The following is a 230,650-nucleotide window of genomic DNA, read 5'->3' as shown; positions in this document are numbered from 1 at the left end:
ACTGAGAAAGAGCAGCCAGTGAAGTGAAGTGTATAGTGTCTGGGAAGCCAAGAGAAAAAAAGTATTTAAAGAATACTTAAAGATTCTTTAAGGTAATACAAAAAAGCCAATTCTTGGGACTTCTCTGGTGGCACAGTGGTTAAGAATCTACCTGCCAATTCAGGGGACATGGGTTCGAGCCCTGGTCTGGGAAGATCCCACATGCTGTGGAACGACTAAGCCTGTGTGCCACAACTACTGAGCCTGTGCTCTAGAGCCCATGAGCCACAACTACTGAGCCCATGTGCCACAACTAATGAAGCCCGTGTGCCTAGAGCCCATGCTCAGCAACAAGAGAAGCCACCAGCCCTTGCTCGCCGCAACTAGAAAGCCCGTATGCAGCAAGGAAGACCCAACGCAGCCAAAGATAAATAAGTAAATAAATTTATTTTTTTTTAAAGCCAATTCTTATTACATGGATTTAAATTTCCAAATTATGAAGTTAGGCAACAATTACCCTTCCTTTTGACAGGAACTGTCAGGTTTGACAATCCGTGTACCTTCCATACTCTACCTTCCATAAAAAATTCTCTTTGAGGATTAGTTCAGATTCAGCTGGGGAACCTCCTTTCCTCTCAGAGAGCTCAATCCCTCAGTTTCTGAGATCCGTAAAATACAATGTCCTAATCAAGGTTTCTGTTAATTCCCAGTGGCGTCTGATTTCATGGCCATCTCTGCCTTTGGCTCATATTTTGGGGCTTGCTGTTTTTGTTCCTCTTTCATTAATGCCTTCCCAGAACTCAGCCCTTCATGAGCTTTCACAAGAAATTCACTTCCACCAACATTTTGTGAATTTTAGTAGACTTCACTGAAGATATGTGGGATCATGGTGAGAGGTCAATTCATAGAAAGCTTCACTTTTCTCTCTCTGCTTTCCATTCTCTCTCATCTACCCTACTCCCTTCCAGAAGCAAAGCAAATTCTTCACCTGGCTTTCTGCATAGCAATTTAGCAAGCTTGATGCTTGAACATGTCCTTGGGATCTCACTCTTCACACCAGCACCTTAACCAAGTATTTTCTTCTCAAGTGCTCTCTTTGAGAAGAATTCTGGTAGGAAAAAAAAAGTTATCTACTCTGCTATAGAGAAAAAACTTACTTTGTTCTGGGAAAAAGGACTTATGATTCAGGAACAAATGTGTCAAGTAATGGTAACAGCAAAATTTTAAAAGTCTTCTACCTAGAAAGTCATGTTAATTTTATACTTTTGGCAGATGAAAAATTATTCTTATACTTGTGGTTTTAAATTTTATTTTATTATTTATTTTTGGCTGTGTTGGGTCTTCGTTTCTGCGCGAGGGCTTTCTCTAGTTGCGGCGGGTGGGGGCCACTCTTCATCGCAGTGTGCAGGCCTCTCACTATCACGGCCTCTCTTGAGCCAGACGCGCAGGCTCAGTAGCTGTGGCTCATGGGCCTAGTTGCTCCGCGGCATGTGGGATCTTCCCAGACCAGGGCTCGAACCCGTGTCCCCTGCATTGGCAGGCAGATTCTCAACCACTGCACTACCAGGGAAGCCTTATACTTGTGGTTTTAAACCAAAGAGCCATTTTATACATCTGAAACTAACACAATATTGTTAATCAACTATGTTCCAATATAAAATAAAAATTAAAACAAAATAAAGCAAAGAGCCATTTTAGACTTCTTTTTTTTTTTGGACTGAGTCTTTACTTCACTATGACTGGGATGACACCATGTTTTAATGATTACTTCCATGATTAAATGGCCAAAGTACCACAGTGAACTAAAAGCAAAGAAGTTAAAACTACACTTAAGTACCCATACTAATGCTGATCAGAACCTGTTATTCCAATGTAAATACTGCAATTACACTGGTTGTATGGGACTTGAAGTTTAGCAAAGTTCAAAGACTCTCAATTGCACTCACTCAAAAACTGAAGATAAGACTGTAATCATCAAGCCAAGTCAGGAAGCCAAATGTTGTTGGGTCATTGCAGATAAGAAACTAGTGATGGATTTAGGATTCCTACATGGCAGGGGCCTGGGACAGGCAGCTTTCTAGGGGGGGGGAAGGTAGGGTGAGGGAACAGGTCTTGAAGCTGCATTTATATAACACTTTGGGCTTCCCTGGTGGCGCAGTGGTTGAGAATCCGCCTGCCGATGCAGGGGACACGGGTTCGTGCCCCGGTCCGGGAAGATCCCACATGCCGCGGAGCAGCTGGGCCCATGAGCCATGGCCGCTGAGCCTGCGCGTCCGGAGCCTGTGCTCCGCAACGGGAGAGGCCACAACAGTGAGAGGCCCGCGTACCACCAAAAAAATAAATAAATAAATAAATAAAATATATAACACTTTACAGAAACTGAGAAAATACTAATTGTCTATTCAATGACTGCGGTGCTAATGAACATTGTGCAGATACTAAAGCCCATTCTCCCTCTTTGACACTACCCTGGCCCTGGGGCCCATAATGGTCTGGAGTCTTTCTGGTTTGGTGGTTTCAAATTTAAAGTTATCCCAGAAGTGATTCAGTCATTTAAGGTCTTCAGAACGTACAAAGTCAATACAACTGAACCTCAGGTATTCTTGAAAAGGTGTCCTACACTAAGCTGGTCTTTTTCTCAACCAAAGAGTGGCAGCAGGTATTAATGGGTTAAAGAGATGGGGCAAAAATTAGGCAACAGTGGGCCTAGGAGATACAGTCAATTCCGTGCTGGAGGCAGAATGTCCTTCTGCGTATTATAGAAGATTGAAATACAAAGGACAGTTGTGGCACGCATATAGGTCATCTCATATTTTAGGGCCAAACATAGAAGTGCACATGGATATGAATTGTATAATGTCTATGAAGTCCTGTGCTTACTTCCTGGTTGTGTGTGTGTGTGTGTGTGTGTGTGTGTGTGTGTGTGTGAAGTTGCTTACTGACACCTACTGACTCTCATTACCCATGTTCTCTCCCTGAGGCATTCCTCCCTATCCTCCCTACCCCACCTGAAACATACACACAGACACACATGCACAAATCCTAAAACTGACCTGCTCCTGCCCCTCCGTTAGTGGAAATAGAGGAATCTTTAAAAACTACCCTTAGCTTTTCATTTGCATCCTCCTCCCGTACTTCCCATATTTTGGGACAGTAGCCAGTAGCTGTGCCCTTCTTCAGGTACACTTGGACAGAGAGGAGCAAGTTATTTGTTCATTTCCCTACTGGCTTTTCTCTCTTGAAATACAGCTTTATCTTCTGGCAGCTTTCTTTCTTTCTTTTTTTTTTTTTAAATTTATTTATTTATTTATTTATTTTTGGCTGCATTGGGTCTTTGTTGCTGCACACGGGCTTCAGTAGTTGTGGCATGTGGGCTCAGTAGTTGTGGCTCACAGGTTCTAGAGTGCAGGCTCAGTAGTGTGGCTCATGGGCTTAGTTGCTCTGAGGCACATGGGATCTTCCTGGACCAGGGCTCAAACCCGTGTCCCCTGCATTGGCAGGCGGATTCTCAACCACTGCGCCACCAGAGAAACCCCTCTGGCAGCTTTCTGAGTGCAATCCTCCTTCTGGTGCACAGAGGCACTGCAAGCAATACCAAACTACCCATAATCAATTGTAAACTTATAAACATCAAAAAATACCTCACGTAAAATTAAAAGACGAACAATCATGCGTATCCAACTACACAAAAGAAGGAATATTTGAAAATGAAGACAGTTAAGAAAACGTTTGGGATGTGTGGTCGGAATACATTTATTGACTTTTTAATTGCTATTTTAAATTTTATTTAATATAATTTTTTAATAGTAAAGGAAAGAGCAAGAATTCAGTCCTGGAAGTCCCTTTTAAAGAGGTGGTTATAGAAGCTGGAAAAGAGCCACAGAAGGTAGGACCAGAGGTGAAGACCAGAAAGAAATTGAATATTTCTTTTTTCTGAGATACTCTAAGCATAACTTGTAACATGAGCCCCCCAAAAGTACAGCTATTATGTAGCACAGTTCCATACACACCAATATATTTGTTGTTATAATTATTTTATGGTTTCTCAAAAATTGGTTTAATTAGCATAGACTATTGGTTTTTTTTGTTTTGTTTTTGGCCACACTGCTTCCCCAACCAGGGATCAAACCCATGCCCCCTGCGGTGGAAGCACAGGGTCTTAACCACTGGACCACCAGGAAAGTCCCTAGAATATTGTATTTTTAATAGATGTCTGTAACAATCTCTCCCATTCTACATGTGCTTCTAGAACCATGCCACTTACTGGGTAAGAGGTGAAGTCCATGCCTCTTCTCCTCTTGGGTGGGCCGTTGTGAGTGCCTTGTCCAGTGGAGTACTGTAGAAATCACACTATGCCATGCACTTCTACCTTGTTCTCTTGGAACTCTCAGTCTAAGAACCAAGTCACCATTCTGCAAGGAAGTCATAGAGAGGCCCACATGGAGAGGAACCAAGCTCCTAGCCAACAGCAAGCCCAAATTACCAGCCATGTGAAAGGGCCATCTTGAATGTGGATCCTTCTGGCCCCAGTTGAGCTGCTTTAGCTGATGCCAAATGGACCAGAGCTAAGCCATCCAAATTGAGACCTGCCCAAATTACAGATTCACAGCAAAATAAATGAATGTTGTTATTTTAAGCCTCTATGTTTTGAGGTAGATTGTTACATACCAATTGATAAATGGGATAATCAGAATAAATGATCAGAAATTATCATGTGCCTATCATGATATTATTCTTTTTATTTATCATTCAATTTATTGCATACCAAGCGCTGTTCTTCATGTTAGTGATACAGCAGTGATTGCAACATATAATGTCCCTCCTTTCCTTAAGGGAGTGCTTGCTGTAGGGAGGGCAGACAGACTATTAAAAAACTAACAAATAAATTGATAATTGCTAGGTGGTAATAAATGCTTTGTAGAAAAAGCAGTCTATGGGGAATAGAGAGTGATAGAGTGTTCTACATTAGATGGAGTGGTTAAGAAGGGTCTTTCTAAAAGGAAGACAAGGGCTTCCCTGGTGGCGCAGTGGTTGGGAGTCCGCCTGCCGATGCAGGGGACACGGGTTCATGCCCCGGTCCGCGAAGATCCCACATGCCACGGAGCGACTGGGCCCGTGAGACATGGCTGCTGGGCCTGTGCATCTGGAGCCTGTGCTCCGCAACGGAAGGGGCCACAACAGTGAGAGGCCCGCGTACAGAAAATAAATAAATAAATAAATAAAATAAAAGGAAGACAATTGAATAGAGACTTGAAAAAAGTAAGGCAGCACATTCCATGAATATCTGGGGGATGAGCTATCAAGACAGAGGGAATAGTGCAAAAGCTCCGAGATAGGCATGGCTTCGAGGCCAGTAAGTTGGAGTAGAAGGAGGAAGGGATGGAATGAGAGGAGATGAAGTCAGAGAAACATAGGGGCAGGGACAGACCCTGTAGGGCTTCATAGGTTATGGTGGGAACTTTGGCCATTGAAGGGTTTTGAGGACAGAGTGACATTATCTGACTTTTTTTTTTTTTTTTTTTTTTTTTTTTTTTTTTTTGCGTTACTTGGTCCTCTCACTGTTGTGGCCTCTTCCATTGCGGAGCACAGGCTCCGGACGCGCAGGCCCAGCGGCCATGGCTCATGGGCCCAGCTGCTCCACGGCATGTGGGATCTTCCTGGACCGGGGCACAAACTCGTGTCCCCTGCATCGGCAGGCGGCCTCTCAACTACTGTGCCACCAGGGAAGCCCATCTGACATATTTTTAAAAGATCAGTCTGACTGTGTGGAGAATAGATTGTAGGAGTGCAAGGTTTGAAACAGAGAGAACTGCTAAGAGGTTAATGCAATGATCCAGGTAACAGATGATGGTAGCTTAGACCAGGGCATGAGAAGTGGTCAGATATTTTATTTACATATATATATATAAAAGTACAGCCACCACAGCAGTTCCCTGGTGGCCTAGTGGTTAGGATTCTGGGCTTTCATTGACGTGGCCCAGGTTCAATCCCTGGCTGGGGAGCTGAGATCCTGCAAGCCATGTGGTGTGACCAAGAAAAAAAAAAAAAAAAAAAAACACAGTCACCACCAGGATATGGATATGGATGTGGAACTTGATTAGAAGAGAGGCATCAAGTATAACTCTAAGGCTTTTGGTGTTATTTGCTCTATAGCAAGTACATTACATGTACTTGTCCTGCCCTCCATTGGAGCTCCTAGAGCCATTCTGAGTATTCACTCATCTAATGGCTATGATGCCAGTGTCAAGTGCCATTCAAGACACTGTGCCTTTAATCACAGACTCTTCAAGATGCTGACCCCTCACAGAAATGAGGGAATGACTCAGAACATTATGACAATCGCTTTGAAGTTGTCTGTAACAGATCTAATTACACCTTTTCTGTTAGCAATATTTCCTTGAAGAAGTTGACTCAGGAAATAGGGAGAATCCAGAAGCTGGTTTTACTGTCACGTCCTAAGGGGAGAATCAGCTACAATAATTTATGTTGTTTCTCCCAAAGAACTTGGTGGGCTTTCTTGTGTGTACCTTGGGTCCTCCTTATATTCCCGAAGTAACTGAAGAGGGAGACAAATATTATTAGTGTCATTTAACAAGTGGAATCTCAAAAGGATTTATGGAATTCGTCATTAGTCATATATTTTAAGCCTTGAAGAACTGGCAAAATAAGACTATAGTTAATTTTGATGTTTCCAGGAAAGAAGAAGACACATACTTTTAATTCCCAGGTAGGTTCCTTACCACCTAACAAACTCCTAGCCAGCTGCTTCTTTCCCCTAATTTCATACCCCCATGGATTTTGTGGCAGTAATAGATTTTATTAGGTGAGAAGGTAGGTGATAACTGCCCTGAAAGCAGCGCTGACCTCTAAAGTTTAGCAATCCCTAGACATTCAAACTTTTCCTTAATAACTTACTATAAATCTAGTCTCCAGGAAAACATGTAAATATCACTGGATCATTTAAATTTTTTGACTTTCATGTATTAACTAATCATCTAATAAAGTGGTTCTGGACTTCTCAGATTTGTCCAGAGACTGTCTTCTTTAGCTTAAAGGGCTTCTCTCCTACTTCTAATAATATGGGCTTCATCTAGCGAACAAGCTACGTTCCTTAGTTCAAACTGATCAGAATTTTGTTAAGTCTTCATTTTTTGCAAGTTTGTAAAGCTTCAGTTTCATTTTGATAACTTAGAAGATGACAACAGTTTACTAGCTGCAGTTTCACCTTTATTTTTAAACGAAGTTAATTGTCGTTAGTCTAAGCCAAAGAATGTTTACCCCTTAGTCAAAAAAAAAATACATCAGGGAATATATTCCAAAGTCAAATACACACATTTATGAATTTTTTTAGAGTACAAGGTCCTTATTTTAGTACAGTTTTAAGGCAGGCTTAGATTCAAAAAAATCCCTGTGTTCCACTGTGATTGGTTGTGGCATCATTTTCTTCATCTGTAAAATGGGGATAATGAACTACTGCTAAAGCAGCTTTGAGATTAAATGAGAAAATGTAGTAAATGCTTAGCATAGACTCTGGCACTTAGTAAGGTCTCAGTAGATGTTTGCTATTTCTAACATATATGTAGAAATCCTCCATCTCCCTTTCTATTCCCCATTCACTACCCTCCCAATCAAGTCTGAGTCACTGAGGCCAGTCCGGAAGAACAGGCCAATAGGGAGGAGCTCAGACATTTCAAGTCAGGTGATCTTCAGTGGTTGTGATGTTTCCAAGAAGTACCTCCCCTTAATCCAGGCAAGAGGCGCCCTTGCCAGGCCCCTTGCCCTGGTCCTGTACTTAATAAAACCCTGCATATCACAAACACACAGAAAAGTAAATTTATCAAGGAATGCGTGGCTATGGCTGCCTCTGTCATTTAGGACTTGGCATTTAGCTCTCACCAGAAACTCTAAGCATCTGCCCTGGTAATGAACACCTTTCAGGCCCCAGGGAATTGCTGTTCCACATTTCTTGTGCTGTGTCCTCGACACAAAAGGCAATTGTGTCTGAATGTCATGAAGGTTTTAGGTTTGTGCTGCTGTTAACATTTGAAACAGATACTGCTTTGGAGTACAGGAGGATTTGAGTAATGGAAATTTTTTTTAGGAAAGACAAAAAAACAAATTAACTTGTTGAATCCTTTCTTTCTGATAACATGAACACAAAAGATTCTGGAATAACGAAGTTTCATGTCTGAGTAAAGCCAAGCCTTCAATTTCGTGCTTATCTTTATGTTCCAGTTCCTGGTTCCAGAGGTTTTTCATTGTGTTAAAAGTTAGATTTGATTAGACCAGACATGAGAGGCTGTAGAAGAGTAAAGTGAAACAACAGAAGGTGCTCAAATAGTGAGCAAATCAGTCTTTGGCAGAAAAAAGTGAATTTAAAATTTGTGCTATCTAATTTTTTAATATGTAGTGTTACTTGCTTTTAATCATAGTACAACTGTTCAAACCCCAAACAGATCTGATTTTTAAAAATATGAAAATTGTAGACAAATTTTTTTCTAAATTGAATGAAACTGCATGAGGAATATTCAACAAATGTGACATTCTAATGAAATATAAGGAAATTAGAAGGTAACGGAAAAGTTTGCATGAATGTGATGAAGAAAACATGTGCAAATAAACCTAAAACTAATTTCGATAGAGATTATTTTCTGACCCTGATAGGTCAGTGTATATAGTCTGATTGAAAAGACATTTGAACAAATTGAGCAACATACTATTTTTGTTTTCCTGTATTACACCCCATCGTTGAAATATTGTAAGAAGAATAACAAAACTTGGGTGGATGTGGATATTATTGTAAGAGACAGAGAAGATTGCAATAAAACTGGCAGTGGTTTATATAATACCAAAATATCTGGTAGCTCCTATTGTATTCTATTGAAAACAATAATTTATCATATATGACACCATTATATTGTTTGAATGTGATATGTGAAAAATCCTGGTTCATTTCCAAATCTAAGTATTGCCTTATGAACTTTATTTAAAATTCCAGTTTCTCTTGCTTCAGCATAGCAAAGTTTCTCTGAATTGAAATTAATAAAAATTATTCAAGAACCACAATGACCCAAGAAATGTTGTCCAATTTGGCCTTCTTATATGTAGAATACAAATGCTATCTTGGTGATGAAAACACAGAGATTTTGCTGAAATGAAGAGATAAAAAGGAAGTTTTATGAAATAAATATATTATAATTTATGAATTTTGTATGTCTTTATCTTATTAGTCATTCAAACATAAATAGCCTATCAACAGAACACCCAGACATGCTCAATCATAATTATGTTTGATTGTCCTTGATATTTTGCTGACTTTCAGTCCCATAAAAATCATAGCTTTATACATTTTCCTGTTAAGAAACAAAGTTTATTCTTTCATTGAAGGCTAATTATTTTTTTCCTAGATAAAAATACAGGTTTAAGGGACTTCCCTGGTGGTCCAGTGGTTAGGATTCTGCACTTCTACTGCAGGGACCACTGTGGGAACTGAGATCCCACATGCCAACTGGTGTGGCAAAAAAAATACAGGTTTAAAATGTTTCTAATGTGTTGATATCAAAAGAGGGGATCCAACCATAAAGGAGTTTACCTATTTGCTATCCTTCAGTGTATAACCATAAAGTCATGTAAAGCAAAAACCAATTTCAGGGACTTCCCTGGTGGTGCAGTGGTTAAGATTCCACACTCCTAATGCAGAGGGCCCGGGCTCCATCCCTGGTCAGGGAACTAGATCCCACTTGCATACCACAACTAAGAGTTTGCATGCCACAACTAAGGAGCCCACGTGCCACAACTAAGACCCAGCGCAACCAAATAAATAAATAAATAAAATAAATATTTAAAAATCTGTCATCTTCATGATTTAATAAAAAAACAATTGCAAAGAAAAAACCATTTTTAAATAAGATGCTTTTTGATCATAATTATGGTGGTTTCAATAAAGAACTAGCTGGTTAGGGCAGTAGGTAGGTACCTCAAATTCATAATATATGGGTAACATACATGGGAAAATAAATATGGGAAAACTTTCCATATTTTGTTGTTAAATCATCACTACCAGAACTAAAAACTGCTGATTTATTTGATAAAACTGAGTTTGCTTTCATTTTAAATAATAAAAGAAATATTTCCTATTCTAACAGGAATCAATGTTTTATTTTTAATAATTTCCATATTTTTTTCTTTTTTTCCTTTGGCCACACCGTGCTGCTTTTGGAATCTTAGTTTCCTGACCAGGTATTTCACGGGCAGTGAAAGCACTGAGTCGTAACCACTGGACCACCAGGGAATTCCCAATGTTTTATTTTTTATCTTGAAATAATTTCAAGATCACAGATTGGTTGTAAGAATAGTACAAAGAATTTTCGTATACGCTTCTTCCAGATTCCCCATTGTTAACATTTTAACACGTTTGCCTTATCTTTTTCTTTCTCTTTACGTATATGTATATGTGTACATACATACAAATATAATTATTTTCTGAGTCATTTGTTGAGAGTAAGTTGCTGAAATAATACCTATTACTCCAAAATAGTTCAGAGTATATTTCCTAAAAAATAAGAACACTCTCATATATAACCATAGTGTGCTTATCAAAGTAAAATTAACATTGATCTATCACTACCATTTAATTCACAGATTCCATTCAAATTTCACTGATTGTTCTGAGAATGTCCTTTGTACAAAAGAAATAAAAAACCTTCCTTTTTCTTTTTTTCCTTTCTTGTCCAGGATGAAGTCTAGGATCACACATTGCATGAAGTTTGTCATTTCACTTTGGTCTCTTTTAATCTGGAATAGTTCTTTAGTCTTTCCTTATCCATCACGATTTTGTCACTTTTGAAGAATGCAGACAGTTACTTTGTAGAATATCCCTCAATCTGGGTTTGTTTACAGTTTCATCATATATCAGACAATTAAATTAGACTGTGTTCTCAGTGCATGATATCAGGAGGCACACAAAACTGACTTGTCCCATTACTGTGATTTTTAAGTATTACTACTTGAACAAGATTATGTTGGTCGAGTGTGCTGGACAAGCTCCCCCTGGTTCCTGGTGTCACCAACTGCACTGGCTGAGCCAGCCTTGCTAGCCACAACCCCCCAGCTGCAACCAAAGGGAATAGGTTCACATATTTTAATTTTGCTCTTATAAAGGTTTATAAGGTAAGAAGAAGTAAGATAAGAAGAATAAAACATTTAATTTTGTGTTAGCTTTCTTCATAACTTCTAAATATTCAGGTTAATGGTATGTGGGCCTTCATATGTACTCTTGCCCTACAACGTGCAAAAGTTAGGGCTGGACCTACTTCTAGGTAGACTTTCCCTCTTGATGATTCCACCTGCAATGTAAGCAGGGCCTGACCAAGACACGTGGCATGTTTCGTAGGCTAATAACTTGATGGACTACCAAAATGAAGGTCTTATGTACTTTCTATAAACACAAATTGTATGCCTCTTTCTTTACATTTCCAAAAGCCACTCAACAAAGATGGAACCACACTTGCCTGTGAGGAATGTTTTAGCATTTCTCCTTGAGGGCTTTGTAGACCTTGGCCAGAGTGGACTCAATGTAAATTTTTCTGGTTATAAAAGGAGTTACAAATTGAAACCAGAGGAAACTGGCCTCACAATTCTGATTTTTTTCAAGTGGCAGTTTTTTGGAACCACTTAACCTGCTCATTCTGTTCAGCAGACCCTTCTCCCAGCTCTGACACTGAGCAGTTTACATGCTGATTCTTTCCTGCTAGATTAAATTTATACACACTCATGTCCTAAGAGCAGGCTTAAATCATTGGAGGATGGGGGTACAGAGTTAAAATTCATTCTAAGGATGGGTACATTTTAAATTGCTGTGCCAGTATGTAATTTGTCTTTTTTTCCTGGTGGAGTCAGTAAATTCCACTATTGGGAAAATAGAATTTGTTTTCTACGTTCCTGAGACCTTTTGGCTTGGCTTGATTGAGGCCAAATATAAAATGTAGACTCCCAGTCCCCAAGCCAGCCAGTCTGATTTACTAGAGGTGGTGAATATTCATATATTTGCATTTTAACTAGTACCCAAACAATTCTCATGCAATAGCCCAAAGACCACCTTTGAAATACTGTTGGGTGAGGGAATACTGTTTCTTGAGGTGCTTTTTTGTTTGGTGGGTTGGTTGATTGGTTCTTCTCAGTCTCTGTGTGGAGAATAGGGAATTCTTAAGTTGCAATTAGTTTTAAAAGAATGAAAAAAAGGACTTGGAAAAAAGTTATGTTGACTTGATGAGAGTGATGGAGGGAGGGAAAAGGAATAAGGCAGTCAGGGATCAGGGAAGACGATGGAGGGAGACAGTAGTAGGTTTTTTTGTTTTGTTTTTTAACCATTTAACAAATACCGAATACTTACTGAATATGAGTACTGTGCTAAATGCTGGAGATTCAAAGGTGAACTTGAGAGCAGGGCCCACCCTCAGGGAGTTTACATTCTAGAGTAGGCTGAGACAGGTACAAAGGTGCTGTGGGAAGGCCCCTAACCCAGGCTTGGCTTCCTGAGGGGGAATCTGCATGCTCTGGACCCGGAGGAGTAGTCAAGGAGGGGGCAAAGGGGCCCTAGAGCTAATTCATTCTATTTAATTTTTAAACTTTTTTTTTTTCTGGCTTACAAAAGCAATAATGTTTGTTATGAAACAACTTCCTAGCATAGGCAAGTGAAAGCCTTTTACAATTCTCCCTGCTACTGCTCACCGCCCTTCCCTGTCGGATCACCAGTCAGGAGATTGGGACCCCGAGACTTTGAGGATTTGTTCCGGGAAGGCGAAGTCCAGCTTCGGTCCTCCCACCAGCAGGGGGTGGCGTACTGCAAGCCAGGAGGCCGGCGGATGTCTCTTCCACACGTCGCTGGCGTGATCGTCAGCGCTACATACTGCGCCTGCGCACGCGCCGCGGCCTTTTTCCCCCCCCGGAGCCGTGCTGGTTCTGCAGCTCAGTTACGGCTAGAGCTTCTGTTCTACAGGATGGTGAGTGTGTATCCCGGTCTCGGGGCTACAGATGCACGGGGGTTCCCTCTCCTTGTCCTAAAGGCCGCCTAGGTTCCGTTTCGCGCTGCGCAGGGATCGGATGCCGTTAGATTGTCGGGTGTGCCGTGGTCGGGCTGCAGCTCTCAGCGTGGCCTTAATGGCTGCCACGGCGCACAAGCGGGCGGGGGGAGGGGTTGAAGAAGAGGGGGTGTTGGGGCAGAGGATTGGGGATGGGGTGATTATGGTAGACAAACGGCAGGGGTAGTGCTGGCCCGGCAGAGGGGACACCGGCAGGCGGCCGGGACGAGGAGATTGCGAGGAGTCAGTCTCAGACTAGCTGGGGGATGCCTGAGTGGAGACGGGCTGCGGCTCTTCGGACCCAGCTCCACCCATGACTGCTTGGTGGATTTTTCGGGAGAGCGTCGGGGCTGGCAAGTTGTTCAGAAAACCTGTGTTTTGGGGCCGAAGAAGTGGCTTTTAAGCCACAACCGTCAGTAGAACCTGGAGGCTGTGGTGTCTTTGGGCCCCGAAAAGAAGTTCATTTAGTTTGGTATGCGTTTTCTGCCTCTTTCTGTATATCGTCACTGGCTCCAGTTTTTAATGATTCTTCGGGTGGGGTGTTGCTTTAGTTGGTGGGGGACAGTGTTGTTTTAATCGGAAGTAATTGCTGAATATATCCTTGGTCAGTTATGTTTTGTGGCAAGTAATTTAGGCTTTTGAAAAACGTTTGTGGAAAGAGGGAAATATTAGGTTCTCGAAATGGGACAGTGTTAAGAACAGATTGACGTTTGCTGTCTTGAACAGTGTTTTGCAAAAGTTGGGCACTAGGATTATTGCTGGTCCAATAGGGAACAAAAGCTGAGAGTAAGTTTAAGAATTTAAAATCAATGTGACAGTTTTTTATATCTGGTGAATATAATAAATTGGCCTGCATTTTGTATTTTTTTATTCCATTTTCCCTGCTGATTCATTTTTATTTTGCTTTATAAAACTGTCAGTCTTGACAGATGGGAAGTAGAAGAAAAAGTGATTCTTGACCTCAGATTTGAAAAAGTGATGGTTGTCTGGATTCACTTTTGAAGTTTAAGTGTTATTTTGTTACACAGTTAACACAAATGTCAAAAGTATCAGAAGCTGAAACATTTATCAAAGTTTTAATAACATTCTTTTATCTTAAAGGGGTTTGTTAAAGTTGTCAAGAATAAGGCCTACTTCAAGAGATACCAAGTGAAATTTAGAAGACGGCGAGGTATGGTCAGGTTTTCATGTTCACGACATGAAAAGAATCTGCTTTGTAGTGGAATAGACTTTTTTAAATTACTTTTTTCTTTCAGAGGGCAAAACTGACTACTATGCTCGGAAACGATTGGTAATTCAAGATAAAAATAAGTACAACACACCCAAATACAGAATGATAGTTCGTGTAACTAACAGAGATATCATTTGTCAGGTAAGTTGTATTCTAGACTCAAGTAATGGATGGTAACCTCCACCCCCCCTTCTGCCCTCACTGTGGTAGAAAAGTTGTACTTGGGGAGCAAAACACAACGTATGCATTAGGTCCATCTAGTGTAGTGCCTGGCACTCCAAGGAACATTAAGTGAGTAGTTCTTTTAGTAGGTCTGAAGTTGGAGCCTGGGAAATTGGTACTGTAAAAAATACTCTGAGGATCAGCAGTTTGGCAGTCCTGTCCCAGTTTAATCCCATTCACTTTCTAATTGACGTGTGGGGGGGGCGGATTAGAGAAGTTCATGGCACTGCTATTTTTGTGGGGGTGGGAGGGTAAATTTGAGACCCAGTAGAAGGTTCTTGCCCATTCCAATTCCAGTAAGAGAATAGAATTTATCATGGACTAAGTTCACTTATCCAATACTTTGAAGAGGTAGGTAGTTTTGAATGTTAAATTAGACTCTTAAGATTATTTTTATTCCTGCTTACTGTTTGAAATAGGTTTTAGTAAATACTTATGAAGGTGTCTCCCATGTAAAAGACTTACAGAAAGTGGCAATTTGCTCCTAGAAGGTAGTTTTCTGGGCTTTTACAACTAGGAAAACTTTTCATACTTGAGATTTGGAGGAGACAGGCACATCTGTTTTCTGGGCAAACTAATTTGTTGGTTGTGAAGTCAGTCTCTTCCTCCATACAAGTTCAGATAACTAAATATTAGGTTTTCTGAAACATTGTTGGACTTGGATATGCTTAGTTTAAAAGGTGTTTGAAATAATCAGGGATTCCTTTTTGATTTTTCAAAGTGCCTCCTTAATTCACCAGCTTTCCCAGCTCAGGGTCTTTTCAGTATTTCTCAGAAGTAAGGAACTACAGTATAACTTATTCCAAAGGTATTTTAATATTCGTTGTCTGTGGTAATTTGAGACTTATGTACTGTGAAATTAGTCAAACATATTAACAAACTCATAAACCTACCTTCTGCAGTTGACCAAGCCATAATGATTGTTGAACGTGAGTGGGTTTAACAAAGATCTTAAGTGATGCAGATCTGTGTCTGTTTTTTTGTTAAATCTTTTGAAAAAGAAGGCACTTGGGACAAGTAAAACAGTGAAAACAGATTACTAACCTGGTTTTTCTCTTTTTGTAGATTGCTTATGCCCGTATAGAAGGAGATATGATAGTTTGTGCAGCTTATGCTCATGAACTCCCGAAGTATGGTGTGAAGGTTGGCCTGACAAATTATGCTGCAGCATATTGTACTGGCCTGCTGCTGGCACGCAGGGTATGTACAAGATTACTTTAAGTGATGTTATTTGGAATTAACTCACTGGAGTTGTCTGCAACATAGATGGTTCACACATGGATAAGATACCTTCAGCTAGCCATGGGGAGAGAGGAGTGCCTCCTGTTGCCCTGTGGCTTATAAGGGCATCACCAGGGAAGATAATTTTATATAAATACATTGTTTAAGACAGAGATGTACTTTATAATCTGGAGAAGGCTTTTTTTCTGTTTTCTCCCATTTGTTGGGTATATCTAGACCAATAGAATTTTTTTGCATTGATGGATATCTGTAATCTGTGCTGTCTGATATGGTAGCCGCTAGCCACATGTAGCTATTAAGCACTTGAAATGTGTCTAGTGCTACCGATAACTGAGTTTTTAACTTAAATATGAATAGCCGGTTGTGGCTAGTTGGTGACTATCTTGTTGGACAGATCTAGTCAGAAGTGTAGATCTGGGCTTCCCTGGTGGCGCAGTGGTTGAGAGTCCGCCTGCTGATGCAGGGGACTTGGTTTTGTGCCCAGGTCCAGGAAGATCCCACATGTCGTGGAGCGGCTGTGCCCGTGAGCCATGGCCACTGAGCCTGCACGTCCGGAGCCTGTGCTCTGCAACAGGAGCGGCCACAACAGTGAGAGGCCCGCTTACCACAAAAAAAAAAAAAAAAAAAAGTGTAGATGTTACCATCAGCGTACATTAAAAATGCAGACTATACCCCACACCTTCAGGATTTATATTGATAGGGTGTCCAGGTGATTTATATGCATGCTAAATTTTTTTGGAGGGGTACGCGGGCCTCTCAATGTTGTGGCCTCTCCAGTTGCGGAGCACAGGCTCCAGATGCACAGGCCCAGCGGCCATGGCTCATGGGCCCAGCCGCTCCGCGGCATGTGAGATCTTCCCGGACCGGGGCACGAACCCGTGTCCCCTGCATCGGCAGGTGGACTCTCAACCACTGCGCCACCAGGGAAGCCCACATGCTAAATTTTGAGAAGCAGTGCCTTAAGCTTTTGAGGTGCGGCGGTAGGCGTTGGTGGAGGGATTCACTTTTGTTTTAACAATCTTTGCCTTTGGGTGGCAACATTTCCTATAAAAGGAAACGAAAATGTGATCTTCACCTTGTTTTTGTATTCTGACCTTGTTTTGCAGTGGAATTGTTAAGCATGCATCATTGTTGGGGACCCACATCTTCACTGGTTATAAACATGTTTGGGTTGGAACATTGTCTTTTATATGAGCATCTTGGTGCAAAGGCACTATAGATAACTAGCAGAGTAGTGGCACATATTAACATAATATAGTGGCAGGGTAGAACCACAAAAGGTGTTCTCTTTAGCACAGGATCCTACTCATAATATTGTAATCAAATTAAACAAAACTGCATATGATAATATTTAATATTTAGTTGTTGAATTATAGCTAAATATGACTGAGGAAAGGTGGAGATTACTTCCCTTGAGTAAATATAAGAATCAAATTTAAGTATCATGTCCTAATTGATTGCTACAAAAATCAAGTGTGGACAATGTAGCAGATTCAGAAACTGTTAAAACAGTTATACTTGTTGGTAAAATTGGATGTCTGAAATTTCTTTTTGTGGCATTTAAAAATTACTATTTAAAAGCAGATTGGGATAAAGGGAAAAAGTGATTTGGAAGGAAATTTTTTGTCAGGTCATTAAAGTTGTGAATTTTGAGATATTGTTGTTTGAATATATTCTAACAAGCATTTAGATTGGCTTCTTTGTTAATAGCTTCTTAATAGGTTTGGTATGGACAAAATTTATGAAGGCCAAGTTGAGGTGACTGGAGATGAATACAATGTGGAAAGCATTGATGGTCAACCTGGTGCCTTCACCTGTTACTTGGATGCAGGGCTTGCCAGGACTACTACTGGGAATAAAGTTTTTGGGGCCCTGAAGGGAGCTGTCGATGGAGGCTTGTCTATCCCTCACAGGTAATAATAGTATTCAAGGCCTCGTTGGGCTGTGGAGATAACTGAACCAATTAGAGTAATAGTAGCTATCATTGTGTACCTGCCATGTCCTGGGTACTGTGCAAAGGGAACCTGGCAGGGTGGGAAGGAACTGTAACATGTTTTATAAATGAAGAGACTGCGGTTCAGGGGTAAAATGATTTGTCCAAGGTTTTAGAGCCAATAAACGGAAGAGCCAGTGTTGAAAACACTACCTTCTGTGTGTAGCTAAGTTTTGGTTAGAAATGAGCAACTTGATTCCACCAGTACTCACCCTATTTATTTTATTTTTTTAAATTCAGAATGAAAATTTGTTTACTGAGTTATGGGGAAATATGGAGTCGGGGGGAAAAAAGAGTTTGAGAAAAAGACATAAATTTTTAAACTTTAAACTGGAAATAAGAGTGTAGGCTGTTCTTAGGAGCTAATAAGTGGGTTGTTTCAATTTGGTTGTTGCCTTGGTTAGAGTTAATGATTTTTATTGTTGAGTAGATACATCTTAAGGTGATTTATTAGCTTCTTAGGAATATTTTAGTGGTTGGTGATTTAACAACCAAAAACTTTCTTTTTCTGGCTTGCCTTTTTTGCGGGGGTGGGGGGGTGGTTGGTGGGGTAAACGATAAAATGTAACCTAACTGGAACTTACTTTTATAATGTAGGGTGGGGTTTTTTTTTGGCGGGGATGGTCTTAGCAGTTCTCATTCAAGGCACCTGTTAAATGTGATCTGGAACAAATCACTTATTACCATGTACCTTGAGGCACCACTGAGAAACTATAGGATTTAGGGAGAGTAATTTTGAAACCCTTTGCTATGAAATAAGGAGAACTAACTTTAGTGGCCTTGGTTCGTTTAATGGTATTTAAAGGTACTTGCGGCATGATTTTCCATCCTGGAATTCAAAAATTAGCTGCTGAATGATGATATCCCACTAACTGAGCAGTCAGTAGTTGGTCCTGTGGTTGCATATGATGCAATTAATTGTTTCAAGACGGGACTGATGGCAGCTACTGAAATGAGTTCCTTCTAGTGAACTGATTTCAACCAATATATACTAAAACATGGAAAACTTTATTTCAGTACCAAACGGTTCCCTGGTTATGATTCAGAAAGCAAAGAATTCAATGCTGAGGTACACCGAAAACACATCATGGGGCAGAACGTTGCAGATTATATGCGTTACCTGATTGAAGAAGATGAAGATGCTTACAAAAAACAATTCTCTCAGTACATAAAGAACAACGTAACTCCAGACATGGTAAAAATTTAACTAAAAATACCTGTATTGGTAAATTTCTAGAACCGGGTTTCCTACCTGTTTTGTTTTCCTAACTGTATATGTTAATACAGTTTTATTTCAGGTTAACAGTTAAAAGTTGAATATGGGCATGTTAAAATGAAAATGGGATGTTGGATCTAGGGTAGGTTAAAAGTCAGACAAGATACTGTTATGAGGAGCTGGACTTGTCAACATGCTTTTAGGAATCTTTTAGATGCTGAAGGATGGCAGGCTTCAGGCATCCAAATCTAAAGCCTTTGGTGGCTTTTATGCATTTGGCTGTTCTGTATTTATAACTTTCATTCATGTGGTCATAATCTACTCCAATACGAGTGCTAGTTACTACACTTCACTCATTTTGAAGTCATGGGGAAAAAAGGTTCTTTCTTCATCTTAGCAGATAAGTGCTATGTTCTGGACTTTCTCAAATGTCTCAGGCATGCACACAGAAAGGGAGATGTACAGATTCTATCACTAGTTCTGTGTGATGTTGCAAAAGTGAAGGGACCTGTGTTTTCAAGTCACTTTAATGTTGCAAATTTTATCACCCCTAAAGTTGAGTCTCAGGGCTTTTTTTTTTTTTTTGCGGTATGCGGGCCTCTCCCTGCTGTGGCCTGTCCCGTTGTGGAGCACAGGCTCCGGACGCGCAGGCTCAGCAGCCATGGCTCACAGGCCTAGCCACTCCGCATCATGCGGGATCCTCCCAGACCAGGGCACGAACCCCTGTCCCCTGCATCAGCAAGCGGACTCTCAACCACTGCGCCACCAGGGAAGCCCTGCTCTATTAATACATTGGGGTAATTGATGACAGTGCCAGTTTCGATAGTGAAGGCATAGAACATAAAAATCACATTATTAGAGGGAGAGAGAGAGAAAGAGAAATGTAATTGGTGGTTAAATCTGGATAGTGGATCTCTAGATGTATATAATGCTAAATTCTTTTTTTGTGAGAATAAAAATATTTCTTTTATACTGAAAAATAAAATCACATTATTATAAACCTATTACAAATACAGAATTATATGTAAATTAATATATGTCAAGTAATTGTTTTTATTAGGTTCTTTTCTGTTGCTGCATAGTTTGTATTTGGCATACCTATGTCTGAAAATTATTTTTTAAATAGAATTATAATTGAGGGAAAGATCACTTTGTTTTTGCATTATTTTCCTTTGCTAATGAGCTTTATACAAATGCATGTAGTAATTGCATTTTTAAAAATAGTTAATTTATTTTTGGCTGCGTTGGGTCTTCGTAGCTGCACACAGGCTTTCTCTAGTTGCGGTGAGCGGGGGCTACTCTTCCTTGTGGTGTGCATGCTTCTCATTGCGGTGGCTTCTCGTTGTGGAGCATGGGCTCTAGGCGTGCGGGCTTCAGTAGTTGTGGTTTGTGGGCTCTAGAGCACAAGCTCCGGAGTTATGGCACAAGGCTTAGTTGCTCCACGGCATGTGGGATCTTCCCAGACCAGGGCTTGAACCCGTGTCCCCTGCATTGGCAGGCGGATTCTTAACCACTGAGCCACCAGGGAAGCCCATTAATTGCATTTTACTCACATGGAATGAGTAGTTTTAGAGACCTGGATTACCTTAACTCATTCTTTAGGAAGGCTGTAATTGTTACTGAATTTCACACATTTTACAGTTTCTCTTCATGACTTGATCTTCCATGTGATCAATAGTCATTTGGGGATGGGTATTGAAACACTTCAGAGAGTTGCAGCATTGTTTTTTCTTGAATTTTAGAACAAAATTCTCATTAATGTTTCTAATTGGATAGTGGTTTTCTAGGGAAATTCGGGCTTCTTTCTGATTCCACAGAGGCCTGATACTGCTGCCAGATACTGGTGATTTGTGGTAGTAGATCAAGAGATTCCTGGTATGGGATCCTGGGAATAACTTTTGAAAAGACCTATCAGAAATCAGTGGAAAATGGAAATATGGGGAACGTGGGAGGACAGAGATGTATTTAGCAGTTGCTTGTTAGTCCATATATTTTTCATCTTAACATCTTAAATACTGCTATGTATCCATACTTGAATGAAAGAATTTAGGTCACATGGTTTTAAATGAGCATAAAATGTGTTTCTACAGAAAACAGTTTGCTTTAAACTTTAGTGACTCATGAAGTATAGCTGAATTATTCAGAAATACGTGCGAATTTTTCTTGAGGAAGATTAAGTTGTTTTGTGAATAGCGTCAATTCATGTTGCTTATGGTAAAAACTGGGACTTTCTTAGGAAAAGATGGGTTACAAAAAGATACCAATATTGACCTAGTTTAAGCTCCTTTTGAGAATCTGGTTTAGAAGGACAAAATAGAGCAAGCAGTAAAATAGTGTGTTTTATTACTGTTTAGGGCATATGAAATGAAACCAAGTACTGTTTGCTTTGCTTTGTTTCAGATGGAGGAGATGTATAAGAAAGCTCATGCTGCAATACGAGAGAATCCAGTGTATGAGAAGAAGCCTAAGAAAGAAGTTAAAAAGAAGAGGTATGTGTTTCACTGTTTTTTGAAGAGAAGGAGGTTGGGAGGGGTTCCTGCCTTGTTTCATCTTGCTCAGACTCTGAAGTTGTGCAAACTCGATCACTAGCTCTGCATGATGTTGCAGAGGTGAGGGGAACCAGGTTTGCTAAAGTAATTGTGGTGATAGAAATGTATTAGCCTTGGATGCTACCGAGGTGGCCCATTCTGTCCCAGTACATTGTAACTGTCAATTACTGCATTTTTAAATAGGCTAACTAAGGAAGAGGACAGGTATTGGACTTGGATTATTTGACTTCCATTTTATTACAAAGTGTGTCTTTTTCAAAGTTAAATATTCTCTATTCTCTTTAGCTATGGTTTTAAAAATTTATGTCCCTTTCTCTTTTTACCTTGTTCTGTAGGTGGAACCGTCCCAAAATGTCACTTGCCCAGAAGAAAGATCGGGTAGCTCAGAAGAAGGCAAGCTTCCTTAGAGCTCAGGAACGGGCTGCTGAGAGTTAATAAACCAAACCACAATTTCTATGAAGATTTTTCAGATAAAGACAGTAATAAACTTATTGAACAAGTAGCTATTTCTGTGTTAAGCTCTTGTTAATGAAACTGTGGGAAATACCTGAAATTGACAGTATTTTCCTTCCAGAAACAAGTGTAGCTTTTTCCAGAAAATCTTACATACTGCCTCAGAGTTCATACCTTGGGCATCTGTTCTTCCTGACAGGAGTTATCCCTTGAATTGTATGATGTGCAGCTGTCCTTAAAAAGTCTGGCAAGCAACAGACAAACCTTCCCCTAGAAATATTTCTTCGATTCATTTATTGTAACCACATGATGAGTTGGAAGAAAAAGTACCTTCAAAGTTTACAATTTTAAAGTAAGTGAAACTGATGCTACTCCATGGCTTTAGTTCTTGAGAGATAGCTGCCCAATGAAGGTCATATAATTTTAACACATATTTATCCAGGTGAAACCTTTGAGCAGAAAATACTGGTTCTTTAATTATATGAAGAGGTGTTTTGTTTTATGGAGTTGAGAGGCCAGATCTGAATAAACACAAAACAGAAGAGCAAATACTAACCCTTGTATATCAAGTTTACAAGAGAAAAAGTGTTAGATGGATATATTTCCATGCCTCTTGAGAAACAGTCCTTTGGCCAATAGGGAATACTGTTTGAAAATGGAAAATTATTAATAGGAAGTTTATGATTTCAGAGTCCTGCTCTTAATGTCCCACTTTCCCATAGCTCAGATTCAGGATATGTGTATCTGCATTAGGTCTGTGGCCTAAAGATACGAGTTTTGAAGACCAGTTGGCTGGCTGATACTAAGATACAGACCCTTTAAATCTAGAATGATGAACTCATCCATATTCAGCCTCTAAAATTGGCAATTATATATTGCCAAGTAGAATGCTTCCTGATGGGTTTTCAGTGGGTAAGGGCCACTCAGAACTTTCTGAAGCCACATAAAATGTGATGTCTAAATGAGTTAAGTGTATTTATAAGAAACCATGCTATTAACCCAACATCTGTTTATAAAGGAGTAATTTTAATTTACCTGCTTTGCAGTCTTAATTTCTGTTAATGTGCAAACTTTACCATGCTGAGACATTAGTAAATTTATAAATTTTCTTTTTTAAACAGCAGCTTCAATGCAAACACAATTTCCAGCACTGATATTTTGGCTAACAAATCTACAAAATACTCTGACTGTTGATGTCTATGGAATGAGGCTTTTCACAGCATTATTTTAAGTCATTAGTCAAAATAGTTACACAGTGAATGTACTAGGAAATGTACCAGCGTTTCTAAAAGGGCAGGAATGAATATTTTTGGACCTTTTGATCCTATACCTCCTGCCATTACTTCAGCAATCAACATGTATTTTAAGATGATGGCTTCCTTAGGTTCAGGGGAAAGTTTTGTGATAACTGGCAAGGGTTTGAATCAAGCCATTTAGAAAAACTGTTCCAAGATTTTTCTTTTGAAGTGCTAAGTTTCTTAAAATGGTCACAATGTCCAAATGAACTAAGAGTCATTTGTGTAGGAAATTTTCTTCCACAGTAATGTTTTTAGATTATTTAGTATCAAAGAATGTTCCATTTCCATTTGATTTGCTGTGACTTTGAGAGCAATACAGGAATACAGCTGCTTTTCTAATTCTTCACGAATTTCAACTGGAGCACCACGCAATAGGTAGTCTTTGAGTAACTGACAGGCTTTTGCCAAGTTTGGTTGTATCACTTCTGAGGTACACTTCATTGTACTCTGATCACAGCTAGTTCGACAATCCGTGCCATAGACACAGTCCAAATCAGACTCACAGTGACGATCCTTTATAAGTTCTTTCAGGTTTGTCTCTGGCACAATTTTTCTCATGTCCACCATTTTCAAATCATACTTATCATTATATCCTAGGTTTTTGGCACTAGTATCGCACATGAGGAAGTTTCCATAGGGGCCATGGAAAACATCTTCCACAAATTCTAGAAGTCCTATGGCTATTTTAGCCTTTCTAGGCCATGATGGTGTGAACAACTGATCCATGCTTCTTCTAAACCCAGATGGAATAAAAAGTTCAATGACCCATGGAAGGCTTATTCCATAAAGAGAGGTATATTCAACACTTTCCATCACATAGAGATCACCACAGAATCCCATTAATTTGGGGGTATGTTCTTTATCTTGAAGTATTACCATGAGAAGAAATTCATTTAATTGAAGAAGTGCCCATGCTGACTTTGCTTCTCCCAAGGAAACCTGGCCATCTTTGTCTCCATCAGCCACTGTCAAGATGAGATTAACCAGTTCAGAGAGGTTGCCTTGGTCACCCAACTTTGCCTGTAAAGATATGAATTTGACTAATTATACAGAAGCAATGGAAAACAACAATCTCATATGTAACATACTAACTTCCTTTACAGGGATAATTACCATGCTGAGTAATAATCTTGCTACTGAATACCCATAGGAGACTTAATACCTTTCCAGAAATTTATAATGTTTGCTAAGTGAGTCAGAACTATGTTTTATGTACTTGAGGTGAAACCCACTTTGCTAAGTATATTTGTTAAGAAATGGCCACCTTAACGCCCATAGCCTCCTTAGACCTCGTAGATAAATACAGTTAACCAAGCCATTAATTAATCTTTGTCTTATTCATACACTTACTTGCAAAATTGCAGTGTAATTTGCCCATATCCAAAGTTAAAGGGTCAACTACAAATTATTTTCTCTTTTGTAATTGTTATTATATTAACAATTATTTTCTTCAAGGTGTTCCAATAATGAATGCTACAAGTACTTCCCTGTGGAGACTCTGGCATAAAACAGTCTAAAAGTGTAAACTGTTCAAAGAAAAGAAAGATATTGAATTAAAATATAAGGGCAATAAAAATGAGAAAAAGATTCTTTCCAAAAACTAATTATTTTCATTGTTTTTTTGGCTGTGCCACGTGGCTTGTGGAAGTTCCCCGACCAGTTATCGAACCCGCACCCTTGGCAGTGAAAGTGCGGAGTCCTAACCACTGGACCCAGGGAATTCCCAATATTTTCATATTTCTATTTAATCTTTGAGTATTTCTTCTTCTTTTTTTTTTTTGTGTGGTATGCGGGCCTCTCACTGTTGTGGCCTCTCCCGTTGCGGAGCACAGGCTCCGGATGCGCAGGCTCAGTGGCCATGGTTCACGGTCCCAGCCGCTCCGCGGCATGTGGGATCCTCCCGGACCAGGGCACGAACCTGTGTCCCCTGCATCGGCAGGCGGACTCTCAACCTCTGCGCCACCCGGGAAGCCCTGAGTATTTCTTTAAATTAAAAAAATAATTTGCAATCAGTCTACTAATTTTATTTCACCTTTTTAAAAGAAGTGTATCAGTTTTAATGTCAAGCTATAGAGCAGCCCATCTACTTAATGAACTCTCACATCTGGACATTTTTAGCGATAGTAAGTAATGTTAAACACCCTCCATACATTTTTTTCTTTTCTTTGAATTATTTCCTCAAGATGGGGTCCCTGATATAGGTCAAAGAATACCAACATTTTTATGGCTTAGAATGAGGTCCTGCCAGCTTCCAGAAGAGTACCACTTCACACTAGCAACATGTGAATGCATATACTTACTTTAAAGAGACTGTAGACCATTTCTTTGAATTTCTGTACAGTAGTTCCCCTAGTTGGCTTATCAAATAGCACTATTTCTTTTCTTGGTTCCAATTCAGTTCCAAAATCAAGATGAAGTGCTTGTTCCATTTGACATTTCACAACACCTGGTAGATTATCCCAAATCCCTAAATACATCTGTGAAAAGAATGACAAGTTATGCTTTAGGCAGAGTAGAAAACTCTAATCTACCACGATATTTTTAGTGTCCTCTTAAAAAAACACACAAGCAACAAAACATCGAGATTGAGCTGACTTTCTGAATTGCAAATTTGAAATCATACTTCAAAGCTTTTTTCCTTAATTTTTTTAAATTATAAAAGTATTCCATACCTAAATATATATATATTTTTGACCATGGTCATCAGTTTTATTATTTTCCATTTTTTAAGTTGTAAAATATCAAAAATAGAAAATTTACCATCTTAACTATTTTTAACATACAGTTCAGTGGTATTAGATTCATGAGGTTGTGCTACCATCACCACCGTCTGTCTCCAGAACTCTTCATTTTGTAAAATTGAAACTCTCTACCCATTACACAGTAACTCCCTGTTCCCCTTCTTTCCCCAGCCCCCAGCCCATCACCAGTCTACTTTCTGTCTTTATTATTTTGACTACTCACTCTAAGTATCTCATATAAGTGGAATCATACAGAATTTGTCCTTTTGTGACTGGCTTATTTCATAATGTCCTCAAGGTTTATCCACATTGTAGCATGTGTCACAATTTCCTTCCTTTTTAAAGCTGAATACTATTACATTGTAGGAATATCCCACATTTTGCATTTCCTTTCATCCACTGATTGACAATTGGGTTGCTTCCATGTTTTAGCTATTGTGAATATTATGAACATGGATGTACAAATATCTCTTCAAGATCCTGATTTCAATTCTTTTACATAAATACCCAGAAGTGGAATTTCTGAATCATAGGGTCATGCTACTTTTAATTTTTTGAGGAGCTGCCAACCTGTTTTTCTCAGCAGCTACATCATTTTACATTCCCACCAACAGTGGGTTCCAGTTTTTCTGCCTTATTGCCAACACTTGTTGTTTTCTGTTTTTTTTTTTTTCCCAGAATAAACTCACAGAGTTTTATTTTACTGAGCAATGCTTGTCCTGAGTTGTTTTACCACTTGTCAACATTTCACACTCTTTATACAATCAGAAAATGATTCCAAGGACACATAGCAATCCTTCTTTTCTGGTTTTTTTGACAGTAGCCATCCTGATGGATGTGAGGTGGTATCTCATTGTGTGGTTTTTTTTTCTTAGTTTGTTCCCCGACCATGGATCGAACCCGGGTGTCAGCAGTGAAAGCGCCAAGTCCTAACCACTGTACTGCCAAAAAATTCCCTAATTGTGGTTTTGATTTGCATTTCCCTAATAACCAGTGATGCTGAGCATCTTTTCATGCACTTATTGCACATTTGTATATCTTTTTTCGAGAATGAATCCGGCTGTTTGTTTTTTTGTTGTTGAGTTTTAGGAGCCCTCTACATATTCTGTATATTAATCCCTTATCAGATATATGATTTGTAAATATTTCCTCCCATTCTGTGAGCTTCTTTTTTATTCTACTGATATTGTCTTTTGATGCACAATATTTAAAAACTTTCATGAAGTACAATTTGTCTATTTTTTCTTTTGTTGCCTGTGGCTTTGGAGTCATATGCAAGAAATCATTGCCAAACCCAATGTCACGAAGCTTTTGCCCTATGTTTTCATCTAAGAGTTTTATTTATTTTTTATTTTTCAAAATATTTATTTATTTATCTGGTTGTGCCGGGTCTTAGTTGCAGCAGGAGGGCTCCCTAGTTGCAGCATGCATGTGGGATCTAGTTCCCTGACCAGGGATCTAACCCGGGGCCCCTGCATTGGGAGCACAGAGTCTTAACCACTGCACCACCAGGGAAGTCCCTAAGAGTTTCATAGTTTTAGTTCTTACCATTAGATCTTTGATCCATTTTGACTTAAATTTTGAGAATGGTGTTAGGTAAGGGTCCACCTTCATTCTTTTGCATGTGTATATCCAGCTTTCCCAGTACCATTTGTTGAAAAGACAGTCCTTTTCCTATTGAATGGTATTAGCACCCTTGTCAAAAATCATTTGAGGGACTTCCCTGGTGGCACAGTGGTTAAGAATCTGCCTGCCAATGCAGGGGACACGGGTTCGATTCCTGGTCCGGGAAGATCCCACATGCCATGGAGCAACTAAGCCCATGAGCCCCAACTACTGAGCCCGTGTGCTGCAACTACTGAAGCCCGCATGCCTACAGCCTGAGCTCCACAAGAGAAGCCACTGCAATGAGAAGCTCATGCACTGCAACGAAGAGTAGCCCCTACTCGCCGCAACTAGAAAAAGCCCGTGCACAGCAACAAAGACCCAATGCAGCCAAAAAAAAAGAAGAATCATTTGACCATACATGTGAGGGCTTATTTCTGGGCTCTCTGTTCTATTCCATTAGTCTATATATCTGTCCTTATTCTACTACCACATTGTTTGATTACTGCAGCTTTATAGTAAGATTTGAAATCAGGAAGTGAGTCCTCCAGCTTTCTGGTATTTTTTTCAGGATTGTTTTGGCTATTTAGGGTCCCTTGAGATTCCATATGAATTTTAGGACTTTCTATTTCTGCAAAAAATTGTCTTTGGGATTTTGCTCAGGATTGCACTGAATCTTGATCACGCTGGGTAATATTAACATCTTAAAAATATTGTCTTCCAATCTTTGAACATGGGATGTGGTTACATTTGTTTATGTTTTAAATTTCTTTCAGCAATGTTTTGAAGTTTTCATTGTACAAGTCTTTCACCTCCTTGGTTAAGTTAATTCCTAAGTATTCTTTTTGATGCAATTATAAATGCAATTGTTTTCTTAATTTCTTTTCTGGATTGTTCATTGTTAGTGTATAGAAATGCAACTGATTTTTGTGTGTGGACTTTGAATTCATTTATTAGTTCTAATGATTTTTTGGTGGAATCTTTAGGTTTTTCTACAAATAAGATCATATCCCCTGTCAACAGAGATAATTTTACTTTTTCCTTTCCCATTTGGATGCCTTTTATTTCTTTGTTTAATTGATCTGGCCAGAGCTTCCAGTACTATGTTGAATAGAAGTGGTGAAAGTAGGCATCCTTGTCTTGTTCTTAGATGACAAGCTTTCAGTCTTTCACTATTGAGTATGATGTTAGCTGTGGGTTTTTCACATACGGGTTTTTAGTATGTTGAGGTAGTTGCCTTTTATTCCTAGTTTGCTGTGTATTTTTATCATGAATTTTGTCAAATGCCTTTTCTGCATCAATTGTGATGATCCTTTTTTTCTCCTTCATTCTGTTTATTTGGTGTATTACACTGCTCAATTTTCATATGTTGAACCAGCAAAAGTTAATAAGGATTAATGTGGGACTTCCCTGGTGGTCCAGTGGCCAGTGGTTGGGACTCTGAGCTTCCACTGCAGGGGTCACGGATTTGATCCCTGTTCGGGGAACTAGAACCCTACATGCCTCATGGCACAGCCAAAAAAAAAAAAAAGAAGGACACACATCCAGGGCTTTTCTTGTTGGAAGGCCTGATTACCAATTCAGTCTCCTTACTAGCTATAGGTCTATGCAGATTTTCTATTTCTTAGTAGGTTTTGTGTTTCTAGAAATTTGCCCATTTCATCTAGATTATCCAATTTGTTGGTGTACAATTGTTCACCTGTACTCTCATATAATCCTTTTTATTTATGTAGAACTGATAGTAATGTCTCCGCTTCATTTCTGATTTTAGTTATTTGAGTCTTCTCTGTTTCTCAGTCCATCTAGCTAAAGGTTTGTCAAATTTTGTTGACCTTTTCAAAGAACCAACTTTTGGTTTCATTGATTTTTCTGTATTATTATTTCTTTATTATTGTTTTTCTATTCTCTATTTCCTTTATCTCTGCTGTAATCCGTATTATTTCCTTCCTTCTGCTAGGTTTGGGTTTAGTTTGCTCTTCATTTTATAATTCCTTATGTTGTAAAGTTTGATTGTTTATTTGAGATCTTTCTTATTTCTAATGTGTTTATAGCTGTAAATATAATTTTTTAAAAGTCAAATTACACAGAAAGATGAAAGGAAAAGTTCTACACCCATTTCTCTAATTCCCAGAATTAGTCACTATTAACTATCTAGCTATTTATCAAACTAACATTATATGGTGCTTTACTCTGTGCTACAGAGTACTAATTTATCTTACTCCCTCTAACAACCCTATTTTACTCCCTATAACAACCCTATTTACCTATTGGCTGCGTTGGGTCTTTGTTGCTGTGTGCGGGCTTTCTCTAGTTGCAGCGAGCAGGGGCTACTCTTCATTGCAGTGCACGGGCTTCTCATTGCAGTGGCTTCTCTTGTTGCAGAACATGGGCTCTAGGCGTGTGGGCTTCAGTAGTTGTCGCACGCGGACATCAGTAGTTGTGGCACGCGGGCTTCAGTAGTTGTGGCTCGTGGGCTCTAGAGTGCAGGCTCAGTAGCTGTGGTGCACGGGCTTAGTTGCTCTGTGGCATGTGGGATCTTCCCGGACCAGGGATCAAACCCGTGTCCCCTGCATTGGCAGGCAGATTCCTAACCACTGCACCACGAGGGAAGTCCTGGAAATGATCTTATTTCTTTATTGACTCTTTTATCATCTGTCCTCTTTCACATGAAACATAAGGCATATGAGGCCAGAGGCTTTGTCTGTCTTATTGCCCATGGTCTCTCCCAATGCCTTAAGCAGTACCTAGCACATAGTAGATACTCAAATATTGGACTTTATTTCAGAAATCCTCTTAAACATGGCTAGTAGTAGACTTAAAATCTATTTTAAATTTCTATAAGATGAGTATTTATATTGGAAATTTAGAAATAATTCAAAGAAAAAATATGAACATAAAAAGCATGTAATATTCCACTGCCCAAGGATAACCAGTGTTGATTTTTTTTTCTTTATAAATTTACTTATTTTATTTATTTATTTTTGGCTGCATTGGGTCTTCATTGCTGTGTGCAGGTTTTCTCTAGTTGCAGCAAGTGGGGGCAACTCTTCCGTTGCGGTGCAAACTTGCTCTGCAAGTTTCTTAACCTCAGACTTCTCTTGCCTCAGTTTCGTTAACAATAAAATGGAAATAATGATAATACCTCTTTCATAGGGAGGTTGTGAGAATCAAAGAGAAATACATGAAAAGTTCTTAGAACAATGTTGACATATAGAAAACAATATAACAAACACCTGTGTACCTACTATCTTCATAACAGACCTTAACCTTTTGCCATATTTGCTTCATTTAAAAAAAATTATTTTATTTATTTTTGACTGTGTTGGGTCTTCATTGCTGTGCACGGGCTTTCTCTAGTTGCCGCGAGCAGGGGCTACTCCTCATTGTGGTGTGAGGGCTTCTCATTGCGGTGGCTTCTCTTGTGGCAGAGCATGGGCTCTAGGCACGCAGGCTTCAGTAGTTGTGGCACGTGGGCTCAGTAATTGTGGCTTGCGGGCTCTAGAGCGCAGGTTCAGTAGTTGTGGCACATGGGCTTAGTTGCTCCACGGCATGTGGGATCTTCCCGGACCAGGGCTTGAATCCATGTCCCCTGCATTGGCAGGCGGATTCTTAACCACTGTGCCACTAGAGAAGTCCCTAGGAAGTGTTTTTAAAAAGATTTAAAAAGAAAGTGTTAGAAAGTTGATTGCACTTGCTTTTAACTTGGGACATTGTGCTACTTAAGGAATTGCTTAGAGATCTGTTCTAGAATCTATTAATAACTAGTGATGGAAGCTATCAAGTTATATCTTTCCAATGGATTTTAACTTTTTTTAAAAATAAATTTATTTATTTATTTTGGCTGTGTTGGGTCTTCATTGCTGCACACGGTCTTTCTTTAGTTACGGCAAGTGGGGGCTACCCTTCATTGCGGTGTGCGAGCTTCTCATTATGGTGGCTTCTCTTGTTGCGGAGCATGGGCTCTAGGCATGCGGGCTTCAGTAGTTGCAGCACGCAGGCTCAGTAGTTGTGGCTCATGGGCTCTAGAGCGCAGGCTCAGTAGTTGTGGCGCACAGGCTTAGTTGCTCCGCAGCATGTGGGATCTTCCTGGACCAGGGGCCGAACCTGTGTCCCCTGCATTGGCAGGTGGATTCTTAACCACTGCACCACCAGGGAAGTCCCGGTGTTGATGTTTTGTTGTATTTTCTTCTAGCACAATGGTGTCCTGTTGTTTTAATTTATATTCCTTTGATGATAGGTGAGGTAGAACATTTTTTTCATTATGCTTATCAGCTATTTATAGTTCTTCTTTTGTGATTTAGCTCATCCTGTCCTCTGCCCATGCCTCTAGTTTAATTCTTCATTCAGGTATGAGCTCAAATTTTATCTTAGAAAGGTCCTCCTTGTTCACCTCTTCTAAAGCATATTTCTACCCTCACTTTCCTCTGCATTTTTCATCAACCCACCCTGTGTACAACCTATATAAAACACACCACGTTCTGTAATTTCCTTATTTATTTATCTATCAATTGTTTATATTCCCCATCCCCCTGGAATAATGTGAGACTCACAGGGAAGTAATCTTATCTATCTTAATCACCACTATTTTCCTAATAACTAAAACGGTGTCTGGAACATGCTGGGAATAGGGGATTTATAAATATCTGTTGGATGAGTGAACCAACGCATACACAATTGAAGTATTTAAAATGTCCTAAAGTTCTAGTTCAAGAATGCTCTTAACAATGCTTTAATTTAGTTTAAGGTAAAATCAGAGAGCACCATAAATCTGGACTGTTTTTCATAATGTCCATACCTGATTGTTGGGCTTGGTCGATAAGCATTTTCCAAAGTAAAGAGTTTCTGTAACACAAAGGCTATTACATGCGGGCCCATCAATAACTCCAGTCTTGTACTTGTCACACTAAAAACCAGGAAATAGAAAAGTAGTTAATAGAAAAATGTTCATAAGAAGAAACATATTAAATATTTTCAAACTAAGCAATTGACAAAGGATTAATCTCCAAAATATACAAACAGCTCATGCAGCTCTATGTCAAAAAAAACAACCCAATCAAAAAATGGGCAGAAGATCTAAATAGACATTTCTCCAAAGAAGATATACAGATTGCCAACAAACACATGAAAGAATGCTCAACATCACTAATCATTAGAGAAATGTAAATCAAAACTACAATGAGATGGCACCTCACACCAGTCAGAATGGCCAACATCAAAAAATCTACAAACAATAACTGCTGGAGAGGGTGTGGAGAAAAGCGAACCCTCTTGCACTGTTGGTGTGAATGTAAATTGATACAGCCACTATGGAGAACAGTACGGAGGTTCCTTAAAAAACTAAAAATAGAATTACCATACGATCCAGCAATCCCACTCCCTGACACATATCCAGAGAAAACCATAATCTGAAAAGATACATGCATCCCAGTGTTCACTGCAGCACTATCTACAATATCCAAGACATGGAAGCAACCTAAATGCCCATTGACAGAGGAATGAATAAAGAAGATGTGGCATATATATAATGGAATATTACTCAGCCATAAAAAATAATGAAATAATGCCATTTTGCAGCAACATGGATGGACCTAGAGATTATCATACTAAGTGAAGTAAGTCAGAAAGGGAAAGACAAATATCATATGATATCACTTACATGTGGAATCCAAAAAAAAGATACAAATGAACTTATTTATAAAACAGAAACAGTCTTACAGATATCAGAAACAAACTTATGGTTACCAAAGGGGACAGAGGGGGTAGGGATAAATCAGGAGCTTGGGATGAACACACACACACTACTATATATAAGATAGATAACCAACAAGGACATACTGTATATAGCACAGGGAACTCTACTCAATATTCTGTGATAACCTTTAAGAGAAAAGAATCTAAAAAAGAATGAATATATGTATATGTATAACTGAATCACTTTGCTGTACACTTGAAACTAACACATTGTAAATCAACTATACACCAAGAAAATTAAAATTTTAAAAAGAAGAAACATATCAAAGACACCATAAAGAAATATCTATATTCTTTAAGAGAAAGTCCTATGATGAAAAGAATTCAGGCTTTGGATCGGGACAGACTTGGATTTGAATACAAGCTCTGCTCCTTACTAGCTATATAATGATGAGAGATCTTGTTGTGACTAGGGTGTGCATTTTTCCCACTTAGCGTGGCCTGAGGTGGTATGGTACCTACTCTCTGAGAAGGTGGGCACTCAATTTTTTAAAATGGCTCAATTTAAAAATAAAAAATAAAGTTTAAAATACCAAAATATTTTAAAATAACAAAATTAAGTCACCTCTGTCATCTTGTCATCTTTGATATTGCCCCAAAACAAGAAAAAAAGAAAAAGATGGGAATTCCCTGGCAGTCCAGCAGTTAGGATTCTTAGCTCTCACTGCCGAGGGACCGCGTTCAATCCCTGGTCAAGGAACTACGATCCTACAAGCCGTGTGGCACAGCCGGAAAAAAAAAAGAAACCAAACGCTTTGACAAAATAAGGTACCCGTGTAACCCTAAGGTACAATAAATGAGGATGGCCTGCAAAATACAGTGAAAATTACATCAGAGTACAGAAGGATGCTGATATTAAATACCTGCTGTGACCTCACTTCTCAGACAAAGTTGGCGGAGCACTGAATTGGTGGTACACCAGAGGAACAGAACCATCACTCTGGTTTGCAATGAAAGTTTAAGGGGCACAAGCTGTGGGAACTTCCAAGGACTCTATTTGGCATTGTAAAGTAGCGGGGCAAGGCAGTGCTGATTGATAAAATCCTTAAAAATGTTATCTATGTTGGAGGCAGTCTGTAAATAAAATAAGGGTTGGGAGAGACTATATTATGAGCATCTCTGTAGTTTCTGGGGAGATAGACAGGCTAAACCAATCTGTGTGAGTATCTCCATCTCATCTTTTTTTCTCTTTCACCCACCACCCCCGACACACAAACTCTGGGCCACAGAAGTTTCACCACTTGCTCATTTCACTGTCCCAGTTGCTTCTTGCAAATAGTGGTTGAATAACTCCTTTCATTCAGTAATGAGTAATACTCAAAATAAAACAAGCAGGAGATCTATACAGCAAATGTACAAGGAAAAGGAGGAAAGGAATAGGAAAAGGACATGTAAAATAAAGAAATTTTCCAGAAAAATACTGCCATGAAGCACACCTAACATACTGTTATGAATTCAAAGGACTTAATGAAACAGTTTAAAATAAGGTCTCAAAGTAGAAGACATAATGAGAGACAAAAGAAGTAAATGTAAAATAAGCAAGCAGAGCTCAAAAATTAAGAAAAAGAAAAAAATCAAAGAAATTAAAGTCACGTTATGAATGGGGAAAAACTGTGGGGGCAGACAAAAATAACAACATAGTAAGACTTATGAGGCCTAGGTTGAAAAAGTGAGCAAAATGAAATGGAAATTTAAAAAGAACTAAAAAGAATTTGAGATAAAATTATAGATATAGAAGACAAAGGATATCCAGCATGTCCATAGGAGGGAGAATATAACACGTAGAAAAGAAAAAATAATCAAAGTAGAATTCAAGAGAATTTCATGTAAGTGAGAGAAGTCTTTAATCTACAGATTGAAAGGACACACACTGTCCCAAGGAAACTGACACAGAATGATCCTTGTGACATATACCATTGAATTTTACTGGACTTCAAAAATAAATAATTCTTTGAGCATCCAGGCAAAAAGATCAAGACACTTTTAAGGGGAAATAAATCAGGTTGGCCTCAGATTTCTCCATAGCCACATTCAAAGGTAGATAACAGTGGTGCAATGCCAGCAAAGTCTGAGAAAGGAAGTGTGACCTGCCTGTGTCCTAATTTTCTCATTTGTAAAAGGGGATGCACCTACTACTTGATATATAGCATTATTATGAGCTATAATGGTTTAATGAGGATAGATCACCTGTGATTTCAATAAGTGCTCAAAATAGCTCTTCTTATTCTCCATAGCCAAACTTTCTTTCAAGTAAAAGGTGTTAAATGTTTTTGAACATGTAAGGATCAGAAGATAGAATTCCCATTAGCAACTCTTGAAGAACTATTAGAGAATGAATTTTAGGTAACCAAGAGATGAACAGAGAAATTGAACATGTAAGCCAGTTGAAATGTAGGACTGGGATGAAAACAACCATGGAAATCTATTTTATAATAATTGTTAATATAGTATATGGTAGTTACTAGATACTTACCATGTGTCAGGCACTGTTTCAGTGCTGTAATTTTATTATGACAACAGCCCTGTGAGGTAGAACCTATTGTTATAGCCATTGTAAAAATAAGGAAACAGAAATAGCTATTAAGTAACTTGCTCAAGCTACAAAATGATAAAGCCAAGATTCCAACCTAGGCAGTCTGGTTACAGAGCTCCTTCTCTTAATCACTACTGTATATTGTTCAGAATGTTAACATTATAAATTATACCAGTAAAAGTAATAAAATTAACAAGAACCAAGAAGGAGAGATGGAAGATGAAAGATGGCAAAAGGATGTTGATTTCCTTATCTTTATTATTTTTAAAATGTTTATTTTAGTTATTTATTCCCCCGCCCCCTTTTTTTTGGCTGAATCGGGTCTTAGTTGAGGCACATGGAATCTTTGTTGAGGCATGCAGGATCTTTTCGTCACAGCACGTGGTCTGCTCGGGTTTCTCTCTAGTTGCGGTGTCCGGCTTCTCTCTAGTTGTGGCACGCGGGTTCCAGAGCACATGGGTTCAGTAGTCTGTAGCACACTGTCTCTCTCGTTGAGGCACACGAGCTCAGTAGTTGTGGCATGCGGGCTTAGTTTTCCGTGGCATATGGGATCTTAGTTCCTCGACCAGGGATCGAACCTGCGTCCACTGCACTGGAAGGTGGATTATTTACCACTGGACCACCAGGAAAGTCCCTGATTTCCTTATTTTTAAAATCCAAGGTCAAAAGATAATATTGGGCTTCCCTGGTGGTGCAGTGGTTAAGAATCCGCCTGCCAATGCATAGGACACGGGTTTGAACCCTGGTCTGGGAAGATCCCACATGCTGCGGAGCAACTAAGCTCATGCGTCACAACTACTGAGCCTGCGCTCTAGAGCCCACGAGCCACAGCTACTGAAGCCCAGGAGCCAAAACTAGTGAAACCTGCGCACCTAGAGCCCATGCTCCACAACAAGAGAAGCCACCGCAATGAGAAGCCCGCGCACCGCAACAAAGAGTAGCCCCCACTCACTGCAACTAGAGAAAGTCTGCGCGCAGCAACGAAGACCCCAATGCAGCCAAAAATAAATAAATAAATTTATAAAAAAGGTAATATTTATATCTTATAAATCCAATAACAGAGACAGAAGTATATTCAAAAGTATAGAGATGACTAGTTGAAGAACTAATAAAAATAATATATTAATTAAAATTAGGTGGAGTAAAGGAGATGGGATGGATGGAAGTATAATAATTTTGTCATTGCTTGCAGTGGGGAATAAATAGACATGGTCTAAAGCAATAAAGGATAAAGTATACTTTTAAAAGTTATAGTATAAGGCTAACCACCGGAAGAGCTAAAATCTGAATACAAACCTTCCTAAATTATCAAAAGGAACATGTGTAAAACATAGAAATATACACCCTCTAGAGAAAGATACAAACCAAAGAAATCCTTAAAAACAAAGTAGGTTATAAAATGTGATACAGAACTAAGACATATCTATAAATGTCAATGGGATAAACTTACCTATTATAAGAAAAATATCTTTAGAAAACAATGTCAAAAAAGTTGAAAATAAAAGATGGTACAGGTATACCAACAAATGCAAAGAGAAAAGTTAAGCCACAATCTCATACCAGATGAGCTTGAATTTTGGGAGGTGGGGGGAGAGCATTAAAAAGGCAAAAAAGAAAAGCTCTTTATAATGGTAAAACATATAATCCACAATGAAGATATTATAATACTACAGTCATGAATTTCTATAAAGTAAATAAAGTAACATCAAAATTGATTCAGTGAAATCTATAAGAAATAGAAAAAGAAATAAACAGAAAGGCATTAGAAGTAGGAGAACCTAATTTGCTTTTCTTAGTCTATGACAGATAAAAAAGTTTACAAAAAAAGATACAGAAGAACTCAATAATCTAATAAGGTAGATCTAATTGCCCTGAGAACAAACAGACCTTTTCAAAAGCCCATGGAACATTTACAAAATTACACCAAAACCTCCATACATTCTACTAAGTAGACATGGCAGAAGCAGTATACTCCAATCACAATATGATAAAATTTGAAATTAACAAAAAAATCTATCTGGAAAATGTTAAATGTTCTTTTAATTCTTGAGTCAAAGAGAGAGCCTAAATTGAAATGTTAAACAACTGGGAAATAAAAAATAATAATAAAAAAATTTAGGGACTTCCCTGGTGGCACAGTGTTTAAGAATCCACCTGCCAAAGCAGGGGACATGGGTTCGATCCCTGGTCCAGGAAGATCCCACATGCTGCAGAGCAACTAAGCCCATGCACCACAACTACTGAGTCCACGTGCCAGAATGAAGCCCATGAGTCTAGAGCCTGTACTCTGCAACAAGAGAAGCCACTGCAATGAGAAGTCCGCACACTGCAACAGAGTAGGTCCCACTCGCCGCAAGTAGAGAAAGCCCACTCTTAGCAACAAAGACCCAATGCAGCCAAAAATAAATAATTTATTGAAATTATTTTTAAATATCAGAAACTAAAGCTAAAGCTAATGATAAAATTAAAAAACTAGAGAAGAATGCAAAGTCTTAATTACATTAATAAACAACACAGAACAAGACAAATGAATTAAAAAATCAAGAAATTAGAAAAAAAATCTAAAGAAAGCAGAAAGAAGGAATTAACCAATACAAAGTGAAAAGAAAAGGCTATGGCTATGTTTCTGTAACTGAGAGAATTCCTCTAATCTTCATCTCCTATTCTCTGCTTTAGATCTTCTTGTTCTTTTCTGGTTTCTGCAATTACCTTTTGTTTGCTCTTTCCAAGAATTTTCCCCATCTGTCTGGTTCTCTTAGTCTGATGACATTATGCTGCTCATAGATAAATCTTGCCCACTTCTGGCTCTTGGGACAATGCAACCTGTTAGAGGGTTGCAATGACTGGGCTTCCAATGATTGGGCTTCCTCTTGTGTGGGATAGCGGCTGAGGATAATTTCTTGAGCCCTTCACTTTGGGGGCATAAATTTTTCATGATCCCAAGCAAATAGTCAAAGCACAGTGGGCTCTGGTAATTATTCAATACTTGGAAAGGCCAGCACAGGCTCCTCACACCTGCCCACTGGGTTCCCCTTCCAACACTTGCCACAGTTTGCTCTGAGGATAAGGATAGCCCAGATAAGATTGAGAGTTCTGCTCACGTGTAGAGTTAAATACCAATACCTAGGAACTGTTGCCCTTCAGCTATCACTAGCAGAAGCTCCTGGGTGAGCCCTTGACCATGCCTCCTTTCTCCTTTAGACTGGGTTGTAACCAAGAATATTAGGTTTCATCTTTATAGGAGGAGCAGAGCAATCTAGTTCCTGGACTCAAGTTTGTGAGGGGCTACACGGGGAGATGCTCAATACTTTCTTGCCCAGGTCAACCTCTGGGGATTTTTAGGAAATGCAGAACCATATGTTTCATATCAGATGGCTAGCAATTTCATTGGCATGTTTCTTCATTGAGGCAAAGGTGGTGGGACTTCTTGGGCCTCACTCAGAAGTGAAACCTCCTGCAGGTATAGTTTAGGGTTTCTAAGGATTTTAGATAACATAGACCAATTTGCTGACAACAAATAAATAAGAAATCAACAACAAAAAATAATGTAAAAATAGACACAGACATGTTTGGAAACAAAAAAGCACATCTCGGGGGCTTCCCTGGTGGCGCAGTGATTGAGAATCCGCCTGCCGATGCAGGGGACACGGGTTCGTGCCCCAGTCTGGGAAGATCCCGCGTGCCACGGAGCGGCTGGGCCCGTGAGCCATGGCCGCTGGGCCTGCGCGTCCGGAGCCAGTGCTCCGCAACGGGAGGGACCACAGCAGTGAGAGGCCCGAGTACCGAAAAAAAAAAAAAAAAAAAAAGCACATCTCTAAATAATTTCTGGGTTAAAGGAGAAGTCACAAGGGAAATGCAGAATATTTAGAACTGAACAACAACAAAGGTACACATACGAAAACTTGTGGGATACAGCTAAAGCAGTTCTTAGAGGAAAATTTACAGCTTTAAATGCAATGATGAAAAAATAAGAGACTGAAATAAATAGTAAACATTCAACAAAAGATGTTTTAAAAAATCACAATAATAACAATAAGAGAATAAACCAACCTCCAGAAGAAGGAGGAGGAGGGGGAGAGGGGAGGAGGAGGAAGAGAGGAAACAGCAGAAATTAATGGGAGGGACTTCCCTGGTGGCACAGTGGTTAAGAATCCGCCCTCCAATGCAGGGGACACGGGTTCAATCCCTGGTTCGGGAAGATCCCACATGCCACAGCTAAGCCTGTGCACCACAACTACTGAAGCCTGTGTGCTTAGAGCCCGTGCTTTGCAACAAGAGAAGCCACCACAATGAGAAGCCTGTGTACCACAGTGAAGAGTAGTCCCTGCTCACCACAACTGGAGAAAGCTCACAGGCAGCAACAAAAACCAACGCAGCCAAAAATAATTAAATAAATAAATTTATTTTTTTAAAAAATTAATGGGAAAAGAAAGAATCAGCAATGCCAAAAGCTAGTTCTTTGAAAACTTTAACAAAAGAGATAAACCTTTAGCAAGACTGATCACTGAGAAACAGAGGATACACAAATAAAGATTATCAGGATAGAAAGGGTAGTGATAGTGAATAATGTAAACAACTCTGGCAATGCATTTAAAATGAGCAATATGTCTAAAACAATAATAAAAAGTGATACCAGAATAGAAAATCTAAGACTAATAAACATTAAAAAAAATTAATCAGTAACAAAAATCTTTCCCTCTAAAAATATCAGGTCAAAGTATAGTCTAGGAGGACTTCAAGGTGCCATCCAGGATGCAGTGCTGTTTGTAAGAGTGGAAAATGATTAATAACATAAATTTCCATCACCAGGAGAATGGCTGAGTAAATTGTGGTATATTCATACAATGCAATACTATATAGTAATTAAAATGAAAGAACTCAGCCTATGCATATCAACACAGAAAAATGTTGAAAACATAATATCAAGTGGAAAAAGTTGCAGATTGGTATGTGCAGTTTAGTGGCATTTATTAAAGTTTAGAAACATGCAAAGCAATACTATATATTGTTTATGTATCCATAAACAGTTAGTGAATGTATGAAAACATGATGGCAAGAACTCACACCAAATTCAAGATGGTGTCTACCGCTGGGGAGGAGGAAGGAGAATACCAGGGAGGGTAAAGAGCGCTTAACTGCACTGCCGTGTTTTTTCTTTTTAAAAATGACGTAGGGGCTTCCCTGGTATCACACTGGTTAAGAATCAGCCTGCCAATGCAGGGGACACGGGATCAAGCCCTGGTCCGGGAAGATCCCACATGCCGCAGAGCAACTAAGCCCATGCGCCGTAACTACTGAGCCTGCGCTCTAGAGCCCGCGAGCCACAACTACTGGGCCTGTGCTCTAGAGCCCGCGAGCCACAACTACTGAGCTCACGTGCCACAACTACTGAAGCCTGTGTGCCTAGAGCCCATGCTCTGCCACAAGAGAAGCCACCGCAATGAGAAGCCCGCACACCACAATGAAGAGTAGCCCCTGCTTGCAGCAACTAGAGAAAGCCCGCACGCAGCAACGAAGACCCAACTCAGCCAAAAATAAATAAATAAAATAAATTTTTTTAAAAATGAAGCAAATATGGCAAAAGGTTAAGGTCTGTTATGAAGATAGTAGGTACACAGGTGTTTGTTATATTGTTTTCTATATGGCAACATTGTTCTAAGAACTTTTCATGTATTTCTCTTTGATCCTCACAACCTCCCTATGAAAGAGGTATTATCATTATTTCCATTTTATTGTTAACGAAACTGAGGCAAGAGAAGTCTGAGGTTAAGAAACTTGCAGAGCAGGTTAGTGGTGGTGCTGGCCGAACCCAGATAGTCTGCCTCCAGAGCCTGTGCTTTTAACCACTGAAGTAAAAGAACCAGGATTACTTATCTTGGAGAGCAACATGCAGAGCAGGTTTAATAGTGGTGGGGTCGGATGCCTGTCCCCAGTGCTCCTGCTTAGGGGCCCTGATCACACTCATTCCCTTTGTACAAGCAACTCAAAGTGAGGTCAGGACTTTCATATTTGTTTCCTTGGGATTTTGCATATACTCAAATCATATAAAAAGCACTTGTTGGATGGAGGAATAAATGAAGTGTAGTCTGGGTTTTTATCCAGAAATAGGGCATTCTATTATGAACAACTCCTGGAATAGGACTAATAGAGCTATCCACTTTAAATGTCCTGATCTTTGGCTCCTGAATCCTGAAGCACATTGTATCTGCAACTCCGCCCAAGGTCAAGATTTAAACATGACCCTTTCCACCACAGTTGTCTTCCAGTGAATAATCCTGAGGCTGTATTACTTCCTTCCTGAGTCAATATTCTCCTCCCTTCTTTTCTTGTATTGCCAAATCTAACATCATTTACATTCACATTATCTTCCCTAATACAAAGTAAGATGATTTGAAGGCACAGACATGGTCTTAGTCATCTCTGAATCTCCGCTTCCCTTTAGCACATAGCACAGAGGTTGATATTTAAGTGTCTAATAAATGTTTATTAAATAACCACATAAAGAACATAGAGGTTTTGATTTTAAAACCTCATTGAGGATAAAATGAATGCTTTTCCATAATATTTAAAACATTTTTTAAAAAGGGACAAACCAGCATCTTATTAGCAAGCTGTGTGTGAAACAGTGAAGACAAGTCTGGTATTCAGCTACAAGAATCAGATTCTTGTTTTGAGCAAAGGCGCCAAGCCAAGCCTGCATCAAAGAGGTAGTCACAAAGAACAGGCTCTTCAACTTGTGGCTTCCATCACAAACCAAAAGCAAATTTCCCACATGCTTTTTTATGAAAAGGATGGCTGGCCACATACTGTTTTGGTTTTTGTTTTGTCTTGTTTTTAGGCTCGGCCATACACACAAACTATAATCACTGTCAGTAATCTGATCTTCTAACTAAAAAGACACAGAAACTATAAAGAATGCTCAACTTTACAATACTCAGCGCAAAACATCAAAGGCTTTATTTTACTATGATTCTACCACACAACCCCCTTTGCTTGTACATACCTCATAGTACCAGAAGATGGCACTCTTCAGCTACATTTTACAAAACCCACTTAACGCTGAAGGAATAATTTCATGAACTATGGGAACTGTACCACAAGGGGCGATAACAATGAACAGATGTATAGTACCAGGTTTTAAATAATTTTCTAAGATCCACGTTCTAAAAATGTATTTCAGACAATCTTATCAATTTCTCCTTATTTAGGAGGAAACACAATAGTTGGGTTCTTAATTCCTGAAAATTCTCCAAGTCTCTAGCCAGCACCCTCACCCATTCCCTACATCATCTATTTTAAATCAACTTCACCATTCTCTGCACTCTCACTGTATCTTCAACCTCTCATTCTTCCCTTCTCTCCTAACTTCTTTCTCTCGGCCATTAATGGTGCTCATCACACTCAGTCTCTTTTCCTCTCTCTCTTCACACATACACACACGCACACACAAACCCTCTCCACTCTTTTGTTCCCTTCTGTTATAATGTCTGTATTTTATTTTCAGCATATACAGTGTGCTACTTGTGTGCTTGTTTATAGTCCAGGTGCCTCTAATGTCCCAATCAGGAATGCACAGGTGCTTGGCTAGCATTCTAATAAGGTAGTCAGGAAGCCCATGCTCCAGAGGTAGCTGCTGTAAGGGCTTCTACAATATTATCCATATCTTGATAAGGATTGATCCATCTCTGAGATTTTGTTAATTAGCAAATTAGAATTTTAACTGGTGAAATTTGTGGCTAATTAAATAGCATGGTTAAGTTAGAAATGAACTATCATTGGTGAAATTAAGAGATATGGATTGGCTAAAATAAGAGACATTCCTACTCTTACACAAAGAGGGTATAAGAACCAGTTAAAGCCATACCTTTATCTTTAGGGAGGTACCCAGAGCTAATCGTTTTACAGCAGAGGTTCTCAACTTGAGGGAGCTTCAGCACAGATCTGTGCACAGTACTGTGCTGCTGGTCCAAGAGACCAGCAGTTTTGAGAATCACTGGTTCAGAATTTCTAGTTGCCTGATGCTAATTATAAGGGTAACAGGAGTTGCCTCTGAAATCTTTCATGAAAGTTGACAGAACACCTAAAAGGCCAGAGTTAGAACTTTAATGAGTTTACAGACTGATTACATGAAATGTTTTGTGACTGCTTATAAATAAATATGTACAGAGTAAATGCCTATGTGTATAGTAGAAATCATTTTCATTATAACCTAGTAAAAAGGTTGTGAGGGAGTAGTTAATACTCACCTATATCAAACATTTTCTGTGGCTACCATTACCTTTCAAAATAGAATCTAAGGAAATGTGCATGACCAAACTGGATTAGGTCAGTTTAAAACAATTTCCCAGCCAAAAGGTGGAGGCAGCCCAAGAATCCGTGGATGGATGGATGGATAAACAAAATGTGGTTATATACATACAATGGAATATTATTCAGCCTTAAAAAGGAAGAAAATTCTGACACATGCTACAATATGGATGAACCTTCAGGATATTATGCTAAGTGAAATACGCCTGTCAACAAAAAGACAAACACAGTTGACCCCTGAACAACATGGGGGTTAGGGGCACCAATCCCCTCCCCAGCAGAAAATCTGTGTATAACTTTATATTCAGCCCTCTGTATCCATGGTTCTGCATCCGCAGATTCAACCAACTGCAGTACATATAATACTGTAGTACATATTTAGTGAAAAAATCCACCATAAATTGACCCATGCAGCTCAAATCCATGTTGTTCAATTAAAGTAGTCAGACTCATGGAAATAGAAGGTAGTTAGGGAAAATGGAAGTTGTTGTTTAAGGGGTATAGAGTTTCAGTTTTGCAAGATGAAAAAGTTATGGAGACTGGCTGCAAAACAATGTGAATATACCTAACACTACTGAACTGTACATAAAGATGGTTAAGATGATCTATGGAATATAGTATTGCTGTTCCTCAAGAAATTAAAAATAGTACTACCGGGACTTCCCTGGTGGCACAGTGGTTAAGAATCCGCCTGCCAATACAGGGGATACGGGTTTGATCCCTGGTCTGGGAAGATCCCACATGCCGTGGAGCAACTAAGCCCGTGTGCCACGACTACTGAGCCTGCGCTCTAGAGTCCACCAGCCCCAACTACTGAAGCCCGTGTGCCTAGAGGCCATGCTCCGCAACAAGAGAAGCCACCACAATGAGAAGCCCGCGCACCGCAATAAAGAGTAGCCCCTGCTTGCGGCAACTAGAGAACGCCCATGCGCAGCAACGAAAACCCAATGCAGTCTCTAATAAATAAATTTATATATATTAAAAAATAGTACTATTATGTGATCCAGCAACCTCACGTCTGGGTATATATCCAAAGGAAACAAAATTATTTCAAAGAGATAGCTGTACTTCCTTGTTCATTGCAGTATTATTCACAATAGCCAAGGTTATAGAAACAACTTGTTTGTGGACAGATGAATGGATAAAGAAAATGTGGTATATAGACACAATGAAATATTATTCAGCCTGTCATTTGCAATGATGAATGAACCTGGAGGGTATTATGCTAAGTGAAGTAAGCCAGAGAGAGAAAGACAAATACTGCACGGTATCACTCATAAGTGGCATTTGAAAAAAAAAAAAAGATCAGAGAAACAGAGAGTAGGAAAGTAGTTGCCAGGGGCTGAGAGGGTGGGGGAAATAAGGAGAGGACAGTAAAGGGTACAAACTTTCATTTATAAAATGAATAAGGTCTAAGGCTGTAACGTATCATGGTGACTATAGCTGATAACACTGTATTGTATAATTGAAATTTGCTAAGAGAGTAGAACTTAATTGTTCTCACACACCAAAAATGGAAGTATGTTAGGTAATGGACGTGTTAATTAACTAGAGGGAGGGATCCTTTCACAGTGTATATGTATGTCAAATCACTGCATACTTTAAATATCTTACTTTTATTTGTTGATTATATCTCAATAAAGTGGGGACTAAAAGTAATAACAAACTGAGAAGCAAACATGGTTAAGAGGGTAAGTGTTATGTGGACATTATCACAATTAAAAAAAATTCAAACCAAACCAAACCAAACCAAACCCAAACCAACAGATTTCCCGGCACAGTTTCTAGAAACAGTAGTTTAAACTCACTGTCAACACTTATTTCCTGCCATTCAAACTTAATCCAACATATTTTTTTTTTTGGCTTTGGACCGTATTACACTTTGAAAATACTTATAACACTTTTTTTTTAAACATTTGGAGTATAATTGCTTTACAATGGTGTGTTAGTTTCTGCTTTATAACAAAGTGAGTCAGCTATACATATACATATATCCTCATATCCCCTCCCTCTTGCATCTTCCACCCCACCTCCCTATCCCAACCCTCTAGGTGGTCACAAAGCACCGAGCTGATCTCCCTGTGCTAAGCGGCTGCTTCCCACTAGCTGTCTATTTTACATTTGGCAGTGCTTATAACACTTTTGACAATGAACTCTGAATTTCAAATTTCAGTTCTTACATTATTTAACCTCTCTTCAGCATTCGTCCTTGTTGACCACTTTTCTAATGGCTTCTGTCCCCATGTTTTTCTCCTACTTCTCTGGACACTTGCTCTGAGTCTTTCTGTGGAGTCATTCTCTTCCTTTCTCATAATTATAAATATTGTTTTCCAGGGTTTTGTCCTACTTTCTTTGGGTTCTCTGTGTGTCATCATGGGTAACATTTATTCCCATGGCTCTAACAAACCTCTGTCCTTACACAGGCCTTTCTCCTGAGTTAAACATCTAAGTGCTTCCTGGACATCTCCTGTGTCCATTTGGATAACTTACAAGTACTTCACACTCAACCTTCCCCAAACTGAACTCACCATCTCCTGCCTTCCTCTCCCCCAAGGGTTGCTCTCCTTTATTCCCTACCTCATTGAAAGGTGCCATCATCCACTCAGGCATCCAAGGGAGGGAACAGTGAGTTGTCTAAACTGTCTCCTTCCTCCTCATGCTCCCACATTCAGCTGGTCACCATGTGCTGGCAATCAAATCATTTCCTTAATATCCTTTGAAGCTATTTCTTCCTCTATTCCCTCTGCCAATGCCATGGTTTAAGCTCTCACTGCTTTGTGCCTGGATTACAACAACCATAAAACTGGTCTCCCTGCGTGTGATTGTCTCCTATCCAATTTACCCTCTACTACAACCAGTGAAATTCGTCTGAAACATAAATCTGATCACTCACTTCCTGTTTAAAAACTTCTATGGATTCTCTACTACCCTTAACACAACATGAATGGTTTTTTGAATTTGACTCTGCTAACCTGACCTCTATAAACTGGCCCTCATGCGCTCTGCTCTAGCCACGCTGTTTCTGGAATGTAGCATTCTTTCACATCTTTGTAGCTTTGCACATGCCTCTTTCTGCCTGCACTGCTCAAAATTCAGTCCAGATACAACCTCTTCCAGAAAGTCTTCTGGAAACTTCTCAGGATGGCTCAATAAAAAAATACATTGTATGGGACAATACTAAAAATTATTAGTTGTATATTGGTAATATTTGGGACGTATACTAAAAAACACTTATTATTTTAAATTCAAATTTAACTGGGTATCCTGTTTGGTTTTTCTTCCCCCTAAATCTAGCAACACTACTCCCAGTCTCAATTATGTACTTCTTGTTTATTTTTTCATGTCCTTTCCTAGTCTGTAAGCGTCTTCAGGGTGGGAACATGCCTTATCTCTGTAACTCCAGGTTCCAGCACAGTGCTAGTAAGCACATAACTAAAATCACATGGTTTTTTTTTTTTTTTTTTTTTTTTTTTTTTTTTTTTTTTTGTGGTATGCGGGCCTCTCACTGTTGTGGCCTCTCCCGTTGTGGAGCACAGGCTCCGGCCGCGGAGGCTCAGCAGCCATGGCTCATGGGCCCAGCCGCTCCGCGGCATGTGGGATCTTCCCAGACTGGGGCACGAACCCGTATCCCCTGCATTGGCAGGTGGACTCTCAACCACTGTGCCACCAGGGAAGCCCTAAAATCACATGGTGTTTTACTGCTGGCTTGTTTCTTCTAAGCTGGCTTTAACCCCTAGTCTCTTTACTGCTTCTCAGGAACGATGTTCATGATAACAGTGATGCCACCTGCCTCAGCATCATGGTGAACGTGACATGAGACAGTGCAGCCCAGAACGTGAAGGCCACCAGGAATGTTACTATAATTTAACCAGTACTATTATCCTTGGAATAGGGCTTATGTCTGTTAAGATTTGAAATAAATTTGTTCAGTAAATACTTTTCTGTAAGTTTGCAAAGAAGAGATTGCTAACCTAACTCAAGTTGGCATAAAGGAAGACCATATTTTTAAAAGGAAAAAGTTAAGCTTGCACTTTAAAAGCAGTATGTTCCAAGTGAACTGGTTCCATGTATTTTAAAAATATAGGATAACAGCACAAAATTAACCTCTAGAGTCAAGTAATAATTGATCCTGAGCAAATAAAAGCTAAGTGAAACCATTAGTTATGTACTGCTATCTAATTGGAAACATGGTTCTAAATATCTTAAATTTAGTATATATTTTTTAAAATAAATTTTATTTTATTTATTTGTTTTTATTTTTGGCTGCATTGGGTCTTTGTTGCTGTGTGCGGGCTTTCTCTAGTTGTGGCGAGCAGGGGCTACTCTTCGTTGCGGTGGGCGGGCTTCTCATTGCAGTGGCTTCTCTTGTTGCAGAGCACAGGCTCTAGGTGCGCAGGCTTCAGTAGTTGTGGCACCTGGGCTCCGTAGTTGTGGCTTGCAGGCTCAGTAGTTGTGGCGCACAGGCTTAGTTGCTCTGCGGCATGTGGGATCTTCCCAGACCAAGGATCGAACCCGTGTCCCCTGCACTGGCAGACGGATTCTTAACCACTGCACCACCAGGGAAGTCTCCAAATTTAGTATATGTTAAGCTAGTTGTTTTAAGCAACAAATTATTATCTCTAGAAATTAAATCTTAAGAGACTGTAATAAAATCTAGAGTCTCTCTCATCTTTTAATGCTTCCATTTTAAAGCATGTGCTCATATAATAGTCACAAAGGTTCACCAGAATATCACAGAGAGTGATTCTTCTATTACCCAGCTAGAACCTCAGAACAAACACTCTCGATCATGGAGAAACATGCCAGAAATTTCAATATTAAACAAAGTTGTCCTGAAAAACGTACAGAAGGAAAATTTCTCTCCCTCCCCCACCATTCTTTTTTTTCTTTTTTAAAGAACCCAGCAAACCACAGAGTCAAACTGTACAAAATTTCTTTATGGTTAGGCACAAAATAGAACTTTGCTGAAATAATAAGTCAATTAGTGATTGCTATGAACAGAGACAATGTACAGTGAATTATACAACATATTGTAACTAGCTTGCTGGAAAAAAGAAAAAAAGCACAAATGGAAAAATAAATGGATCCTTCTGAGCACATCTAATTAGGCTTAGTTACTGTTGCCCTTAGTTTCAGAGAGAGCTGCCTTTAAACAAAGATGAGCAGAACACAGTTCTTATTCCTTACACTTCCACAAGTTAACCTTGGCTTCACAGGAACACCACCCCCATTCCATTTCCCCTCTTGGAGTTTTAAAAGCCTATTATGCATTTCACTAGAATCCAGCTCTAAATAATGGATATAACAGTGGAAGGTTTCATACTTTTATTAAAAACTGAAAACAAGAAACTTGAATTGAAATTGCAAGTCAATGTACAAGGTGCAAAATTAATCTCAGTTTTGGCTAGAAGTTAAGAATCCCATTAACTTTATAACATCTTTTAACAAAAATGATCCATTGGTTAGAGAAAAACATCTCAGGGCAGTAATACTAATATTCTGTAGTGACTTTCCATGTTGAAATTATAAGAAATGTACTTGATTACTAAATTAGACTAATTAACACACAGTACATAATGCATATGGAATACATATTTGATTTGTTCAACATTCTAAGTTTGTTTTTAAAATTTACTGTAAAAAGAAAGAAGAGGAAAAGATATTAATTTGCAGGTAGCCAAAAGGCCCAGTGACCAAGGCTGTGGTTCACTGGCTACTGATGCATGGTTCTGGGAATTCTCAGATCTAATGTTAATCAGCATCTTGCTCTTAGGGATAAAAGTGCTAAGGCAAGCTTGGTTGTGATGAGAACAAGAAAGGTGCTCCTCAGTGTCTTTCCAAATTCTTCCTATTCTGTAAGGCCCTACAGAAGATCTACCTCCTCTATGAAGCCTTTCTCTACTATGCTAACCATAGTGATCTATCTATTCACTGCAACCTTCTTTCCTTAAATTTTTGTAATACAACTATTTGAAGTACAAACTAAATCATTTTAACTGGATGTGATAATCTTCGGATGTGTTGGCTTGGCTAACCTGCAGTTCCCAGCTAATGAAGCAAACCATAATCTAGGTGTTGCTGTATTTTAGAGATGTGTCCATAATCAACTGACTTTAAGAGAGATTATCCCAGATAATCTGGGTGGGTCTGATTCAATTAGTTGAAGGGCCTTAAGAGCATTGCTGAGGCTTCCCTGATGAAGAAGAAATTCTGTTTGTGCATAGCAGCTTTAGCCTAGGCCCAAGAGTTCTAGCCTGTCATTTTGGACTTGCTACAATTGGGTAAGCCAATTTCTTGCAAGAAATCTCTCACTTAAAAAAAAATTGAGATATAATTGACATATAACATTATATTACTTTTGGGTATAGAACATAATGATTCAATATTTGTATATACAGTGTAATAATCACCACAAGAAGTCTAGTTAACATCCATCACCATACATAGTTACAGAATATTTTTCTTATGAGAACATTTAAGATCTACTCTCTTAGCAACTTTCAAATATACAATACAGTGGTATGAACTATGGTCACCATCTTGTACATTGTGTCCCCAAGACTTATTTGTTTTATAACTGGAAGTTTGGTCCTTTTGACCCCCTTCACCCATTTTGCCCACCCTACACCCCCTCCTCTGGCAACCACCGATATGTTCTTTGTATCTATGAGCTGGATTTGTTGTTGTTGTTATGTTTTAGATTCCACATATAAATGAGATCATGTGGTATTTGTCTTTCTCTGGCTGACTTATATCACCTAGCATAATGCCCTCAAGGTCCACACATGTTGTTAATAAATAATATTAATAAATTTGTACTAATAAATAAAATTTAAAATTATAATCAATCTCTTAATATATATTTTTATTGGCTCTGCTTCTCTGCTTGAAACTTGATTGATACAACTGATCATATAATGTCATGTATGTATGTGTGTACGTATATGTCTTATCGTCCCAGTCAGATTCAAAGGCATAAACTTGAAATAATAATAATAATTTATTGAGCACTTACTACATGTCAAGAGTTAAGTATTGTATTAAGCCTTTTAATATGTGAACTCACAACCACCTGAGAATATTAAAATCCTCATTTTAATCCCCATTTTATAGAGGCTAAATAATTTGCCTAACCTATACAGCTAAGGAATGGCAAAGCCAGAACTCAAACCTGAACCTCATTTATTCCAGTGCTTATGCACTTAACTACTGCAACAGACATGACCCATCACACACAAACAGAGGGAAAGGTGAAAAGACAGAGACAGAGATATACAGAAAGAAGAAAGCTATGTAAGCTGAGACAGACCATTACTCTTAAACATAAGTAAACTGATTATCACACTCTGTTGATCACCTGTCATTCCTAACCTAAACAATGTTCTCACCTTGGAGGAGACGCTCTAAATGGGAGAGCCACAGCAATCTTCTGGGGAAACTTCTGAAGTACAATGCTATGGTTACAGGGACAACAAATACTAGGGTAGTTGCCCCAAGCCAAATGAAATCAAGTCAAGGACTTGAGAATCTTCTCTGTATTCAACAGACATGTCAGATACTTTAGCTGCCCAAGAAACTTCTTTGTTTTTCATATTGCGGGATAAAATAAACATTTATATTAAAACAAAAGAAATAGATATGTCAGAGTATCATTCAGCTTAATTGATTCACTTCCACTTTATCCTCATAAAATCTGTGATGCAGGTAGGGCAGAAATACTTTTCTCACCTGTACAATGGAATTAATAGCAAGTCAATGAAATGAAGTCACTTATTCAAAACCATACAGTAGACCACAAGAAAGGGTAAGGCTGGTTCTTTGACTCCAGGCTAGTATTTCTTCCAGTAGACTAACATGATATAGTTGAGTACTCATTCTCAAGAAGTTCCTCATACTTGGTGTACCGTACCATTAATATACAAGGTTTTATAATGTACTGATATGACTAAAGTAATGAGACAGATTTTCATAAGTCACACATGAAACCGGTTGTATTTCCCAAACTCGCTCTGTTCTTTGAGCATTTGCACTCACTGTCCTTTCTCCTTACATGCTTTTTGCCCAGATACACAATTGTTTCCTTTTCACCAGGTTTCAATTCAAAATGCCCTCTTCTCAGGGAAGCCTGTCCCAACCACTCTGGTCAAGATAAGATGCCTTTGCCATTCTCTACTAAATACTACTATCATATCCTTTCTCACTGCACTTCTTAGTACCTAAAGTCATTTATTTATTTTTGTTTTTATTATTCATATTCTGCTACCAGAATATAAGCTCCTCCAGATGTGGACTCTGCTTACTACTGTAACAACAGCACCTAGAATAATGACTAACATGTAGTAAGTGTTCAAGAAATATTTGTTGATCAATGTCTCTTCTAAAATGGATTATACTTTTAATATGATTCCTATGTGATAGTAATTACCTTGAAAATAAATATTAAATTATTAAAAATGAGAAAAAAAACTTGATAAAAGTTAAAAGCTAAGCTGCCAACTTTCAAAGGAAGAAAAGAACCCTCATTGTTAATCTTTAGAAACATTATTTGTAGGGCTACTTTTGGATCTTCTGTGTCTCTTTATAATCTTCCTTAGTTCACTAACATGAAACTGACTGAGGATTTTGAAGAAAATCTATCCAGAGTTTATACACAAGATACTATAATCCTTTAGCAAGCATGTTTTTGCTAAATGTGGTTTTGAGATAATGCAGTTTTATATATTTATATTCCAAACTGAAAACAGTCATCTTATTATATGCTCTGTTCAGTTCATTCCACTTAAGAGAACAATCTATGCAGTAATACAGAGGGAGAGAGACAATCAGTTTAGACTCCACATTTCAAACCAGGAATTACTAGAACCAGAACAAATATGCATGGATATTGCCATAATTTATGAAAAGGCTGAACAATTACTTAGCAGCTATTGTAAAACTGCAATCCGGGACAAGCAAATTTACAAGGAACTGCATTTCAAGCCAGTAAGGGCTGATTCAGACTTTAAAAAAGAGGTATAGTCTGTATAATATAAAACTTACATAAATATATATATAGCCATGGTTTTTCCTCTAAACATCCCCACTTTTAGAATTTGCACGAATGTTTTCCTATTTTTTTACATTCAATCTATCTGCATCTTTATATATTAGATGTGTATCTTATAAACATCATATAGTCGTTCTTAAATTTTAACACAGTCTGACAATCTTTGTCTTTTAACTGAAGCAATTGGTCCCTTTACATTTAATGTAATTACCAACATATTTGGATTTAGATATACTACAGTCAGTGCTGTGGTAAGCCACCCATACTTCCTCTAGAAATGGAACACTCATTCCCTCAGCTGCTGAGCATACAGGCAGTCAACAGCTCTCAGCTGAATCTTTCTTTGGGACTTGGCCTCAGCTGGAATACAGCCTTACCCAAAGTCATATCCCCTTTAGGGAGGGTGGGAGAGGATGGAAAACTGTATACAATGACTGGTCAGTGAGGGGGGTATAAAGGCCTGGACCTTTGCAAGGTCATGCCACCCCCAGGTTCCCTGTAGAATCATCTGATGTTTTTTTATTACGACTGCACTGCAGTTTAAACTTCTCATCTGGTCTATCTTCCTTCCTCACTCCGCCACAGATTTTTTTTTTTTTTTTTTTTTTGCGGTACGCGGGCCTCTCACTGTTGTGGCCTCTCCTCTTGCGGAGCACAGGCTCAGCGGCCATGGCTCACGGGCTCAGCTGCTCCAGGGCATGTGGGATCTTCCTGGACCAGGGCACGAACCCTAGTCCCCTGCATCAGCAGGCGGACTCTCAACGACTGCGCCACCAGGGAAGCCCTCCCCCACAGATGTTAACCTCAAAAGCCCATCCCAATAAACTTCCTTCAGGCAAATCTCAGTCTCTGAGTCTGTTTCCCAGGGAATTCAATTTGAGACATCTATCACCTTATTATGTGTTTTCTACTTCTTCTGCCTGTTATGTTTCTTTTTCTTTACTTTATTGCCTTCTTTAGGACTGAGTGTTCTTTTATTATTTATTCCATTTTTCCTATATTAGTTTGGAAATGATATACTCTTTTTCTATTCCAGAGGCTATCCTAGAAATAGCAAATATATAGTTGAATTAGCAAGTCTAAAGTTAACTGATTAATACTTTTCCCCTACTCTGCAATATGATAAGAATTTTAAACATTTTAGCTCCTTTTACCCTTTTCCCAAGTTATATGTAATTGTTATTCTAGGCACCTCATGTAAGTGGACACATACAACATTTGTCCTTTTGCATCTAGATTATATCATTTAGCATAGTATTTTTGAGGTTCCTCCATATTGTGGTATGTATCCGAATTTCATTCTTTTTAAAGGTTGAATAATATTCCATTATATGTATATATCACATTTTGTTTATGCATTCATCTGTTAATGGACATTAGAGAGTTTCCACCTTTTGGCTACTGTGAATAATGCTTCTATGAACATTGATGTGCAAGTATCTGTTTAAGTCCCTGCTTTCATTTCTTTTGAGTATATACCTAGAAGTGGAATTACGGGTAATTCTATATTTAACTTTTTGAGGAACTTCCATATTATCTTCCTGATTCTCTTAAATACAATTTCAATTCCCTGTTGAAATTATCCATTATTTTATTTATATTCTCTACTTATTTTCCTACTTACTTGAACATGAACATAGTTATTTTAAAATCCTTTTAGGATGATACCAATATCTAGGTCATCTATGGATCTGCTTCTATTGTTCGTGTTTATTTCTTGGTTTTCAGTCATGTCATCTTGTCTTTTGGCATGCTCTGTAATTGTCTACATAATGCCTCCAGAGAGGATTTCCCTTCCCTCTAGTAGGCAGATATAATGGTAGCTGATCACCTTAATCCAATGAGGAGCTGGGCTGAGTGCAGGCTGAATTGTACCTCTGGTAAAGCTCAATCTACTTTTGACTCATCTTTATTCCAAGAGCATAGCCCTCCAGGATTTTTAACTGAGAGCCTGGGAATTCATTGAGGTTTCTCTCCCTGGAAGGTTCATAACTCTAGTCTGTATCTTGTGAGACTGCCAAAACGTCTGCTTTTCAAAGGCTTTCCAATGAGATTTTTTTAGCCTCCCACTCTGTAAAGCCCCAGGATTTGGCAAATATCCCAACAGGATAACTGGCTTTATGCTTGAGGCTCCCTTAGTTTTCTATAAAAGCTTGCTGGTTTCTTATCCCCAGCAGCAGCACTCTCCCAGTATACAGTCCTGGTTCTCAGACCCCTGCTCATGCTTAGCATCAGCAAATTCCTCAAGCGAAAAAGAAGCTACAAAGTCAGCTCGCCTCTCTGAGGTTCTTTTTGCTCACCTTCACTCTTGGTGTTCAGTCCTTTGGAATCTCATCCCAAAGCATGGTGTACCAAGGTCCCACTCTTGGTAGAAAATGGACTTTTAAAAAATCTTCCTAGCCCCATAAGACTGTATTTCAGGTCATACATTTCCAGGCAAACACAGCCACAAAATCTAGGCTCACCTCTCTTAAATCTTATCCTCTCCCAGATCTTGATCAAGTAATTCCTCACTATCTTGTTAGCTCTTTGAAGCTTTAACATATACATTAAAAATTTTTTCTCTGCCTGCTTTTTAGTTCTAATCACACAATTCCTATGCCATATCAGTACAATCTTAGTACTACTGGTCTTAGTACTACTAGTTGTGGTAAGTTTTAAGGACGTAATTCCCAAATGCAGAGAAACTACAATTTTTTTTAAAGCTAGTCTTAGGAAAAAAGATATATTTTAGGCTCAGAAAACATTTTCATTATTTTCAAGTTTTAGAATGATAACCATTAAATTATGCTAGAATTATATTCTGCTTCCATTCCTTATCAATTAAAGTGAACTTAAAGGAAAATAATATGGTACTTCAACTATAATTCACCCATAACAGAATATGTACCAACATATCCCTAATATTTTAAAGGCTATTGTATTAAAACAGATAAAACCATGTCTATTTCATTTGGGCTTAATCTCTAGAACAGTACTTCTAACATAACCAGATGATGTTAATAGGTCTTCCTGGGAAGGTTGCAGTGGAGATGGATTTTTTTTCCTAATCAAGTATATTTGCTTTCTCTGGAGATGCAGAATGCACACTAGTATATTAAAGATCCTGAGAAGTCCCCAGTAAAGTCAGTTATTTATATTTGTTTAACCCTCTGTTTTCAAATATATCTGATCATGGAATACATTTTTTTTTTTTTTCTTGCGGTACGCGGGCCTCTCACTGTTGTGGCCTCTCCCATTGCGGAGCACAGGCTCCGGATGCACAGGCTCAGCAGCCATGGCTCACGGGCCCAGCCGCTCCACGGCATGTGGGATCTTCCCGGACTGGGGCACGAACCCGTGTCCCCTGCATCGGCAGGCGGATTCTCAACCACTGCGCCACCAGGGAAGCCCATGGAATACATTTTAATGTGTACACTTTAATGTGTGAGGAAGGTGACCTAAAAAAAAAAAAAGGAAATAAACATTTCAAATAGTTTTGGTTATTTATATGTTACAGTTGATTATATAACTTCTTTCTTCTTCATTGAAGGTGAGCTGGTGAGTCTTGTGGGGGATTTTATTAGCTTCATTAATCTTATAACTTCCTTTATCAGTCTTTTCTGACATTGGGTAGCAGAAAGAGCATGAGCTTTCTATAGAGACAGAATTAGGATCAAATTCTGGCTCCACCATCACAGGCAAATTCTTCTCTCTGCTAGCCATATTTCTTTATTTGTAAAGTGGGCTTGGGGGGCTTTTACAGTATTATTTTAAGTACTAATGACCATGTAAAGTACCCAATGTATTGTCTGGCTCAAGAGGTTCCTCCTAGTAAAATTCCTCAAGGATCTGGAATGGACCATTGGAATGAACATAAGATTGACATCTTTCAACACTCCTTGATTTGGAACTCTTGTTAATTAATTCCCTTGCTTCTTATATTAGTAATTTCTCCCCTGCCTAGTTAAGAGGCTGTAATACTCCTGGGGAATAATGTTTTTTTTTGTTTTGCTGTTGTTTTTTTAAATTTTTTATCCTGATTGAGTAGCCGGAATTAAATTGATTTTTATTTTCTTAGAACTTTGGAAAGGTTCAGCTCTCCCTGTCTTATGGGGAGACATTTGCTACTGTAATATTTATTTTACCTTACTGTAATGATTCATTTTCTTCCCTGCTAGACTCTAAGATCGTAAGGTCAGGATATCTTCTTCCTTGCTAAATGCACACCCCTAGCACCACTGGCCTAGTTAAAGAGTAACCACTAAATAATTATAGAATTGTTAACAAGTTATAATAACTGGGATCCCAACCACTATTATATCAAAAATATAATTCTCAGATGAAATGTTTTAATATTATTTATATAGAAGATATCAGCAGAAAACAAGGAGTTAAATTTACTTATCCTGGATTTTCTAGAAATCTTAGACTGATAGAGCGATTTTCCTGAGATACATCCAATAATTAGGTTAGAAATTAAATAATAAATACACTTATATGCTTTTTAGGTAAATTTTCAGTATTCGAGAATGACTCCATTTATTCAAAAGATGTGTTCCAGAAAGTCTGCCTGCAAATAACACTTTCATACTATAAATATTTAAAAACCCATCTGACTGGGCTCCCCTGGTGGTGCAGTCATTGAGAATCCTCCTGCCAGTGCAAGGGACACGGGTTCAACCCCTGGTCCAGGAGGATCTTACATGCCGCAGAGCAACTAAGACCGTGTGCCACGACTATTGAAGCCCGTGCGCCTAGAGCCCGGGCTGTGCAACAAAGAGAAGCCACCGCAATGAGAAGCCCACGCACCGCAAGGAAGAGTAGCCCCCACTCGCCACAACTAGAGAAAGCCTGCGCACAGCAACAAAGACCCAACACAGCCAAAAATAAATAAATAAACCCATCTGATTACAGTAAACTAAACTTCAAGTATATTTGAAAAACAAAAATCCCTCTTTGTAATAAGGATGCTTTCACACGGATTTCTGAATACTGGATTTTTCAAAGTGGGGAACAGTCCTACTAACTTGGTCATATCAAAATGCTAAGAAGTTCAGCACAACTCAAAATCAAGTTAACTTTTACTTTAAAAAATTTTTTAGCATGTATATAGTAGTAAATATAATGTGTTATTAATATAGGTTTTTAAATGTGTTATTAAATTTAGAATGAATAAACAACAAGGTCCTACTGTATAGCACAGGGAACTATATCCAATCTCCCAGGATAAGCCATAATGTAAAAGAATATTAAAAAAAAGAATGTCTCTGTGTATAACTGAGTCACTGTGCTGTACAGCAGAGACTGGCACGACACTGTAAATCAACTGTACTTCAATTAAAAATAGGTTTTTCCATATACTAGAAAATAAAAAAATACTTACTATTATTTTCTTACAGTCCTTTCCTCTGCATAGTTCTGTATAGGTAGAGTATTGCACATATATAATCCAGCTTCCAACAAAAACCACCAACCAGGAAAAGAAAAGATATTTCATTCGCACATATGAGAAGCGAGCCTGTAAGTAAAAGAGCACATAACAATCACTCATTCTGCACCAAGTCAGCATTCACTGTCCTACAACATGACTTTTCCCCCTTTCTTGGAAGAACTCAATATATATTCTAGGCTTTCATATGGCAATTCTCCTAGAACAAAGTGTACTTTCACTTAGTCCAAACAGCACTGGTCTTAGAAAAGGAAGCTCCTTGGTCTTGCCAAGGAAAAGGGAACAAAATACCCTTTAAAATGTATAACCTTTCAAATACCATCAGCATCCAAACCTACTCATTAAGCACAAGCACGTGCACCATGCTACCCTGGGCACCCAGTAATATCAGGTAAAGAAGGACACCATTCCCACTTACTACAAGCTTACAGAAGAGTGTTTCAAATAAGAATCTTAAAGTTCTTCATGAATAAGCATGGTAAAATAATTGTGTTTTAAGAAATAAGAACAGAGAATTTGGCTACTTGTCTAATGTCTCACAGTGAAGTACAACCAGAGTAAGAAGTTATTTACATTCATTCCTATTTCCCTGCTGTATTCACCAATGCTTTATGTTCCTTCTATTCAACTAATCAAATGCTTCACCTAAGAGATATTCTGGAAACTTAAGGAGAAAGTTACAACTATTAAAGGAGAAGAAAGGTTAAGATATATAAAGAATAAAATACTCCCTGCATGTCAGTTTGTAAAGCTGCACAACAGGATTCTCTTTGCACTGTTTTGCTCTCAGTGCTCTGGTATCTCATTGCGACTCGGGTCAGTTAGTGCTTTTTCTCCATCAACCACATATCAAACAGTTTAATCTTCAAAATGTCAGCTAGTCAAGATAATTTGATATTTATTTTTTGAGTCTGGAACACCAGTGGTCTGGTTTTATAAACAACTGAGTTTAGGACTATGGGGAGAACTGAACAAAATAAAGATACGTAAACAAACAAGAAAGGCTAGTTTTGCTTTTACAATCACAAGTCAGTTTCTCACACTGGGCAACAGCAGGATACTGTGAGCATGCAAAGAAAGCAGAAAGAGATGAAAGAGACGTAAATGCATCTGCAGAAGACAATGAGTGCAGAGGAAAAAGAGACTCAGGAAATACTGAATTCTGTTGGCTTTATTTGCGGTTTAGATATCGGTCTTTGTGAGGTTAACAGATGGTGAATCCCAGTACCAAAAGGCTTGAGTACAACGAATTCACTATTATATGATAGGTCTCTGAGCTGTATTATTAAAATATTTTTTAAATGCCTTTAATGCAAGTTATTTTTGTATAGTTCTAAATGAATTCAGCAAAAATAAAGTTCATATAGAATTCCAAATTAAATCACATAAATGACAATGGGGTATACACCAAGGGGTTTGTTTGAAAGACATTTAAGATTACTTAGCCCTGATAAGAGGTCTAGTCATCAGAGAGAAATTGATATGTATTAGTATTATGAAGCTTAAATATGATTAAATGACATAATGCCTATAGAACATAAGCACATTGCTAGGCACATAGAAAATACTCAACAAATAGCAAAATCAATTTGCAAGGCACTGAACAAAAAGCCAATAATGCTGTCATTACGGTTTGGCCACCACCTTCTTTTTGGGCTTGCCAAAAAGAAAACTGAATCTGAACCTGATTAAGCCTTACCAGTTTACAGGAAATACAGGAGACAGAGGAATACAAGTGACACTTAAGTAAGTGACACTATTAGGATACAATCAGCAAATTCTAGGCTGTGGGAAGTGCTGCAATACAAACAACCCAGTTCTTCAACAAATAAAATACAAGGGAGAAAACAGAAGATGGGAAAACCAAAGATCAAAAAATACATAAGAAATACTGTATATTAAATAATCACAATCTGTGGATCTTTTCTGAGTCCTGATTCAAATGTAAAACTGTAAAAGAAAATGACATTTATGAGACAATTGAAAACTTGAAGACTGACAGGATACCTGACGTCGTTAAGAAATTATATTAATTTTGCTGATGTAATAATGTAATGTTTAAAGAAAAGAGACCTTATCTTTTAGAGATAGACATCTAAATATTTATGAGTGAAATAATATCTGGGATTTGCCTCAAAATAATACGGGAAGGGAAAAGTAGGTGGGGTATGATTAAAACAAAATTGGCCATGAGTTGGTAACTGTTCAAGCTGGGTGATAGTTACATGCCTTCTTTTGTACATGTTTTTCTCTACTTTTTAAACATTTTTTTATGTTGTGTGATAAGGAATACTTCCACACCAAGACACCCCCTTCCCACACATTCATTCAGCAACTATTTATTGTCTATTAAGTGCCAGGTGCTGCCTTAGGAACTTTTAGAACATCTCCAGTTAAAGGGACAAACAAGTTAAAAATCTACCATACCAGTACCCTTAACACAGTTAAGAGGGTTCTTTGAACAACTGTAGCATGGCATGCTTTTACTTTTAGAAGTCCAATCTTTTTTATTTTTTTGGCCACTAAAGAAAGATTATTTAATAAAAGATGATGAGACAAATGTTAATTATTTGGAAATAGCATATTTAAATACCTAAAACATCTTATATTAAAATAAATTCCACATGAGGGACTTCCCTGGTGGCGCAGTGGTTAAGAATCTGCCTACCAATGCAGGGGACATGGGTTCGAGCCCTTGTCCGGGAAGATCCCACATGCCGTGGAGCAACTAAGCCCGTGTGCCACAAATACTGAGCCTGCACTCTAGAGCCTGAGAGCCACAACTACCAAGCCTGTGCACAGCAACTACTGCAACCCACGTGCCTAGAGCTGTGCTCCACAACAAAGAGAAGCCACCACAACGAGAAGCCCGCACACTGCAACAAAGAGTAGCCCCTGCTCGCCGCAACTAGAGAAATCCCGTGCACAGCAACAAAGACCCAATGCAACCAATAAATAAATAAATTTATTTTTTAAAATAATAAATTCCACATGAAACTGATGTACATGTAAAATCTGAAATAATATAATACAAATGTAGGAATCAAGAAGTTACTGAATAAAATTATTGAAACCATTTTATTTTAGGAGAGCTGAAAGAAAAGCCAATCTTCTTTTTTTTAGACCAACTTTGTGATTTTTATTTATGGGCAACAACTATATACTCATAGATATCACTAAACTGTGTACAATTAGAAACACAGCATTGTAGAAGAGCAGACATCAGAATTAAACAGAGCAGACTTAAGGAAATATCAATCTTCATTATTTTGCCCATTTTTCATCATGTGCACAAAGAAGCATGAATGAAATTTGAAATCTTTTAATGGCAATAAAGTTACAATCACCTACCTGCGTGACAAGTCCAATCGTATATTAACAATGAGATAGGGTTTTAATTTTTTTTTTTTTTTTTTTTTTTTTGCGGTACGCGGGCCTCTCACTGTTGCGGCCTCTCCCGTTGCGGAGCACAGGCTCCGGACGCGCAGGCTCAGCGGCCGTGGCTCACGGGCCCAGCCGCTCTGCGGCATGTGGGATCTTCCCGGACCGGGGCATGAACCCGCGTCCCCTGCATCGGCAGGCAGACTCTCAACCACTGCGCCACCAGGGAAGCCCGAGATAGGGTTTTAAAAGAAGATTAATCTCAATTCATTTAGTAAAAAGTCAAGGAATATTTTTTTTTCCTTCCTGCCTTGCTCCACAGCAGGTAGAAGTCTCAGAGCAAAGGAAAAAACACAGACCTGGTGAGCAGGGCTCTCTCTTAGTGTTCAGAACTTGGTCCTGTCTTACCTTCTTCTTGACACCTACCTCAAGAAGCCTAGTGATGTCAACTACCCTCTGGCCTCTGCATCAATGATTTCTATTAGCTTTCAAATGCATATTGAGCTTAATAGATGCCAGCGGCTAAGACTTGTATATTTCTCCCTCCTGCAGAGCCAGTTTAATAAACTTGGAATCATTTTGCTTTTCTCTAAAATAGCTACGTTAAATTTTTTCCCTGGCATATGTTTCAATGGAAAAACACCCTGTAAACTGGCTTGCCCGCTGAGTGTTCATCATGATACAGAATGTCAAAAATTTTGGAGAGGAAGTTGGATTAATGATGTTCCCAGCAGGGCACTGGGCATCACCTGTTGTACACATAATGACAAAAGGAGTGAAACACGTTTTTATTCCAGAATGCCATGGAACTTATTGTGATTTGAGAGTAACACGAAATAGTATAAGGACCTTCATGTGTGTTTTTTTTAAACATCTTTATTGGAGTAAAATTGCTTTAAAATGTGTGTTAGTTTCTGCTGTATAACAAAGTGAATCAGCTATACGTATACATATATCCCCATATCCCCTCCCTTTTGCATCTCCCTCCCACCCTCCCTATCCCACCGCTCTAGGTGGTCACAAAGCACAGAGCTGATCTCCCTGTGCTATGCAGCTGCTTCCCACTAGCTAGCTATTTTACATTTGGTAGTGTGTATATGTCAATGCTACTCTCACTTCGTCCCAGCTTACCCTTCCCCCTCCCCGTGTCCTCAAGTCCATTCTCTATGTCTGTGTCTTTATTCCTGCCTGCCTTTAGGTTCTTCAGAACCTTTTTTTTTTAGATTCCATATATATGTGTTAGCATACGGTATTTGTTTTGCTCTTTCTGATTACTTCACTCTGTATGACAGACTCTAGGTCCATCCACCTCACTACAAATAATGCAGTTTCGTTTCTTTTTATGGCTGAATAGTATTCCATTGTATGTTTGTGCCACATCTTCTTTATCCATTCATCTGTTGATGGACACTTAGGTTGCTTCCATGTCCTGGCTATTGTAAACAGAGCTGCAATGAACATTGTGGTACATCACCCTTTTTTTGTTTTGTTTTTCTGCGGTATGCGGGCCTCCCACTGCCGTGGCCTCTCCCGTTGTGGAGCACAGGCTCCGGATGCACAGGCTCAGCAGCCATGGCCCACGGGCCCAGCCGTGGGATCCTCCCGGATCAGTGCACAAACCCATGTCCCCTGCATCAGCAGGTGGACTCTCAACCACTCGCCACTAGGGAAGCCCCTGTGACTCTTTTTGAATTATGGTTTTCTCTGGGTATATGCCCAGTAGTGGGATTGCTAGGTCATATGGTAGTTCTATTTTTAATTTTTTAAGGAACCTCCATACTGTTCTCCAGTGGCTGTATCAATTTACATTCACCAACAGTGCAAGAGGGTTCTCTTTTCTCCACACCTTCCTCAGCATTTACTGTTTGTAGATTTTTTGATGATGGCCATTATGAGGTGATACCTCATTGTAGTTTTCATTTGCATTTCTCTAATGATTAGTGATGTTGAGCGTCCTTTCATGTGTTTGTTGGCAATCTGTATATCTTCTTTGGAGAAATGTCTATTTAGGTCTTCTGCCCATTTTTGGATTGGGTTGTTTGTTTTTTTGATATTGAGTTGCATGAGCTGCTTGTATATTTTGGAAATTACTCCTTTGTCAGTTGCTTCATTTGCAAATACTTTCTCCCATGCAGATGGTTGTCTTTTCATCTTGTTTATGGTTTCCTTTGCTGTGCAAAGGCTTTTAAGTTTCATTAGGTCCCATTTGTTTATTTTTGTTTTTATTTCCATTTCTCTAGGAGGTGGGTCATAAAGGATCTTGCTGTGATTTCTGTCATAGAGTGTTCTGCCTGTGTTTTCCTCTAAGAGTTTTATAGTGTCTGGTCTGACATTTAGGTCTTTAATCTATTTTGAGTTTTTTAATTTTTTATTTATTTATTTTTGCAGTACACAGGCCTCTCACTGTTGTGGCCTCTCCCATTGCAGAGCACAGGCTCTGGACGCGCAGGCTCAGCAGCCATGGCTCATGGGCCTAGCCACTCCGCAGCACGTGGGATCTTCCCGGACCGGGGCACTAACCTGTGTCCTCTGCATCAGCAGGTGGACTCTCAACCACTGCGCCACCAGGGAAACCCTAGTTTATTTTTGTGTATGGTGTAAGGGAGTGTTCTAATTTCATTCTTTTACATGTAGCTGCCCAGTTTTCCCAGCACAACCTATTGAAGAGGCTGTCTTTTCTCCATTATATATTCTTGCCTCCTTTATCAAAGATAAGGTGACCATATGTGCATGTGTTTATCTCTGGCTTTCTATCCTGTTCCATTGATCTATATTTCTGTTTTTGTGCCAGTACCATACTGTCTTGATTACTGTAGCTTTGTAGTATAGTCTGAAGTCAGGGAGCCTGATTCCTCCAGCTCCGTTTTTCTTGCTTTCACTATTCGGGATCTTTTGTGTTTCCATACAAATTGTGAAATTAAGTCAGGGAGGCTGATTCCTCCAGCTCCGTTTTTCTTGCTCAAGATTGCTTTCACTATTCGGGATCTTTTGTGTTTCCATACAAATTGTGAAATTTTTTGTTCTGGTTTTGTGAAAGTGCATTGGTAGTTTGATAGGGATTGCACTGAATCTGTAGATTGCTTTGGGTAGTCATTTTCACAATGTTGATTCTTACAGTCCAGGAACATGCATGGTATATCTCTCCATCTATTTGTATCATCTTTAATTTCTTTCATCAGTGTCTTATAGTTTTCTGCATACAGGTCTTTTGTCTCCTTAGGTAGGTTTATTCCTAGGTATTTTATTCTTTTTGTTGCACTGGTAAATGGGAGTGTTTCCTTAATTTCTCTTTTAGATCTTTCATCATTGGTATATAGGAATGCAAGAGATTTCTGTACATTAATTTTGTATCCTGCTACTCTACCAAATTCATTGATTAGCTCTAGCTTTCTGATAGCATCCTTAGGATTCTCTATGTATAGTATCATGTCATCTGCAAACAGTGACAGTTTTACTTCTTCTTTTCTGATTTGGATTCCTTTTATTTCTTTTTCTTCTCTGATTGCCCTGGCTAAAACTTTCAAAACTATACTGACTAATAGTGGTGAGAGTGGGCAACCTTGTCTTGTTCCTGATCTTAGAGGAAATGGTTTCAGTTTTTCACCATTGAGAATGATGTTGGCTGTGGGTTTGTCATATATGGCCTTTATTATGTTGAGATATTCCCTCTATGCCTACTTTCTGCAGAGTTTTTATCATACATGGGTGTTGAATTTTGTCGAAAGCCTTTTCTGCATCTACTGAGATTATCATATGGTTTTTGTTTTTTGGGTTTTTTTGCGGTATGCAGGCCTCTCACTGTTGCGGCCTCTCCCATTGTGGAGCACAGGCTCAAGACGCGCAGGCCCAGTGGCCATGGCTCACAGGCCTAGCCGCTCTGCGGCATATGGGATCCTCTCAGACCGGGGCACGAACCCGTGTCCCCTGCATCGGCAGGCAGACTCTCAACCACTGCGCCACCAGGGAAGCTCTATCATATGGTTTTTATCCTTCAATTTGTTAATATGGTGTATCACATTGATTGATTTGCATATATATTCATGTGTTCTTTAATTTCTGCAGATCCTGCTGCTTCACATTTTAAAATAAAGATTAAGGAAAAAGCCATAAATGACATCTGTAGCTATTAACTAATTTTATTCCCCTGTGTGGCACTCACTAAAATGTTCCCAGTGGTGTGTTCCATACCAATTACCTAGACAATCTAGACTTTGATTAAGAAATGTAGTTACTGTTTCTGACCTTTTTATTTTTGCTGAACTATCCAAAATATGGCCCAGCAGATATTCTGTTCTGCAGATTTTGTGCCTAGCTACTAGTGGTACATTGCTTTATTCCAAATTATGCTCCTGAAAGTCATGATAAGAATTTTAGTAAATACACTACAGCAGTGATTCTCAACTGGAGTCAATTTTGCCCCCAGGGGATACCTGGCAATGTGTGGAACTGGGGAGTGCTACTGGAGTCTTGTGGGTAGAGGCCAGAGATGCTGTTAAACATCCTTCAATGCACAGAAGTGCCCTTCACAACAAAGAATTATCTGCCCAAATGACAATAGTGCTAAGGCTGACAAAACTTGTATTATGGTTACACAGTAAAATGAAAACAAAAATTAAACAGTTGAAAGAATCAAATTTGTATGACACTATCATTTTATTTTAGTCTTTAAGGCATAAACTACTAATTAGAAAAATGTAACATCTATCTGGAAATAACAGAAGTAATTCTTTATGACTAAATGATTGGCAATATCTTATTATAAAGAAAAATCACTGGAGATGGAAAATATATAAATGATGAAATTAACTTTCCAACCAATTCTACTGTAAAGAATAGTGATACTTTTTCTTCTTTTTTTATATCGTTTGATCTCACTGTATAACTTTATTTCAAAACAAATCTGAAGGGCTTCCCTGGTGGCACAGTGGTTGAGAATCTGCCTGCCGATTCCGGGGAAACGGGTTCGTGCCCCGGTCCAGGAAGGTCCCACGTGCCACGGAGCGGCTGGGCCCATGAGCCATGGCCACTGAGCCTGTGCGTCCAGAGCCTGTGCTCCGCAACGGGAGAGGCCACAACAGTGAGAGGCCCGCATACCACCAAAAAAAAAAAAAAAAAGACAGATAATAACAAATGTTGACAAGGATGTAGGAAAAATGGAATCCTCAAAAAAATAATAATAATAAATAAATAAATAAATAAAAACATGACAGGTTGGGGCTTCCCTGGTTGCACAGCTGTTAGGAATCCACCTGCCAATGCAGGGGACACGGGTTCAAGCCCTGGTCCAGGAAGATCCCACATGCCGCGGAGGAACTCAGCCTGTGCGCCACAGCTACTGAGCCTGCGCTCTAGAGCCTGTGAGTCACAACTACTGCAGCCCGTGCGCCGAGAGCCCGTGCTTCGTAATGAAGAGTAGCCCCCGCTCACCACAACTGGAGAAAGCCCGCATGCAGCAACGAAGACCCAATGCAGCCATAAGTAAAATAAATAAATTAAGATATATATAACAGGTTGAACAGTGTCTATCTAGTCCATTCTAATCAGACATCTCTGAAGGTAAACACCTCATTTGTAAAGCAATTAAAACAGAAGTGACATGTTAAATGGTAACTACATCAGAGTTAGAAGGGTCCTCAGTGGACCCAGATTCTATTATTCTTTTTCTCATCAAAGTATTTTCATACCAGAAAACAGTACATGCCCAGTATAGAAAAAATGGACAATAAAGAATTATGTAATTCCAGTTATAAGATAAATAAGTCCTGAGGTGTAACGTACAGCATGATGACTGTAGTTAACAATACTGTATTGTGTATTTGAAAGTTGCTAAGAGAGTAGATCTTAAATGTTCTCATCACAAGAAAAAAAATTGTAACTATGTGAGGAGATGGATGTTAACTAAACTAATTGTGGTGATCATTTTGCAGTATATACACACATATCAAATCACTCTGTTGTATACCTAAAACTACTACAGTGTTATATGTTAATTATATCTCAATAAAAAAACAAAACAAAACAAAAAATAATTATGTAAAAAAGAAGGTAAATGATCGAGTTTTGGTGTATTTCTTTCATAGCTGTTATATAATGTACATATATAACATAAAGAAAAATAAAATTGGGGTCTTATGATAGATGTCATTTATCACTTTTTTCCACTTAACATACTAACATACTATTAAACACATTCTTAGGCCATTACAGTCTTGATATTTAAAAAACATGATATTGGGCTTCCCTGGTGGCGCAGTGGTTGAGAATCTGCCTGCCGATGCAGGAGACACGGGTTCGTGCCCGGGTCCGGGAAGATCCCACATGCCGTGGAGCGGCTGGGCCCGTGAGCCATGGCCTCTGAGCCTGCGCGTCGGGAGCCTGTGCTCCGCAACGGGAGAGGCCACAACAGTGAGAGGCCCGCGTACCACAAAAATAAATAAATAAATAAATAAAAATTTAAAAAATGATATTTAAATGAATGCATAGCATTTTGCAGTATGGGTATACCATAATTTATTTAATCCTATTTCTATTGTTGGACATTTTTATTATTTCCAATATTGTGGTCTATTAATAGTAAAAACAACACTATTATTAATGAGAGCCAATATTTATTAGTGTTACCCTGTACCAGGAACTGTTATCTTCATAAAAAGTCTGCTCTGGGGTGGTAAATTGGTCAGGGGTAAGAAAACTGTTGTCCATGAGCCAAATCCAGTCTGCTACATGGTTTTGTAATTTTATTGGAACACATCCACCCCATTCGCTGATTTACTGCCTAAGGCTGCTTTAATGCTATAATGGCAGAGTTGAGTGGTTGCAACAGAGATCATATGGCCAGCAAAGCCCCAAATATTTACTATCTGGCTCTTTATAGAAATAGTTTGTCAATGCTTGGACTGTAAATATTCATTCCTTCCCCATTCCCCGCTTTCCCGGCCTCTTTAAGGTTGGGCTTGGCCATGTGACTTGCTTTGGCCAATGTTTGTTAGTAGATGTGATGCAAAGAAAAGTGTACAATTGGACTTGCCTTCTTACACTTCAGGCACTGCCAGGAGAAGAACAGGTCCCTGGTAGTCCATTCATCCCAGGACAGTAAATGACACTGTAGCCCACCTGAACCAAACCCATAGCCGGGAGCCAATCCCAGCCTAGAAAAGTTGAACTCCAGCTGACCTGTTGATGTATGAGTGAGAAATTAATGGTCAGTGTGTGTCACCAAGTTTTGGGGACAATTTGTTACGCAGCATTGTTGTTGTAGCTAAGTGATACTGGACCCCTCCTTACGCTTAAATCTCCTTATAAGAACTCTATGAGTGGGGACTATTCATTTTACAGATGGAGAAACTGAGAAACATATGCAGGTTAAAGCAAAGCTATAATAGTAGTAAATAGGAGAACCAGGATTTGAATTGAGGCAACATGGCTTCAGAGTCCATATTCGCTCTACTCTATTGCCTACTGTATTAAATACATAAGTATTTGCTTGAGTATTTGATTATTTCTTCAGGAGAGATTTCAGCAAGAAAATTTCTACGTCAAAGGGTATATAGTTTTAAAAGGTTAATGATACATATTGTTACATACTTTCCAAAAACTTGCAACAATTAACATTCACTGGTTTTTCAAATGCACTTTTTTCACCTTCACCAGCATCCAATTCTATGGGCAATTACATTTTTAGTTTCATTTACAGTTACAGTTTTAAGACAGTGGCCTTGAATTTTTTTAATATGCTGAATCTTTTCTTCTTTTTTAAAAAAAATGAACAATTGATACTCTCTGAATCTTTAGCACTAGATTTGACAAAAGCCCAGGTATACAAGAACCAGTGGGGCACTGAATAGAGCTACAGTGGTTGACTACTTCAGGCCTGACCTAAGTACATTATCCTAAAGAATTATTAGAAGCACAGAGAAATCTAAGATGGGCCTTCAGGTTATGTCAGTCCAAGGAATGAGAAATACGGCCTTCCACTGCTCAAATCAGTCTCTCAGAGAACAGAGAGGTCACAGAAGCATTCTTTCTTGGAGTGAACATCGCCAACACCTAACGATCCTCTTTTCAGTTCAATAGTAAAATAGTTGATAGTTGTAGCAGTTTAAAAATTAAGTATTATTTTAGAATAGACTAAAAATCTGTCTGGAATGATAATCTTATTTCAAAAATATTACAAATCATGCAAACCAGATGGCCATCTCTAATTTTGGAATTTCTCAGGCAAGTGTTAATCTAAATTGCCTTCCCATTTCTCTCCTAAATTCCAAAGAAAGCAAAAAACAACAAAAAAAATGAAACCTACAGAAAATGCTTCAGAGACAGACAACATCTATTTTGATCACAGCAATTTTTACAACAGAAGGATCTCACTTATAAAGAAAACGCACTGAGACAGGTTTCTAAATGAAAACGTTTTTGCCTGCACTGTAAATAGTACTGCACCTACTTGAGGCATGGTTTTTTTTTTTTTTTTTTTTTTTTAACCTAAGAGTAACTAGCACATATTAAAATACTGACAGGAAGTCAGCAGAAAGAGTCTGAAGAGAGTAGGGTGTTGGCAGATTAACAGCACAAGGTTTCTGAGAGGTCAGAAGGGAGGGGACCCAGAGCAGAGATGAAGAGACAGCAACTGCACTGTGCCCAGAGGCAAGAGGAAAATGTGGGTGCACGTGTACGTGTGTATCTGAGTGGGGAGGTTGTGTAGTTTCCATCAGATGACTTCTGTTTTCTCTGTCTTTGAGAATAAAGGGAGAGAGAAACCTAAAACAGAAAAATTACTGTAACCTAGATTCATTTTTCCAACTAATTTGAAGTTATAAAACATTTCAAACATACAGATAAAATGTCTGTATAGAAAAACAGAAGGGGGGAGGGATAAATTGGGAGATTGGGATTGACATATACACACTATTATATATAAAATAGATAACTAATAGGGACCTACTGTATATAACACAGGGAACTCTACTCAATATTCTGTAATGACCTATATGGGAAAAGAATCTAAAAAAGAGTAGATATATGTATATGTTTAACTGATTCACTTTGTTGTACACCTGAAACTAACACAACATTGTAAATCAACTATAGTCTAATAAGAAATTTTTAAAAAAATAAAAAGAGAAAATAACATAAAAGGTAGTTCTGTACCCACCACTAAATGTAAATAGATGTCAACAGTTTGCCATATTAATTTAAAACTCTTTTCTAAGAAGAAATACAATGTTACAACCAGATCTCAATGCTCTCCCCTTATATTCCTCATCTTTCTTTTCATCTTCAGAGGAAATCATTATCTGGATATTGGTGTCTATCTTTCCCATGTATATTTTGTATTTTTACTACATAAATTACCAAGTTATATACAATACATGGTGCTATATGCTTTGTGTTGTGAAGCACAAAGATACAATAAAAGCTTTCTTAACCACTGCGCCACCAGGGAAGTCCCAAGGGTGAGTTTTATAGTATGTGAATTTTATCTCAATAAAGAGGTTATTTAAAAATTATTGATTTAATCCATGTTTACTAATATGAACAAATAAATCAACCACAACTACTTTCTTTTTTTTCTTTTTTTTTTTTTTTTTGCGCGGTACGCGGGCCTCTCACTGTTGTGGCCTCTCCCATTGCGGAGCACACGCTCTGGACGCGCAGGTTCAGCAGCCATGGCTCACGGGCCCAGCCGCTCTGCGGCTTGTGGGATCTTCCCGGACCGGGGCACGAACCCATGTCCCCTGCATCGGCAGGCGGACTCTCAACCACTGCGCCACCAGGGAAGCCCCCACAACTACTTTCTTAATAATTTCTAAAAATGGAGTCTACAGTCTCCTGCAGGAGGTCATTCCAGTGTCATATGCCCTGAGAATGTTCCTTTTTATAACTTTCTAAGAAAGTAGATGTTTCCTTCTTTCCTAGGGAGTAATTCTTTTGGCCAGTGAAATAAAGAGGAAAGGGGCTGAGATTCTGGAGTCTTTCCTTCTTTTTGCTGCAAAAGTACCAGAACAAAGATAATCTGAATTAACTGACAATTTGAAACTCTTTCAATTTTTCCAATTTCATTTACTGAAAAGACATTCAATAAAATTTTAAAATTCACCCATAATTCCACTGAACTAGAACAACAGCTGTTTTCATTATCCATTTCCTTCTAGTTGTCCACATGTAATTCATTTTATACACATCTATAATCAGTGTATATGCAATTTTGTATTCTTTTTCTCATTATACTGTAAACATGCTGTGTTGTTAACATAGTTTTATGACATTCATTTTTAGTGTCGCAATAATATGCCATTCAGTTGATATATCATTATTTTCCTAACTTTTCCCCTTATGTTGACTTTAAAGTCTTCTTTCTCCAATTTTTCTGTGTGTATACAAGTTTTGTAAAGATTTTTATATTTTCCTTCTTTTGAATTATTTCCTTAGGTTGTTTCTCAGCAGTAGAGCTTCTGGGTCATACAGTAGGAACATTTTTATGGCTCTTGCTTTCTAAACTAGTATGAATTTTTCAACATTATTTTGCACTATGTGTGTGTGTGTGTGTGTGTGTGTGTGTGTGAGTGTGTGCGTGTGCATGTGTGTGTAGATATAGATAAATTTAACAGACCTGAAAATGGTACTAAAGGCTCTACTGTTGAATTTCATTTTTTAAAAGTGGGTCATCTTTACTTTTTATTATGAAAATAGCAAATGCTCATTGTCAAACTGAAATAATTTATGAGGCATACAAATAGAAAGTGAAAGGCTCCCCCATTCTTCTTTTGGAGGATTGATTACAACACACCATCTTGTAAATTTGAGTTTGCCGAAGTGGGAAATATGATTTAAGGATCAAAGGTTCTAGGATGGTCCACATACAAACCCTATGAGCTGACTAAAGTCCACCAGAGTTCCATGAGAGGAAAGAATATCCAAGTAGAGGGCTGTGGGCATGTGAGCCCTAGTGAACAAGAAGAGTTAATGCATTCCACAAGGCAAAAGGCAGACGCTGTGGTGTATTTTTGAGAGTAGTGAGATGAAAGGAGAATCTAAGGTGACCCTAGTGTACCCTGGACTGAGGGTGACTTGGCAGAGACACAGGGACTCATTTCATATAAACAATCTCTAAGGCAAACTGAATACCTTAAAGTGCCTTAAAACTAAAATTAGTGGAAAATAACTGTTATTTTCCACTAAATACTTGACACAGCCTCTGTCACCAGTAGAGAATAAGAAAACAATTAAATTTATTATAAAGAAAAAATAAATTTGTCTCCTGCTTATACTATAAAGCTCAGAGATGATTATGTGTTGATCTAACTAGAAGGTCATTTCTTGACTATAGACTACAGAACATTCAAAGGTTTCTAATTTACAAGTACATTACTCAGTTCTGTATTTTCTATGCTCAGCTAGCTCTGATGGAAATTGTTTTTAAGTCCCAGATCAGGTTGTCTCTTTATAACCCATGTTTTCCTAAATCACTCCTATAACTCATCCAGCTGTGCTTATTCAGACACAGAAAACAAACTTATGGTTAACCAAGGGGGAAAGGGGTTGGGGGAGGGATTAATTAGGAGTTTGGGATTAGCAGACATACACTATTATATATAAAACAGATAAACAACAAGGTCCTACTATATAGCACAGGGAACTATATTCAATATCTTGTAATAAACCATAATGGACAAGAATATGAAAAACAATATGTATATATATGTATAACTGAATCACTTTGCTGTACACCAGAAGCTAACACAATGCTGTAAATCAACTATACTTCAATTGAAACAAAAGATTGTACTTATATACTATCTTTGCAATTTTAGTTTGCACTAGTTTGTAGATTGCTTGGTAAGGGCTCTGAACTGTTTATGTGGGTAAATTCTTTATCCTCAATAGGACCATCAACTCCAGGGAGCATATTCTTTTCATTCTTATTCACCCATACAGTGAACACTAAACTACAGCTAGATGATCACAGAAACTTGTTTAATTCTACGATGGAAACGGATGGAAATTTGCTATATAATGGCTCACACTTGGATTATTAATACCACCAGCTATACTGGAGACTACCTTTCTCTTAACTAAAAAGTTTGCCAAACATAAAAGACCTGAGCACTTAAAATATTGCCTATTACCCTAGCTTCATCTCCCACCCCACACCATCCCCATTCTACTAAACTTTATGCTGCAGAGATACCAAAGTAGAATTGTTTTTGGAACACATGATGCTACTTCACATCACTAGGCCTTTGCATATGCTCTTTCTTTGCTTGAAAGTACCTTTCACCTACCTGAGCATTTGGAGTGTCTTTTTATTCTTTATAATCACCACCTCCAGGATCCCCCATGTCTATCCTAAGAATTCTAAGATGCTTTCTTCTGCGCTATCTCTATATCTTGAATAAACTTCTATTGTTGCACTGAGTAGACTGTATTGCAAAAAGAAAATAAAAAAACTTCTTTACATGTATTTACCCCATCGGACACAATTCCAGACTCAGCAAAAATTTATCCAGGAAAGGAATGGGAGGAAAGAATGGAGAAATGGAGGGAGGGAGACCCAGGACAATTTCTGTGACCTCCACTGTGCAGGAACCATGTCTTATTCATCTCCATATCTCCATGGGACTGATCAGTACTTAGGACACATAGGGCTTCATTCAATGTTTGATAAATTGATTTGACATATACCTTAAAGGAAAAAGCAATGAACCACCTTGGCATGAAATTCTTATCAAAGGGTGAACTGCCATTAATCAAAACAATGTATTATTTGAGCCAAATCAATTGTGGTGCACACAAGTACATTAGGGGCCCAGCTTGAGATTCTACAGAATCCTAGTGCCAAGAACTAAGCCAGACACTCCAATGTATGAGATATGATTCTTTCCCTGAAAGGGCTCATAGTTTTGATTGGGAATCAGGTTCATAAATAGATGCACCTTGAGGGCATTATACTAAGTGAAATAAGCCAGACAGAAAGAAAAATACTACATGGTATATCATTTATATGCAGAATCTAAAAATTTTTTTAAAAGTCAAACCCTTAGAGAGTAGAAAAATGGCTACCAGAGGCTGGGAGGTGGGGAAAACAGGGAGAAGCCAATAAAAGACCAGTAAAACCTTACAGCTGCACAATGAATAAGGTCTGAGGATCTAATGTAAAACATGGTGACTATAGTTGATAACAATGTATTTTTTTTTTAAAGATGATGCAATCAATAGTTATTTAGGAGATGCACTAGTGGACTTGCTGAGGGATTAAACATGAGGGTAAGGAAAGAGGAGAGTCTAGAAGGACTTGAGTATATTTATCTCTTCAGTAACTGGAGAGTATCACTAACTGAAATAGGGAAAGAAGCAATTTGAGGGCAGGACTCTGGCTTTGGACACGTTGAATATGAAGTGCTATCTAGAGGTAGATATCAAATAAGCAGCTAGATGCAAATCTGAAGTTCGGGGTGGGGAGGTTTGGGCTGGTGATACAGCAGGTTCTCATTAGTATTCTATTTTATACATATTAGTGTATATATGTCAATCCCAATCTGTTTTTTTTTTTGGTTTGTTGTTTCCTTTTATTTGTTATGATGTTTCGTAAACTGATATATCTGAAAAACTGTAAAGCCACTATTAAAATAAGTCCTTATTTAAATAAATAAAAATAAAATTTTAGAATTTTGAAGTTGAAAAAGGTGAATGTTTCAGTGTTCCCTTTTACATTGTTTTAGCTAATACTATACTTTGAATAATACATGTATTCTCCGGTTTAACTGTTTAATGAAGTCTTAATTGTTTTTGGCTCTTTCTTGTTCCACTATTTTGTATGCTTTTTTTTGCTAGCAACAGCATTTTCATCAATTTTTCTTTCTTTTTTTAACTGGAAAACAATACATGCTCATTTCAAAAGCTAAAAAATACAAGAAAGTCAAAGATAATTGAAGTATAGTTGATTTACAATGTTGTGTTAATTTAACATTTTGAAGTATTTCCTTTCAGTCTTTTTTTCTGAGAAGTAATTCTTTTCTTCTTTTTTAACATTATTGTACTTTGCTCTTATTTGAGCTTCTGAATCTTGTAGTAAACAGTGCCTGAGGGAGATGATTTCCAGATGAGTTGTTTGTGCCCAATTACCCAATTTTGTCCAGGGGGAATAACAACTCATAAGGAAACTGTTTGCTTTTAAGTTTAGTCCAGATAGCACACGACACACATTCCTGCAGATTCATCAGTGTGCTTAGTTCCATCAGAGTGGTTTGGTAGGATGAGGATTCCACTAAGAGCTTGTGACTGCCTTCCGCTTACTGGTAGTCCTTTAGGAAGTCTGCCAGGACTTTCGTAACATATATTCTGCCCTTAAGTTCTTTATTTTTTGATTTGTTTTTCAGTCAATTCAATGTTTTGTTTTTCAAGAAGGTTATGTGAACTGTTGGCATAGTTTTGAACCCCGGCACACATGAATGTCTGTTACCCTTATGAACAACAACAAAAAATGCAGCTGGATACAAGACTGCCTAGTCACAGCCTTTTCCCTTGAAAACTTTGGCTCACCTTCTGACATTTGATGTCATCAACAGCTACCATCTCTCCCACAGTTTTCAATCTCTTTTATTTATCCCTCTGATTTCCCAGGACATTTCTCAAATGTGTTTTCCACATCATTACCTCAGTACACCTCAGTGTGAATCCTACTTTTTACCGTCTCCAATTTGTATTTTAATTCTGCTACTGCATGTTGTTTACCTACATCTATCCATCTTTTTTGCCCTGTTTTCATCTCAGCCTATTTGTTCCTTTTGTTTTTATGCTTCAGTTCCATAGAAGCCTTTTCTTCTTGCATCAACAAAGGATACAGAAAAGTTTTAAAATTTCTTATAATTCTTATAAAATATAATTTTCAGAGTTGCTCTTCCTTTAAATCTCCGTGATGATGTTCCCTTTCCCTTGTTCTAAAAGTTTTATAAGTCTCATATTGTTATGTGACCTCTCATTTGAGGATGAGAAAGACATCTAGACCTGCTGTTTGAGAACAAACAGAATGTGTGGACTGCCACTGGCCCCATTCTGTCAATGTATGTGCTAGTGGATTCCCCTGCTCCAATCAACAGCTGTACAGTTGATAAGTACAACTTCTTATCTAATTCCCGGTGTCTAACAGGTTTCCATCTGCTAAATTGAGATAAGATCCAACTACTAGGCTTATTGTTATGCAGAAATGATAGTATATTTTTTTAAAAAAACAAACACTACAATCTTCAGTGTATTATTTGAGATGCTTTTGACTATGAGTAATAGAAAAATCCATCTCTGATTGGTTTTGACAGAAATAAAATTTATGGGCTCAAATAATTTGAAAGTTCAGTAGTATGGTGGGCATCCAGTTTAAAAAAAAGTAGAACTTTTTATTATGGAAAATTTCAAATCTGTACAAAGTAAACAGAATGGTACAACGAACCCCTATGTACTCAGCACCCAGCTTCAACACTTTAAGATTCTGCCATTCTTGTATCATGGATGCCTTCACCTTCTCCCTACCCCTACTTGTTATTTTTGTAATGGAAGTTCTCAGGTAACATTTACATAAATGGAGGTGCACAAATCTTCACTGTAAAATTTTACCAAATGGCCACACATTTATAACCCACATTGAATTGAAGCATAGAACACTTCTGTTTCCCCAGAAAGTCCTCTCATGTTTCTTCCCAGTCAACCCACAGCTCCCCACTGCTAGTCCCAGTCTACCTCTGTTCCAACTTTTTTTCCAGTGGAGATTAGTTTTGCCTCTTCCTCCAATCTTATAGAAATGAAATCATTCAGCATATGCTTTTCAATGTCTGGTTTCTTTCACACAGCATTATGTCTATGAGATTCATCCATTTGTTGCATAGATCAATACTACACTCCTTTTTTGGTGAGCAGTATGCTACTGTATGCATATAACCACAATTGTTTATTCTCCATTTATGGATACGTGGGTTATTAGTTTTGTACATTGAATAAAGGTGCTATGAACACTCTTGCACAAGTCTTTTTGTGGAGTATGTTTCCATTACTCCTGTATAAATATACAGAAGTAGAATTACTGATTTAAAGGGTAGGTATATGTTTAACTTTCTAAGAAATTGACAAAAACATTTCCATCCACAGTGTATGAATATTCCAGTTGTTCCACATTCTTGCCAACATTTGGTGTTTTGTTTTGTTTTGCGCTACGTGGGCCTCTCACTGTTGTGGCCTCTCCCGTTGCAGAGCACAGGCTCCGGTCGCGCAGGCTCAGCAGCCATGGCTCACGGGCCTAACTGCTCCCGGACCGGGGCATGAACCCGTGTCCCCTGCATCGGCAGGCGGACTCTCAACCACTGCACCACCAAGGAAGCCCCGATAATAAGTTTTTTGATGATTCATTTTCTACTATATAAATTATCTGTGTATAGGAACAGTTTTTACTTCTTCTTTTACAATCTTTATTCCTTTGACCTTTCCTTACCTTACTGCATTAGCAAGGACAGTCAGGAAAATGTTGAGTAGAAATTGTAAGAGTGGTACTTTTGCCTTGTTCCTAGTCTTAAGAGGAAAGTGTTCAGTGGTTTATCATTTATATTATTTTTTAAATTTGTCTTCAACTTTTTTGACTTTATTTATTTTTTTGGCCAGGCCACTCGGCTTGTGGGATCTTAGTTCCCCAACCAGGGATCAAACCAGTGCCCCCTGCAATGGAAGCACAGATTCCTAACCACTGGATGGCCAGGGAATTCCCAGTGGTTTACCATTTAGAATTACATTAGCTGAAGGTTATTTTGTTGATGCCCTTTATCAGGTTGAGAAAATTCCCTTCTAATTCCAGATCCATGTATCAAGTATTTATGCTGAATTTTGTCAAATGTTTTTTCGGCATCTATTGAGATGATCATATGTTTTATTCCTTATTCTGTTATTATGGTAATTATGTGTATTTTCAAATACAAAACCAGTGTACATTCCTGGGATAAAACCTACTTGGTCATGCTGTGTTAATCCTTATATACATTCCTGGGTTCAATTTGCTACTATTTTATTAGACAGTTTTATGTCTATGTTATGAGACTTTTTTATTTTAAGTTTTTATAATATCTCTACTATGTTTTAGTCTCATGATTATACTAGTCTCATAAAATTAGTTGAAAATGTTTTCTTCCTTTATTTTCTGAAAGAGTTTGTAAGGTTTAGTTTCTTTCATAATGTTTGATATAATTTACCAGTGATATTCTCTGGGCCTGGCGTTTTCTTTGGAGGCATCTTTTTTACTACAAATTCAGTTTCTTTCACAAAGTCTTCGACAGGCCTATTCAGACTTTTTATTTCATTTTGTGTCAGTTTGGGCAAGTTGTATTTTTCCTGGAATTTTTATATTTCACTAAGTTGTCAAATTTATTGGCAGAAGTTGTTTTTAGAATTCCTTTATTATTCTTTAAAGTTTATGGATCTATGATGATACTCCCTCTTTCTTTTCCAATACTGATAACTTGTGTTTTTCTAGGGGTTTTTGAATTTTATTGATCTTTTGAAAGAATTCATTTGGCTTTGTTAATTTTTTAAAAAATGTATTTATTTTTATTTATTTATTTTGCCTGCATTGGGCCTTTGTTGCTGCGTGCAGGTTTTCTCTAGTTGGGGCGAATGGAGCTACTCTTCGTTGCCGTGCACGGGCTTCTCATTGCAGTGGCTTCTCGTTGCAGAGCACGGGCTCCAGGCGTGTGGGCTTCAGTAGTTGTGGCATGTGGGCTCAGTAGTTGTGGCTTGCAGGATCTAGAGGGCGGGCTCAGTAGTTGCAGAGAATGGGCTTAGTTGCTTGGCAGCATGTGGGATCTGTCTGGACCAGGGCTCGAACCCGTGTCCCTTGCATTGGAAGGCAGATTCTTAACCACTGCGCCACAAGGGAAGCCCTGGCTTTGTTAATTTTCTCTGTTGTCTTTTTTCTATTTAATTGATACTTGCTATTTTCTTAATTTTCTTCTTCTTGGTTTTACTTTGCTTATGTTTTTCTAGCTTCCAGAAATAAACAAAATAAATTTTAACCATTCCTTCTTTCTAATATAGGCATATCTTGTTTTACTGCACTTCACGGATACTGCATTTTTTACAGATCAAAGGTTTTTGGCAACCCTGTGTCAAGCAAGTCTATTAGCACCATTTTTCCAACAGCATTTGCTTACTGTGTATCTCTGTGTCACAGTTTGGTAATTCTCACAATATTTAAAACTTTTTCATTATTATTATACTTTTTATGGTGATCAGTGACAACTCACCGAAGGCAAGATGGTTAGCACTTTTTGGCAATAAAGTCTTTTAAAGATAAGGTATGTATGTATTTTTTAGACATAATGCTGTTGTACACTTAATAGTCTAAGTATAAGCATAACTTATATGCACTGGGAAAGCAAAATATCCATATAACTTGATTTACTGCAGTATTCACTTTATTGCAGTGGTTTGGAATCGAACCCATAATATCCCCAAGGTACACCTGTTATGAACAATTAAAGCTATACATTTCCTGCTAAGCAATGCTTTCACTACATCTCACAAATGCTCGCATGTTTGTTTTTCATTATCATTTACATGAAAATATTTTCCAATTTCCCTTTGATATTCTTTTGATCCATGTATTATTCAGAAATATACTGTTTAATTTCTAAATCTTTGGGAATTTTCCAGATATCTTTTTGTTATTGATATCTAATTTAATTCAATTGCGATCAGAGAACATACTCTCTTAGATTTCAGTCTTTTGACTCTTATTCAAACTTGCTTCATGGTCCTATAAACAGTCTATTTTGGTAAAAGTTCCAGGATACCTGAAAAGATTCTGTATTCTGTAATTGTTGGGTGTTGGATTCTATAAATGTCAATTAGGTCAAGGTGATTTACAGTGCTATTCAGATCTTCTATATCTGTACAGATTTTTGACCTAGTTGTTCAATTAATTACTCTACAGGGATATGAAAATCTCCAACTACAATTGGGTAATTGAATCCTTTTTCCTTTAGTTTTGTCAGTTTTATGCTTCATCTATTTTAAAGCTACATTATTAGGCACATACACATTTGTAATTATGTCTTCCTGTTATACTGGGGATTTTATCATTATAAAATGTCTCTATCTCTGATAATACTCCTTGTTTTGAAGTCTATTTTTGGTCCAGTATTAAAATATCTACTCTAGGGCTTCCCTGGTGGCGCAGTGGTTGAGAATCCGCCTGCCGATGCAGGGGACATGGGTTTGTGCCCTGGTCCAGGAAGATCCCACATGCCGTGGAGCGGGTGGGCCTGTGAGCCATGGCCGCTGAGCCTGCGCATCCGGAGTTTGTGCTCCGCAACAGAAGAAGCCACAACAGTGAGAGGCCCGCGTACCACCAAAAAAAAAAAAAAAAATCTACTCTAAATTTGTAATGATTCATGTCTGCATGGCATATCTTTTCATCTTTTCCTATCCTTTTATTTTCAACTTTGTGACTGTGTTAAAGGTGCATGCCTTGTAGACAACTTATAGTTGGGTCATGCTTTTTATCCAATTTGACAATCTCTGCCTTTTAATTGCAGGGTTTAGTCTAACATTTACATTTGATTTGGCTGGATTTAGATTTGCCATTTTGCTACTTGTTTTCTATTTGTGTCACCTGTTCATTTGTTTGCTTGTTTTATTGCTCCTCCTTTGGGGTTAACTAAGAAAAAGGTTTTAGTATTCCATTTTGATTTCTCCCTTGGCTTTTTGAAAACAGCTTTATTGAAATATATTTCGCATATCATACAATTCACCCATTTAAATTAGTATACAATTCAGTGTTTTTTAAAAAATATATTCACAGGGTGCATAACCATTACCAAAATCTAATTTTAGAACATTTTCATCCCCTTAAAAGGAAATCCATACCCATGAGGTGTCCTTCCCCATTCCCCCTCATCCACTCAGCTCTAAGCAACTACTAATCAACTTCCCATCTCTATAGATTTGCCGATTCTGGGCCTTTCATATAAATGAATATACAATATTAATATACAATATGTGGTCATCTTTGACTGGATCCTTTCATTTTTTCATAATGTTTTCAAGGTTCATCCATGTTGTAGCATGTGTCAGTACTATATTTCTTTTTACTGCTGAACAATATTCCATTGAATGGATATACCACATTTTACTTTTCCATTCATCAGTTGATGGACACTTGGGTTGTTTCCACTTTTTGACTATTATGAATAAGCTGCTATTAATATTCATGTACATGTTTTGTGTGGATGTACATTTTCATTTCCCTTGAGTATATACCTAAGAGTGGATCTGCTGAGTCATACTCTACGTTAAACTTAAGAACTGCCAAGCTGTTTTCCAAACAGCTACACCATTTTACATTTCCACCAGCAATGTATGACAAGTCCTATTTCTCCACATCCTTGTCAGCACTTGTTACTGTCCATCTTTTTTATTATAGCCATCTTAGTGGGTATAAACTGGTATCTCACTGTGGTCCCCATTGACTTTTAGTTGTAACTCTGCATTTTGTTTTATTGGTTGCTTTAGAGATTAAAACATTCATCTTTAACTTAATATAATCTACTTAGAGTTAATCTTGTACTACTGAGCATTAAATATAGCCATCTTGGGGCTTCCCTGGTGGCGCAGTGGTTGGGAGTCCGCCTGCCAGTGCAGGGGACATGGGTTCGTGCCCGGGTCCGGGAGGATCCCACATGCCACGGAGCGGATGGGCCCGTGAGCCAAAGCTGCTGAGCCTGCACGTCTGGAGCCTGTGCTCTGCAACGGGGTAGGCCTCAATGGTGAGAGGCCCGCGCACTGCGATGAAGGGTGGCCCCTGCTCGCCGCAACTAGAGAAGGCCCTCACACAGAAACGAGGACCCAACACAGCCAAAAATAAAATATAAAATATAAAAAAAATTTTTTTAAGTTCATTTGTATCAATTAAAAAAATATATATATATATAGTCATCTTGTAACAGCATAATTCTATATACCTCACTTCTTTGTACTATTGGCATAAACTCCACAATACAGTGCTAAAATTTTTGCTTTAACCACTAATATGTCTTTTAAAGAAATGAAGAGAAGAAAATATAGTCTTTTAAATTTACCCACATTTTTACCATGTCTATTGAACTTCATCCATTTCTGAAGATATGAGTTACCACCTAGTATCACTGCCTTTCAACCTGATGAATTTCTTTTAGCATTTCTTATAGTACAGGTCTGGTGGAAATCAGCTATAATTTTGTATGATTGGCCCCTTGTGTATAAAGTGTTGATTTTCTTTGGCTAAAACCAGGATTTCAGCAGTTTGACTATAATGTACCTGGTGTGGTTACCTTTGTATTTATTCTTCTTAGGGTTTGCTATGGTTTTTTGTTTGTTTTTTTGTGGTACGCGGGCCTCTCACTGTTGTGGCCTCTCCCGTTGCGGAGCACAGGCTCCAGACACGCACTCTCAGCGGCCATGGCTCATGGGCCTAGCCGCTCCGCAGCATGTGGGATCTTTCCAGACCGGGGCACGAACCCGTGTCCCCTGCATCGGCAGGCGGACTGTCAACCACTGTGCCACCAGGGAAGCCCTGCTATGTACGGTTTTTGGATCCATAAATTGATTTTTTTTTTTTTTTTTGCCAAATTTACCATTATTTGTCAATTTTTTTGGCCTCATTTTCTCTTTCCTTTCCCTTAGAGACTCAAATTACATGTTATGTTAGCCAATTGCTGTTGTCCCAGAGGTCTCTGAGGCTCTGTAAGTTTTCATGAATCTTTCTCTTTTTAAAAATTATTCATTCATTCATTCATTCATTTGGTTGCATCAGGTCTTAGTTGTGGCAGGCAAGCTCCTTAGTTGTGGCTTGCCTGCTCCTTAGTTGCGGCATGTGGGCTTCTTAGTCGCGGCATGCATGGGATCTTGTTCCCTGACCAGGGCTCGAACCTGGGTCCCGTGCACTGGGAGCATGGAGTCTTAACCACTGTGCCACCAGGGAAGTCCCTTTATGAATCTTTTTTATCAGCTCTTCAACTTGAATATTTTCTATTAATTTGTCTTCAAGTTAATTGACTTTTTTAAAACATCTTTATTGGAGTACAACTGCTTTACAATGGTGTGTTAGTTTCTGCTGTATAACAAAGTGAATCAGCTACACACATATATATATATATATATATATATATACCCCCATATCTCCTCCCTCTTGTGTCTCCCTCCCACCTTCCCTATCCCACTCCTCTAGGTGGACACAAAGCACCGAGCTGATCTCCCTGTGCTATGCAGTTGCTTCCCACTAGCCATCTATTTTACATTTGGTAGTGTATATATGTCCATGCCACTCTCTCACTTCGTCCCAGCTTACCCTTCCCCCTCCCCGTGTCCTCAAGTCCATTCTCTATGTCTGCGTCTTTAAGTTAATTGACTCTTTCCTTGACATCTCAAGTCTGCTGTTAAGCTCACCCAGTTTATTTTTCATTTCGGTTATTGTGCTTTTCTGTTCTAAAATTTTGACTTAAAAGATAGTTTCTCTTTCTCTGTTGACATTTCTCATCTGTTTAATCATTGTACACATATTTTCCTTTTAGTCCTGGAGTATATTTATGATGACTTCTTTAAAGTTCTTGGCTTCTAATTTGAACATCAGGATCATCCTGGAGATGGTTTGTTATTGACTGCTTTCTTCCTGAGTATGACCACATTTTCTTGTTTCTTCATATGTGTAGTGATTTTTTATTAGATACTATATATTATGTACATGTTGTCAAGACTCTGAATTTGTTATGTTCCTCTGAAGACTGGTGTTTGTTCTAGCAGGCAGTTAATTTGGCTGGACTCAGTTCTCAAATTCTGTCTCCCCTGCCATCAGCAACTGCTGAAACCTCTCTCAGTTCTTCTAGCTTCTGGGTACTGATTTTGCATTGCATTCCCTGGGGCCTTCCCATCCATACATAGGAGTTGGGAAGTTTTAAATCCAGGTTTGTGGGCTTTTATGTAACTCCTTCCCTTCCATGATTTTCTTCCTAAATTCCCAGTTGCTCTGCTAGTCCTGAACCCTGTTATCTATGACCTTTGCCTATGGAACCAGGCAAAGATTGGGGAATGCCCTCAAAGGGACTTTCTGTCTTTCAAACTAAGTTTCTCTTTTGTCTTGGTTTCTTTCCAGTGCCTTCAAATAGTTGTTTAAGAACACATGAACACACACACACACACACACACACACACACACACACCACACTACACAGTCGTGCATGCACACATTATACGCAGAAGACTAGCATGAGCAATTGACTATGCCATTATCAGAAGTGGGAAATATTCAGTGTTGTTTTGATTCAGTATCTCAACATTATTCCCCAAGAGTCAGTTTCTTTGATTCTCCATTCTACCTTTCAGAGGTTCATCTTCATCTGAAGGCTGACTTTCCAAGTTGTCAGGAGATGCAACCAGCAGCCAGCATAGTCACATGATTTCAATCTCCAAATTCAGATAGAGACCTTAAGAGGTTATCACTATGCAACCATTAAACTCAGTCCTGGACTTCACTTCATCTGAACACATTTTTATAACATACAACTACTGCTGAACTACGCACGGTGTTTAGAAGAATGCCATGAGCTGAATGGCTTAATCCTGGGTCACTGGTTATCTCCTCCCGCCAGCCCTATTCCTTATTTCGGACTTCCCAAAGGCCTAAAACCCAAGCTCTAAGTGCTTTGTTGCTTCCTTAGGTGTAGTTGTTGTATTCCTTTCCTCAAGAGCCCTTTGTGGCTCCCAACTTTCAACACATAGATCAGTTCCAATTCTCTGATTATCACAGGCCTGAAGCTCTCTCTCCTCACCTCATGTAGTCCTTAAAACTACAGCTCCCACTCCTCACTGTCCACTTGGCTTTAACTCCCTTTCATGTTTAGTTTCTTCTTCATTTCTGGTATATGTAGATTTCCTTTTCTTGCTTTCAAGCTCTGCTATATATTTATTACAAAGCTAGGAAAGAGAGTTTACAATTTATCCAGCATTACTACGTATTTGAAGAAGAAAGCAGGAGGGAACTTCTTATATCTGGTAAACCCACCTTAAGAAACTCTCCATAGCCTTCAGGATAAAGTACAAACTCTAGCTCATTTAATACACAGGGTCCTTCATGATATTATTTATCCCCTTAATTTCATGACTCACATTACCCCTAGATGCAAACTTTCCTATAACTAAGGAAAGTTTGTAATTTTGTAATTTTCTTTTCATACCATGCTGATTCTTACCTCTGTGCCTTTTCAGATACTGCTTTGTCTATATAGATAGACAACAGAATATCATCTTCTCAAGGTGCTCATTCCCTGTCACATACATTTTTATCTAGTCAACTGCTACTCACCCTAAAAATCTCAAACAAAGCATGACCTCTGAGAAGCCTTTTCTATGACTTCTTCCCCCTCCCCAATCCAGACTAAGGTGATCCCTTCCTGGGTCCCAAAACAGTCTATACACACTTCTGATATAGCAAATATCATCCCAATTGTTGATTTACTTTCCCCACTAGACTATACACTCTTTGAAAGATATATGTCTTACATAATTTATTACTTCGAGTACTTCACTCTTTGGCACATAGTTGATATTTAACAAATGTTCATTGAATGAATGGAGAGACATACTCTTTTTATTTAAAAATTAATAGATTTATTTCTTATAGCAATTTTAGATTTACAGAAAAATTGAGCAGAAAGTACACAGTTCCCATATACTCCTTCTCCTCCCTCCTCTCATTTTCCTCTATTATTGATATCTTATATTAGTGTGCTACATTTGTTACAATTAATGAACCAATATTGACACATTAACAAAAGTCCATAGTTTATATTAGGGTTCACTCTATATTGTACAGTTCTATGGGTTTTGACAAATGCATAATGTCATGTATCCACACAGTATCATACAGAATAATCTCACTGTACTTCAAATCCCTGGTGCTTCCTTCCCTACCTCCAACCCCTGACAACCACTCTTATTTTTACTGTCTCCATAGTCTGCCTTATCCAGAATGTCATATAGTTGGAATCACATGGTATGTGGCCTTTTCAGACTGTCTTCTTTCATGTAGCGATATGCATTTAAGTTTTCTCCATGTCTTTTTGTGGCTTGATAGCTCATTCCTTCTTATTGCTGAATAATATTCCAGTGTTTGGATGAATTACAGTTACTGAAAGACATCTTGGTTACTTCCAAGTTTCAGCAATTATGAATAAAGCTGCTATAAACATCTGTGTATATGTTTTTGTGTGGACATAAGTTTTCAATTAATTTGGGTAAATACCTAGAAGCATGATTGCTGAGTCATATGGTAAGGGGCTTTGTTTAGCTTTGTAAGATACTGTCAAATCTTCCAAAGTGGCTGTATCATTTTAATTCCTACAAGCAATGAATGAGAGTTCCTGTCATTCCACATCCCTGTCAGCATTTGGTATTGTCAGTGTTTTGAATTTTAGCCATTCTAATAGGTATGTAGTAGCATTTCATTATTGTTTAAATTTGCATTTCCCTAATGGTATATGATGTGGAGCATCTTTTCATTTTCATACACTTATTTGCCATTTGTTTATCTTCTTAGATGAGGTGTCTTTTTACCTCTTTTGTCCACTTTTAATTGGGTATTTTTCTTTTTTATTGTTGAGTTTAAGAGTTCTTTGTATATTTTGGATACTAATCCTTTACCAAATATATGTTTTATAATTATCTTCTCCCAATCTGTGGCTTGTCTTCTCATTTTCTTAACAGTATCTTTTGCAGAAAATTTTAATTTTTTTTTTTTTTTTTTTTTTTTTTTTTTTTTTTTTTTGCGGTATGCGGGCCTCCCACCGCTGCGGCCTCTCCCGTCGCGGAGCACAGGCTCCGGACGCGCAGGCCCAGCGGCCATGGCTCACGGGCCCAGCCGCTCCGCGGCACGCGGGATCCTCCCGGACCAGGGCACGAACCCGTGTCTCCCGCATCGGCAGGCGGACTCCCAACCACTGCGCCACCAGGGAAGCCCAGAAAATTTTAATTTTAATGAAGTCCAACTAACCACTTTTTTCTTTCGTGGATCGTGCTTTGGTGTTGAATCTAAAAACACATTGCCAAACCCAAAGTCACCTATATTCTTCACCTATGTCATCCTTTAGAAGTTTTACAATTTTGTGTTTTACATTCAGGTTTATGACCCATTTGGGGTTCACTTTTGTGGAAGGTTTCAGGTCAGTGTATAAATTTACTTTATTGCACATGGACATCCAGTTGTTCTAGCATCACTTGTTGAAAATACTATCCTTTCTCCATCAAATTGCCTTTGCTCCTTTGTATAGGATGTGTTGAAAGAGACAAACTCTTGAACATAGTTTTTCAAACTAGAGGCAGTTAAATCAACTTAGTGGACCATAACCAGCACTTTAAAAAACGAAATGGCCTAGAGAATATCAGAATGCAGTAAAGGAAGTAGAAAAATTAAGTATTATTACTGAAATTTTTGCTACAGTTACTTGTGTGTGTTTATTCACCATACAAAATATATTTCTTATTACAGGTTATGGTTGAAAAATTTGGAAAGTCATTGTCTAGAGAATCTACTAGAGATGGAAGGACATAGCCATTAGACATCTTTAATAACTGCCATATTCACCATAAGTTTTCAGAGTTATATATCTAAAATGAAAATTTGATATCATTGTTCTGCATAAAACCCTTCATCATTCTGCAAGCAATGTAAAGTAAAATGTAGTGATGTAAGAATAAATTCAGCAAGACCATTTAGAAGACTGTTGTAACAAAGTGGGCAAATTATGGTAAAGATCTAAAATAAGGCAGTGGCTCTGGGACTAGAAAGGAGATGGCTCTATGACCTGGAGACTGAATATGCAGGGAGCATAGATGAGGATATATGAGAAAGGAATGGTAGTGATATTCCAGAGAATACAGGTAGTAGAACAGTTTTAGAGTAAAAGAAGGTATGGCTTTGGATATGGTGAATCTGGGGAAGTGATAGGATCTCCAAGTGGTGAAATCCAGGAGGCAATAAAATAGACAGGCTTGGAGCTCAACAAGTAAATAGTAGTTGAAATTATAAGTATGAACAAAGTCACCAAGGACAAGTACACAGAGTAAGAAAAACAAAAGGCAAATAATGAGATCCTGGGGAACATGAGCATTTAAATGGTGAACAGAGAGTGACACCCCCCCAACACACACACACAAAAAAAAAACTAAAAAAAACCACCTCAGGTATGAAGAGAACCAAGACAGTAACATTACATAAACTAAGGGAGACAAAACAAAATAACATACTTAAACAGATCAGTAACAACATGAAATATGAATGAATAAAATGCTCCTGTTAAAAACAAAGATTATCAGGCTGTTAAAAGAAAAAGATTTTCTTGGGATTTCCCTGGTGGTCCAGCGGTTAAGACTCTGCACTTCCAATGTAGGGGGCACAGGTTCAGTCCCTGGTCAGGGAACTAAGATCCCACATGCTATGTGGCACAGCCAAAAAAAAAATCAAAACAAAACAAACAAACAAGACAAAGATTTTCAGACTAGATAAAACAAAACAAAAAAATTCATTAAGACTCATGTGTAATTTAAAAATACAAAAAGGGTGAAAGTAAGAGTAGAAAAAGTTACACTGAGCAAATACAAACTGAAAGCTGGTATAGCTATAGCTGGACCATAGCTGATAATATAGCTATATTAGTATCAGTCAAAAGAGACTTCAAGGGACACTTCCTAATGAAAAAATGTGAAATCATCATGAAGATCAGCATTTTTAGATTAATAGGCTCCTAATCATATAACCTCAAGATACATAAAGCAAAAATGACAGAACTACAAGGAGAAATAGACAAATTCACAATAGTTTTGGGAGAGTTTAACACCTCTCTCAATAACTGATAGGATAAGTAGACCAAAAAAACAATCAGTGAGGTTGGAAAAGATTTGAACAATATAACATCATCAGGAAATTTGACCTAATACAGAACATTTCACCCAACACTGCTAACTACATATTATTTTCAAGCACACATGGAACTAATTTTTTAGTGCTGAGGTATAAAGAAAGTCTAAATAAAACTCGAAGGGTTCAAATCATACAAACAGATAAGCAACTAAAGCACTAACAGGGAAATACACAGCCTTAAAGGAACAGGTCAGAAAGAAGTTTGAAAATTATAGTCAGAAGATCTAAAGATACCTCACCAAAAAAGATATACCAATGGAAAATAAGCATATGAAAAGACACTCTCCATCATATGCCATTAGAAAATTGCAAATTAGAACAGCAATAAGATACCACTATGCACTTATTAGAATGGTTAAAATTCAAAACACTGATAAATACCAAATACCGACAAGGATGTGAAGCAACAAAAATTCTCCTATTGCTGGTGAGAATGCAAAATGGTACGGCCACCTTGGAAGGCAGTTTGGCAGTTTCTGATAAAATAAAACATATTCTTACCATACAATCCAGCAATCATGCTCCTTGGTATTTACTCAAATTAACGGAAAAGAAGTCCACAGAAAAACCTGCATACAGATGTTTATAGCAGCTTTATTCATAATTGCCAAAACGTGGAAGCAACCAAGATATCCTTCACTAGGTGAATGAATAACTACACTGTGGTACATCCAGACAAGGGAATATTATTCAGTCTTAAAAAGAAATGAGCTATCATTTTCATGAGGACATGAAAAGCCATGGAGGAACCTCAAATGCCTATCACTGAGTGAAAGAAGACAATCTGAAAAGGCTACATACTGTATGATTTCACCTATATGACATTCTAGAAAAGGCAGAACCATGGAGACAGTAAAAAATAATAGTGGTTGCCAAGGATTAGGGTACAGGGAGAGATGAACGGGTGGAACACATTGGACTTTAGGGCAGTGAAACTACTCTATACAATACTATAATGGTGGTGGATACTTATCATTATATATTTGTCCAAACCCACAGAATGTACAACACAAAGAATTAATGCTAATGTAAACTACAGACTTTGGGTGATAATGAGGTGTCAATGTAGGTTCATCAACTGTAACAAATATACCACTCTGGTGGGGGATGTTGATAGTGGCAGAGGCTGTATGTGTGGGAAATATATTGGAATGCTGTACTTTCTGATCAATTTTGCTGTGAATCTAAAACTGCTATTATAAAATAGTCTATTTGGGAGAATTCCCTGGCAGTCCAGTGGTTAGGACTCTGCACTTTCACTGTCGAGGGCCCGGGTTCAATCCCTGATCAGAGAACTGAAATCCCACAACCCACATGGGATGGCCAAATAAATAAATAAATAGTCTACTTTTAACAAATGGGACCTAATCAACCATATAGGCTTTTGCACAGCAAAGGAAACCATAAACAAAATGAAAAGAAAACCTATAGAGTGGGTCAAAATATTTGCAAATGATGTGACCGACAAGGGCTTAATTTCCAAAATATAAAAACAGCTCATACAACTCAATAACAAAAAACAAACAACCCAATAAAAAAAATGGGCAGAAGACCTAAGTAGACATTTCTCCAAAGAAAACATACAGATGGCCAACATGCACATGAAAAGATGATCAACGTCACTAATTATTAGAGAAATACAAGTCAAAACTACAATGAGGTATCACCTTATACCAGTCAGAGTGGCCATCATTAAAAAGTCTACAAATAACAAATGCTGGAGAGGGTGTGGAGAAAAGGGAACCCTCCTACACTGTTGGTGGGAATGTAAACTGGTGCAGCCACTATGGAGAACAGTATGACGGTTCCTTAAAAAACTAAAAATGGAGTTGCCATATGATCCAGCAATCCCACTTCTGGGCATATATCCAGACAAAATTATAATTAGAAAAGATACATGCACCCTAATGTTCATAGCAGCACTATTTAAAATAGCCAAGACATGGAAGCAACCTAAATGTCTATCAACAGATGAATGGATAAAAAAGATGTGGTATATATATATATATATATATACACACACACGTACATATATACATATGTACATACACACAATGGAATATTACTCAGTCATAAAAAAGAATGAAATAATGCCATTTGCAGCAATACGGATGGACTTAGAAATTATCATACTAAGTGAAATAAGTGAGAAAGAGAAAGACAAATACCATATGATATCACTTATACGTGGAATCTAAAATATGACAGAAATGAACTTATATACAAAACAGAAACAGACTCACAGACATAGGGAACAGACTTGTGGTTCCCAAGGGGAAGGGGCATGAGGGAGGGATGAACTGGGAATTTGGGACTAGCAAATGTAAACTATTATACATAGAATGGATAAACAAGGTCCTACTGTATAGCACAGGGAACTATATTCAATATCCTGAAATAAACCATAATGGGAAAGAATATGAAGGAGAACATATATATATATATATATATATATATATATATATATATAAAACTGAATCACTTTGCTGTACACCAGAAACTAACACAACATTGTAAATTAATATACTTCAATAAAAATTAAAAAGCTAAACATACATCTCAAGAAGTTGGAAAAGAACAGGAAAACAAACTGAAAAAAAAAAAAACCCAAGGAAGTAGAAGGAAAGGAGGAATAAATACAGAAACTAATAAAATAGAAAATAATCCAAAATAAAGATCAACAAAATAAAAACTCTGTTCATTAAAAAAAATTCCAAGAAATAATAAAAAATGTGAATAGTTTCTATACCTAGAAACTGAGGAAGGAAAATGTGTCAACAAAGCAGGCAAGATTGACAGCACCTAATGCCATGTAAAGCACAATTAGGACTGAAAAATGCCTGATGAACCTGGCAATAAAGAGATCACTGATAACCTTAGCAAGAACAATCTAAGTGCAGTGGAGTGAAGTAGAACAAGTTTCTAAACAGAAAAAAAATCCTGGATGTGTTAACATTAATGCTGATATTATACATCTACAAGAAGCTAGATTTTATTTATTTTTACCTTTGCACAGTGTCTTGCACACAGTTGCTTAAAACAATATTTGCTGAATTAATTCAGTTGGATGGAAAAGAAAGGACCACATACAGATGGTTTTAAAGGCTTGATAGCACTGAGAACTGAATTAAGAGGTTTTAAGATTTTTAAACAGATATATACCCTGGTTAAATTGACGTTTAAAGAGTAATCTGGGGCTTCCCTGATGGCACAGTGATTAAGAATCCGCCTGCCGAATGCAGGGGACACGGGTTCCAGCCCTGGTCTGGGAACATCCCACATGCCATGGAGCAACTAAGCCTGTGTGCCACAACTACTAGAGCCCATGAGCCACAACTATTGAGCCCACATGCTGCAACTACTGAAGCCCATGCGCCTAGAGCCTGTGCTCCACAACAAGAGGAGCCACCTCAATGAGAAGCCCACACACGGCAACGAAGAGTAGCCCCCTCTCGCTGCAACTAGAGAAAGCCTGAGCGCAGCAACGAAGACCCAACATAGCCAAAAATAAATAAATTTAATTAATTAATTTTTTAAAAAAAGATTAATCTGGGTTTTAGTTGAATAGTTTGAAAGGGAATACCAAGGTCAGGGGGACTACTTAGAAGGCTGTTGCAGCAACCTAGGCCCAGCATGGATTAGGATGGGGCAATGCAATAAGGACGAAGGTGAAATCTGAGAGACGTTATGAAAGTAAAGTTATTAGGATATGTTAATAAATAGATATGGAGGTTAGGAGAAAATAATTTTAAAGGTATCTGAAGGACTGAAAGAAGAAATGAAGGATGAAGATCAGTAGTGACATACAGTGACATTTTAGATAAATACAGCTTCAACAGGATTTATTCTTATAGCTTATGAAATTCAGATATTTTCAGCATTTAACTTTCAGTCACAAAATAAACTTTCTCAAACAAATTAATTTTAAATCCAGTTGTTAATTGGGATCTTTACAAATAAATAGAAAGTGGTGGAAAATTTATTCAAATACTTTCATCTTTATTTCCAGAAGGCAAAATAATGGGACAGTTTTGGAATATCTGTAAAAAGTACAAATTTTTCCAATAATGAAGTTCTTTTTAAACAATTTACACTCCAATAAAGATGTTTTAAAAAATTTACAGCTAGGAGACTAGTTCAAAATGAAAAAATCAGCACAAGAATGTCTAAAATGACAAACCTGGCAAGACAGTTAATACTATATACATATATCTGAAGTTTCCAGTATATTGGATTGGCCAAAAATTTCGTTCGGGTTTTTCTGGAAGATGTTATGGAAAAACCCCAACGACCTTTTTAGCCAACCAATATGTAAACACACATAACTCAAACAGTTCAAATTCATTTCCAGAGTCAGCATATACTGTGGATGGTTTCTCACCTTCCTCTTTTTATTTCATTTTGGCTCACCTCCATTCAACACATCTTGAAACATAGTGCGGAAACAAATGAACAAAAGCTATCTCTGAGAGCATTTAGAATGAAATAGCTCAACATTCCGTTTCTTTTTCACTAAACTATGCACTGCACCACAAAATTAAGCAGTCATCTCTAGGGATACAGATTTGCCAAGAATATCTCTGGCAAAAATAAAATCTGGCCTTTCTCCAGACTTCTATACATGGACAACAGTGGCTGTTCTACAGATGGAGATTGATTGCTGGTTGGCTAGTCTGTGCTTACTTAGTAGTGTCAAGATAAAGAATGTAATGCACAGATCATTTTCATGTCTAAAGACCTCTGACAACAAACTTGCTCTGCCTAACTTCTCATATTTTGCAGTAATGAGAGTTATTTACTAAAGAGACAGTTATAATTCTAGCCTTACTTCTTATTTCACAGACAAGCAACTGAAGCCCAAATAAGGTAGGTCATTTGCCCAAAATCACACAGCTAGTTGGTGCCAGTAGAAAATGTGGGTCTCAAGACTCTCAGTTCAATAAGCTTTCAACTTGAACTACCTTTCTAAATAATATTAAAATGACCATGTTGCCCGTATCTTAAACTTTTAATCTAAGTCATTTCAAAAATTTGAAAGTCATAGGCTCTTTCTCAATCAGTATTTTGCTAGAAATAGGAATATACTGTTATTTTGTGACCCCACACATGATAGCTTTTTAAAAGAACTGTACATTTTAAGTCCCAGAGTCACCAAAGTATCTGAGGTTAGAACTGGATTGAAAACTATGAAAACATAATTAAGAAATTCTGTATCTTTAAACTTGGGAAGATTCTTTAAAAACTATGCCCTGGAACTATATTCAATATCTGTAATAAACCATAATGGAAAAGAATATGAAAAAGAGTATATATATATATATATATATATATATATATATATATGTATATATATATATCTGAATCACTTTGCTGTACAGCAGAAATTAACACATTATAAATCAACTATACTTTAATAAAATAAATTTTAAAAATTATGCCCCAATTTATTTAAGGTGGCAGGGCACTGGAACCAGGTTATAAGAACAGGAATTAAACCTTAGCTCTGCTACTGACTAGCTGTGTGACTCCGAGCCTGTTTCCTCCTCATCTATAAACAAGCAGGTTGGTTCAGCATCACTAAAATTAATTCTACCATTTACAATGAAATTTCAGATAACTCAAGAATGAGATCTTTAGCTTATCCTGATTATCTTTTTTAAAAATTAATTTATTTTATTAATTTATTTTTCGCTGCATTGGGTCTTCGCTGCTGTGCACGGGCTTTCTCTGGTTGCAGTGCGTGGGGGCTACTCTTTGTTGCTGTGCGCGGGCTCCTCATTGCCGTGGCTTCTATTGTTGTGGATCATGGACTCTAGGCACGCGGGCTTCAGTAGTTGTGGCGCACAGGCTCAGTTGCTCCACACCACGTGGGATCTTCCCAGACCAGGGATCGAACCTGTGTCCCCTGCATTGGCAGGCGGATTCTTAACCACTGCGCCACCAGGGAAGTCCCTATCCTGATTGTCGTAGAACTTATTCAAATAGTAAAGCAAAGAAATAAACACATTGATCCATATTTGATTAACTAAACAAGTTAAAACACAGGAAATATCATCTCCACTATAAAAAAAAGGCTCTGCATTTGATTTGGCTCCGCATAGAGTCAGAGAGAACACTATTATCAGAAAATTGTGGTAGTACACAGTTGAAATTATGGTGATTTAGATATCTTTCTGCATTCATTTATCTAAGTAGATAGTTTTGAAAACGGAAGTCTAGTTTTTCTGAAGGGGGAACAGAGAAGAACGAACGTAAATGCTCAGAGTCACTGTTTTAGTCTAGTTCTGCCAGAACCACCATAGCAAGTGCCATGAACCTCTATCAGATATGAAGAACCTTGATCTATTGCTTTATTGAATGCTTTATATATGGCCCTGGATAATTTATGTTTGAGCCTTTTAATGAATAGGTCATTTAGATATATATTTTTTTAACTACCACTAGTAGAAACAACTTTTACCTTCACTTCTCTACTTGAGACAATTGTTAGTTCATACAGACTATAGATGTTCATTACATGTGGTTCACAGTTGGTTACTCTAGGGAAAACCAGAAACTAAAAACACAGTCCCTGTACCCACCAGCTGCCTAGGGCTTACAATTGAGTAGGATCATGCAAATTTGATGACCTCTGAGTTATACTTTAAAAATTAAATTCCTACCAGTTTTAATGTCCAGTTTAATTGCATTTGGGTCCTGTGTCTGTTTGCTAACAGATATCAAATGCAAAGTTTATTTATAAAGTGCTAGGAAAAGGGATTAAGGCATCATAAAGAGCTAATTCAATTGACGGTTGTAAGAAGACAATAGGAAAACATGAGATTATCAGACTCTATGACCTGAACCCCTTCAAGCTCCAGCTCATTCGTCAGACCTAAAATATTTTGTTTTGATTAAACACTGAAGCTTTATATCCCTTTGAGAGAATAAATCATATTTTGGGGCTCCCTGCATCTCTGGTTCAGTTTGCCTAGAGAAATCTTGTAAAGATGGTTGGATCAAAGGAAGAAGACTACTGGGTTATCAGTTTTATCAAATTACTTATCAAGCTGATTAACTGATCTGAATTTTAGGTTTTTTTCTGTTAAATGGGGACAGTAATATCTGTCTTGAAAACCTTGCAATGCTAGTTACTATAATGATCAAAATGAAATAGTGTAAATGAAAGTACTTTGTAAACTGTTTTAAAAATGTAAGGCAATATTATTATTATGGAGCTTTTTACTTTTTTTTTTTTTTTTTTTTTTTCGGTATGCGGGCCTCTCACTGTTGTGGCCTCTCCCGTTGCGGAGCACAGGCTCCGGACGCGCAGGCCCAGCGGCCATGGCTCACGGGCTTAGTTGCTCCGCGGCATGTGGGATCTTCCCGGACCAGGGCACGAACCCGTGTCCCCTGCATCGGCAGGCGGATTCTCAACCACTGCGCCACCAGGGAAGCCCGAGCTTTTTACTTTTTAAAAAACTTTTATATAAAATCCAAAACTAGATACCGTCAGATCTACATCTTTCTCCAATCACTCCAAGTTCCTATAGCACAGCAGTCCCTAACCTTTCTGGCACCAGGGACCAGTTTCGTGGAAGACAATTTTTCCACGAACCGGGGTCGGGGTGGTGGTGGTTTGGGGATGAGTCAAGCCATGATTACATTTAATGTGCACTTTATTTCTATTATTATTACATTGTAATATATAATGAAATAATTATACAACTCACCATAAAGCAGAATCAGTGAGAGCCCTGAGCTTGTTTTCCTGCAATTAGATGGTCCTATCTGGGTGTGATGGGAGACAGTGACACCTGAAGTGTGTTGCTATGTCCAGTCTACTCCGTAAGATGCAGCTTAACTGTCACTTGCCACTCACTGATTTTTTTTAAAAAATATTTAATTATTTATTTATTTGGCTGCATCAGATCTTAGTTGCAGCACGCTGGATCTTTGTTGCAGCATTCAGGTTCTTTCATTGAGGCATATGGGCTGGTCCTTGCAGTGCATGGGCTTATTTCTAGTTGCGGCGCATGGGCTTAGCTGCCCCTCGGCATGTGGGATCTTAGTTCCCCGACCAGGGATCAAACCCATGTCCCCTGCACTGGAAGGTGGATTCTTAACCACTGGACCACCAGGGAAGTCCCACTGATAGGGTTTTGATATGAGTCTGCAAGCAATTGATTTATTATGGTCTCTGTGCAGTCAAACCTCTCTGTTAATGATAATTGGTATTTGCAGCTGCTCCCCAGCACTAGCATCACCGCCTCGGCTCCCCCTCAGATCATCAGGCATCAGATTCCCATAAGGAGCATGCAACCCAGATCCCTCGCATGCGCAGTTCACAGTAGGGTTTGTGCTCCTATGAGAATCTAATGCTGCTGCTGATCTGACAGGAGGGGGAGCTCAGGTAGTAATGCAAGCGATGGGGAGTGGCTTTAAATACAGATGAAGCTTCACTCACTTACCTGTAGGTCACCTCCTGCTGTTTGGCCTGGTTCCTAACAGGCCGGGGACCAGTACTCGGAGGTTGGGGACCGCATTAAAGCACATTAACTGGTGACTAACCCATCATGAATAGTTTGCAAGTAGTACTGCACAGTTACTGCATGTTATACTTTACCTAACTCTAGCAGACATGACTTTTAGCTTATAGGAATCAACAGAAATCCCTACCTGCTTTACTGTGCTGGAGACCAAATGGCAAAGCCGGAAAGAAAAAGAGGTCTTAAAACGCTCTTTCAGTCTCATTTTGAGCTAGGGTTGGAACTCATTCTTGTGGTGAATGACCCATTATTACCAAAGTATTCATGCTGCTTTTCAAAAAATCTCAGCAAAGGTCATCTGAGTCCCCAGTTGGAAAAAAAAAGTACCTTAACCTCTAATTACACCATAGACAAAAATCAGTTCGTGATGGACTACAATTCTAAATATGAAAGATAATAAAACTTTAGAGAAAAACCTAAAATATCTTTGTGACCTTAAAGCATTTTAAGCATTTGTATCCTCTTAAACAGGATATAAAAACTGACCATGAAAGAAAAAGAATGGATAGATTTGATTACATTTATCATTTCTGTTCATCAAGAGACAACGTGAACAAAATGACAACCCACAAAAGTGGAAGAAGGTATAACAATAATATATCTGAAAAATGACATATAGATTTTACATAGAGAATTCCTATTAATAAATAAGAAAAATAGAGACCACACAACAGAAATAGGTACAAAAGACTTGAACTTGTGTGACTTCACATAAAAGTCCATCCAAATGGAAAATAAACCTAAAAAGATGTCCAACTTCATTAGTCACCAGGAAAATGCAAATTAAAACCGCAATGTCATATTCTACACACATCAGAATGTATAAAATGAAGAAAATGCATTGGTGAGGACATGGAGCTGGAACTATCATATATTGCTGGTGGTAAAAACTGGTACAGTCTTTTGGAAAATTGAGTATAATTATTTATTTAAACTCCATGTAGGCATACCTATGACTCAGCAATTCCAGTCCAACAGAAATGCTTTCATATATTCACCAAAAGACAGGTACCAAAATCTCCACAGCTTTAATATTTGTAACTGCTAAAAACTAGAAATAACCCAAGTATCCAATAACAGTAGAACAGATAAATAAATTGGGTTGTGCTCACACAACAGAATACTATACAGCAATGAAAATGAATATATATAACTATGTAGTAGAGAAGAACAAATATGACTCCATACTGGATCTATTTCTTTCACTTTAACCTTTGTATTCTACTGCTATCGCTATAAGTTAATTACTAAAAGCATGTTGCCAATAGCCTGAAATATACAGGATAACTCATTCTCAAGGCTCTGCCTTTCAAGGTATAACACTTTCCCATTCATACAGAGATAAAAAGTTGCAGAACAGAGAACAACATTTGTCTTGTTGGAGGTTTGTAGGAATCTCATGACTGGACCTACACGGACTGCTGCAAGAACAAAGGATTCTGGCACCAAGAAGTCTGCAAAAACCAATAACACTCCCTCCCCTCTTAGTATGATAGAAGCCTGAATTTTAATTCAGAGAAGATGGTTCTTTGGGATGCTAGTCCACCATCTTCTCCGTCTGCTGGCTTTCTGAATAAAGTCACTACTCCTTGCCCCAAGACCTCATCTCTCGATTTATTGGACTGTTGTGTGGCAATCACTATGAGCTTGGACTCGGTAACAACTACACATGACGATATGGATCAATCTCACAAATATAATGCTAAGCAAAAGAAGCCAGACCCAAAAGACACGAGTCTATTTATATAAAAAACAAAAACAGACAAAATATGACCTATTATCTATTCCATTAAAAGTCAAGACAGTGGTTACCATCGCTGGGGATGGTGGTAATAGGAAGAGAACATGAAGAGGGCTTCTAGAGTGTGGTATGGTTCTTAATCATATATGTACTTTTCCATATGCATGTTATACTTAAATAAAAAGTTAAGAAGTAGTATTTTCCTTGCTATTTTGTGTTAGGGTTTTGGCCTTTCACATAAAAAAAATCAGCCCCTCTTGGATAAATGTCAAAGTTGCTGTAAGGGCTAATAATGAAACTGATTTTAAGCTAACTGCAGAGTAACCTTTACCAAACTCACAGCTTCACAGAATTAGAGATCTAGTAACATGCTAGTGGAAGGAATTTGCTCTTTCCTGATTTAAAAAAAATTTTAAGGCATTAGAAAAGAGTGATTTTCTTCCCCCTCCCCTTATCATTGTCTTTATTATGAGCTATACACAGAGCAAAGTGCACTATGTATATTATTTCATCTAATTCTCATAACTCCATGATATAATACTTTCGTTATATTCCTGATTTTATGTTAAGGAGATTTAGGCTGAGTATGTTGTCTAAAGGCAGACAGCACATACATGGTACAGCCAGAATCTGAATCCTAGTGTGTCTGACTCCCAAGTTGATGCTTTTAATCACCATTTCATATCACCTCATTGTCATACTGGGGGCTTTAGAGCGTATGGTGATGATAATCTTCTTTGGCTTTTGCCTAATCACTTTAGAAGGTTAAAGAAATTTTATAAAGACCCATAGAGGGACTGGACTGTTAAGGAGTAAAAGCTGGGTGTTGAGTAAGGACAGAAAGCCTGTGCCATCAGTATGCCTACAAAAAAAATGTTTGACAGCTTTTAACAACTGCCTAAATGGGACACTGGGTAGAAGTCTCAGCACACTGGTCTCAAATTAGACCAATTCAGGGTGAATGCTTCTACTTAGGCCATAATGTTAGAAGCAGGGATAAACAAAGCAATTTTGTCAAAAATGAAGATCAATGAGAAGGTTCATGTGTGTGCATGCGTGTCTGCATTTCTTTAAGTCTTCCTCTAGATAATGTTATTTTCCAAAGTTATGTTGACAGGTATTGATTAATATGAATGCTAGTAAGGCATTAATAAAGTTTAGAGTAGAAGAAAATATATGATTGACTAGACTATTGATTTTTTTTTTAACAACTCCTTTTTTTAATTGAAGTATAGTTGATTTACAATATTACATTAGTTTCAGGTGTACCACATAGTGATTCAGTATTTTTATAGATTATACTTTATTTAAAGTTATTACAAAGCAATGGGTATATTTCCCTGTGTTGTACAATATACCTTGTTGCTTCTCTATTTTATACATAGTAGTTTGTAACTTTTTTTTAACATCTTTATTGGAGTATAATTGCTTTACAATGTTGTGTTAGTTTCTGCTGTATAACAAAGTGAATACGCTATACGTATACATATATCCCCATATCCCCTCCCTCTTGCATTTCCCTTCCACCCCTCCCTATACCACCCCTCTAGGTGGACACAAAGCACCGAGCTGATCTCCCTGTGCAATGCAGCTGCTTCCCACTAGCTATTTCATGTTTGATAGTGTATATATGCCAGTGCTACTCTCTCACTTTGTCCCAGCTTACCCTTCCCCATCCCAGTGTCCTCAAGTCCATTCTCTACATCTGTATCTTTATTCCTGTCTTGCCCCTAGGTTCTTCAGAACCATGTTTTTTTCTTTTAGATTCCATATATATGTGTTAGCATACGGTATGTTTTTTTTTAAATTTGTCGTGAATTTATTTTTCTGGTAATGGATGTAAACTATGACATATAGACTTAGCTCAAATGCTGACTGACTGGATGCCCACGCCCTAGTACTGAAGGTTCCTGTCAAAGATTACATGACTTACGCAGAGGCAGGTAAAATTGCTAGTACATTTTAAAGTTTTCCCATTATAAAAGTTAAAATGAAAATGGTTTTCAAGCTCTCAGGAAAACAAAAGATTCACTTATGTATAAGACACTCCCTTTTTTTTAACACTGAACTATGCCTTATGATTTTATTGCATTCTTTTTTTCTTAACATCTTCATTGAAGTATAACTGCTTTACAATGGTGTGTTAGTTTCTGCTTTATATCAAAGTGAATCAGCTATACATTTACATATATCCTCATATCTCCTCCCTCTTGTGTCACCCTCCCATCCTCCCTATCCCACCCCTCTAGGTGGTCACAAAGCACCGAGCTGATCTCCCTGTGAGATGTGGCTGCTTCCCACTAGCTATCTATTTTACATTTGGTAGTGTATATATGTCCATGTCACTTCATCCCAGCTTACCCTTCCCCCTCCCTGTGTCCTCAAGTCCATTCTCTACGTCTGTGTCTTTATTCCTGTCTTGCCCCTAGGTTCTTCAGAACCCTTTTTTTAATTTTAGATTCCATATATATGCATTAGCATATGGTATTTGTTTTTCTCTTTCTGACTTACTTCACCCTGTATGACAGACTCTAGGTCCACCCACCTCACTACAAATAACTCCATTTCGTTTCTTTTTATGGCTGAATAATATTCCATTGTATATATGTGCCACATCTTCTTTATCCATTCACCTGTTGATAGACACTTAGGTTGCTTCCATGTCCTAGCTATTGTAAATAGTGCTGCAATGAACATTGTGGTATATGACTCTTTTTGAATTATGGTTTTCTCAGGGTATATGCCCAGTAGTGGAATTGCTGGGTCATATGGTAGTTCTATTTGTAGTTTTTTAAGGAACCTCAATACTGTTCTCCATAGTGGCTATATCAATTTACATTCCCACCAACAGTGTAAGAGGGTTCCCTTTTCTCCACACCTCATCATTTATTGTTTGTAGATTTTTTAATGATGGCCATTCTGACCAGTGTGAGGTGATACCTCATTGTAGTTTTGATTTGCATTTCTCTAAATGATTAGTGATGTTGAGCATCCTTTCATGTGTTTGTTGGCAATCTGTGTATCTTCTTTGGAGAAATGTCTATTTAGGTCTTCTGCCCATCTTTGGATTGGGTTGTTTGTTTTTTTGATGTTGAGCTGCATGAGCTGCTTGTATATTTTGGCGATTAATCTTTTGTCAGTTGCTTCGTTTGCAAATATTTTCTCCCATTCTGAAGGTTTAGACTATTGCTCTTTACTCAGCTTCTGATCTTTAATCAGATACTTCTCTGGTCAGAAAAAATATCACTTAGTAGATACTTTCCCAAGTTGCCTAAGAGAAAATAAGCACTTTTACTCATTCTACGTTGGTAAATCCTAAACTTAAAAAGTAACTGTCGGGCTTCCCCGGTGGCGCAGTGGTTGAGAATCCGCCTGCCGATGCAGGGAACAGGGGTTCGTGCCCAGGTCCGGGAAGATCCCACGTGCCGCGGAGCAGCTGGGCCCGTGAGCCATGGCCACTGAGCCTGAGCGTCCGGAGCCTGTGCTCCGCAACGGGAGAGGCCACAACAGTGAGAGGCCCGCGTACCACAAAAAAAAAAAAAAAAAAAAAAAAAAGTAACTGTCAATTTGTGTCAAAGGTCCATTGCAAAATTAAAAATCACACCTTCACCTAAGGTTGTTTCTATCACCCTTCATTTATAAGAAATTTCAAAGTTTATTTTTGAACCGTCCAACTTGAAGGTTATTTAAGCCTTAAATGCCATACTTAGGAATAAGTCTACCTAAGAAGGCAAAAGACCTGTATGCAGAAAACTATAAGATAATGATGAAAGAAATCAAAGATGACACAAACAGATGGAGAGATATACCATGTTCTTGGATTGGAAGAATCAATATTGTGAAAATGACTATACTACCCAAAGCAATCTACAGAATCAGTGTAACGCCTACCCAATTACCAATGGCATTTTTCACAGAACTAGAACAAAAAAGTTTACAATTTGTATGGAAACACAAAAGACCTCGAATAGCGAAAGCAATCTTGAGGGGAAAAAAAAAATGGAGCTGGAGGAATCAGGGTCCCTGACTTCAGACTATACACAAAGCTACAGTAATCAAGACAGTATGGTACTGGCATAAAAACAGAAATATAGATCAGTGGAACAAGATAGAAAGCCCAGAGATAAACCCACACACCTGTGATCACCTAATCTATGTCAAACGAGGCAAGAATATCAACAGAGCAAAGACAGCCTCTTCAATAAGTGGTGCTGGGAAAACTGGACTGCTACATGTAAAAGAATCAAATTAGAAAACTCCCTAACATGATACACAAAAATAAACTCAAAATGGATTAAAGACCTAAATGTAAGGCCAGACACTATAAAACTCTTAGAGGAAAACATAGGTAGAACACTCTTTGAAATAAATTGCAGCAAGATTTTTTTTGACCCACCTCTTAGAGTAATAAGAATAAAAACAAAAATAAACAAATGGGAGCTAATTAAACTTAAAAGTTTAGCAAATGAAACCATAAACAAGACGAAAAGACAACCCTCAGAATGGCAGAAAATATTTGCAAACAAAGCAACTGACAAAGGATTAGTCTCCAAAATACAAAAGCAGCTCATGCAGCTCAATATCAAAAACAAAAAAACCACAAAAACCCAGTCAAAAAATGGGCAGAAGACCTAAATAGACATTTCTCCGAAGAAGACATACACGTGGCCAACAAACACATGAAAAGATGCTCAACATCACTAATTATTAGAGAAATGCAAATCATAACTACAATGAGATATCACCTCACACCAGTAGAATGGCTGTCATCACAAAATATACAAACAATAAATGCTGGAGAGGGTGTGGAGAAAAGGGAACCCTCTTGCATTGTTGGTGGGAATGTAAATTGATACAGACACTATGGAGAGCAGTATGGAGGTTCCTTAAAAAACTAAAAATAGGGCTTCCCTGGTGGCACAGTGGTTAAGAATCTGACTGCCAATGCAGGGGACACAAGTTCGAGTCCTGGTCTGGGAAGATCCCACATGCCGCAGAGCAACTAAGCTCATGTGCCACAACTACTGAGCCTGTACTCTAGAGCCCGTGAGCCACAACTACTGATCCCTTATGCCACAACTACTGAAGCCTGCACACCTAGAGCCCATGCTCTGTAACAAGAGAAGCCACCACAATAAGAAGCCCACGCACTGCAACGAAGAGTAGCCCCTGCTCGCCACAACTAGAGAAAGCCCATGCACAACAACAAAGACCCAACGCAGCTAAAAATAACTAAATAAATAAATTTATTTTTTAAAAAAACCTAAAAATAGAACTACCATGTGACCCAGCAATTCGCTACTGGGCATATACCCAGAAAAAAACATAATTCAAAAAGACACATGCACCCCAACGTTCACTGCAGCACAATTTACAATAGCCAGGACATGGAAACAACCTAAATGTCCATCAACAGAGGAATGGATAAAGAAGATGTGGCACATATATACAATGGAATATTACTCAGCCATAACAAGGAACAAAATTGGGTCATTTGTAGAGACATGAATGGACCTAGAGAGTGTCATACAGAGTGAAGTAAGTCAGAAAGAGAAAAACAAATATCATATATAATGCATATATGTGGAATCTGAAAAAATTGGTATAGACGATCTCATTTACAAAGCAGAAATAGAGACACAGACATAGAGAACAAACGTATGGGTACCAAGGTGGGGCTGTGGGATGAATTGGGAGATTGGGATTGACATATATACACTATTGATACTATGTATAAAATAGATAACTAATGAGAACCTACTGTATAGTACTGTATAACACAACATTGTAAAGCAACTATACTCCAATAAAAATTAAAAAACAGAACAAAACCTTAAATACCACTTTTTATAACAGAGGGAAAACATACTTGCCAATATACAGAGTTATATACTTAATGAGTATGTTAAAGTATTTCATACAAAGTCATTATCTTCAATTATGAGCTAGGGATACTCCCCACCCCAACCTCTCCCAACAACTATAGGTAAAGCAGCCTCCTGATGACACTATGATCCTCACAGGTGTGAGGCCACCACAGGAGGTGGCCCAGTGTGTGAATCTAAGCCACACCCACTCGCTTAGATGAAGGACATAGCATCCAGACTCTTGAAAGTGTTTATATATACGGGGGCGGGGATAAACCACATGAGGCTCTATTTAGTAAATATAGATAGCATCGACCTATACCTCCATTGTGTTATTCTATCTAGGCCCTTTCCCAAGTAAAAATGTAAACTGTTGGGCTTCCCTGGTGGCGCAGTGGTTGACAGTCTGCCTGCCGATGCAGGGGACACAGGTTCGTGCCCGGGTCTGGGAAGATCCCACATGCCGCGGAGTGGCTGGGCCCGTGAGCCATGGCCACTGAGCCTGCGCATCCAGAGCCTGTGCTCTGCTCCACAATGGGAGAGGCCTACAGCAGAGAGAGGCCCACATACCGCAAAAAAAAAAAAAAAAAAAAAAAAATGTAAACTGTTTACTTCTTCAAAGTTCTACAAAAATATTAGAAGGATCTTTTTCATATTAGGTAACATAAATATGTCCCTATTTACTTGCTGAAAGTGAAAAAAAATTCTGTGGAACTTTGTAGTTTGTTAAAGCATTTATTTATCATCATACATAATAATAAAATTTTCTATATTCAATATGATTAAATGTAAAAATAACTGGTATATGAATTTCTAGAAATCTTTATGTAATGGATATATTAACAGCTCTCAATATGAAAAAATATTGATTTCTCCAAGGTAATCATAAACACATACCAAGATAAATAGACAATTTGAAGGAAGAAAGTGGGCATTTCACTAATCTGACTTCAAAAAAATCCTTGAAATACATAACAGTACAACATAGAAGGCTATAATGTATTTTCTGAAAGTCATTCAAAAATGTATAATTTTTGTATATCATAGCATTTTATGAAGAAGCTAAAGCATTCGTCTTTCAATTTTTTTTTGATAGGTAAGAAGTGGATTTATTTATAGAGAAACGCACTCCACAGACAGAGTGTGGGCCATCTCAGAAGGCGAAAGCAGTCCCAGGGTATGGGGTTGTCAGTTTTTATAGGGGTGGGTAATTTCATAGGCTAATTAGTGGGAGGAGTATTCCAGCTATTTTGGGTAAGGGGTGACGATTTCCAGAAATTAGGCCACCACCTACTTTTTGACCTTTATGGTCAGTCTTAGAAGTGTCATGGTGCCTGTGGTTGTGTCGTTTAGCTTGCTGATGTGTTACATGAGCGTATCCTGAAGCTTAAGGTTTAGTGGAAGTGGACTCATCTCACCATCTTGGACCTATTTTGTTCTAATCAGTTTATGTCGTGTCCTTGGGTTATGTCATTCTTTTAACCGTTGTGCCCTGCCCCCTTCCCTCCTGGTTTAATAAAGCCTAAGGAATGTTAATTTCAGCTGAGTCATGTAAGATGTACGACATGATTGCATTTCCATCTATGAAAAATATGCTTTGTTTCACCTTTTTTTAAGGAATTAATAATTACTGTTTTTGGCATTTACTTAACTGTACTTACCACTCACAGTACATCCCTAATTTCTCCAACAGAAGTGTGTCCTTAATATTCAAAACATCAAAAAAAAAATTCAAAGCACCAAATGATCTTTTATTTCAAATATCCATCATTTATTAATCTGTTATCAGTTCTAATTAGAACTAGTTGTTCTTGAAAACTGCTATCCTACTGAAAACATAATGCCTGTCTTCACTATCGTTCTAGAAATCTTATATAGATTAGATATATTAGATTCCCTGCTTCCTGGTGCCCAGGAGGTGAAATTTTTGAGATTTTGCATGTTTGAAGATGTCTTTATTCTGTGACCAGACATGACTGATTGTTGGGTTAGGTACAAAAGTCAAGTTTGAATATCATTTCACTAAGAATTTTAAAGTCATTGCTACATTCTTTTCAATTTCCATTTTTATCTTGCCTGACACCATTCTGATTTCTATTCTACTGTATGCGGTTTGTTTTTGTTTTTCCCTCTCTGGAAGGTTTAGGATCCTATATTTGTTCCCAGTGTTCTAAAATTTCACATTGAAGTAACTTGATATGTCTTTTACATTCATTGTTTAGGGTACTTTGTGGGACTTTTCAATACATGATTTGAGCAATTTCCTTTAATTATTAAAAAAAATTCATCATCTTTATTTTACCAATTTTTTTTTTCTGAACCTCTTATTATGGTATATTGGACCTCACTGATTGATTCTCTAACTTTTCAATTTGTCTTTTCAATTTTCCAAAATCTTGTATTTGTTCTATTTTCTGGAAGATTTTTTTCAAAGTTATCTTTTAATTCTTCTATGAAATTTTCAATTTAGCTATCATATTTTTAAATTCTGAGAATTCTGAGATTTTTGTTTTGTTTTCTGTTTTTATTTCATGGATGCAATACCATTGCTCATAACTCAGAAGATATTAATTAGATTTCCGTTTCAAAGTTTCTTCTGTTCTCTGCATTCTGTTCCTCTCTTATTCCAAAATAAGAGTTTTGTTTTATCTCTGTCTTTCATATAAGAGACTTTCCTTGAATTTCTAGTTACCTTATAGTCAGTCATCTTAGACTTTCTTTTATATTTAAAGGAAACTTCAAAAAGATGATTGGAAGCTCTATATGTGTGGAAGGCATTTGTCCATGGTGACCTTCATTACAGGGTGGACAATTTTTGAGTCCCTCCAAAGTCAGTCCCTCTAGATCTTCATCTGGGGCAGGTCACTCACTCCAGAGGATTCCTTCAATCTCTTGCCTGCAGAATATATTTCTAGTTGGCATACTAGGTTTCTAGTAGGTGTGGGTCTTATCATTTGTTATGTAGACTTACACTTATACCCCATTTTTGCTTCTCATTAGTCTGTGACTGTTAATTCTGACTCCAGAGCTTTTCCCATTTTACTCCTCCAGAGTGTAAATATCTTATCTTCTGTTGGTGTGGGAAAAATTAGTCATCTGGCTGCTTAGATCAGGAGAAGGGTATATGGGTCTAAATGCCCCTTACATAGTCCTTCAACCCTTATGTAGTTCTTCCTTTTGACAGTCCCACCTGAACTTTGACTTTCTGAGATGTGGGTGCCAGCAATTTCTTGTTTTTTAATGAACTCATTTTGTATGTCTCTGATTCACTACCCTTACCTGCCCATTGGCAATTCGTTTTCAGATTTCTCCATTGCATTAGTTTTCATGTCTCTGTCCATTCCTCTGGTATTTTATTGACATCTTTTGTCATTTCTCATATACTCTTTTTTTTTTTTTTTTTGCGGTACGTGGAGCTCTCACTGTGGCCTCTCTCGTTGCAGAGCACAGGCTCCGGACGCGCAGGCTCAGTGGCCATGGCTCACGGGCCCAGCTGCTTTGCGGCATGTGGGATCCTCCCAGACCGGGGTATGAACCCGTGTCTCCATCGGCAGGCGGACTCTCAACCACTGCGCCACCAGGGAAGCCCTCATACACTCCTATTTTTGAGGCTTTTGATTACTTCTTATGTTTCCTTTTTTCCACAGTCCTCAGAAAACTTGATTAAAAGGCACAAATAGCTCATCTTGTTGTGGCTTTTTCTTTGTCTTTGGATGTAGAATATCTTTTTTGCTAGGCTTGAGCCTTTTTTGTTGATGGTTTTAAAGCAGTTAGTTGTGGTTTTGGTGTTTTCGTGAGAGGGGACGAGCTCAAGTCGTCCTCTACCATCTTGTCTCTGGGCAAATTTAAGTCTTGCTGAGCACTCCTACGGCAGTTAAACTCCAGGGGGTCACCAGCTGGGTTCATCTGTGCAGGATTAAACCTGTCTCCACCGATATGTTACAGGAACCTGAAGACTCACATTCCAGCCATTACTGTGAATCCACACCGCGCTTCCTCCGCGTTTCCACAGTATCTCTCTTCTTTCAATATTGAAAATATTGTTAGGGAGGTAAGAAAAAATTGTCTTATAAACCATCATCATCGTCTCACTAGTAAATGAAAAAAATAAGGCTAAGAAAAACAAAGGGGCTGGATACAAGTCAAATCACATGCCTGAAATTTCATGCTAAAGCATATTACTCATCTTAAAAGAATACAACATTAGAATTCTTTCACTTTTATTTAAATTCAAAATCACTTCATTAAAAATACTTGCTACATAAGATATTTATATCCCAAGAGTATCATTTTGTATGATTAATTTCTATCACCTTTGGGGAGGGAAGTCTACATAACTTAATGACTTTTACATTTACTTGGTAGCTCTAGCTATGGGCCATTTTTATATTAATCTGATTTAATAGGATCTATTTTAGGTTAATTAATCCTCAGAGATATAAATTCCTTAATAAAGCAGTCAGCATTATTTTAAAATATTAACCAAAACATTCATAAATCATGTTAAACAATGCATTAGCAAGACCAAAATACCTCACTTTCTGCTCCTATCTGTAGCTCTCAAAGCTTAACTCCCTGCTTCCCCACCTTCCCAAATGCCCCCTTTTTATCGAATGATAAATATTCCTTCACATTCCATTCCTCTATCAACTAGAAAATGATTAGATATAATTTACATGTATCAAATGACTGAAATTCATTTATACTATAACTATACTTGCATATTAAGTCAGCTAATGGTGAAATGGAAGGTTTAACCCTCTATTTAAGACTGAGACATGAGCAATCATATAGAGAAATTTTCTTTCTGGGAGGCAAAAACAGGAAGTCTGAAATCATGCATTATCTAAAGGTTAACATGATGTAGTCCTTTCAGGGTAACTACTGGAGGTGGAGGTGAACATCCCTTGTCATTCTGCCCCCCACTAACATAGACTGCTAAAAACCCAACCCTCTTCCGCCTCTCCTTTTCTTCTCTTGCCTATTTAGAACACAGCAACTAAACATACCTGTATTGATTCAAAAAATAGGCCATTAGAGGCCAGTAACATTATCTAAACACAGTACAACACTTCTTCCCTTTCTTACTCTTTTTGAGCCATATTTGTATTCTTACTTATTTAATGGCTTTTTGATACTATAACCCTACGCTTAACTGACAGCTCCCAAGTTCTTTAATATTTCAACTAGGGACTTCCCTGGCAGTCCAGTGGTTAAGACTCCAGGCTTCCACTGCAGGGGGCATGGGTTCCACCCTTGGTTGGGGCACTAAGATCCCACATGCTGCGTGGTGTGGCAAAAAAAAAAAAAATTCAACTACCTCTGGAAATTAAGATTTTGACTTTTTTAAAGTATACTTTTGGGGACTTCCCTGGTGGTGCAGTGGTTAAGAATCTGCCTGCCAATGCAGGGGACAAGGGTTCAATCCTTGGTCCAGGAAGATCCCACATGCTACAGAACAACTAAGCCCGTGCGCCACAACTACTGAGATTGCGCTCTAGGACCTGGGAGCCACAACTGCTGAGCCCTCATTCCACAACTACTGAAGCCCGCTCACCTGAAGCCCGTGCTCCATAACAAGAGAAGCCACCACAATGAGAACCCTGTGCACCACAATGTAGAGTAGCCCCCTCTGGCTGTAACGAGAGAAGAAAGCCCGTGTGCAGCAATGAACACTCAATGCAGCCAAAAATAAATAAATAAAATTTATTAAAAACAAATAAAAAAATAAAAGTACACTTTTGGAATTTAGTCTCCTCATCAATGGGGGTATTATGCTACTGAAATCTAGTTTTTTTGTTTGTAGACGCCCAAGAGAATTTTGAAAACTATACACTGTCCCCCACCCCCGGCACATTTTAAAATCGACATCTAAAATTTTTCACCATAAGTTTATATAGTTACAAAGGAGTAATTACTAACGTATTGTAAGTATTGATACTTTAAAATAAGGCTATTATGTTACCTTAAATGAATCAAATGAAATTTAAACCCTATAGCAATTTGATAGCGCCAATATCCACTTCAAAAAACTGATGAACTTTATGAAAAAAAAGAATGGGCGTTATCAGAAAATCTACAAACAACAAATGCTGGAGAGGGTGTGGAGAAAAGGGAACCCTCTTGCACTGTTGGTGGGAATGTAAATTGATACAGCCACTATGGAGCACAGTATGGAGGTTCCTTAAAAAACTAAAAATAGAATTACCATATGACCCAGCAATCCCACTACTGGGCATATACCCAGAGAAAACCGTAATTCAAAAAAAGGAATTCATAAAAAGGTCCAGAATGGCCAGAAATTTTCTGTATCTTATTTTCCTTCCCTTTCTACTTTCACCACAAATAATTTTTAACTTTTATTTTGAAATATTTATAGATTCACAGGAAAGTGCTAAGACATGCAAGAAGTTCCAGGTACTCTTCACCCAGCATCCCCCAACACTAACACCTTGCATAACTAAAAATGGCAAAACATCAAAGTGAAGAAATTGACATTTGTACAATCCAGAGCTGATTCACATTTCACCAGTATATATGCACTCATTGCATATGCGTGCATATGTGTGTAGTGCTATGCAATTTCATCACATGTATAACTTTGTGTAACCAAAATCAAGATACCTAACTGTATCACCACAAGACTCCTTTTACTACTCTTTTATAGCTATAGTCTTCCTCTCTCCCATCCCTTTCCTATCCCCTGGACACCACTAATCTATTTTCCATCTCTGCAATTATGTTATTTCAAAAATGTTATGTAAATGGAATCATGCAGTATGTATCCTTTTGAGATTGGCTTTTACTCAGCATAATATCCTCAAGGTTCATCCAAGTAGTTGCATGCATCAATAATTCATTCTTTTTTATTGCTGAGTAATACTCGATGGTTTGCACTTAACACAGTTTCTTTAACCATTCACCCACTGAAGGACATCTGGGTTGTTTCCTGTTTCGGGGTATTACAAATAAAGTGGCTATAAACATTCGGTATATAGGTATGTGTAAACATAAGTATATTAGTCATCTCAGGATACCATAACAAAATACTATAGACTGGATGGCTTAAACAACAGAAATTTATTTTCTCACAGTTCTGGAGGTTGGAGATCCAAGATCAAGATAGCATCATGGTCAGGTTCTAGTGAGAGATCTCTTCCTAGCTTGCAGATAATTGCCTTCTCACCATGTCTTCACATGGCAGAGAGAGAGAACAAGCTCTCTGCATTTATTCTTTTTTTTTTTTTTTTTTTTTGCGGTACGTGGGCCTCCCACTGTGCATTTATTCTTGTAGGGGCACAATAGGAACACAAGGGCTCTGCCTTATCTTCAAATACCACACATTGGGGGTTAGGTCTTCAACATATGAATTGGAGGTATGTGTACAATTTAGTCCATAACAATAAGTTTTAATTTCTCTGGAGTAAATGCCCAGGAGTTTAATTGCTGAATCATACAGTAGTTGTATGTTTAGTTTTTTAAGAAATTGCCCATCTGTTTTCCAGGGTGGCTGGATCATTTTACATTCCCACCATTAATGTATGAATGATTCAGTTTTTCTGCATCCTTGTCAGCATTTATTATTGCCATATTTCTTATTTTTGCCATTCCAATGGTATCTCACTGTGGTTTTGTTTTGTTTTGTTTTTTTTGCTTACGCAGGCCTCTCACTTGCCGTGGCCTCTCCCATTGTGGAGCACAGGCCCCGGACGCTCAGGCTCAGCGGCCATGGCTCATGGGCCCAGCCGCTCCGCGGCATGTGGGATCCTCCCGGACCGGGGCACGAACCCGCGCCCCCTGCATCGGCAGGTGGACTCCCAACAACTGCGCCACCAGGGAAGCCCCTCACTGTGGTTGTAATTTGCATTTCCCTAATGGCTAATGAATTGAACTCTTTTTTTTTTTAAAGTAATTAATTTATTTTGGCTGTGCTGGGTCTTAGTTGTGGCACACAGGATCTTCCTTGCGGCATGGCTTTTTTTAGTTGAGGCATGCTGGCTCTTAGTTGCAGCATGCATGTGGGATCTAGTTCCCTGACCAGGTATTGAACCCGGGCCCCCTGCACTGGGAGTGTGGAGTCTTACCCACTGGGATACAAGGGAAGTCCCAAGTTGAACATCTTTTTGTGTGCTTATTTGCCATCTGTATATCCTCTTCAGTGCAATGTCTGTGCATGTCTTTTCCCTATTTTCTAATTGGACTGGTTTTTTTAACAGTTGAGTTTTAAGAGTTCTTTATGTATTTTAGTTACTAGTCTTTTGTCAGATATGTGGCTTGAAAACATCTTCTCCCCCTCCCTCCCTCCAAAAAATCTTCTCCTATTGTATAGCTTGTCTTTTTATCCTCTTAACAAGGTTTTTTGCAGAGCAAACATTTTAATTTTGGTGAGTTAAAATTTATCAATTTTTCCTTTTATGGAACATGCTTTTGGTGTTAAGTCTAAGAACTTTTTGCCTAGTCCTAGGCCCCAAAGCTTTTTTACTTTTTTTTCCCTAAAAGTGTTATAGTTTTACGTTTTCCATTTATATCCATGATCCATTTTGATTTAATTTTTGTATAAGATTTAGGTCAAGGTTTTTGTTTTTGTTCTTGTTCTTTTTTTTTTGGCCAATGGATATCCAATTGCTTCAGCACTTGCATAGTTTTATTTAAAAAGCTATCCCTCAGAAAAAACGGAGCTGGAGGAATCAGACTCCCTGACTTCAGACTATACTACAAAGCTACAGTAATCAAGACAATATGGTACTGGCACAAAAAAAGAAACACAGATCAATGGAACAAGATAGAAAGCCCAGAGATAAACCCACGCACCTATGGTCAACTAATCTATGACAAAGGAGGCAAGGATATACAATGGAGAAAAGACAGCCTCTTCAATAAGTGGTGTTGGGAAAACTGGACAGCTACATGTAAAAGAAGGAAATTAGAACACTCCCTAACACCATACACAAAAATAAACTCAAAATGGATTAGAGGCCTAAATGTAAGACCAGACACTATAAAACTCTTAGAGGAAAACATAGGAAGAACACTCTTTGACATAAATCAAAGCAAGATCTTTTTTGATCCACCCCCTAGAGTAATGGAAATAAAAACAAAAATAAACAAATGGGACCTAATGAAACTTAAAAGCTTTTGCACAGCAAAGGAAACTACAAACAAGATGAAAAGACATCCCTCAGAATGGGAGAAAAATTTGCAAACGAATCAATGGACAAAGGATTAATCTCCAAAATATATAAACAGCTCACACAGCTCAATATTAAAGAAACAAACAACCCAGTCCAAAAATGAGCAGAAGACCTAAATAGACATTTCTCCAAAGAAGACGAGCAGATGGCCAAGAAGCACATGAAAAGCTGCTCAACATCAGTAATTATTAGAGAAATGCAAATCAAAACTACAATGAGGTATCACCTCACACCAGTTAGAATGGGCGTTATCATAAAATCTACAAACAACAAATGCTGGAGAGGGTGTGGAGAAAAGGAAACCCTCTTGCACTGTTGGTGGGAATGTAAATTGATACAGCCACTATGGAGCACAGTATGGAGGTTCCTTAAAAAACTAAAAATAGAATTACCATATGACCCAGCAATCCCACTACTGGGCATATACCCAGAGAAAACCATAATTCAAAACGACACATGCTCCCCAGTGTTCACTGCAGCACTATTTACAATAGCCAGGTCATGGAAGCAACCTAAACACCCATTGACAGACGAATGGATAAAAAATTGTGGTACACATATACAATGGAATATTACTCAGCCATAAAAAGGAATGAAACTGGGTCATCTGTTGAGATGTGGATGGACCAAGAGACTGTCACACAGAGTGAAGTAAGTCAGAAAGAGAAAAACAAATATCGTATATTAACGCATGTATGTGGAACCTAGAAAAATGGTACAGATGAACCGGTTTGCAGGGCAGAAGTTGAGACACAGATGTAGAGAACAAATGTATGGACACCAAGGGGTGAAAGCCACGGGGGGGGGTGGGGTGGGGATGGTGGTGTGATGAATTGGGAGACTGGGATTGACATGTATAAAATTGATGACTAATAAGAACCTGCTGTATAAAAAAATAAATAAAATAAAATTCAAAAATTCAAAAAGAAATGGCTATCCCTCCTCCATTTAAATTACTTTTAGATCCCTTGTAAAAAATTAATCAGGTATATTAATGTGGCTCTATTTCTAGGTTTCCCATTCTATTCCATTGATTCTTGTGTACCCCTCTGTCAGTACCACACCATCTTGATTAATAAAGCTGTATAGCATTAACATTCAGAGAGGTGATTCTTCCCACACAGTTTTTTTTTAATGTAATACATTTCATGTTTGAAAATCTTTTATTGCCACTCTATTTTTCCTCAACAAAAAATTATCTGTAAATTGAAAATAAATTTCTCTTTATTTTCTGTAATAAAAGACTTCAAGTGTTAAAACAATTTTTTTTCTGATTTGAGTTTTCTTTATAATTAAAGAACACCACCCAATCAAACATAAATATACTGCAAATTCTTGATTTAAGAAATTTAAATATAAGAAAGAAAACTTTTAAAAAGAGATGGGTGAGATTTTTCTTCTTCAGTTAGTTCACATTTCCTTGCAGTGACTATTACTTATTGCCAGAATGAAACAGGACTCAGTATCAATTCTATCCCTACTTCTTGTTTTCATAACTTTAGGTGATGAGAAACCTTTTCGACGTAAATGAGAAGATGAGAATGGAAGTTTTGTTTCAGCAATTATTTCTCAATTATTTGAAATCTTTTGACTTATGTGACAAAAAGGTGATCTTCCATCAAAAATATACTTAATCAGGGATTTCCGTGGTGGTCCAGTGGTTAAGACCCCATGCTTTTACTGCAAGGGGCATGGGTTCGATCCCTGGTTGGGGAACTAAGATCCTGAATGCCAGTGGCACAGCCATAAAAATATACACACACATCCTGAATGCCAGTGGCACAGCCATAAAAATATACATATACATCCTGAATGCCAGTGGCACAGCCATAAAAATACACACACACACACACACACACACAATCACTTTGCTGTGCACTTGAAACTAACACAACACTGTAAATCAACTATACTCCAATATAAAATAAAAATTAAATTTAAAAAGTATCAGTTATATACAAATATTAAGCATTTTAAATATCTATATATGTGTGTATACTTAATGATCTACTAATTAACTGGCAAACAACTCAATTAGGTCTTTTAGTTTTGTGAAAGCAAAAAATGGGAAACTATTTGAATTGCAAAAGAAACTGTTATCCAGTCATTCCTTGAGATAGTGTTACTTACTCATTCACTGTCTCAACACAGACACCAATATTTTCAACTGTCCTTTCTTTGGTACCCTGGTGGCTTTTATATCTAGGGACCTTTGTAAGATCTCAGATGGATGAGCAGTGCGCCTTTCTTTTGTAATAGTGGAAGAAGGGCAACTGTGAACGAGAAGGTGGAAAAGCACCCCTGCACCTCCATCAAAGGCACATTCTCAGGCAGAGTAATGTTAGGAAAGAGTACGTGGGGAATCTTAAGGATCTACAAATTGGTCCCCTTAAACTATCCATGCCCCCCCATTCTCCTTGAAAAGTGTACCCAATTTAAAGATAAAAGCGAATGTGCATCTGCAGCCCATGGTATCAATACAAGCACCGCAGCTATATAAGTGAGCAGTAGGGCTTCCCTGGTGGCACTGAGGTTAAGAATTCACCTGCCAGTGCTTCCCTGGTGGCGCACTGGTTGTGAGTCTGCCTGCCGATGCAGGGGACGTGGGTTCGTGCCCCGGTCTGGGAGGATCCCACATGCCACGGAGCGGATAAGCCCGTGAGCCATGGCTGCTGGGCCTGTGCGTCCGGAGCCTGTGCCCCGCAACGGGAGAGGACACAATGGTGAGAGGCTGGCGTATCACACACACACACAAAAGAATCCACCTGCCAATGCAGGGAACACGGGTTCGAGCCCTGGTCCAGGAAGATCCCACATGCCGTGCAGCAACTAAGCCCATGCGCCACGACTACTGAGTCTGCGCTGCCCGCGAGTCACAACTACTGAGCCTGCATGTTGCAAATAGTGAAGCCCACGTGCCTAGAGCCCATGCTCCGCAACAAGAGAAGACACTGCAATGAGAAGCCTGCGCACCACAACGAAGAGGAGCCCCCACTTGCCGCAACTAGAGAAAGTCCGTGTGCAGTAACAAAGGCCCAAAGCAGCCAAAAAATAAATAAATAAAATAAATAAATTTCTATTTTAAAAAAGAAGTGAGCAGTAAATGCTTTTTTTAAAAAATAAACTTATTTATTTATTTTTGGCTGTGTTGGGTCTTCATTGCTACACGCGGGCTTTCTCTAGGTGCGCAGGCTTCAGTAGTTGTGGTTCACAGGCTCTAGAGTGCAGGCTCAATGGTTGTGGCACACGGGCTTAGCTGCTTCACAGCATGTGGGATCTTCCTGGACCAGGGCTCGAACCCGTGTTCCCTGCATTGGCAGGGGGTTTCTTAACCACTGCACCACCAGGGATGCCCAGTAAATGCTTTTTGATGAGGAAAAGTGCAACAGCAAAATGACAAGCACCAAAATAGCAACACAATATATCAAAGGAAGACTCCACATGAAAGCTAAGAATCAAACTGAAGCAAATTAAGTTGTTGCTTAAAGCATAATAATTAAGGCCTTTAAATTCACCAAAGCATTCCTGCTATCACAGACTGAAAAGGCTTGCTTATCCCTTCTCTGTCCTAGGGGAGTAAATTATCCATTGAGTCTTTCTATTTCACCAAAGTGCTCTTTCAAAGGTGATGAAATGTTTAGGCAATTCATTACATTAACATGAAAATCTTTTACAGGACAGAAGGATGATCAAAACCAAAAGGGGGGTGGGTAGCCCTGACCAAAGAGGAAAGGATATGCTCTCTCAGGGTAATACCAAGTTTCCCGTTCTCGCCTGGCTGGCTCCTGCTTGTTAGTCAGATCTCAGGTTCTCCAGCCAGCCAACACAGATGTCTTGACACTCACTATCACATCACCTATTTTAATTATTTGCATTGTGCTCGTAGCTACCTGATGGTTTTGTTGTGTGGTTATTTTTTAACTTCATTTATTCTCTATCCATCAGTGCCCCTCCCCCAAACAACATGCAAATTCTATGACAGCAGAGAGTTATCATAGTCACTGCTACAAACCCAGTGCTTACCTGATACATAGCAGGTAATACCCTTGTTGACTATAACCTATAGAAATCAGGAACAAAATTGATGCTAATTTTAAGACTCTAATCTTTAACTGAGTAGTTTTTTCTTTCTTTCTTTCTTTCTTTCTTTCTTTTTTTTTTTTTTTTACTAAAATAAACTGTTGCTATTATACAAGACTTTCTGGAAAAAAATGTGCCATTATATCTTTATCCCTCTGAAGTTATTTACGCCAATTCTCTTGCCTTATTTTACTGAAATAACTTATTAATTATTCAATGCTTAAACAGAATTTGCAGCCATGAAGATAAACATGGTAGGTAAATATTCAAATGACAGAGAGTTAAAATTCATATCAGGACTTTTAGTTCAAGATGGTAGATTGAGGATATATGTTTACTACTTAAAGCTTGCAAAACCACACTGAAAGAAGGGAGACAAAAGAAGCAATGAAAGTTTAATATCAAAAGGAAGGGGAAGTAGGGGGGTTCACCAGTGGATGAAAGATCCAACAAATTTCTAGAATTCAAATAGCAGATGGAATTGTGTTGACAGATGAGATGGGCAAAGAAAGCCACAGCCCAGAATACTCCACAAAGCAACCTAAAGGAACTGGAAGCCAAACTGCTTGTTGGAATGCTAGAAGGAATCTAGAGAGCCAATCTGCCCTGGAACACCTGATGGCTCTGGGCTCTGGGCCAGAGGTATGAGGGAGGGCAGGAGTGAGAAGTGGGGCTGAAGACAGTGGGGATAATTGAAGGTCTGTACCTGGAACTGCGCTGGTTGGCACCTCCATCTGCTTCCCCCACCCCCACGCAGATCACAGGCAGCCTGGCATTAACCCACAGTTGAAAAACCAGATAGCTGAAGGAACAAACAACCTGGGGAAAGCCAAGGCTTCTAATGGTAGTACAGTCCACCTGGGATAAAGCACTCCTCTGACACGGGGCCCCCAGGGCCTAAGCACAGGCTCACCCCAGAGCAAGAAGGCCAGCCAACGCACCCCACCTACACAGAGGACACAGTCAGCCATCCACTCAAGTGATAGGTCTAGGGGGAAAAGAGACCCACTTTTCAAATAGCAGAGGAAATCCACACCAGTTTCTCAGCCCTGCTTTCTAAAATATGAATAGATGACCAAGGCACATGGAAAAATCCAGCAGCATGAAAAAGAAGAGCTGAGAAAAACATATAGAAAAAGGAATCCTGAGGGGAACAAATATAATTAAGGGACATAAGAAAATAAAATATATTTTTTTTAAAAACTACTATAATCAAAAGATTCCAGAGGGTATTACATGCATATAAACTAGGAATAGGAAACCACACACACAGAAAAGGAACAAAGAACTTGACAGAAGTCTTATAAATTAAATTTAAAAGTCAGAATTTGAAGAGTGATTAGAAAAGGCAAAAAATCAACAGATGAGCTGGAAAATAAAACTGAGAAACTCAGAATGAGAGTGTATGGATAAAAAGATGGAAAATAATAGAAAAACTGTGAGAGATACAAAGAGCCAATCCAAGAGGTACAACATTTGACTAATAAGAGCCCCACAAAAGAGGAAACAGAAAAAAGAGAAGGGAGAAGCTATTAATTAATAGAATTCCCCAGAGTTGAAGAAACACCCAAGTCTTAAGATTGAAAGGGCTGGGGGCTTCCCTGGTGACGCAGTGGTTAAGAATCCGCCTGTCAATGCAGGGGACATGGGTTTGAGCCATGGTCCAGGAAGATCCCACATGCCGCGGAGCAACTAAGCCCGTGCGCCACAACTACTGAGCCTGCGCTCTAGAGCCTGTGAGCCACAACTACTGAGTCCGCGTGCCACAACTAATGAAGCTCACGCACCTAGAGCCCGTGCTCCACAACGAGAGAAGCTGCCACAACAAGAAGCCGGTGCACCGCAACGAAGAGTAGCCCCTGCTCGCCGCAACTAAAGAAACCCCATGCACAGCAACAAAGACCCAACACAGCCGAAGATAATTAATAAATAAATAAAATAAATTAAAAAGATTGAAAGGGCTGAGTGCTCAATACAATCAACTGATAAAAGACCCACATTTATACATTTCCTCATGGAATTCCAAAACAAATATAAAAAGGAGACACTGAACAGGAAAAACAGGTCACCCACCAAGGATTGACAATCAAATTGGCTTCTTTTTTTTTTTTTTTCAAACTGGCTTCTTGTCAGCAACAGAGTATGTTAGCAGACAATGGTTTTAAAGAAAATTACTTTCAGCCCAGAATTCTGCATCCAAGCTAACTACAAACAAAGGTACAATAAAGACAGTTCTAGACATGACTCAGAAAGTTTACTTCCCACACATCCTTTCTAAAGAACTTATTTCAGGATATACCCCAGTAAAATTATGGCATAAATCTGAACAGTGGAAGACCCAGGATCCTAAGAACAGTGATTCCAACATAGAAGAATAGAGGAAAACCCTTGGAAGACAGCTGTGCAGTAGCCTAGAGAAACATTTGGTCATGAATGGGGATTCCACAGAATAAAAAAATACAGCTGAGAATATGGAAAAAGTGAGGCTATGGTAAAGGCATATTATGCCAAAAAAACCCCCCAAAAACAAAAAACAATTAGAAACTCCCTGAAAATTAAAAAGAAAGAAAAAGACAAATGTCACCAAAAAAAGCTGCATTTCAAGTAAGAAGCACGCTTACATATCCTAATTATAAGGAACTGGAATATGAAAAAAGGGGATGTAGTTGTTATTGATCTTACAGTCTTGAGAGCCAAGGGGTCATGACCCTGGCCCTGGAGAAAATGTAATCCCAGCACACAAATTGGCTCTGCACTAAATATAGAATGATATTTTAGGGGTTACTAAAAATAGAGAGGCCCTTCATCTTAGGCCAGAATTAACTTTGATGTGGTTGGTCTCAAGACATAAATTTCAGGACCCTAAGAGAAAGATGGGCCAAAACTGCTTTACTCTCGTTTTATTTTCTATAATTGTGGCATCAAATGATAGCCAGTTCCTACCTGCAGTGCTTTCCCGGAAGATGAAAGTTGTTTTCATTATTCAAATGGTCTAGGACTCCAAAACTAGCTCAGTTCACTTGGATTTGAGGGGCAGATAACATAATAAATGTCTGCTTCCTAGAGCTGAGCATAACCAGGTAATCATTCCAAAACAGACAGTATATTGACTGCTCAGGGGAGAAACTGTGGCTCAGAGTGATCTCAAATCATAACTCTGTTACTTCACTACAGATCCCAAAGGCTAGGCTTTAAATTACGATTCTTTAGTAGGAATATTAAAAGGCAAGCAAGCATGATTTCTAAGCAAAAAGAAACTTTCTATAGGGAATGTGCAAATATCACATGTTCTTTTCCCTATTGGCAAAAATGTGGTTTAGCTTCTGGAAAGGGACAAATCCTTGCAGTAATTTGCTTAATAACAAAAGGCATTTGTCCCAGTAATTCTACCCACTTTCCTGACAAGAAGAAAGTAACTTCATGCTGCAGTCAATGGATCTCAGGTTTACAAGGGAGATTTTTCCTTTCTGGAAGAATTAACAAGTCATAATAATCTAATACTGTTTATAGTTTTCATCTTTTAGAGTCAACTTATTTGGAGATTTGGTTATTGTCACAGGACAAAATATAAAAATTATCAACTTTGACAATGTAGAAGTGTTGCTGGACTTTCCTGGTGGCGCAGTGGTTAAGAATCTGCCTGCCAATGCAGGCAACACAGGTTTGATCCCTGCCCGGGGAAGATCCCACGTGCTGTGGAGCAACTAAACCTGTGCACCACAACTACTGAGCCCGTGCACCTGCAGCCCATGCTCCACAACAAGAGAAGCCACCTCAATGAGAAGCCCACGCACCACAACAAAGAGTAGGCCCTGCTCTCTGCAACTAGAGAAAACCCGCACGCAGCAATGAAGACCCAACACAGCCAAAAAAAAAAAAAAAAAAAAAAAGTGTTGCTGACAGAAACTGGAAAAACCAGATGAAAAACAACATGTTCTAATATCCCTTCTTAAAAAGGGGGGAGTAGACAGACTGACAAAAGTGGATGAAATGAGAAAGAGTTGTCATTATCTGAAGTTACTAAGTTAAGCAAAAGAAGAAATAAAATTTAAAACAAACACTGGAAGAGAATGAGATGGCTGTAGTGTAAGCAAGCTAAAAATACTCCTTAAAAGTAGAAAGTCAATAGATATATCTAAAGTTGATAAATCAAGAAACAGAGGTAAAAGTCTATTATTTAGAACAGCAGCCCCAAATCATTTTTTATTGTATAATCCTCTCAGGGAAAATATTTTAGAGCACAAATCCCTAACATTTGTATATTTACTTATTTATACTCTATATAAAATCATGATTATATTAACCTATCATTTGTATACTGTGACTCACACAGTAATAGAAATTAAAAGTATATAAGAATAATTTTGAATAGATTTTTATTGTGGGGGGATGCTTATTATAATAAGGAACTGAAAACAAAAAATCATCAGCTATTCTGAGAAAAACATTTTAAGATAAAAAAGGATATGAGAATAAATACAATTTCAAATAATTTCTTCCAGTACCCAAATTCAGCATCATATGCACCTCCCAGGGTGTGTGCAGTTCCCTTTAGACACACAGCTCTAGAAGTTAGAGGTTTAGCCACCAGGAAATCCAATAAGATAAGTGATTCAAAGAGGCTACCTTTCGGGAACAAAGCTGGGGGTAAGGAGAAGTGGAAGGGGAGACTTATGATCTGCATCATAAGCTCACCTATACTATTTTACTTATTGTATATACATTTTCTTTCATATAAGTAATTAGTTAATCTGATCAACTCCATAAAACTCTGTCTGGATTCAGTCATTCAACAAACATTTATTGAACATCTGCTTTGGGCTAGGCACAGGGGATAAAGAGAGGAAACTGACATCTTGGCTGTCAGAGATCACAGTCTGGGACTCAGAAGAGAGATATGAAAATCACTGATGACAATTCAATATCATAAGTGCTGTAAGAGAAGTGTGTGCCAGATATCACGTACCCACAGGGTGGGGCACAAAAGAGGTACACTAATACCATGTGGGATGTTAGGGAGGAATTGCTGAAAGGTCACTTCCTCTCTGAGTTGAAACCTAAAGGACAAGTAGAAAACTGAGAATAAACCAGGTAAAGAGGGATGCAGGGATATGGGGGAAGGGCATTCTAGGGCAAAGAGGAAATGGTGGGGTAGACAGGTTGACATGTGAGAGAGAAGCACAGTGTGTTGGGAAACTGGAAGGTTTTCAGAATTGCTAGAGCAAATAGTGCATGAGATGGTAGTGGCAGAAATGAAACAGCAAGATAGGAAGGGACCAGAAAAAAAGAGCCATGCTCAGAACTCTGCTTAGTCTACTGAAGGCAATGTTAAGCCACTGAAGGATTTCACTGGTAGGGAGGGAGATTAGATCAGATTGGCATTTTGGAAAAGACTGCTCTGGAAGTAATGTGGAGGGTGGATCTGAAAGGGGTAAATGAGGAAGGGCCTTCTGGAGGCTATTACAGTGGGCCTAATGAGACAAAAGGAGAGAATCATGGTACTTGCAGGAGACAAATGGACAACAGGTACATGAAAAGGTGCTCACTATCACTAATCATCAGAAAGATGCAAATCAAAATCACAATGAGCTATCACTTCACACCTGTTAGAATGGCTATATCAAAAAGACAAGAGACAACTATGTTGGCCAGGATGTGGAGAAAAGGGAACCCTTGTGCACTACTGGTGGGAATGTAAGTTGGTTCAGCCGCTATGGAAAACAGTATGGAGATTCTGCAAAGAATGAAAAATAGAACTACCATATGATCCAGCATTCCTACTTCTGGGTATATAACCAAAGGAAATGAAAATAGGATCTCAAAGAGATAGCTGCATTCCCATGGTCACTGCAGCATTATTCACAATAGCCAAGACATGGAAACAACCTTAGAGTCCAAAGTGTCCACTGGAAGATGAATGGATAAAGAAAATGTGGCATATACATACACCATGGAATACTACTCAGCCATGAGAAAGAAGGAAATACTACCATTTGCAACAAAATAGATGGACCTTGAAGCCATTATGCTAAGTGAAATAAGCCAGACAGAGAGAAAAATACTACATGGTATATCATTTATATGCAGAATCTACAAATTTTTTTAAAAGTCAAACTCTTAGAGAGTAGAAAAATGGCTACCAGAGGCTGGGAGGTGGGGAAAATAGGGAAAGGCCAATAAAAGGCCAGTAAAACCTTACAGCTGCACAATGAATAAGGTCTGAGGATCTAATGTAAAACATGGTGACTATAGTTGATAACACTGTATTTTTTTTTAAAGATGATGCAATCAAAAGTTATTTAGGAGATGCACTAGTGGAATTGCTGAGGGATTAAACATGAGGGTAAGGAAAGAGGGAGAGTCTAGAAGGACTTAGGTATATTTATCTCTTGAGTAACTGGAGAGTATCACTAACTGAAATAGGGAAAGAAGCAATTTGGGGGCAGGACTTTAGCTTTGGACATGTTGAATACGAAGTGCTATCTAGAGGTAGATATCAAATAAGCAACTAGATGCAAATCTGAAGTTTCGGGTGGGCAGGTTTGGGCTGGTGATAGAGTTAAGACCCATTAGTATTTGGGTTGTACTGTAAGCCATGTGAAGAGATGCAATTACCCAAGGAGACTACAAAGTGAGAAGTAGAGAAGCTTGGAGTTCTGAGGAAAGCAGGGGGCAAAGGAAGATGAGATTGAAAGGAAAGTGTGGAATAAAGGATAGAATAAGAATAGGGCTTCCCTGTTGGCGCAGTGGTTGAGAGTCCGCCTGCCGATGCAGGGGATACGGGTTCGTGCCCCGGTCCGGGAAGATCCCACATGCTGCGGAGCAGCTGGGCCCGTGAGCCATGGCCGCTGAGCCTGCGCATCCGGAGTCTGTGCTCCGTAACGCGAGAGGCCACAACAGTGAGAGGCCCGTGAGAAAGAAAAGAAAAGGAAAGGAAAGGAAAGGTCAGAGGAGCAAAGAAGTAGTGAGTGAGCAAAGAAGAGTAGCTGAAATGACAGAACATGTGATCCTGACTGAATAGGTAAAAGAGGGAAGCCAGAGGAGGTTGGCAGATTGGAAGAAATGGAGGTGGCAAGAGCCTCAATTATAATGACAATGATGAGGATGATATGATGGTGCTGGTGGTAACAGTAAAGAGTAAGAATGTGAAAGAGACAGCAGTGTGTGCTTAGCGTGAGCTACTGGAGTTCAATATCTCAGAGTCATTACAGAATATTTTTGAATATATGTAAAAATATATGTACTGTACTATATCATTTTGCACATCCTAAGTACTATGCTCAGGATAAAGGACAAGACCAGGGTAATAACCAAGCTCTGCCTTCACTGGATACGAATTTAGTTCTACTGGATCAGGTGTGACTGAAAAATCTTATAAGCTGGCACATTAAAACAAAACCAAGCATTGTCTTCTTTAAGAGGTAAAGAACAACAATGTTAGTTAATTACAGTAATAAACAGAAAGAAATAGGTTACATTTTAAAGAAGCTATTCTTAAAGTGTTCATAAAGTGATACTTTTCCACTTTTACTTCAGTTTGTACCAGGATACAAAAGATTTAAGAATAGTATCTATAGTAAAAACAAGTATCACCACATGTGGTTGTTCAGCAGCTATTTATTTGTATTTTCCTTCCTTTAATAAGTATGCAAGATTCCTCTCATAGTAACTGCTGGAATGATAAATACAATAATAACTCTCTTATAAAATCTCTTCTTTGGCAATATCTTAAAACCTAATAGTAATGGGGGAAAAACCAAAATATTTTAGGAAATGATCGATTTTTTTAAACTGTCAGAATATTCAGTTGTATTCTTTCTGGGGTAGACAGAATTCTAAAGCTGTCTCCCAATATTCCCACTCCCTGGTTATTTAATCAAACACTAATCTGGATGCTGCTGTGAAGAGACTTCAAATAGAGATATTATCTTGGATTATGCAGGTGGACCCAATGTAATCATATGAACCCTTAAAAGCAGAAGAGGAAGGAGAGAGATGAGGCAGAGAAAGGTAGTAAAAGGCAGAGGCAGAAGAAGTCAGAGACACTGGAAACATTCGAAGGACTCCACCCACTGTTACTGGCTTTGAAGATGGAGAAAAGAAGCCATGAACCCAGAAATGGAGGCAGCCTCTAGAAGCTGAGAACAACCCCCAGCCAACAGCCAGCAAGGAAATGGAGCTTTCAGTCCTACTACAGCATGGAACTGAATTCTGAAAACAATCTGAAAGAGCCTAGAAATCAATTCATTCCCAGAGCTCCAGAAAGAAACTCAACCCTACTGATGCCTTGATTTTCAACCTTGTGAAACCTGGAGCAGAGAACCAGCTGGGCCATACCTTCCTGGGACTTCTAACCTTCAGAAGTGTGAGATAAGGGTACAAATAAATGTGTGTTGTCTTAAGCTGCTAAATCTGTGGCAATTTGTTATAGGACCACTGGGAAACTAACAATGCTTTCTTTAATCACTGACTTCAAACATGCTCTACCAAATCTCATTTTCTTAACCCCTAATGTAACTTTGGACAGAGTTCATTCATTTCTAGTCAGACTCAGTGATTATGAAGTCCAGTCTAATTTATTTTCTCCCAACCTTTTATTTTGAAAATGTTTAAATCTACAGAAAATTTAGAGGAATAGTGCAATGAATACCCTTATGCCATATGCCTATATTAATCAATTGCTAACATTGTCCTACATTTGTTTGCTTTCTCACTTTCTCTAAATGTATTTAAATATCTCTCCCTCTTCCTCTTTCTCCTTCTTAAGAAAGAAAAGGGAGTTCTGTTTACAATAACCCATAACCCTGTTGAATAAACATCGTTCTGAAACAGTAAATCAAGAAAAAAACTTTCTCTAAAGAAGACATGCAAATGGCCAAACAAGCACACGAAAAGATACTCAACATCACTAATCATCAGGGAAATGCAAATCCAAACCATGAGATATTACCTCACACTCGTTAGGATGGCCACTAAACAAACAAAAACCCAAAAAACAGAAAATAACAAGTGCTAACAAGGATGTGGAAAAACTGAAGCCGTTGTGCATTGCTGATGGGAATATAAAATGATATAGCCACTGTGGAAAACAGTACAGAGGTTCCTCAAAACATTAAAAATAGAAGTACCCTATGATGTGAAAATCTCACTTCTGGGGTATATACACAAAATAATTGAAAGCAGGATCTCAAAGAGATATTAGAACTCCCATGTTCACTGCAGCATTATTCACAATAGCCAAGAGGTGGAAGCAACCTAAATGTCCATCGACTGATGAATGGTATACACATACAGTGGAATATTATTCAACCTTTAAAAAGAAAGAAATCTGTCATACACTATAAGATGGATGAATCTTGAGAATATTATGCTAAGTAAAATAAGCCAGTCACAAAAAAACCAAATACTGCATGATTCTGGGGTTTCCCTGGTGGTGCAGTGGTTAAGAATCTGCCTGCCAATGCAGGGGACACGGGTTCAAGCCCTGGTCTCGGAAGATCCCACATGCTGCGGAGCAACTAAGCCTGTGTGCCACAACTACTGAACCTGAGCTCTAGAGCCCGTGAGCCACAACTCCTGAAGCCTGGCGCCTAGAGCCCATGCTCTGCAACAAGAGAAGCCACTGCAATGAGAAGCCCACACACTACAACGAAGAGTAGCCCCCACTCGCCGCAACTAGAGAAAGCCCGCGCACAGCAACAAAGACCCAACGCAGCCAAAAATAAATAAAATAAACAATAATTTAAAAAAATACTGTGGGGCTTCCCTGGTGGCGCAGTGGTTGAGAGTCCGCCTGCCGATGCAGGGGACGCGGGTTCGTGCCCAGGTCCGGGAAGATCCCACATGCCGCGGAGCAGCTGGGCCCATGAGCCATGGCCCCTGAGCCTGTGCATCCGGAGCCTCTGCTCCGCAATGGGAGAGGCCACAACAGTGAGAGGCCCACGTACCAGAAAAAAAAAATAAATAAATAAAAAAATACTGTATGATTCTACTTACATGAGTTATCTAAAGTAGTCAAACACATGGAAACAGAAAGTATAATATAATGTGGTCACCAGGCTGGTGAGGAGGGGAAAATAAGGAGCTTTTGTGCAATGGGTACAGAGTTTCAGTTCTGCAAGATGAAAAAGTTCTACAGATCTGTTGCCAAAAATGTGCATATATTAACAGTCCTGTACTGTACACTTAAAAATGGTTAAGATGGTAAACTATATACTGTGTTTTGGCCACAATAAAAAACAAAACAAAAGAAAAAAAAACATACCCACAACATCATGATCATACCTAAAAAGATAATTATTTAATTTCATTAGTCATCAAAAAAATCCCCTACTATTTCTAAAGAAAAATTCATCCACTAATATTTTGGGTTTTTAAAACATGTTCATTTTACAGTATCCTGGTTTTTCTAAACTCATATACTTTCTAGATTAAAGGGTTTTAAAGGAAAATTATTCACAAAATATTTGTCTAGAAATAGATATGTTAAGAATCTGAGACATTTATCTTTTCAATCGATGTAAAAAGATGGTATTTAACAGAATAGTATAGTATTGTTTTACAAAGTAACTTTAAAAAAATGAAAACATTAAAATGAAAACCTCTAAAAAAAGAAAACTTCTATAAAGAATACAAAACAACATTAAGATGAAAAACTGAGGCACTGGGAAGATGACAATGAAGAAACCTTTTTACTATATGCTACAGCCTGAAAATGTGTGAGGATGAAATCTGCCTGAGAATGCACCATTTCTTTGAGTTTCTAACAGGGGTAGAAAAGCAACTTATGGTAATATCAAAAGGCTGCATTATAATTCTATGCTTGAATTTAAGACATTATGGGATACAGATGCTCCCTGTGTATTCACTAGTCTCAAAGCTAATCATCATTCTGGAGATTTAGTTTCAGGCAAAGGCAAAAGTGTAGCTCTGAACAGCAGGTATAATAAACCTATATTATTAAACCATGCTACCTATAGTCCTTCTCCCTTTGGAGAATAGGAAACAACTACTTGCTCTTACTATCCTTAGATTTAGAATAATCCTGTGAGCTGAAAATGAGCAAAGAGCCGTATTAGTCTTACTACCATATTTGTCAACATTGTCACTATTACCAGCTAATCTGTATCAGTAACCCTATCTGGCACTAAATCCTGCAAAATATTCACATAAAGTCATAAAGAACCAAACTATCTACAGTAGTCATATTTGAAGACTAGTACTAATGTAAGTCAAAGAGCCAGGCAAGTATCAGAAATGTTAAACAAGTACCAACACCCTGATTAGAACATGCCATCTATCCATCCATTCATGACTGCCCTACTGAACACATTGAAACTGTTAGTCATTTTTAAGAGGATGCCTTAAGAAATCTAAAACTTTTGCGATTTAAAGGACTTGAAAAACCTTCAGAAGTAGCCAAGTATCCAGACTTAGAGTTGCACCAGCTTTTTATATGTAACAGGGCATGCAGGCAGAATAACTGGAATGGAAAATGTGTCTAGTCTAAGTATAGAGAATTAGCTTAAATTGTCTTAACTTTCATTCTTCCAGGACTTAATGATAGTGAGAAGGAAGAAGGTATTAAAAAGTAAAACCAATGAATTATAGGGCTGCTGTGTTATCAGTCCCACTCAGACTGAGTATACACCAAACAAAGTGGATCCTAATTTGTAGAAAACATGATGCTAAAAACAGACAAACGCAGGTGTCATTCTGGGTCACCATGCAGGCCACAGGAGTATCATCACAATGGTGTGTGGAAGAAAAACACTGCCTAAAAATGGTCCAAACTGGTTAACACACCTACAGATTCTGTTCTCACAGGCAGGATTCTACTCCGTTCAATGTGCCACAACATTTAGCTAGTCCAGGAAGTACTATTTCCCAGGTAAGTTTTCAACAAAATAGCTAGGAAGGACAGAACCCAAGTTAGTGTGCTCTGAGAATACTGCCTGGCCATGAGCTACTTGTTGCTCAGGTAAATGCTTGTGGGTTATCACAATCCCTCCTGGAATCCACAACCGTACAGTTTATTCATTTAAAGTATACAATTCAATGGTTCTTAGTATATTCACAGAGTTGTGCAAAGCATCAATTTTAGAACACTTCCATTACCACAAAAAGAAACCTCATATCCATTTCCCCCCAACCCTCCCAGCCCTAGGCAACAACTAATCTATTTTGTCTTTATAGATATGCCTTTTCTGGACACTTCATAAAAATGGAACCATAGAATATGTGATCTTTTTTGAGTGGCTTCTTTCATACAGTGTTTTCAAGGTTCATCCATATTATAGCACATATCAATTCTTCATTCTTCTTTATTGTCGAATAATATTCTACTACATGGACACACCACATCAGTTCTTTTCTTCACAAGCAGTAGAATCTCTTTTGCTATATAAACAAAACTACAAAAAGGACTTAGGTCCCCACATTAGTCCATAAATGCCTATTTAAGCCATATTATAGCTGAAAACTTGTAATTGCATAATACTACGGTTTCTAGAAACATTATCAATCATCACAGTGAAATCTGAATTAAAGACATACTGAGAATGAAGCTCCTTTATAATTAAGTTAATTGCTTAAAATTTTTTCCCTGTAAATTGCAGTAGGAAGAGGAACTTGGAAGCCCTAAGGCCCGAACACCTCAGGACAAAACTACTTTTTGACTCCACCCACTTGAACATGAACATACAAAGCTGGTGTCTGCAAGTTCCCTCTCTTCTTGCTGGGCCCTTCATCTCTTCCCCCTATCTTTGACATTCAATTCCTTCGGTACTCTTCACCCCTCCTCCTAGTCCCAAACAAAACAAGACCTTTTATATCTGTTGACTAATTACAACCTCACTTTAAAATATTACATTTACATGAAAATGTTAATTAAAACAGACATTTTCTAAGACATTCTCCCAAAACCTGAAATGAGAATTAATTTCCCTGCAAAGAACTTCGGGTAGGAACAAGCTGGTAAGCGGTGAGTTTTTTGTTTTGTTTTTACCAAGAGACCCTCTCAAATCATAGTAACCCCACCCCATGGCAAACTGAATTTAGTCAGTCCTCTCAGGGTAATGCATATCTAGGAGAAGAGTGAGAGAAAATAAGGAACTGTTATTAATTTTGTTAGGCATGATAATGGTATTATGTCTAAAGATATCCTTATCTGTTAGAAATTCATACTGAGGTATTTGGATGAAATGATGTGACACCTGAAATTTGCTTCAAAATACTTTAGTTGGAAAGAGGACATGGGGGAGGGGAAATGAAACAAAATACTGATAATTATTGAGGGTAAGTGACAATGTACATGAGAGTTCATTATTCTTTTCTGCTTTATGTATGTATAAAAATTTCCATAGTAAAATACTTTTAATCAGGCAGTCTTTTGTTCCTTCACTTTTCCTTCATAACACTTACTGTTGTCACTATATATTTCTTTTTTTAAGTTATTTTTAAAATTTATTTATTTAATTTATTTATTTTTGGCGGTGTTGGATCTTCGTTGCTGCACGTGGGCTTTCTCTAGTTGCAGTGAGCGGGAGCTACTCTTTGTTGAGGTGCACAGGCTTCTCACTGCGGTGGCTTCTCTTGTTGTGGAGCACAGGCTCTAGGCGTGGGGGCTTCAATAGTTTGGCACACAGGCTCAATAGTTGTTTCCGGGCTCTAGAGCGCCAGCTCAGTAGTTGTGGCACACGGGCTTAGTTGCCCCGCGGCATGTGGGATCTTCCCAGACCAGGGCTCGAACCCGTGTCCCCAGCATTGGCAGGCAGATTCTTAACTGCTGCGCCACCAGGGCAGCCCTAAATTAATTTTTATTGGAGTCTAGTTGCTTTACAATGTTGTGTTAGCTTCTACTGCACAGCAAAATGAACCAGCCATACATATACATATATCCCCTCCCTTTTGGATTTCCCTCCCATTTAGGACACCACAGTGCATTAAGTAGAGTTCCCTGTGCTATACAGTATGTTCCGCTCAGTTGTCTATTTTATACATAGTATCAATAGTGTATATGTGTCACCCCTGTCTCCCAATTCCTCCCACCCCACCCCTTTCCCCCTTGGTATCCAGACATCTGTTCTCTACGTCTGTGTCTCTATTTCTGCTTTGCAAATAAGGTCATCTATACCATTTTTCTAGATTCCACATATATGTGTTAAAATACAATATTTATTTTTCTCTTTCTGACTTACTTCACTCTGTATGACACTCTCTAGGTCCAGCCACATCTCAACAAATGACCCAATTTCGTCCCTTTTTATGGCTGAGTAATATTCCAGTGTATCTATGTACCACATTTTCTTTATCCATTCCTCTGTTGATGGGCATTTAGGTTGTTTCCATGTCCTGGCTATTGTAAATAGTGCTGCTATGAACATTGGGGTGCATGTGTCTTTTTGAATTATGGTTTTCTCTGGGTATATGCCCAGTAGTGGAATTTCTGAGTCATATGGTAGTTCTATTATTAGTTTTTTAAGGAACTTTCATACTGTTCTCCATAGTGGCTGTATCAATTTACATTCCCACCAACACTGAAAGTGGGTTCCCTTTTCTCCACACCCCCTCCAGCATTTATTGTTTGTGGATTTTTTGATGACGGTCATTCTGACCAGTGTGAGGTGATACCTCATGTCACTATATATTTCTAAGATTATTTGATTAATGTTTGTCTCCCTGACTGGACTTTAAGCTGCATGAGAACCACAAAGGAGTTCTGTTTAGCTCCTGTAGAATCCCTACCACCTCACAGAGTTTCTGGCATGTGAGAGGCATCCAACAAATATTTATTAAGTAAATAATGGAGTCAATAAAATTAAGTCATATCATGCCCCCAGATCAATAAATAATAAATAAAAAGGGGGATGGTAGAAAGTCAGGGACCTTTGGTTGAAGGAATTCAACATATTTACCTATATGTATTTACCATTTAAGTTCATAGGCTTTTCTATTAAAAAATGTAGTAAAGGTGTCACAAAATAGATTTAACTTCCTCTAGCTAATCCTCACTACGTTCATGTGATTACTCAGCTAAGAACTACACTCTCCACTTCATGATATGGAAACTATGGAACTGAAAAGTTGGGGCATAATGAACCAGATGCACAAATTAACAAAACTCAGCTCTGTCCTCATGCCTCATGCCTCATGCTGTTCCCAAAGGAACATGATTTTATTCTCAAGAAAAAGAAAACAATAAAAATATAAGAGTACTGTATATGTTAATTCAACTTTCAGTGGCTGAGAAACTGAATAACTAGCTGTATAACAGTCTTAGATGAAAATATTTTATTTTGACTTCACCCAAAACAATTTCAAGGTTGAAGCACCTAATGGTAGAGGAAGTATTAAAAACATAAGGTGAGGCATTTAGGCAATAGAGAACAGAAGAAGGCATGACACGAGTAACTTGAAGGCCTTTTTTTTAAAGCTGGTTAAATTGAAACAGTATGGTGAGGGACAACTAACAAGAAAATTCATAAAGAAATTCATAAAGAGAATAAATACTAATACCAAGACAATGTTTAAAATACCAGCGTACCAGGTTCCCAAGTTTTAAATTTATTTATCTCAAATATAATACTATAATCAATAAAGATTTCTACTTAATCATTATTTTATATAGAAATAGCCTACTAAAATACCACCATGCCCCCAAATCCTTTTGAAATGCTTAAAACCTGAGTTTACCTTAATTTGGTAATAATGATGCACACATGCAGGAAGGCACAAATACCAAATGTTTCCCATTAACAGAAGCACAACTATTTGTAAAACTAATCTTAACTCAGCCAATCTGAAAGCTATTGTACTATGGTGCCAAAAAAAAGACACAACCACACCTGTGGAGAACACTGAGAACCAAATGAGTCAGTCTAAAAGTCTGCCACAAAATTGAATAAATAAATAAATAAATAGCTAGACAGTTTTAGTTAAGAAAAAACATTTAAAATATCTCAATAAACTTATTTTGAGTATAGAGTCTGGAAAGATTTTTTTTTCTCTTACATAAAGGGTTACAAAGAGGTATCTGGCCTGGGTTGAATTCTAGACTGGGTTGCTCTACTGTTACTCAAGGCACAGTTACTACTGGTGGAGCTGCTACAAAGACTCAGAACGTTCCGTTTTACTCCAATACTCTTCATATCATGGGCTGTCTACAAAGACCCAGAACGTTCCGTTTTACTCCAATACTCTTCATATCATGGGCTGTCAATCATGCTTCCAACTTGCAGTACATCACTCATTGCGGAGTAATGATTCACACACGCAATTTCCAAACAAAAATGTAAGATTTACTTGCCCCATGACGCTTTCTTCTCAACTTTTAAAATAACTGATAAAAGCACCAGCTGAGCATGAATTCCCATCCTAAAATAATCTATCAATAGCTTTAAGCCTTTTAAGGTAAGCGGTAAAGGAATACTGTCCTCTGAATGCAGACAAAGCTGCAGACCCACGCGAGGCATTGATTTGTAGTTGTTTTTCCACTGGGGTGATGGATTTGCGCTCAGCTACTCGCGGTGTCTACTAGGTCCCCCTGGTGACCAACGGTACATGAAGACAGTAGTAGGGTTCGAAGACACAGACTGGCAGCGCAACAGAGGGTGGAACGGGAAACCATGAAAAATTAACACGCCAACAGTACACATGACATGACTGAAAATTACGTTTGCATTGTTGGGGTATCTGAGATCGGCCAAGACACTGTCCCCTTCCTTTTAAAACGCAAACATCCATCCGCCTCGCTTGGGCTTCCGAGCCCTACCTCCCATTTAAATCACGGGTGTAACGGACAGACCGAACCTAGGGGTTCAGCCCGAGGCACATGCCGCTTCTCCAGGGTTTGGGGAAAACACTGACGTGACAAATTACTATAATCTTCTAAAATATGGAGGAATGACACACCACCTTTCCTACCACCTACTGAAGACTCAGGACAGAGTCGAGAACAGCCGCCCTGAGGGGCCCACCACGGAGTGGGGGGAGGAGATCACCGGACCAGGGAGAAGACGGCGGCACGTCTCGAGCCCAGACTGCGGAGCCCCGAACGCGAGGGCCGTAGGGTCGCACCCGGGTCACGTCCCGGGGCTCTCGGGATGCGAGGGACGCGAGGGCGAGCCAGGGCCGGCCGACATGCGGGGGGCGGCGGGACAGCGGCTGGGGCTGCGGCGCCCGGGCGGCGGGGGAGGGCGCGCCGCCAGGTGCCGGACGGCAGGGGGCGGCGGGGTTCGGGCGAGCGCCGGACCCAGGGAGGGAGGAGGGAGGCGGACGAGTCCCGCGCAGAGAGAGGGCGCGCGGCGGACTCGCCGCCGGCCTACCTGGAGGTAACAGGGTTTCCTTAGCCAGGCCCCCGGACAGAGGCTCCTCGCCATGGTAATCACACATCGCCCCGCCGCGCCGCAGTCAGAGGCGGACCCGAGCGCTGGCGAACCGGCTCCCCGCCTTCCCCCGCCCCCAGCTCGGCCAGGCCCGCCCACTCCTCCGCCCCCGCGGCGGCGCGCGCCGCGCTTCTCTCGGCCCCGCTGAGGTGACTGCAGCCGGCGGCCTGAGGCCCGGCCTTCTGCTCTGCTCGCCGGGCTGCCGCGGCTGTCAGAGCCGTCGCCGTCTCCGGCATAAAGGGGAGTCGCGCCTCGCCTCGGCCGACACAAATCCAACTGCGCCTCGCGCTTAAAGGGGAGGCGTGCGGAGGAGGGGTGGGGCGCCGCGGAAGCGGGGGTGTCGCATGCTCGGCGCCGGTAGGGGCTGGCCGGTCCGGGTAAGGGCTCGCGCCCCGCGGACGGGAGAGCCCAGCGCTCAGACGGCGCCGAGCTAAGTGCCTGCTCCCGGCTCCCAGCTCCCAGCGCTGCGCGTCCCGCCACCCCGCCCGGAGGGTCTGACGCTCCCTTTGGACTCTGCTCCTTCAGGCCGGACGTGTCTGGGCGGGTTGCGTGGAAATTCAAGGGAAGCTTGGGGCTCCTTCCTGGGGGACCGGCTTTTTCTCCTTGGAGCACGGTGGTCCGTTTGGCCGCGGGAGGCGCCGACGGGCGCATCCCCTGAGCGAACGCAGACGGGGCTCCCCTCTGCTGAAGTCAACGTGCCTGCCAACTACAGTTCTCTAATGGCCTTCAACTTTTTTCCTGAGTACTTTTTAGAAAGTCTGACCTTTTGGGTCTGTATTGTTTTCAGACAGCTTCAGAGTTTTCCTGGCCCCACCCAGGAACCCTGAGGCAAAAGAAAAAAAGAAAAATATTACTGAATTAAATACAGTACTGAAGACAGGAGACCTGGGACGTGGCATAGCTACTCAGTTAAGGCTACATAACCCAGGGTGTGGTGTCTTTCTTTTGACAGTGAAGTCCAAATAAGGGAAAAAACAGCCACCCTAGCGGGAGAACAGCTGTTGATTCTAGTAACTTGTAATGGAGGAAGATATGTTTTTGCTTCTTTTTACCCGGTATACCACCTTTTCATGTGACTCCAACAAAGTTTAGGTGGCCACTTAGAACTCATGCGGGCCTGTTGCTCTGACAAGAGGTTTCCCCAGAAGCAAACCTTTACTCACTATTACTGTGGTTTTTACATAAGCTTTGTTCTAGTGCTTTCCGTTTATGAAGAGATGCTTTCTTGTCCGCCCTTCCCCCAGCCCAAGCACAGACACAGGTTTAAAACCTGTGTGGTATTTTATTACCACGTATAAAACTCAGAGGAAAACATAGGAAGAACACTCTTTGACATAAATCACAGCAAGATTTTTTTTAATTTATTTTATTTTATTGTTATTTTTTTAATTCTACCTTGAGGTGGGTTTTTTTTCCCTTTCTTTCTTTTCTTTTTTTTTTTTTTTTTTTTTTTTGCGGTACGTGGGCTTCTCACTGTTGTGGCCTCTCCCATTGTGGAGCACAGGGTCTGGACGCACAGGCTCAGCGGCCATGGCTCACGGGCCCAGCCGCTCCGCAGCATGTGGGATCTTCCCGGACCGGGGCACGAACCCGCATCCCCTGCATCGGCAGGCGGACTCTCAACCACTGTGCCACCAGGGAAGCCCAGCAAGATTTTTTTTGATCCACCTCCTAGAGTAATGGAAATAAAAACAAAAATAAATGGGACTTAATGAAACTTAAAAGCTTTTGCACAGCAAAGGAAACCATAAAGAAGATGAAAAGACAACCCTCAGAATGGGAGAAAATATTTGCAAACGAATCAATGGACAAAGGATTAATCTCCAAAATATATAAACAGCTCATGCAGCTCAATATTCAAAAAACAAACAACCCAATCCAAAAATGAGCAGAAGACCTAAATAGACATTTCTCCAAAGAAGATATACAGATTGCTAACAAACACATGAAAGAATGCTCAACATCATTAATCATCAGAGAAATGCAAATCAAAACTACAATGAGATATCATCTCACACCGGTCAGATTGGCCATCATCAAAAACTCTAGAAACAATAAATGCTGGAGAGGGTGTGGAGAAAAGGGAACCCTCTTGCACTGTTGGTGGGAATGTAAATTGATACAGCCACTATGGAGAACAGTATGGAGGTTCCTTAAAAAACTAAAAATAGAATTACCATATGACCCAGCAATCCCACTACTGGGCATATATCCAGAGAAAACCACAATTCAAAAAGACACATGCACCCCAGTGCTCATTGCAGCACTATTTAGAATAGCCAGATTATGGAAGCAACCTAAATGCCCATCTACAGATGAATGGTTAAAGAAGATGTGGTACATATATACAGTGGAATATTACTCAGCCATAAAAAGGAACAAAATTGGGTCATTTGTAGAGATGTGGATGGACCTAGAGACTCATACAGAGTGAAGTAAGTCAGAAAGAAAAACAAATATCGTCTATTAGTGCATATATGTGGAATCTAGAAAAATGGTATAGATGAACCAGTTTGCAAGGCAGATATAGAGACACAGATGTAGAGAACAAACGTATGGACACCAAGGGGGGAAAGCAGCGGGGGTGTGTGTGTGTGTGCTGGTAGTGTGATGAATTGGGCGATTGGGATTGATGTGTATACACTGATGCATATAAAATAAGTAACTAATAAGAACCTGCTGTATAAAAATTAAAAATTAAATTTAAAAAAAACCTGTGTGGTATTTTATTGCTGGCAAATAAACTCGTTTTTCATTGATTTTCAGTTTGGGTTAAGAGACTAAGGTAATTTCTAAGTATGATAAGTACTGGTTTAATTCGTTCTTTCATTCATTCAATAAATAAATATTATTTGAACACCCAGACATTGTTCTAGTTGATTGGTTATATACTTGAGCAAAATACAAAAACCCCAGGGCTTGTGGATATTACATAAGTATAAGTAATAAATAATAATAAGTAATAAATGTAGTAAAGAAGAAAATCAAATAGGATAATAAAGCTGATAGGGGATATGTAAGAAAGAAGACAAACCAATGGAGATGAGGAAGACTAAAGGTAGAGTTGCTTTGGGGAGAAAGATCAGGAATTCAGTTTTGGACTTTGTTACATTTGAGATATCTATTAGAAATTCAAGTGGAGATCTTGAATAAGCAGTTGTACATATGAGTCCAGGGTTAAGAAGGGTGGTCCAAGCTATGGATATATGAGAGATAGCAGCTTTTTTTTTTTTTTTTTTTTTTTTTTTTTGCGGTACCCGGGCCTCTCACTGTTGTGGCCTCTCCCGTTGCGGAGCACAGGCTCCGGACGCGCAGGCTCAGTGGCCGTGGCTCATGGGCCCAGCCGCTCCGTGGCATGTGGGATCTTCCTGGACCGGGGCACAAGCCCGCGTCCCCTGCATCGGCAGGCGGACTCTCAACCATGCCACCAGGGAAGCCCAGCAGCATTTTTTTTTAAAGATGAGAGTTATGTTTTATTCGGTCCCCTTACTGAGGACTGCAGCCCGGGAGACAGATAGCTCTGAGGAACTGTACCAAAGAGGTAAGGGAGGAGCTCAGATATATAGGATTTTTTGCCAATTCAGTAGTATGATCTAAAAGTAATCAGAAACTTATATTTGTCAAAAAGTAGAGAGGTGTCAGCATTTAAATGATATTTAAAGCCACAAAACTAGACAAGATAACCAAGGGAGTGAGTATAAATAGAAGAGAAGCAAGGAGGAAACCTTGCAACTTCAAGGCAGGAGAGTGGATGAGCCAGCAAAGGAGGCTGAGAAGGAGCAGCCAGTGAAGTAGGTGAGCCAAGAGTGAGGTGCCTGGAAGCCAAGTGAATATAATGTTATCAAGGTGTGAGTGCTCAGTATGTGAGTGAGGACTGAGAATTGACTATTGGATTTGGTACCATGGAGCCACTGGTAATATTTCAGTGGAGCAAAAGGGGAAAAACTTGATTGGAATGGGTTTAAGAAAAAAATGGGAGGAGAGGAATTGGAGATGGCTAATATTATAGGCAATTCTTTTGAGAAGTTTTCCTGCAAAGGGGAGCCCCAAAATGTTGGTGGGGAGCCCACTACCACAGTAACTGGTGGTGAAAGTGGAGCCAAAAGTGGGTTGGCCAAAAAATTGGGAGAAATATTTAGTTTTGATGAGAATGATCTAGAAGAGAAGGAAAATTTTACGAAGGGGCAAGAAGAGAGAATTGCTGGAGCAGTGTCCTTGGGAAAGAAAGAGTTTAGAATCTAGCACACAAATGAAAGGATTATCTGTAGACAGGAGCACAGTCTATTCATCTATGGAAACTGGCAGGCAGGTGGTAGAAGTGGCGGTGGGAATCTGTGGAAGTTCTCTTCTGACTGTTTCAGTTTTCTCAGAGACATAGGAAGTCAGGTCTTCAGCGGGGAGGAAATTCAGAAAAGCAAGGGAAGGTAAGGAGAGAAGCAAAGGTACAAAATAGTCATCCGGGAGAATGGAAAGATTAATAGACTAGGAAAAAAATATCATATGCTTGCTGAGTGTCATTAAGGGCCCACCTGAGTTCATGGTCATAAATTTAAGTGGGATAAGTCAGTGTGATTGTGCTTTTTTTCCTCCAGCATTAATTGACTGCCAGGATGCAGGCTCAGAGTAGGCTTAGAATTCTATGTAATCAGGTTTTACCAAGGAAATAAGAGCAAGGAGAGAGGACCAGGGAAGTCAAGGATGTAAGTAAGGGAGTGATTATGATTCACCATGGAGTTTAAAATGAGGGAAGAGTAGATGTGGAGAGATTAAGGACAGAAAAAAGTGGTAGGATCAGTGAATTGCCAGTCCTTGTGGGGTTGAGGGACTGTAGGAGTCAGAGAACAAGGGGGAATTATCTGAAAAGATAGGTATAGCATAAAGGGTCTGGCTCCATTTTTTATACTCAGTGACAGCTTTCAAGCCCCACCACTTCTCTTTTCCCTGTGCCCCACATCTGGGAAAACTGATAAGAAAGCCCAGGCGCTTGCTCCTTTGGTGTCAGTGGGAAGTTCAAACTATGCAAGACCCAGTCCATGCGAGGGACCATTCACTCTGGCCCCATCCACCCCCAACCACCATAAACCCTAAGAAAGTCTCCTTTCTCTGCTCCCTCAAGCCATATTCAGACCAGTTTGGAGCCTGCCCTGCTCTCCCCAGAAAGCTTCTTTATGTATGTAACGAACTTTTTCATACTCTGAAAAAGTTGGTACATGTGTAGCGTCATCAATCTTGACATCCAAAACAAAATTTAAGTGGAGGAATCTATCTCACTTCTGCAGAGTGACCACAACAATGTGGTAGTTAGAGTGGGATGCATGAAATTAAGATTATGAAGAAGTGATGAAGTCTAAGGTGGAATTTGAAAATGGCAGTGAATGGCTGAGGAGTGTGGAACACAGTGTCACTAGAAGAGAGTCAAAGAGAGGAGTATCATGAGGATTATCTATGTATATATTGAAAACAACAAGATTTAGGACAAGACAGATGCTGGATAGGATGCCAGTAGTCAAAAGCTAAAGTCCTTGAGAAATAAGGCAGAGTGATCTATGAGCAAGTAGGGGACTACCATAATGAGGAGAGTGATAACATCAGAGGACATGAGTTAAAAAAACAAATAGTGGGTAGGGGGAGGAATTAAATAGGCGGTGGGGAGAATAACCTGAGAGAAGCAATGAAGAGCAAAGAGGATCCCTCTCCCCCCACCTCCAAGTCCAGTGGTACAAGGGCTCTGGGAAGGCTGCAGGGACAACAGCATCCAACAGGGGTGCACCAGGTTTGCTTTAGAACAGGAAGGTGAAGGAACTATTCAGAGAAGAGACTGAGGATACAAAGGTTTTTGATGAAGATGGACTGTGAATTCCAGAGGACACAGTGGAAGAGTCTCAGAAATTGGGAAGTGTGGTAAAGGGATTCAAAATAGGTGATGTGAAGAGCTTTGAGTGAGTTAGGGGATGGGAGACAGAGTGACCCAGGAGTCTGGGACTTCTTATGGTAAAGGATATAAACACAGATAACAAGGACAAAGTTTCAACCAAATGAAAAGAAATGATTGTTCATTTTCCACATAGAGTCAACAAAGATTAAGTGTAGTTAATATTTTCTTATTTGAGAGGGGAAAATTAGTTTAGATCATTTTCATTTCTCACATGGATAGTTTATCTTGTCATCCCATGGGAACCTTGCAGGTTGTTTGATGAGCTCTCATACCACTGGACTTGCACTTTGGGCTTTAAATCCATCTATGTGAGTCCCAAGATGGGTCCAAGCAGCTTGACCTGTAGCAAATTTGGATAAGAAACCTTCTACCTCTTGACCTTGCTCTCCTCCCCACACTCATTACATGAATTCTTGATGTCCTATGCTGGACCTACCTTACAAACATTTAAATTTACCTGTTTACCTAGCACCTATTCTTATGGAACTTAAAAGTTTGTTTTTCTAAATAAAAGCTAGCTAATCCAAAACTAATTGTTGTGTAGCTGATCCATATGGTTGTGTTCAGAGGTGCTAATTTGTGGCCTCTTAGTCCTCATGCATAACATAACTCTGGTTTTATAGAGACAAAGGAGCAGCTCCAGTGATTTCAAATATAGGAAAAATCAAGATCAATGGTCTTTGGACTTTTTCGTTAACATATTCCCAAAAGAATTTTGAAAAATACATGCATATCTTCCTTATTTTTATCTCAGCATACAAATTTTTTCTCATAAAATTAAACAATTGTAAAGGAAGTTATTTCCAGCATTATGTTCTAAATATTGGCATTTTAAAATAAATTAGTTACACAATTCTTAAGTATGTCCAGTTGAATATAAATACCATCTTGATTTAATATAATTGAAAGAGTATCACCCATTTGAAGAGTAAAGGAAACATTGTTTCTTTAGCTATCAGAAATGTAACAATTGTTCCCTTTTCTTCTTCTTGAACTTTAATAATTCCACTTCCCTTATAGCATTTTTCCTATTATATACTTTATGCATTCTAATCTATTTTTCAACCGACCACATTTCTCTGCAATAAAAAAGACATTTTAATGCCTTTTACTTTCATTATTAAATTTATTTTAATTTTTGAACATGTAATACTTTCACCTAGTTCAAAAGTAAATATTTTAACAAGTCAAATTAAACAATATGTAAAAGAAATAATACATCATAGCCAAATAGGGTTTATCCCAGGAATGCAAGGTCAGTTTAACATTTGAAAGTCAATCAGTGTAACACACCATATTAACAAACTGGAAAAAAAGTCATATGACCATCTCAATAGATGGAGAAAAAACATTCAACAAAATCCAGCATCCTTTGCCAATAAAAACTCTCAAAGAACTAAGATTAGAAGGGAACTTCATCAACTTGATAATGGCATACATCAAAAACCTATAGGTGGGCTTCCCTGGTGGCGCAGTGATTGAGAGTCCCCCTGCCGATGCAGGGGCCATGGGTTCGTGGCCCGGTCCGGGAAGATCCCACATACAGTGGAGCAACTAAGCCTGTGCGCCACAACTACTGAGCCTGCGCTCTAGAGCTCGCGAGCCACAACTACTGAAGCCCGCGCACCTAAAGCCCGTGCTCTGCAACAAGAGAAGCCACAGCAGTGAGAAGCCCGCGCACCTCAACGAAGAGTAGTCCCCGCTCACCGCAACTAGAGAAAGCCTGCACACAGCAACAAAGACCCAACGCAGCCAAAAATAAAATAAATTAAAAATGAATAAATAAATAAAATAAAGAAATAAAACAAAAACATACATTGAGAAGTCTTATCCCCACACTCTTGCCTTTCTACCTTGTCCCTACCCACATAGATAATCATTTTTAGTAATTTTTATTGTATTCTTCCAGTGCCAGTGTTTCTTTATAAATAGAAGCAAAATTGAATATATGTTAAAAATTAAATATATATTTCATCCCCCTTTTATTACATAAAAGATGGATTACTTTATTATATATATTTTTAAACTGCAGAATGACAATCTACTATTTATTATTTATTTATTTATTTGGCTGTGCCAGGTTTTTTAAGTTCTGGCATGCAGGAGTTTTAGTTGTGGCATGTGGGATCTAGTTCCCTGACCAGGGATTGAACCCGGGCCCCCTGCTTTGGGAGTGCGGAGTCTCAACCACTGGACCACCAGGAAAGTCCCTCTACTAATTATTATTACTGAAAATATACTGATTAGACCAATATCAAATCACACTTCTAATAAGAAGTCTGTCTTTCTCTTTTCTCTGGATAGTGGGGTTGGATCACAGAACTCAACTTACATTCTTCAAGGACATTTCAGAAACCTAGATGCTTTTAGTTCTTTGAATCCAACTCCAATGAGAGCAGAGGTTGCAAATGGCAGCCCTGGGCAGACACATTTTGTTTGACTGGTCCAACATTTACGGATCGGGATATTTTACATAAAGCTCCAGATTTTTGACTCTTAGAAATCAGATGATCAGCTAACCAAGCCTTTCACTCACTCAGCAACAATGAGCTGGCACTGAGTACCACATCCTCCACCTTGAGGGGGCCCAGGTGCTGCAGTTTGCCACGGTCGCCCCTCACTCCTCAATTTTCCTGCCCCAGCCCCCAGAACTTATTTATTTTTCCAGTCTGGACCCTGTAGGCATTTAACTTTATGACCTCTGAGTTAACCACATAGTGATTTGGGAAAGTAGACCCAATCAGGAGCATCTTTGAAGCTTCAAAATGGGAAACAAGAAAGGAACTGGTGAAGAGTATAAGAGGAGATTAGGCTCTGGATTAATAATGCAATTAAAAAAGAACGCATGTTTCACCGGAACTGCCCTAGAGAAAAGAATACACAAATGAATTACTTACTCACACTGTTTAGCCTGTATCCACTAGATGGCTTAGGGTAGAGGTTAGGCAAGGTGAAGACTGAATTTGTACTCCAGGAAAAATGAAGTCTGTTGTGTTTTAGGCATGAGAACATAGACGAAAATGAGAGACAGGGCTCTTTTTTATCTTCTATGAGAAGGTAAATTAAATATTGGAATAAAAAAAAATACAATGGTTCTCTAATTTTCCACTAACACCACCACCAAGTATTATGAACCTTTTATGTCCAAAATGTTATGAAATGACGTTAAGAGTATGGAACACAGAAATTTTTTTTTTAAATTTATCTTTGGCTGCGTTGGGTCTTTGTTGCTGCACACAGGGTTTCTCTAGTGGCGGTGAGCGGGGGCTACTCCTCCTTGTGGCGCGCGGGCTTCTCATTGTGGTGCCTTCTCTTGTTGCAGAGCATAGGCTCTAGGGCACGCAGGCTTCAGGAGATGTGGCTCACAGGCTCTAGAGTGCAGGCTCAGTAGTTGTGGCGCATGGGCTTAGTTGCTCCATGGCATGTGGAATCTTCTCAGACCAGGGCTCAAAACCGTGTCCCCTGCATTGGCAGGTGGATTCTTAATCACTGCACTGCCAGGGAAGCTCTGGAACACAGAAACTTAAGATGAAATAGGGCAAGTATTTTGTGTATCTGGTTTTTATATGGAATGCTTCAGAAAAGAAAAAAGGGAATAATTAGAATTCTAGTTCATTGTTATGTCTCTAATACCTAGCACAGTATCTGGCATATAGAAGGTAATTCATAAATATTTGTTGAAAGAATGAATAAATGAAGCTGCCAGGAGAATATGAGGTAGAAGAATAGAATAGATTTTAAAGTTTAAAGTTTTTAACTTGAAAGCAACATTCAGAATCTGAAACAGAATCATTTATTCCATTCCTTAGTCTTATCTGTACATTCACTGAGACATTTTGGGGGAATAGTTCCTCAGGAAAAAGAATAGCCTATAATAATTTGGTGCTAGGATTTTGTCTTACTTGACGCATAACACTAAAATTCTGGAAATTGAAATCCCCCCTAATGAAAAGGTTGCAATAAAAGACCTGTATTGAGAATTCACAATGACTGCAGCAAGTGTGTCAAAAATGATCATATAAAACCTGTCACATGGGAGTTATTGAAGGGATTACCTTATTAGGGTGAATTATGGTCTTCAGCAGGATATGAAGACTGAGAATATTTTCAGCCTCTGGCAGTAGTCTCAGGGTTTCATACAGACAAACTGTTAATGTCATAGTATTCAAACAGCATTCCACAATATGGTTTGACTACCCTCTTAATTTGGTTTATGGGATATGCCATGCTCTCTACCAAAGGGGAAAATTGCATAGAGACATAATGCAGCAAGAGATGACCTGGTAGCACTGCCAGAACACTGTTCATTGGGTTATTTGTAGTGTTTCTTTCCTTCTGAAGACCAGTCCTAAATATTTCCCAATTCTCTTGAACACAAGAATAGCCACCCTAATCCAGGAAACAGCCGATTCACTCAGATGATAGCAGAGCTCTTAGAAGACCCATCTGTTTCCTTGCTGATTACCCCGAGTAAAATCCAGTTATAACCAACCAATCCAGAAAATGTCATAAGGATTCCAAACTTCATGTGGCACATACTCCTTATCTTTTCCTGAGCTTTTTTTTACCCCCTTTCTTTTTTTTCTTTTTTTCAGTGTTTCTTATTTCCATGTAATGATTAGGAGCTATCTAGAGACAGATAAACTGTCTGGTTCTGCCACTTTCTAGCTGTGTGACCTCAGGCAAGTTACTTAAAATCTCTATGCTTCAGTTTCATCTTTAGTAATAGGTTAATAAACTTGTGTGAGGATTAAATGAGGTTATATGTTATAAAGCTCTTAGCATAATACCTAGCACAGAGTAAGAACTACACACAGAGATGTCTAAAATGCCATGTTGCCAGATGTCTAAAAACGCCATGTTGTCTAAAATGCCATGTTGCGGTCCAGTGGTTAGGACTTGGCATTTTCATTGCAGGTTCAATCCCTGGTCAGAACACTACAAGCCACACAGTGCAGCCAATAAAATAATAAAATAAAATAAAATAAAATGCTGGAAGGCCATGTAAGATTACCTTTTTTTTGATGAAAAGAAACAATAAAAGGATTTTTTTTTAATTCAAAGGTATACTGAATACGTAGGTTTGTTTACAACCATTCTTGAAATTTATTATTGAACAATTTCATGGAGAGTCAGCATCTTCAAGAAACTTTCCCAAAAAGCTTTAGGTAAAAACCCATTTCTGAGTTTTAAGGGAATGAGCTTTTCCACACAAATTAATTTTCTTAGAAAACAAAATTCGTCCCTTAAGTACCAACTCTTATAAAACTTTAGACCCTTGTTACATTAATAGAGATCATTTTGAACTATGTCACCCAAGTCCCTATCTTATTAAACAGATTATAATGAACACAATTTAACAATTTCTTAGTGCTGTAGGATCATACAATACAGAATCACACATCTGGCATCTTGGAAGTAGGTTGGGTATGGCCCTCTAATACCAGAGAGGGGAAGAGAACCAGTCTTGAACATATCCACTGGGATAAGATTAGAACTTGAGAATACTGACATGCCAGCAAGTGTTCAAAATATTTCTAGGTATCAGGCCATAGTTCACTAAGCAGTTGTCAATGAGAGGTCCAAGGCAGCAGTTGATCACTGAGACAAGTTGACAGAAAATCAGGCAGTTGAGGGGTAGATAGTGTTCTGGGATTCAGACTAGCAGGTTGGAAGTGGTAACTGGAAGATCTGTCTAAAAATTGTCATCTGTGTGAAGGGCAGGTTTCTAAACCTAGAGGTGATCAACTGTGCTGGACAGGCAACTGGAACACAAATTTTGGAATAGGGGTCAAGGCAAAGGTCTAACTATTAGAATAGGGACACATGGAGAGAGGTAAAGTTTAGAATCTTATCTAGATTAAACCAGTGGCAAGGATGACTTGACCCCAGGTCACAGACTGTGGAAGTGGAGTTCGTTAAAAATCTTTCTCAGGTGAAGAGACATTGAGTAATTTCCCCCAGGTCTTACTGTGAGGCTGCACACCTGGAATTTTATCACAGGCTGTCTGATTCCCTACATATTTCTGCTGTTTTGCTCTATTCACTTTAAAATAAAATAAAGGTTATACTACTCTGGAAAATACAAAAATAACTGGATTTGTTTTTCTGATTCCAAGGAAAACTACAATTGTACATTTCTAGAGTCACATCATTTATAAATTTTGAAGGGACAAGAAAAATATATTCATAAGAAAAATACACTGTTGGTAAGGAATAGCTTTCTATATATATAGAAACTCACCGTTGTGGCCCCTCCCGTTGCAGAGCACAGGCTCAGGACTCGCAGGCCCAGCAGCCATGGCCCACAGGCCCAGCCGCTGCACGCGGGATCCTCCCGGATCGGGCACGAACCCCGTGTCCTCTGCATCGGCAGGCGGAATCCCAACCGCTGTGCCACCAGGGAAGACAGATTATTGCCTTTTGAGATTCAGATCTAAAGAAGGCTAAACAACCTTCCACTCTAATCTTGCATTTCCTCTTTCCAAAAAGGTATTTCCTTGTGATTGCTCCATCTCAGGCTCTAAAAATGTCAGTTCTGGGGTTGTGAATAATGATAGCACTTTGCAAAGACAGGTAAAAACAAAATCCAACAGGTAAGGAAAGTTGGAAGTGGATGTCTTCTAGGCAGTGGGCCAGCAAGCATGAAAAAACAGTTTAGAAATACACAAGAACAACCACAACAAAAAATCAGTGATCTAGAAGCCAAAGGCAGGCAAAATTCAGAGTGTGCCAGAAATCAGCCAAGTAGACAGCAACCACATTGACCAGAAATCCCAAAGGAATGCTTTAGGAGACCAGGAATACCCAAAGCCAGGCAGACAGTTAGGAACCCAGTGAGCAAATAAGAGGTAAGAGCACTGCCTCTGCAAGAGGTCTGAACAGCAGAAGTCAAGCACCCAGGCAAAGAAGTCTACAAAGGAAACTTGATTCTCAGGCCAAACCGTGTCCAGCTTGGGACTGTCAGGAGAAGTAGAAAAATGGACACCTAGTTGCCCTGGGAATACAGAGTTGGTCCATCCAGAGGAGGTCTTTCCTTTTCCTTGTTAACAAAAGATTTGACTCAATGACTAGCTAGCCGTTTTTTTCACTTTTGGATACTTTAATCCAGATAAGAGTTTACAGCATTCTGTTGCTCTCTTCCTAGGTAATGTGACATTCTTAATCGGTTTCCACAGATGCTGCTCTAAATCAGCTTGGCAAGAGGCTTACAAGGTCTCAGGACAAGTTGAAAACTGAAAATAGATCCTGCCCATAGACTCAGCATGACTGGAGAGCTTGCTACGTAATAATCCCACACCAAGTCAGTACTTGTTGTGTCTAGGACATCCTATTCTATCCCAGTGTGGGTCTGATTTTGTTCCAAAGGTTGTTTACTTATTAAAACAGAAGTATTAACAGCTAGTACCATGCTATTTTTTCCCTCTTTACAGAATGCTAATAAAGTTCTACAGATATGAGTCTGGTGACATTTCCCTTCTCTTTATAAAGCATAAATCTCACAGAACCCACACCCTGTCGAGGCCATCTGGGGAAACGGAATCTTTTATCTCTGTAGGCAGAGGGTTTATCGGTTTCACTTCCTTCTTTTAAGCTGGGGACCATCTCATGTAGTTACATACAGCTGGCCCTCCGTACCCGTGGTTTCCACATCCAAAGATTGAACCAACAGCAGATCAAAAATATTTGAAAAAAATTTCAGAAAGTTCCAAAAAGCAAACCTTGAAATTACGCTGTGCAGACAACTATTTACATAGCACTTGCATTGTATTATGTATTTTAAGTAATCTATAGATGATTTAAAGTATATGGGAGGATGTGTGTAGGTTATATGCAAATACTGCACCATTTTATATTAGGGACATGAGCATCTGTGAATGTTGGTATCCTCGGGGGTTCTGGAACTAATCTCTGGCAGATACCAAGGTCTACTATACATTGATAAATGACTCTCTTCTCTTGCCTTACCTGACTAGGTTGATAGGAGAAGTTGAGGACATTTCCTTAGAAGATAAGATTGCTTTTACATTGGGTTCACAGAATGAGGACTGATGGATCTAGTTTTCCCTTTCCCCCTCATCTTCACAGTCACTACAAGGTCTGACAGGGAATTCCAGCCACATTCATTCTTGTAGAGACTCCTGTGATGACTGGTGTTTATATGGATTTGGATCAGACTACCAGAGTTTATATCCCAGCTCTAATATTTTCTAGCAATATGACCTTAGGTAAATTATTTCTCTGGTGCCTAATTTTATCATCACTGAAAGATTAAAAAATGATACTTAAGTCACAGACTTGTGTGAATTAAACAAAATAATATATCTGAAAATGTTTTGCATATTGCAAGTTTTCTGTGGAGATTAACATAGCATTAAGTTAAAGCCTTTGTACTTTAAGGGGATGGGGCAGACACTGATCCTTGTAGGTTATCCATCCAGACCTATTTACATTTGAGACTGTTCTTTCACAGTGAATAATTTCATTAATAAAAAAACCACCACAACTCCCCAAGGGCTCTTTTTCTATAGATGGCTTTCCTCTTGAGTAGATGGAAATTTCCAGTGTGCTGGTGCCTAGAGAAAGTTTAGCTTAAATCCCCAATACCAGTAGCTGGATTGGTAGCTCAGCATTTACCATGCACTTAAGGATCAGTTTTATACCCGAGAAAACAGGGTTAGAAAGGTTGGATCATTTACCATAGCTCACAGATAGTCATTATTTAAAATGCTTCAGTGGCATTCCACCTGTCTCCTGGCATAGCCTCAGCTAGCACCACTGTCCCTCAGATGTCTGCATTTCACCACACGGCTCCTCTTTCAGTTCCCCCATTGTACTTTGCTCCCTCCTGCCACATGGCTTTTGCACACACTTTTCCTCCTTCACAAAATTCTTCTTGCTTCTTCCTATCCTTTCCCTAAACTTCTAGATATCCTGTAGATCTCAGTGCAAAGAAGTCTTCCCTGACTCCCAAGACAAGCTCTGATTCTACATCATATGCTCCCAAAGCCTACTTATGGCCTGTAATTACATTTGTGGGATTATTTGATTAGTGCCTGTCTTCACTTCTAGATTTTAAACTCTATGAGGGCACAGGCCATGTCTGTTTTTTGTTTACTATTGTATCCACAGAACCTGTGTGCCCAGTACATAGTAAAATAATGATAAATATTTAAATGAATGAACAAACTAACTGGATCTAGAGTTCAAGTCTTATGACATTTTTCACTAACCCAAAACACAATAGCTTGCTGTAGACAGTATTGATTTTATAAGGTTCTGTGACTCTCATGGTCACTCTAGAGTTGTGACAGTAGGGCTTGATGTTAATATTGAGGACACTGGTATTAATATGGTATAATCAGAACCATTGCACAAGACTTTGGGAATCATGTGAGGTTTAGTAAATTTTATGCTCCAAAGGTAAAGTGAATCCCTTAGTACACTTTAAAAAAAAAAAAAGGATTTGGAGTCATTTATAGAAATACATAAAATATAACAATAAAAATCTACTAATATAAATGAGAAAAGGGAGCAAAGGGAAAGTAAAAAGGTAGAAAAATATAACACCTAGGGTTGAAAATAGAATAGAATAGAATAGAATAGAATAAAATAGAATGGAATAGAATACCCAGGCACTAAAAATTCATCCATGAACTTCTACATAGATACAGAGAAAAACACAAATTTGGCTCAGAGTTTCCTAATGCCCAAGCAAAAGCAAAGCTACTACAAGATTCACAGTATCCATAAGATAAAAGAGAACAAGACGCTCAGGAAAAAATGTTGCTTTTCCTATATTGTTGTGATGTCCAGAAAATGTTCTTAATTACAGTTCTACAGTATTATACCATGGTGACTATAATTTGACTGTTTCTTAAAATACTTCTCAGTGTAGACTCAAGGCAAAATGCCAAATGTAGGTCAGAAAAGGGCCATGTCATGAGGGAGAGGGGTGTTGGGACAACGTGGCCCAAGAAATCTCTCCAAGGATCTGTCTCCAGACCTAACAAAATTTAGAATGGCTAGAGAATGGGTCCATTCCCGTCAGGCTGTTCTCCCTGAACATGATTTTTACGACTAAACTTTTGTTAATAATTCAACACCAGAAAATTCAAGGTTGTATTTTCTGATAAGAGCCTGAAGTGTAGAAGTTCTATGGTATAATTAAGCATAACCAACCTAGAATTGGTACCCTTTATGAAAGGAAAGCAACTAACAAGTATGCATATCTAAATGGAGAGTGACTCAACTTTTTCATGGAGGTAGACAGGAAAATGCAGGACTACATTTTTCCTCAGATCATACTTTTGGGGAGTCCTTTTTTTTTTTTGGCCACAGAGTCTTAACCCCTGGGCCATGAGGGAAGTCCCGTAAAGTGTCCATTTTCACACACACAATAGGCATACAGCATGAATTCTTAGCAGGAAAGAAAAGAGTTTAATTACAGAGTAATAAACACTTGTAAAATATTCACACCACACAGAAAGCCTTCCTACCCCCATCATCTCTGTTCTCACTGCCTCTGGGTACCCACTATGGATGGCTTCTTGTGTCTCCTTCCAGACCTTTATCTATGCACAACCTTAAGGAAATCCCGAAGGATGGGGTGACTTGATACCCCTAACACTATATATTATAATTCTCTTTTTTTCATGGAGAGCAGATGAGATGAACAGGCTGTAACTACTGTCTATTATTCTTAAGCAAGGTACACCAAGACTGTGTGATCCTTCCAAGAAGATAAGACTCATATCTGCAATAAAGGAGAATTTATGGAGCATCCATAAGTACCCTGCTTTACAATTCTTAGTACAGAAAGCATTGCTTGCTTTTTGTGTTTCTACAAAAGACTGAGGAGAAATCTGTCTGTCTCTCAGGGCCTCAAGAAAGGGGTCAAGGTTGGCCATAACCATGGGCTCACAATTTATGCTCTGAGGAAATTAGTTGAAGGCATCTGAACATCTTCCTGCTTTGGAACATTTGTTCGCTTGGTTTGGGAAAGGTTTGGCAGAGAGAGAGGACATCCCTCTTGCTGTTGACGCTCATTGCCTAGTGAGCAGAGCCAATCCCATTCAGATCATTGAGCAAGCTCACCTTCAGGCAGAAGCGCAGGGGTAGTATGATTGGTATCAGGACAACGCCTGGTCGGACTGCAAAACAACATACACACCTCTCCCACAATAAAACAAAACAAACCTATTTTACAACTCTCTCTCTCTTGCTATTCTTTGATTTTTATCTCATTGCTATTCTTTAAAAAAAATGAAAATAGGGTCCTAGAGAGATAAGGAATCCCAAATTTTGAGAGGGTCTCTATACATGTATTTTTAAAATAAATGAGATTATATTTTATATACTGCTGTGTAATTTGCTCTTTCCATTTAACTATATCACCTACATGCCAACACCTAAATTCATCCTACTTTCTACAATAGTGTTATGTATACACCATAGGGCCATAGTTATAAAAAACCTTGTTGTAAAATTGTTTTAAAATGTACCATCAGGGCTTCCCTGGTGGTGCAGTGGTTAAGAACCCTCCTGCCAAGGCAGGGGACATGGGTTTGAGCCCTGGTCTGGGAAGATCCCACATGCCGTGGAGCAACTAGGCCCATGTGCCACAACGACTGAGCCTGCATTCTAGAGCCCGTGAACCACAACTACTGAGCCCTCGTGCCACAACTACTGAGGCCTGCACGCCTAGAGCCCGTGCTTCGCAAGAAGAGAAGCCACCACAATGAGAAGCCCATGCACTTCAAAGAAGAGTAGCCCCTGCTCACTGCAACTAGAGAAAGCCCGCACGCAGCAACGAAGACCCAACGCAGCCAAAAAAAAAAAAATGTACCATCATATGAATGTACCATAATTTATTGAAACTTTTTATTAATAAATATTTTACTTTGTCTCCAACTTTCACTTGTTTAAATAATGCTCTGATGAATATCCTTATGTGTGGTTTTCTGGAGTGACAGTTTCCTGAAAGTAAATTGCTGGTCAAAAGATACATTCATTTTAAATTGTGAGTACTATTGGAAATTTTTTTCCACAAATGTGGTAACAATTTACATTCTCATAATAGTATATTAAAACGTCTGTTTTCTCATTAAGAGGAATTGAATATTATCCAGTTTTTGAAACTTTGTCAATCTTCTAAGCAAACAAGAGAGTATCCTCCTTTTGCTTTAATAATAATTTCCCTAATTAGAAGTGAGGTTGTGCATTGTTTTATATGTTTACCAGCCATTTATATTTCTTCTTATGTGAATTGCTCCAAAGGTAGTGCTAATTCTTTAGCGAAACTGGCCCCTTTGGAGGCTGCGGCAAAGGCCAAAACTGGTCCCTTAGCATTCTCTTTGGTTAACAATTGAGTTTAGAAGGTGTATTGTCTCAGGTAACATAAATGAGGGGTGAGTAATGTAGCCAAGCGAGCCTCAAGTGTAACTGGAGCAGGGATTGAAAACCTTCAGGACCCTTCTTTCAGTCTTCGTTGCCTTCCGCACATTGGCTTTCCTGAGGATGATCCCATGACTTCCAAGGGCTCCCAAGTTTCCATCTCCCATCTTTGTCACTCCCATTGGTCCAGCTTAGGTCATGCATCCATCTCTGTGACCAATGAGCTGTTAAGATAATTGGCAGCCTTTACTAGAACCACACACTTCATAAGAGAAAAGGAGTTGTCCTCAAAAAAGAAGAGGATATGGCAAAGACTGATTAGATGTCTCTTAATATCCTTATTCTCCCTTTTCCTCTTACATCTGTACACATGGCAACTCAGAATGAAACAGCGTCTCCTAGTTCTCATGGCCTGCGTGTGGTCATATGACTAGCCATAAGTTCTAGCCAATGGGATGTAAGCAGAAGAGTGTATACACAATTTCTAAGTATCCTAACAGGAGGGGCATACTTCTTTCCTCCTTCCTGCTTCCTGGAAGGGAAATGTTCTGGCTGGACCCGGAGTAGTAGCCAGGATCACAAAATGGAAACTGTAGCAACAAATTAGAAGGAATCTGGGTCCCTGATCGTCATGGAGTCATACCAGCCCCCAACTGCCTAGATTTATGAAAGAGAAGAATAAACCTCTAGAATTTTTAGCTCCTAGCCTTTAAAATTTGCTGTCACTTGCAGCCAAAAATAATCCTAACTGATGCAAAAGGTAATATTATACTAAAAGGAAAAGTTGCTGGGTTAAAAAAAAAAAGAATGTTTACTGCAAATATTTGGTTAATATGTTTTTCTAAATCTCCCATTAGTTATCCACAAAGCTAACTTCCTCACTTCCCTCAAGTCCTTGCTAAATTATCACTTTTATTACAATTTTTAAACATTTTTATTCAAGTATAATAGTATACAGTAAACTGCATATATTTGAAGTGTACAATTTGGTAAGTTTTGCTGTATTTATACATACACCTGTGAAGCAATCACCATGATCAAGGTAGGGAATGTATTCATCACCCTCACAAGTTTCCATGTATACCTGTACACCCTCCCTAGCCACTCCCTACCAGGTAAGCCCTGATCTATTTTCTGTCACTATGGATTTATTTGATTTTCTAGAGTTTTATATAATGGAATAATACAATATGTACTTTTTTTAGGGGATCTGAATTCTTCCACTCAGCATAATTATGTTGAGATTTATTCATTCTGTTGTGTGTATCGATAGTTCCTTGTTTAAAAAGAAACAGACGGGGCTTCCCTGGTGGCTCAGTGGTTGGGGGTCCGCCTGCCGATGCGGGGGACGAGGGTTCGTGCCCTGGTCCGGGAGGATCCCGCATGCCGCGGAGTGGCTGGGCCCGTGGGCCATGGCCGCTGGGCCTGCGTGTCCGGAGCCTGTGCTTCGCAACAAGAGAGGCCACAATAGTGAGAGGCCCGCGTACCGCAAAAAAAACAAAAAACAAAAAACAAAAACACAGACTCACAGATATAGAGAACAAACTAGTGGTTGCCAGTGGGGAGAGGAAAAGGGGGAGAGGGAATGTAGGGGTAGGAAATTAAGAGATATAAACTATCATGTATAAAATAACCTATAAGGATATATTGTACAACACAGGGAATATAGCCATTATTTTATAATAATTATAAATGGAGCATAACTTTAAAAAATTGTGAATCACTATATTGTACACCTGTAACTCATACAATATTGTTCATCAACTATTCTTAGGAATAGGAATAGGAAATTTAGGAATAGAATAGGAAATTTAAAAAAATACCATCATACTCACCCTCAGGACTTGGCATTCCTGAAGCAGATCAGAATGCTCCAGGCTGGCAAGAAGCCGCTCTGGATTCCAAGTTGCCCCCAAAGGATGCAGTGGCTTGCACATTAAAAAGGTCACCTATGACTCTAAGCCACCCCAGGACTATTTGTTAATTACTGCTGGAGTAATTTACAAAAATTGAGATTTGACAACTTGAAGAAATAAAGATTTCCACAAATGCCTGATGTACTCATGCAGACAGAAAAAGAAAAAAAATTTTCATTGTTTTTTATTCTGAGTAGCAGGCCATTGCATGGTTATACCACAATTTGTTTATCCATTCCCCCTTCAATAGACATTTGGGTTGCTTCCAGTTTTGTACTATTACAATTAAATCTGCTATGACCATTCACATACAGGTATTTGTATAAACATATGCTTACTTTCCTCCTGAGTAAATACTAGAAGTTGGCTGGATCATGGGATAGATGTATATTTAACATTTTAAAAGACTTCCAAACTGGTTGGTATCATTTAAAATTCCCACCAGCAATGTACAAAGTTTCAGTTTCTCCATATCCTTGTCAACAGTTTATATTGTCTGTCTTTTTTTATTATGGTGCCTGCATGGTGGTGTCTCATTGTGGTTTAAATTTGCATTTCCCTGGGGACTAATGATAAGCATCTTTTCATGTGTTTATTTGCCATCTATATATCTTCTTTGGTGAAGACATACAAACTTTTTGCCTATTATTTATTTTATTGTATTGTTTGCCTTATTGAGTTGTAAAAGTTCTTTATATATTCTGAATAAAAGTCATTTATAAGATACATGCTTTTGGGCTTCCCTGGTGGCGCAGTGGTTGAGAATCCGCCTGCCGATGCAGGAGACACGGGTTCGTGCCCTGGTCCGGGAAGATCCCACATGCCGCGGAGCAACTAAGCCCGTGAGCCATGGCCGCTGAGCCTGTGCGTCCGGAGCCTGTGCTCCGCAACGGGAGAGGCCACAACAGTGAGAGGCCCGCATACCGCAAAAAAAAAAAAAAAAAAAAAGATACATGCTTTGAAAATGTTTTCTCCTAGTCAGTGACTTGCCTTTTCATTCTCTTAGCAATATCTTTTGAAAAGCAGAAGTTTTAAATTTTGATCAAATCAAATTTATCATTTTTCTTTCATGGATTGTGCGTTTTGTCTTAGAAATCTTTACCTAACCTAAGATCACAAAGATGTTACCCTTTTTTTTCCAGAAGTGTTACAGTTTTAGGTTTTACACTTAAGTTATGATCCATCTAAGTTAATTTTTGCAGATGGTATGAGCTGTGGATTGAAGTTCATTGTTTTGCATTAGAATATACAATTGTTCCAATTCCGTTTGTTGCAAAAAACTACTCTTGTTCCACTGAGTCTACTTTGTACATTTGTTGAGTCTTTTCCTCACTCTCTATTCTATTGTTTTGATCTATATGTCTACCTTTACACTAATACCACACCATCTTGAATAGTATAGCTTTATAATAAGTCTTGAAATCAGATATTGTTTGCCTTCCAACTTTGTTCTTTTTTTCTCTTTTCAAAAACATTTTGGCTAATTTTTTTTTTTTTTGCGGTACGCGGGCCTCTCACTGTTGTGGCCTCTCCCGTTGTGGAGGATGCGCAGGCTCAGGGGCCATGGCTCATGGGCCTAGCCGCTCCGCGGCATGTGGGATCTTCCCGGACCGGGGCATGAACCCATGGCCCCTGCATCGGCAGGGGGACTCTCAATCACTGCGCCACCAGGGAAGCCCACCTATAGGTTTTTGATGTATGCCATTATCAAGTTGATGAAGTTCCCTTCTAATCTTAGTTCTTTGAGAGTTTTTATTGGCAAAGGATGCTGGATTTTGTTGAATGTTTTTTCTCCATCTATTGAGATGGTCATATGACTTTTTTTCCAGTTTGTTAATATGGTATGTTATACTGATTGACTTTCAAATGTTAAACTGACCTTGCATTCCTGGGATAAACCCTATTTGGCTATGATGTATTATTTCTTTTATATATTATTTAATTTGACTTGTTAAAATATTTTTAGAATTTTTGCACTATGTTCATGTGGCGTATTGGTCTATATATAGTTTCCTTGTAATGTCTTTGTCTGATTTTGGTATCAGGATAATACGGGTCTTATAGATTAAGTTAGGGGAAAACCCCTACTTTTCAATTTTCTGAGAGAGTTTGTGCAGAATTGATATTGTTTCTTCCTTCTATGTTGTTTAGAATTTAACAGTGAAACAATCTGGGCCTGGAGTTTTCTTCCTTTTCCAAAAAATCATTCATTCATTTTTAAAAATTTTAAAAGAAAGGCAGACTGTCATATTCAGTGCCTTATTTGGATGTGTTTAGCATCTTAGAAACTCAACTGTTTATATCCTCCTATGAATGGACCATGAGGACTTGTGGAGTTTTCTTTGTAGGAAGGTTTTCAACTACAGATTTAATTCTTTAATTGATATAGAGCTATTCAAGTTCCTTATTTCTTCTTGAGTAAATTTTAATAGTTTGTGTCTTTCAAAGAATTTGATAGTTTATCTATGCTGTTGAATTTATAGGTACAAAGTTATTGATAATATTATCTTTTTAATAGCTGTAGAATCTTTAGTGATGTCACCATTCTCATTCTTGATATTAGTAATTTGTATATTCTCTGTTTTTCTCTGACAAATCTGGCTATAGATTTATTAATTTATCAATTTTATTGATCTCCTCAATTAGCTTTTGGTTTTATTGATTTTTTCTTTATTTTTTGCTATTTAATTTATACATATTTTTATCTCTATTTTTACCTTTCTGTTTACTCTGGGTTTAATTTGTTCTTTTTTTTTTCCTGTGCTATCATTGAATTTATTTTATTTTATATATTTTTTGGAGTATAGTTGATTTACAATGTTGTGTTATAATTTGCTCTTCTTAAGACAGTTTCTTAAGGTAGTTTCTTAAAGTTCAAAGGTAGTTTGTCTGTTTTGTTGTTGTTGTTGTTGTCATTGTGGTTTCTGGCAGGAGAAGAAGTCTAGTTCCTGTATCCCATCATGCCTGGAAACAGAAGTTAGAGTTAATTAATAGGAATTAGCTCTTCATCAAAATTTATTGATTATAGAACCCAGATCTTTCCTTCTATATACTTTTTAGATCTACTGATTCCAGATCTGTCATTTGATACCAGTACTGCTGAATAGGCATCAGACTCCTATAAATGCTTTTTTTAAAATTTGTTTTTCATTTGTTTCTCTGAACAAAATTAGAATTAATGGTTCTTTCTGAGTGAAAAACTGCTCCTTTCTATGTTCTATGGCCTTTCTTTGTATTTTGTGATCTTAGGTCTTAGCATATTTCTGGAGTTTGAGGAAAATAACAGCATGCTCGGCAGTCTAAATGAATGAATTATGCTTTTTTTAATTTCAAGGATCTAATGATACCCCGGGGTTTATCCATGTGTGCTCAAGAGGAGTAAGTGATGGCTTCCATGGTTCAGTGGGATAATAAATGATGGTATCTAGGGTTCTGAATACCCAGTTTTGGCTGAACTGTGTAATTTGGCAACATCCCCTAGGGACAGCCTTAGGATTCAGAGGAAACTAATGGTATTGATGGATCTTGCTACATCTGGAAGTTTTTCTAAAGTTTGACTGTGGTGGTTTTAAAATATGTCCACAAATTCTGTGATACTCTCCCCTACAATAGTCTTTCTTTCCCTTAACTGTTGCCTGGACTTAGTGAATTACTTCTAACATGTTGAATATGACATAACTGACATGTCAATTCCAAGACTAGACCATAAAAGACAATGCAGTTGCAGCTTCTAAGTTAGTCTCTCTTGGATCACTTATTCTAGGGGAAACCATCTACCATGTTGCGTGGAAAGCTGCGCTCTACAAGAAACTGAACCAACAGCCATGTGAGTGAGCCATCTTGGAAGCAGATCTTCAGCTCCATAAGGCTTCAAACAACATCTTTACTACAACATCATAAGATATGCTAAGCCAGATCCACCCTACTTAGCTGTTCCTGGATTCTGACCTTTGGAAACTGTGTAAAATAATAAATATTGCTTTAACTGCTGATTTGGGGGCGATTTATTATGCAGCAATAGATAACTAATACAGATTCATTGTGAAATAGTTTCTGAGACTTGAGGTAAATAATAATGGGTTTCTAGAACTCAGAAAGTACCAGGGTAAATTTTTTTGCCAGACACTGTAAGGAGCTCTCAGAACATTGATGGAAAAATAACAGTGATGGGTTCAGAGGGCCCAGGGAAAATGGGCGACAAATGCATCAGCAATGCAGATTTCTGTGGAAAGTGATTCTCTGGTTCTAGGGAAGTGCTGGAGGTTTTTTATAGTGAAAAAAGAGCCACACAGATTTTAGAGAGTTCAAGAGATAAAAGGCAAAGATTCTGGAGCTCAGAAGGTAAAGGACTATTTTCTGGTGCAGTGAAAAAAGAGGAGCTTCTTTTACTCCCCCCCCCCTTTTTTTTTTTTTTTTTTTTTTTTTTTTTTTTGCGGTACGCGGGCCTCTCACTGTTGTGGCCTCTCCCGTTGCGGAGCACAGGTTCCGGACGCGCAGGCTCAGCGGCCATGGCTCACGGGCCCAGCCGCTCCGCGGCATGTGGGATCTTCCCGGACCGGGGCACGAACCCGTGTCCCCTGCATCGGCAGGCAGATTCTCAACCACTGCGCCACCAAGGAAGCCCTCACCCTTCTTAATTTAACACTCTCACATTCAAAATCTGTAGAAAATATAGATAATCAAAAAGAATAAAATAAAAATCACCATATAGAAAAAAACACTTAGCATTTTTGGTTTGTTACTCTAACAAATAAATAAATACAGACAAAGCAGACAGACAGACTCTCAGTTTATACTTCAGCTGGCCCTTTAGAACATCATTTTGGCATTCTATGAGCCTGGCTGCATCTGGATGATGTGGCATGTGATATGATGAGTAGAATACATGGTCATAAGTCCATGGAATGGACCATAGAATACATAGGACAATAGAATACATAGGTCCATAGAATACCTAGGTCCATACATAGGACCATAGAATATATAGGTCCATACCTGCACCTTTGCTCTAAATCAGGTCACCTGATCAGATATTATGCTGTGTGGGGTGCTATGCCTGTGGCTCAAGCATTTCAAAAGCTCCTGGAGAGTAGTCCTAGGTGAGGCTCTGTGGGTACGAAAGGAAAACTCATACCTGGAATAGGTATTATCTTTGTAAGAGGGAGTCACTAGCTCTTTTAGAATAGGAGAGCTCCAACGTCTATGACGATTTCTTTGAGGAATAATGTTACATTAGGAGCTTAACATTGGTATCTGTTGCTGACATGTTAGACATTCAGAGGCAGCAGTATTGTTAACTATGAGTCCATGCTATTGGGACCACATGTAGCCTCCATCTCTGCCACATGATCATGCCATTTATATGTCCATCATGTCAGCTCTGGGACTGCTAATGATGACATCTGGTTAATAACAATTAGCTGAGCCATTTTGTCTACTTGGTTGTTTAGTGTCTGGTGCATGTTTCCTGGTGGGTGTTAACATGTGATACAAATATCTTCACACTTGTACCTCCTCTCACATTTTCATACACATTCCTCTACCCAGACCCCTTTGTCTGTGCTCTTCCAAATTTTTTTTTTCCAGGCCTCCAACCAAACAGCCAAGCCATTGCCCATAACTCAGGAATCTATATGTATTCTTACCTCAGGCCATTTCTCCTTCCACCAAAGCAGATGAACAGGTTCTCTGCTAACTCTGTCATTTGGGAAAATTTGCCCTCTCCACTGTCTTCCAAGACCAACTCTGAATGTGGCTATGAGGCAGTCATCCATTTTTAGCCGGTAGGTACTTAGAGCTGACCCATCTATAAACCAGTCTTCGGCTTTTCTCACTGCTTTACCTGGTCATACGGGGCCGTTCACTAGGCTGTGAGTACAAGCCATGGGAGGAGGACTAGCACAGTTATGATGGGGGACATGAGAGTCTGAGATATTTGTTCATACAGCTTACTGGTGCCCTCTGGCCCTGTTTGAATTTGATTCTGGATATCCTATTTCCATCTTATAAAGGATTGTTACTGAGCCCCTCCAACTTTTTGACTTGGTGTAATTGACAGAACACAGCTTATAAGAGGAAATTCTGAATGCATGGGTCATTTGATGTTCCATCATCAAGCATTCTGCCTTTACCCCTCTGTAACTTGCCAAGACCTGTTTTTCAAATAGTATGTAAAAATAATAATTAATAATAATATGTAATTCTCTGCTGTGGATGGTATGACCTTTTTCCAAAATGTCAAGGGCCAACCTTGTGGAGTTCTCCATAGGCTCTTACTGCATTTTTTGCCACCACTGATACCTCTAACACCGTAGGCCCTGCTGGATCGTATGGCCCAAGTGGCAGGGCTAACTGCTCCAAATTTTGGACCTGCTGGAGTCTCTTTTCCTGCTTTGAGCCCCCTCAAAGCTGACATCCCTCCATGTCACCCAGTATATGAGCAGGAGCAATATATATATATTTTTTTTCGGAGAGAGCTCCACTTTATTATGGAAAGTTAAGAAAAGACAAACAAAACCAAAAAAAAACAGGCAATTGAGAAGGAAGGAGAATTGGGGGAAGAAAGTTGAGGCACCTCATTACTCACCCCACACCCTTGCAATTCAGTTCAATTGTGAACCACTAGGAGGAACAGAATTAAATAACTAGAGGGAGATACAGAGTTAAGGTTCCCAGCCTTCCCTCTTGGGGAAAACTGAGACAGTAATACTGAGCAAAGGTGGAGGAAGCCATACCCCTAGGTCACCCCAATGAGGTGACTTCAAGGGACAGGGAAGAGGATTCTATGTGGACACACAAGTAGACGTGGCTTGTAAACCCGGGACTTTGGCAGGTGGGGCTGGGAACTGGGGGGTTTTGTAAACCAGGCTGTGGTCAAGAGAGGAGGCAGGCGCTGTAAACAAAGGGGCAGTGACCTAAGAAACGGGAGGGAGAGGTGCCTGTAAATGCAGTGGGGGCCAGGTCTCCCAGGGACATGGGTACTTAAATCCCGAGAGCCCCAGGGGGTGGTGGGGAGTCAAGGAAGGCTGTGGAGAGAGTTACCCTGCCCATGGAGATGGAGAGAGTGCTCCATCTGTACCACCCCCCCACCGTGCCCTGTGAGCTCTGTGCTCCTCCCCAGGACTGGATGGGGATCTTGGATCACCTAGGATGCACCAGCATGTCTGATGAGGGTGGAAACCGTGCAGTTGCCTCCACCCCCAGAAACAGGATGAGGAAAACAAGTTGGAAGATGTTGGTTGCCCTTCCCTGCCAGGCTCATGTTCAGGGTCCGTCTGCTCTGAATCTTCTGGGCTCCAGGATCTTCAGTTCTGGGAAGGAGGGAGGTATATCCCAGTGTTGGAAGAGGGTCACCTCTGGCAAGATTCATCCACTATCAGGGCCTTGGTGCGCAGCCCGCCCTGGAGCTCTGGCTGCAGCAGTAGCAGTTCCTCCTCATCCTCTTCGTTGTCAGGTTGGACTGCTGGGGGACTGGAGGCACTGGGGGCCTGAGGCTCCGGACCCAGCTCCTCCAGCACCGAACTCTCGGAGGGGTATTGGTACGTGGTCTCCAGGCCTGTCTCGCTGAAGGAGATCTTGAGATGCCGCGAGGCTCCCAGGGGAGGGGGTGCGAAGAAGCCTGAGGTCCAGAGAGAGGAGGAGAGAGGAAGAGGAGCAGGAGCAATATTCTTTTTTTTTTTCTAATTTTTATTTTTTTGCAGTACGTGGGCTTCTCACGTTGTGACCTCTCCCGTTGCGGAGCACAGCCTCCGGACGCGCAGACTTAGCGGCCATGGCTCACGGGCCCAGCCGCTCCGCGGCATGTGGGACCCTCCCGGACCGGGGCACGAACCCGTGCCCCCTGCATCGGCTGGCAGACTCTCAACCACTGCGCCACCAGCGAAGCCCAGGAGCAATATTCTTAAGTGTGGAATACGTTGTCTCCAGAACCCAAAGACACTTCCAGTTTCTTTGCTTCTCTCTTTATGGTGAGGGTGAGAGATGTTACAATTTGTACTTTACTTTGAAGAGATTATTCTGGCAAGCCTCTGACCACTGGGCTCCTAAAAACCACACTGAATTGGCTGTTCTCTGAATCTTGATGGAGTTTCTCTCCCAATTCTGGAATGCATGTGTCTTACTGAGGTATCCAGCCACCTCTACCTGACCACAGAGCACCCAATATGCAGTGAGTTGCCCATCTTAACTGGCAGTTGTCTGAGCCACAAAACCATGAATTTGGTGAGGTAAGCATTCCATCATCGGGGGAAATGGCATGTATAAGATCAGATTTAAGTAACTTCTGAGGACCCAAGTAAGTTGCATGAGCAGGTGTCTCTCACTAACAGTCTGACTACTCTTTTCACAGTCACTCCACACTTATATCCTTATGGGAAATTACCTATGATCAATTGACAGAGAAAAAATAAATTTAAGCCTGGATTACAGATGACTCCATGATCTGATATTGTTAGCCAAAACTGAACTGCCATGGCAGTTCAACTTAGGTATGTCCTGAAAAGACAATGGAGGAATGGAAATCCTCCCAGCGGGCATAACTTTGACCAGTACATTTTATGGTCCATTTGCCAAGAAAGAGAGCTGAACTGAAGTATAGATGTATATAAATTCAAGGACAGGGGCTAAAGGTTTGGTCACATGTTCAGAAACTTGGAAGGAAGAACAGAACACCAGGGGATCAGTTGCTGTAGGTTTAGGGAAGATATATGTGAATGAATATCTTGGAATGATCCCAAATGTGAGAATATTTGTGTCCTTTGAGAATGCCCATCAAACAGCCTTTGCAGTAGAAGATGCTCTGCATAGTCAGGTGGACAAAATTACCCACTTTGTGACTCAAGCTTCTTTCCCCAGACACTTCAGTACTTGCACAGTAGGTTCATGGAAAGACTAATGGTGTCAGGGATAGAGATTATTCATGGATATAATATGGGATTCTCTTCAACAAAGCTGGTCTGGCTACTACCACTGTTTAATGTCAACCTGACCTTGAGCCCTCAATTCCACCTACCTTGAGCCCACAATACATTGCTATACTCAGCAGGAAAACACTGCCACCTGGTGGCATATTGATTCTATTGCCCCCCCCCTTCTATTAGTACTATTAAGGGATAGTAATTTAGTAATTTGTCCTCATTGTAATGGAAATTTATTCTGGATAATCTTTCTTGCCCACTGTATGTCCTCCAGTAATATTTCCATGTACTTACTTAATGCCTCATTCACCAGAATAGTATACTATACAACATTGCTTCTGATCAAGGAACTTATTTTACAGTTAAAAAAAAAAAAAAAAGTAAGGCTGTGATTATGGGATTCACTGGTCTTAGCATTTATCCCATCCTCAGAAATTCTAAGCAGAGTAGTGTCATTCAAAGTAATCTATTCAAAGCTAATGAGGACAATGAGAACAGGACCCAGCTCTTGGGAAATGGGATAGCAGAAATGAAGTGGGAAAGCAGGACTTTGGCTTTTAACTGGGGCTCAGAGTATAGATCTCTCCTGCAGTGACTGTATAAGGATGCAAAAGCCATAAGACCCAGCAAGAAGAGATGCAGAAGGGTATCTGGCTTCTTTTCACCAGGGGTTTCAGGGGGCTCATGTTCAGATTGGCATTGTAGCATTTAGGGTTGCTCTCAGTGGGCAAACAACTAAGCTCTTTTTAAATCTTAATAGTTCCATGAGAAAGAAAGACACAACCTATGAAACCTAGACGTTCATGAAAACAGGAGTTTAATTTTTCAGGAGGAATGGAGATGTTTTTAGAGGAAAGAGGTAAGCAGCAAGGGACTTAATGGTTATAGCATCTCTCTTCTCAACTGCCTACCACTGTGCTCCTCCCTTCAGAATCTCTATACCTCCACTCTCTGCCTCACCATTAATACTGCCCAATAAAGAAGTAAGATTACTAGGCAAACAAATCACAGAACAGGCGTGAAAGTAAGCTTTATTTTTACTGCCATGATAATGTAATCTTCCCAGCCTTTGGTCTTCAGTGTCATGACAAAGCAAATACTTTGGTGGATGGTGCCCAAACACAGGATTTGGTTTTAGGCCAGTCCTAAGGGCACAGGCTCAAACTGGGCAGGTCTGTATCCTCTGCCATCATGTGGAACAGACCAGTTCTTACTCCTTCCTTAGCCTTGTAGTGGACAGGGAGGTTAGGCTGGGTGCCTAGAGAATTACACTGCGGGTTAAAATCAGTTCAGGTAGGAAAGAAGCCTGAGGCAAACCAAAATCTATGACCCTGTATGATATGACCATAGATAGACACAGACCTTGCATATTTCTTGACTCCACTGTTTCAGGAACTGGCTAAACTATTGTGTTTTTCACTTGGTCAGCCACTTCATATGTTCCAGAACTGGGGCAGGGTAGGGAGTGAAGAAGAGCTGTGGGAGGTGGGGAGGTACGTCTTGGCCTAGTTATTCCAAGTCCCAGACACTTTGGAAGGATCTGGAGGAGCACAGGGATATTAGCAAGCTTGGCCCAGTGACTCTTAGAGTCTGTGCCTGGAGTAAGATCTTTGTATAGGAGAGCTAGAGGGATGGCAGGCTGTCAAGGTGCGTACTTTACAACACATACTTCCCTGCTCTCCCCAGGTGCCCATTATCCAGGAGATCTATCTATATATCACGGGATTACCTCCATGGTTTAAATCACTGAGTGTTTTTCCTAAGCCAGGACTCATTTATGGTGGCCACTTATTTTCTTTACTGTTAGTCCCTTAATCATTTTTATTATTTATTACTAAATCTTTGCCTGAATTTCTCACACTGCCTGGTTTTTACTTGATGGAACAGCTTTTCTTTTTTTTCTTTCTTTTTTTTTTTTTTTTGTGGTATGCGGGCCTCAGTGCTGTGGCCTCTCCCGTTGCGGAGCACAGGCTCGGGACGCGCAGGCTCAGCGGCCATGGCTCACGGGCCCAGTCGCTCCGCGGCATGTGGGATCTTCCCAGACGGGGGCACGAAGCCGTGTCCCCTGCATCGGAAGGCGGACTCCCAACCACTGCGCCACCAGGGAAGCCCGGAACAGCTTTTCTTAACCACATTTATTCTGGTTAATTAGCCATGGTTTTTCTGCCATCATCTTTATTGCTTGAAAAAAAAAAAAATTATTTCTTTAGAGGCACATTATGCCAAACTTTTTTCGGCCTTTTTAGAATTCTTTTTGCTTTTATTAAAGAGGATTTTTGTGTGTGTGTGGTATGTGGGCCTCTCACTGTTGTGGCCTTTCCCGTTGCGGAGCACAGGCTCCGGACACGCAGGCTCAGCGGCCATGGCTCACAGGCGCAGCCGCTCCGCGGCACGTGGGATCTTCCCGGACCAGGGCACGAACCCGTGTCCCTTGCATCGGCAGGCGGACTCTCAACCACTGCGCCACCAGGGAAGCCCAAAGAGGATTTTTAATGAACTGATTTCATCAGGAAGTTTTAATTCTGTTTACTATTTATAAGTATGGGAGGTGATTAATATTCAGAGTTTTCCTTTTCCTATCCAGGTTCCTTTCTAAAAATTAGGCCAGGGTAGTTTACCAAGGGAAATTAAAAAAAGGTCTACTGCAAAAAACATCACTACTGAGATTTGACTGAAATATTCCAAGGGTGTTGAATACTGCCATTGATACTACAGACACCATTTTTCTTATGATTCTTAATCTTGAGATTGAGACATTAGGAGACTCAGCTGTCACTAAGAACTATATTGCTCATAAACCCAAAGAATCCCATTTCTCGGTGAGATATAAGAAGAACTTTAAGCAAAAATGTCCTACTGTATAGCACAGGGATCTATATTCAATATTCTGTGATAAACCATAATGGAAATGAAAGAATATGAAAAGTATATATATGTATAACTGAGTCACTTTGCTGTACAGCAGTAATTAACACAACACTGTAAATCAAGTATACTTCAACTAAAAAAAAAAAAAAAGAACTTTAGACACCCATAAACCACCATTGCTTCTTCCCTCACTTTTACCCCACTGGATGGGTTGGAAAGAAAAGAAAATGAAAAATATCTGTCACCTATTACGCTATTTGTTTTACATATGAAGTCTCAAATAATCCTCACAATGACCCCATTGCCCATATTTGACAAACGCGAAAATTTAAGCTCAAAGTAGTCGGTTAATTTAACCAAAATCAAATATCTGGTAAGTTGGCAGTGTGGGACCCAAACTCAGATCTACCTAATTTTAAGGCCTGGGCTATTCTACTAGACCCATTGCTCAGAAAAAGACAAGGATCACTTCATAAATTAGGCAATGAGTCAGCAATAAATGTTTTATCCAGATGCCCACAAAAATTAAAGGCCAGTGCAAAGCAAGGAATTATAAATTATAAACCAAGCCTAGAGAAGTTAGGGAGATGTAGATGTCAGAGGTCGGGTTAGAGACTGGGCAGGCTCTGGGAGCGTGGAGATGGGTTTGGCTAGAGAGGAGTGTGTGGGCAGAGAATGAGGTCCTATCAGGATAAACCAGGAGACATTATGCAAAGTGAAATAAGCCAGACAAAGAAAAACAAATACTGTATGATCTCACTTATATGTGGAATCTAAAAAAAAGAAAAAAAAATTGAACTTACAGAAGCAGAGAATAGAGTTGTGGTTACCAGGGGCTGGGGAGTAGGGAGGTGGAAGGGGGAGATGCTGGTGAAAGGATGCAAATGTTCAGTTGTGTAGCATGAATAAGTCTAGAGATATTATGTACAGGCATGATGGCTATTTTTTTTTAATCAACTTTAAAAAAAAGTTTTATTATTTCGCTGTGTCAGGTCTTAGTAGCGGCACGTGGGATCTTTTGTGTGGCGCACGGGCTCTTCTTTGTGGTGTGCAGGCTTCTCTAGTTGTGGTGCAGGTTTAGTTACCATGCGGCATATAGGATCTTAGTTCCTCAACCAGGGATCGAACCCACATCCCCTGCATTGGAAGGTGGATTCTTAACCACTGGACCACCAGGGAAGTTCCATGATGGCTCTTCTTAATAATGCTCTATTGAACACTAGAAATATGCTAAGAGCATAGATTTCAGGTACTCATCACACCAAAAAACTGGTAACTATGTGAGGAGATTACATGTTAACTAGCTTGACTGTAGTTATCATTTCACTGCATAAATATAGATCAAATCATCATGTTATATCTTAAACACATACATTTTTATTAAAAATAAAAAATTCAAAATTATTTCAAAAATGCTCAAAGTTGTTAAAAATGTAAGTTATATTTAACAAGTTATAAATTAAAATTTTTAATGGAAAAAAGAATGGTATTAATACATAAGCACTAATATGAACACATTAAATCTGTGTTTCTGGGCTTTCCTGGTGGCACAGTGGTTGAGAGTCTGCCTGCTGATGCAGGGGACACGGGTTCGTGCCCCGGTCTGGGAAGATCCCACATGCCGCGGAGCGGCTGGGCCCGTGAGCCATGGCCGCTGAGCCTGTGCGTCCGGAGTCTGTGCTCCGCAACAGGAGAGGCCACAGCAGTGAGAGGCCCGTGTACAGCAAAAAAAAAAAAAAAAAAAAATCTGTGTTTCTCAGGCATCTGACAATCACTGAGGTCATTTCTCTATTTCTCCCTCCACCTCTTCATTCTCCTGCTTTTCTCTATCATCTCTCTGATTATACTTTAGAACTGGATTTTTCAAGTTACATTTAATTAATTAATTAATTAATTTCATGGCTTAAAATAATCTTTATTTTTATTTGTGAATCATGAATTTGGATAGGGCTCAGCTGAGTGGTTCTTAGATATCTATGGAGTCTGCTGGGGTTCACTTGACTGCATTTAAGAAGGTTTTATCATGTCTGGCACCTCAGTGCTACCTCACACGGTCTTCTGCCTGTCTGTCTCTTTCTCTCTTATGGCTAGCTTGGGCTTCTTCACCGCAAGATGGTCACAGGATAGGTGGATGTTTTACAGGGTCGCTGGGTTCTCGGATGGAGAGTTCCAAGTGGCATGATGAAAGTTGCAAGTCTCTTAAGGCCCAGCCTCAGAAGTTATCCAATGTTACTTTCACTGCCTTGTGTTAGTCAGAAGAGGCCATATGGCCTCTCAATGGAAGGGAAAACTGACTTCGTCTTTTCAGTGGCTGCCCAATGACAAAAAATTTGTTCCATCTTTAAGGTATCACACAAAACTTGCCACATCCAAAACCTGGCTTTTGTTTGTTGATTGAGGGTTGTATGGGGTCTCTCGACCATCATTCAAAATGTGAATGATGAGTACACGGTCATGTGGATGCTGGAGATGTGACAGATCCCAGCATCAGTTAAAGATGCTTTCAGCTGTGAAGAACAAACAACCTAAATCAAATCTGTTAACATCATGTAAAAACGTATTTGCTTATTAGGCATAAAGTCCAGAGAGGGAAGGCTGCCTTCAGGGTTGGTTTATCCAGTACTTTAGTGATATCAGTGAGTGATATCATATTATTCTCATCTCTCTTCTGTGACATTCACCATATTGGCTTCAGCCTAAGCTCCTCTTCTTATGACTGGGTGGCTGCCAGTAGTGATTGTGGCTGTTTGTTTCCTATAGCTGCTAAATCAGTTGCAAAATAAACTGGTTTACTGGTCTATCTCAATGCTGGCCTGCCCATCTTCAGCACCTTTGACGATCTGGAGCCGAAGCTACATCTCTTGAAAGTCAAATTTTATTTTTCTTAAATAGAATTTTCAGTTCTCTAGTCTTCACTTTCAAAACAAAAAGGCAAAATTAAGTTGGCTTTAGTGCCTAAGGTCTTTAATTGAAACTTTTCTGTTGTTATTGAACGTTGATAGTTAAAGTGTTCAGAAACCAAGAAATTTCCCAAGTTCCTCATACAGCCTTCCCTGCCCCATCCTCTCACTCTTGTTCTCTTCTTTCTCACGGGGAGGACTGTTTTAGGTGGGGCATGGGTGGCAGGGACAGAGCAGAGGAGAAGGGAGAGAAGGGAGAGCTTTCCACTTTCTTTGTATGCACCTCACAACCTGCCGTTACTTTGTCTACATTACTAATCTCAGGCTGAAGTTTTGCCCTAAGACAATATTTGATAACCAACTTTCTAAAGTAGAGCAAAAAATACTTCATTTCTTTTAACTTGGAGACAAATATCCTACTTAAGAAAACAGATCGACATTTATACTGACTTGAAAATGCTGTGATATTTTTGGGAATTGCTGGGCTTGAATAACTTTCTAAAGCTAGGAAACCAAAGAAACTGTGAGATGGCATTTTCGCTCCAGGGGGAGAAGGAGTACAGAAGAGAAAATTTGGATTCACAGCTGAATGTCTGGCTTAGATGTTAAACATCCCTAAGAATGTGCTTTCTTGCTCCTGTTTTTGGTGTAATGCCAAGGCAACTGTCAGACCACAAATAATCATTGTTAACTTGCAATGGAAACCAGAGCCATTAAGAAAAATATTGAAAGCTTGTTCCAGGATAATAACATTTTAGAGGGCAAAGAAATAAGATACCTGACTAACCTGTTTTACTAGGTCATATACGGAAAATGTGTTGACCAGATGAATTTTAAGCAAAAATAATGACTTTTCCTTGATTTGTCAAGGATTTTAAAAAGACAATGTGCTTAGAAAAACAAATTTGCTGTAACTTGGGTAATAAGGAAACCAAAGGCAGAAAGCCTAGGTAGCTCAGATTCATGATGCGGCAAAATAATTTTGTTATCTGGCCAGGTTTTCTGGTTCTGATGCATTTAAGCTCCAAGGAGTTGCCTAGGTTGCAGGAAACAAACCACACTTGTGCAGGATGCAAATTCCTTTGAACTTCACTGTAAAAGTCTTTACTTCTCAAACTGTATTTTAGAAGATCTTGCTACAAGATTGGCAAAAACTGCAGACTCCCAAAGGTTATTTTCATCAGATTTTACAACTAAATAACCTAACAGGTAAGAATAGATGGAGGGACTTCCTCTAACAGCTGAGAACAATTTTCCTTGTTTTATTTTTGTTTCTCAATTAAAATGTCTGAAATACTATTCCAATTCAGGCTAAGAAGTGATAATTTGAATTGTTAATTTAATTGGCTGAACTCCAGCATGGACTTCTATTTGCCTCTCCAGGTCTACTCTCCACCCTCACCTGCATTCACACCTGGAGGCTGACTTGAATATACCACAGAGTCTCCAAGTCCTTGTAGTTGGGGTTTACCAATGTGGATCCCAGGCAGTGGACTGATGAAAGGGAGGAAAGTGAGTCAGGGAGAATTTCTAGGCTCCTGGCTTCTTCCCTGTAAATTCCTTGACCAAAGAATATAGGTCAAAGTGACCTTCTCCATATGACTTTCTCCTTCTGGGTTCCAGTAACTGCCCTCTCCCCTTGTCACATCTAGTTGGGGCCTAGGTTATCCTTTGTGGTTCCCTTACACCCTGCCCACATCTTTATAAGCAACCCTTTGTAAAGAAGCTCACTCACAAGTATTCTAAGTATGCCATCTATTTTTTGGTAGTTGTTCTGCAAGGTTTATCATAGTCCTGTAAGGACATTCTAGGATACTCTAGGACAAGAAGCAGGAGACTGACTAGGTGCTCCTTGGAATCTAATACAATGTCCCAACTCTTTGCTGAACCCCATCTGCCAATGTGTATGGTGTAGTGCTCAGTCTCTGAGCCTCTTCCATACCCCTGCTCCCCCAAACTGCCAATCATTACATCATCCATATCCTTCTATGCCCACTGCAACCTCTAGGGCAAACCACCACTGTCTCCCACTGTCTACTTCAGAAGCTCACCCACTAGTCCTTTGCACTTGTTCTTGCTCCCTCTGATTCATTTCCCATATTGCAATCAGAGTACTCTTTCTAAACTATGAATCTGATCACATACATGATGGTCATGTACAATAGATGATGTTTAATAAATATATGTTAAATGAGGAAACAAGTAACATTCCCCTCAGGCTTAAAGTCCCTCTGTGGCTTCCTAGTGCTTTTAGGCTAAAACTCAATAGTCTTATAAGGCATTTAAGGCTTCAAAGACCATATGATATCTGACTCCTGCTGATCCCACCAGCTTCATCTCACACAGTGGCTCCTCTTGTTCTCTGCTTGAGCCACACAGACCACTTTTTAGTTTCCGGATTTAGCTGTGCTCTTCCTGGCCCCAAAGCTTTCCCACCTGCAACCCCCGTTCTAGAAATTTTTCTTCTCCTTTCCCACTTCACTCATCCTTCCAGTCCCTGCTTGAATGCCATTTGCTCAAAGAAACCTTACCTGACTGCTCTTCTACCCACCAGACCAGACCAAGTTGAGTTGCCTCATTCAACTCTTTTGTGGCACATATCTCAATTATAATTAATTATTTGTTTAAATAATCACTTGATATCTGGTTTCTACCTTTGCCCACTGCTACCCTGGTCCTGGCCATCAGCATCACTTGCCTGAATGGCTGAAAGAAGCTCCTAGCTTGTTTCTAAACTTCTACCCTTGCCCCCTCTCAATGTTCATTCTCCACATGACTACCAGAATGATCCATAAATGGGTCATGTCACTTCCACACACTAAAAATAAAATCCTAGATTTGCACCCTGGCCTGCTGTGCCTCCCTCTCTGTTTTCATGTCCAAGTGCTCTCTGACTCACTCATTCTGGCCTCCCTTCTGTTCCTCCAACCCCTTTCTGCCCCTCACCATAACATCTAGCATTTTCTCCTTCTTTCTCATTTTAAGTTTTCTTTCTGAAATTTCTAATGTGATTGAATAGTTTATGATGAGTTCGTGGGCTACCATGTGGACAGCTATTGGTTTTGTTTCCCAACAACCTATCTCCTCCCTTCCTTAGCTGAACCTCTCCCACCCCAGTTCTAATTCTGTCCCTCCACTCCCCCAGCTGTGTGGGACCCTAGTCTGATCAGTCCAGTCTCCCATTTCCTGGAGATTTATTATGTATATTGTTAGAGACTCTCACCTGGAGAGAAAGTATATCCAATCTGGGGACTTCCCTGGTGGTCCAGTGGTTAAGAATCCACCTTCCAATGCAGAGGGCATGGGTCCAATCCCTGGTCAGGGAACTAAAATCCCACATGCCACAGGGCAACTAAGCCTGCATGCTGTAGAGCCCGTGCACCACAACTAGAAAGCCCACATGCTGCAACTACTGAGCCCACGCACTCTGGAGCCCTCGCGCCACAACTACTAAGCCCATGTTCTCTAGAACCTGTGTGCCACAACTAGAGAGAAGCCCCTGTACTGCAACGAAGACCTTATTTATAAATAAATAAATAAATTTATAAATAAATAAATAAATATTTTTTAAAAAGTAGACCAAATCTTAAATTAAGCAATACACAAGTAGGAATTTCTCAAATGCTTCAAATCCATTTATCAACAAACATTCATTGAGCACTTTCTATGCTACCTACCTATTGTGCTAGGAACTGGGGAAATATATAGCAATGAACAAAGCAGACATAAATCCCTGCCCTGGATGATGCTGTAACTCGGACAACATCGGCCATGTAATTGCTAAAATTCCAAGTGCTAAAAAGGAATGTAGGGCATTTACTGGATCCAGCAAAGATCTTTATGATCAAATAAGTTTTACCATAGATTTTGTGGATTCTAAGACTAAATTACTCTATAAAGCATATTAAAAATGCAAGATATCAATAGAAAGAGACATTAAAATTCTGTTCTTTCAAAGAACTGAATCACTCTGCTGGTTAGAGCTAATACGTAACCAGTTCTGAATCTAAAATGATTCTGGGAAGTAGAGACTCAACACAAGGTCACACTCACATCTTCCCTCTCCACATATTTTCAGAACATCACCACAGTATTAAAAAGAAAATGCTTTTCAAAAAGAGGTAAATCCGGGACTTCCCTGGTAGAGCAGTGGTTAAGACTCCGCCTGCTAATGCAGGCGACAAGGGTTTGAACTCTGGTCCTGGAAAATCCCACATGCCTTGGAGCAACTAAGCCTGAGCACCACAACTCCTGAGCCTGCGCTCTACAGCACGCAAGCCACAACTACTGAGCCCATGTGCCACAACTACTAAAGCCCATGTGCCTAGAGCCCGTGCTTTGCAACAAGAGAAGCCACCACAATGAGAAGCCCGCACGCTGCAACGAAGACCCAATGCAACCATAAATAAATAAATAAATAAATAAATAAATTTATATTGAAAAAAGAAAGATAAATCCTAGGCCTAGGAAGTGAAAGTGCAAGAATATGAGTTTGGCGTTGCAGGAAAAAATGGCCAAGCTACTCCATCAGTTTATTTCAGTAAAAACCTTCTTAGCAGTAGTTCAATTCTTCAATTTTTATGATTAATTCTGTTTTTATATCATGTTTTATTTAGTGAGGGTGAGTTGAAAAATAAATAAGAGAATAAAGAGGAAAACAATCAGCCATATTCCTACAATTCAAAATCAACTCCTCTTAATATTTTGGCATATTTGCTTCCAGTCTTTTCTCATGTTTATAGTATTCTTTTAGAATGTTTCTTTCTGGGCTTCCCCGGTGGTGCGGTGGTTGAGACTACGCCTGCCGATGCAGGGGACACGGGTTCGTGCCCCGGTCCGGGAAGATCCCACAAGCCGTGGAGCGGCTAGGCCCGTGAGCCATGGCCGCTGAGCCTGCGCATCCGGAGCCTCTGCTCCGCAACGGGAGAGGCCACAACAGTGAGAGGCCCACGTACCACAAAAAAAAAAAAAAAAAAAAAAAAAAAGTTTTCTTCTATTTCTCTGTGTCTGTCTTTGTCTCTCTGTCTCCCTCTCTTTTCAAAATATCTTCAAGTATTAGAGCATTAAACTAATGCTAAAGTCCCTTTTGAATGTTATCCCTTTTGGTTCCCAGAGATAACCACTATTTTGAATTTGATGAATATGTATCTATCTATTTATCTATCTATCTATCTATCTATCTATCTATCTATCTATAAAATGGATCCTCAGGCCACTTATCCAATGCCAATCTAGGATCCTGGTGAGTTGGTTGTAGAATCCACATGCTTAGATCAATGTATGAATTATAGTTTAGGCCCAGCTGAAAGTCTCACCAAAATTATATGCATGCAGCCATTTTTCTGTAAGAAAATTTTCTATTCCATAAGAAGAAATTAAATACATTATTTTCCCAGCATTGTATCATGATTTCCCAGTATTTCACCTTGAATAAATGTGAAGACCACTGCTCTATGAAAGGGTTGCCACAGTGCAAAAATTATTCATTAAGTGTTTATCATGTGACAGGTGCTGCTCCAGGTGCAGGGGTTCAGCAGTAAACAAAATCCTTGCCCTCATGGAGCCTAAGTTCTATTGAGAGATACACAGTAAACAAAGAGACCAACAGACATCAGGTAATGATAAATGTGATTAGAAAAGTAAAATCAGGTAGGAGAATAGAAATGAAAATATCTGGGTGGGTGGGTCAGGGAGGTCTCTCTGAAGAGGTGACTTTGATATGAATACAATGAGGTAAGGAGCCAGAAAATATCAAGGATTCAGAGCAAATCAGTGTGGTATGATATTTGATATGATTTGTCACTTTAGGACTCTGTGGTTTATGTTACAACCTAATCCTCAAGGGAAGAAATGCTAGTGGACAGAACTGGGTACATTTCCTTCCCCAGCTACCTAAATAGCAGAAGATAAGAGGTCTCTGGGGAATCCAGCTCATTATTACTGGGTTTGTTATATTATCAGAAGCATAAGCCAGAGATGACTTGAGGGCTATGTAGGGCTGTTAGGACTTCTAGGGCCTTGAAAAAATTTGCAGGTAATAGGAATTTGTTGTTACACTTTTTTTTTTATGACAGTCAAGTCATTCTTACTTTTTTTTCCCCCAAAATATTTATTTATTTATTTGGTTGCACCAGGTCTTAGTTGCAGCAGGTGGGCTCCTTAGTTGCAGCTGGTGGGCTCCTTAGTTGTGGTTCACTGGCTCCTTAGTTGCGGCATCTGGTCTCCTTAGTGGCGGCACGTGAACTCTTAGTTGCAGCATGCATGTGGGATCTAGTTCCCTAAGCTGGGATTGAACCCAGTCCCCTGCATTGAGAGTGTGGAGTCTTAACCACTGCGCTACCAGGGAAGTCCCTGTTGTTACACTTAAACCTCTTTCTGAACCTTCTGACCAAGGCCTTGCCAAGTCACCTGGGGTGTTCCCCTAGTGGACACCTAGCATGCGTGTTGGTCCACATGCTTTCCTTCCTCAGAATGGCACCACTTTTCTTCTGGGGTATATTATTCCTATTACTATCATGTGATTCAAAAGGAACTGCCAAGCTGTTACAAATCCTGACCTTTGTTCAGTTGATGGGTCTGTGGGTGCAAACATGACCCAAACTGAGCCAACCAGAGTATTTCATAACCTGGTCAAAGCTAGGTCAAATCATAAGCCAAGTTAGTTAGCATCCATCCTCAGGATTTTTTTGGCTTGGAGCTCAGGGGAAAAAAGTCAGTCATCTAGAGGCAAAACTGTGAGAGCCCAGGATAGGGACCTAACAGTCCTCTCCCGGCTGTGGAGGAAGCTATACTGAGAGAAGGAAGCCTCATGCTGAGAGACGCAAAGAAATGAGAAAGATAGTGGTGTTGGATCCCCTGGTTCCAGACTTCTTTGAATTCTGGCTACGTCTTGTCTGCAGTCATGATAGGCTGCTAATAAATTCCCCCGTTCGCCTGACCAGTTGTGGTCAATTTCTGTTATGATAAGAAGTGTTCTAATATGTCTTCCCCCAAATTGCCCTACATTCTACAGTTATTCTCATCCCAACTTCTGCTTCCTAAATAAAATTCCTCTCCAAGGTGCTAGGAGAAAGTAATCTGACTAGGTATTGGAAGAAATTCACACTGAGATACGGACAATTTAAAAGCTTTCCCATGTTGATAATGGGGGGAAGCTATGCCTATGTGGGAGCAGGGAATATATGAGAAATCTATACCTTCTGAATTTTACTGTGAACCTAAGACTGCTCTAAAAAATAAAGTCATTTTTTAAAAAAAGCTCCCCTGGAGGCTTGGCCTTAAGATTGAATCTTTTTTAAAAAAATTTTTTATTTTTTGTCTCTGTCGCTGCGTGTGGGCTCTCCCTAGCAGCGGCAAGCGGGGGCCACTCCCTGCTGTGCTGCACAGGCTTCTCATTGTGGCAGCCTCTCTTGCTGCAGAGCAGGGCTCTAGGGGTGTGGGTTTCAGTAGTTGTGGCACATGGGCTCAGTAGTTGTGGCTCACAGGCTTAGTTGCTCCATGGCATGTGGGATCTTCCTGGACCAGGGCTTGAACCTATTGGCAGGCGGACTCCCAACCACTGTGCCACCAGGGAAGCCCTGAATCTTTTTTTTCTAATTGAAGTATAATTGAAATACAGTATTAGTTTCAGGTGTACAACATAGTGATTAGATATTTCTATAGATTATACTCCATTTAAAGTTATAAAATATTGGCTACATTCCCTGTGCTGTACATTACATCCTTGAATATTATTTATTTTAACCTAGTAGTTTGTACCTCTTAATCCCCTTCCCTTATCTTGTCACTCACCCAACCCTCTCTCCACTGGTGACCGTTAGTTTGTTCTCTGTATCTTAGTTTGTTTCTGTTTTGTTATATTCATTTGTTTGTCATATTTTTTAGATTCCACATATAAGTAAAAAAAAAACCTTTGTCTCTTTCTGTCTGACTTATTTCACTAAGCATAATATCCTCAAAGTCCATCCCTGTTGTTGCAAATGGCAAAATTTCATTCTTTTTTATGGCTGAATAATATTCCAGTGTGTGTGTGTGTGTGTGTGTGTGTGTGTGTGTGTGTGTGTGTGTATTCTTAAACAACTATTTGAAGGCATTGGAAAGAAATCAAGACAAAAGAGAAACTTAATTTGAAGTTTTCACTTTGCCTGGAATAACCCGCACCTCCTTCCATTCTCATAGCTCAAATGCCACTTCTCAATATACTTCTCTTACCCACTCATCTTAGGGCTCTTTGGTCTCATTCATTTTGAATCGTCATCGTTTAACAGACTGCCTGGCATATAGCAAAAGTTCAGTAAATATTTTTTAAACAAAATAACTAATGACCGAACCTATTTCTTCCAACAAAATTGATTATTCCATTCCCAATGGACCCATAACATTTTATGTCCCTTCTATGGCATTATTGTAAGCAGATAAGGTAGGAGTCCCTGGAGAAAGAGAACCAGGGATGGCTTTCTTGACATTTGAGAAGCCATTTTTGGCCTAAGCCATTTTGTGATCTAAGCCTGGCTGCAATGCTTGCCCTTGAACAGTTCTCAGTAATTGATGATCTTAAGGGAACAAAAGGATGGAGAAACAAGTGACTGTTAATAGGCCAGAGAAGTAACAAGAGCAAAGGTAATACAACCGTTGTGAAGACTCCTGTTCTGTTCCTATGGTAAAGATTTGCCTAGAGCGCTCAACCACCAGATCAACTGGAACCTAAGCTGATGGTGTTGACCTTTTCTGACCCTCATGACTTCAATCCACTAGAGCTTGCACTCTGTCGACCGCCCAAGTCCCTTCATGACTATGCATGTACCCCTAGCTTAAAATTTCCCCAGTTTTAGGGCTTCCCTGGTGGCTCAGTGGTTGAGAGTCCACCTGCCAATGCAGGGGACACGGGTTCGTGCCCCGGTCTAGGAGGATCCCATGTGCCGCAGAGCGGCTGGGCCCGTGAGCCATGGCCGCTGAGGCTGCGTGTACGGAGCCTGCGCCTCGCAACGGGAGAGGCCCGCATACCGCAAAAAAAAAAAAAAAAAAATTTCTCCAGTTTTGCAGTTGAGGAGACACTGCTTTGGGAAAGATGGGAAAGATCCCTGGTGCTCTCCTTACTTGCTGCGAGTGATAATAAGTTGTTCTGTCACCCACTCTGCCTGGGTTATGTCTTTTTGGCTCAACAGCCACCAAGAGGCAAACCCAGTTTTCTGGTGACATTATGACTTTCTCCCTTGTATTACAATTTATTAGTGTGAATGTCTGCTTTCCCTCAGGAACCACATAACACCAAGCATAGTGCTTTTTTTTTTTCAAAAATAAATTTATTTATTTTATTTTTGGCTGTGTTGGGTCTTTGTTGCTGTGTGCGGGCTTTCTCTAGTTGCGGTGAGCAGGGGCTACTCTTCGTTGCGGTGTGCGGGCTTTTCATTGCAGTGGCTCTCTTGTTGCAGAGCATGGGCTCTAGGCGCACGGGCTTCAGTAGTTGTGGCACGCAGGCTCAGTAGTTGTGGCTTGTGGGCTCTAGAGCACAGGCTCAGTAGTTGTGGCGCACAGGCTTAGTTGCTCTGAGGCATGTGGGATCTTCCTGGACCAGGGCTCAAACCTGTGTCCCCTACTTTGGCAGGTGGATTCTTAACCACTGTGCCACCAGGCAAGTCCAAGCACAGTGCTTTGTGTATAAGCATTCAATTAATATTGAAGGCAGCTGGGCAATAATTTTTTGAGAAACAAAAGTAATTATTGCCATTCTAGTTAATATGCGAAACAAATGTATGTTGCAGGAATATAATAAGAATATAAATAGGACTTCATTTCCACAGTACTGTCATCCTAGAACGAAGGGGGATATTCTGCAGTTTAAGTGAGTTGATTTATGCACACAGTGCTTAACAGCCAGAGCAGCTCAATCAACTTGCTCTTCCTCTCTCTTTCCCTTAGGCCTCCCCTCCAGCTAATGATAATTTTAACTTTCACACTGTAAGGAAAACTGGTCCCTGGAAAAGTCAGAGGTTTACTTCAGTTCAAACAGCAAGTCAACTGCAGCATTAAGACAGGTCTGTCCTCTCAGCTGCTCTGGCATAGATCTGCACAAGCTCTGGCCTTGGGAATGTGGGGACAATTCCCACATTTAGGAAGCTGATGACACACATCAAAGGAGAAGCTGCTTGTCAAGTTAATTCCTCTCCCTACATTCAGAGAACAGAAGGGAGCTTCTCTATCTGAGATCTTAGGGCCCCAGTATATGCCTGTTTTATATATCATACTCTCCTTAAGGGCTTGTGAGCATGTCACAGCCTCAGCCTTATACTTAAGCACAATTATCTTTGTGCTGAGGGAGGAACTCTGAGGTATAAGCTATTTAATATTCTGGGAGCAATTTGCAGGTACTCAGCTTAGTCACAAAATCTGCTTAACAATGCTGAACACGAAAGTCTGGATTGTCTATTTCCAAGATGCTATCCAGGCTGGCTAAATGATCCATTTTAACTCTGGCTTGAATTCCAAGAGCAGCTGGAGTTTGGAGTCCAATCTGTACAGCTATCATCAGCTAAACCAAGGTTTCTTCACCTTAGCACTATCGACATTTTGGGCCAGATAATTCTTTGTTATGGGGACTGCCCTGTGCATAGTAGGATGTTTAGCAGCACCCCTGGCCTCTGTACACTAGATGCCCACAGCATCACTCCTCCCCCAATCAGTTGTGACAACCAAAAAAGCCTCCAGGTATTGCTAATGTCCCCTCAGGAGCAAAACCTCTGACATAGACCCTGAGCTACTTGCTCACTATCCTCCGGGCCAGAGACAGATGATCCCAAACTCCTCTTATCTCCATGTCCCTAGACCAAGCCATGTCTTTTTTCACTGAGCCTTAGCTTTGACTGTTTCTTCCTTATTTGCCTGATAATTGCTGGTCTCCTGAATGCTTAAGCTCCTTGATCTGATTTCCCTCTGACCTTAGGATGACCTCACTGCTTTCCTGTTCCAGCCAATGAACTTCTGGACCAACAAAAATAATGTACACCCCCAAATTTGCAACATTTATTCAATAAACTTTCATTACTATATATTTTGCACTGGTAATATTAACATATGCTAGAGATTTTAAGGTTTAACAGCTAGAATTATGCTCTGTTGCTAGTGATGGTAGCTTGAATAAGATAGAAGAGTTTATCCTACATAAAAGTCCAGATGGAGGCAGGCCAGACTGGTGAGTGATTTTGCTCCATAAAGTTGCTCTGCCAGGCCTGGCCTCTCTTCTAAGATCATTTCATGGTCAAAGCTGCTCACCTCCTGGAAAGTTGCTCACCTCTAGCCATTAGATCCACCATTCAGCCAGCAGGAAGAAGAAAAAATGGAAAAGAAAGCTAAATTAAGGAAGGCTCCTGGAGACTGTTTACACTTATGCTTACATATCATTTGTCTGAACTTAGTTACCAGGCCACACCTACTGTTAAGTCAGCCTGAGGAAATGTGTTCTTTATTCTGAGTGACCATGTAACCCACTTAAAACACTGGGGGCTGTAGTACCATGAATACTAAAGGACAACTGGAAGCCTCTGCTGTGTGAAGGCTACAAGGACATTTGAAACACATACATGCCCTCAGGATGTTTCAGCCTAGAAGCAGAATTGGTTGTTTACACAATTACCTCTAGTCTAACTTGACTAAAATAACTTTTTGCCTAAAGGGAAAGGTATGATTATAATACTGATAACATTTTAAGGACTGTAAGCTAACTACTAACTAGCCAAATGTGGATAAGAACACATGTTTGTATTCATGCAACTGTGACTTTCTATAATTCCTTAGATCCTGAAATTTTATTCTACAATGAATTTGAGTTTAATTTTTGGAAAAGCTTACATCTTAGGAAGTAAATACAGGAAACTTAATTACCAGTATTTTAAATGTTGGAAATAATAATTATGAGTCACTTGGTAGTTTCCACTTCTGTCATCTTGTAGTGGGTGTCAAATTAACTGCTGCTTTATATTTAGCTATGTGATGTGTCAGTACACATTACCTGTAGGACCTCATTGGCTGAAATATGAAAAAGATTTGTAGTATCAATAGGGTTGCCAAGTCTTTGTTAAAGACGATCACAAACTGGTAATTTGTCTCTTGGTACAAATTGGTCTGTTATCTTCCAGTGCCAAAAGTCAAGATTATCAGAGTTGGAGCTATTTAATATTCTGGGAATATTACTTACTCTCTCAGTTTCCACATTTTTATATCTCTTTCCCCTAGAGAACTCTATTCCAGGACAGTGCTGTTCTAATGACCTCCATGGGGTGCTGGGCCAATCTCAAGGCCTTGTCACATATTACAGAGTCAACACGAGGGAGAAGAGTTCAGTTCTGAGCTCTCGAGTAGGAAACAGGCAGCCTAAATATAGATCAACAGATTTGCTTTGACTTTCTTTAGGAAACTTACATGGGGCAGAGTCAAGAGAAAGTTGACCTCATTTTGCTATTTTCATAAAAGAAAAGCTTGGTGTCTTCTAATTCTGATCCAAGTTCTTATCATCTCTCATTTCTGGAATTGTTTAGGTAAATATAGAATCTCAGAGGTAGAAGAAAATGAGGTGATCTAGAGACCTGATCCCTGGATAAGACAGAGGAGGTGCCCAATCCCATGGAATACAGCAATTGGTAATGCAGTGATTATTTTAAAGCTTTGGGGCCTAGAGACGAGGAGCTGGGGTGAGGAAGGCCTGAAAGTGGCAGCTGCAGCTAAACAGCAAAGGGCAGGCTTTCTACATATGTGTCAGACAATGTCCCTTCAGTTACCCCACACACTTGAATAGCACTCACCTTCAGTAGTATCAGCTTCCAACAGGAAGCATGATGGAGTTTTCTCCATATCTTTGCATGTGTGTGTGTTACACACACACAAGGACAGTCCTGTCAGGGAAAAATACGCATACAATGCCCAGCACTTTGCCTGGCACATGGTAGTAGGTGCTCGACAAGTGAGAGTCATTGTTATTGCTATTATCTAAGTGACATCAGAAGGGGAACTGCAAGCCCCTTCCTCCCAACCTTAGAAAAATGCACTTGTTATCCGGGACCTGAGGCAGTCTCTCTAACCTTCTTGCAATACTCGTTGGCAGGCTTATTTTCATCAATCATCTTACTGCTCCCTTCTCACCCTCAAATGCCTACTTTTTCCTCAAGGCCCAAGGTAAATGTCAGCTTTTCTCTGTATCATGCTTCATCACATTCTTACGTAGATGTCCACTTTCTGCTATGGCTGCCCACAGCTCCTTGCTTATACATGTAATATAGCTTATGTAGATGTCCACTTTCTCCTATAGGTGCCCACAGTGCTTTGCTTATACATGTAATATAACTCTTATCATGCTGTAGTTTATTTATGTGCAACCAACTCCAGTGGCAGGGAATTTCTCCAGGGTAAGGATGACTTTTTCATCTCTGCATTTTCAATTATTAAAACATTGCCTGACTGGATAAATTGTACATCTATTCAATGGGATATTATTCACAGATAAAAAGAAACAAGATATCAAGCCACAAAAAGACATGGAGGAATTGCAAATGCATATTGCTCAGTGAACTAAGCCAGCCTGAAATGATTACATACTGTATGACTCCAATTATATGACATTCTAGAGAAGGCAAAACTATAGAGACAATAAAAACAGTGGTTGCCAGAGTTTCAGGGTGGAGGGATGGGGAGCTGAATCACAGGTGACATTTAGGGAGGTGAAATTATTCTGTATAATACTTTAATCATGAATATATGACATTCTACAATTATCAAAAGCTATAGAACTGTAAAACACAAAGAGTGAACTTTAATGTATGAAAATTAAAATAAAATCATTTAGGAGGTCAGAAAATTCCAGGTAGGAAAGCAGATCATGATAAGAGAATCTAACTGTATTAAAAATATATGAGGCCTTCCCTGGTGGCGCAGTGGTTAAGAATCTGCCTGCCAATGCAGGAGACACAGGTTCGTGCCCTGGTGTGGGAAGATCCCACATGCTGTGGAGCAACTAAGCCCGTGCGCCACAACTACTGCGCTCTAGAGCCTGCGAGCCACAACTACTGAAGCCTGCGCCTAGAGCCATTGCTCCACAAGAGAAGCCACCACAATGAGAAGCCTGCGCACCGCAACGAAGAGTGGTCCCCGCTCGCCGCAACTAGAGAATGCCCACACGCAGCAACAAAGACCCAACACAGCCAAATATAAATAAATAAATAATTTTTTAAAAAAAAATATATATGTATATATATGAAACAATGCCACTGAAGGAGAGGGCGGGGAAGGTGCTGACCTTAAGTAAAATTGGAAATGAGTGGAATCTGGAAGACTGAAGGCAAAAGAAATTGCATAGAACTCTACTTTCGTTGATAAAGTTGTTTCACTTGGGGGTATGTGTTAACAATTCTGATACTGCTACATGTGTATACTGGAACTGAACAACTGAGTGAATGGGCGGCAAGTGTAGCTCATTGCTGGAGTAAGAATTTACAGACAAGCAAAGGGAGGAGGCTAGAATGATCTGTGTAGTGATGGGTTAGAGTTGGAGGTATCAGGAAGAACTCATGTTTAGCTTACTGTAGACGCATATGGTTACAAATAGGAATATTAATAGATATGTATGTATACACTGATTAATATACATGCATATATTTCTTTGATCTGTTAACCAAGAGGGATCATAAAAGAAATGACATCCTCTAGCACAAATACACATAGCACTCAGATCTTGGTTTCTAACATTATTCTCTAATAAAAGGAACTAGGGGTTTTTGGAGAAATGGTTGATTCTAGGACTAGGGCAGGAAATATACAAGATGAGCTTGATGCATGTTGAAGTGACAGAAAGTAAGGAATGAGATTTCATTCTTTTTTTATTTTTAGGAGGTGATTTCTTTAAAAACCATATTGATAGGGATATGACAAAGGGACAGAGAAGACAACTGAAAGAGTTCCCTATAGCCAAAGGTGGAACAATTTGGAAAAAATAAATAAAAGTAAAATTGGACAATAACCCAAAGCATAAAATAATTATCTGAGTCAATACTGGTGTAAATAAATCATTGAATAAAAATAAATGGAGGAGAAGAGACAAATAGCCTATGCAGAAGAATTTCAAATAATTTATATGGATAGTCTTTCCTCAAGGAGAGGGAGCATAAATCCCTACTCCCTAAGTGTGGGCTGCATGTAGTGACTTCCCTCTAAAGACTATGGAAAGGGAGGAAATAGAGTAACTGTACTCTGGAGAAACCTACAAAAACTTAATGTGGACAAAAACTACATCAGCCAAGTGATCAAGGTCAACATCAACAGTCATAAATCATGATGATAGTATATATGATGTGATGAAAATGGCTCTTTGCCTCTGTGATCTTCCTCCCCAACTCCCATAACTCCAATCTAATCATGGGAAAAATATCAAATCCCAATTGAAGGACATTCTACAAAATACTTGACTAGTACTCCTCAAAACTGTCAAGGTCATCAAAAACAAGGAAAGTCTGAAAAACTGTCATAGTCAAGGGGAGCCTGAGGAGATTATGAAAACTAAATGGAATGTGGTATCCTGGATGGGATCCTAGAATAGTAAAAGAACATTAGGTAAATATTAAGGGAATCTGAATAAACTGTGAATTTCAGTTAATAATAAAGTGTCAATATTGGTTTATAGATTGTAACAAATGTACCCTACTACTGTAAGATGTTAATAGTAGGAAAAACTGGGTGTGGGAATTCTGCATACTATCTTCTCAATTTTTCTGTAAATATAAAACTTTTATAAAAAATAAAGTCATACCTGAACAAACAAGACATACAGATGGCAAATAAACATATGAAAAGATGCTTCACATTCTATGTCATCAGAGAAATGCAAATTAAAACAATAGATACCACTACACACCTATTAGAATGGTCAAAATTCAGAACACTGACAGCAACAAATGCTGGCAAGGATGCAGAACAACAGGAACTCTCCTTCATTGCTGGTGGGAATGCAAAAGGGAAGACAGTTTGGTGGCTTCTTGCGAAACTGAACATACTCTTATATGATCCAGCAATCACTGTCCTTGGTATTTACCTAGAGGAGTTAAAATCATATGTCCACACAAAAGCATGCACGTGGATGTTTATAGCCGCTTTATTCATAATTCATATGGAAGCAATCAAGATGTCTTTCAGTAGGTGAATAAATAAACTGTGGTACATCCAGACAATGGATATTATTCGATGCTAAAAAAAATGAGCATTCAAGCCATGAAAAGACATGCAACAAACTTAAATGCATATTACTAAGCGAAAGAAGCCAACCTAAAGAGGCTACATACTGTGTAACTCCAAATATGACATTCTGGACAAGGCAAACTAGGGAGGCAAGAAGGAAGTCAGGGGTTGCCAGGGGTTTGGCGGGGGGGAGGGAGAGATGAATAGGTGGACCAGAGAAGATTTTTAGGACAGTGAAAATACTCTGTATGATACTATAATGATGTATATGTGTCATTACACAGTCGTCCAAACCCACAGAATATACAACAACAAGAGTGAATCGTATTGTAAACTATGGACTTTGGATGATAATGGTGTATCAATAGTTTCAGCAGTTTTAACAAATGTTCTATCTGTTGGAGGATGTTGATAATGGGAGAAGCTATGCATGTGTAGCGGCAGCAGGCATATAGGAAAGCTCTGTACCTTCCTCTCAATTTTTCTGTGAACCTAGAACTCCTCTAAAAGAGAATTCTTAATAAAACAAAGTCTATTTTAAAAAATTTCCTCACACATGATTATTTATTATTAAAGAAGCTTAAGCACAGAGAAGTTAATTTTCCCAAGTTTAGAAAAATTATAAATTATTGTCAGTATAATGTAAATATAAGAATGAGCTTTACTGTGATTTGCTCTAATTTATTTAGCATATATTTATATTATGTGATAGTCACTGTTCTAAGTGCTTTAAAAATATTAACTCAATTAATTCTTGTAAAAATGTCATGAAGAGGGTACTATTGTTATTCCCATTTTACAGAGAGAGAACTGAGACATGGAATGATTAAGCAACATTTGCCCAGGCTCAAACAGCTAGTCAGTGGCAAAGTTGGTGTTTGGACTGAGGCAGGCTAGCTCTGGAGATTATGTGTTAACCACTACACTATGCAGCCTCTATTAGTCAAAGAAAACTTTGAAAAGTATTGATAGTTTTAAATCAAAGTCTTCCCCATTGTTTTTGGCTTCAAAACAAAAGCCAAAAGAGAAAACCATAATTCAAAAAGACAAATGCACCCCAGTGTTCATTGCAGCATTATTTACAATAGCCAGGTCATGGAAGCAACCTAAATGCCCAGCGACAGACAAATAGATAAAGAAGATGTGGTACATATATACAATGGAATATTACTCAGCCATAAAAAGGAACAAAATTGGGTCATTTGTAGAGACATGGATGGACCCAGAGTTGTCATACGGAGTGAAGTAAGTCAGAAAAAGAAAAAAAATATTGTATATTAACGCACATATGTGGAATCTAGAAAAATGGTACAGATGAACCAGTCTGCAAGGCAGAAATAGAGACACAGATGTAGAGAACATACATATGGACATGAAGGGGGGGAAGTGGGCTGGGCGGTGGTGGTGTGATGAATTGGGAGATAGGGACTGACATATATACACAAATATATATATAATAGATAACTAATAAGAACCTGCTGATAAAAATGAATAAATAAAATTAAATTTTAAAAACAACAACAACAAAAAGTTACCGCAGAACTGTAAGGGCAGGCAGACAATACTAATATAACTGGCCACTAGGGGGCGTCAAAACTCTTACAAACCTGCCAAATTATTTTGAGAGCAGTAGAGGACATGGTCTCTTGTTTGCATTACTTTTTTTTTTGTGGTATGCGGGCCTCTCACTGTTGTGGCCTCTCCCGTTGCGGGGCACAGGCTCCGGACGCGCAGGCTCAGTGGCCATGGCTCATGGGCCCAGCTGCTCCGCGGCATGTGGGATCTTCCCGGACCGGGGCACGAACCCGTATCCCCTGCATCGGCAGGCGGATTCTCAACCACTGCGCCACCAGGGAAGCCCTTAACCTGTTTTAATTTGCTAGCCCATGAATAAACAGAAAATCACACAAATAAAATTAGTACAGAGATGTTTAAGTCTCACAAAGTTTTTCACTTGTCTTTTTTTCTTTATTATCCATATCCTACAAATTTTCCTTGCTGTACCATTTAATGCTTCATTATATACTGTTTTGTTTTCAAGTTGTTCAATTTGTTTTTCTTGTGCCCACAACTAAGATGCAAGCTCCTTGTCACTGGGGAACATGACTTATATTATACTTATTATTTTAAAAAATTACATAGCACCTGACTCAGTATTAGGTATAGTTGGCACTCCATATCCTCGGGTTCCACATCCAGGGAATCAACCAACCACCAACCAAATCGAAAATATTTGGAAAAAAATTCCAGAAAGTCCCAAAAAGCAAAACTTGCATTCGTGCAACGGCAACTATTTACATATCACTTACATTGTATGTACAACTATTTACATAGCTTTTACATTGTATTAGGTATTATAAGCAATCTAAAGATGATTTAAAGTATACAGGAGGGGGCTTCCCTGGTGGCGCAGTGGTTGAGAGTCTGCCTGCCGATGCAGGGGACACAGGTTCGTGCCCCGGTCCGCAAAGATCCTACATGCCGCGGAGCGGCTGGGCCCGTGAGCTATGGCCTCTAAGCCTGCGTGTCTGGAGCCTGTGCTCCGCAATGGGAGAGGCCACAACAGTGAGAAGCCCGCGTACCGAAAAAAAAAAAAAAAAAAAAAATTCAGTAGGGGTGCTAAATGTTTACAAAAATCCAGTAGTGAATCCTTGTAGAAGAAAATCCATTTCTGGGGCTTCCCTGGTGGCGCAGTGGTTGAGAATCCACCTGCCAATGCAGGGGACACGGGTTCGTGCCCCGGTCCGGGAAGATCCCACATGCCGCAGATTGGCTGGGCCTGTGAGCCATGGTCACTGAGCCTGCGCATCCGGAGGCTGTGCTCTGCAACGGGAGAGGCCACGACAGTGAGAGGCCTGTGTACCGCAAAAAAAAAAAAAGAAAATCCATTTCTGTATCTTGTGCAAGGTTTAATAAAGGTTTACTCCCTTTCCCCTTGCTGCAGTTGACCGAAACAAACTGGGGGACAAGATAGGCTGGGTGGTCAAGTGGTCAAAATGTTGCCCGAAGAGACAAGAACCTGAAATTCTGGTCCTGTTCTCCATCACTCATTTCGCTGGGCAAACCACTTGAACTTTCTGGGGCTCTGTGTCCTCATCCCTAAAACGATGATGTTGACTGAGATGAGCTCTTTCAAAGTCAGCATTCAATTTCCCAGCTAAAGGGATGGGTAGGCAGAAAAGCCTTCAAACTCTCCCATCAGGCTATGATACTTACAGCACCTTATTCTTTACCTTAGTTGGATGCCATCGACATGGAACAGTTTGTAATTATATAGTTATTCTCCAAAATGTTTTTAATATTTCTTTGATCCTCCCTGATCATCCTGGATACTATATACATATAAAGGCAGGTATCATCCTTGTGCTCCAGTTTCAAAGAGCAAGATTGTTAAGAAGCTAGTAGGAGACCTGGCAGTCATTGAACCTAACCTCTTCTCTCCAAAACTAATTTAGAGAAAATGCTCAGATGTTATTTTTTTCTAACAAATAATTATAAACATTTAAAGAGTATAGGATTATTCAGATATTTCATTTTTTTCAACCAAGGGACACTATGGTTCATTTAACTTTGAACCTATCATAGGCAAAGAGACTTGGGGGTTTCTGGGAGGGGTTTATGAGCTGTAAATTGAGCGCACTGAGAGCAATTAAGCATTTAAATTAGAGCAATGTGTAAAATTAACAGCTGGTAAGTGTTGTCAATTGTAAGCGGCAGACCTCCTGCTTGATGTAATCTGCATACAAACTGAAGAAACTAAATTGAAGAGTGGAGAATAGAATCTGGATTTCGTAATTTGGAGAATAAATTCAGATTACATATATTGCTGGAGTAGCTTTAAAATTAATCTGGAAGTACAGCATCTCCTCTAGGAATGCTTGCCTGGACAAAGATCTGTTAGGCTCTTTAAAATGTGCTTAAATTACAGTTTATTTATTCTCATAGTTAATAGCTTGAAATCGTTTCAAAAGAATCTGACCTTGAAGACTGATGTCTATTTATCTTATAACCATTTTTTGGTGTTAAAAAGAATGGTTCTAATGAAGACCTAGATATTTCTGTTTACACACATGGTATTTATAAAATTTATTGAAACAGTGGTTCTCACCATGATCCCAGGATCCTTCCTTAGCACTTGCCAAAGGGAAGGAAAGGGAGTTCCTGAGACATTGGTCTCCTAGCTTTCTATCACTGACCATCTTCTCAATTAAGTATGTTTTAAATCCTCTGTAATAAAGTATTGATAATTGTTGAAGGGAAAAAGGTCATGGGATTTGAATTTATACTTGGTCTGGCCTGCACTTATTACTCGTCTTTTTCACATCAAAATCAACTCATCCTAGATCTGTGGATCTCTGAGTTTTTTTAAGGTGGCAGGTTTGGTAATTTCTAATAAATCGGGAGACATAAATCACAGAAGGAAGCCATATTTGTTTTATTAATTGGAAAAGGGAAACTTCTGCAAAGCTTGAAGGGTCTTTTAGTGTTGCTGTAGTTTTTTTTGGTTCCTTCTTTCTTTTGTCTTAGAACAGATGAGATTCTGAAACACATGCTTAGTTCTTCATGCATTCATGAGCTTATTCAACAAATGCATATTGAGCAGTCTCTAAATGCCAGGCATAGTGTCAGAAGTTAATGGTACAAAAGTGAATAAGGCTGTTCCTGGCCCTCAAGGAACTCCCCTGGTGAAGTAGGAGAGATAGAAACATAGATATAACCACAACAGAATAATAATACCTCAATACTTTGCGCACTCAATGTCAGACACTTTTTTTTTTCCTGTACGCGGGCCTCTCACTGTTGTGGCCTCTCCGCGGAGCACAGCCTCCGGACGCGCTGGCTCAGCAGCCATGGCTCACAGGCCCAGCTGCTCCACGGCATGTGGGATCTTCCCAGACGGGGGCACGAACCCGTGTTCCCTGCATCGGCAGGCGGACTCTCAACCACTGCGCCACCAGGGAAGCCCCATGTTAAAATACTTTTGTTCAAGCTAGTGAATTATCAGGAAAGAAGAAGTTCACATATAAGTGTGGGAACTAGAGCACTTAATTTCACCTCAGAATATAAGTGTCTTGGGTTTTTGTGTAAAAGAAACAGAATGCATTTGATGTTTACTCTCTTAATTTTCATAGTGCCAACAGTTGCTACCCATCTGGCATTCTAGTGGCCACACCTGGGTCATCACAAAACTGAAAACAGATGTGTGGGCTCCTAGAAAGCAGAAGTACGTGTCAGATTGAATCAGAGAAGCAATGGGAACATTACAGGGTGAAGCCTGTGTTTAACCACAAGATGCCAAATTTGATTGGGGTTGCCACTGACAAAGAGAAGCCACAGATGAGCAGCTGGGAAAGGAAAAGAGGCAGAAGGAGAAAAGAGATGGAGATAAGACATGGGAAAGCAGATGTAGCTCAGCCCAGTGTACTTCGGTGTGTTCTGGGGTTTGGGTTACTTTGAGTGAGCTCAGTGCTACAATCATTCCTCTCATCTCCCTGCACTGCCCAGCATTCGACACCTATAACATGTACACTTTCATAGAAGGCCAAATATCATGGCAATTAAGAGCCTGGGCTTTGAAGTCAGGAAATCTGGTGTCAAGGCCCAGCTCCATTATTTACCACTGTGTAATCAGTAATTAACTAAACAATTAACAGCTCTGACTTTTAGTTTCATTATCTGTAAAATGGAGCCAATAAGGGATTCTTCCTCATACAAAGGTGTGGTGATGGTTATATGAGATAATACATTATAGAGTTCTTCACACAATGTCTGGCACATAATGAGTCCTAATAAAAGTTAGCTAGTTTTATTAACCTGGGTCAATAGTGCTCTGAGCTCTAGAAAGACGGAGAGATGTGTGGACGTGTCTTTGTTTACTCCCTACCTTCACCAAAGCCATTCCTCTTTTATCTATTTTACATATCTTCTGTGAAGATTTTACTTGAGTGAAGTTTTGCTTTTAAAAAACCCTTCGAAACCATGATCTAAATCACCTATATAAATCTTGAATTGGGCAAGTCCTACAACTTACCCAGGACACTTTACTAGAAAATTCTCTCCAGACTATTAGGGATTACCCTTTGGTATACAATACCCCATGAATACAATGTCCCATCAACTATGAAGACACTTGTAATGCCATCATCCTGCCTACACTTTAATATCCTATAGGAGACACAGAAATTTTTGCTAACCATCCTGCTCTAATCTGGAAACATTGCAGCCACAGCATTACCTCAATCTATCAGTCTGGTTGACAGAAAAAGAAGCAATATTGTTTCTCTTTGGTTTCATTGTTTCCAGTGCAGCTTCACATGCTGGCAATGATCATTTACAGGTTCTTCAATAAATCTGTTCCCTCCATACAGAGTTCAATACCATGGGAATTCATATAAGTTCAATAAAGGGAACGGGAGAGTAGACATAGGAAAAGCTTTGATTTCTATAATTTCATGCCAAGGAACTTTGATTGAGAGAGAAGTTTTAAAAATCCCTTTCTGGCATTAGTTATATAGTTAAATAGTTTTCTTTAAAAAATAACAAAGCTAGATGCATCATCATTTTAAAAGGTTAAGTTGATGCATCTTTTCACGCACTAAGTATTCTTTTTTTTTTTTTTTTTTTTTTTTTTTTTTTTGCGGTATGCGGGCCTCTCACTGTTGTGGCCTCTCCCGTTGCGGAGCACAGGCTCCGGACGCACAGGCTCAGCGGCCATGGCTCACGGGCCCAGTTGCTCCGCGGCATGTGGGATCTTCCCGGACCAGGGCACGAACCCGTGTCCCCTGCATCGGCAGGCGGATTCTCAACCACTGCGCCACCAGGGAAGCCCTAAGTATTCTTAATGTAGAAGAAGATCCCAGGTGGTCTCTCTGATTGTTCTGTGCTTGAACAATGCTTCGAAAATTAGTCTGGTATTTTATTTCCCGTGCTTCCACCTCCATTTACCAAAAGGTAGCATATCAACCATCTGCACGGGGATAAATTTACATCATGCAGTTTTTAAAAGAATATGTTGTTTTCATAGCAGGGCTATGACACAAGAAGGCAACAAAAGTGAATTTTATAACCTTAAAGGGCAAGGGTCTGGAAAAATAAATTCATTATATTTATTTGACGGTAATGAAAATACTTTTTTTACAAAAGCAGAAAGATGTTTTTGCTGATACAGAGAGAGGATATAAATCTTACTCTAAAAACTAACTAAATAAAATCTTTAAGTAAAGTAGAGTATATTTGGTTAGAGGATAGGATATATTGATAAACACCACATGCACACTATAAACATAATGTTCTGGGAATTAAATCTTCAAGGCACTGAAATACAATGTTATTAAAATAAAATTGAATGTAATGCCATCATTTAAAATTTTTGAATTACTACATGAGTTCCAGGGTCGTACGTGAAACCCCATAATCATTAGGTAGTACTGGGTTAACAAGGGAAGTGTCAGCTAACAGGCATTTCTCACTAATAGAATAAAAGATAATAGAATTTCTGCATTCGATAGCGTCTAGTGGCCCATCACCGCAGCTTAAACATTTTTTCTTCAAAACTATATTCTTTCATCTAAATCTACATTCTGTAAGCATTTTTGAGCTCCTAATGTTGTAATAATTATAAAATAACTTAGAAATGTTCTGTGCTTTGGCTACATGAACCCTGATTGAATATTTCTCTTAAGCAATCTGTTTAGATGACCTTTAATTATTAAGGCCATAAATTAGCTACAGATAAAAAGTTACTAAAAGTTATTATTGAGCATCTACAATTTTAATTTACAAACTACCTTTCTACTCATTTGCTCTGGAGAGGGTTGGGAGGCTGATGAGTTTTTTCTCATACCTCTCCTGGTTTATATGATGCACATCCAGACCAGATGCAAGCCCCAATGAACCAAGATGCATGCCCCAACTAACCACAGCCATGCTCCCCTCATCATCCAACTGCTCATATGCTCCCTGTTCCCTCAGTCAACCACAGACCCTCCTGGGGATTAAAACCTTTTATGCAGGGCAATCTGTTCCCCACTTAGACTCATCCCTAGATATCCAAGTGATCATGGCATATATTTTCACTGAACTTTTCTTTCAATTGAATCTAGAAGAGTTAAGAAAAATGACTCAGTAATTCACTCTTCTAGCTTTTTTAGGTTAGAACAGTGTAAGGGAGAGATGAAATCACCCAACTAAATTTTAAGAGCCTTCAGAGTAAAACATCATTTGCTCAAAGTCACTCAGTTAGAAAAAAAATTAAACTAAGGAAATGTTATGCCCTCAGATGCATTGCTTATCCAAAGCTGTATCTAAAATCATTTAGAAATCAAATACTTCCATCGAGTTGGTTTCATGGCCATGCAACCTGTGCAGTTCACACAGGGTCCACACTCAAAAGTGCCCCACACTTGACTTATGCTCTACTATCTTCATCTTGAAATTCTTAATAATGTAAGCTTTGAACTTACATATTGTAAGTGAAGTCTGATGGGACAATGTGGCCTGTGCATGAACAGAAGAGATAAAAGTGCTCTCCATTCTTTGCTGCTGAATTTGCATGTAACTTTCTAGATTTGCCGCATGAACGTAGAATTCTGGAGGAGATCCACAATGCCTGAGTGTTCAGCAAGATTCAAAACAAGTACAAGGTAAGCATGTTATGTCCAAAACTAAGTGGGGCCTTGACAGCCCCAAGAGGCTTGTGCTTTCTGTTCAGAGCAGAACCTGCTTTCTGGTTTCCTAAGAAACACAGATGACTGAAAAACACTGTCATACCCTTTCTTACTTGTGTTGCTCCACTATATTAGCCAACCATTTACACTGAAAATGACATAGAAGGAAAGGGAAAGATAGCGACCTATAGTTCTTTTACTTTCAGTTCTTCTTTACTCATCAGTAAACTGAAGATAGTAGTTGTAGGATGTATGCATATCAAGAAGTGAAATAAAAACAGTTGAGCTATTTTTGTGCTGTGTTTCCACTGTTCTGGTAAGGATGAAATATATGTGCATATATGAGCTACAATATATGAAATCTGTAATTTTGGTAATTCTGCATGAATTACATGCTCTTATATTTGCATTTAAAACTGGCATTGAATGATACAAAGATGAACATTAAAATTCATGTTAATAATTTAAAATTTTACTTTTTCTTTATTTAGAATGACAAAAATATCAAATAAAAAACACCATTGCAAATCAGAAAAAGACCTCAGAAGAAAGAAAAAAACTTTATATTTTAGTACCTTTTTTTTAAAAAAAAAAACAGCTTTATTAAGATACAGTTCACAAAAATGAAATCTTGCCATTTGTGACAACATGGATGGATCTGAAGGGTATTATGCTAAGTGAAATAAGTAAGACAGAGAAAGGTAAATACTGTATGATTTCACTTATATGTGGAGTCTAAAAAATAGAACAAGGAGATACAAAGCTCTAGTTATAGAATAAATAAGCCACGGGGATGTAATACACAGCACAAGGAATATGGTCAATAATATCACAATAACTTTGTATGGGGACAGATGGTTACTAGTGATCATTTCATAATGTATACAAATGTCAAATCACTACATAGTATACTTGAAACTAACATAATATTGTATGTCAACTATTTCAATAAAAAAAGATGAACACACACAAATGATATAGTTCACATACTCTACAATTTACATTACAATTTAGAAGTATAGAATTCAATATTCACAGACAGGTGCAACCATCACCACAGTCAATTTTAGAACATTTTCATCACCTCAAAAAGAAAAACCCTCTCCTTACCCTTGCATGTCCCTCTCCCTCACCTATCCCTAGGCAATGAATAACTTACTTTCCATCCCTACAGATTTTTCTGTTATGGATATTTCATTATGAGTGGAATCATACAATATGTGGTCTTTTTGTGACTGGCTCCTTTTACTTAGCATATTGCTTTCAAAGTTTATTCATGTTGTGGCATGTATAATACATCATTCCTTTTTATAACCAAATACTATTGAATAGTATGGATATACCACTTTTGTTTATCCATTTATCAGTTGATGAGCTTTTGGATTGTTTCCATTTTTTGGCAAAACGAATAATGCTGTTATAAACATTATATTTTAGTACTTTTTATGTCACTTTTTTCCTCCTTTTTGAGCAAGGGGACCTGTATTTTATTTATTTTTTCTCTGGGCTCGGCAAATTATGTAGCCATCCCTGGTTCTGATTCATTTAATTTAAGAAGTATTTGTTAGGTGTCTACTCCACCCAAGGTATTAGAGTTGACAGTGCCTGCCTTTCAGTGGTCTACAGTGTGGTAAGCAAGAATAAATCAAATCCATGTCATACTTGGATCATTACCTTCAAATAAATTATAATACTTAACAATGTACTTAGCACTAAAAAACTTCAATACACAGAATACAGTTAGACCTGGACAGGGACTTCTCTATGGAAGTGTGCTCCAACTTCTGGGATCAGCATTGGTCAATTTCATGAAAATACTGACTCCCTGAGGGCTGATAAACAGAGAGTCTTTTCCCTATATTAAGCAGGCAAAAGCAGACATGCTGATAAGGACCAGGGAAACCCACCCTCTGAAGCTGCCAGGTGCCTCTGCCATTGAAGACAGGAGAGAAAAGATTTAATATTTGATAAAAGCCAGTATAGTAACTTTATTTGACTTTATCTTTCTGTTGTGACTAATGTTTGCCATTAAAATATATCTCAGTTGACTGATGAATAGTTCAAATGAAAAGAAGGCTAGGACATCAGTCTGAATCAAAAAGTACCTTCATGACTTAAGAGTAAGGACAAGACTGAAGGTGACTTTAATACTTCAGAATTGAATAAAGTGGGTGGGGACTGAGGAAGAATGTTCTCCAGGACACCCTGAATAAGATTCCTGGGTTTCTTGCCATTACAGAATTGGGAAAGGAAAAAAAAATCTTATGAGAAAGAGACACATAATGCAAACATGTAAAACAATCCACACTGGGTTTTTTTGTTTTTTTTTTTTTTACTCTTTCATGGGTGTATGTAGACTAACTCTAATGAAAAAGTATAGGCAAAAAAAAAAAAAATGCTGTTAAAAAAAAGGAAGAGAAAAAAAGGAATGCTATTCACTTAATTGTTGATTCGTCGCCTATTTATACTGTGATCCTGCTCTACGGTAGAATATATAGGGAAAATACATGTTTCTTTCTTTTCAAGGAGCCCAGACTAAAAAAAAAGAAACTAGTTCATATCTAAATAAATTATACTGTGAACAACTGAAACATAGAAATATGAAAAAAGGAGAACATAGAAGGAACTTTCAATTCTGGCAGTAATGGGACTAATATCTAGAACATCTGAACTGGTCTTTGAAGGATGAGGAGGAGCTCACTATGTAAAAAAAGAAGTTCACGACAGCATGCCAGAAGACCCAGGGCTATGAGAGAGCATATTCTGTCTGGGGAATGCAACTGTACTAGTGGGCTGGAGAGTGGGGTGTGTATCAGGGGATGCAGATGCAGATTCTGACCTCAGGCTAAGGGCTCAGGAATGTTGCCTCTGTCCTGTGGAATCAGGGGTATTTTAAGAACAGGAATGATATGCTAAAATGCATATTTTAGACTGACAAATCTGGGCTGCAAGAGAGGAAAAATCTTTGAAGGGAGAAGAAGAAAATGGAGGCTCAGAGACTGGTTAGGAGACAAAGGGAAGAAATGATGCGAGTGTGGTAGGGCACTAGCAATGGGAAAGAAAAGAAAGATCTGAGGGGCATTTCAAGGAAGAATCAAAAAGATTTAGGCATCAGCTGAATGTAAGTCAAACTCAAGCTGAAACCTATATTGTAGAGCCTGACCAAAAGTCCTCACCCATAAGAAGTTTACAATCAAGTTGAGAAGGCAAGACAATTACATGGATACACAAGCGCACACACACATATCCACAACCCAGCAAACAAACAATAACCTAAGCGGTAAATGACAAGAGTTATTTAGAATGAATGAGCGAGTAGTATAGTTGACAAATGCTTTGACAGTCAGAGGAGCACAGTAGTAGACTATTAGGCACAATATTTATGAGTACAGGCTTTGGAAGCAGGCCTTTTATCAAATTTCCATACAACCACTTAGCAGCAGGGAGAACTTGGGCAAGTTATTTAATCTTTCTGAGCTTCATTTTTGCATTTGTAAAGTAGGCATAATAATCACACCCTCAAAGTGTTGATGTGAAGATAAAAAATGTATTGCCTGTATAGGGCCTAGTACATAGTATATGATCAATAAATGATAAATATTATATTTGTGATATCTTGGAGATGGTCCAGGAAGACTTCTCCAAGGAGGTGAAACTTTGTAGACCCTAAACTGAATTCTATAGAAAAAGTAGATTTTATATAAGCAATGAGAGAGCAAGGCGTTTGCTACAGTCATGAGGAATGATATGAGCATTACAAAGAATAAAACAAGGCAAAATCATAAACCAGTTCCGCTGTGCTTCTTCTCCATACTCCCATTCTGTACACATGGGGTTTTTAGGGTCTGATTCCCTCATTCTTTGAAAGCAAGAAATGTATCATTTATGACTGTCACTGTATTCTCAGTACCTAAAGTAATGCCTGGTGTACAGTAAGCACTCAGACATGATGTTCAACGAGTGGAGAAATAAACAGATCTTCATGGAGCTGCAAGATTAATCAGGGATAGCTTTTGTGGGACAATGCCACCGATATGCATCTTATCAGCAGGGTATCTTTTTTTCTCCCATGCCATAGCTATTTTTATTCGAGTCACAACTGGAGGATGGTTTTACATCCTTGGCAACATAAAGGCAGCAGCTTGCTTCTTTTCTGGCTTAGGACTTTAAAGAATGAAGTATCTTTAAAAGGAAGTTAAGGGACTTACCTGGTGGCGCAGTGGTTAAGAATCCACCTGCCAGTGCAGGGGACACAGTTTCGAACCCTGGTTGCGGAAGATCCCACATGCCTCGGAGAAACTAAGCCGGTGTGCCACAACTACTGAGCCCGTGTGCCGCAACTACTGAAGCCCATGCGCCTAGAGCCAATGCTCCACAACAAGAGAAGCCACTGCCAGGAGAAGCCCGTGCACCACAACAAAGAGTAGCCCCAGCTTGCCTGCGCACCGCAACTAGAGAAAGCCTGAGCGCAGCAACGAAGATCCAACGCAGCCAAAATAAATAAATAAATATTTTTAAAAAGAAGTTAAAATCCATTGGAAAGCTATAACTTGATAGCTTCCATCACTAGTTATTAATAGATTCTAGAACAGATCTTGAAGCAATTCCTTATAGTAGCACAATATCCTAAGTTAAAAGCAAGTGCGATCAACCTTCTAACACTTTCTTTTTAAATCTTTTTAAAAACACTTTCTAGGGACTTCCCTGGTAGCACAGTGGTTAAGAATCCGTCTGCCAATGTAGGGGACACAGGTTCGAGCCCGGGAAGATCCCACATGCCGCGGAGCATCTAAGCCCGTGTGCCACAACTACTGAGCCTGTGCTCTAGAGCCTGCAAGTCACAACTACTGAGCCCACGTGCCACAACTACTGAAGCCTGCGTGCCTAGAGCCCATGCTCTGTAACAAGAGAAGCCACTGCAATGAGAAGCCCGTGCACCACAGTGAAGAGTAGCCCCTGCTTGTGGCAACTAGAGAAAGCCCACGCACAGCAATGAAGACCCAACACAGCCAAAAATAAATAAATAAATTTATTTTAAAAATAAAAACACTTTCTATAAATAACTTTATATGAGAAATATTGTTATAACTTATAAAATGATCTTTTTCTCTCTCTGTATCTTTACTGTCTTGAACATAGTCTTGATTAAAATTATAGCCTTACTTTTCAAGGAAATAAAATTTAAGTTATCTAAAATATACTTTTAAAAAGTATTATAGATAATGGACATACACGCTCCCCTCTGTCTCTCCTCAGCACCCTTGTAGTAATCAGAACAGCAACCTCCTTTCTTCTCTTGTTTCCATTTTTTAATTATCCAATCAATTTTCTGTGTCAGTACACTGAGCTCTCCTCATTATTTTTACAGCTCCATAGTATTCCATTTATGGATGTACCATTGTTTATTTAACCAGTTCTCTATAGATCAGTGGTTTTCATCAGTGGACTGGGAAAGATCTTGTCCCCCAGCCTTACCCCAGGAGACATGTGGGAATGTCTGCAGTCATTTTGGTTTGGAGGGAAGAATGTTACTGTCATCTGGTGTGTAGAGGCCAGGGATGCTGCTAACCTTCCTACAGTGCAGAGGACAACCCCACAACAAAGAATTTATCTGGTCCAAAATATCAGTTAGTACAGAGATTGAGAAACCATGCTATAGATGGGCACTTGGGCTCTTTCCAGTCTCGGCTAGTACAAACAATTATTCAACACATAACTTTGTAAATTTGTTGTTTTATATAAATGCAAATATATTTTTAGGATAAATTGCCAGAAGTGAGATTGCTGGGTCAAAGAATAAATGCAATTGAAATGCCTTCCAAATGTCCTCCAAGGGACTGTGGATTTTATACTCCCAACAGCATTTTATTTATTTCCATAGTCTTGTCAGCAGAGTGTGTAGTCACACTTTTGCTTTTTAACAATCTGAAGGATTCAAGATGTTATTTCAGCTAGTTTTATTTTGCAATTATCTTATGATAGTATCTTTTTATGTGTTTAAGGGCCATTTGTGTGTTTGTTTGTTTTGGCTGCACCATGCAGCTTGCGGGATCTTAGTTCCCTGACCAGGGATTGAACCTGGGCCCGGGCAGTGAAAGCATTGAGTCCTAACCACTGGACCTCCAGGGAATTCCCAGGGCCATTTGAATTTTGTTTTCTGTTGCCTGAGTGTGAGATTCAGACAGTTGTCTATTGGATCGAGTTTTCAGAGGAAGGGACTTGGACAATAGCCCCCTCTACAGTGTCATGCAAGAAACCACCACAGGGCTTCCCTGGTGGCGCAGTGGTTGAGAATCTGCCTGCCAATGCAGGAGACACGGGTTCGTGCCCTGGTCCGGGAAGATCCCACATGCCGCGGAGCAACTAAGCCCGTGAGCCATGGCCGCTAGGCCTGCGCATCCGGAGCCTGTGCTCCGCAATGGGAGAGGCCACAACAGTGAGAGGCCCGCATACCGCAAAAAAAAAAAAAAAAGAAACCACCACAGATGGAGGGTAGAGACATAGAATATTCCCTCTTATCTGGGCAAGAGTCAAACTTCCATTTTACTTGAACTATAAAGATGGGATAATCACCAAAGATTGATGATTTAGGACTCTTCCAGTTTCTGGGTTATTGCAGCTAAGGACCCACACTCCTTGACAATAGAATTTCTAGACAGTGAGTTCCATGAGAATGCAAAAATCTACAAAGACAGTGTCTCTGGTGTTTTTGTTCATTAATGTATCTCCAGAATCTAGAATAGTGCTTGGTGCATAGTTGGCTCAATAAATAGCTGTTGGAATGAATGGATAATCTGCAAACTGTGTTATAAGGATATGGGAATGGGAATGGAAAGAAAATGACAAGAGGCCTAGAAAAAAAGAATTTGTTGATTAGGACTGGAGTGTCAAGGGTAAGGAAGGAGTTAAGAGGATTTAGAGGATTAACCAGCTGGTGACTTTGGGAATTTTAGCCCCATTGACATAAGCAGGACAGTCAGAAGGGTGTCTAGTTACAGGTGTTAGTTCATGTTCATGGTGAGTAAAAGGAAATGACAGAATATTCGAGTGGAAGTACTCAAAAGGCAGAGAAGGGACAGAGTTGAAGGTATTGACTTGGAAGACATTTGTTAAAAGGGTTGATATTTCAATATTGCCTGAGATCTTTGAGGGACAGAATATTGAAACAAACGTTTGCTAGGAAAAAATTTATTTTTAAAACTTTTTTGAGAAATAGGTGAGCTCATCTAATCAATAAAATAAGCCCTTGCTCCATCAGCTATCCTCACTTCCTTGTATTTTCAAGTTCTCTCTCTCAAATGGCAACTTTCTCTAATCAATAAATGTGCTCAAATATCGCTAGTACTAATAATGTTCTCTCTCACTTCTCTGGTGACCTGCCTATCTCCTCTTCAAGTCCATAGGGTCTCACCTTTCCAAAGTGATCAAAGGTTTTCCCAAACAGAGAGGAGTTTTGATGCCAGGTGGTGACAATTTTTAACCTTTTATTATGAAAAATTTAAAATAGTTACAAAAGTAGAACAGAATAAAGAATTCCTGTTACCAGATTAAATAATTACCAACTCATGGGCAATTTTGTTAATTCTGTTAGCCCCCCCATCGCCCTCATCATTTCTTATGAGCAAATCCCAGACTTCATATGGCTTCATAGCGAAATATTTCAGTGTGTATTTCCAAAAGATATGGAGTCTTTAAAAAACATAATCACAAAACTATTGTCACATCTAAAAATGAACAGTTTCTTAATATCATCTAATATTCAGTGTTCAAATATCCTTGATTGTCTCACAAAGTTTGTCTTTTACAGTATTTGTTTCAATCAGGATCCAAATAATGTCCATACATTGCAACTGGTTGCTATGTCTTTTACCTTTTTTAATCTATAGATTCCCCTGCACTCTGCCCCCCTTAACTTGACATTTATTTGTTGAGAAAAACATGGTTTTTGTCCTAGAGTGTTTCCATAGTCCAGATTTGCTGAGTTATCCCCATTGATATTGTTTAGTATATTCCTCTGTCCCTTGTATTTCCTGTAAATTGATAGTTTAGATCTAAGCTAGATTTGCCTAGATTTTGGACTTTTTTTTTTTTTTTTGCAGGACTACTTCATATGTGGTATTAGACACAAAAGGCACACAATTTCTGATTATCTCTCTTTTTTAATGTTAGCAGATGTAATTAATACATCTATTAAGTCGTTAGAAGTTGTAAAATGGTGATATTCTAGTTCTATAAGTCCTGCATTTTTAGCTAGAATAATTCTATAATGAGAAATTTTCTCTCATGAACTATTTGATTATTTGGTAGAGTTCATATAGGAAAGGTAGAATAAGGGTTTGATTCTTTCCTTTTTTTTTTTTTACTGGTTTTCAAAATACAGTGTTGGTTCCCTAGAACCTTCTAAACGTGACCAATTAGTTTCTTCTAAGCATTATGAACTCATGGATTTAAAGTTTATGTTTTTCAATCCACTGCAATTATTTTCTTTTTAAATAACTTAATACTTAAATTATCCCATCTTTGATCAGTTGGCTTCTGAGTTCTTTGATTTGCCAGTGGTCTTTGATTCGCCTTCTTGCTTTGTGGTATTACAAAATATTCCAAGCTTTTCTTTTATATTTTCTGCCCTAGACAGAATTGGCCATTTCTCCTAGGATCCTTGATTTCTTTTAGTGCAAAATGCTGCATACAGCCTACAAACTGGGCACTGGGGTTGCTCATTACTTCTGGTTTGTCATTGTTTCTAGACCATTTTGGTGGGCAGAGATAGGAAATGTATATATTTAAAGATAAAAGACATTATGAGATCATATTGATATTTTCAATTCAAATTCAGGGTTTTTTCCTCTTCTCTTTTACACCTCCTCATTTGTCCCATGGCAAAAATCCCAGTTCTCAGTGATGCCAGTATAATTGCTAATTTGCTTTATGCCACAACACACAATTATCCCAGGATAATACCAACACCTCCATCAACTATATGAATACTGAAATTGAAAACAGTTTAAGGGTTTTGTTTGTTTGTTTTCTTTTGTTTTTGCGATTTTCTTTTTCTTTTTCCTTATGGTATATCCCAATAAGAACCTACAGTTAAATTACTGTGTTTTAAAGTCATTTGGAATAGTTCCTCTCTGTGTGGTTATGCCACCAACTGGATACGTGGTTAAGTTGAATTGGTTTTTTGCTTTAAATTTTTCAAGATTTTTAAAAATTTCATTTTGTTTTATAACTATATTAAAAATTTACCTTGTTCCAGAGTCTAAATTAAAAACAAGGTATAATTAAACACATCTATCTTCTATCCCTGTTCCCGCAGCACTATCCTTCTTGCTCCCACAGGTAACTATTTTTAAAATTGTGTGATTTATCATTCCACTTAAAAAATATATATAGGCAAATGCATGTGTACCTCCATTTTTCTCTACTCATGCATGGATAAATGGTAGCATATCAAAACACTTTTGTCCACCTTGCTTTTTGCACTTAATACATCCTGATGATCATGTTATTTTAATATATAATGATGTTTCTCATTTCTTTTTACAGTTTTATAATTCTACACTGTGTAAATGTATCATAACTTTTTGAACTGTTCCCATATTAATGGACAATTGGGTTGTTTTTAGTCTTTGGATAATACAAAGAATGTAGTTATGAATATCCCCATGCAAAATTTGTTCTCACTTGTGTCAGTAAATGTTCGAGATAGATTCCTGGAAGTAGGATTTATGGGTCAAATACACGTGTAATTTTGCCAGATACTGCCAAATTCCCTGCCATTCGCAGTTGTAGTGTTTTGCATTCCCATAAGCCATATAGGAAAGTGTCTATGCTCCAAACAGCCTCACTAAAAGAGTGTTGTCAAACTTTGGGATTTTTGCCAATCTTATAGGTGAGAAATGATATCTCACTGCAGTATTGATTTGCATTGTTTTTCTTATGAATGAGATTGAACATCTTTTCATATGGTTGGGAGTCATTAGCATTTCTTTTTTGTGACATCTCTAATCCACTTTTTCTATGGGATTTTTGGTCTTTTATATTTTAGAAGCTTTTTATATGCTAGAGATATTAATCCCTTTTCTATGATAAATATTGCAAAATTTTTCCCAATTTGGGATTTTTCTATTTTGCTCATTGTGATTTTTATCACAAAATTTTAAATTATTTTATGAAATAAAATTTATTAATCTTTTCCTTATTGTTTCTTGATAGGAAAGTTTTCTCCACTCCCACAGAGAAATTCATTATTTTCCTCTTTTTACAGTAAAACTCTAATCCCCTTAGAATTTAGCTGGTATACCTTGTATATGGTATGAAAATTGAGTCCAGTTGTGTCTTTTACCATATGATTATCTTCTTCTAGTCTAAATTAATAAATACAATTGGCTGATAATCATTGCAGCATATTCAGTTTTATTTGTGTGTATGTAAGTGACCAGAAACTCAGAGTATGATGAAAGTCCTGCTCTTGGAAACAACAAAAACAGAAAATATACCCATGCTATGATATCCCTCTTTCATGCTTTTTGTGAATATTTGATGGTTCATGTAAGACTATAGCTCTCATGCCAAGTAAAATACTCTTATTGAGTTATACAGACACCCTTCAGCTGAAAAGTTCTAGAGAAATACTAATGAAATTATAGTTACCAATTTTACTTTTTCTGGATTATTTGAGACTCAATTTCTTTTGGTGGTATTTTAAAAATTATATTACCAGTCTTTCTTCAAGGCTGGTAATATAAAAGTCTTCAATAGGCTTTTATAATTATTCTATAAATCATGCTGATTATATTGTACTTTATTTATTTTTTAAAATTAATTTTAAACTTTATTTTTATTTATTTATTTTTTGGTTGCATTGGGTCTTTGTTGCTGCGCACGGGCTTTCTCTAGCTGTAGTGACAGGGGTCTATTCTTCGTTGTGGTGCACGGGCTTCTCATTGCAGTGGCTTCTCTTGTTGCAGAGCACGGGCTCTAGGCAGGTGGGCTTCAGTAGTTGCAGCACGCAGGCTCAGTAGTTGTGGCTCATGGGCTTAGTTGCTCTGCGGCATGTGGGATCTTCCTGGACTGGGGATCGAACCCGTGTCCCCTGAACTGACAGGCGGATTCCCAAACACTGTGCCACCAGGGAATTCCCCTGATTATATTTTAAATTGAATGTTTCTTGATGACTTAGCAAGAAATATATGACTCTCAACACTAAACGCCTACTAACACTAAACTGTAGAGTTTAATATTTCAGGAATGTTTCTTGCAGACAACCAACCCCATCAAAGTTTCCACTTGGTTCAAAAGTTATCTTATGAAAGTAGAATAGTAAGTTAGAGTTTTGTTCAAAGCTTGATTATCATGAATTGAAGTATTTATTATCTTCTATGCTTATAGTACCATATTTGGGCAATGCGAAGTTGAGTAATACATATTTTCTACCTCCCAGGACGTCAAAGATTAGTGAAGGAAATAAGCAAAACATACAACTAATGACAATATAAACCAGACTGTGTGGTGTTTTCCCCCATTTTTAAAGCCCCAATTGTGGTTATAAGCAATTGCTAAATGAATACAAGGGTTGAGTCAGGAGTAGCTTCACAAAACTATTAACATTAAAGGACGATTAAGATATGGAAAGATGAGATGCAGGGCAAGGGCATTCCAGGCAGAGGGCACAGCATGAAAAATGGCAGAGAAGTAAGTAAAAACGTAGCACAGGGGGAAGTGGGATAGAAAATGGTAGATGTATAGCCAAGATAGGAACACAGGGATAGTGGGTGTTTTTAGTGGAAGGAGGGAGGAAATAAATGATAGGTGATAAGTAACAGTTGAAGGTATGGAAATGGATGAACTAATTTACGAAAAGTAGACTATAGAATAAAAACGAAAAGGATTGAGGAGGGGGTGTCATAGTTATTATTTAAGGGCTAAGCAGAGGAAGAAGAATTAGTAAACATGCAGGTAGAAAATCCATCAGAAAAGTATTGAGGTTTGAAGATTCATATTATTTTCCTTTACTTATTTTTTTAATATTAAAAAATTACTGGACTTTATTTTTTAGAGCAATTTTAGGTTTACAGAAAAGTTGAGAAGAAAGTACAAAGTTTCCATATACTCCCTTCCCTAATCCTTCAGTTTCCCCTGTTACTAGCATCTTGCATTGCTGTGGTACATTGGTTAAAATTGATGAACCAATATAGACACATTAATATTTACTAAAGTCCATAGTTTATATTAGGGTTCAGTCTTTGTGTTGTACTATTCTATGTTTTTTTTTTATTGTACTTCTCAATGTTCTTTTTCACTTTAAAGATACATCTTGATAATGAGTTTATTCATCTCTTATTCTTATGGTATTTTGTAATTATTCATATTTTAAAATTTTTTCAAAATTAATAGATCTTTTCTTGAGAATGGGAATTACAGATCTATCTCCTCTGTCTTTACTTCTGGTTTCATGGAGCTATTTATCCATAGTCCAAAGTAAGTATCAGAAAAGGAAATATTCATAAATATTTGTAATCACACTTCTAGTATTTTCTACTTCCAATTTAAATGAACCATAGGTGTCACATTTCTTTTCTTCCTTTTCAAAGAAATATTTTATATGGGACTGTGGAGAGCAAATGTTAATAGTGTTTATTTCCATATAGATTATGAGTAATTTTTATTTTATGCTTTAAACTTTTTCTATATTTTCCCAGAAATAACATCAATACTTTATAATTGGAAAAATATGTGTTAGAGACACCTATTGGTTTGTACAAAATTTTTTTGTTTGTTTCTTATTTTATTGTGGTAACAACACTTAACATGAAATCTACCCTCTTAAGAAATTTTTAAGTATACAATATATTATAGTTGACATAGGTACAATGTTGTACAGTAGATCTCTAGAGCTTATTCATATTGTTTAATTGAAACTTTATGCTTGTTTTTCTTTGATTCCATGAATTTGACGATTTTAGATACCTCACATATGTGTAATCATGCAATATTTTTCTTTCTGTGACTCATTTCACTTAGCATAATGCCCTCAAGGTTCATTCATGTTGTTGCATGTGAGGTGGTTTGTTCCACAGAAGTTTGTGGCAATTGGTTTGCAGGATATCTGACACAGATCAAAAAAATTTCTTTTGGTTTTGTGAAAATACAGAGGAAAAATCTAATGTTATTTTACAATGAAAATGTGTTATATGTTAACAAAAGAACCCTTTTTACAGAAGCCCCTAGAAATAAAAGGAAAATTAAGGCCAAAGCAAAATTCATGTCATGACTTAAGAGCACTTTACTCCCAAAGATACAAAATCTATTAATTTAAACAGTGGGATTTCTGTCCATAAGAGTACCAAATATTCTGAATGGATAGAAGACGAGCTGTAAGCTGATGGACTTTTGTGGTCTAAAAGCAGTTGAGAGTTTCTACCCTTAAGAAAAGCTTTCTCATGTTACAGCAATTGAGGTTGTGAAAAGTGTATAGAACAGATTGTGTTTCACGCTTTTTATGAGTGAAACAGCTTGCATGGCTTATTGAAGGTGGATTAAAACTGTGGGAATCCTTATTCCATTCACAATTCTGAATACGTACTTATGGTATTTATACATCTAGAGTTTAAGTGATCACTCATTACCATCTGTACATGGATAATTTTTACCCTATGAACTATTGGTTCCAAAGTATTGTTTTGACATTAAACACTATAATTTATCCAAACAGAAGTAAATACCACAACAGTTGGTTCTCCAAAACAAAATTCAGCCCAGTAATTTCCACATTATTGTGAAATCTAATATACTCATCACCCACACTTAGTTCACTACATAGTCAAAGTTTAGGAAAGTAAGAATGAGATCTATGTAGACATTATCATCACCCACTTGACAAAAATCCTAAATGAAATCAATTGAGACCCCAGAGTTCAATTTAAGAAAGTTACATAGACCTAGAATTCCCCAAATTTATCAAGTATGGCTGTTGGCTACTTATGGCCTCCCTTTCCATTTGTATTCTACTGTTTCTTTTTAATCATGGTACAGTATAACTTGTCTAAAATTTTTTCAAGGACTGAAGATTCAGAAACAAAACTAAACAATTTGAAAGCAAAACTTCTTGGGATTATAGATGCAATCTAATAAATAGAAGCATAGGATATGGGAAATCTTTATAGTTTATAGCCTTTTAGACGTTTTAATAGCAGCCAAGGCATAATAGGTACCAAACAATCAAATTCCAGCTACAAAGGATTGTTTTAAGACTCATTTTAAAAGTTTTATAAACAGCTTCTCATAACCATAACACTTTCCACCAATTAAAAAAAGGAGGGTGGGAAAGCACATGGATTAGACAAGAGGATTATTGTTAGGCATAATTGATGTTATTTATTTACAAGTATGTATTTCTAAATACCAGAATAATTGAAGTTTTGTGTTGAGTCATTTAATCAAAATTTGTTTAAAGTTGGAGAGAGAAAATATCCTGAGAGGTTGCTGTATTAATTCCTAACCTGAGTTGCAATGCATACTGACCTGACTAATATAATCTGAAACTATTAGGTCAATATTACCATAATTATCTAATTCTGAAAGTTCATACACATATGGTTGGCTCTAATAACCTTTGAATATGTTTGTAATTCATTGAGGAGTTTTGACCTGTTCTAACAACCACAGCAAAAAAGGAATCAATGGGAGTGCTCAATTGTTAAGGAACTCAATAAAAGAGGGAAGAGAAATTTACATTCCTAGAATGCCACTATATATCAGACATCATGCTAGGCACATTACATGGGTTACTTACTTAATATTTCCAACAATCCTATGAGTGATATTTTGTAGTATTATCCTACTTCACAGATGAAGAAAAATAAGACTTAAAGGGAGAAAGTGATATGTAGGTGACACTTAGTTCTTCTTTGTGATGAAAACCCAAACTCATGAGGATAAATTAGAGGAAGCTGTTGTAAGACAGTGAGGCTGGGCAAAAAACATGTCAGATAGGTTTCAGCATGAACAAATGCAAGGTGACATTTCTTTAAAATATATTCAGAGAATAATGGTAAGTCATTATTAACTACTCCTGTAGTTAATAAGATACTAATCCAAGCTGTTATAGGCAACATACCAATAAAGGATTGAGCGTCACCAAACATTAAATGTAAAACTAAATTGAAAACACTGCTCTACCCCTCTACAAACTACAATGTATTCAGATCCATTCTATTCTATTCTGCCTACTTCATCTCTAGAAATAAATAGTGGAATCAAAAAAGGCCCAGATGAAATTGACTGACTTATTTAAGGGAAAATGACACAAAGTTTTTTAGGTTAAGAATATAAATTCTTCCAGTCTCAGAGCACTTTATGTGAAATGTTGGTCTAGACTCTGCAGTATGATGGTAAGAAGGATGAACATGCTCACTCATCTCTTTTCCAGTAACTCATGTGACAAACATCAAATACTGTGCAGATGCTAGAAATCAAAATGACAATGGTATCTTTTAGTCAACTTCTGTCTAGACATCCCTGCCATTTTACTGTGACCTGGGATATAAACGCAGACCTGTGCCAGGCTCTACTCCCCTTGGGCCTGGAAAAGCAATTCCATACTGTTACATTGGTTTTCCTCAACCCCTGAGCTACCCCAACCCTGGTCCTATATCATCCTCCCATCCTTTAGGGGAAGGCTAGTTAAAAAAGTTTAGGGACTTCCCTGGTGGGGCCTCTGTGCTCCCAATGCAGTGGGCCCAGGCTCAATCCCTGACCAGGGAAATAGATCCCACATGCATGCTGCAAATAAAAGTTTGCATGCCGCAACTAAGGAGCCAGCCCACCGCAACTAACTTGGCACAACCAAATAAATAAATAAATATTTAAAAACAGTTTGTTGTCCTAATTTCTCCCTCCAGCTGGCCTGGGCTTCATTGGGGAAGATGTCTCACATGTGTGGAACCCTAGGATCAAAGCCCCTGTGTCAACTTCAAAACCTTGCAGAAACGAAAGTGACAAAACCTATCATTGTTCCTGGCCCTTGTCATTTATGTAGAGTAAAATATTTTAATCAGGCCTTAGTACAAACAAGACAGCACATGAAGACAATAAATCTACAGTACAATTTCTAAAATATTTATTTGATAAAGCATGGTCAGTTTAATGAATGTAAACTCCATTAATATTAACAAGTTCATAATGGGAAATACAGGGACCTTTGAAATAAGACATGAATATAGTAACTACAACTGAAGTGGAGATTAGAGCTAGACTAGTGGTAGCAGAAAATCCCAAAGAGTTGGGCCCCTCCCTTCCCAAGGTCAGCCCTGCACTGGGCACAGGAGAAGAATGAAAGACCAAGCACCATGCATTTTCTGACTGGCTTAGATTACAAATCCACTGAGCCAAAGTCCTTGGTTTGGTCATCATTTTATCCATATAGTTATCATAATCTATTTTTCTGGCCCGGAGTACCTCTCATACATCTGCCCCTACTAGGTACATGAATTTTTGCTAAAAGCAGTTTGTTACAGATTGGGTTCTCTGGGAAGCAGACCCTGAGATGGAAAGTAGCAAATGGGAAGTTTATTTAGGAATCTCTTAAAATCAACACTTATAGATGAAGGGAAGAAAGAAAGAGTGGGCAGAGGAAGAATTTGGCTGCAATGTAGCCAAAACAAGATCTTAGCTGACTCCATGGGAAGGTCTGAAGTTAAGATGATCCTTGAGCTGTCTCCTGCTGAAGTAAAGGATCCTGATGGCCAATAATGTTGAACATTTTGCTGTGCTCGTTGGCCATTTGTGGATTATCTTTGGAGAAATTTCTCCCTTTTTAAAAATCAGTAATGTTGTTTAATCTATTTGTTGTACAGAAGAGGAAATAAAGGAACGTAGAGTTATTTTCACAAGATTGCCCAAATAAAATCTGAGCAGGGCATACAGCATTTCATTCCCACCTTCTTTCTTTTTTAAAAAATATTTATTTATTTCAGCTGCACGGGGTCTTAATTGTGGCATGCGGGCTTCTTAGTTGCGGCATGCAGGATCTAGTTCCCCAACCAGGGATCGAACCCAGGCTCCCCACCTTGGGACCGCAGAGTCCTACCCACTGGACCACCAAGGAAGTCCTTCCACCTTCTTTCTTGAATGACCCTGGACCATTGACGCAACCAAGCATCACAAGGCCTTGGCATAAGCCATTCCAGAGTCTAAAGAATTAGACTTAAAAGTCAAGCAGGGACTTAAAAGTCAAAAGTCTGATTCTATTAAAAATGAACTCATATGTATATTTTCAAGCAAGCTATTCTCAGGGGATTTTTTTTTTTTTTTTTTTTTTCAGTACGCGGGCCTCTCACTGTTGTGGCCTCTCCCGTTGCGGAATACAGGCTCCGGACACGCAGGCTCAGCGGCCATGGCTCACAGGCCTAACCGCTCCGCGACATGTGGGATCCTCCCAGACCGGGGCACGAACCCGCGTCCGCTGCATCGGCAGGCGGACTCTCAACCACTGCGCCACCAGGGCAGCCCTCTCAAGGGATTCGCAAGAGTCCTTTCTCAAAATGACTAGGTTTCACAATTAACCTTTGTGAATTTTTTTAAAAATAAATTTATTTATTTATTTTTGGCTGTATTGGGTCTTTGTTGCGGGCTTTCTCTAGTTGTGGCAAGCTACTCTTCGTTGTGGTGTGCGGGCTTCTCATTGTGGTGGCTTCAGTTGTTGTGGCTCACGGGCTCCAGGCGCGCGGACTCAGTAGTTGAGGAACACCAGCTTAGTTGCTTCGCGGCATGTGGAATCTTCCCAGACCAGGGCTCGAACCCGTGTCCCCTGCGTTGGCAGGCAGGTCCTTAAGCACCGTGCCACCAGGAAAGTCCACAACTTTTGTGAATTTTAAGCAGAAGAACAAAATTAAGCTGTTAAAGGATCAAATGGGATAATGTATGACAAAGGAAATACAAGGGATTATCGTGATTAAATATGTTTCTTGGTTTACCACAATATTTGCCCTATGCTAGAAAGTGAATAAGTAATTTTAAAAGAACTAAATTATAGTTTTTTAGGCTCCTTAAAAAATTAATTTCTTCCTTCCAGTTTTATTGAGCTATAATGACATATAGCATTGTATAAGTTTAAGGTAAACAGCATAATGATTTGACTTACATACATCATGAAATGATGACCACAATAAGTTTAGTGAACATCCATCATCTCATATAGATATAAAATAAAAGAAAAAACCGTTTTTTCTCCTTGTGATGAGAACTCTTAGGGTTTACTCTCTTAACAACTTCCATATATAAGATAGAGCAGTGTTACTTATATTAATCATGTTGTACATTGTGTCCCTAGTATTTATTTATCTTATAACTGGAATTTTGTAGCTTTTGACCACACTCATCCAATTCCTCCTCCCACCACTGTGTGCCTCTGATGACCACAAATCTTATCTCTTTTCTATAAGTTTGTTTTTGAAGTATAATTGACCTATAACACTATGTTAGTTCCTGGCACACAACACAGTGATTTGATATTTCTATACATTTTAAATGATCATCACAATAAGTCTAGTTACCATCTGATACTATAGAAAAATATGACTATATTCCACACACTGTACATTTCATTCCCGTGACATTTTGTAACTGGAAGTTTGTACCTCTTAATCTCTCTCATCTATTTCTTTTATCCCCTTACCCAGCTCCCCTCTGGCAACTGCCTGTTTGTTCTTTGTATCTATGACTTGGTTTCTGTTTCATTTTGTTTGTTCAGTTGTTTTGTTTTTTAGATTTTACATATAAGTAAAATCATACAGTATTTGTCTTCTCTGTATGATTTATTTCACTTAACATAATATCTTCTAGATCCAAACGTTGCAAATGGCAAGATTTTATTCTTTTTTATGGCTCAGTAATATTCCATTGTGTATATATACCACATCTTCATCCATTCATCTATTGATGTCCACTTAGGTTGCCTTCATATCTTGGCTATTGCAAATAATGCTTCAATGAACATAGGGATGCATATATCATTTTGAAATAGTGTTTTTGTTTTCTTCAGAAATATACCCAGGTGTGGAATTGTTGGATGGTATGGTAGTTCTATTTTCAATTTTTTGAGGATCCTCCATACTATTTTCCATGGTGGCTGCACCAGTTTACATTCCCACCAACAGTGCACAAGGGATCCCTTTTCTCCACATCCTTACCAACACTTGTTTTCCTTTTGATAATAGCCATTCTGACAGATGATATCTTATTGTGGCTTTGATTGTTTGCATTTCCCTGATGATTAGTGTTGTTGAACATCTTTTCACGTGCCTGTTGGCTACCAGTATGTCTTCTTTGGAAAAATGTTTATTCAGGTCTTCTGCCCATTTTTTAATTGAGTTGGCTGGTTTTTTTTATATTGAGTTGTATGAGTTCTTTGTATATTTTGGATATTAACCCCTTATCGGATATATCATTTGCAAATATCTTCTCCCATTCAGTAGGCAGCCTTTTCATTTTGTTGATAGTTTCCTTCACTGTGCAAAAGCTTTTTAGTTTGATCTAGTCTCATTTGTTTATTTTTGCCTTTTTTTCCCTTGCCCGAGGAGACATATTCAAAGAAAATATTGCCAATGCCAATGTCAAAGAGCATACTGCCTGTGTTTCTGGAGAAATTTCTATTCATATCCTTTGCTCATTTTCAATTAAATTGTTGGTCTTTTCATAAGAGATTTGAGTTCTTTATATATTCTGGTTAAATGTCCTTATCAGATATATGATTTCCAAATATTTTTTCCCATTCACTTTTTTAAAAAGATAAATTTATTTATTTATTTTAATAAATTTATTTATTTAGTTTTGGCTGTGTTGGGTCTTCGTATGAAGACGCAACACTTCGTTGCTGCGTGCGGGCTTTCTCTGGTTGCAGTGAGCGGGGGCTACTCTTTGTTGTGTTGCGCGGGCTTCCCATTGCGGTCGCTTCTCTTGTGGAGCGTGGGCTCTAGGCGCGTGGGCTCAGTAGCTGTGGCTCGCGGGCTCTAGAAGGCAGGCTCAGTAGTTGTGGCGCATGGGCTTAGTTGCTCTGTGGCATGTGGGATATTCACGGACCAGGGATTGAACCTGTGTCCCCTTCATTGGCAGGCAGATTCTTAACTACTGTGCCACCAGGGAAGTCCCCCCATTTACTTTCTTGACAGTGTCCTTTGAAATACAATTTTTTTTCATTTTGATGTCCAATTTATCTATTTTTTCTTTGCTAGTGCTATTGGTACCGTATCTAAGAAACCATTATCTAATCCAAGGTCACAGGTATGTTTTCTTCTAAGAGTCTTAGCTTTTAAAGTCTTTAATTTTTAGCTAATTTTTGTACCTGAAGTGCAAATAACAATTCAACATGGACAACAGCCTATACACTATAACACTTGACCAAAACACAAAGCAATCCAGTGAGATCCTCTGAAGACTTAAAGTAAACAGAGAGATTCTCTATTAGAACCCCTGGCTGTGTGTACTCAAAAGAAAGAGCAGCACACAAACACTGCAGGTCTCAGCAAAGTTGCCACATTCCATTCAATATACTGAATACAGTCTGCAGAGAGCTGAGGTGATCCTGCATGTATAACACCTTCCAATACATAAGGACTTACAGCACCTGCCTATGTCAATTACAGGTCTTTTAGGCTCAAGGGATGATGATGCCCATTCCCCTATGTTGGTATAGGCAGGTGACTGACAAGCCTGTCTCTAGGCTTATAGACATATAAATCAGTGCAGGTAAACCAGGTCCGGGGGAGAGCAATGCAAAAACTTTTAAAGAAATTAGATTAGATTTCAGGTTATGCTGATCAAATCTATTAGAGGTAACCTTTAGAAAGTTTTGGAAGCAGTAGCATTTTTAAGGGCTATTGGGTTGGCCAAAAAGTTCCTTCAGTTTTTAAGTAAAAATAAAAGACACATTTTTCATTTTCACCAAGAACTTTATTGAACAACGTATTCACCCTTTTGTTCCACCACCTTCTGTCATTTTTAAGGCAACTTCATAATTCCGTCTTCCCCAGACTTTTTATCTTTTTGAGCAAAGAACTGTTACAGGTGTCTTTTATAGTCTTCCAGAGAATTGAATTTTTTTCTACTAAGAGAATTTTGTGAAGACCGAAATAAATGGAAATCTGAAGGTGTAATGTCTGTTGAATACGGTGGATGAATCAGACCTTACCAGCCAAGCTGTAACAGTTTTTGCTTGGTCATCAAAGCAACATGTGATCTTGCGTTATCCTGATGGAAGATTGTGCGTTTTCTGTTGACTTATTCTGGATGTTTTTCATCGAATACTACTTTCAGCTGGTCTAATTGGGAGCAGTACTTGTTGGAATTAATCATTTTGTTTTCCGGAAGGAGCTCATAATAGAGGATTCCCTTCCAATCCCACTGTATATACAACATCACCTTCTTTGGGTGAACACCGACCTTTGGTGTGGTTGGTGGTGGTTTGTTTCACTTGCCCCACGATCTCTTCTGTTCCACATTATTGTACAGTATCCACTTTTCATCGCCCATCACAATTTGTTTTAAAAACAGAACGTTTTTGTTACATTTCAGCAGGGAATTGCATGAGAAAATACGGTCAGGAAGGTTTTCTTCGCTTAACTTATGTGGAGCCCAAACATCAAAGTGATTAACATCGCCAAGCTGGTGCAAATGATTTTCAATGCTTGATTTGGATAGTTTGAGTATGTCAGCTATCTCCTACGTGATATAATGTTGATTGTTCTCAGTTAATGTCTGGATTTGATTTCTATCAACTTCAACTGGTCTACCTGAACGTGGAGCATTGTCCAGCAAGAAATCTCCAGCATAAACTTCTGAAACCACTTTTATTATTATTATTATTTTTTAATTTATTTATTTTTTTTTGCGGTATGCAGGCCTCTCATGTTGTGGCCTCTCCCGCTGCGGAGCACAGGCTCTGGACGCGCAGGCTCGGCGGCCATGGCTCACGGAACCAGCCGCTCCGCGGCATGTGGGATCTTCCCGGACCGGGGCACGAACCCATTTCCCCTGCATTGGCAGGCGGACTCTCAACCACTGCGCCACCCGGGAAGCCCTGAAACCACTTTTGACACATTTGATCAGTCACAGCACCTTCTCCATATACCGCACAAACCTTTTTTTGCGCTTCAGTTGTGTTTTTACTTTTCTTGAAATAATAAAGCATAATATGCTGAAAATGTTGCTTTTTTTCTTCCATCTTCAATATTAAAATGGCTACACAAAAATTCACCAGTTTTGATAAGCTTTTTTAAAAATGCACGCTGATATGACAGCTGTCACAATACAATCTAACAAAATTGTTTTGAATGAAGTTAAAGACAACTAAGCGCTCCTAGAGCCATCTTATGGAAAAAAATGAACAAACCTTTTGGCCAACCCAATAAATTGATGTGTGCTCAGGAAGAAGTGTTCTTTTTTTTTTTTTTTTTTTTGCGGTACGTGGGCCTCTCACGTTGCGGAGCGCAGGCTCAGCGGCCATGGCTCACGGGCTCGGCGGCTCCGCGGCATGTGGGATCTTCCCAGACCGGGGCACGAACCCGTGTCCCCTGCATTGGCAGGCAGATTCTCAACCACTGCGCCACCAGGGAAGCCCAGGAAGAAGTGTTCTTGATAAATGTCCTGGCCAAACCTCAGCTGAAGAAAAACCACTGCTCTCATGGTTGGTTGAGTGGTTGTGTTTAAGAGAGCTTTAGGCTGAAAGAAAGGGTGAAGTTCAAAGCTAACTGAATACATCTGGGACACAGTTGTGACTAAGCCAAGAAATAAAAGCCGACAAATTAGCTTGTAAAGCTTAATGAATTAAACTGGTTGAATTTAAGTTGGTCTGCAACTGTAGTCTGCCTGCTTTCACATTGTTTGCACCCCAAGATTTCCCTATAGGAGAGAAAAGTAGCTTTACTATCTAATCAACCAATCAAACATGCTGTCTTGAGAAGGAATAATTGATAATTTAGGTAAAATACAGGAAATTTTCCATTATTTCCCTAGTGAAAAACGGACATGTATGAGCAACAACATTCATTCATTTACTCATTCAATAAATAGTTATTGACCAGATATGTGACAGGTCACTAGGGATATCACAATGAACAAAACAAAGTCTTAACTCTCATGGAGTTTATATTTTAGTGTTGAAGACAGATAATAAAAATATATTTTTTAATGTCATGAAGAGAGTGGTAAGATGGGAATAAAACACAGACCTACTAGAGCATGGACTTGAGGATATGGGGAGGGGGAAGGGTAAGCTGTGACGATGTGAGAGAGTGGCAGGGACATATACACACTACCAAATGTAAATTAGGTAGCTAGTGGGAAGCTGCTGCATAGCACAGGGAGTTCACCTCTGTGCTTTGTGACCACCTAGAGGGGTGGGATAGGGAGGGTGGGAGGGAGGGTGACGCAAGAGGGAAGAGATATGGGAACATATGCATATGTATAACTGATTCACTTTGTTGTAAAAGAGAAACTAACACAGTATTGTAAAACAGTTATACTCAAATAAAGATGTTAAAAAAATAAAAAAAAATAGTTCATAAAAAACCTTCATAAAAGGTAAAATGCTCACTAAGAGTCAATAAAGGGTCACAAAGAAAAGTAAAATATATATATATATATATTTTTTTTTTTTTTTCAAGTGGTGATAAGTGCTATGAAGCAAAGAAGGGAGAAGAGTGACTGAGAGTTTCTGTTCAATATAGGGCATCCAGAGGAGGTGACAACTGCTCTGTTAACATTAACAATATTAATCAATATTGTGCAATAAAATTGTCAACTATTAAGCATTTTTTTTGGTGACTACAAGAATAAAAATAACAATATTTGAGTACTTCTAGTGCCAGGCATTATTTAACTTACCCTTACAACAAATCTGAGGTAGGTATTATTATTATTTCTAACTTACAGTAGGCAAAACTGAGCCTTAGAGAGGCTGACTGTTTCAGTTATCTATTGCTATGTAACAAAGCATGCCAAAGTTACCGACCTAAAACAACAACTTATTTGCTTGTAATTCTGAAATTTGGTCAGGTCAGGTCACATCGGCTCACATGGATGGCTTGACTGGAGCTGAAGGATGCACTTCCAAGCTGGCATCATAAATATGGTTGGCAAATTGGTGCTGTAAACTGGAAGCTTAGCTGGGACCACTGGCAAGGGGCTTCACTTATCTTCCACATGGCCTCTCCAAATAGCAAGGTTGGGCCTCTCATAGCATGGTGATCTCAGTGTACTTAGACTCCTTAAATGGCCACTAGCTTTTTAAATGGCCACTTTAGGGCACAAATGTGGGAGCTGCCAGGCCTTCTTAATACCTGGACTCAGAAGTCTCAGAATATTTTTCTTGCCATATTCCATTAGTTAAAGGTCACAAAGCCAGACTAGATTCAAGAGAAGGGGTTACACAGGGGCATGAATGCCAGGAGGCATGGTTCACTGGGGGCTACCAATATAATTGACTACTACAGTTTGCCTTTTGGCCTCTAATGATTTATGTTCCTCCTACATGTACAATTATATTCACATATCCCAATACTTCCAAAAATCTTGTTTCACTTTTACAATGGCTCAAAATCTAGGATCTACCTGGAATCTTAGCTCATGGTACTAAGCTCCTGCCTGTATGCTTGGGCCAGAATCACTCATTCTCCTTAATTCCTCTCACTTGCTCCTTCCATTTCAACCAAGCAACCTATATCATTGAATTTACTTCCTAAATGTCTCCCTAATCCCTAATCCTAACCCTAATCAGTTCACTTCCTTCCTTTTCCACCTCCTCAATTCTAAGCTACGATAATCGCTACCTGGGCTACGGTGAAATCGCCAATGGTCTCCGTCATTCTCTCTTGCTCTTCCTTAATTCAGTGATTCTCAATGAGGGATGATTTTGCTCCTTGGGGACATTTGGCAATGTCTGGAAACTTTGGTTGTCTCAACTCCATGTGTGGATACATCTAGCATGGAGATGCCAAGGATGATGCTAAACATCCTATGATGTATAGAACAGGGCCCCACAACAAAGAATTACCCCTCTCAAAGTGTCAATAGTGCTGAGCTTGAGAAACACTGCAATCTTTTCTTCACCAAGTAGCCAGAGGTCTTTTTCAAATGCAATCATGTCAACACTCAGCTGAAAAATCTTTGAAGGTCTCCCTACTGATTTTAGGTTAAGAATGTGAACCCCTTTTTTTCTGGTGCATAGGGTCCTCTGTAGGGTAGCCCCCACCAGGCTCTTTAGCCTCAGCTTGTGCACTCACCTCTTTGCTTTCTGTGCTCTAGCCACTTGGGCCTTCCTTCAGTCCTATACATATTGCATCTCACTACGGGACCTTACCCACCCTCTGTCAGAATGCTCTCCCTCCTAACACCCCCCATCCTGACCTTAATTCTACCCCCCATCCTGACCCTAATTCTAACTCTAACAGAAGAATTAGTGCAGGTGTTGGGGGGAGCTGGCAGCTGGGAGAGATCCAGAGGCTCCATATTGATGATTCTGGAGTGCTGAGTGAGGCCACTAAATATACCGGTCTGCTCTCCACTCATTATACAGAATCTTTTAAAAAAGGCATGATGGGACCCAGTGGGGAGGGGTGCAGCTGAATGGAGCAGTGAGGTGGGAGCCTGGCATTGCTTCCCTGAGAAGTGCACTGAGCAGTGCAGGTGCTGGTGGCTCCCGGGCTTCTGGTGCTCCCTACACGGGAATACAGTGATCCCGTCAGAAGCAGAGACTCCCAGGATCTTTGTTAACACTATGGGGCCTTCCAGCCATAAGCCTGGCTGCTTAAAAAGGAAGAATATAACCCTTAACTTGGTTGTTGAGGACATTATCTCAAGAGAGGAGAGAAGCCGCTGGTGGAGCTGGTGGCTGTCTGCATCCTCCTGGCTATAGTGAGCCTGGGTGGCACCTGCTATATGATGCAGCTGGTGGGGATGTTCATGTTCTGAGTCCTGTTTGGTGATGGGGTCCTGGTATCTTTAATATGATTGTCAAAACAGCTTGCAGGAAGGGGAGAGGTCTGTATTGTCACACTTGGCTGTGCCTTGTGGCTCCTTTTTGGGAGACATTTTCAGTAAAAAAATAAAAGGGGTTACAGGGCCAGCCAGCCTGCCTAGTGCCTCCCCAGGCACGTCGGTAAAGAAGCCAGACACAAACATGAAAAATAATGCAGCAAGTGAAGGGGTGTTGGCTAGCTTCTTCAATAGTCTGTTGAGTAAAAAATCAGGCTGTCTTAGAAGTCCTGGTGCTGGTGGGGTGCAGAGCAGAGCCAAGAAGTCAGGACAAAAAACTGTGTTGACAAATGTTCAGGAGGAACTGGATAGAATGACTCAAAAGCCAGACTCCATGGTAACAAACTCTTCAGCAGAAAATGAAGCCTGATCCTCCTTAAAAAGTGCATATGTAAAAAGACCAAATAACTATGTATATTGATCTGCTCTAAGACCAGGATTTTCCTGAAAAAAAAAATTTAAAAAAAATAAATAAAAGGGATGAATCCCCATACTGTAAATAAACAAACAAATAAGCAAACAACAAACAAACAAAATCACATATCTAATTAACTCTTATTCATCCTTGAGATCATAGTTCTAACATCTCTTCCTTAAGGAAGACTTCCCTAGACCTCCACACTAGGTATAAGGTCTATAATCCCGCGAAACTTTCATTCACAGCAGCATGTAATTACGCACTTGTGACAATATTTCATTAGTATCTGTCCCCCCTACAACCCACATGCTACATTGAAATGCCAAGAGGGCCAATAATCCCAGTTTTTAGGGCAATGGCTGACATATAGTAGACATTAGATAATATTTTTATTATCTAATTTTTAGAAGTTTTAGGCTTACAGAAAAATTGAGCAGATAGTACAGTTACCATATGATGCCCCCTCCCCCACCCCGGTTTCCCATATTATGTCTTTAGCGTGGTATTTTTGTTAGAATTAAAGAGACAATATTGAAACATTAACTGAAGTCCATAGTTTTCATTAAGGTTCATTCTTTGTGTTGTATATTTCTATGGGTTTTGACAACTGCATAATGTCATGATCCACCATTATAGTATAATACATAATAGTTTCGTGACGCTAAAAATCCCCTGTGTTCTTCCTATTTATTCTTCCCTCTCTCTCCTTCCTAACCTCTGGCAACTACTGATCTTTTTACTGTGTCTATAGCTTTGCCTTTTCCAGAATATCATAGTGTTGAACTCATACAGTGTGTAGCCTTTTCAGACTGGCGTCTTTCACTTAGCAATATGCATTTGTTTCCTCCATGTCCTTTCATTGCTTCATAGCTCATTTCTTTTTATCATTGAATGATATCCCACTGTAAGGATGTACCATAGTTTGTTTATCCATTCAACTGTTGAAGGACATGTTGGTTGCTTCTAGTTTTGCTACAAACATGTAAACATTCATGTGCAAGTTTTTGTGTGGACATATTTATATTTATTTAGGTAAACACCTAAGATTGTGATTCCCAGATCATATGGTAAGACTGTACCTAGTTTTGTAAGAAACTGCCAAACTGTCTTCCAGAGTGCCTGTACCATTCTCCAGCAATGATAAGAGTTCCTATTGCTCTACATCTTCACCAGCATTTGGTTTTATCAGCATTTTGGATTTTAGCCATTCTAATAGGTATGTAATAGTATCTCATCGTTTTAATTCGCAGTTCCTTAATGACATATGATGTTGAGCATCTTTTCATATGCTTATTTGCCTGTATGTCTGTATGTACCTGTATGTCTTCTTTGGTAAGTTGTCTATTCAGGTTTTTTGCCCATTTTTAATTGGGTTCTTTGTTTTCTTATTGTTGAGCTTTAAAAGTTCTTTGTATTTTTTGGATATGTTCTTTACTGGATGTGCTTTGCAAATATTTTCTCCCAATCCTTGATTTCCTTTTCTTAATGGTGTCTTTTGCAGAGTGAAGTTAATTTTCATAAAGTTCAACTTATTAATTTTTTAATTCATGGAGCATGGTTTTGGTGGTGCATCTAAAAACAAATTGCCAAGCCCAAATCACAAAGGCTTTCTCCTATATTATCTCCTGGAAGTTTTATAGTTTTGCATTTTGCATTTCTTTGTATACTCAGTAGTATTTTTTAATATAAATTAAGGAAGGTTAATGTCAACAGAAATGGAACAGATGAGTTTGGGTGGGAAGAAAGTTACTGGTTCTACCGATTTTGAAGGCATCAGCATAAAATTAACAGTTAAAACCTGTTGGGAACTCATCCAGAGAACTAAGTTGCCAGTTAAGACACAGTTGAGACAGCCAGTTGATCAGAGGGCAGGATTCAGGGTAGACCAAGGACAGATAAGTCAGAAGAGACATAAAGATCTGGTTCACCGGTCAGAATTTCAAGAGAGGAAGTCCAGTACCCTGGAGAGCTCCCCATGTTTGGACAGCCTGGGAGCTTTCAAAAGCTCCTAGCTGACAACATTCACATTTTCTTACAGGTTACATGACCAGAAACCTATACCACTGTACTGCATGAGTTTTAAATATCCTTTTAAATATTACAAGAGTGGAAAAATTAGGAAATAGAGAGGAACATGAAGAAGAAGAAAAAAATCTTATCACAGAGATAATGATTAACTAATGACAGCGGTGAAACAAGATCCACAAATTGACCCTATTTATTCATTCCTGTTTTCTTTTGTCAGCAATCCTTCAAATACTCCAGTTTAATTTGTACATTTTGTGAAATAAAATTTGAATACCCAAGATTATGTAATTAAATATATTCGGATTCATTTATAATTACTATTGTTGCCAAACCCTTGTTCCTGGCATAGGAGAGACAGGGAAGAACATCAGTGAAGCAAACTGGACTGGAGTACCAAGGCTTTATTAGGTGTGTAGCTTTCCGTCAAATACCAGCCGTCTCCTTTATTGAGCTCCAGATGAACTTCCTGCTGCATACTTGACATCTTATTTTAATATCCCATGGGTGCCTTAAACTAAAATTGTTCAGAACTTAGTTAATTAGATTTTCCCTCAAAATGTTCCATACCTTTTATTATCTATCTTGTTTAATTTTTATACCAACCACCTTATCCAGTCTTTGCAAAAATGAAGACGGGAAGAAAGAAAGGAAAGAGGGATGAAGAAATGAAGAAATACAGTCATCTCTCATCTCACTCAAGCCACAGACCTCAAAGATTATCCTCAAATCAACTCATTCTGTCACCTGTCTCTTCCAGTGACTGCCAAGTTTTGTTGGCATCTCCTTCTGTCTCATGTCTTTCTTTCCTCGCTGTTCAGACCTTCATCCATTACTCACCTACACAGTTGCAGTGGCCTCTTTATTTGCAGTATTTCCCATCTTGAATCCAATTTCCACACTACTACCAGAGATATATCTCTAAAGGATGGATTTATTTAGAAATCCTCTGACGATTCTCCTGTTTCTCTATAGGATAGTGATTAAAAAATCATCTCCAGAGTCAAACAAAACTGGATTCAGGGAATTCCCTGATGGTCCAATGGTTAGGACGTGGCGCTTTCACTGGGGTGGCCCAGGTTCAATCCCTGGTCGGACAACTAAGATCCTGCAAGCTGCGTAGTCTTGCCAAAAAAAAAGGATTCAGATCTGCACTTACTGTTCTGTGACCCTACAATTTGCTTATCTTCTCTGTACCTCAGATGCTTTACCTGTAAAACAGGAATTGATACTATCTGCTTCATAGGGTGGTTGGGAATATTAAATAAAATAGTATATGTAAAGTACTTTTTCACACATTTTAGCAGAGGGTAAACATTCAATAAATATTATTATTATTACTATTATTATAATAATGGAAGTTCAAACTTCACTGCATATTAGTAGATTTAAAATATTTTGATAGCCCAGAATAGCAAATCCTTCTTTGGGAAAACATCTTATCTCCCAGTAAAGTCCAGTACTCTGCCTCTTGTGACAGCTAATAAGACTCCACTTTTTTGGCTACAGGAATGGGCATTGGTTCAATTTTTGTTGACTATCTCATCTTCCTGCCTATAACATCTGGTTCAGGATGGGCATGTGACCCAAGCCTAGCCCAACAGAATACTTCACTGGGATTTTTTTTTTTTTTTTGGCTGGTACACTAAAGGTGGCAGGTAGGGATGGGGGAAGGAGGTAGAGGTAGAAAATTCCCTTTTCTTAATTGGTTCCTCTAGAAAATATAACCTTCCTAAAAGCCCTGTTTCCCACTAAATAGAGAACGCCATCTGCAGAGGAAGAGATGAAACACCATTCAGAGAGGAGAAGAAATGAGAGAGAGAGAGGGAGAGAGACGGAGTATTCTCATATCTTTTTAGTTTCTGTTTCTAGGCAACACCAAGGCAAGGGTTTTCACCTTTCCAAGGCTTGTTCTGGTTACAGTCATGACCTTGCAATGAAAAAAGTCTTGACTGATACCACTTGTCATATGAGGTCTCTCACGATAAGACCCAACCATTTTTCAATCCTGTTTCTATCCTTCACACTAGGTTTCACTAAATTTGTTCTTATTCCTAGCATACATCACACCCTTCACACCTCTGTACATTTGTATTGTATCTCAATTACTTATTAATGGCACTATCTCCACACTCTAAGCCCTTTATTTATTAATGGCACTATCTCCACACTCTAAACCCTCCAGCCCACTTTGTGGATATATACTATCAATGCTTGTACCCTGTCCTGAACACTGTGTAGCACAGTTTTTCTGTTATTTATTGTTAAATAAATATCCATTTAAAATTTTATTTATATAAAGGCAGATCTGTGGTCCAGATGTGTTTCCAGGAATAGTGATATAAAGAATAGTAATGGCTTCCTACCCTCAAGAAGCTCGCAGTTGAATTAGGGGAGTCAGACATGTAATAATTGCTGTAAGAGAAAAAAATACTTTTACACATATTATTTTATTTAATCCAAATGATAAAGATTTAATGTTGATATTCTTATCCTCCCCATTGAATTCAGCAAAGAAACTCAGGTTGTGAGAGTTTAGGAAACTTGCCCAAGATCACTCAGCTAATAAAGTGAGAGAGGCTGGCCAGCAACTCAGGTCCTTTGTCTTCCAGCGTTCCTGCTTCTGTTATTCTGTCTCTCACATCATGCTTTCTGTCTTATCTTGTCTACATCTTTGAACACTCAGTGGACAAAACAGCAGAGCAAAGCAGATAAAATGCTTTATTTTTCTTACCACTGGATAATTCTCTCTCTCTCTCATCCCCTTCCTCCTAGCTTTTGCTGATTTAATCTTCAAAAGCTTCTGTCATAGGTAGGATATGTCACAAGCATGAATTGGAACCTAGTTCTACGACTCTTTTTATTAGGGGGCTGTGCTATGCGACATGCAGGACTTTACCCAACCAGGGATCGAAACTGTGCCCCCTACAATGGAAGCGTGAAGTCTTAACCACTGGACCGCCAGGGCAGTCCCTTTATGACTCTTAATTGAGTGATTTGTTTTGACTGCACACACAGTTTTCACTTGCCTTAAATTTTTGACTGCCAAGACAGCACAAATATCATTTGATGGAAGCACATGTAAATTCTTCTGGGATTAGGGTAGGGGAAAGATGATTTGACGAGCCTGAGGAATGTGCATGTGCTACAGGGTCCCAGCTCTGGGGAAGCTTTGCACACTGTGGGAGGCTGCTGAGAGTACACTTTGGAACCAGGAAGGAAAACCACTTTATTCTTTTTTTAAAAAATATCTTTATTGGAGTATAATTGCTTTACAATGTTGTGTTAGTTTCTGCTGTATCACAAAGTGAATCAGCTATACATATACATATATTCCCATATCTCCTCCCTCTTGTGTCTCCCTCCCACCCTCCCTATCCCACCCCTCTAGGTGGTCACAAAGCACTGAGATGATCTCCCTGTGCTATGCAGCTGCTTCCCACTAGCTATCCATTTTACGTTTGGTAGTGTATATATGTCCATGCCACTCTCTCACTTCGTCCCAGCTTACCCTTCCCCCTCCCCGTGTCCTCAAGTCCATTCTCTATGTCTGCATCTTTATCCTGTCCTGCCCCTAGGTTCATCAGAACCATTGGTTTTTTTTTACAGAATGTGTTTCTTTGACGTCTCTGACTTGTCTAGTTATTCGCATTTCTATCTCTGCACAATGAATAATGTAAAAGATCTTCTAGTCTTTCTCCACAGAGAATAATAGCTAATAATTGAGAGTTGTAGGTTTATAAACACAGTATTTTATAACATTCTCTGTGATTTTTCAATTATATAAATTTTGAGAATTACCTAATATTTTGAATATTCTGCTCAAATTTTTGTATTTTTCACTTTTGGCTTTGAATATGGTAGAGAGCTCAATGCCGTTATTGAGTTCTGTTACATATTAACATATCAGGATTGTTTCAGTCAGAGTAAATTAAAATATGCTGGGCGGCAGACAACTCCAAATTGCAGTGGCTTAACATAACAAGAGTTTGTTACTCAGGCTTCCCTGGTGGCGCAGTGGTTGAGAATCCGCCTGCCAATGCAGGAGACACGGGTTCGTGCCCGGGTCCGGGAGGATCCCGCATGCCGCAGAGCGGCTGGGCCCATGAGCCATGCATGGCCGCTGAGCCTGCGCGTCGGGAGCCTGTGCTCCGCAATGGGAGAGGCCACAACAGTGAGAGGTCCACGTACCACAAAAAACAAACAAACAAAAAAAGAGTTTGTTTCTCTAATTAAAAATCTACATGCAAAAAGATGAATACAGGCCCATACCTCACAGTATACACAAAAATTAACTCAAATGGATCATAGACTTAAATGTAAGAGCTAAACCTATAAAACTTCCATAAGAAAACATAATAGAAAATCTTTGTTATCTTGGGTCAGGCAAAGAGTTCTTAGCTATAACATCAAAAGCATATGGCATTGAAAAAAGATCCTTTGGACTTTATCAAAATTAAGGAACTTTTGTGCTTCAAAAGACACCATTAGAATATTACTCAGCCATAAAAAGAAACAAAATTGAGTTAGAGTCTGTCATACAGAGTGAAATATGTCAGAAAGAGAAAAGCAAATATAGTATGCTAACACATATATATGGAAACTAAAAAAAGTTTTTTAAATGGTTCTGAAGAACCTAGGGGCAGAACAGGGATAAAGACACAGACATAGAGAATGCACTTGAGGACACGGGGAGGGGGAAGGGTAAGCTGGGACGAAGTGAGAGAGTGGCATGGACATATATACACTACCAAATGTAAAATATCTAGTGGGAAGCAGCCGCATGGCACAGGGAGATCAGCTCAGTGCTTTGTGACCACCTAGGGGGGTGGGATAGGGAGGATGGGAGGGAGACGCAAGAGGAAGGAGATTTGGGGATATATGTATACATATAGCTGATTCACTCTGTTATAAAGCAGAAACTAACACACCATTGTAAAACAATTATACTCCAATAAAGGTGTTAAAAAAAGTGGTTAAAAGATTTGAATATATGCTTCACCAAACAAGATATAAGAATGGCTAATAAGCACATGAAAAGTTGCTCAACATCATTAGCCATTCGAGAAATACAGATTGAAACCATGAAGAAAAACCACTTCACTCCCACTGGAGTCAGTAAAATAAAAAAGACAATAACAAGTATTGGTGAGGATGTGGAGAAATCGGAACCCTCTCTCATTGCTTACACTTTGGAAAACACTTTGGCAGTATCTTAAAAGATTAAACATAAACTTACCATACAATGCAGCAATTCCACTTCTAGGAATCTATCCAAGAAAAGTAAAAACAAGTATCTACACAAGACTTGTACACAAATGTTCATAGCATCATTATTCATAATAGCCCCAAACTGGAAACAATCCAAATGTGCATCAACTGGTGAATGGATAAACAAAATATGGCACATTCATACAATGGAGTACTATTCAGCAATAAAAAGGAAAGAACTAGAGACACATGTCACAACATGGATGAGCCTCAAAAACATTGTGCTGAGTGAAAGAAGTCAGACCAAAAGACTACTTACTGTGTGAGTCCATTTAT

The 230,650-nt window shown here is 39.0% G+C and overlaps 2 protein-coding genes and 2 non-coding genes across 4 annotated transcripts; 3 read left to right on the top strand and 1 right to left on the bottom strand.

The window, feature by feature from the left end:
* Window positions 1–12,885: 12,885 nt before the first annotated feature.
* On the top strand, window positions 12,886–22,017 carry RPL5 (ribosomal protein L5). Its single transcript, XM_059082497.2, has 8 exons — window positions 12,886–12,980; window positions 14,160–14,229; window positions 14,315–14,430; window positions 15,577–15,711; window positions 17,464–17,666; window positions 18,764–18,941; window positions 21,363–21,451; window positions 21,847–22,017. Exons 1-8 carry the CDS (start codon window positions 12,978–12,980, stop codon window positions 21,944–21,946), a joined length of 894 nt encoding a protein of 297 aa, XP_058938480.2. The 5' UTR covers window positions 12,886–12,977; the 3' UTR covers window positions 21,947–22,017.
* Window positions 18,596–18,691, top strand: LOC131746896 (small nucleolar RNA SNORD21). The gene has a single exon (XR_009332698.1). It is a non-coding gene; the product is annotated as a small nucleolar RNA SNORD21 (small nucleolar RNA).
* On the top strand, window positions 21,533–21,665 carry LOC131746941 (small nucleolar RNA SNORA66). Its single transcript, XR_009332713.1, has one exon. It is a non-coding gene; the product is annotated as a small nucleolar RNA SNORA66 (small nucleolar RNA).
* A 224-nt stretch (window positions 22,018–22,241) lies between the features above and the next one.
* On the bottom strand, window positions 22,242–136,916 carry DIPK1A (divergent protein kinase domain 1A). The gene is made up of 5 exons (XM_059082455.2): window positions 136,765–136,916; window positions 58,611–58,745; window positions 32,404–32,511; window positions 25,563–25,739; window positions 22,242–24,282 (listed from the first exon to the last, which is right to left on the bottom strand). The coding sequence occupies exons 1-5, from the start codon at window positions 136,816–136,818 to the stop codon at window positions 23,470–23,472; spliced, it is 1,287 nt and encodes a 428-aa protein (XP_058938438.1). The 5' UTR covers window positions 136,819–136,916; the 3' UTR covers window positions 22,242–23,469.
* Between the last annotated feature and the right edge of the window lie 93,734 nt (window positions 136,917–230,650).

The sequence above is a fragment of the Kogia breviceps genome, chromosome 1 (assembly GCF_026419965.1).
Source record: "Kogia breviceps isolate mKogBre1 chromosome 1, mKogBre1 haplotype 1, whole genome shotgun sequence".
NCBI classification, from domain to species: Eukaryota; Metazoa; Chordata; class Mammalia; order Artiodactyla; family Physeteridae; genus Kogia; species Kogia breviceps.
Note: the sequence above shows the minus strand (reverse complement) of the source record. Positions and strands in the feature narration are given on the sequence as shown.

Coding starts and splice junctions, on each gene's coding strand:
- RPL5 (XM_059082497.2), top strand. Junction 14,230..14,314: donor GAAATTTAGAAGACGGCGAG/GTATGGTCAGGT, acceptor TTTTTCTTTCAG/AGGGCAAAACTGACTACTAT. Junction 18,942..21,362: donor ACAACGTAACTCCAGACATG/GTAAAAATTTAA, acceptor GCTTTGTTTCAG/ATGGAGGAGATGTATAAGAA.
- DIPK1A (XM_059082455.2), bottom strand. CDS start 136,818: ATGGCGAGGAGCCTCTGTCCGGGGGCCTGGCTAAGGAAACCCTGTTAC. Junction 25,740..32,403: donor CGACCAAGCCCAACAATCAG/GTATGGACATTA, acceptor TTCTTTTCACAG/ATGTATTTAGGGATTTGGGA. Junction 24,283..25,562: donor TGGTCTACAGTCTCTTTAAA/GTAAGTATATGC, acceptor ATATCTTTACAG/GCAAAGTTGGGTGACCAAGG.